General features: G+C 37.2%; 7 protein-coding genes across 16 annotated transcripts in view; 4 read left to right on the top strand and 3 right to left on the bottom strand.

Annotated features, from left to right (window-relative positions):
- The first annotated feature begins 758 nt into the window (after positions 1–758).
- On the top strand, positions 759–2,681 carry LOC127411522 (antimicrobial peptide NK-lysin-like). The gene is made up of 4 exons (XM_051647178.1): positions 759–859; positions 1,309–1,370; positions 2,283–2,384; positions 2,511–2,681. The coding sequence occupies exons 1-4, from the start codon at positions 817–819 to the stop codon at positions 2,679–2,681; spliced, it is 378 nt and encodes a 125-aa protein (XP_051503138.1). The 5' UTR covers positions 759–816.
- An 808-nt stretch (positions 2,682–3,489) lies between these two features.
- Positions 3,490–39,699, bottom strand: LOC127411508 (tonsoku-like protein). Its single transcript, XM_051647152.1, has 28 exons — positions 39,469–39,699; positions 36,703–36,798; positions 36,375–36,517; positions 36,110–36,293; positions 35,837–35,966; positions 34,011–34,182; positions 33,754–33,868; positions 33,411–33,556; positions 31,031–31,183; positions 30,408–30,533; positions 20,767–20,962; positions 19,874–19,929; positions 19,705–19,794; positions 17,072–17,144; positions 16,824–16,987; positions 16,592–16,715; positions 16,055–16,290; positions 13,730–14,195; positions 13,227–13,414; positions 12,715–12,809; positions 12,474–12,630; positions 11,542–11,620; positions 11,136–11,443; positions 6,786–6,957; positions 6,487–6,662; positions 5,553–5,626; positions 5,213–5,346; positions 3,490–3,698 (listed from the first exon to the last, which is right to left on the bottom strand). Exons 1-28 carry the CDS (start codon positions 39,491–39,493, stop codon positions 3,496–3,498), a joined length of 4,281 nt encoding a protein of 1,426 aa, XP_051503112.1. The 5' UTR covers positions 39,494–39,699; the 3' UTR covers positions 3,490–3,495.
- Positions 39,700–41,122: 1,423 nt separating this feature from the next.
- Positions 41,123–62,413, bottom strand: LOC127411509 (erythroid differentiation-related factor 1-like). 2 transcript variants are annotated; one of them, XM_051647153.1, is made up of 25 exons: positions 61,981–62,413; positions 59,863–60,071; positions 57,313–57,379; positions 57,055–57,180; positions 54,678–54,802; positions 54,433–54,583; positions 54,244–54,336; positions 53,705–53,826; positions 51,908–52,019; positions 51,662–51,809; positions 51,299–51,410; positions 51,076–51,187; positions 50,321–50,581; positions 50,038–50,109; positions 48,507–48,654; positions 48,224–48,415; positions 47,703–47,912; positions 47,149–47,370; positions 46,720–46,946; positions 44,536–44,694; positions 44,294–44,443; positions 44,058–44,211; positions 43,743–43,861; positions 41,939–42,075; positions 41,123–41,751 (listed from the first exon to the last, which is right to left on the bottom strand). In XM_051647153.1, the coding sequence occupies exons 1-25, from the start codon at positions 62,068–62,070 to the stop codon at positions 41,589–41,591; spliced, it is 3,681 nt and encodes a 1,226-aa protein (XP_051503113.1). In that variant the 5' UTR covers positions 62,071–62,413; the 3' UTR covers positions 41,123–41,588. The 2 variants fall into 2 exon arrangements, with proteins under 2 accessions (XP_051503113.1, XP_051503114.1); XM_051647154.1 differs by having other exon boundaries at positions 47,712–47,912.
- A 17,092-nt stretch (positions 62,414–79,505) lies between these two features.
- On the top strand, positions 79,506–149,761 carry ctbp2a (C-terminal binding protein 2a). Of its 5 annotated transcripts, none has more exons than XM_051647168.1 (11): positions 79,506–79,648; positions 97,482–97,635; positions 134,294–134,448; positions 136,772–136,916; positions 140,980–141,186; positions 141,426–141,640; positions 141,753–141,883; positions 141,965–142,092; positions 144,649–144,763; positions 145,330–145,400; positions 146,932–147,078. In XM_051647168.1, the coding sequence occupies exons 2-10, from the start codon at positions 97,578–97,580 to the stop codon at positions 145,388–145,390; spliced, it is 1,215 nt and encodes a 404-aa protein (XP_051503128.1). In that variant the 5' UTR covers positions 79,506–79,648; positions 97,482–97,577; the 3' UTR covers positions 145,391–145,400; positions 146,932–147,078. The 5 variants fall into 5 exon arrangements, with proteins under 5 accessions (XP_051503128.1, XP_051503127.1, XP_051503125.1 ...); XM_051647167.1 differs by having other exon boundaries at positions 145,327–145,400; XM_051647165.1 differs by lacking the exon at positions 145,330–145,400 and having other exon boundaries at positions 146,932–149,761.
- Positions 149,762–152,920: 3,159 nt separating this feature from the next.
- On the top strand, positions 152,921–159,658 carry LOC127411139 (keratinocyte-associated protein 3). Its single transcript, XM_051646485.1, has 6 exons — positions 152,921–153,024; positions 153,767–153,951; positions 157,187–157,246; positions 157,408–157,605; positions 157,801–157,935; positions 158,620–159,658. Exons 1-6 carry the CDS (start codon positions 153,012–153,014, stop codon positions 158,713–158,715), a joined length of 687 nt encoding a protein of 228 aa, XP_051502445.1. The 5' UTR covers positions 152,921–153,011; the 3' UTR covers positions 158,716–159,658.
- Positions 159,659–163,740: 4,082 nt separating this feature from the next.
- fzd3b (frizzled class receptor 3b) lies at positions 163,741–210,996 on the top strand. 2 transcript variants are annotated; one of them, XM_051646443.1, is made up of 7 exons: positions 163,741–163,992; positions 165,875–166,474; positions 199,622–199,818; positions 201,544–202,561; positions 209,215–209,363; positions 209,466–209,702; positions 210,779–210,996. In XM_051646443.1, the coding sequence occupies exons 2-7, from the start codon at positions 166,220–166,222 to the stop codon at positions 210,993–210,995; spliced, it is 2,073 nt and encodes a 690-aa protein (XP_051502403.1). In that variant the 5' UTR covers positions 163,741–163,992; positions 165,875–166,219; the 3' UTR covers position 210,996. The 2 variants fall into 2 exon arrangements, with proteins under 2 accessions (XP_051502403.1, XP_051502402.1); XM_051646442.1 differs by having other exon boundaries at positions 209,463–209,702.
- A 6,832-nt stretch (positions 210,997–217,828) lies between these two features.
- Positions 217,829–243,793, bottom strand: part of cdc42bpaa (CDC42 binding protein kinase alpha (DMPK-like) a) — a 99,658-nt gene continuing 73,693 nt past the window's right edge. Inside the window, exons 18-40 of one of the 4 annotated variants that reach the window (XM_051646440.1) lie at positions 243,101–243,225; positions 240,540–240,645; positions 240,043–240,191; positions 239,269–239,360; positions 239,092–239,168; positions 238,675–238,713; positions 237,829–237,948; positions 237,086–237,163; positions 236,836–236,941; positions 236,608–236,744; positions 232,313–232,452; positions 232,128–232,209; positions 231,068–231,287; positions 230,907–230,969; positions 230,122–230,721; positions 228,472–228,569; positions 228,229–228,313; positions 227,566–227,689; positions 226,735–226,852; positions 225,918–226,100; positions 225,159–225,276; positions 224,281–224,441; positions 217,829–217,976 (exon numbers count right to left, since the gene is read on the bottom strand). In XM_051646440.1, the coding sequence (XP_051502400.1) occupies positions 217,845–217,976; positions 224,281–224,441; positions 225,159–225,276; positions 225,918–226,100; positions 226,735–226,852; positions 227,566–227,689; positions 228,229–228,313; positions 228,472–228,569; positions 230,122–230,721; positions 230,907–230,969; positions 231,068–231,287; positions 232,128–232,209; positions 232,313–232,452; positions 236,608–236,744; positions 236,836–236,941; positions 237,086–237,163; positions 237,829–237,948; positions 238,675–238,713; positions 239,092–239,168; positions 239,269–239,360; positions 240,043–240,191; positions 240,540–240,645; positions 243,101–243,225 (3,153 nt within the window). In that variant the 3' untranslated portion in view covers positions 217,829–217,844. Of the gene's footprint in view, positions 217,977–223,104; positions 223,180–224,280; positions 224,442–225,158; positions 225,277–225,917; positions 226,101–226,734; positions 226,853–227,565; positions 227,690–228,228; positions 228,314–228,471; positions 228,570–230,121; positions 230,722–230,906; positions 230,970–231,067; positions 231,288–232,127; positions 232,210–232,312; positions 232,453–236,607; positions 236,745–236,835; positions 236,942–237,085; positions 237,164–237,828; positions 237,949–238,674; positions 238,714–239,091; positions 239,169–239,268; positions 239,361–240,042; positions 240,192–240,539; positions 240,646–243,100; positions 243,226–243,793 lie in introns of all 4 variants that reach the window. The other 3 variants (XM_051646441.1, XM_051646438.1, XM_051646439.1) reach the window with 3 other exon arrangements.

Raw genomic sequence — 243,793 nt, 5'->3', positions numbered from 1 at the left:
ATTTTAGTATGAAGTTCATATCAATATAAATTCTGATCCAATTGCTGGTAGATAGGAGACTGGAGATCTAAAGACAAATTAAGGCCAGCTTGGGGTAGACTGAATTCTTGAAATCAACACATGAACACATTAACCATTTCCTTCACTGTCATGTCTTTCTCACGGTCAATGATTGGTTCAGATATCAGATAACATTACAGCGCATCTCTTCACGATCTTGAATCTTGCTGATGTTACATAATCACATTGTTTATGAAAAATGGAACCTGTATTGATCCAGCCGAGTCCAGACAAGTCAAATGTATTGTTTCTTCTCAATGCAAGCCAAGAGTTAAAGATGTACAGTTCTTGACGCTTGATGACACAATGGACAAGAAATAATATGAGACATGATCATAGCTGATTAACTCAAGCCTTTAGGTGACTATAAAAGTGCAACAAAGACTGTGCTGAGGGGTTTAGGAAGTGTGTGTGTGCATTTGTGAGTTGTTTGTCAAATGTTGCTGTTGAGAAAAAGTCCCGAAAAATTAAAGGCAAGACCGATGTGACTGATACTACCTGCTGTAGTGTTAACACTTGAGTCAGAGTGAGAAAAACTTAGCAATGTAACACTCAACTATGGTAAAGGAATCTGAAAAAAAAAAAAAAATAAAGTTTTTTTCAAAAATGCTAGTGTTTCTTGACATGCTATAGGTGCCAATGGTCACACTTAAACTATATATATGCCTGTGGCTTTTGGTTGAAGTGTTCAAACAGCCCTATAAAAGATCTTCTGCAAATCTGAAGCCAACAAAGGGTTACCAGTCTCCAAACAAGATGTTCCGAAATATTGTCCTTGTCACCCTGCTGATATCCACAGGTATAGTTGCAGTATTTAAATGTTAATTATCTACATTAATAATCATTTTTTTTTTAATGTATTTTTTTATGTGCCCTGCTGAAAAAAAACAAAGAAAAAAAAAACAAAAATGGGTTATGCCAGTTTGGACCAGCTTAAATTCTGAAATTGTCTTAAACTGGTTTTAGATGGCCAGTGCTGGCATAATATGGTTAATTTTGTTATTGTTGCAGGTAGAAAATCCTCAAAACATATTCTAGACTGCTTTTGACAGCATGTTGATTGCATTTTTGAAACCAGGTTGACTGGCCTTTCAAGCTTAATTTATTGTTGTTGTTAATGTATTTTAACCACTTATCAATTTTTTTTCTCCACTATTTGGCTGGATTTATGTTAAGTGCGCTAAGTAGGGGACATGCTATCTTTTGGGTGTGGTATGTACTAAATCAATGGTTCATTTTTCTTCACAGTTTGCGCTCTGCACTATGAGATGCACAAAGGCTCGACTGGAGATGAACCTGAAGAAAGCTCTGTGAGTTTTCCTTGATGTTATGTTTTATGATGGACAGCTGCATTACTCTGTCATTGTAAATGTATGCCTCATTTTGTGTTAATTTGAACTGTGGTGCACTAGACTGCTTAAGTCAGATTGCATAGCAATATTTAAAGAGGAACAAAATAACCCTACAAAAAAGTACTGTGGCAGTATTATGGTGCAGTGATGGTATCAAATGGCTTCAAAAGTACTGTTACATTAATATACACCTATTCTATGTTGCTGAATGATTACCATTTTCAAATACCATAATAACATGGTACTCCAAGGCACTTCAAGGTGATGCATGTCCAAAACCCATTGTATTACCATCACACTGTCCAAAATAATTTCAGAAATGCTTTGTTAATGTTCTGTAAGTGCAATGGCATCTGCTGTTATTAAATCCCCAAGAGTTTAAGGCCACGTCCATGCTAATCCATTTCGTTTGAAAATAGTTTTCAGTCTCCTAACATCATCATTTTCCAAAGCATTTTCTAAAGTTTTTGTTGGAGGAAAACACCATTCCAGTCTGGATGAGAGTCGCAAACGCAGCTAAATCAATGTGTATTCAAACAAAAATGTATTTGCGTGGATGTGACTCGGAGGACCTGACTACGGCCATGTTTTTATTCAAAAATGCATTGATTTTGCCACATTTATGATTCTCATCCAGAATGGGATGGTGTTTTCCTCCACTGAAATCTAGAGGCCTCATCCACAGTAATCCGTTTTCGGATCGTTTTCCAGACTATGCGGTAATGGAGAGCGTTTTCAAAACGCTTTGTTTTCGGTGGAGAACAAAGTGCATGTAGAAAATGGTTTTCAAACAAAAATGGATTAGTGTGGACATGGTCTAAGTAACTGTAGCTAATAATTCTAATATTTATGTTGTGTCTGTTTTGTCAGGGTATGTCTATGGCAGAAACAGAAGGGCTACCTGGAGTTTGCTGGGCATGTAAATGGGCCATGAGGAAGCTGAAAAAACGAATCTCCACCGGTGCCACTTCGGTCAGTGTGCTCTTAGAATACTTTTGTAAACGATAAAAAATAAATAATTAAAAATTCATATTCAATATTCATGTTAGAATATCCAAATACAGAAAGTACAACATTGTTGTTGTGAATTTCCCACAGGACGACATCAAAAAGCTGCTGTCAGGCATCTGTGATGAGATTGGCTTCCTAAAATCCATGTGTAGGAGCTTTGTGAACAAGTTCACCGATATGCTGGTTGAAGAACTTTCAACTACTGATAATGCTCAAACCATCTGTGGAAACATTGGTGTTTGCAAGAAAAAGGGATAGAATTCATTTTCTTTTCTAAACTTGATTCTTTTTTTCACCCTTTGTGAATTGAAGTAAAAAAATGCTAAATAAAAATGTCAATAATTGCATGTTCTTGTTTGCTGAAAATGTTCATATAATTTTGCAACGCTCTGAGTGCACAAGGGTCAGTGGTGTTGCATATTGTGCTTATTAGTAAATATCACACTTACTGCAGATCTGTTGTAGTAGGATGGTCTTAAAATGATCATGGAAATGATATGGAGTTGTTTTTGCTTGTTTGTCATGCACACTTGCCTTTACAGTACTAGAATGTTTTCTGCAGTCAACTTAAAAATGTAGCTTGAAACAAACTTGTGCTTTAGTGACATTGTAATGCTACACTGCTGTTTCAGATTTTTTAAGATCACTTTTATTGGTCAGTTTCTTTCGTGGCATCAAACCATCTGCTGTCGAAAAGCATTAACACCATGTACACTGGTATCTCACACCCATTTCATATAAAACATAATTTCTTGAAATTCTTAATTATTCCACGGCAAAGAGAATTTGCAGAAGAATTCTCAAGTGACACTGCAACTTCTTATAAACATACACACATATTTGTCTGTACAAATAATTACAACTGAAATAAAAAAGACGTACAGTACTCAACTATTCTTGCCAGATGCTACAATTACAAATAACATTTATAGACAATTGTGCTCACCAAACATGTCCTAAATAGATATTTTTGTAAGGAGTAGTTATAATGTAAATAATAGTCCTGAGGTGGAAAAACGCACCGCATTTTCTTCAGCAATCCGACTATTATATCGGCAACTTGCTGGCTATATTAGTGAGATGCTGCAGTAATGCTCAGCAAGCATTTGGAGTTGCTAGAGAAGACGTGCCCAGGTTCGGTTCTCTGTCTCCAGCTCTGTTGCAGTGCCTCCTGGTCCAGTTTATTCAAACTTTGAGAACACAACCGTAGATCCTGAATATGATCAGACAAGCTGTCCAAACACAGATCACCCCACGGGCCTGACACCTGGCAACCTGTCATGTAGAACCAGATAGGAACTTCTAGTCAAGTGTCAACACATTACAGGAGATATCAAATAAACAAATTTATATATAATAAATAGAATAATTACAATAATTTAAATATATTACATCATTGTGGCAGACAAGTACAGCATTAGACAATACAAAAAGTGGCTTTAGAAGGCAAAATATAGTTTTTTCCATTTCACTGAACATTAGCCAAACACTGGCCTACAGTTCACAGCAATCCATTTTGCTATTGAATTAATCTATTTGTCCAAGGCAGACTTATTATAAGGGCTTTTCTAAGAAAGCTTCAATGTACACATGCGTTCAACGGATGCTTTTGGAGAGTCTCTCTTTGGTTGTGTTGTGTCATAAACAGTTTTTTGGTTGCTGTGTCAAGTTAAACGTAGTTTAAAACTTAGAAATACACATCTCGAGACCCCTACATTTGGAGTTGCACTCTGTCCAGCTGTGTTTGAATGCAAGAAGGCATCCTCATCTTGCACTGTCTACTTTCAGTAAGTGTGGTTTGTTGTTTTGTGTTTACTGCCCCCTGCTGAAAACACGAAGTTGGTACTTCAAGCTTAAATTGCTCCGATAGAAGGAATATTCCTTATAACGGTCTGGGGACATGATTAATTGCAGTAATTTTTTTATGTGCTATTTTGTTTTTTTTATGTAATTAATCGCACTGAATTAATGTGTTAAATTGACAGCCCTAAAAATAAACTTTATTCTACAGTACAAAGACATATGTCAAAAGTGATTTCAGGCTGAAACGTACACAAATTTATGAATGCAAGTGTCTCTTATGCAAAGATCGATTTTGCGCATTGCGTTCCAAGTACTTGTTGCATTCTTAACGTTGCCACAAGGGGCACTTTAGCAGAGATTAGTGTGAACTGTCTGCTTCTACAGTTTGTTTATTCTTTCAAGTCAACTTCTGTCATGGCGAAGCAACAGTTTAAAAAAATACTGCTGAGCAAGTAAGTGAAAGTCAGTATATTTACAACTTATCTGAATAATAACACATTCAGTTTAATGGCACAGACTTTCGAAGGTGACTATTGTAATTTCAGTGTCACTAGCACCTCCAAATGCAATTGCTCTAATAATGCATGTTTTCAAACAGGTTCCCGAAACACTGCCCCTGTCTACCACTTTCGCAACAAGTCCCATCCTAATCTCACGCCATTGGTTGTGAGTGAGTGTTGCTATGTTGGGCTGGTCTGGGTGTTCAAACAAAGAGATGAATGTGGCTCCACAGAGCCAGTGTTTACACTTTTCTGGGAAATCAACCTACGAATGGCTTACGTATAGTTGCCCTTTGACTGCCAGTTCACGAATCTCCTCTTTTGTGGTTTGAACCTACAACCTTTCTGCTATCAGCCTAGATTTCCAACCATTAAACCACAACACCTCCAATGGCAGGATCCAAAGCAAAAATCCACAAAGACATTTTACGCACTTAGCTGACGAGATGCTGGCAATCAAACCTACAAATCGCAATGCAGGTTTACCTTGAAGATTGAGATGGGTCAAAGGTCGCTGGGCCTCCATGAGGGCGTTAAGGAGACTTTGAAGCCCGGCCGAGGTCACAGCAGGGTTGGCCGACAGGTCCAAAGATGTCAGGGAATGACAGAATGGAAGACACCTAAAAACAACCAATGATCATTATACTGTAGGATAATTTTTGTACAATATAATTACTCAAAATACTTTTTTTTGTCTTGGCAATATCAACAGCTCCAAACTGAAATGGTCATAGACATAAGAGCACCAGAAAGTCTAGAACATGTCAAATGCACAGACATTATTGATCAATATTTCAGTACGAGTGACAAGAACAAAATGATTCACCTGGCGAGAGAAAGGATGCTGTGGTCCGTCAGGCCGTTACCAGCAAGACTTAAATGCACGAGCGGACAGTCACCCTGGAATCCAAACACAGATTGACTTTTAACATTTAAATAGTGATATCTGTTTACATAGTAGAATCCCACAGTGCAATTGCCACTTCAAAATAGATAAATTGACAACATCACATGTTTTTGCGGAAAAGATTCCTCGAAATTGTTGTACAGTGTGGTTCCTCGAAATCCGGAAGTGTTAAATGCCATTCGCATTTGTTAAAAGCAATTCAGTCACATGCAAACTAATGGAATGGCAAACTAATACAACACTATATCAGCTTCATTTTTAAATAATTGTGTTTAATAGTGGAATTCCTGATGAAGAACTACACTACCCATGATCCTGAAAGGAAACAATCAACCAATCAGAGAATCACTGCGAACAAAGTGCACCAAAAGAGCTCTGCAGGGACCGCCCACTCCCATGATGAACTGCAAATAATGCAAACAAGTCTGTCTCCTTACACTCTCATCTGAATATTTTGCAATAAACTTAAAATACATTGCTTATGTTCTTAAAATCAACAACTTTAAATCAATAATTTTAGATTTTTCATCATTATAAATTTGATTAAGTCATTCACAATTCTTCATGAGATTGTAGTTCATTCCCTTACGAAAGACGTTAAGTTTTCTACAAGTCTAGTATCTTTGTGTTTTTGTCCGATTTTCAAATACTTTTTTGCTTCAAATCAAAGTTTGTTCTATTGTGTTTCACCTCGGAGCTGGTTGGCTTGCTTCATGCCTTAGAACTCTTTATGTTGGAAGAAATGTATAGGAAAAAATTCTTCCAGAACCAAGATCGCTGAAAAAGTAGGTGGGAATTGTTCCGCTCTATACAACAACTAAGAAGTCTTACATAAATGTATGTGCATGTGTACCTGTGTCAGAAGTTTAGTGAGGATTTCCAAGGCAGGCTGGTCAGATGGACCTCTACAGACCGCAGACAGCTGAAGGTGTGTGAGACAGCTCATTGGTAATGTCTTCAACACAAGTTCAAAACCAGTGGAGCCCAGTGCATTGTGGGAGAGACACACCGACCTGAGGTTCCCAGTGCCTGAAAGCATTAAATAAAACAGAAATTAAAAAAACAAACAAACTTGACCTTCATTATAGGAATCTATTTAGTAATTTCACTGGTTTCATTTGGTGAGATTATAATATCTGAAGGTGTCCTTACAGGCCATGGCATTGGCCAATAGGAGACGGTGTTGCTGAAGAAATCGGGCCGATAGGCTACATGCTTGCAGGGACAGAGTGGAGAGCAGGGGACAAGAGGACAGAAGACTTGCCAGCGCTTGTGCCCATCCATCACCCAAAGGATTCATACTGAAATTCAACTCCTCAAGACACTAAGAAATGTGAACATGAGGGGGAGACATGATGAAGAATTAATCAGAAAACCCAGGCAAGAACTATGGCTAATCGGTTGAACATGGAATTAAAGAGACAGTTCACCCAACAATAAAAATACTGGCATAATTTACTCACTCATGCTGTTCAAAACCAATAAGACTGACTTTCTTCTATCAAACACAAAAGGTGATTTTTTGAAGAATATCCTGGACACTTTTTTCATATAATGCAAGTGAATAAAGACTCAGCAAATCAAGCTCCAAAATGACAAAAAGCACAATGAAAGTATCAAAAAAGTGGTCCGTACGACTTGTGCGCAGTATTCCAAATCTTCCGAAGCCACACGATAGCTTTGTGTGAGGGAGAGAAATTTAACCCTTGTGTGACCTTCGGGACATTGTTGTCTATTTCATTTTAGTTTTTCCGATCATTTTGGCTGTGTTAATACCAAAGGCATACATTTTGCCAAAGGTGTGTATTTTTGGGGAATTTTGATATTTCAACCTCAGTTCCTAAAATACATTTATAATATACTGTGTACACAAAATAGTTACACTCAGGACCTTAAGGACAAAAATGTCCCCATTGAAACAAACAATATTTGATCCCAGTGCCATTAAAGCATAAAATTATTAAATCTATGATATTATGCTTTCATTCCGGATCCCTGGCTTCAAAATGTAATTGTTTAATATTTTCCACCAGATGGCGCCATTTTTCTGGAGCAAATACATGCTTTTTTCCTATTTTCTGTTTGCTGCATTATAGAGCACTGCAGGCCAATTGAATAAATGATGCAGCTAAAATTGTGTGTGTTTGTGTTGTTATGGATGTCAGGATGTGTATTGAGAAATGTGTGTAAAAAAACAACAGTGGCATTATGTAAACAAACTGGCATTTAAAGGGTTAAAATCCTGAAAATGAATTAATATTTGGTAGTTATGATCAGGACCGATGTTGGTTAAAAAAAATGAACTCATTGAAAGTGGAAAATAATATTAATACAGAATATTATTATGGCAGCTTTTACATGGACATTTTTGTCCTCTAGGGACTTCTGAGTAACTTTTTTTTTTATTGACGTACAAGGGTTAAGTCATTCAAAATGTAAAGACAATGGTATCCAAATATGGTAATTACTTGGTGTCAGGGTGTATATCAAAGAAAGTACATCATCTGACACCATCACTATACCATGGTGATGCGACAGTACTTATGAAAGGGGATGAGCCGGTTCTCAACAAACCAGAAGTATAAACTTCTATCAGTGTGAGATTCACAACTAACACTTCGACCATAAATGCTAATGCACTAAACCACACCACACAGTACCAATCCAACATCACAAAACTGCAAACTCCTGGCCACATCCTGATAAGACAATAGTGCACTGTCTTTTATTCGTCCTTCATAATGTCTTGTAAAGTGACGGACCCTTTTCACAAACTGTTGGTGTATTTTTGCCGTATTCCAGTTAGTAGGGTAAATCTAACTTTTTTATTTTACATTTTTTATTATTTCACGTACAAGATATGATGGTTTAAACTCAGTGACTAGGATCAGAAAATCTCCAGCATTCGCGGAACATACATGAGAGCGGACTTTTACACTAAACACTGTGATGAGATAGAAATCACATGTCAGAATGGATCACAGTCCATAACCAGACCGGTGCAAGCATTTCTTGGCTGCAGTTCTCCTACTCGCAGTCCAAACATGCTGTTTATTAGGGTAAGCTGTTAGACAAAGCGTGGATTCCATCGCTTATATCCGTGTGTCTGATAACGGACAGGATAAGATCGAAATCACTCGTCAGAATGGACCACAGTCCATAACAGCACCATTATCTTTACACTCTAGAGACTGTTGTGTGTGAAAATCCCAGGAGATCAGCAGATACAGAAATACTCAAACCAGCCCGTCTGGCACCAACAATCATGCCATGCTCCAAATCACCGAGATCACATTTCTTCCCCATTCTGATCCTGACCCATATCTGCATGATTTTATGCACTGCACTGCTGCCACACAATTGGCTGATTAGATAATCGCATGAATAAGTAGGTGTACACAATAAAGTGGCTGGTGAGTACATATACACAATATATACTGTGTGTGTGTGTATATATATATATATATACACACACACACATATACATATACATATATATACACATACATACACACACACACCCTGATCAGCCACAACATTAAAACCACCTGCCTAATATCGTGTAGATCCCCCTCGTGTCACCAAAACAGCACCAACCTGCACCTCAGAATAGCATTCTATTGTGATGCTGAATTGTACAGTGTGGTTATCTGAGTTACCGTAGACTTTGTCAGTTCGAACCAGTCTGGCCATTCTCTGTTGACCTCTCATCAACAAGACGTTTCCATCCACAGAACAGACAGATAACCACTCTGTACAATTATGGTGAAAAGAATATCTCAATGCTTTTCTGAGATGCGGGTTGGTGCTGTTTTGGCGACCCGAGGGGATCTTCACAATATTAGGCAGGTGGTTTTAATGTTGTGGTGGATTGGTGTACATAACAGAAGTATTTTAGAGGGATTTCACAGGTCAAGCACGTCACTGAATGGAAGGACTTGTGACTAACCAGGCGAGATGCCACTTATTCATCTGCCAACACATGTGAAAAACATAATATAGGGTTAAGTGTTGTGTGACAAACATGCTTCACTCAAACAACATATATTGTATAGAAGCAGCACTGGTTGGGGTGTCAAAGTACAACTACTAGTGAAACATTTCCGACGAATGTGCTTTTTGTGCAAGTTGAAGACTTGTTCCAGTGTTAGCAGGATAACAGCTTTCCAAAAAGCAGTTTTATGGATCTACCCACAGAGAGCAAAGAGCTGGTCATCTTTTTGAATTGGACAAACATATTGTGAAATCTTTTTTTTATTTTTATTTTTTTATAAAGGAGTGCACAACATAAAAAGCCAGAAAGCAGTACCTCTACCAACACTGAGATAGAAGAAAATGGCTTCAATGTTACTTGGTTTTAGTGTAGATTAGTTACTGCCATTTCTACATCTTTTTTCTGTATCTGAGGATAGTCTGTATCAGCCAATATCATCTTTTTTAGTAGCATTCGTCAAATAAAGGCAATAAAGGAAGCAGATAACAGCTGCAGGGCTTTTTTTAGTCTTCTTTACAAAGTATATTGTTCTTCTATGGCAGGTTTCAAAGTTCTTTTCTACTGCAAATAAACACATTTAGATGCCGGATTTCTCTTAAAGACATAGTTCACCCAAAAATGCAAATGTTCCCATCATTTACTCACCCTCATGCCATCCCAGATGTGTATGACTTTCTTTCTTCTGCAGCAGAACACAAACAAAGATTATTAAAAAAATATCTCAACTCTGTTGGTCCATACAATGCAAGTGAATGGTGATCAGACCTTTGTAGCTCCAAAAATCACATAAAGGAAACAAAGAAGTAATCCATGAGACTCCAGTGGTTAAATCCATATCTTCAGAAGTGATATAATAGCTGTGGGTAAGAAACAGAACAATATTTACTATAAATCTTCACTTTAACTTTCACTTTCAGATGTGAAAGTGAAGATTTATAGTAAAAAAGGACTTAAATATTGTTCTGTTTCTTACCCACTGCTATTATATCACTTCTGACGATATGGATTTAACCACTGGAGTCTCATGGATTACTTCTTTGTTTCCTTTATGTGATTTTTGGAGCTACAAAGGTCTGATCACCATTCACTTGTATTGTATGGACCAACAGAGCTGAGATATTCTTCTAAAAAATTTAATTTGTGTTCTACAGAACAAAAAAGGTCAAACACATTCTGGGATGACATGAGGGTGAGTAAATGATGAGAGAACTTTCATTTTGGGGGAAACTATCTCTTTAAAGCATGTTACATTCTGAACTGAAGTTTTAACGTAAATGCACTAGCTTTTTTAAAACAAAAAAAATAAAGATTAATTATACCAGCCATCTTATCCTTTATCAACCATAAATTAAAAAAAAATTAAAAAAAATAAAAAACTATCAATTATCAGCCAAATGTCTATATCACAGCATCCCTGTTATATTCACTTGGAAATCGTCTTTGAAAATAATGATTTTTGGAATAAAACAACAAAAAGAATAAAAGGATGAATGAAAGGACATATTTACAGGAAAAGCAGGTTGACTCTGCCCCTCAAAGGTGTCTGTTGCTTTTTTGAGGCCCTCTCCAGTGATCTGATTGGCTGATATGTCTAAAACCCGTAGCCTGGGCATAGTGGCCACAGCAGACATCAGCTCTGGAAGGAGGTCGTTGTTCAGACGGTTAGCAGAGATGTGGAGTTCAGTGAGGTTGGCCTGAAGTTTTAAAGCTCGGAGTAGAGGAGCCAGAGATCCTGGAGACAAACTGAGTCCACAAACATTCACACAAGAGCTGCTGTCCTGCACCACACACAACCGAGATACACGCTTGTTCTCCTCTGGAACACAAAAATACGAAACATACATGTTTGTAACGAGTATTCCATGTCTCTGTATGAATGAAAACACACTGCAGCAAAGTTTTCAGGCCGCTCACCCACTCCAAGACTCTGACAGGCTTTTATGTAGCGCTCAGGGAGAGGAGGAAGATCCCATGAACACACCTCAGCAAGAACCTGCAGGAAAACAGTTGACAAATTAAAGGGAACGTTCACTCAAAATGTGTACATTTCAACTTATTTCGAAATCAGAAGATGGAGACACAACCCATGTTTTTTGGGGGGTGTGTTAAGATCCAAGAATTTTGGTTGAAGGTTCAGAGTTTTATGTGTGATCTTTTGGGCACTCAAATTTCATTCTGCCCCAGACTCTGTATTTTGGGCGACGGGGCGGTCATAAATTTGGGGGATAAACACATAAAAAGTTGGGTTCTGACCAGTATTATGATTAGCAGGCAAATTATTTTAAGGGGATGGAAGTCGGATGGAGCGCCATCATTTACGGAGTGGTGTGCGGAGATGGGGAGGGTGGCTGCTTTCGAGGATATATCAAGCAGAAGGCTGGGGGTTCGGAATTTGTTTGATAGGAAGTGGGGCAATTACTTAGTGTTTTTGGGGGACTGTGGAGAGAGATGGTTAGTTTTAATTATATATGATTATTATATTTTCTTTTTTTCTTCTGGTTTTTGTGTATGTATTCTATCTGTGACCACAGGGGTGTTCGTTGGGGTCAGTGTGGGGTTGGTGATTAGAGAGGGCGGGGGTTAAATTTTGATTTAATGTATATATGTTGCGTTTCTTATTCGTTATATATGTCTATGAATCAATAAAAATGTTAACTGAAAAAAAAAAATCATCATTTGTGATCTGTAGAAAAAAGAAATTCAAACACATCTGGGATGGCATGAGGGTGAGTAAATGAGTGAATTTTCATTTTTGGGTGAACTACCCCTTTGCAACACCTCACTCACACAGTCTTTTTATACTTTAAAGGCTTCAATAGACTGAAGAATTAATGGACAACTCTGACCTCTTCATTGGTGTGCAGCACAGCAAGCAGTAGATCAGTGGGTAAGAGGAGAGCGCCCTCTTTCTGCAGGGAGAGGCGTGGCAGTAATCCACTCGTCTGATAGTAACGCTGAGCAGCCTGTTCACACAACCATGCCACTGTACAAGAGTCTGCTTCACTACAAAAAACATAATAGCTAGAATTACACACACACAACCCACTAAACATAAACATACAAAACCAGCACAAAAAAAGTCCATACCTGTGTGGAACTGGAATCAAAAAGACATTATCTTTAACTCTGACCCTCATTCTGATTGGTGCCAGCACGTGGGCTGTTCTGTTCTGAAGTACTGTCTGTGGTTTTGCAAAATAGTAAAAAAAAAAAAAGTCACTCTTTAATGGCACTTGTTAATATATGTACTAATATATGCAACATTACAGTCCATAATTGCCAATCAAACACAATGGGCATGTTTATGGCATGATACCTATTTTTTGGAAAGTAGCATGTAGTATGTGTACTGTCTACAGTACGAAAATGTTCTGCATGCAATATGCAGATGGCCTACAACATATGCCAAAAAGTGCAGTATACAGCTAGAACGTAGAATACTGTATCCAATAAAGCAATGCATATGACAAAGTTTTGATACATACTGCATACTTTTTCCCATTTAAAAAAAATAGCTGTCAGTATTCTGAATATTCTGCACAGTATGGAGAATTTAGGACATTCCAAAAATAGCCAAAGAAGAGTGAGGTCTGTGGTACCATTGGCTGATGTGTAAGAGGTACATGGTCATGCATAGAGTCAGGTTCTTGGGTTGTGACGGGGCTCTGTGACCTGCTGACCTCTCTTCTACCCAGCATTACCATCCCAGGCAGTTGATTCATCTTCACCTGTCGAGACTTATTAGCTCCTTTCTTCAGAGAGAGCCCCCTGCTGGACGAACTATGAACTGCAACAAGAAAGAGGAACAGTCCATTAAATGTCAATTTCGGGAAAACTTTCATAGTCAGTGTTGGGGATAGTTCAGTTTCTTGTTTCTCCTTTTAAAACAATGCAAGTTATCACATATCAAGTTACATTTTAAGTTTTAAGTTAATTTTGCATAAAAGTCAACATGAAAACACATTCACTAATCTCACATTTCAAAGTGAAACAGGATATTATATATATAAAAAAAAAAGAAAAGAAATAAAAAAAAAATCAGGTTAATCCGATTTATTTTTATTTTTAGGAATAATAGCTAATGCTTAAGCTAAAAAAACACCTCTAGGGGGTGCTTCGGTAGATACAGAGAAATGATTCTGAGTTCTGGAACTTGTTTCCCGTGGAACATTATGCTCAGACACTCTCCGTTTCTTCTTGGGCTGCACATCCATCAAGTCATCCTCCAGCCAATCATCTGCCAGATACTCGTCTTCAGGGACCAATGCCGATCTGCTATTGGCCGACACAGCTGGAGTGCTGGTAAAGGCTGCCTCTGATAGGCTCTGAGACAAGAGGCGGGATTTGGCACTTCCCAGGTTCTGCATGGCCTTTTGGTACACTATTCTGCCCGATTCTGACTGCGGTGACAACACAGCCTCTCTGACGGCATATACAGAAGGCACTTCCTGGCTGGGTGGGACTTCCTGTGGGGACCGGGCACCTGGGGAACGTTGTCTAGAACGAACAGGGCGCAAAGGGCTGATTGAGCAATCCGAGTCGGAATAATCGGAGGAGCTGCTCTCGTTCTAAAGTGGCAAGAGAGGAAAACAGTAATTTAAAGGGACAGATTACACAAAAATAAAATGCTGCTGACATTTACTCACCATCATGTTTTTCAAAACCTGTATGACCATTTCAATATTTTAAAGATATTGGTGCATTCAAGTCCTCCTGGGATAAATACGATGTAACATGCGTTCAAGTGATTTTAGTCGGTAAGAAAAGACCCGTTTTGCAATTTCATATTTCTTTCTCTTTTTTTTTTTTTTTACTTACTAGAAGTCAAGAAGCTTTTTTAGCACCAATGTAAAAAAAATAAACAGCAAGGCCACACATTAGGTGCGTAATTAATCTATTTTGTCATTCTTGTCAGTGGCGGTTCTCAGCTCTTTAGGTCCATACTATGCAACTGGATGGGTGCCAAAATTTTGAAGCTCCAAAAACACATAAATCAGCATAAAAGTAATCCATAAAACTCCAGTGGTTAAATCAATATCTTCAGAAGCAATGTGATGGGTGTGGGTTAGAAATAGATCACTTTCACATTCTTCTTCATGCATACCACCCCCTACTGGGCAGGGAGAAGAATTTCTAGCAAAAAAAGACTTAAATATTGATCTGTTTCTCACCCACACATATCACTGCTGAAAATATGGATTAAAACACTGGAGTTGTATGATTTACTTTTTTGATGCCTTTATGTGCTTTTTGGAGCGTCAAAATTTTGGCACCCATTCACTTGCATTGCACTACAGAGCTGAAATATTCTTAAATCATAATTTGTGTTCTGCAGAAGAAAGTCATACACATCTGGGATGGCATGAGGGTGAGTAAACCATGAGAGAATTTTTGGGTAAACTATACCTGTAAATTGACATGCCCCCAACTCAGAAATTTGGGGCTCGAAGCAAATACAGAGTTTCCCGCTCGTAATTACAAATTTGTGGTGTTGTACACGTGTGCTTAACTTGAAATAGGATAATTCCAACATGACTTATACGTAACATTTGTTAGCACTTCCAGCCAAATTCCAAGTACGTCGATCAAACTGTTATAACAAGAGTTTTAATTGGTTATTTGTTGTAGCGTCCCCTATGGGCAGAATTAGAATAAATTTGGCATGCATCCTCAAAATGTCTTTGTGTCAAAGTTTCCCAAGTTTCGTTAAGTTTGGATTTTGCGTTCAAAATATATAGGTAGATAAGTAAATTTGGGCCAAAATATTCATTGGCTTTTATCTTCTAAATGATTTGGCAAATACATTTTTTTCAATAACTTTTTGTCCTGAGGATCTCTAGCCGATTCATGCAAAACTGTGCGCAAATCAGACTACCAGTCTAGGAGAAAAATTCAAAATTGCAGAACAATTTTATGGATGGAAATGAAACGGGAGATATCCTGTACGTTTTGTTTCAATTGACTTAGGGAATTAGAGGAAAAAAACTCTAGTCTAGCGCATACAGTTATATACTGTATATATATAGCGCATATAGTAGTGAAAACGTGGTGGGGGGGACTTGGTGGGGGGACCATCCTGCCAAATTTGGTGTCTCTAGGACTTACTGATTTTACTGAGACTTTTGGTGAAGGCGGCCAAGAAGAAGGTAAAGAAGGGGATGACAAAGGCAAAGAAGTCAGCGGCAAATTAGAACAGTACAAATATAATAAGGTTCCAGCACTTTCTGAGCTTGGACCCTAATGAAAGTGAATGGTGACTGAGGCAAATATATCCTTTTGTGTTCCACGGAAGAAAGTCATACAGGTTTGGAACATGAGGGTGAAAACATTTTAACTCTAAAATGCTAAACATCTGACTAGCCACCATAAAAACAAAATGTACATTTTTAATCTTTCAGAATGTAACAAACACCAGTTCCAACCCTACCCCGTACAAAACATCCACTTCCATCCCTCTCGGCTGGCGGGCCGAGCCGGAACTGCCACCGTGTCTGGAAGCAGAGTTTTTCGGAGCAGGGCTGGTGGCACTCGGGCCAGGAAGGTTCCACTGGGGTGAGGGGAGCATCTCGTCCTGCTGTGGAAGTGGTTCTGAACACTCAGCATCAAAGAGCTGAATGTCCTGTAGCTCCCTCTGCTGGCGTGGAGCCACCGACACAATAGAGACTACAGCAGAACAAAAAACACGTGAAAAGGACTGCTAAAAAAAAAAAAAAAAAGTGACTATTTTTCAAGTAGTTACATTTTTTATGGTGCCAAAACATCACAATTTCCGCAAACTGTATTAGCATGTAGCAGTAACGATTAACCAGTAGTCCCACCTCAATTTAGACAACTTTACAGCTCAAGTAACAAACATTTTTAAACTGAAGAATTAATGCAAGTGCTTTAACAACAATACAAGCTTTGACAAGCTTTCCGTTTTTAAACTCTCAGGCCACTTGGAAAAAAAAAGTCTAATTCTCACCATCGCATGACAGCGCTCTCTTTATAAGTTTCTCAGTCTCTAAACACTCCTGCTTTGTCTCCTGGTCCAATTCTCGGCTATAGTTCTTAAACCATTGACGCAGAGTGTCCAGAGGAGTGTGTCCCTATAAAATCCATATATTAATCATATTTCCTGAATTGTGAATGTTCCACGTAAACATGTAACCAGGGATTTGTGTAGAATTTAGTTGTAGAATACGTGAGGGTCTGACCTTGCTATTACAAACAGTGACCGACGCTCCACTCTGTATCAGCAGTCGAGCGACGCTGAAGTGGCCGCAGTTCAGGCTGTCGTGAAGGGGCGTAACGCCCTCACAGTCTCGACCGCCAGGGTCATTTATATTCGCTCCACGTTCTAACAGTAAGGCTACAATCTCTGAAAGAAACAGACAAGCAATTAGTGACAGGTAAATCTCTAATAATTCATAATGAAACATTTTAAATTTGCTGACTGCAGTACCTTGATGACCGTAGTTACAGGCTTCATGCAGAGGCGTCCACCCGCAGTAATCCCTGAGGTTAACAGGGTGACCCTATCAGGAAGAAAAACACCTTGACAGCTATAAATGTATGTTTAAACTGTAAAAATGTACCACTGTAACCATACAGTAGTTTATTAGTTGTTCTCAACTGGTTTCGCTTCAGGACCTAAATTTCACATCAAGTGGCGACCCAACACGTAACCTGGATTTAATGTAGCCTAGGTCACCTGGGTCTTTTTATTTGCATAGTTTTGTTCCTGGATTTCAAATAAAAAGGGCATGCATCAGGTGAGATTTTTTTTCGCTTGAGGTAGACAACAAAAGATACCGGAAGTTTTCTCTCCCCCTTTTAGAAACTGATGAGCCTATTTATATGAGCCTATTAAAGGAATATTCCGGGTTCAATACAAGTTAAGCTAAATCGACAGCATTTGTGGCATAATGTTGATTACCACAAAAATAAATTTAGACTCGTCCCTCCTTTTCTTCACAAAAACAAACAGAAAAAATAAATCTGGGTTACAGTGAGGCATTTACAGAGGAAGGGGGCAATTTTTTGGAGGGTTTAAAGACATAAATGTGAAGCTTATAATTTAAAAAAAGCACTTACATTAATTCTGTTAAAACTCATGCATTATTTGAGCTGTAAATTTAAATTGTCATTTTTACAGACATTTTAGGGTTTGTTGACATCGTCATGGCAACAAAGTTGTAAAATTGGATATAACTTTACACAGAAAAGGTTAGTAAGTGACTAAAATCATGTTAACAAGCATACCTTTTATGTCTTGTGGCTATAGGCAAGTATTTTAATGTTTAAAATTTAGCCCCATTCACTTGCATTGTGAGTGCCTCACTGGAACACAGACTGCTTTTTTTCTCCCCAATTCCCATTGCGCTCCAAGTCCTCGTGGTGGCGTAGGAGGATGAATCTCAGTTGCCTCCGCATCCGAGAGCGTCAATCTGCGCATCTTATCACATGGCTTGTTGAGCGTGTTACCGCAGAGACGTAGCGCGCGTGAAGGCTTCACGATATTCTCCGTGGCATCCACGCACAACTCACCACGTGCCCCACCGAGAGTAAGAACCACATTATAGTCACCACGAGAAGGTTATCCCATGTGACTCTACCCTCCCTAGCAACCGGGCCAATTTGGCTGCTTAGGAGACCTCCAGGGGTGGTAGTCAGCGTCTTTACTCGCTGAGCTACCCAGGTCCTGATTTTTGCTTTTTTTAAAGAAAAGGAGGGACGAGTCAAAATAAATTTTGTGGTAATCAACATTGCCACAATACGGTCGATTAAGCTTAACTTGTATTGAAGCCGGATTATTCCTTTAAAATTATTATCCAGTTTTTTCCTAATGTCAAACATCATTCAAACAGAGCATCTATTACACAGGAGGAAAACTTTGTCCATAATTTGTCCATTAGTCTTCCAGGTCCAGACTTCATGACTTGCCCTAATATTTACAGTACAATGCACAGGTAAATGCACAGGTAAGACCATGGATGGCTCTTTATTGCTGTGGTCAGGTCAATGTAATAAGTCTTTATAAAACAATTAAAGTATTTTTTTATGAAAAAAGTATCCCAGACACATTTAGAAACTTTAATTACAACTGCTACAGCTGTAATAAAAATGAGGTCCAATAGATTCCACCTAATAGATTATTATTAACTATACAATTTGTCAAAATACCACACTGTTACTAGTGTAAAATTGTGATAATTTTAGTAAGGGTGATGGAAGGGCTTTGATTTCCTCCATAGCGCTTTAAACTAGAACATTCTCACAAGAATTCAAATGGGTCGCATCAGTGTTGTGGTCTGTAGCATGATATTGAGGGAAGCCCGTTTGACGCACACTCACTCCAGAGATTAGTTAGAGAAGAGCAGATGGCGTGAGTGGTTCTGTGATGGCTCACGCCACACACTGGCACGAAAACCAGGTTTCAACCGCATCATGTTTTCAGATGAGAAGCATATTTAGCACTTAAAGTGCAGAAAGCGAGATGAATATCATCAAATTTGCTTCTGCGTCCCAAAATTTTGCTTGGGCTGTGGAAAAATTTCAACGGAGGAAGAATCATAGCATTGTTCTTTCTTTGCTGTCTGCGACCCAGTCCGAACAGACTAACCCATTTCTGTGTCGTGACCAACCAGTTGAGAAACACTGTTTTATGCCATAATACTGATTACAACAGTTATTGCTTCAACAATACAACTGTGTTAACCTCGTATTAGCCGACACTCTCTTTAAAAAATAATGAGTATAAATTACAAGATTCTAAAAAGCTTCTTACATTTCCCATACCATTTGACCAATAATATATTTCCATTATTTTCCATGACTTTTGTAGTTGCTCAGATTACTCGACAAGGTTTTTAAAAAAATACATTTATAGAGGTTGCACTCAAAAAGAGCGATTTCTAACTGACATACTATAGTTGAGTACTCCAAGTCTAAGTAAAATAGAAAAAGAAAATCTGAAATTTCCATAACTTTTTAACCTGTTTTATCCTATTTAACTAATTTCCATAACCTTGAAATCATGACCCACTTTATAAGGGAACAGTAATTCAGTTTCCTGCAGAATGGATTAAAACACACCTGTTCCACCAGGTACTGGACCTGCTTCATGTTTCCCTCTATACAGGCTCTGTGAAGAACCGTCTCGCCTTTCTCATTCCGTCTGTTCCACTGCACGGACAATAGAACAAAAAACATGAAAAGAACTGAAAATCAGACAATAATCCTACCAGAGATTATACCATTTTACCCTCTGAGTCTTCCTCCTGCCCGTAACCATCTTGTCATAGCCCTCCAGATCATCATCTGCAGAGAAAGATTATTTGATTTACCATTAATAAACATCTACATCTTTATTACATTACACTGCCTGTAGTTCAGGTTTTTTGGACCTGTACACTCATAGTACTCCAAGTTACCAACGAAAATCCAACCTGTCAATTTATATACCATGGTACAGAATGATTATCAAGTGTGAAATCATGGTATTTACATGGATTTTTAAGAATACTATGGTCTTTTTTTCTTCCCAATTTGGAATGGCCAATTCCCAATGCGCTCCGAGTCCTCGTGGTGGCGTAGTGACTCAATCCGGGTGGCGGAGGACGAATCTCAGTTGCCTCCGCGTCTGAGACCGTCAATCTGCGCATCTTATCACATGGCTTGTTGAGCGCATTACCGCGGAGACCTAGTGCAAGTGGAGGCTCACGCTATTCTCCACGGCATCCATGCACAACTCACCACGCGCCCCACCGAGAGCAAACCACATTATAGTGACCATGAGGAGGTTAACCCAAAGTGACTCTACCCACTATAGCAACCAGGCCAATTGGTTGCTTAGGAAGCCTGACTGGAGTCACTCAGCACATCCTGGATTCAAACTTGCAACTCCAGGTGTGGTAGTCAGCGTCTTTACTTGCTGAGCTACCCAGGCCCCCCCATACTATGATCTTGAATGTGCTATGGTTTGTAAATACCATAGGATCTGCATATTGTAATTATTTAGATACCTAGTAAAAAAATACCATCTGATACCATCACTATACCATAGTAATGTGTCAGTACTTTTTTGTATCTTCTACATTTTAATAAATCTCATAAAAAGTCATATCAAGATAAGCATTCTGTAATACAGTGCATTACCAGACTCAGAGTACTGGATGTCACTGTCCTCTAGAGGTTCACTGTTCTCCACTTCCTCTTCTTCCTCCTCCTCTTCACTGTCCTCCAGACTCAGATTGTCTCGCTCGCACAGTTCCTGCAGACGTGCTTCTGTGTCGTCATAGTGCAAGGAGCCGCCGCGTCGCTGGGCCTGTAACCACACCCTCAAGACCCGTCTCTGAAAAAACAAAACAAATGGCATTTACACAATAAATTTTTTTGTTAAGCAGACGCTTACTTTTTCCTTGGTTTTGTCTTAAATAGCAGTGACAAGCGATGTGCGATGAGACATACTGTAGTTAGCCACTTTTCCATTTCTACTGTTGCTAGACATGTTGTAAAAGTCCTCGGATACTAGGGATGCACCAAAATTAAAACGTTTCGCCAATACCTCTTTTTTTTTTTCAACACTTTGTATTGATTCTTGTATAAAAAAAAAATATAAAAAATAAACAAAATATATATCTACACTGGTGGCCAAAAGTTTGGAATAATGTACAGATTTTGCTGTTTCAGAAGGACATTGGTACTTTAATTCACCAAAGTGGCATTCAACTGATCACAGAGTATAGTCAGGACATTACTGATGTGAAAAACAGCACCATCACTATTTGAAAAAAATCATTTTTGATCAAATCTAGATAGACCCCATTCTAGCAGCCATCACTCCAACACCTTATCCTTGAGTAATCATGCTAAATTGCTAATTTGGTACTAGAAAATCACTTGCCATTATATCAAACACAGCTGAAAGCTATTTGGTTTGTTAAATGAAGCTTAACATTGTCTTTGTATTTGTTTTTGAGTTGCCACAGTATGCAATAGACTGGCATGTCTTAAGGTCAATATTAGGTCAAAAATGGCAAAAAAAGAAACAGCTTTCTCTAGAAACTCATCAGTCAATCATTGTTATGTTTGCCAAACAACTGAAGATTTCATACAAAGGTGTACACTACAGTCTTCAAAGACAAAGGACAACTGGCTCTAACAAGGACAGAAAGAGATGTGGAAGGCCAGATGTACAACTAAACAAGAGGATAAGTACATCAGAGTCTCTAGTTTGAGAAATAGACGCCTCACATGTCCTCAGCTGACAGCTTCATTGAATTCTACCTGCTAAACACCAGTTTCATGTACAACAGTAAAGAGAAGACTCAGGGGTGCAGGTCTTATGGGAAGAATTGCAAAGAAAAAGCCACTTTTGAAACAGAAAAACAAAAAGAAAAGGTTCGAGTGGGCAAAGAAACACAGACATTGGACAACAGATAATTGGAAAAGAGTGTTATGGATCTTAACCCCATTGAGCTTTTGTGGGATCAGCTAGACTGTAAGGTGCGTGAGAAGTGCCCGACAAGACAGTCACATCTATGGCAAGTGCTACAGGAAGTGTGGGGTGAAATGTCACCTGAGTATCTGGACAAACTGACAGCTAGAATGCCAAGGATTGTCATTGCTGCATGTAGAGGATTTTTTGATGAGAACTCTTTGAAGTAGTTTAAGAAATTCTGAAATTTTTTTCAAATTGTAATGGTAATTTTTCACATTATTAATGTCCTGACTATACACTGTGATCAGTTGAATGCCACTTTGGTGAATAAAAGTATATATATACACACACACACACACACACACACACACACAGAATCAACTTTAACCCCCATTATATTTGTCACTTTAATAACCGCCCCTTCACTCAATATACATAGTCTGGGGCAGAATGAAATTTGAGTATCTAAAACCTCAGATAACATTCTGGACTCTTACCCAAAATTCTTGAATCTTTGCGCAGAACCACAGAGGATGGGCCATGTCTCCATCCTCCAACTGACATCGACAGCAGGTAGGTGTGCCTTTTAAACCAAGCTTAAACAATCTAGGGGGAGTCCAGTAAAAACTATGCAAAATCTTAAACTGAATAAGGCATATCCTTGCATCCCTAGACATAGTTTTAACATTTTTTAAAATTCTTTCCCACTCCCCATTCTCCAATAGCAAGTTCAAATCTCTTTCCCATAACCTCTTAAGAGCTGTTAAGCCCCATCACCAAGACTCTGAATCAACAAGGAATAATACACTGATGCTTCATACCCCTTTCCAAAAGCCGTGAGCACAATACGGAGGATGACTACAGCTTAAGGGGCTATGTACTACCACCAAGCATAGTACAAACTAGATGGCGCAACTGTAAATACCTGAAAAATTGAGACCAAGAAATCCAAAATTGCTGTGTTATGTTTTCAAATGATCTCAAAGCTGCTTTCATTAAAAGGTCACCAAGTGTAGCAACACCCCTCTCCATCCATTCTTTCCAGCAAAGGGGGACTTGTTAATACACAATATGGGGTTCAGCCATATGCTTGAAGAAACATTTAGGTAAGTGTCAAAATTTAACATACAGGAAACCTTTGTCCATACTGAATGCAAGTGTAAAATAATGGGATGCATTTTTACTTCTCTAGGCAGTTTGATAGAAAGACTTTGCAATGGTGAGATTGGGGTAAGGATCGCTTGTTCAATGTAGTACCAGGGAGGAGTTCTCTCAGGTGGAAGAGACCAATGGGCCAAGTGTCTAAGATTAAAGACAGTAATAAAACAAAATTTTGGGGAGGCCTAAACCTCCTTTGTCAATTGGTCTATGTAACTTACTGAAATGCAATCAAGGTCGTTTACCATTCCAAATAAAAGGCTTAGATATTCTATCAAATTGTTTAAAATAAGAAAGTGGAAATTCTAGTGGAAGAGACTGAAGTAGATAATTGAATTTGGGGATACAATTCATTTTTATAAAATTGACCTTCCCTACCATAGACAAATGTAGTGAAGCTCATCTATCCACATCACACGAGAACCTTTTCATTTTTTAATTGAAAGGCGCCAGGTTGGAAAGCCTTGTCAGGGCAATATACTGTCAGAGCAAGAGCTTCCGATTTAGACCAATTCACCCTGTATCCTGAAAATTTGGAGAAAGAATTAATAATTTTATGGAGGCTAGGCATAGACCTACTAGGGTCGGAGACAAATAATAATAATATATCATCTGTCTAAAGTAGAAGTTTATTCACCACACCTCCTGCTACAATGCCAGGAAAATCATCCTCTTTTCTTATTGCAGCTGTAACAGTTCCAGGGCAAGACAGAACAATAAAGGGGAGAGAGGACAGCCTTGACGGGTTCCCTACCAAGAGAAAAAATATCTGAAATTAATCCATTAGTTTGCACTGCCACTAGCAGTTAGTTATTAAGCAACTTAATCCACGCAATAAAAATTTTACCAAACTGTGTTCCTGTAAATTTCCAAAATCTTAAAAAGATATTATTCCACCCTATCAAACGCCTTCTCGGCATCAAGTGAGATGGCACCGATCGGGGTCTGATCATTCGCTACTGACCACATAATATTTATAAAACATCTAATATTATCAGAAGAACTACAACCATGAATAAACCCCACTTGATCTATATGTATAATAGATGTAATGAATTTTAGACAATATTTTTACATCTCACTGGATCAGGGAAATTGGACGATAACTTTTACATTCATCTGGGTCTTTATCTTTTTTAAGAATGAGACTGATCAGGGCTTGCATCATGGTTGCTGGTAGTTCACCTTCCTTTATTGACACCGTGTAGACATCTAACATACAGCCAGTGGAGCCAGTTCTGTGACATAAGCTCTAAAAAATCCTGTGGCAAAATCATCTGGCCTCACCTGTTGGCAAGGCTTTAATGACCTCAACAAGCTCCTGCAAAGTAATATCCGAGTCAAGAAAGTCAAAATAGTATTGTACCTATACTTTCGCTGAGTCAACACTCTTAGACAATTAGATGACATTCGGTGCTCCAGCTCTGTTTCAGCACTTTTAATACTCTTTTCCAATTCTATGAATTCCTGTGCTTTGATCTTTTAAATGAATTAGGCATATTGTATGATCCGCCCCCTAAGAACTGCCTTAAGCGCCTCCCATGCCATGCCCACAGAGGACACTGAGGACCAATTGGTTTCTACATAAACATTGACTTTTGTCTTTAACATTTGTTGAAATGCTGGGTCCTAAAAAAAATAAAAAAATATCTAGAGTAAATCTAATAAACTGATGAAAAAAAGTTGTTGTCTCTCCCAGATGGATTCAGAAGTCTACAAATGTCTGTAAGACCAAGATTTTTTACACATCCTCTGTAGTGTCAACATTGCTCTAAAGGGTTTACACATCTTTGCAACACTATGATCAAGGATTGATCCATTAAAAGATTGAAGTCTCCACCCACAACCATAACATGAAGGATCCCAGCTGCTTCTAACTTTCCATCAAGATCTATAAAAAAAGTTCTGATCATCAGCTTTGGGTGCATAAATATTAGCCAAAATAAGATTTTGCTCGTATTTCAGCCAAAACAATGACTCTTCCTAAATTATCTTTGATCTGTTTGAGACATTTAAATTGTGAATGCTTACTTATCAATGTGATGACTCCCCTGCTCTTACTCAAACCAGCACTACAAAACACATGCCCACACCATGCCCTACCAAGTTTATCAGCTTCCTGTGGAGAAAGGTGCATTTCTTGAAGGAACACTATATCAACTTTTTTTACGCTTAAGATACCACCATCCTTCTTTTTATAGGGTGCCCCAGCCCATTAACATGCCACGAGGAAAGAAACATTTTACCTATATTTAAGTGTGGCATATTGACATGCAAAGAATAATTGTGTACCCATGGCTAAATTATATAGATCACTATCCAACATTAATGTAACAAGAAGTAAAAGTCTTGCATCCATCCTTGGCATCAATTCTCAGCTTAGCAGGATAAAGCAGTGTGAAGCTTCCCTACAGTTGGTGCAGTAATTTTTTACAGTCCTTGAAACAGTCCTGTTTCCCTTGTGTCGCTTTAGCAAAGTCCGGAAAAACCATGATTTTGTGGACCTCCCCGCACAACTTGCCTTTATTCCTTGCCACTCGTAGAACAAAGTCTATGTCAGCTGACTGTAATAATCTTGCCAGGATAGATCGGGGTCTGTCACCTGCTTTGGTAAGCTGACCAAGAGCTCTGTGCGAGTGCTCCATCTCGAGCCGGCGGCCCACTCGATCAAATTTGGAATAAGCCCCTCCAAAAACTGCACCATATCTTGACATTAATTTCCCTCAGAAATTCCAACGAAACAAAATTTTTTACAAAATTGTTTTTGCATTTCAAAACAACAGAACTCACATTTTACACATGTCCTGCCTTTATATGATAAAACATTACAAATTCATACTATGCATATGTTGGTTAATTCCATGGAAATGTCACTGCATCATAGAAAAATAAAAAGATTTGACTAAAGAAACAAACCCCTCTTTTAAATTCTGTATTATATTGTTATATTGGATAATGCCGTCCACACCATTAGAAGGCGCCGCTTGCTCACATAGCTCTGACTGGAGCGCTGAATGCAGACTATAGACCATATTCACGCTAGCACCATCTTTGATTTTTAATGGGAATGACAACGAGGCTGTGAGGGATGGACTTACAGTCTCTTCAATGGGCTGTACTGCAGTTTAAAGTGTTTTTGGATCGTTCTGTGGACAAAACATTGATAAAATATCTGTCCAAGAACATTCAGTATAGACAAAGAACTCCAGACAGCATGAGTTGTTGAAAATCAGATGTGATCTCGGAGCTTTATACAGTTTTATACCATTCATGCCACTGGAAGAGATTGTAAGTCCATCCCTCACAGCCTCATTGTCATTCCCATTAAAAATCAAAGATGGTGCTAGCGTGAATAAGATCTATACAGTATTTTTAAACATAGCCTTTTAAGGTTTAGTAATCTTGTAAGGCCATATTGCGATTTCAATCTTAATTCAATCAATCATGCATCATTAGTGGAAATTATACCGATGTCTCAGAAGTCAAAGTCTACTGGTTTCAAAGCATTTTGGATGGTTTCCCTCATCATGTAGCCTATAGCTAGTTGCCGTTTAACAGCTTTTACCATCTGTTGATATGGTTTTACCACATTAACTTGACCAGGAGAATGAATAAAATTAAAACATTTCATGTTCTTACGAGTACCAACCCTTCTTCATATTGTGGCTAATATTATTTCTGGATTGTTCGTTTAAATTCAAAGAGTTTTTACAAAGTGTGTTAATAATTAATTTTAAATAAACCATCAGCTTTTCATACCAGCATTTTCATGCTTGTAACTGATTAGGGTTGCACGGTATACCGGTACTAACGAAATATCACAATACCAAAAATGTTTAAATGGTACGATATCATCTTGTTGTTAATTTCGATACCATATTAAAGTATGCTGCCATTAGCAAAATGTAATTGAGTTTTAGGTGAAATCAAAGACTACTTGAAAATAATAATAAACATAAAAAGTCTCGTTATGGCCAAGTGTGATCATTAAACAGCAGAAGGTTGTAATTTAATTAAATAATATAGTCACATGCGCTGCACACCACAGAATGAATGAGAGGCTCCGCTCTGCTCTGTCATCTCCTTCACACACACAGGCGCGTGCGCACACAGCACACACGCACCACACACTACTACTGCTTGATTTTCATGCAGTGTGTCCAATAGTATCCATCTGCAGAGCCGCAGAGCAGTGTGTTTAGTGTATAAATGGCTGTAAACTCTCAAATGACCCTTTTCACTGGAGATTTCAGCTCGTGAGTCGTGGGAAGTTTGATATAACAAACCCTTCAAAAACAGGAAGAACTTCAAAGGTCTTTCAAAATAAAAGTCCTGCTGAAATGGGATTATTCAACTGGATGTGTGAAACTGAAGATATTACAACAGAAAAATATTACTATTGTGTAAGTGTAATATTCAAAGTAGTAGCAATAATACTCATAATAATAATAATATAATATTAAATGGTTATATTACTAGTATTATTATCTGTAAGCAATATCACAAAAGCTGAATACCAGTACTGAATATCAGCATGTTGTGATTCAGCCATGGCAGCCTCAGGTAATCAGATTGTTTTCATTTAATGTTTTCATTAATACTGTAAAGTCCTGTAGTGCATTTTTTATTTTATTTTTTTTTTACCAAAAATACTTCTTTATAAATTGTTATATTTTCATTTGATCAAAGCTGTACAGTATGTATTTGATTAAACATAGTTTGATCATAACATTTAATTAAAACATTTAACATGGAATACAGAAAAATTAAAAACAGAAAAGGCATCATTTTTATGCATTTATGCAGTTTTTTTTTGTCGATAATTTTCTGTGTAATTTCATCAAAAATATTATTTATTTGTTGCCTAAGTATCGAGTTAGTATCAATGCCAAGGTACCAGGGCTGGCTGGTATTGGAGCAACCCTATAACCAATATGCCGATGGTTTTAATTTGCCGATATCGGCAGCCGTTATCCCTATTGGATAAATTAGTCACTCATATGTGATACCATTTGAAAGCTTAGAATCTTAACGTTTTGTAGAATACAATCACTTTTGTATTTATGTTACATAAAATAAAATAAAGCTTGAAAACATCCATGCCACAAACGAGTGCCACCTTGAGTTTTTTTACATAACACTTATATAGACAAGCTATAAATCAAATGAAAGCTCTCATTCTCAGGAATGTGACTGTACAGATTATTTTGTTGTAATACCACAGTTCAAATGATTATCAAAAGAATCACAAAGTGTAATATGATCTCTGTTTAACAGCAAAGACAAATGTCTCATGTCAAATCATCAGCAAAATACGTTATCAACTACTGTTATATATCTTCGCAGGGCTGGGCATCTCAGCTTTCCAATAACACCTAGATTAAGCTTCTTATTATATATAGAGATATTTGACCTCCGAGTGGAACAGAACAGTGGGAAACATGCATGCAATCCATTATAAACTGGAGGTCTATGGTGTGAATGCTCAGCTAAGCTAGAGCGCCACCTACATTTCAGATCTTTAATTTTGTGATGGAAGGTGATAGATGAAAAAATCTTTTCCCCAGTATTTTCTGCCATCTAGAAGAATAAAATAAGACTTTTTGCAGGGAGCAAACAAAACCAGAATTACATGCCTACAAATTTAGGACAACTACTAAAAAAAAAAAAAAAAAAGATTGTACTGCTGTGTGCATTTTCCATTTCCCTTTTTGATTTGAAACTATTGCACCTAATAAACAAGCAAAAAAAAAAACAAAAAAAAAAAAAGGCAAATAGTGTTCCTAAAACTGTATGTCCACATTTGTGGACAGCGGAACATAGTTGTGAAATTTTACCAAGATACAGAAAGTCAGATTTTTTTTCATCAGATATTTTATTATGTGTCCAGGAGTTTTGGTTATTCATATTTTGAGATGTTACAGAAAATACAGCTTATTTTCTATAAAGCTGAATTATTAATTCTGATTAAAAGTAATGGCCAGCATCATCAAATCACTGCCAACCATGTTAAAATAAAATTTTGCCTTATAAAATTCTGAATTTATGTACTGATTATCATTGTCCCATGTCTGCCAAACCTGTTGAGTGATCCAAACATCATCTGCAGCCTGAAATGGAACTTTTGGTTGGATTTTAGGAGTGAATGCACTTCGCTGCATATAAAGCTATAGGACACACCCTTGCTCCCTATTTAGTGAATGACTTAACCTCCAGACAGTCTGTCTGCACTGGTCTCAGAACGGTTAGAAATGCATCTTATTTTCATCCTAACTCCGTATAAACCTCTGAAAGCAACATTTTTCAGCTTTTGCATGAATACATTTATTCTCAATGTGAAAATGCACAGTAAATATATATATGAATGCATTCACTAACGTTAATGAATAGAACCGTACTGTACAGTGATAAATATTCAAATGAAGCGAAATGATGCACAGATGTTGAAAATAATTCTAAATAACTAACATGTTTTCTCAACTTTTGAGGGAATGCGGTCCTAATTTCCACATATGGGGACGCGCGAGAAATGAATGGATGTTTTAAAGCGGCATATCAAATGAAACTAGAGACGCTACTCTTTACAACCAAACAGGTTTCAATCAAAAGACTTAGAGGTTTCTTACCAGAGGCACTTTTGTTGGCACTGCACCAGTAGCAGCGCTTCCTGTATATCAACGTCATGCTGTTATGACACGCGACGTGATGTGCCAGAAGTTTAACCCTTAAATTACAGTGTAGAGTCTTGCGAAAAGTATGCGGTCGGTTTTAATTCATTTAAACTATGTGTTGCATATAGCGAAGCCAAAACACAGCATCCACACATGTGGATGCGGGGGTCGCACGAGGTTAATTTGGGGGGTTTTCTGTAACATGAGACCAATTTTTAACAATTAGTCCACATTATGTGTTTAAGGTGAGCTTTTCAATTTTGGTGTAAAAAATTACTGGCGGCAGCCAAAAAAATGCAGCAGAGTGTGGCTGGCTGCGATTTAGTGACATTCAGCATTTCGCTTTCAGAGAAGACAGAAATATTACTTATCATAGGAAACTTGTCACATCAATTCACATGTACTGGATTGCTGATAAACTAGACCATATGTACAAATATACCTGTTCTAAATTCTTCTAAATCATGAAAACAGTGACATTCGCATACATTGAGAAGGTTTGTGTGTGTTAAGCGGCAGAAACGGACCTGTAGTTTGTTTAATCGTGATTTCTCAGCACAGCTCAGAGCAGCAGTGTAACTGGCATCTATCTTCTCCATTGACTCTCCCATCTCTTCTTGACAACCTGCGATGTTCAGCCACGTCTCACACTCCTGATACACATGCAGAGAGAAAGGCCAGATAAACATGGAGTCATGAGGAAGTTTGAGGAACAAAAAAGACGATTTTTAACAATGCATTTTTTTTATATATGTGTCAAGAATAATATTTATGCGTTTCATTAAATGTTACGTTTTTACAAAAACAAGCTTTGCTGGAAAATAATGGCTATGGCTTACAATGCAAAACACTGATTTGTCATATTTAGCCCATTCTTACTGATGCTTTTATGACCATTCAACAAAAATTCATAAATTAGGTGAAAAGTTTGAATCGGTAGAATCTGCAAAACATATGTTTAATACATCAAACAATTACGAATATTTGAGTTTGCATGACATTAAACACATTTACAAGATAAACTAATGTAACATTCAGTGACAACAAAGTACTGGTATTTGGTAGGGCAAGTGATTATTCCATCAACTGGCCCGAAACTCTCACAATGGCCTGAGGCCAACAGGCCATCCTTAGTTTTGAGCCCGGTTACCTCTTTGGGGTTGCCCTGTCTCAGCTGTAGTTCTCGTTTGTAATGTTCAACAGCTTTGTGATGTTGTCTCAGGTCTGTGTATGTGGCCGCCAGAGACACATGGATGACAGCTAACTCACGAGCCGGCTTTCCTAAAGCCTCTGCACATGCCAGCTAAAACAGAAAAAATCAGAGTGTTAAAATAATGTATTTAAAAACAAATATAATTCTATGAAGGACAAACATAATAAAAAATTAAGCACACAAAAAAGGTTTCAGTTATTGTAGTCCTTATACTAGAATTCACAGGCTTGCCCCACCTTTTGACCAATGAATTTTCATGAATTTTTCATAATTTAAGGATTTTAAAAATTATCTCCATAGAGATTACACTCATGTGGAGCTATAAAACATGATATTGATGTAAAATGATATTGATATAAAAATTTCCATTACTTTTCAGGATTTTTTATTTTATTTCCGGGACTTCTCCAGGCCTGGAAATCACAATTTCCCTGATATTTCCAGGTTTTCCATGACCATGCATGAATTCTAAGACAAAACTGAATATATGGCTGCAATGTATATGTTTTAAAGTATGTAAACTAACTTCTATGTTCTATCCCAGTTTAATATGCAAAGACAACTATAAGTAAGCCATTCATAGGTTAATTTTCTCGAAAACTGAAAGCATTCTTTCTCTCTGGTGTTTGTTTGGAGTGACCGCTGAGACCCGCCCCAACAACTTTGCTCAACCAATGGCATGAGTCGGGGGCGGGACTATCTTTTTGTTTGAACAACAGCAGACGGGTGGCATTTTCAGAAAGCTGTTTTGAAAACAGATTATTTTTGCAATTCCGTTTGGTGGCGCAGCTTTAATATGCAGAGACACAGCGTTACAGAATGGCAAAGTTTGTTTAAAGCAATTACATGACCTTTTTTTTTTTTTTTTTTTAATCACAAATGATTAAATAAAAAAACTACACATAATAGAAGCTGACACTCTGAATCACAATAACATTTTTGGAAGGAAAAAAAATACATATTGAATGCCACAGCTTGCTAAAGTCACACTAAATTCACCCCAAAACAAACAAGACTTTTATAATCAGTGTCTTCCTAAAAACACTTTCAACGAGAAAAAAAGAAAATCCATCATCAATGTCTGGGTCTTTGAGTGTTAATATTTGAGACAGACCGATACATTGGTTTTACCGATTAATCGGTGCCGATACTTACTTTTTGGAACTATCAATTATTGGCAAAAATATATGCCAATAGTAGCCAATACTGTATTTTTTATTCTTCTGTGTGAAATTTAAAACAATTTCTATCACCTTGTGGGGACTTGCTATATCTACATCTTTTATCATTGACAATATTCATCCATATTTTTGTCCTCACTTAAGTTTTTATTAGATAATCAAGTGTTGTAAAATGAAGCGAGGGCACACAAAGAAAAGACTAGCCTAAATAGAAATGTCCCCCATCAGTACAGTACAGTACATCATGTCTCCAACTTCATATCTTGTGAATAATAAACCTTATTTCTCATTCAACCTTATCTTGTGAAATATATATATATTGGTTGAACAATAAACTACATCTGGGATTCTATACATTTTGGACTCTTGTAGCCTCTGTGTCTGCGCCAATCACAGTAAGGAATTGCTGAGAATTATTTATTTATTTTTCTCCCAATTTGGAATGCCCAATTCCAAATGTGCTTTTAAGTCCTCGTGGTTGCGTAGTGATTCGCCTCAGTCCGGGTGGCGGAGGACGGATCCCAGTTGCCTCCACGCCTGAGACAGTCAACCCACACGTCTTATCACGTGGCTTGTTGAGCGCGCTGCCACGGAGACATAGCGCGTGTGGAGGCTTCACACCATCCACCGCGGCAACCACGCTCAACTCACCACGCGCCCCACCCAGAACGAACCACATTATAGCGACCACGAGGAGGTTACCCCATATGACTCTACCCTCCCTAGCAACCGGGCCAATTTGATTGCTTAGGAGACCTGGCTGGAGTCACTCAGCACACCCTGGGATTCGAACTAGCGAAAATTGATCTCAAAATCAATGCTGTAATGTAGAATGAGCATTTCAGTGGGACAGAATACGCAATATTATTGGTCTTTTCAATTTTATTTTAAATATATGAACAATGTCATTTATTATTCGTTTCTGTCTTCGCATTTTAATTTTATAGGCCCCAGATATAGCCCTCCATCTGTTTGAATTCAAGAAATGCAAGGTTGGGTCTCACATTCATGATGCGTATGTGAGGTAGGCGTTCGTCAAAAAAAGGTTGAGAACCACTGCTCTAGTAATGTATTAAAACTACTAACTTGTGGGGAGAAATGAAACAAAAAAACAAACAAAAAAAATATCCACTAACTTGTGTCTGATAAGCCTCCAGAGCTTTCCTGTAGCAGCTCACTTTACAGTAGAGATCACCCATCTGCTCTGACAGATCCATGGCCATGTGAGAAAACTTATCTGTCATTTCAGACGCCGCCTGCTCCAGCTGACAGCCACGGATTGCTACATGTACATCAGACACACATACATTTCAAACTGTTATTAAAATGAGCAGTTTGCAAGAGTTATTATTACAGTGTTATTTGTGTGATTTGCTATCTGAAAAAAAAAAAAAGTAGGCTCACAGACAACTAAATTCAACCTATAGCTGTGCAGCTTTAAGAAATAAGCTGCTGTTAAATCACTTATTTCTGTCTCACCAAGCTTGAAATCTTTCTTGACGGCCTCTCGATCTGCAGGCTGCTGGGAGCCCAGAAAGAACGCTTTCTTCAGAGAGCGCCGCGCTGCTGCAAAGTCACCCAGATAAAGCAATATCTGAATGAGCACAGAACAAGAGATATACAGCAAAATGTTAAATACACCTGTTACAAACATAATCAAACTGTACAGACAAAGAACAACAAGTGTTGATCATACTGCTGTTTATGACGTGGTCTGGATGTCTTAGGATAATTACCTTGCCGATACTGTGGAAACATTCGCTCTCACTGAATTTTTCCTTCATTTTGCGAGCACATTCTTTAGATTGCTCAAAACAGCGCATGGCGCGCGAGTGCTGTCCGTTTCGGAAGTGAATGCTGCCCAGGTTGAAATTGGCGCGATAAAGATCTTCCAGAAGGTTGTTCTTCCTAGAAGAAAAGCAGAATTGTTTTTGCAAATTTTCACATTTTAATTAAAGGAATAGTTCACCCAAAAAAGTAAAAGATGGTTACAAAAAAAAAAAAAAAAAAAATCCTTTTGTGTTCCACAGAAGAAAGTCATACAGGTTTGGAACAACATGAGGGTGAGTAAATGATAACAGAATTCTAAAATCAATTGTAATGTTTCTATACAATACTATTACTATAACTATAATCATTAAATGAAATATAACTATTATGTAATATGATGTCACATTAAAAAACAATAATAAAATCACAGTGCTTTGCCAAAAAAATAAAAAATACTAACAAACAATTTTAACACATGATTGGTTATTTAGCAAAAAGAGAGGATTGGAGAAAAGAAAAACAAATCATTTATGCAAATTCTCTCATTTTACTTCATGTCAAAGTGTGAAGTAAAACTTTGTTCATTATTACTGTTAATAGAACAGTTTCCAAAATATGTTGTTTATAAGTTTTTATTATTAAAATAAACAGTATAATTCCCTCATTCCCTGTTTTGAAGTAGTTAGAAGTTTAACCAATTTCGCTAACAAGGACACAAATTTACAATTGGCCTCTTTTCTAAAATCAACTGTAATGTTACTATACTATTACTATACTATAATTATAAAAATAAATATTATAACTATCATGTAATAATGTTACATTGATTTTTAAAATGAATATTATAACTATTATGTAATATGTCACATTAAAAATTATTTTAAATTACAGTGCTTTGACAAAAAATGTTTTTTAAATAAATACTAAAACAAAATTTCAATACAGGATTTGTTATTTAGCAAAAAGAGAGGATTGGAGAAAAGCAAATTGTTATTGCAAATTCTCTCATTTTACATCATTTCAAAATGTAAATTAGAACTTAGTTCAATGTTAATGTAAAAAATTTCTTTTACAAAAATATGCTATGTATAAGTTTTTTATTTATTATTAAAAGTTTTAATTCTGTGTTGTAATAGTTACACATTTAACCAATTGCCCTAACAAGGACAATATTTAAAATTGGTCTCTTACTCTAAAATCCACTGCAATATAATTATAATTATTAGAATAAATATTTCATAACTATTATTTTATTATATGATGTCACATTAAACCAGTTGGATAAATATTAAAGAAAATTTCAATACAGAATTTGTTTTTGTTTTTTAGCAATAAGAGAATTGAAGAAAAGAAATCATCAAATTGTTTATGCAAATTATCTCATTTTACTTAATTTTAAAGTGTAAAGTAAAACTTAGTTCTTTATTAATGTTAAAAAAAAAAAACATTTACAAAATGTATCTATCTATAAGTTTTTATTATTAAAAGTTTTAATTCCCTATGTTGAAGAACACTGAAGTTTAACCAACGGCCCTAACAAGGGCACAATTTACAATTGGCCTCTTATTCTAAAATCAACAGTAATATTACTATAACTATAATTATTAGATTAATATTATTGTATTACATTAAAATTAATCAAAGTTTCAGGGCTTTGGAAAAATATTAGAGAACAAAATTTCAATACATGATTTGTTATTTTGCAAAAAGAGAGAATTGATTAGGGATCTGTATACTTTTGCAAGTACTACTTAGTAGATATTTTGTTCATTTATGTGCATGAGTTTCTCACTCCGCGATGTAGATGCTGTGTCTGATGTGGTCACTGCAGCGCTGTGCTTCTTTCAGTCCATCATACACACAGCCCAGATTCAACAGCAGACGTGCCTTCATCTCATTGAGCTCTCGCTGTGACACAGAACCTGCAGAGACACAGAAGTCAGAGTGAAAGAAGAGAAAGAGATTGTGATTCCCACCCTTTTTGACCAGTGAATTTCCATGACTATTTCTGGACCTTTCCAGACGTCTGTGTGTACTTTTATATGGATAAGGTTCGCTCTTTAACCTTCAAGCCGCTCATCTACGATGGCTAAACTCTTCTTGAAGGCATCTTCGGCATGCTTCAAGCTGTCCCGTGATAGGTCAGAATCAAAGAGGAAAAGGTACGTCCGTCCGATGGTGGCCAGAGCCCTCTGCTCCTCTGCTGCATCATTAACGGATCGAGCCAGATCCAAATGCAGCCGCTGGTGCTGAGAGAGAAAGTGTAGGTGAGACCGTGTGACTCGCCTAAATCCAAAGACTCACTTTATAAGTAATATATATTTTCAAACCTTCAAGGCAGCCTCAATGTTCCCCAGTTCTGCATAACATTCTCCAATCTTCCTATTGGCCACAGCTGAACCAATCACATCGTGTAAAATCTCAGACAGGGCCAATTCCTGACGATGCTCTTCAATAGCAGCATGATAGTTACCTACAAGAAACATATGCAATACATATATTTAAACATACTTTTCAGAGAGATGAACAACACTTCAAGTATAGTCATGTCAATTCAACAGACAACTGTCATAATAATCATAATGGTGACAGTTAATGGATCCTCTTTAACATATAGATTTAATATAAATCTTTGTAAAGTTAGGGATTCATTTTTACCTGTTTTAGCATACACCTCTCCCAGCAGATTGCACAGACTGGCCTCTTCTTTCAGATTATTGCAGCTTTGTGCTTTACTCTTGGCTTTCTGAAGTTCTGCATTGAAAAGAATAAAACTTTCCTGGTATCACAAAAATAACTTTAAACGTAAATTATTTAATAGAACCTTTTCAAAGCAATGTTTAAAAAGTTTATTTGCAAAGGTAATTATTCAAGTTTTAGAAAAATAATATTTACATGTGTACACAAACACATAAATGTACAAGATATTTAGACAGACAGACAGATAGATAGTTATAAATATATATATATATATAGACATATATATACATATATACAGTATACAGTGCAAGTCAGAAGTTTACATACACTTAGGTTGAAGTGATTAAAACTCATTTTTTAACCACTCCACAGATTTAATATTAGCAAACTGTAGTTTTGGCAAGTCATTTAGGACATCTACTTTGTGCATAACACGAGTCATTTTTCCAACAATTGTTGACAGACAGATTGTTTCACTTTTAATTGACTATATCACAATTCCAGTGGGTCAGAAGTTTACATACACTAAGTTAACTGTACCTTTAAGCAGTTTGGAAAATTCCAGAAAATGATAACAAGCCTTTAGATAATTAGCCAATTATCTTCTGATAGGAGGTGAACTGAATTGGAGGTATACCTGTGGATGTATTTTAAGGCCTACCTTCAAACTCAGTGCCTCTTTGTTCTAAAGAAAAAGTTAATGAATAAATGGCAAATTAGATGGGACAGTAGTAACACAGGGAGATGGTGTTATAGCATTACACAGACAGTAGGGAGGATAAATTGCCAGGGAGGAAATAGAAAAAATTATTATTAAAAGTATTGCTGTCTAGATTAAGACTGGGACACACAGGGTTGAAATCAACATTGGCACTTGAAAATGGATTATGCGATGTGTGTGGTGTATCTGAAAATGTATGTCATGTGCTTTTTATGTGTAGTAAATATAATATATATCGTGATATATTATTTGGTCACTTTAAGAATGGGGAGGACAGAATGAAGTATGAGGATATTTTAGGAAAAGGTTTAATGGACAGACAGGTATACAGAGCACTAATTACATTTATATATAACTCAGGTCTAGGGTCTAGAATATAATATGTGTGGATGGAAATACTCTACCTAATCTGGAGCATGAAGAGCTAATTGTGAATGTTAGAGGAGCTGAACACGCAGCGCTAGCATGAGCATGCGCTCTGATTGGTCCATGTATTGGGAAGGAGTATGAAACATCCATACAGATTTTAAACTTCAGACTCATCACCCATGCAAGTTTAATTTGCCATCCAGTACAGTAGGTGGCGATAATGCTCCTAAAGAGTTGATCGCCATTAAACAAAAGAAGAAGAAGAAGAAGAAGAAGTGCCTCTTTGCTTGACATCATGGGAAAGTACAAAACAAAAACAATTGTGGACCTCCACAAGTCTGGTTCATCCTTGTGAGCAATTTCCAAACTCCTGAAGGTACCACGTTCATCTGTACAAACAATAATACGCAAGTATAAACACCATGGGACCACACAGCCATCATACCTCTCAGTAAGGAGACTATATTCTGTCTCCTAGAGATGAATGTAGTTTGGTGCAAAAAGTCCAAATCAATCCAACTACAGCAAAGGACCTTGTGAAGATGCTGGAGGATACAGGTAGACAAGTATCTATATCCACAGTAAAACAAGTCCTATACTGATATAACCTGAAAGGCTGCTCAGCAAGGAAGAAGCCACTGCTCCAAAACCGCCATAAAAAAGCTAGACTAAAGTTTGCAAGTGCACATGAGGACAAAGATTTTACTTTTTGAAGAAATGTCCTCTGGTCTGATTAAACAAAAATGTAACTGTTTGGCCATAAAGACCATCGTTATGTTTTGAGGAAAAAGGGTGAGGCTTGCAAGCATGGGGGTGGCAGCATCATGTTGTGGGGGTGCTTTGCTGCAGGAGGGACTGGTGCACTTCACAAAATAGATGTCATCATGAGGAAGGAAAATTATGTGGATATATTGAAGCAAAATCTCAAGACATCAGCCAGGAAGTTAAAGATTGGTCGCAAATGGGTCTTCCAAATAGACAATGACCCCAAGCATACCTCCAAAGTTGTGGTAAAATGGCTTGAGGACAACAAAGTCAAGGTATTGGAGTGACCATCACAAAGCCCTGACGTAAATTTGTGGGCAGAACTGAAAAAGCGTGTGTGAGCAAGGAGGCCTACAAACCTGACTCAGTTACACCAGTTCTGTCTGGACGAATGGGCCAAAATTCCAGCAACTTATTGTGAGAAGCTTGTGGAAGGCAACCCAAAATATTTTACCCAAGTTAAACAATTTAAAGGCAATGCTACCAAATACTAACAAAGTTTATGTAAACTTCTGACCCAATGGGAATGTGATGAAAGAAATAAAAGCTGAAATAAATCATTCTCTCTACTATTATTCTGACATTTCACATTCTTAAAATAAAGTGATCCTAACTGACCTAAGACAGGGAATATTTTCTATGATAAAAATGTCAGGAATTGTGAAAAACTGAGTTTAAATGTATTTGGCTAAGGTGTATGTACATTTCTGACAGTGTATATATACATATATATGTGTCTATATATGTAGACAGATAGATAGATGTTATGTGATCTACGTTATTAACATATATCAGTGTAAATGACATATATATCATTGACGGACACTTTGTGTACAAAATAAAGCAATGTATGAAGAGTGATGACTTACGTTTGATCTCCTTTGCAGAAGTCATCCTGGCTGTCTATCGCACAATTTCACGAATACTTACACGAAGTCTAATGAATAAACACCACTAACTGTCCAAGAACAGTTGCAATATTTTCAATCAGGTCGTCTACATCGTGTTTTACAGTGATCAGCTGTTATGATTGGGGAAAAAACTGATTTATTTAAAGATTGAGTTGATGCTCTTCAAGTGGCGCGCCAAAGTTGAAGGTCCGGGACACATCGGAGGTCGCTGATTGGTTAGGCTTGGTGACGTCACGACGCTCCCACAATGCTTTGTCGGAAAATGTCCATATTAAGAGGCCATATTGGTAAGGGCACACAGTGATATTTGCTAAAGATGTCTTTGTTTGGCTAAAGTTATTAAAGATGTTAAATAATTAGATATTGAGGCGATATAATTGAACCAATCAGATATTTAGAGATAAACAACTGTCAGCTTTTACATTTCACCCACTGAAGCCAAAACCAAAAAGTGACCCAAAAAAATTAAATTAAAATGCACTTAAAGGAATATTCTGGGTTAAGCTCAATCTCCAGTATTTGTGGCATAAATTGGGTTGCCACTTTTAAATATATATTTAATTTTTTTGATTATTTGTCTTCTTTATCTTATGTATACATTTTGGTTGGTTTATAAGTTTGTTTTTGTTTTTTTTCTTCACCTGTACTTGTCTTTATGACTCTTTATGAGTGATTATATTCAAACATTGTTTGATCTTGTTGAACATTTATATAGAAAAAACTCCAGTTTTAGCACCATTTGTGGACTTTTCAGACGGTCCCTTACCCACCATAGGCACATTTTCCAACTTATATCAATGTTAAATAAGCGATCTTGAACGATTTCACCGTGACGTCATCTGACCAGCAAAATATCTTCCCTTATTGATTCGGGACACATCATTTTATCTTTAAACATGGGACAATCCCGTATTTTACTGGACAGGTGGCAACCCTAGCCTCACTGAAACCCAGATTTTGTTTCTTTTCTTTTCTTTTTTTTTTTTTTTAAAGGAGGGGCAATACAAATAATGTTTTGTGGTAATCAACATTATGCCACAAATGCTGTCGATTGAGCTTAACTTGTCTTGAACCCACAATGTTCCTTTAATACATACATATCTATGTATCCTGAACATGTTAAACATTTCTGAATTAAGTTATTTTAGTGGGTCATAAAGAACAAAAAAGTGTTGTATAACCATCCTGATATGAAAGCACTGATATATATCAGTGGATAACAGGCTGAAATTTTTGGAATAAAAAAATAAATTTTTTGGCATATCCTTTTTTCTTTTTTTTTAAAAAGTAAGAAGCATTGAAGCCGTTTTTTGTAAGTGAAACCTGTTCCAACATATTTCCAATATTTGAAGAAAACATTAGGTCCAAATCCAAATCTATTTTCTCAAGTCGTTGTGTTACTACTGAAATTTTAGACCTCCTTGCATTTAACCAGTGATTAAAAATGGCATTTCTTAAGGATATAGTGGCATTTCAGATATATGAGTTATAAAAAATAAATAAATAAAAATATGGCTATAAATTTAAGATTATAAATGTTCTTTCACAATACTGCAGCATGATCACATCTCTTGCATTGACCTTTACAAAATTATTGCACATTTTTAATGAAAACTTTTATTTTCTTCTTTTGAACAATTCATAAGATTATTTCTGCACCAGAAAAAACACAAGCCTGAGATATGTGCTTCTCAGAAATAAAGTGTGTAAAACATCACAGGATCACATTTTGTGCATATTGTCCCATTAGCAATAAAAATGTGCTTTACAAACAACTGTAAATTTGTGTTTATTGCTATCATATAATTTTCTTTACAGAAAAAGTTTGACAAGATCATTTGAAGACTGTGATTGAGATAGGAAGGCACTGCCGGTGTGAGCTGTGGTTCACATTCATATTCCACGTCCCTTTCTGAAAACAGATGAAAACAGGCCATCTCTGTCTTTTGCCTTGATCATTAGCTTTTTTCCAAGCTGTGGTTTGGTGTGTGAAAGCAAGATGATTGTAACTCCAAACTGTCACATGTCCAGTAGTAATGAGGCCAAGAGAGATTGTTGAACCAGTTTGATTGGTTTTCTCAAGATGACGAGCTTGTTTCATCACTTCCTGTGGGTGGGCTTAGCTGATCCAGCAGCTCAAGGAAGAGGGAAACCCGCTGAATGAGTGGGACAGACTTTTCAGCCCGCAACAGCCGAGAATATACGTTCTTATGGACCTTTACCTGCTCCTCTTCTTTACCGCTGTATAGAAAAAACAAAACCACCATAAACATAGTGAACATCCTATTATATGGATGATTGTAAATCCACTAAATGCTATTTTTTTTCTATGTAACTGGATTTGTAGCATAAACTGGGTTGGTGTGGTGTAATGTCTCAAGTATTTCATTTAGTGTGTGTCCTGGAAATAGATTTTTGTATCTCTCACCTTAGTTTGCGTTTATTTCCAGTGGTGAGTTTAATCAGCTGCAGCAACAGGAAGGAGAAACTGGACTCAAAGACACCGATTAACTTCACAACCTCTTCTATGTTCAGCTCGGAGGAGGAAGAGCAATCCGAACTCTCCTGAGATTCAAAAATTTGTCAATATACATTTAATAACAGTGTAAAATAGGCCATTCACTAAAGAGAGAATAATATCTGTGCGAGTGTTCAGGGTCCAAAATTAACTCCTCATGCCACACCTGTCAATAACAGGTGAATTCAGTAAATTGACTAGGAATAATTCATTTTCGAAATCAGCCATGAAACAGTATTTGCATTATTTTTATATTCGTAATTTATATAAAATGATTACATATAGCAGACAGCATGGCCATAACCAGCTATGAGGTCACCAAGGTCCAGACCATATAGTACAACTTTAGTTAAATATTTAATCAAATAGTTTTAATGAGTAGATATTATTGTGTAGATAGTGCTGCGGTGAGATTCCATCCACATATACGAATTATTGCAATTACCGTTTTTATTTAAAATTACTATCCAGTTTAAAAATGTCTCCAATTAGATATAAAAACGTCCTGAGATTTAATTTAATTAATTTAATTGAATTAAATCTCAGGACGTTTTTATATTAGATATATTGAATGCGGATCTATGGAGGGTTTTCTGAGCCGTCAAGCGCCCTCTGGAGGAAGAAAGTTTTGTGTCTCAAAGGTTACAGTTTCCCAATTTTGGTTTGTTGGCTAAAGGGCTGTTCACAATGAAAAGGTTTATTTCAATCGTTTTTCTAAGTAAACATGAGCTAGAAGGATATCTTTGACTGCTGCGCTGGATCTCGCTGTTTTTTCAGCATCTCATGCAGTAACGGCATATTCATTTGCCGCTGTTTCAACTTTTAAAACGCATCTCAAGACATCTGTTCTATAAGTTGTGTGTGTGTGGCTTTTTTTGCGCAAGAACGCATTCGTTCTGAACAGCGCTCAATATGGAACAGTTCACCCAAAAATGATAATTCTATCATCATCACTTACTCAACCTATGTCATCTCAATCTCGTATGACTTTCTTTCTGTAATACAAACAAGTTATTTGAATGGAAATATGATGTCTGTTTGTCCATACAATGCAAGTGAAGGGTGACCAAATTTTCAAGCTTCAAAAGGACATAAAGGCAGCATAAAACTTTGTCCTAACCAGATGCCATGCAGTAAGATTCCAGTGATAAGCAATCTATCAAGTAATCCATAAGACTCCAATGGTTTAATCAATGAAGCAAAACAATTGATTTTGGGTGATCTTTATCTTGACATCAGCAGTCTCCATGGCGATCATGATTTCAAGTTCGATTACACTTCCTATAGCGCCATCTAGAGCTCTGCGCATGTGTCAAGCACTAGGAAGTGTAATTGAGCTTGATATCATTACCATAAACAGAGACTGCAATGGCAAGATGTACAGTGAAAAAAGTTACATTTTGATCTGTTCTTACCCAAAACTGATTGTATCGCTTTAGAAGACATGGATTAAAACACTGGAGTCTTATGGAATTCCTTTATGCTGCCTTTATGTGCTTTTTGAAGCTTGAAAATTTGGTCATCCTTCACTTGCATTTTATAGACAAACAGACATCATATCTCAATTTCAATATCTTCGTTTGTGTTACCGGAAGAAAGAAAGTCATATGGGTTTGAGACAAAAGGGTGAGTAAATGATGAGAGAATTACCATTTTTGGGTGAACTATCACTTTAACTGGTTAATTTTGGACCCAGGTTTGTGTTTGTAAGTACCACTTTCTCCTGTTGCTCCAACAGCTCTTTATGAATAAGCTTAAATGCATGTCGAGTTTCAGACATGATCTCCAGAGCTCCTGTCAAAGTTTTAAGTTTCACTGCACAGCTGTTCTGTCCTGGAAAACACAAATCAAAACATTCCGCTGAGATTGTGTTTATGTGCATCAACTTGCTCCTGCCATTGTCTAATTTGTTTGTCACTATATAATTCAGTGTTCTGGGGTTTGAACCAACAACCTTTCAGTTACCATCCCAGATCTTTAACTACTAAGTTACACCTCCACACTGTTTCCAGCTGAGCTTGTTCCTTACCTGCCATGGTGAACTCAGCAAAGGCCACTCTCTCCAGAAGCGTGCGGAGCAGCTCACACGGAGCGTCGCTCAGACTTACGAAGAGTCGCACAGCTTTACTGTAATGCTGCTCTGCCAGAACTTTATGCTGCTTACGAACGCTCTCATCACCAACCTGTAAGAGAGGCACATAGAGAACATGTTTTATAATGCCAATTTTGTTCTACAGAAGACTCTACATACCTTTGTGCATGTACCTGGTTGCGGTAGCAGCTGTGGTACATTGAAGCCAGTCTATGGTGGATGGTGGCTGCTCTGTACTGGTAGAGCGGCTGGCGAGCTGATTCGGTCTGCAGGTCACAGTAGCGTAGAGACTTCATCATGGTCTCCGTCACCTCTCTCTCAATCTGAAACATGTCACACACACATCAGATGGGTTTCAATTATCTCAGAGACCAACAGCAGTGTGTTTGCAGAGAGTAACGTGTGTTCATGATACCTGCTCTTGTGCTTTGCGGGACAGTGGAGCGTAGTCCTGAAGCAGTGTGGCCAGAGTGAAGTATGTGGTCGAGAGCTCCCAGTTAACAGAGTCCCAGACAGCTGAGTGACTGTCCCTGCAGCCCAGAGACTTCAGCGCTCTCTGATAGTAATCTAACGCCTATACACGGAGAGTAATGTAAAATATCATTACATTAGAGGAGGACATTTCCATAAACACTCCCCTTCATTGCCTTCAAATATTTCAGAATCAGAATGAGCTTTATTGCCATGTGTTCTCACATACACAAGGACATTTTTTTTGATGATAGAAGAAATAAGTGCACACAGAACATTACAGTGAGACACAGAATATAAAACAAGGTAAGAGTATAAATAGACATACAAATAATAGGACATATAAAATAGAATAACATTTCCATCATAGTTTCAAGTTTACTTGGTTAACTTGACTTGGTCTTTGCTTGCCATGGACTAAAAACAAAATGTTTTACATTTCGGTTCGTTCCGAGCAAAACCTGTATTTTTCGTTCCGGTTCAAAAGTTCTGTAGCCTCCTTTCCAAATGGTAACCGGTTAGAACAAAATAAATGAACAGTTTATAACGTTCATTTTAAAATGACAGTATTCTGCGCTAAGGGGTAGGTGAAATACCAATTGCAGCGTTGCCAAATCTCACAAGAGAAACAAGCATCTGGTCTAGAAAAACAAGCTTAAATAAGCCCCTTGCCTCAAAATAAACAATAAATTTGGATTTATCACAATAGAAATCATAACAAGCATACAGTTAATTAACAGTTAAGTAAAATTTTAATTAAATAAGAGTCAAAACTCTGCAGCATCAAATCTGTATTAATTCATCATATCTAACAATAATTCAGTGAAGACTTGGAAACAACCGAGAAAAATATTTTTTACATTTAATAATGTTTTCCCTGTATCTGGATTAGCTGTGCATGTATATGTAGTAATTATACATAGTAGCTAAAAAGGTCTTCATTCACAGAATACGACATCCACAACAGACTCCAGTGGTTAAATCCATGTGTTCAGACACAATATGATAGGTATGGGTAAGAAACAGATCAATATTTAAGTCTTTTTTTTTGTCATAAATTCTCCTCCCTGCCCAATAGGGGGCGATATGCAAGAAGGATGTGAATCACCAAAAACAGAAGGAAAATGAGAAAGTGAAAGCAAAGTGGAAATTGACTGAGCAGGGAGGAGAATTTATAGTAAAAAAGGACTTAAATATTGATCTGTTTCTCACCCACACCTTTCAAATAGCTTCAGAATATATGGATTTAACTACCAGATTCGTCTGGAGTACTTTTAGTTTGCCTTTATGAGGATTTAGAACCAAATCAGTTTTTTTATTATTATTATTCACAAGATATAAAGTTGGAGACTTTTTTGCATGCCCTAAAAACACTTGAATTATCTAATCAAAATAGCGGAATATGTAGAATCCTCCAGAGGAACACGGAGGAATACATTTTTTTTTTTTCACAAATTCCACAAACTTCCACAAAGCAACTATCGGCACCGATTAATCTGTAAAACCGATATATCGCTTTACCTCTAGATTTTATCACACTAAAATCAGGTTAACATATAATTTTTACGTCTTTTGGCTATACTTTTTAAACACTGTATACTGTAATGGTTGTGGACTGGCTCCATTCACTTCCATTGTAAATTCCTCACTGTCACCATGATTTTTGTTTTTTAAAATAAACGAGGGACGAGTTGAAAATCTTTGCTACAAATGCTGGCGATTGTGCTTACCTTGTATTAACCCTGTAACATTCCTTTGATAAATGTTACTTTGTTGAGCATGATTCATGAGTTCACGTTATTCTAAAGAAAAAAATATTTGTTTTCATAGACTTTAACCAAAATGTAATAACATTTTGTGGTTCTGAAACATCCTTACTTTTCTGCTGATGTAATCAAGGCCACTTAGGCGGGGTAAAAAATAGTGTCCAATAATATTATAGCTGAATTTACATGGACCATTTAATCCAGATGGATAAAATCAAGTCCCGCCAAACAATTTTTCTTGTTGAATATGTTGTTTCACTCGGAAATTCATCACATTGCGGAAGCAAAGGAATTGCAAATGGAATTTCATGCTGACTTCAAGACTATGCCTTTACTCCACAACAATGTAAATGTGTGTAAACCTTGTTGTAGTAAAGGGCCTCTTCAGGTGAGAATTCTCCACGGCTGTGCCCTGATGTCACGACACAGTGAGCCTGTGCGCAGATCCGCATGAGTCGCCCGATGTTACACAGCAGCAGTGCTGTGTTTACAGTGTCTGAAATGGCCTGGAAATCTTCCATTCCCTTCTCGAAACATGAGAAACTCTTCTTCCACAACTCCTGCTCTGCCACGCACACACTCCTGCGCACTGGAGGAAGAGAAAGAGAAATGATCAACCCTCCACCAAAATCAACAAACGTTATGTCAAAAGGTTGCAAGATCGAACCCAGCAAGGGATGATCTATGAGCTATCACCATTGTGCTCTTAAAGAGATAGTTCACCCAAATATGGAAATACTACAATCTTAAGCCACACCACTTGAACTTTTGTGATTTAGAGAGCTCCAAACCTCTTTCTTTCTCCGTCTGCAGGGCCGCTGCTTGGTTCATGTAGAACACACCCATCTCGTTACGGATGTTCCCGAGCCGTTTGAGAACCTGACCCAACTGCTCTTGACCCAAGTCCTTCAGAACTCCTGAGGTCAAAAGGTCATGGGCGGCCTCATAACACTTGCTGCTGACGATCAGCTGGTACTCTGGGTCTGTGGCCAGATCAGTGGCCATGCTAAAAGCTGAGAGACAGAAATCATTGGCCACTTAGTGTGTTAGTATTTTAATTCCTTCAGACACTTGCACTAAATACCACAGTAGACTATATTTTATTTAGAGTCCTTGAGTCCTTATAGCAACACGACTGAGCCAAGTTTATGTTCTACATTATTTTGGTAACATTCACAATGTATCTGATACACTAAGTAATGTCTTGTTGTTAATGTTTATTTTTAATTATACATATACATGAATACATGCTACTTTTGAATGGCATATAATTTTTTAGGATACAAAATAATCACATACTTTACAGAATATTTACTAAAAATTCACAAAATATTGTGTGACCTACTGTCCAGACCTTGGCAGCAGCTCTCGCGATGCATGCAGTGTAAGATCTCCTGGTCGTCTTTAGTCTGGTAGCTGTATTCTTCTAGATATGCGGCTCTGTTTGAGGCATTCTGGGCCAACATCAGCTGAATATCTCCACACAGAGACAGACACTGACAGTGGAACAGAAGCACCTGCGGCTGGAGACCTCCATTGATGGAGCAATACGCATCTACAGAGAGAGAAACACATATAATTTAAGTTTAATCGTATAGCTCTACAATAACTACCTAAATAGTCAAGGTTTTTTGCACCACAAACTTTCATCATTTAGTTTTATATGACCATTTCCCACTCTTTCTGACCCTTAGTATTAAGCGGGCTGTTTTTGCTACTTTTAAAACATGCTAGATTTTGCACAATTTATAAATGAGCTGTTATGATCGGCTAACCTCTTTGCATGTGAAATGAGAACAAAGCCAATTCCAATGGCCCATTTAAGGTGATATGCATAGGAAAGATATTTTCTGACGCTGTTCTTACCGTGGCACTGTAGAGCCAATTTAATGTAGCGTAGTGCCCGTCCATACTTCAGCAGGTTGGTTGCAGCGTCTGCCAGAACATAATATGCTTTTGACGCTTTCAGAAACAGCTGCTGTTTCATACGGTGCTGCCATGTGCCCGGTAACATCCCATAGCGTGTTGGCATCTTTGCCTCTGCGTTACACAGACTGACTGTACAACATAGAATCAAGCAAGACACAGTTAATAAGAATATATTACAGAGGAGAAACCCATTTCTGATAGAGGATGGGTGACCTCTGACCTCTGTCCAGGAGGAGAGCAATCTCTTTTTCCACATCTCTGGCTCCTTTCTGACTTCTCTCTTCATATTTTAGAGGGATAGGTGTGCTGGGGTCAGCTGCAGGCAGGTCACTCTCCTTCTTTATACTGCCATCTACTGCCTTCAGACCCTACTCACACACACACACACACACACACACACACACACGTGAGTTTTTGCCTTAGTGGTTCAGTGGTGGTATCCGTGTGACTACCTGCAAAGTTAACTTTAAAAATGTGTAATGTAGAACCTGAACTTTATGAAAATTGCTTTTATATTTATGAGGGCAATATAATGATTTAATATATTTGATAAAATGTGTTATAATATTATATAAGAATACAATATAATATTTGTTATATTATAATTTAAAACAATATAATTTGTAATATAATGTAATATATGTTATAATACAATATTTTTAATATTATTGTAATATTATTAGAATAGTATAGCATAGTATGTCATAACATATGTTATAATACATGTTATAATATAATATGAAAATTGCTTTTATATTTATGAGGGCAATATAATGATTTAATATATTTTATAAAATATGTTATAATATAAGAATACAATATAATATTTGTTATATTATAATTTAAAACAATATAATTTATAATATAATGTAATATGTTATAATACAATATTTGTAATATTATTGTAATATTAGAATAGTATAGCATAGTATGTCGTAACATGTTATAATACATGTTATAATATGAAAATTGCTTTTATATTTATGATGTTATAATGTTATAACATATTATAACACAATATAATATATGTAATATTATAATATAACAATATAATATATGTTATAAAAAAATGCAGTATATTATAACATATGTTATAACATATTATAATACAATATATGTAATATAAAAAGATCAAAAGTTATAATATATGTTATATGTTATAACATAAAATACAATATAATATATGTAATATAATATAGCAATATAATGTTATAATAAAATGTAGTATAGTATATCATAACATGTTATAATATATGTTTTAATATATAACATATAATGCAATATATGTAATATTATAATATAGCAATATAATGTTTTAATAAAATGTAGTATAGTATATCATAAGTTAAAAGATATGTTTTAATATAATGTCTTAACATATAATACAATATAATATATGTAACATAATATAGCAATATAATGTTATAATAAAATGTAGTATAGTATATCATTACATAAGTTATAAGATATGTTTTAATATAATATGTCTTAACATATAATACAATATAATATATGTAATATAATGTTATAATAAAATGTAGTATAGTATATCATTACATATGTTATAATATATGTTTTAATATAATATGTTATAACATTATAATACAATATAATATAGGATATATTATAACATAATATAATACATGTTATAATATAGCGTAATATATTCTAGTATAGTATAAAATAGTATAGCATAATATAATATAAAAATTAGATATGTCAACGATTATTAACACATATAGTACACTCACTTTCAGAACATAACTGAGAACCAGTCTGCATTTTTCCTCTTTGTCTTGTGACACAGGAAATGCACAGTTGGGCTAGAGGGGAAGAGGAAAAATAGAGTCAGAACACTGTTAACATACTGATGTCGTAGGGAAAATAAAAGGGGAATTTACTTTCTAGCAAATATCTCAAAGACCATTTCAACTTCCGTTACAAATGACAGCTTTTATTCAACAATATCTTTGGACAAACAACAAAAGTAGCAATAATCCTCCAGAACAAATCTTCAGATTCAACATCTCATACTCTGATCTGGTGTGTGCTCTTGTATTTCTCGGGAACGGACAGCTCGCCGACAGACTTGATGACAGCCACAGCTTTGGAGTCATCCTGCAGCTCTGAGGAGGTACTGTAGGAGCAGTTTTCATCTTCATCTTCCTCCTCCTCTTCATCACTGTAGCTGTCTTCAGAGCCTCCGCCCCTCAGGGACTCCCCGTTCCCCTCCTCTACACTCACATCATCCAGCTGGAAGAGTTCTGCCAGCATGTAGTGAGCAGACGCGATGATCTACACCAGCAAACAGAAGATGACATTATCACACAACAGATCTGTCGCAACAAACCCTAGTGAGCCGCCCGTCTAGGCAACATTTTCAGGCATCAAAGGTGCGCATCCGAAGTGAAGGCAATTTCAAAACCATGCTGCCTTATAAGACACCATTTTGGCTAAACTCTGATGCATCACTGCATGCATCCTTCACGGGTGCATTGTGACAAGCTCAGTTAAAAATGTCGGATGCAGTTGAAATAAAAGTAAATTCTACATATAGTTATATATCTTATGTCGTACTGAAAAAGTATCAGTTTAAATATAGTTTCATCTAATGCACAGTTTCACCCAATATTTGAATGTTCCATGTATATTTGTGCACATTAAGCAACATACTGCAAGTCGAGTCTCTTGAGCACTTCACATATTTGTGGCCGTTAACAGAGTTCCTGCCAATAAATGCCTATGGCTTGCTATAGACAAAAGTGAAGAAACAAAGAAATGATTTGTACCTGTGGATGTCGCTCCTCATCTAGCAGTTTAATACAGTTGAGCAGCAGAGTTCTAATTGTGCCATAATTCTTCCTGTTTTGGCTTTTCTTTAGCATCATATTGCTGGCCACTCTGTCATATAAAACAACAGAAAATTTGGTTTGGGCTTTCTCTGATGCTGAAAGAAAAAATTAGGCAACACAAACAGAAAACGAGCAACGTGGTTCTAAAGGTGAACCATACTTGTAAAGCAGCACTGCTACAGGAAGTGTGAAGGGATTTTGGCATTTCTCCTCCGCCGCCTCCTCACACAGGGTTGTGAGGTCATACAATTTCACGATGTCACTTCCACTGGCTGGAAGGGGTAAAAGACATTAACATATGACCACTTACATTCATCAGTCCTAACAGGGGAAATTTACAGATAGCGGTCTTAAAGGTACAGTAGCGAAAAAACGCCTATGTTTGGTTTGGTAATAGATTATAAGTGGATTTCAGCAACAACAACAAAAACAAAGCTACAAAGTGCAGAATATCTATTAGATAAAATAGTGTATATATGAACTAAATCAACCTGAATGCCCCAAAAAGATGCAGATCACCCACCTTTGAAGAGCCAGTAGGTATGGCCTTCTTTGGTACAGTTAGATTTCAGGAATGAGAGGATATTCTGCGCAATATCCTTCACAACCCGTGTTGAGAATGTGGAATTCTCTAAATCTGGGATGTCCTCTGTCTTTATCATCTCATATTTCTGTAAACAACAGGAGAGCGCTTTGGAAATGCAATGCCTGTATGTCAATATGTGTAATACTATCAGATGCATCTTAATGATCTGAGCAACAATCTTACCTGTACAATACCATTGACATGAAAACACATGACCAGCTCTGGTACATTACACATCAAATTATCCAACCAGTAATCAAGTCCTGTGAGAACATTGATTGGTTTGTTGTTGTCCCTGGTAAAACAAAGAGAAATTTAGATTATTTCAACTATCTAGTGTTTAGCAATAGCCACAGAATGTAAATATTAGTCGAGTCACTTAAATTTTTAGTGCTTTTCACAATACACATTTTCAAAGCTTCTTTAAAGAAAATTATGCTGTAATATCTGAAAAACATAATTAAAAATCATGCCTTAAAATTATTTGACTTTAGGCCCCCAGAGAGCAAGCCAAAGGCGACTGTGGCAAGGAACCCAATACACCACAACATGTTAGTTAATGGAGAAATTAAATAAATATTTATTCTATACTGTACACATATATACAGTATATTAAATATAATATATACTTGTATTATACATGTGGGTATAATATTATATATTTGTAAAATACATACATGTATGTTTGTATATGTATATCTATATGTGTCTATATATATATATATATATATATATATATACATAGTATATATACACACACAGTATATATATATATATATATATATATATATATATATATATATATATATATATATATATACAGTGTGTGTGTGTATATATATATATATATATATATATATATATATATATATATATATATATATACACACACACACATATATATATATATATACACACACACATATATATATATATATATATATATATATATATATATATATATATATATATATATATATATATATATATATATATATTGCGCTAGGCGGGATACCGGTTTAAATTTCCCATATGATATGTATTTTTCAAACACCACCATAACGGTGCATAGCTGAAACAATTGCTGTATCTATTCAATGGCCAACATTGTCAAGTATATGACATTGTTCGCCAAAAAAAGAGCACTATATAGAGTGTATTGAGAGGGGACCCCTAAAAATGCATACCCTTCTTACTAATGGTTATAACTTTATAACACAACAATTAATAACCCTTAACAGGGCAAATACCATGGCTCACAACAATTTGTGAAACATATTTGTAAGACTAATAATTGTACATTTACAAAATTGCATCTGGCACCAACAATCATGCCACGATCCAAATCACTGAGATCATATTTTTTCCCCATTCTGATGGTTGATGTGAACATTAACTGAAGCTCCTGACCCGTATCTGCATGATTTTATGCACTGCACTGCTGTCACACGATTGGCCTGATTAGATAATCGCATGGATGATTGTTGGTGCCAGATGGGCTGGTTTGAGTATTTCTGTAACTGCTGATCTCCTGGGATTTTCACACACAACAGTCTCTAGAATTTACACAGAATGGTGCCAAAAGCAAAAAAACATCCAGTGAGTGGCAGCTCTGTGGACGGAAATGCCTTGTTGATGAGAGAGGTCAACAGAGAATGGCCAGATTGGTTCGAATTGACAAAGTCTATGGTAACTCCTTCTGAGATGCGGGTTGGCGCTGTTTTGGCGGCACGAGGGGGACCTACACAATATTAGTCAGGTGGTTTTAATGTTGTGGCTGATTGGTGTGTGTGTGTGTATATATATATATATGTTATGTACATGTATGTATGCACCATATGTATATGTACGTATATACAGAAGGTGTGTATACATACAGTACATACACACATATATACAGTATATATTTTTGAAAAATACTTCCAGAAGCGGATGAATGTATCATAGCAAATATTCTTCATACAAAGGCAAATCTAGGACCTGAGTCGTAGACTGACTGCTGGGTATCGACCACCTCCAAATATTGGCATATTTGATCCAACAAGCATATGGATGTCCTCAAATGTCCATAAAATATTCCGGACAAAGTCATTCCTCAAACCCTGGGACAGTGAAAGAGATACAGAACACTGTCAGTTTAAAATACAAATGCATTTTTTTCTAATCTAAAGTGACATATAAACTTTATAAGATCTTGGTATTAATGAACCTCTGACAGTATTTGGCAACCTCACGATTTGATTTGTTTTGGATTCAGATACATCAGTGCATTCACATTTTTCAACAACAAAGTAGAGGCACACTTTTTCTTCTTCATGCTATATGATTTTAAAAATCAAATTCACAAAACTGTCATTTAGTATGGCATAATTTGCACAATGTATGACACTTTTCTGTATCTGTAATATTCAGCCCTAAATGTGCTTTATCAATCATTTTGATTATGAATGTTTGTGCATTGATGCATAATCTTGGAATGCATCTGCAAATCTATTTTTCCCCAAGAGTATTGCTATTACCTGACTGTTCTCCCCTTCATTAAACAGTGTGGGCTGGTTCTGCTCTTTGGGAACTGAAGACACATGACCCAGAGCATATGTATCCACCTGCTCCTACAAGACAGGAATGGACAGCATGATTTAGCCTGGGAAACACTGAAAACACATGGCGTGAAAAAAAGCCCTAAAAAAATAAAAGGATGAGCGTACCTCCTTGGGCACTGCCGGCTCCTCTGAATCAGATGGGGAACTGTTGAAGGTAGCAGGCCAAGATGGTCCATCACCCACCGTCCCACAAGTCTCCTCTGCCGTCTGGTCTGAATCTGATGGGACAGGCACTGCAGTCCCATCACTGTTAATACTGAAACACAGGACAAAACTGTGGAATTAATATGCATTGGTCATGAAAACATGGTGCAATCAGTGGATGCTAACTGTGTAAAGTCAGTGTTTACCTGTAATAGAGGAATTTAGAGAGAATGGCCTTCTCATTCCAATGTTCTTTACTTTTCTTCTTCCTCTGCCACTTCTGGTCAATAAGACGCTGGTAGAACTCCTTCAGCCACATCCAGTCACCAGTCTATAAGGGGGATACAATATGTTGTTTTTAAAAGTATCACAACTGGAAAACTTGATTTTCCTTGCTCATTTGTCATTGAAGATTTTAATGTAGGGATGTTAATGACTATTCATCGTTAATAATTTGGTTAAGATTTTATATAGTTCAATTAATCAATTTCAATGCAAATGCATTCAGTAATCATTCCAGCAGACTGTCTATACAGTCATCCGCCACTAGAGGGCTACTCGTCACGTCCTGTCGAAAACAGAAAAAAGAAATCACAGATGCGCATTCTTCAAGAAGGGGGTCAATGTTTCTCTATAGATGAACATTACATTTAGCGCATAAACTGTGATAGTGTTGAAGTACATCATGAAAACAAGCATTGTTGACCCACAGATCTCCCTGTCTCATCCACACCGACAATCACATCAGTTCTCTTTAGGTATATGCACCTAAAGTCTCACCATCATCAAGTGTAGAGGTATGTTATTAACAGGATTCACACAGAGTATTATTATTTGACCTAAAAGGATAGTTCACCCAAAAATAAAAATTCTCTCATTATTTACTCACCCTCATGCCATCCCAGATGTGTATGACTTTCTTTCTTCAACAGAACACAAACAAATATTTTTAGAAGAATATCTCAACTCTGTAGGTCATTTCAGTGCAACTGAATGGTGACCACAGCTTTGAAGCTACAAAAAGCACATAAAGCAGACAGCATAAACGTAAATCATTAGACTCAAGTGGTTAAATCTATATCTTCAGAAGCTATATGATATAAAAGCTATAAATTCTCCTCCCTGCCCAATAGGTGGCGATATGCATGAAGAATGCGAATCATCAAAAACAAAAGAATGTGAAAGTGAAAGTGGAGATTGATAGTAAAAATGACTTAAATACTGATCTGCTTCTCACCCACACCTATCATATTACTTCTGAAGACATGGATTTAACCACAGGAGTCATATGGATTACTTTTATGTTGCCTTTATCTGATTTTGGAGCTTCAAAATTTTGGTACACATTCACTTGCATTGTGACAACCAACAGAACTGAAATATTGTTCTAAAAATCTTTTTTGGGTGATTCCTTTAATTTCCAATAAAAAAGTAGAGTCTAAAATATCCCACGATCTACAACATGAAGTTTATTCAACTCAAATCTGTATCTTCTATACCAGTTATAATTAAGAGTAATACATTAACAGTTAATTAATTAAAACACAGCCTGAATGTATAAAAAATACACTGAACTGAAAATATAATTCGAGGAAAATCCCAATACTCGCATTTTTTGGGTGTATTTATTTAAATGATATTTAAACTATGGGCTACATGCACATACTTTGGTGTCGGTTTCATGTTTTCATGCTTCCTTTGGTAAGGAATTTTTTCTCAGATGAAATGTTGACGTTTTCAAGTTTGCTTTAGAATGGTTAGTCAGTAAAAAAAAAAAAAAAAAAAAAAAAAAAATCGAACTTTGCATAAATAAGGTTTGATTGGACAAAAATATGCATCTTGTATTTTTTTAGTTTCAAGCTGTTTACCACTTACAGTTATTGTTAATAATTAATCGATCTTAATTTATTAACTTTTACAAATGTTAAGAAAATTTGCAACCCTAGTTTGATGCAATATGTAGACATAACTCCAAAATGTCAAAAAAATTAAATAAAAAATAAATAAAATAGGATCTATTGAAACAAAGATGCAAAAACGGCTCCTCAAACCCTCAGAAATCTTCGTGGTAATGGTGTCTCAACCATGAGTACATTAACAGTCACATGATGGACAGTGTGAAATACATAGGTACGCAGAGGTTAGCCAATCATAACATGTAACTTACATGTCTTTTACATTTAGTCCTGATGGTACAGTATCAAAAACAGCCTGTTTATTTAGTTAAGTTTCAGACAGAGGAAGGAAAATGGTCATGAAAAACTAAATTATGACTGTTTTTTGATGCATTATACAATTATAAGTGGACTTTGGTGCATTTTAAGGGATAATGAGTATGAATGCACAAACACTCTTGTTGTACATTTAAACTCTTATTAGTAAATGGGTATTGATTGCATCAATGTTATAGTACTAAATAATTGAGAATGTTTTTACTTTTAACATTTCAAGCTGATTTAGGTTGATGGGAATTACCACTTGAAGCCTAAATAAAAATATAAATAAAAAAACCCAACATCATGCAGATGCACCTGGACACACTATAACAGAAGAGAGAAAGAGATGGTGGATATTTGCAGTCACCTGTGATGACCGCATGAAGAGTTCCTGTATGTCCAGCTCATCAAATAGTAGAGTGCTGCCCACTCGATGAACAGCCATACTGACATGAGACTTACTGTACGGGATCTTCAACAACTTCTTGATGTTCTGTTAGAGTTGAACAAAAGCATTTAAGTGACTTTAAAAGCTTGTGCCTGAGTTTATTCACTTCATCTTTTAATGAGCATCTTTATGCACAAATGTAAAACAGTCCTGCTCAAAGCAGAGAATCAGACCCACCTCTGAATCAGACACAACGTCAACATCATCACCAATACAATCGAGGAAGTCATAGGCCATCCCAAAACTAATGATAAATAGAAAACAAAATAGGGCATGGAAAAATCCACTTCAATGCACACACTAAATACAATGTAACAAATGTTTTACATTGTATAAATTGGTAAATATGTACTGTAGGCTCCACTGTCCTCGTGAGACCCCATGTCCACATGTGTGGACATTATGTTTTGGCTTTGCTAAAAGCTATGCTTTATTTATTTTTTAAAACCAACTGCTCTCAGTTCAGGAGACTCTAGGCTGTCAATAAAGGGTTAATCTTTCAGCGCACCGAGTCATGTGACAAAACAAAATGGTGCCAATCTCACCCGAGTTTGTCTTTCGGAGAAACGGCAACAAAACTACATCTGGTAAGAAACCAGCTTAAGTTTTCACATTAAAACCTGTTTGTGTCAAAAGAGTACAGTCTCTAGTTTTATTCGATTTAAAAATTGCATCGATTTATCGTGAAACGGCCATTATCATACACATTATCTACATACGTGGACAATAGGACTAATTTACCATAAAAAAATCCTACATTCTCTGTGCATTATCACATTGAGAAACAATTAGGGATGGGCACGAGTACTCAAGTACTCAGATGTGGCAGCAATGATCAATCATGAAAACGATGATTGATGGTGATCACGCATGATGTGAATTTTCACTTAATTCGAAATCCAGTGACAATTACCTGACAACTAAACATACAAACAAAGAGGGAGCTTATTTTTAATTTTGAGATTACATTGTGGTTTTGAGGAGTACATTGATTGTCAGAAATGTCTCATAGCAACCAAACTGATACGACGCTGCAATGCTATCATTACGATAATCAAAAGAGAGTGTAATTAACCGTGTTTTGAATAAAACACGTTTTATTATCATTTCATGTAAGAATTTTGACTTATTAATGGATATTATTTAATAAAAGTAAATGTTTGTCACTGACTGTAAAACTCCCTGCCCTGCGAAGTAACACGTACCTGCATCTCGACGAAATGGGAGTTGAAGATTTCTGCACGAGTTTCCAAGTTAGATGTCCAATATAAATTGTCATTTCATTGCACTTTCCTCAGTTGAAAGGTGGAAATTCAGACTCTCCGAGTTGAGTGGAATGCTTCATGAATCACAGCAACAACAATACAGAGCATCGCGGCTTTCCTCACAAGAGCGAACACTTGGGGACACACACACCAGGCGCATTTGGCAGTGGACTCAACGCGCTGAAGCAACGCATATACAGCAGGCGAGTGTTTCAAACAGCTAGACAGAGCGCAGCTAAATGGAACACAATGCAGCGTCTTCAAACTGAACTTCAATTTAACATGCATATTAAAAACGCAATGGTTATGGCATCTCCTGTTATTTGAAAATAGACAGTTCAGACAGTCACTAAAAACTGGTGCATGCTTACTAAGATTACTACGGTAACCTGAAGGAAGAGCAGACAGACGTGCGTTGGGCACATTCTTTCAGAGTTGGATAGCGAATCTTCACATAATGATAAAATATGATGCACTGTATTTTGAATCTTTTGTATATTTTGTAACATATTACTTTATAACAGCCTATAATAATGAATAGACGATACACTGGAACAACAAGGCACAATGCGGCAGCCACAGATGTTTGTCAGACATGTTATTATATATACAGTTATGAATATGCAATCGCCCCTCGAGTACTCGAGTAATTAGTCCGAGTACTCGAGTAGACAAAATGCCCATCCCTAGAATCAATGGACATATCCAAAAGCTGGAAAATGTTGCTTTCAGAGGTTTTAAATGGAGTTAGGGTGAAAATAAGGTGCATTTCAAACTAGTGAAGACAGACAGCGCACTGGAGGTTAAGTCATTCACTAATTAGGGAGCATGGGAGCATCCTATAGCTTTCTATGCAGCTAAGTGCATTCACTCCTAACATCCGGCCAAAAGTTCAGTTTCAGGCTGCAGATGATGTTTGGACCACTCAGCATGTTTGGCAGCCATGTGACAATGATAATCAGTACATAAATTCAGAATTTTATAATGCAAAATTTTATTTTAACATGTTTGGCAGTGATTTGATGATGCTGGCCATTACTTTTAATCAGAATTATTTATTCAACTTTACAGAAAATCAGCTGTAATGTCGGTAACATCTCAAAAACATGAACAGCCAACACTCCTGGACACATAATAAACTATTTGATGAAAAAAGTCTGACTTTCTATAGTTTGAAATTACTTAATATTTCACAACTTAGTCCAGCTGTCTACATTTGTGGATATAAATTTTTAGGAACACTATTTGCACCAGAATCTTTTTTTTTGCCTGTTTATTAGGTGCTATTAGTTACAAACCAGGAAAAGGAAATGGAAAATGCATACAGCAGTCACGCGGGGGTCTCAGGAGGTTATAGATACCATACAGTATGTTAGCTATAAAATCAAAAAGTACAAAAAAAAGAGTATAGGATAAGTAAGGTTTATTAGGCAGATGTACAAAGTCTTCTAGGCGGTCATACCTGGAAAAAGGTTTGCTCTTCCGACTGGACCCAAGTACAGTGGTTCCTGCAGGCCCCAGCTGAGTATTCTCTCTAAGCCAGTTTGCTGGAGGCAATTTAAGGTCGGTCTTCTCTTGTAGTAGTGCATAGGTGGTGGGGGGCGGAGCCGCCGAGTATTTCACTACCGCACGACTCTTCACTTCATTGTTGCCCAGACAAATAACTGCCTCCTACAGCACAAATCACAAGTATTGAACAGTTAGCACACTGTAAAAAAGGAATTGTTGAGCAAAGTTAAAATAATCAAGGCAAATGATGCAGTACGATTTTTTAGTTCTCTCAACAACTGTCTTAATAATTGTCCTCAGTAACATTGCTTTGTTTAGTCAATTTGTTTGTTTAATCAATGCAAAAAGTCTTGTTGAGAGAACTACAAATTTCTTGTTCAGACAACTATCAATTTGCAAGAACTTTCATTTTGTCACCATTTCAATCTTACATATGGTTTTAAATTACTTTTAAATGACGTTAACTGCAGTCTTTGCCTTTGCAAGTCATCTTTGCATGGCAAGACAGTACATACAATTGTTTGATATAGACACACAAAAGACCTCAACCCTTAACACACAAACTTCAATAATGGTGACAATCAACAAACCTCATTAAGTTAAAAGAGGAGCTCTTAACACCACCACACAACAGTTAACTGTAAAGTCAACAAAAAAATCATCCTATTACACTAACTGCGTAATTTATTCATGTTGCAATGAATGCTGGGAACTTGCAAATCAGCAACATTGTTCAATATGAAATTGTTTGTTCTGACAACTCTGTTAGGCTAGTTGGGACAACATTTGGGGGAATACTGTTGGTCTGACATGTGTTTTTATGTAGATGCAAAGTAATTCACATTTTGTAGTATATGTGACCAAAAAAAAACATATGCTGGATAAAATGTAGTTTCACTATTCACAATGCACTCTCAACGCTGCAAACACACCATATTAAGTCACTACAATAGATATATAGTTAACAAATTATCTGTTGCTGTTGTGATATATTTTATCTACTGAACTACGTTCTTATGCCAACAATCAAGACAAATTCTATACGTTGAGTAAAATTGTTATGTTGTAAGGTCCTATTCTCTGTGTTTTTGTAAAAGCTATTGTAAAATCAGTATAAAAATAAAATCTAATTGACCTACTGTGCCAACGCAAAGGCAAGTAAAGTGATTTTGAACCGACATGTGTGGAGCATAAAGTTTTTTACTCTGTGGACTGCTCTCTCTGTTGCACACCGTCACCATGTTTACATTTGCGACTCCCGCTACACGCGTTTATACGTGTGTGATTCCGCAAACATTCACACGGGAGAACACCGTGACGGATGCCCCCCCGTGCCAAGAGACTGCAATGGCATGATGTACAATGAAAATTAGTCAAATTTTATATTTCACCCAAATATTTTTTTTAGATCGCTTCAAAAGATATGTTTAAAACCACTGCAGTCTTATGGATTACTTTTATGCTACCTTTATATGCTTTTTGGAGCTTCAAAGTTTTGGTCACTTGTATTGTATGGACCTACAGAGCTGAAATACTCTTCTAAAAATCTTTGTGTTCATTAGAAGGAAAGTCATACACATCTGGGATGGCATAAGTGTGAGTACATTTGGGTGAACTATTCCTTTAAATCTTTACTTAACCAACTTGTTAACAAAAAGTTCAAAAAGTAATGACAATGAGTAATATAATGAGTAATAGAGCTCTGTAATTGTAATTCTTACTAGTAAAAATGCATTTATGACGAGTAACGCTGGAAACATTAAAAGCATTCCAGAGAGTTCGAATCTCCAACCTCGTTTATTTATTTATTTTATCTTGCGTACTTCTGCCGTTTGATCTAATAATAGCACTTATTTTAATCTGTACAATAATGCCAGCATCATGTAGTAAGTTTACATTTATTGGAGAGCAAAACATTGAGTCAGAATCTGCGGCCGGTCGTTCACATAAGAAGGTCACCAGTTAATATGGAAACCAGTTGAACCGTAACACCGGCACTTTCGTGACATTTTATAGCGTTACATTATTACGTTACAGCTATACAGTATCATTGGTTTTTAAAGAATCAAACCTGTTTGTTGTCGTCAGTGCTGGTGAGTTCCTCATGTCTGTGCTCTGAATCTGTATTCTTATCCTGAGAACTCATTTTCACCACTGTCATCCATTCAGAAACTCCACAAAGCGATGAATTAAACGCAAGTGACGTTCACAATACAAAATCACACTGATTCTATCACTTATAGAGTGTCATTAATCATAAACCCGCTTTACTAACTACACACATTGCATACATGATATGTTACATAGGAACATTTAGCAGTTTTTCAATATTTTGCTCACTGTTTTCCCTCAGATATCGATGTATACAAGTCTGTCAGTTCAATCAACTGCCTTCAAATGTCTTTTAGATGAATAACGAGTAAAAATAATGCATGTTTTCTAGGTTTATTCTCTGCGTATCACATGGTAGCTTCTCACTAATCGCACTAAACTTACAGCGCCTCTCACCCGGAAGTGGACGTGACGTCAGCGACACCTCTTTCTAGAAAAGAGTGGAAAAATGTAGAAATGTTGCTGTTTTTTTATAACTATATTATTATATATATTTATAAATATATGAATATTAATAATTTATATATTTATACTTCATGTGTGTGTGTTTATTAAATAATTATAATTACACGTTTATAGATATTTGTTTTAATATTATGCAAATAGATAATACAGTATTAATATTTATTATATTTTAAATACGAAATATTTACACATTATTAATTATTATTTTGATTGCAACATTATAATATTATTGTGAACCTCATTATTTCCACATATTGCATAGAGTAGATATCTTTTCTATATATTTTTCTAGCTTTGTTTATTTAATTTTTTGGAGCTTTTTTTATTATTATTATTATTATTATTATTATTATTATTATTATTTATAATTAGGTATGTTGGCATTTTAGCAGGCTAATAACAGTTTTTAAAAAATTGCTTTGGGTTCTGTTGTCATGGTTACAAAATCTCTGCCTGCAGGCAATCAGTGGCGTTTTATTTCTGACATGTGGGCTTATAACTTTTAATTATTTGTTTATTTTAAAGGAATAGACACTTGATTTCATGCCAGGACAATGTATAAACGAGGCAAGAGATGCTTCAAAAAGAATATGAGTGGGAACTGGGAAAGTTAAAATAAAAAAATGTTTAAAATAAAAACATTAATGAGTTTTTAAGTTTCACATTGGTCACTCTCTCTAATTTTGCTTTTCATGTCTGTTTGTTTGTTTGTGTGTGTGTTTAAATAGCTAAATAGACTAATTTAAATAGTGTAATTGCTCTTGTTTTCCAGTTTATGCACACTGGTATGCCACAGACTGAACAAACGCATCAGTTGTGCACCAGCACAGGATCCATGCTGGCACATGGAGTTCCTCAATACCTGACAGGAGTGGAGAAATATCCAAAAATATTCATCAATCCTGAAAAGGCTAGCTATAATCATTCAAATAAAAATAATATTGCATGTTGAAATTAATTACATTCAGAACAAAAGAGGTCTCATATGTTGCATGTCCAGATTATGACTATAACAATAAAGTTGCTTACAGATGGCAAATTCTGGATGAAATGATTTTCTCTTTTGTTGTAAAGCATTTTAATATTTACACTAGTCATGCTGATTAGTCCTTGTATGAAAAAAATACTTAATTCATGATAGTGAATAATTCGCTTGCAATTTTAGAAAAAAATGGGCAGAGAATATACATTCTCAGTGCATGATAACCGGACAGCACTACAGGACACCATTCATGCATATGGTGATAGTTCACCCAAAAATGAAAATTCTCTCATCATTTACTTACGCTCATGATATCCCTGATGTGTATGACTTTCTTTCTTCTGCAGAACACAAACAAAGATTTTAGAAGAGTATATCTGCTCTGTAGGCCAGCCGATGCAAGTGAATGGTGGCCAGAAATTTGAAGCTCCAAAAAGCATGTAAAGTCTGCATAAAAGTAATCCACACAACTCAAGTGGTTAAATCTATATCTTCAGAAGCGATTTGATAGGTGTGGGTGAGAAACAGATCAATATATAAGTCCTTTTTTTTATTATAAATTCAACTTCCCTCCCAGTAGGTGGCGATATGCACAAAGAATGTGAGTCATCAAAAACAAAAGAAGAAGAATGTGAAAGTGGAGATTTATAGTAAAAAAAAGTCTGAAGTATTTACTTAAGGACTTAAATATTGATCTGTTTCTCACCCAAACCTATAATACCACTTCTGAAGACATGGATTTAACCACTGGAGACGTATGAATTACTTTTGTGCTGCCTTTGTGTGCTTTTTGGATCTTCAAAGTTCTGGTCACCATTCACTTGGATTGTATGGACTTACAGAGCTGAGATATTCTTCTAAAAATCTTCATTTGTTTTCTGCACAAGAAAGAAAGTCATGCACATCTGGGATGGCATGAGGGTGAGTAAATTATGAGAGAATTTTATTTTTTTGGTGAACCATCCCTTTAAATAAATCTTTTATGTCTCATCTACAGTATCTTATTTCACTGTTTGTGTCTTCATGTATGCATAGGGTGTAGGCCGTAAGAAGTGTCTTGACGAATGTCGCCAGCATAATTCTCATTACTGCCTGTGTCATCACAACACCCTGGTTGAGTCGGACTGACTTCCTGCCCAAACAGGAAACAGAGTGCACAGATGTCCTCAAAAGGCATTTCCCCAAAACCATTCAGCAAGATCTCAAATAAATGCAGCAGCTCAGGCTGGGCAGGGTTTCATGTGGTATGAAGGGCCGATTCTAACCAGCACACTCCACAAAGTGTACTTGCAGCTGTAAAACACTCCTTAACTCCATAAATAGGACAACCAAGTAACATTAGAGATTATTAAACTTGCTCTCCAAGCTAGCTAATCATCTTTACTGTTTTTGTTTTAAATCAGACTGCGTTCTGCAATCAATTTACATGAAACTAGTCAAGTGTTTATAAACTGTTTGTCACCAGCAGAGGGCAGTCTGCATGTGTATGGCTGGCCATGCCACTCAACTGGCGGCACTCAACATCTCTGTCATGCCACATATTTGAAAGGCTTTCTGCCAGAGGTATGCAAATCCTTAGGGGTCTGCAATGTACATTTTATTTTCTATTGTAGTTTTCTTTCAGAAATGTTAATGTTAATATTATACATATATATATATATAGTATGTACACTGCCTGGCCAAAAAGAAATCTCGCCATTTGTATTTAAATAAGCATTTACTTAAAAGCCTATGATTGGATCATTATTGCAGTGATTAATATGTTTCAGCTGGCTACAATTATTTTAACCCTAACTGATGCAGTGTGTAGCTTCTCGTTTCTTAAACAACCGTGTCTGAAGATGTATCCTGTGGTCGTGGAAAAGATGTTACTGTGTTTCAGAAGGGGCCAATTATAGACCTGCATCAAGCAAAGGTTGTTGAAATCTCTGGAATTTGGTTAAGAACTGTCCAATGCGTTATTAAAACCTCAAAGGATAGTGGTGAACTGTCAGCTTCACGGAAGAAATGTGGTGGAAAAAAATCTTGAATGATTGTGATCAGAGATCACCAAAACTCTTGAAGTCGCATCGTAAAAAATCGACAGTAGAACTCACGGCTAGGTTTAATAGTGAATGTAAGAGCATTTCCACATGCACAATGCGACGAGATCTTACAGGATTGGGACTAAACAGCTGATTAGCCTCACAAACAAGAAAGCCACATGTTAGTGAGGCTAATTGGAAAAAAACAACTTCAATTTGCTATGGAGCATAAAGATTGGACTATGGAGCAATGGAAAAAGGTCATGTGGTCTGATGAGTCCAGATTTACCCTATTCCAAAGCGATGGGCGCATCAGGGTAAGAAGGGAAACACATGAAGCGATGCACCTGTCGTGCATAGTGCCCACTGTTCAAGCCTCTGGAGACAGTGTTATGATCTGGGGTTGCTTCAGTTGGTCAGGTCTAGGTTCAGCAATGTTATGCAGCAATAAAATGAAGTCAGCTGACTACCTGAATGTACTGAATGACCAGGTTATCCCACTTATGGACTTTTTCTTCCCTGACGGTACGGGCATATTCCAGGATGATGCCAAGATTCTTCAAGCTCAATTTGTGAAAGAATGGTTCAGGGAGCATGAGGAATCATTTTCACACATGAATTGGCCACCACAGATTCCTGACCTTAACCCCATTGGAAGTCTTTGGGATGTGGTTCGACTCTCCCGTCATCAATACAAGATCTCGGCCAAAAATGAAGGCAACTCTGGACAGAAATTAATGTTTTGATGTTGCATAAGGTTATCGAAACAATGTGTGCCCTAATCAAAGCTAAAGGCGGTCCAACTAAATATTAGAGTATGCAACTTTTTTTTTGGCCAGGCAGTGTATATACACATTTACAGTATATATATGTATGTGTGTGTATTTCTAAATATAAAATAATTTGTTCTATAGCTTTAAACAGATAGGGTTAACCTCTTATATTAGTTTGGGTTGATTTGTTTGAATCTATAGTGCATATAACCATCATTAAACAAATATAAATCTCTCTGTTGGCCAATAGGGTACAATGGGGCTAAAGGTCCCCCGCTGTAAAATGCAGAAAGACATATTTGATTATATTGTGTAAATAGTTAAAAAAAAATAAAAGACAACAGGACTTTCCTAAACACCTGTTTATACACTGCAAAATTTTCCTGATCCACGAGGTCATCACATACAATGTCTAAAGCAGTGGTTCTCACATTTTTTGGCCACGCCCCCTTTTGAAACAACAAAACCCTGTATTGTTTTCCTGTAAAAATATCTAAAAATCCTTAGATCAATTTGATTTATCTTGTTTTAAAAACAACACTGCATAAGATAGTTTGGTTTTTCAGAGAATGTATTTTTAATGTGTATTTTTTATAGTCAAAACAAGTGAAAAATTCTACCAGTGCTGAAGAAGTAATCCAAAGTATTTAGATTACATTACTGACCTTGAGTAATCTAACGGAATACGTTACAAATTACATTTTACAGCATGTATTCTGTAATCTGTAGTGGAATACATTTCAAAAGTAACCCTCCCAACCCTGTATATAAATACATAAAACATTTTAATTATGCATATACACTTTCAAACTATACAAAAACAGAAGGAAAAATAAATAAATAAAAAGTGATACTGCTGCAGGAGCAACCCCTGGGCATGAAAACATTGCAACCGAATCCTCCATTCATCTGCATTTAAATAGCAGAACGTTTTTCTGTCAATGGAGACATTTACACTGGATATATTTTTTTATTTGATTTTTTATTTGATTTTTTTAAGATAATAATAATAATTGCAAGGATTCATACCTCTGAATGGTAATCCACCTCAGTAGTATCTATAAAAGCATTTTTTAAACTCCAGTAAACTTCCAGTAAGAATAAACGACTGTGATTGGCCCATCCTGGCCAGCGCTGAGAAAAGTAACAGGTATCACGTGTCAGCGACAAGCCTGAGGAATGAGAGGATGGTGATAGGCTGTCCAAGTTCCAAAAGCAGAATACAAGTCGTCCTTAACTCTTGTGCTTTATATATCAATTCTTCTGAAGCCATTCGGTAGTGTTGTGTGAGGGACCGACCCAAATATCAATGTTAATTCATCGTTTCCCCCATTTGAAACTGGCGCGCGAGACATCTTTGTTTACATAAGCGCAGCTGAAAGCGCACCTGACACTATTACATGCTTTGTGTAGTTCGCACTGCGGTGCCTGCCACACGTTTAAACAAAGCAGGAGAAAAAGCAGAGGTGTAGAAATTGCGCACATTGGTTCTTGCATGCATTGTCACTATTTTTGCTGAATGCGTGAAAGTGATTTGAGAACGGGTCAGTCTCCCCACACTTTGAGAAACAGTGGTCTAAAGGTTGATTTTGAAGTAATTTGATCTAACATTTATCATTTTTTTAAATGTTGCAAATTTATGAGAATCCATGAAATTATTGAAATAAAACGGAAGTAGATCTGCACACTGTTTTACTATTTCCTTTATGAATTTATAAACAACAGCAACATTTAAATCAGAATGATCATTCTGATCGAAACCTTTCTGTTGTTGTTACTTAAAAAAATCTCGCAGTTTTTATATTGGCGGGGTCCCTGGGTTGGACTGGGTGGGTGGTTCCTAAGTAAATAAATAAAATAAAATAAATAGCACTTTATAGTAAGGTTTCATTTGTTAACATTAGTAAATGCATAAGGTTTATTAATCTTTGTTAATGTAAGTTTTTAAAAATTTGCTAGTATATTGAAGTTAACCTTAATCAAGATTGATAAATGCTGTTGAAGCATTGCTCATTGTTAGTTCATAACTAATGTTGTTAACTAATGTTAACAAATCTAACCTTATTTTAAAGTGTTACCAAAAAAAGTTGTGGAAATATAATATACTATGTCCTGTATGATGAAAATTTTACATTTTCAACAGCCCATACTTGTAATAAATATAGGAATTTCTCAAAAAGCTTATCAACCTCTCTAACCAAATGGCATAATTAAAACAACATAACCTTTAGAACATCACAAAATTAGATGTTTTATTCACCTGGTGTGCTTCAAAGAGGGAAACAGAGGGATTTGTGGGGATATAGAAGACAAAGAAGGGTAATGTTGGGGCTAAAGCTGTTCTACCTTTGAAAGAGATCAAACAGTGAGTGGCGTTACATCATCTCAGGTTCAAAGAGAGACTCTAAGATTGCCATCTTATTCTAGCAGGTGTTGCATTTGAAACGGCAGCTGTATCACTGTCTGTGTGTGCACCCGCACCAGCCGACTTCATGACAGCTTCTTCCCCCAAGCAATCAGACTTTTGAACTCTTGATCTCTCACGATCAATATACATCAGCACTACACTTTATTAATCTTATTATCTTACACTGGACTGTCATAAATTATTATATTCTCTCTTAACAACACACTGGCAACTTACTATCAACTGACAGCCTGAATGTCAATACAGTACAATACAACCTACTGTACATTTTATATATACTATTTTTATTGTATACTGTGTATTCTATATTGTGTATATTGTATACTGTACATTGTATGTAATTATTTGTATATTGTGTTGTGTAATTATGTGTATATTAGATATGTAAATTGTGTTGTGTAAATCTGATGTTTATTGTAGATTGGTATATGTCTCATCACTGTCACGACTGCTATGTTGCTCGGAACTGCACCCAAGAATTTCACACACTATTGCACTTGTGTATATGGTTGTGTGACAATAAAGGGATTTGATTTGACCTGGAAAAGAGCGGCAGGGAAAATCCTCTTTGCCTTACAGTTTTCCTTTAACATCATGTCCAGATAACAGGAACAGAGGGAGAGATTCTGTTAAATTCACAGTAAAAAAAAAAAAGTCATAAACATGATATTATCCCTCTGAAACTGTAAAAATCTACTTTTCACTTTATAATGTATTGCTAATCATCGTAGTAATTACAGAAGGGTACATGATGACATGAAGTTCATCAATAGTGCCTCTTACAGGAGCATTGACCAATAAACATTTTGAGACAGTGCTCTGTGTCACTCACACAAACATTAAACACCATCAGGGTAACACATGTGAAATTAAAATAGTGCAATAAACATTAATTAAACTACATTAAATATAACACAGAACACCCCAATGTACATAACTGATATTAAAAATAAGAAGAAACATAACTATTCCCATAAAATATAATGAAATATGATGGGTCACGCAGGGAATTGTCTGAATGCCAATTATTGTTTTTTACTGTAATGTTAACAATAATTTACTGTAAAAAGTGCATGTACTCTCTTGTTAAGCATAATGTACATTTTTACCATTAATTATACAGGAAAATCATACTTTTTACATCTAAAAAAGTATTTGTTTTACAACATTTTATTGTAAAAACTACTGTATTGTCTTTTAAAATATATTTTAAAAATTGCATTTTACAGTTAATACTCGTTAATCAATAAACATTTTTTCTGTAGCATTTTTACAGTCTTTTACTGTTAAAATCACACACACACACACATGCGCGCACACAGAGCCAGGTTCGTGTGAACAGCTGTTAGAGATAATTTCCCACAGGTGTCAATCCTTACTGTTCCATCTCTCCTGGCCTCGCTCGCCACGCCCCCATCACCACAATTTCTATTATAACCTACTCTTGAAAGACAAGCCTGAAAAAAAGTGTTGCCATGGTGATGGCATAGCGAATTCTCTTAACATTGTCTGTTCCCTTAATATTTTCTGACTTATTCTTGTGCTGAGTCTGTCACTCTCTGTCTTTTTGCTGTTTTATTGCTTATTATATTAATACATCCCATTACAGACATATTGATAAATACATTTTTGGAATGGATTTGTTTAATGAAATGCAGATTAACCCTTTTTAGATCAAAGACAGGCATTCTATCTCATTTAGATGGAAGAGTTCAAATAGACTATAGTTAGTTTCCCTCCCAAACATGAAACATAAAAGTTTTAATAGGTGGTTACAATTTCTTTAAAACAAACTATCACTATGGCAACTAATGTATATATGAAAGGATGGTCAGATGTCAAGGTACATTGGAAAATTAGAATGCATTATGAGTTAATAGGAGAGATTAATCAGCATAAATCATTTGTAAATTAGAGCTTTAACTTAAGGCCATTCCTAATCACTTCATTTCACTTGCCTCATTATAATTAATATTGCCAGATCATGAATTAATTAAATAGTCTGGCATGTTTTACATGAGAGGTCAAGGCAAATAATTTAGCCCATACCGTTCTCCACTGATTATATAATTAGTACATCTTAACACTCTAATTAGCCTTATTTTCCAGACAAGTGTAAACAAACGAGTCTTTGTAATGCAGAAATTAATTCAGTATGCAGTTATGTGTGCGATCTGTTGTCTAAAACCCTACCTTTGATATTCCAACCATTAGAATTCATAATGCATAATTCAGTTATGTTTTCTCCCAGTCAACACTATCTTTTGCTTGATGCTGTTATTGTAAGATATCGCTCACGTTTCCCTCTCGGCTCTACCTCATGTTTTGCAGCTTGGCCCTGAGATATCTCTGTCTAACCTTGAGAAATGGCTGCGGGAGACCCAGCACACTGCAGAATAAACCTTCATTGTGATTAAATATTCATTGAAATGAGGTGTAGAGGGCTGCTGCATTAGAATAAGTCATTGTTAAAGATTGCTCACATCTGTAGAGGCGTATAGTGCATTACTGTGGATAGATCAGTCTGAGAGGATGTTACAACAGAAAAACGTTATGTCAAAAGTCAGTTCTCAGGGCTGCTCCAATTCACTCAGGCAGTAGTTACAAAGTGCTCCTTGCATTTTACAATCACTTTGAATTATTACAGTAAAGAAAAACAATAGTGCCAAAGAAAATAGAATTTCTCAAATTATGGAACTAATGTCAAATAATATTTGACTGTTTTGATCAATAGTAATTCTTGTTGACCAAATCAAGTGCTCCAATATATATTTCGCATAATTAATTTAATAAATCGATCTATACATCTTATACTGTCAGCACTTGGATTTTGTTTGTCAGTGGATTAATGCATGGATTGGTACAACTAAATAGATTGACTGACTTGTCTCATGGTAAAGTTTTTGCCTGTAGTACAAGGAGTTCCGGGTTCTAATCCACCCTAATATGACTTTAATAAACAATTGCATCTGTTCGTCAGTGGATCTACTGTATATCATGAGCAGGAACAGATCTGTTTGAATTTTGTTTGCGATTTAACTGGAATGGAGCACGAGGTGCGGAGCGAGTATAGCACGTGTCTGGATGCACAAGAGAACATCACCGCCCCCCTGCAGTCATTCAACACCACTGATAACAGCCACAACAAGCACTTACTACAACATTAAAAGTAACAAACTTCAGAGCTGGATCGCCACTTATAATAACACACACAAACTAAATGGAAACTCCTGCTCAAGAACTGGAGATGTTTCTTCTGCATTAGACACTTACCTGACGAAAGCTATTTCAAAAAGTGGTGGGGACAAAATTGTCAAAGGCAAAAACTGGTAGGGTCATGTCCCACACATCCCACCAGTAACTGACACCTATGTTTTATTAACAAAAACAGAGATTTAACATGCTCACACATGTGCATTGTGCACACATCAGTGATTGAGGTTTTAATCTCCCTTTCTATAATTTTTCTACCTAAAGCACATTTAGTTATTGTGATGCATTTAATGAACGCTATTCATGAGTCCTCTAGAGCTAATGGAAAACTATGACATTACGGATAGTGCGAAGTTTATTAATTTTATGTCAATGCAATGCAAAGTTCAAATGTTTTAATGCAAGTTTTACCACCAAACACTGTTGAGGTCCATCACAGTTGAGTACGAAAGCTAAACCCCTAGCAAACATCTTTCTTTCCAATGGGACATGAGTTATACAAATAATATGTTATAAATTAGGTCGGGTTTCTATGGAAAAGTCAAAGTGCTTGATAGGCATATATGAATTTACACAGGTATTGTACAGAAAAAGGCAAAAATAGACCTGTACAGAGTAATGAATCTGAAATAAGCCCCAACGTTTTATGCTCAGAGAGGCAGAATGTACAAGTGCTGAACTGAGGCGAAATTTGTGTTCAGGAGTGAGGGAGGGTTGTGGGGAAGTGTGTTTTAAATGTTCCTCTGAAAATTCATTAGATCTTTCCACTTGAATATTTTCATGCTCATTACGAGAGTGAATGTGGATAAAAACAAATAACCCTGACCTGACTGACACAGGCATGTCTCATCTTTGTCAAAATATGCAAAGTACAGTTTTTTTATGCAATATCAGTATTTTCTACTGCTCTTTTCTGCTTAATTTTTCTGCATTTTCTATATTTTTGCATTATATCTATTATATATATATATATATATATATTATATCTGCAATAATATCTGCATTTTGCACTACAGAAACAATGTAACATTTCATCACACATACACATATTTGCACACAACCCATATCTGATTTATCACCAGTATTTATGGTTAATTTGTGAAAGTGTTTTTATTTATGGCATACTTAACACAGTAGTGTGGTTGTCTTGTAAAAATGTGTTATATATTTTGCACTGTGGCCTCTGGAAGCATGTAAATAGTTTGTTCTACTATGCATTAGGGAAATACACTGTTTTGATTTTGACTTTAAAGGATTCATTGTGCTATAATGATTGAAACTCTTAGTAACACCTAAACCAAATCTCTCTCTGTACAATGGAATTCTTAATCACTATATGACCTGTCATACATCCAAATACTTCAAAATAAAAATTAGGTCAGCTTTTCACTCAAATTGTTATACTGATAATGCTATTTCACTTTTCTGTGTATATAATGTGTTAATGTAATATTATATTCAAATATTCTAGGTCTTGATTCACATAGTAGGCTATATTGTCATAAAATATTCAAATGAGTTAAATTAGCTGACATTTTTTTTTTTTTAGTAACCTAATTTCTCTTATTTTTGTTATTAACATTTTTATTGATTCAGTTCATCAAAAAACAATAGACACAACATAAAATACGGAATCAGATATATAAATTAAACCCTTCCCCCCGAACATCCCCCCCACCCGACACAAACATGCATTACAGTGGTCTCTTACAATTATAATAAAACATTTGAAACAAACTAAAAAAAAAAAATACTTTCAAAAAGCAAGAGTGCACACACAGATCAAACTAAAAATTAAAAATAAAAAATCCCTCTCCACTGCCCCTCCCCGAGAACCCTCCAAAAAATCCAAATATCCACCCCACTTCCTATTAAACAAATCCCAGTTTCCTAACCTTCTGAAGATCACCTCCTCAAATGCCGCAACCTCGCTCATCTCCCTGCACCACTCCCGAAACGAGGGTGCCCCAGCTGTCTTCCACCCCCTGAGTATTATTCGCCAGGCTACCATAACTCCGGCCAGGACCCAACCTCTCAAGTGGCTATCCCCAAAATGTATGACTTCCCCATCACCCAAAATGCAGAGTCTGGAGCAAAATGAAAACCTTGTGTCCAACACATCACACATAAATCCCTGAATCTTTAACCAAAATTCCTGTATTTTAACACATCCCCAAAAAACATGGGTTGTGTTCCCGTCTTCTGGTTGGCATCGCCAGCAGGTGGGTGTGTCTTTAAGACCAAGTCTATACAATCTAGAGGGGGTCCAGTGTAATCGATTCAAAATCTTACATTGCATCAGATGCACCCTTGAATCTCTAGATGTAGACTCGACATTTTTTAGAATCTTAGCCCACACTCCCTCCTCCAATACCAAATTTAAATCTTTCTCCCATAATCTCTTGAGAGAAGTTGAAGCTCCATCCCCCAGACTCTGAATTAACAGGGAGTAATACTCTGATGCCTCATGACCTTTTCCAAAAGCAGTAATCACCACTTCTAGAGTATCTGCCCTTTTAGGGGGGTGTATGCTACTCCCAATAATAGTACAAAGCAGGTGGTTCAGCTGTAGGTACCTGAAGAACTGAGATCTAGGAATCCTGAAATGTTGGACCAAATTTTCAAATGCTCTCAACCCACCACTCTCATATAGGTCACCGAGTGTATTAACACCCCTCTCAATCCACTCCGACCAACAGAAAGGGGACTCACCAATACGCAACTTTGGGTTTAGTCATATGATTGAGGCAACATTTAAATAAATGTCTGAATTAAACACTCTGGATAGCGCGTGCAGATGCGAGATAATGGGGTGCGACTTAACTTCTCCAATTAGTTTAATGGAAAGGCTTTGTAATAGTAAAATAGGGGCAATAAATTTCTGTTCAATTCCAAACCAGGGAGGGGATCTCTCAGGTGGAAGTGACCAATGAGCTAAATGTCTGAGACCGAACACATAATAATAAAACAAAATCTTGGGTAGACCTAACCCACCTTTGTCAATCGGCCTATGTAACTTGTTGCAATGTAACCTGGGACGCTTTCCATTCCAAATGAAGGACTTTGCTATGCTATCAAATTGCTTGAAATAAGAGAGGGGGACATCTACAGGGAGAGACTGCAGTAAGTAATTGAATTTTGGAATACAATTCATTTTAATAACATTAACCTTCCCAATCATAGATAAATGTAATGAAGCCCACCTGCCCACATCGCTCAAAAACCATTTTAATAAGGGGTCAAAATTAACTCTAACTAAATCACACAAATTTGCTGGAAATAAAATACCCAAATACTTAATGCCCTGTTTGGGCCACTGGAAAGCACCCGGCTGGAAAGTCGTTTCTGGGCAGTACGCTGTCAGAGCCAAAGCTTCGGATTTAGACCAGTTGACTCTATATCCTGAAAACTTAGAAAAGGAATTAATAATTCTGTGCAGGCAAGGCATAGATCTACTGGGGTCAGAGACAAATAATAAAATATCATCTGCGTAAAGCAGAAGCTTATGCGCCACACCTCCCGCCACCACCCCTGGAAAATCATCCTCCTTTCTTATCGTGGTTGCTAATGGTTCCAGGGCAAGACAGAACAATAATGGGGAAAGAGGGCAACCCTGCCGGGTGCCCCTATCTAGAGTAAAATAATCTGAAATTAATCTATTTGTTTGTACCGCCGCTACTGGGTGTCTATAAAGTAACTTAATCCATCCAATAAACGTACTCTCGAACCCGTATATTTCCAAAACCTTAAAAAGATAATCCCATTCTACCATATCAAAAGCTCCTCCAAGGTTATCTCAGAATCAAGAGAATTTTTTTGCTCAGTCCTCAGTTTAGGGAGTTCTAATGGTTCCACAAAGTTTCTAATATCTTCATCAGTAGACGAAGATGTGGAACTATAAAGATCAAGATAGAATTCTTTAAAAGCATTATTAATAACAATGGCCGAGGTAAATATTTCACCAGTCAAGTGAGATGGCAGCGACCGGAGATTGTTCATTCGCTACTGACCACATGATATTGATGAGATGCCTGATGTTATCAGAAGAGCTACGGCCTCAAATAAACCCCACCTGATCTATATGTATAAGAGATGTCATAACTTTACTTAATCGATTAGCCAGAATTTTTGACAAAATTTTTACATCTAACTGGATCAGGGAAATTGGACGGTAACTTTTACACTTGCTTGGATCTTTGTCCTTTTTAAGAATCAGACTGATCCGGGCTTGTGTCATGGTTGGCGGAAGCTTTCATTCTTTAATGATTCAGTATAAACTTCTAACAAAAGTAGAGCCAGTTCTGTAGCATAAGATTTGAAAAACTCAGCAGCAAAGCCGTCAGGCCCTGGAGACTTGCCCATAGGCAAGGCCTTAATAACCTCGCCAAGCTCCTCCAAGGTTATCTCAGAATCAAGAGAATTTTTTTGCTCAGTCCTCAGTTTAGGGAGTTCTAATGGTTCCACAAAGTTTCATCAGTAGATGAAGATGTGGAACTATAAAGATCAAGATAGAATTCTTTAAAAGCATTATTAATATCAATGGCCAAGGTAAATATTTCACCACCAGCAGATTTCACTGAGGGAATGGTAGAAAAAGACACGCTCTGCTATATATATCTAGCCAATAGTTTTCCTGTTTTGTCCCCTGACTCAAAGTATGACTGTCTTGCCCTGAATAACCAAAACTCCACCTTCCACGACAAAATAGTATTATATCTATATTTCAATCGGGTCAGTTCTCTGAGGCCATCAGCTGACATATGGCGCTTCAGCTCTGCCTCTGCACTTTTAATATTCTCTTCCAACTCCACGAGTTCTCGTGCTTTGGATTTTTTGATGAATGAGGCATACTGTATGATCCGACCCCTAAGAACCGCCTTAAGTGCCTCCCAAGCCACGCCCACAGTGGATACAGAGGACCAAATGGTCTCCATATAAACATTGATTTCAGTCTTTAACATTTGTTGGAATTCAGGATTTTGCAAAAGGGATACATTAAGGCGCCAACTATATGATTTATTTTTCTCTATATGTGGCAACACCTTTAAACTCACCGAGACTAAAATGTTTCCAATTGAGCAATCAACAACAGATGAAATGAGGGACTTGGATATCAAAAAAAAAAATCTATTCTAGAATAAATCTTATGGACTGATGAAAAAAATGAATAGTCCCTACCAGATGGGTTCAAAAGTCTCCAAATATCTGTAAGACCAAGAATTTTACACATCCTGTGAAGCGTCAATGTTGCTCTAGGGGGTTTACACACTTTTGCTTCACTATGATCAAGGACTGAATCCATCAATAGATTAAAGTCTCCTCCCAATATTATATCATGAGGGGTGCCAGCAGCTTGCAACATCCCTTCAAGATCTATAAAAAAGCCCTGATCATCAGCGTTAGGTGCGTAAATATTAGCCAAAATCAACCTTTGCCCCTGAATTTCAGCTAAAACAATAATTACTCTTCCTAATTTATCTTTAATCTGTTTGAGACATTTGAATTGTAGTAGTTTATTAATCAATATAATGACTCCCTGCTCTTACTTGAGCCAACACTAAAAAAAACATGTCCACCCCATATCTTCCCATATTTTTCCGCTTCCTGTGGAGAAAGGTGTGTTTCTTGAAGAAACACTACATCATATTTCTTACACTTAAGAAAAGAAATAACCTTCCTTCTTTTTATGGGGTGCCCCAACCCATTCACATTCCATGTGGAGAGAGATAGTACACTCATATTAACAACTGACATATTGATATAATAAAAATAAATAAACTGTATGTCAAAAACAAAATTATACAGACCACATTCCCCATTAGTGAAACAATCAAACCCCGAACTTCCCCCGAACAAAAAAAAGAAAAATGTGCGCATTAACCCCATGCACGACAGCGTCAACCGGCGACAATCCCTCTAAACTCAAAAGGTATCGACCTGCATTCAGCAAAAATAGTGACAATGTATGCCCACGAGCCCCCACGACAACTTTGCCATTGGATTGCTCAATTTTACATAACAGAAAATATTTTGTAAAATAACCCCCAGCCAAAAGGAAGAATGAAAATGAAAAAGTTTCTTTAAGGAAAAGTGTTATTCACAAAACAATCTCCAGCCGCTCGGCGGAGCCAACGCAAAAAGAAAAAAGAAACCAAAATGACACCCAGCTTCCTCAAAAGCCAGAGTAAGTACAGTGAGTCAGACCCACTCACATGAGAAGCACCCAATGGTTTACTCAGCCATTGATTCAATAAAAGACATTGCCTGATTGGGACATGTAAATACTTTGCGACCGTTCTTTGTTTCTATTCTCAGTTTGGCCGGAAACATTAGAGCAAAAGTGATCTTTCGCTGATGTAAGAGTTTCTTACATTCCTTGAACCGATCGCATTTCTCTCTTGTCCAACTCGCAAAGTCCGGGAACAAGAAAATATTATGGTTCTTCCAAGAAAGCTTCCCTTTGCTCCTCGCCTGGTGCAACACAAGATCTTTATCGGATGATCTAAGAAATCTGGCCAGAATTGATCGGGGCCTATCTCCCTCAGCAAATCTGTGATCAATTTCCAGCTTGTGGAAAAGCTTGTCTAGGAATTTCACCATATCTCTGCCCTCCTCATGCTCAGGAATTCCAACAGTTCGAACATTATTCCTGCGACTTCTATTCTCAAGATCTTCAAGCTTTTCAAGGAGATGTTCCAAGTCAACTTTGGTCGCGGGCAGATTAACGGTTAATTCCCTCTCCGAAGATTCCAGACAATCGATTCGTCTCTTAACATCAGTCACTCTTGTAACTATCTCAGATAATTTTATTTCCATTGCCGTAATCGATCGACGTATTACAGCGAGATCCTCCAAGTCAGCAAGAACCTTTGTCAACATCACCGACATGTCGGACAACTGACGCTGGATGTCCTCTCCCGCCGCGCCATCCAAATCGAGTCCCCGGTCTGTAGGTCTGTCGGGGCTTTCATCCTGAACATGTAAGTGTCTTTTAATGTCTCCAGAGCCCGAGGATTTTGACTACTTTGCCATGTTTTGCCTCAAAGAGCAAATGTGTAACTGAGTGTATCAAATTTCGTCAGATTATAACATGAAAATAATTAAAAATTTAGCAAAGTGCGCAGAGCTCGTCGCTCACACGTCTGCTTCTTGCATGGCGTCACGTGACCCCATTTCTCTTATTTTTAAGATTTATATTTTTTTAATTCATTGATTAAATTGAAATGTCCGACATAAAACGATGGCATACAAAGAGTTTGAAATGCTTAGAAACAATCTGCCCTCATTAAGTATCTTCTTAATACACTTCTTAAATCTCTTCTAAACGAGGTTGCATTCAAGTATATGCAATGCAGGCCTGTCAATGGTCGCTCGGTCAAACTGACCAGTGCACGCGCAGATAATGGGGGCGTGACCGCGCTCTGACCGTCCCACCATTGGCCCGCTTAGTCCAAAGCCCCGCCTCTTTAAAAAAAATATAGCGAAAAAAGCAAAGGAAAACAGAGACGTCTCAATCCTTGCAACTGGGGAAAAGATGAAACGTAGTGCACCATAATCACCTCCTCTTTTTTTTTTTTTTTTTTTTTTCAAAAAACCCCACTCAACCACCATTATTCGCTCTGAACCAAACAGAAGCACATCTGTAACTTCTTTCACACCACCACAAACCAAACAATCATATCAAACATTCAGTTTTGGATTAACACGGTGGATTAAGTTTTTTTGGGGTAGCGTTTTTAAAGGTGAGTCATTAATCATGAACGCTTCTACGTGCTTTTGGGCGACGGATTGTTTTTTATTTACTATAATGATGTGAAATCTTAATATATTTAGGTTTGTATGCTGGCAAGATACAAGATACACTCGGCCGATTGTTGGTTTAAGGAACCGCGGCTGGTGTTGCGTGGTGTGTCCGTCCGTGTGTGTGTTTTTTCGCCTGCGACATGGAGGGAATGGGTGGGCTGTCTTCTCTGTGTTTCTAACATCCGAGGACATCTTGAGCCACTTATCCGGAGAATAGTTCAAAATGGACCGGCTTTGAGTGTCACACTGTATCTGTGATCTCTGGTTACATTGTGTCCACTGATTCTTTTGGGCTTTGGTTACATTGTATCGATTTGATCAAGTGGACACAAAGTAGCAGTTGCAACATTTGACCATGTGTAACAGCTTGATTAGAACTCACTCTCTTGATATTTCTTATCTAAATCGATTGCATTAGGCTGATTTCTCAATGGTGTATGCCTTTAAGGGCAGTATATAAAGAAATATACATATTAAGTCAATATTGGTGGGGGGATCAGGTACCTAAACGTGGTGTGTTTTTATTAATGAGTCAACAGTCCCTATTTTGGTGAAGTTTAAAAGTTTAGTCTTGCCACAGAACTCACTGCATATACATTTTTAAGATTTGTGTCATTATTGATGGCCCCTTATTCATTTTTAAGATCACAGCATGAAAACATATTGAGAAGTGGAGCTAGAGAGTGTGTATTACTGAGAGAGATGCCCCTTTGTCTGTGCTTGGTGCAGTAGCTGGAGGAGAGGGGGTGTGTACAGATGTTCTCTTCCCGGACATCTGCTGTTTCTAAGGGCTTTGTCAAGGGCCCTTTTCAAGTAGGCACTGGGGCCCGGAAGAAAAATAAAATTGTTACTTTTGCTAGCTAAAAAGGATAGTTTGCCTCATGTTGTTCCATGCACATGGAGATGTGGCAGCTTTTTAGTTGAACACCATTCACTTTCATTGCATCTTTTCTTTTCTCCCATATAATGAAAGTGAATGGTGACAAACACCTCCATACATTTTTGGATTAATGATCCCTTTAACTCACCAAAAGGTCTAAGTGCATTTTAAAATGTGAACTTTGCTTGTTAATAGTATGCAGTGCATGTGTAAATAATGCCTGGTGTTATACATAATAATCCATCTATTCTCAGTAGGTTGCATGTTTATGTTAGACAACAAGAGACCTTGATTTCTAACACGTCCATTACATTCCCGCTGGGAATTCTCTCTCTCTCTCTCTCTCTCTCTTGCTTCGAGCACTCACACATCACATACTGAATCAGAATGTACTTGGCAGCATCTGAAGCAGGAAAACATTTATTAGAGCAGTACAGGGAAATGCAAAGGGCTCCTTTAGTATTTATGGTGTCCTGTTCTTTAGGTGTGGAGAGGGAATGCATGGAAGAGAGAATTCATTTAGACGTTGCTGAGACCACACATGTGCTGTAATATGCATGGAGAGTATATTAAAAAGAAAGTGGGAATCTCACCATGGCTCTGCATTTATTCCCGTATAGCCTATAACTTTTCAATGTCAGGTGCTTAAAATACTATATATTCTCTGTTTCAAGTAAATCTGTGAAATCTAGTTTATTTGACTGATTATTTTACAATAGCCTCAGGTAGTTTAAGGTTCTCTCACAGTTATTGTCAATTATGTAGTTTACCTTTTGAGATGAATAGACAATATCAGGTTTCTTTAGTGGGCAGAATCTGTTTGAATATAAACCTGTCTTCTGGAGGCATCAGATAGTATTGAAAAGTCTGTTAAACACCCATTTGAGAAGTTATTCAAGAATATGGATATTTTTGTCAATGGATATGTTCTACCATATCTCACACTTAATTTAGATGATTGCTTACTACGAATGTGGCCTGTTTCATGGATTGGAACTTATAAAAGCTTTTCATAGTCATATCGAAATATTATAAGAAAAATAATGTGAAGGAACAGTATGCTTTTCTTGTGTGTTTATAGGAAACAAACACCCATTCATAGAACAATTTCAGTTGGCATAGTCAGAAAACCTCAAAAATTCTATGAATTTGAGATGTTCGTATATGAACACGTATACTTCACATTTTAGGTAGAACATATTACAGTGTTGTTGAATTTTTACAACCCTTTCACACTCACTGGCAGAATAGAATTCTAATAAACTACTTTACATTTTTCTGTGGTATGTATTCTGTGTAGAGTTTGAAAGTTTGCATGGAATTCCAGCATGACCTGCTAAATTTGCCAAACTGCATGCAGTACCTTGCAGTGTGATGAATGAACAAGAAATGATGTCAGGGGCGGACTGGCCATAGGGAGAACCGAGACTTTTCCGAAGCCGAATGGGGCTGACCGGGTCCGCCCCTGAATGATGACATCTCTGTTTTGAGTCATTATTAGATTGGACTGCCAGTAGACATTTCTGCAAAAAAAATAAATAAAAAAAATAAATGATTTCAAAATGCTAAATAAATGATAAAACTATAACTGGACACCATTCACAAGCAATGTGACAACAAGGAAAAGCCTTCAGCCTTCATGAAATGTTTAATATCATACAATTTTTTAAAGCTGATATGTTTTTTTAATTTTATTTATTTTTTTAGATGTTCAAATATTTTCTCCTATCCCAGCTTAATATGCAGAAACACTTATATATGAACCATTCATTGGCTGATTTCACAATGATAAGCACTGCGGGTCTCTGGCACTTTTAACATTCCTGTTTGTTTTGAGTGACCCATCCAGGCTGATACAAGAAAACTGGCTCAACCAATGGCCTGAGTTTGGGGTGGGACTATCTGTTAAATCAATACAACATGATCACACAAAAAGTCGGCATGTTGTTTCAGAGAGTTCCAGTACCCTAGGGTTGGTCACATTATGCCGCCTCACTTTTGCATCGGCTCCAGTGTTTTGACCTTCCCTTTGTGGTCCCACATTAAAACAAGGAATTACAGTGTTCATAAAATCAGTGACAAGCATGATTCAGAGGTTGAATTTTTCCCTTTAACATAACATTTTTAGGTTAAGGTTTGGGTTGGGGGATACAGTTTATAATTTGATGCCCCTCCATGGACATTACACACAGAAAATGGAGCTCACATTGCCCATATGCCCAACAACACTTACCGATTTGGCCACTGGGGGCAGTGTTTCCAATTTCGGTGAGCACAGACTGATTTTAGGTACAGAAAATGTAACCTACTGTTTCCAGTTTCATTGTGAGATCAGCCTGTTTGACAAGTGGAAGATTAAGGTGTGTTCAGAAAACTGTTTGAAAACAATGGCAGTTTTCCAAACAGCACTTTTGCGCCCTTGAAGGGCACTGCGAGAATGGGGCACCACTCGAAGGGTCGTTCCGAATGAAAGTAAGAAAATTATGTTTTTCATGAAGGGCCCATCTGAGTGCCCACATTAAGAGCTTTGTCTCTGTCTCTCTCCGGAGTGAGTTGGGCAAAGGGAGGATCACTTTTGATTGGAATTCTCCCAATGTTTATTTTTGCAATTACATTTGTGCTGGTGGCACAGAAATTAGACCCTTCAGCTTTAAAGTTGGAAGTATATAGTGTAAACAGTGCAGTATTTAGTCAGTTGTAAATTAGTGTTCCATTCTAAACATAGCCACATAGTTTTTGTCCTTTGCATTTGAGCATTCATTTGGTTGTTCCCACTTCCCAGAGACAATAAATACACAACAAACAGCTTGACAAAGTCAGAAATCCAGTGTTGCTTTTTGAGAGACAGCAAGTGTGTTGACATTCCTCAGTGTGCGTAGCACAAAAGTAAAATTGGTTTGAGCGGCTGGATGAGTGTTGCTTGAATTTTAAAGACTGACACTTGAGCGGCACAGCGAGGATAAATATTAATGATTTCTCCTCAGTTTAATAACTTGTTTAACACATACAAACATAGCTTCTTCTGCATGTATTCAAGTGTAGAATACCAGTGGATTCTCAAAAGGAGGACTAGAAAGACTGAAAGGATGTGTAACGGTGCCTGATAGGATGGTAATTGGTATGAAATTGAAACATGGCATCTGCACAGAGAGAGAGAGAGAGAGAGAGCGAATTCAACTTTTATTTCAGTCACTGCTCATTGAAGTCTCAAGACATGCCTGGCTGTCAATCACAATGTTATGAGATTCAAGTTGAGATGCCTAAAAGAAAAGATTCCGCATATTTCACTTTACTCTACTTAACTAAAGAGTCCTTTATGAAGAGACACTGAGGATTGGAAGAGACTTTAAGATAAGGCAGTAATGTGTTATTGCAGGTCAAACTGTTTTGTCCTCACGTCCATTACAAAAATTTACCATGGTAACCAAAGTCTCTGCCAAAATACCATAGATGCCACAGTTATTATTACTACAATAAAACTGTGTTAACTTGCTATTAGCCTGCACTATTATAATTATTTTTTTTTTAATTAAACACATTGTCAAATATTCTGAAAGCTCCTTCAAGCAATGCTAGAAGATCCCTGTATAATATACTAGTATAATACAGTATAGTGACAATAACAGTAGCAACTTGATTTTGCCTGTGCAAAACTCTCTGCCACAATGCTAAGGTGTTGTGGGTTGTTGTCAGGGTGATCAAGAAGTTTTTTGTGTGGTTTTAAAAAAGTTACTCAGAGGTCCTTATAGGGCAAAAATGTCTGTGTCAAAAAAACTGCCATAATAATATTATTTCCACTTTCAATGAGTTAATTTTTTTAACCAGCATCAGTCCTGATCATAACTACCAAATATTCATTCATTTTCAGGATATTAACCCTTTAAATGCCAGTTTGTTTACATAATGCCACTGTTGTTTTTTACACACACATCTCAATACACACATACAAAACACATTCTGACATCCATACCAACACACACACACACACCCACACACAATTTTAGCTGCATCATTTATTCAATTGGCCTGCGGTGCTCTATAATACAGCAAACAGAAAACAGGGGGGAAAAAGCATGTATTTGCTCCATAGGCTAAACATAAGAAAAATGGCGCCATCTGGTGGAAAATATAAAACATTTAAATTTTGAAGCCAGGGATCCGGAATAAAAGCATAATATCATAGATTTCATGGTTTTATGCTTTAATGGCACTAGGATCAAATATTGCATTGACATTTTTGTCCTTAAGGTCCTGAGTTTAACTATTGTGTGTACACGGTGTATTATAAATGTATTATAGGAACTGAGGTTGAAATATCAAAATTCCCCCCAAAAAACACACCTTTGGCAAAATGTATGCTGTTGACATTAATACAGCCAAAATGATCGAAAAGACAAAAATATCCCGAAGCTCACACAAGGGATAATAGCTACTTTCATGTAGCTATTACAAAAAAAAAAAAAAAAACTTTCCTTGTTATATATACTGCTCTAAGCTATGTGAGACTTCTATTACAGCACTTATTATATTGTTGCTTCTGTTGTTCTCCTCATTTGTAAGTCGCTTTGGATAAAAGTGTCTGCTAAATGAATAAATGTAAATTTCATCTTTGCATGAATCAAATGTAACACTGCAGAATTAGATTCACCCCCACAAAGCTTTCACTTAATTTTGGGGGTTATTTAAACAGATGATTTAACTACTTTTCCTCAATCGGGGCTGAAGAATCAGTATGGATGCAATGATATAGACTTACTCTGTCAAATCACCCAAATTTTTTATTTTGTTAATACTTTCTCTAAAGAAAGGTAATCATAAATGTTGATGAAAGCCAAAATATGAAATACCATGGATCAATATTTACTGTGTAATTAAATATTTTGTACAGCATTTATTTACAGATCAAAAAAATTACCTTACAAAGGTGGCAGTGTCATTGTTTTATTTATACACAGAGATAAGAAGGTCTATTACTAAAATCAGTTGACTTCAGGACCCCTTGTTGCATTAAATGCCAATGGTGTGAGTCCAAAAATGGGAAAAAATACTTTTTGTGTTGTTTTTCCAAAGTTGGAGTGTCTATAACTCCAGAAGTATTAAAGACATCTTAATATCCTTTTAGATTCTGGTTCAGAAGATACTTTCCTTTCGGTTTCTTTATATTTTAGGCCCTATATGGTTAAATCCCAGAGATATGGGGCTCTCAATGTGGCTCCATCCATAAACTGTTCAAATGTATTCTTTTTCAGTGGTCGAAAAGCGAATGTGGGTCACTTGATGTGAAACTAGTTTTTCCTGTCCAACAAAACAAAGGTGTGAAGTACAAATAATGTTGAAACGAAAAATATATATATTTATTTATAAAAAAAAATAAAAAAACACTGTCAAAATCCTGATTTTTGAAAATCCCCAAATTTCGAAGAATAAGCAACACATGTGGCTCTTCAGTGCAATACCAATATCTAGTTTTGGAGATCCTATACTTGCCAGAGTGGTCCCAAACTTTGTAACTTGCCATAAAAAAAAAAAGATTAGACTTCTTGAATTGATAAGAAATGAAAATATCTGCTTTCAGTATTGACCCAATCAGATCTATCTATATCGTGCATCTCTAGTTTGAATCACAACCTGAAAGTTTTGTTAAATTATTATCACAGCTTCACAGATCTTGTGATATTTCTTTGTGTGGTGGGGCAGCAGGCTATCTCTGACAGATACGGGTAGAGTGGCCCCTCAGCCTCAGGTCTCGGGAGCAGATGTCCCTTCAGTCAGTCTTTTGATGTGAGGAAAATTGGCAAAGTGTATATGTTGCGGATGAATTTGTGGTATAATCCCTGAGTTCCCTGAGAGTCGACAGAACAGTCACTCTCCACTTTAGGAGGCGATTTTAGCAGTGTTGTCCTCTGAGTTATAAGAGTTCGGCTCCAAGAATGAGTCAAAGCAGGGTCACTGAATTCAGTGTGTTATGAAGGGGTCAGCGAGGGAAGGGGCCTCTTCTTTGTGAGGGGTCGGGCAAAGTGCTTCACTCCTTACAGCTGGGACTTTCACAAATCAATACGAGCATTAGAGGCGTGTTCACACGCTGTTTGTCGAGTCATATTACAACTGATTCTGCATTGTTGCAATGTGTTGTGGTCGTTTTTGTGAGGTGACATTGTAGGTGTTATTACTGGAAAAAATCAAGTTGTCTTGATTCAAAGATTTCTGAAATGTTTTGGGCTCATAACTCAAATATCCTTTAAGATTGTAGGTGTTAATAATTGAGGCTATGGGGAATACCCACAATGCCTTGCGCTTTAAATATTTAAGCTTATGTTTCCTTGGTCAAAGGGAACATAGGGGGGCATTTAAATAGTTGTTATTAAGAATTCATAGAGGTTTTAGCTCTTTTGCAGTATTATTTATTCATGTTGTTTTGCTGCAAGTACTAGTTTCATGTGATGACACCATTAGGGTGATCTCTGTCCCCTTTTGTCAAATAGGACCCTGTTAACTCTTTCAGTTTACCTTGTGCATTTGCAAATGAAGTTTATTTAATTATTGTCCTAGAATCAGTTATAATCTTTATTATTTAAGCTGTGTTATCGTGTGACTTAACTTTTAGTCCATTCAATTGAAATTATTAAGATGAAACCACAACATTTAAATAGCAAATTGGAGTTAAATCTGCTTGCATCTAGTTACTTTAACTTAAATAGTTAAGTTCATTCTATATGAACACCAAGTTAACTAACTTAATTACACAAGTATTTGAGATGCCATTACTCAGTACAGTTGAGGGAACCAGATTACTCTATCAATTGAGTAGAATCAACTTATTAGGGTTTTCAGTGTAGACAGAGGTGAAGAAAGTGAGTGACAAAACTGAAACCGAAAGTGATGTGTTAGGAGATATAGATGCGTGCACTTTAAACCCGAATAGGTTAGCAGTACTCAAAATATTTGAGGTAATCAGTTACATACAATTTTTTAAGTTAATAAATTCCAAATTTAAGTAAGTGGAACTGTCAAGTTTTGATTTTGTACTACTTATGCATGCTGACTGCTCTTAACTTGATTTTTTTTAAATTTCTTTATATGGGACTTAACTTTAAATTTTGACACCAGATTTCTTATTTTTATTTTTCAACACAAATCAGTTATTTCCATCACTTTTTTCACCCAAGTTAAGTCTGACTAGTGACTTGCTTAATAATGGATAAAGCAGTAAGAAAGATACATACAGGTGCATCTCAATAAATTAGAATGTCGTGGAAAAGTTCATTTATTTCAGTAATTCAACTCAAATTGTGAATCTCGTGTATTAAATCAATTCAATGCACACAGACTGAAGTAGTTTAAGTCTTTGGTTCTTTTAATTGTGATGATTTTGGCTCACATTTAACAAAAACCCACCAATTCACTATCTCAAAAAATTAGAAATTAACCAATTAAACAATAAACATATAACAAAAAAAAAAAAAAAAAACTATAAATGAAATATAATATCTTATTGATTGAATACATGGATTTGTTCATTTTTAAAAAGCCAAAAATGTGACCAAAATGTTGAAAAACGAATTTCGAATCAGGAAATCTGTATCAATACCCAGCCCTACATTGGCCTTTAGTATGGAGGTGAGGTCAAGCTTTTCTGATACAGTTTAAAAACTCTGTGGCCTCTGCAAAACAGTGTTAAAAAATGAAGACATGAGTTTTATCTTTAATCACACTTGAACAGTCTTCTCTAGTTTAGTGTGTTAGAGGAAGACAGCAGCGCAGCTTTGATGAGCACTGGCATTTCTAAAGGTCTCTGGAAAAAAAAAACTATTTGTGATTGCTAGAATTCTTCGCTGCCACAACGGGTGACTGCTCTCACAGAGGAAATTATCTGCATATTTAAAATGCCACCTTAACAAAGTGGTTTAATCAGTAGCGGTTTTAACCACCATGCAAACCATGCAATTGCGTGGGGCCCCGCACATCGGGGGGGTCTTGTTGAGAAGCTCAGCAAAAACCTCTTGAAACATGACATTGTTTTAGCGCTACGTTAGAGGTCCGCTGGATTTTTAAGTCAGTTTTTGTGTTCAGGTTTGTAATTTATGAAAAAAAAATATACAGACCTTCTGAACTTGTTTTGGACACGTGCTCTCACTCACATACGTGCGAACGGGTGAGTTAGGGGCCGTTCACACCGAACATGTTTTTGCATGCATCTGCTCTGTTTTTCCATTGTTTTCCTTTGTAAACACACACCGAACGAACGTCCGTCTGGACGCTATTTCTTCAGTCTCACGCAGGACCAGCACATTTTTAGACACTGTGTCAAGTTAAAAATAACTTTAGGTCTCAAAAACGCATCTCGAAACACCTGTGTTCTGTTTCATTCATTGTGCTGCATCTAGATTGTTTTTAGCGCAGGTGTCACAAAGATTTAACGTTCAGGTTGCAAAGGGGGGACTGTTACAATGTTTAACATTATTCCAGATTATTCTGCACCAAGCAAATTTTCAGCACTTGATAAATGGCAATGTTTTCTTCCTTCTGCTCTAGTGTGCTGAGGGGCCACCATGCCTTGTATGTTTACTGTTACTGTTATGAATGTTGCCTACAATGCTTACATAAAATACAGCCTTTTGCAACATGATGAAAAATACACTGCAGCATTAGAATATAAGCTCCAGGAGAAAGTAAAATAAGACAGAAATATAATACTACTGTATACAACAAATAATAGTAATAATAATGATAATGTATCATACTATTTTATAATGAAAAACTGGACAACAATGAATAATTGTTGGGTTATAATAATAATAAATAACAACTGAATTCCAAAATGTTAGTGAGTGAAGTAGTAGGTTTTGCACACCCTGTTCATTAAAAAAAAAAAAAAAAAAAAAAAATGCTTTGTAAAAATATGTATTGCATTTTTTATCATTGTATTGTGGAAAAACTGGAAAACATGTATTATCTCTAACTAGATTTTTATTTTATTAAACATTTTGAATGTACTTGGCCACAATGACTGATAGGATGAATTTAAAATTACAATTTAAAATCAATTTTATGTAATTTTTGAAGCCAGCATTTTCTAAATTGGGGCCCTGGGTTGGTCAGTTGCTTGGGGCCTCAGAAATCGTAAACACACCCCTTGGTTTAATGGCACTTTCTAAACCTCCCTCTGTTTGTTTGAGCCACCAATCCAGCCCTAAATGGCAAAACTGGCTCAATCAATGGCCCTTATTGGAGTTTAATGCAGGAATACCTGTTTGGCTAAACAATGGAAGATGGGGTGAGCGTTCGGGAAATCTGTTTGGAAACAGTTATTATTTTTGCAATTCTGTTTGGTGATGCTAGTGGTGCAGAAATAACAAACTGTAGCTTTAATTGTCATTGTAATGTCACAATGTAAAAAAAGATCTGAATAATACAAAACATAGCAGCCAGATCTCATAAAAATTACGTCACTGTGGTGACACTTTTGCAAATTGCATGGTTCCTTACACGTATCGCAGCAGTTCCGAGGTAATGTCCACTGTGCGGTGCAAAAAGCAAGTTACATTTTCTTCAAAACAGATTAGAGTCTTAACCTTAACCTATCGAATTTTAAATCAACAAAACCTGCCTCCACACTTTAAACCTAAACCTAACCGATAGTGGCATATAAAGCAAATGTCATATGAAAAACGCAATTGTTAAAGCAACCATGTCATTTTGTGGTGCTTCAATGACACTTTTGGCGCACGTGTTGACTCGTGTGCTCTTCAGGACTCCAGTCCTTTGCATTGCAAGTGCAGCGCTCTATCAGTTGAGCAACTGAGCAATTTGATCGCGTTAGAGCAAGCTTTTTAATGTATTTGGTTGTGTAATGCAAACGTTAAAATGTATCCCCTTAAAAGTCATGTGCTACAGTAAGTGTTTAGATGTCATAAGATAGCATTGTGTGTGCAACAGGGTGAAAATTGTTTTTGAACTTTGAACATGATTTGTGTGAAAGGGAATAAAAGTAATTGTTGTTGTAGCACCTCTAGTGTTCATTTCACCAGGAAAATGCCATGATGTGTACAGCAAGCCTCATAAAAATCATTTTGATTTAATTAGACTATTTTGAATAATAGTCTTCATTTTCATTATACAAAATTAATTAATAAAATAATTGTGCAAGTTTTTCGTTTGAAAATTTGAGGTGAAATATAACCCACACATCGCTTGACATATATCGCAAGATTTGCTAAATGTAAAAGAGAGTGAAAGAGTTTGAAGGTGAAAGAAGAGATTGAAGCGTGCCGCATCACAATAGTGTTTATTGAAAACTCTGTTTAGCATCACACTTACTGAATATTGAAATGAAGTGAGGTCAGTGGAAATGTGGCTATTGTGCATGGAAACATGAGGAACCGAATGTGCAAACATCAATCACACTGAGTGTCGCGGCTGTCATAACACACGCAGACAAGCATACAGGTGCAGCTGAATCAAAGCAGCAGGTTATGAATGGAGCAGATGTAATTTATGCTTTGTGTGAAGGAGTGCTTTTAAAACACACACAAGTCTTTGAAGTGGATACAGCTGATATCTTTACACCGGCTGCTGTTCTAAAAAGGTTTTTTTTTTCTCTGAAAAGCATCAGCATTTACATCTCAAACTGTAAACACTAAGACCTTTGTGCAGCCCTTTTAGATGTTTACTGTTGCCTTATTAATTTAATATAAATACATATAACAGTCTTTTTTACTTCATAATGATTACTTTCTTAATCACTAATGATCCAAATGTATACTGTCGGAATTGCGTTAAATTGGGAGTATCCTGCAAGCTGTTCATCTTTCAAGACCTTCAGGATTTCTATCCAGGCTTAGTGTTTTTGTGACAGGTTATGTTTGTGTCTGACCTCGAACAAAAGAGTGCAGGTGACAGGAAGTGAGGGTTGCCTAGGTGACAAAGGATGTCCTTGGTTAATTAACAGAGTGAATATCTCTTTTTCTATGTCTGGAATAATAAGATCAAGTAAAAGGAACCTTTTTCAGGCATTATATGAATAATTCATTTCAGATCATTTCTGATTACATATTACAGTATCTCTTACAAAAAGTACAGTGATGCTATCAGATGATGAAACCATGGTTTGCCAACATTTTCACAAGCCCCGGTAACACTAGTCTTTGGCATGTAAATTATTTCGGACACCACAGTATGTCTTCACGCTCAAGGGCTTGTGGTTTTAATAAATCATTAATCGCAAAATAGGTCATTGTGTGACGTTTCAATCTTCGATTGGTAACACGCCTTCTCATCATACAAATTTGCAGGTCAGAGTTCACCAAACTTGACCTTTCGTTCACAGCGGAGTGCAAAATTTCTTTGCATAACCTTGCGTTTCAGGTCTCCTGCATTTATATGCGTTTGAAAGAGTGAAAGGAGTGCAAAGTCTAGTGTGACCTCACCTTAAGCCATTAGACTTGCACACGCAAGCACCACTCACAACCTGTTTACTTCAGAAAAACAGAAATATCGAATGATTGTTAATTTTTTCCCTCAAAATGCCTCATGAGATACAGAAAGTAAACAAACAAAACCTGGGGAAATTATTTTCTGAAAAATATTAGCATTTTATTTTTTACTTGCCTTCAGCAAGCTTTAATTTGACTGTGGTTGGTTAGCAGCAGGCATAAAATTGTATCTGAGTCTTTGTTTTCTAGAGCTGTAAGGTTTCTTGTGATAGAGCGACATATTAAAGTGTGTGTGTGTGTGCGTGTGTGTGTGTGTTAAAGGGATAGTTCACCCAAAAATGAAAAGTCTCATCATTTACACACCCTCATGCCATCCCAGATGGTTTTTACAAGACTATTTCAGCTCTGTAGGTCCATACAATACAAGTGAATGGTGACCAAAACTTTGAAGCTCCAAAAAGCAAATAAAGGCTGCATAAATGTAATCCATACGACTCCATTGGTTTTATCCATGTCTTCTGAAGAGATCCAATTGGTTTTGAGTGAGAACAGACCAAAATATAACTCCTTTTTCATCTTGCCATTGCAGTCTCTACATACGACACTTCAGAAGACACGTATTAAACCTCTAGAGTCGTATGGATTACTTTTATGCTGCCTTTTATGTACTTTTTGGAGCTTCAAAGTAGGAATGGGCGATGATATTTATCGAAAAACAATTATATAATATCAGTGATAAAACTTCTGAGTAATTTCGATATTTAGCTTATATTCTACATCTAGACGATTGGATCAGGAGTATGTCGCTAAAAACACGAGCAGTTCTGCAGTTATACACACAACTAGCAGACTAAATCACAGTCATGAAATCAGCCAGTTCGGAAGTATTAGCTGGTTAGCGGCTACCTCGCCCTATTTTCATGTAAACCAGTGATGAGGCTAGGTAGCCGCAAGCTAGCTAGCTATCCGGATAAAATGATATCGTTGTGTATCAAATAAGATAGCACTGACGACAATGCATTGTGGCTATCGACTGAACACAACAGCAGCTCCGACATTAACACCATTGCTGGTTATTTGTGTACTATTTAGATAAACTTTTTTTCACAATCCATATCGCTATCACAGGCACGAAAGTATAAAGTTTATTGGCAGTTGCCAATGCAACTTATAGTGCGTTACCGCCACCTACTGAGCTGGAGTGTGGAACGTCACAAGAAAGTCTTTCAGTGGAATCAAACGTCCACTGAAGATGATTAAACTGGTGAAATTTCAATGTAAAGAGATCACTTTAAAAAGAGATCTTGATTAAACCCTAAACTGAGTATACTTCTTGAACTTTAATTAAAAGGTAGCTAACCCTGTAACAAACAAGTTGTTTACATTCATTCTTGAAGTCTAACAATCATGTGGAATGCATTTCCTCCCCTTTTAATGGCATGAAATGTATGTCGTGATAAATATCAATATCGAACGATATGAAGAAAAATATGATCATATTTTTGGCCATATCGCCCAGCCCTACTTCAAAGATTTGGTTACCATTCACTTGCATTGTATGGACTTACAGTGCTGAGATATTCTCCTAAAAACCTTAGTTTTTTTGCAGAAGAAAGTAAGTCATACATATCTGGGATGAGGCTGAGTAAATGATGAGAGCATTTTAATTTTTGGTTGAACTATCCCTTTAATTTGTTCGATTCTAATAAGCAGTGAATAAGAGTCGTGTAACCAAAGGAGGTGCCCTAATTTGTTAACTCTCCAAAGAAATGTGTGCATATTCACACAGACTATTGTCGCTGCCCAACAGGTCGGATGTTTTGAGATTACCAAAAAAGTGAGCCCTCACTGACCCATGTGAACCATAGCGAGCAGAACATGTGTTTGTTTTATTTGTGTGCAATAATCCAAGACACCCAAGGTAACACAATGAATGCTATAGAGACCCTTGAACATTTACAGCATTCATTGATGGAGAGATAAGGAGGGAAATAGTCAAAGGACGAGGATTTGCAAATGCAGCGCGGTCTTCTTTTTAAAAATTGAAAACGATCGGTTACAAAAAAAACCCCATTATGCACTTCCCTCAGGGCCTTTCCTGTCTAGAGGGTCAATATTTGTCCTTCAGCAGGATGGTTGAAATTGAGTAATGTTTTTATCGAATGGTTGAGTAGACTCCAGAGAGTGTGTTTGTGTGACAGACTGTGTGTGTTGGGCGTGTGCTGTGATCAGTTTCAGGTTGAGTGAGGGGGCCCTGGTTCTTAAATCACTGGAGCGAGATGCGTCTTGGGGAAAGTGTCTCAGCGTGGGGCTGGAAGTCTGTTTGTGTCTTTTTCTCGGTGTAGGATCTGCCGTGATTGTGATTTGAGAAAGACCGTCAGACCTGCTTTGATTGCACTCTGGGTTGAAATTATTTTTCTTATTTAAACCCAGAAGGACAAAACACAGTTAATTTGATCAGTTTCATGTTATGCAAAGTGCCTTAAAAGTCTAGTGAGAATTAAAGACAACATGAAATCAAATCAGACCCTGCTTACTTAAGTTAATTCATGTCCCTGTTTTCATCAGTAAATGTAATTATTAACCAAAAATCTTTTTTTTCCATAATCTTTCAGAATTTTCTTTTCTGATGATGTAACCAAGGCTGTTTGTGTTGGGAAAAAATATTTACCAACTACATTAGTGATTGACTGATCAATCAGACTGATCTCATGATTTGATTTAGATTCGATGTAGATTCATATGTGTATATTTTAGTTATAATTAGAAGTCGACTGATAGTGGATTTTGCAGACACCGATAACTAACGTTGTGGGAAAGGCTGATAACCAAGTAATTGGCCGATAGTTTTTAAAATTGATTTATAGAATGTCAAAAACATTTCTTATTCTTTCCTTACTATGACGGGCACAGACAAAAATGAATAATGTATTCAACCAGTTTATTGTTCAACCAAAATCTCAAAAATAACCAGAAAAATATCAAATATTTGGTGCATAACATGGGATTTTTAGTACAAACAAGCCCAAAATACACTGGGGACTCTTATTTTGAAATGACGTAATGATGAAAAAAATATCGGCAACTTCTGCTATAGATTTTTGCCCATAACAATAGTTCCTAAAAGCAAATATCAGCAACGATTAATCTATTAAATCGATATATCGTCTACCTCTTCAGGGATGCAAATTCATGGTTGGTGGAAAAAGGTGAATAAGTCATAGCAGCTGTTTCAGTTGATTTCTTTGTTGTATTTAAAGCTTTTTGTTATATTTAAAAATGTGTTAAGTGTTTAAGCTTAAAGGAACCCTTTCAAAAGATTTTAATAAGGAAAATATAGACAATTTTACCAAAAAATGTGGGCATATTAGCTTCAGAAAAAGTGACTTTAGATGAAAGGTGAGTAGTTTGCATCCCTGCTCTTGTTATAATTTCCATTTGACCTACAAATGAAAAAAATTCTCTCACAGCTATTGTTGTTAATTATACATTATTCTAAGTACATTACGAAAATAATAATTTTACAAATAATATTTTATTTGTTTTTCATCATTTTTGTCACATTTTAGCTTTTTAAAAATGTACAAATCCATGTAAATATATTATAATATTATAATATATTGCATACATAATATTTTGTTACATGTTTATTGTTAAATGCATCATTTATTTACAAGTATTTACATTGTTTTGTAGAACACATGCTAAAAATAGGTACTGTATCTTTAAGAACGGTGGCAGTTCAGTAAAGAGCGTCACTGTGTTTTGGTTGAGCAAATAATAATGAGAGAGGATTCGAATGGCATCTTGACCTTATCCGTGCTATGTGTGAGTAGAGCTATATGTTTATTTTTTGTTTTATGACTGTAAAGAAGAGAAAGGATATTAAAAGAGACGTTATTCAATGAATAATGGGTTGCGTGGATTTCATCTTTGGACACACATTACACAAAACGAGTCAAATCAGACTTGAACATTCTGTAAAATAATGCTGAATTTCTTGGAGAGTTCATGGCAAATTTGCCACAAACATGCCATAGGTATATAAAATTCAATCAAAAGCAACAGCATTATGGGTATCCCTTGTTGTTTCACCTCCCATATGAGTGCTTCAAGCTGATTGTTATTCCATGTGCCATTAAAAACCAGAAGCATCAAGCTGATAAGAGCATCATTCAATAGTAAGATGACTCCCTCTAGCGGTTGACATACACTGGCGGCCAAACGTTTGGAATAATGTGCAAATTTTGCTCTTATGGAAAGAAATTGGTACTTTTATTCACCAAAGTGGCATTCAACTGATCACAATGTATAGTCAGGACATTAATAATGTGAAAAATTAACATACTTAAACTACTTCAAAGAGTTCTCATCAAAAAATCCTCCACGTGCAGCAATGACAGCTTTGCAGATCCTTGACATTCTAGCTGTCAGTTTGTCCAGATACTCAGGTGACATTTCACCCCACACTTCCTGTAGCACTTGCCATAGATGTGGCTGTCTTGTCGGGCACTTCTCATGCACCTTACAGTCTAGCTGATCCCACAAAATCTCAATGGGGTTAAGATCCATAACACTCTTTTCCAATTATCTGTTGTTCAATGTCTGTGTTTGTTTGCCCACTCTAACCTTTTCTTTTTGTTTTTCTGTTTCAAAAGTGGCTTTTTCTGTGCAATTCTTCCCATAAGGCCTGCACCCCTGAGTCTTCTCTTTACTGTTGTACATGAAACTGGTGTTGAGCGGGTAGAATTCAATGAAGCTGTCAGCTGAGGACATGTGAGGTGTCTATTTCTCAAACTAGAGACTCTGATGTACTTATCCTCTTGTTTAGTTGTACATCTGGCCTTCCACATCTCTTTCTGTCCTTGTTAGAGCCAGTTGTCCTTTGTCTTTGAAGACTGTAGTGTACACCTTTGTATGAAATCTTCAGTTTTTTGGCAATTTCAAGCATTGTATAGCCTTCATTCCTCAAAACAATGATTGACTGATGAGTTTCTGGAGAAAGCTGTTTCTTTTTTGCCATTTTTGACCTAATATTGACCTTAAGACATGCCAGTCTATTGCATACTGTGGCAACTCAAAAACAAACACAAAGACAATGTTAAGCTTCATTTAATGAACCAAATAGCTTTCAGATATGTTTGATATAATGGCAAGTGATTTTCTTGTACCAAATTAGCAATTTAGCATGATTACTCAAGGATAAGGTGTTGGAGTGATGGCTGCTGTCTAGATTTGATCAAAAATTACTTTTTTCAAATAGTGATGGTGCTGTTTTTTACATCAGTAATGTCCTGACTATACTTTGTGATCAGTTGAATGCCACTTTGGTGAATTAAAGTACCAATTTCCTTCCGAAACAGCAAAATCTGTACATTATTCCAAACTTTTGGCCACCAGTATATGTCATGATGTCAGTTGACCACTGGCTTGTTGTTGATCATCGGTCTCTCTGTGCAGGTGTAAGGTGGCGTTATGCCAACTGGAGGATTGTGGGGGCTGTAGTTACCTGTTTGCTAAGCTCCGTGAACAGCACACAAGAAGAAGAGAGTTGCCATGGCTTTGATTGATAAACACAAGGTCAAACGTCAAAGACTCGACAGAATTTGTGAGGGTAAGAAAACTCGAAATGTCCCTTACCAAAAAGTGCTGTGGCCATACCATGATACATTGACTGTGCCATATGGTAATACCATGGTACTACTTTATAAGTCCAATTTAGACACATTTTTCTGTATTTGTATTTCTCACGATCTTTTGATCTAAAGGCTTGTGTGTCGATGCTTGAAATTATTTTTTTGTGTGTGTGTAAATATATATATATATATATTTTACACCGATCAGCCACAACATTAAAACCACCTAATATTGTGTAGGTCCCCCTCGTACCGCCAAAACAGAGTCAACCCTCATTTCAGAATAGTATTCTGAGATGATATTCTTCTCACCACAATTGTACAGAGCAGTTATCTGTGTTACCGTAGACTTTGTCAGTTCGAACCAGTCTGGCCGTTCTCTGTTGACCTTTCATCAACAAGGCGTTTATATCCACAGAACTGCCCCTCACTGGATGTTTTTTGTTTTTGGCACCATTCTGAGTAAATTCTAGAGACTGTTGTGTGTGAAAATCCCAGGAGATCAGCAGTTACAGAAATACTCAAACCAGCCCGTCTGGCACCAACAATCATGCCCCAGTTCAAATAATTGAGATCACATTTTTATCCCCATTCTGATGGTTGATGCATGATTTTATGCACTGCACTGCTGCCACACGATTGGCTGATTAGATAATCGCATGGATGATTGTTGGTGCCAGATGGGCTGGTTTGAGTATTTCTGTAACTGCTGATCTCCTGGGATTTTCACACACAACAGTCTCTAGAATTTACTCAGAATGGTGTCAAAAACAAAAGACATCTAGTGAGCGGCAGTTCTGTGGATGGAAATGCCTTGTTGATGAGAGAGGTCAACAGAAAATGACCAGACTGGTTCGAACTGACAGAGTCTACGGTAACTCAGATAACCACTCTGTATAATTGTGTTGAGAAGTATATCATCTCTGAATGCCATTCTGAGATGCGAGTTGGTGCTGTTTTGGCGGCATGAGGGGGACTGTTGTAGCTGATCTGTGTGTGTGTGTGTGTGTGTGTCTATCGTATATATATATATATATATATATATATATATATATATATATATATATATATATATATATATATATATATAAAATTTGAATGTGTTTTTTTATTTTTTTTATTTTTTTTTGGACCAGGTAGGGAAGAAAGATGCCAATAACGGTCCAGCATACATAAACTCTGTGTTGGTCATCGTTTTTTGAATTCCCATGCTTCAGTTTGTCTTATTTCGTAGTTCTGATTACTACTATTCTAAATTGAAGAATAAGGTAATAATAAAGAATGAGTTGGTGTGTCCAAACCTTTGACTGGTAGTGTATAACATTATACTGAATGATTACCATATTCATATACCATGCTATTTGCATGGTACTTTAAGATACTTCAAAGAAAGTTACCATGGTACATGGTTAAAAATAAAAAACATGGTATTACCATAGTACATTTCCACAAACCATAATATTAACGTAATTCTTCTGTACTGTATGTCGAAAATCCATCGTGAAACCACCATGGTAATTTTTGGTACTTTTATGTGAATGGTTCTTTCTAAGCTTTACAAAACTTGCTAAGGAGTGCTGTTCCTTGTGAATCTTTGTTGGGCTAAATATATGTGTGTTTGCGTGTGTGCATGTGTGATTGATTATGTCATCTGTGGTTTCCTGGGAAAGTTTTTCCAGCTTCGCAAATGTTCTTACTGGTCCCATTTGAAAGTCGTCAGAGGCGGATTACAGGCCAAAAGAGTAACTGGTGCAACCAATGTGCTCTGAAATGCAACCTTAACATCCATTGAAGCTTACATCACTCATGATGATGCAATGTTCCTCTAATGGAGTGAGAACTTACTGAAATTACTGTTTAAAAGCCATGTCACATATGCACAATCACACACATGCAATCAAGTGTAATCCCCAAATGCTGGGAAAGTTTTCCATTCCTTCCACGGAAAGACTATGTTTTGGCATCTCTCAGCTGCCTGATATTAGAAGCACATAAAAGTTTGCATTTGGCTGAAGAACTCCTTCGCTGGGACTCATGAATGTGGTCCGATCTGGCAGCCTTGCATTTTCTTCCTCGCTCATCAATTAAGCCCACAGTTAGGAAACCGAGGAGGGGAAATGGGCCTTCAGGGATGTTGTAAACTACACTGTGTACAAAGAGGGAAGGCTAGAGAGTCATTAGGTTGTAGGTCTGACAGGGTGTTGTTCTAAGAGGTGAAAAGTGGCCTAAAGATGGTGGAAATGTTGTGCAGGCTATCAGAAGAATAGAGCTAATAGAGACTGAGTTTGACTGTTGCCTGTCTTCATGCACAGTACATCACATTGTATGCAGCTTTGTATGTAATGTTTGTTTTAGGTTACACTCCTTTGGCAATATAAGTTATGTAGTTTGATTTGAGAGGGTAATTTCATAAAGGAATGTTTTGGGTTCAGTAAAAGTTACGTTCTTGTTCCTTGGTTTAAAAAAAAATAGAGAGTAAAAAATTGTGGTCAACTAACCGAGGTCATGCAATTTGAGGGTTTCAAGGCAGAAAGGTTGTTAAAGCACTTGCATTAATTTTTCTTTTAAAAACGTGCATTATTTGCATTCTAAATCATGATTTTTGCAATGTCACTGCTGTTCTAATTGTTGATATTCCTGCGTTTGGATTTTACTGGGTGTGAAGTGTCTTTAAATCTTTTTTGCTTATCATACAGAAGTTACAGGATTCAGCAGCTTGGTCAAGGTTAGCAGGCAGTTTTATCACATTAGCGTTGTGTTAATGCCTAAAGTCTTTTGGGCAGGGTTTTAAAAAAATCTTTTGATACCAAGGACCCCAAATATGATAATCAACTTACAAGGGACCCCACTACTAAAATATATAAAGGTCACCGTATACACTGATGAGCCAAAACATTATGAGCATCTGCCTAATATGCCGATGCATGGACTCTACAAGACCCTTAAAGGTGTCCTGTGGTATCTGGCACCAAGACATTAGCAGCAGATACTTCAAGTCCTGTGAGGTGGAGTGGCGTGGATCGGACTTGTTGGTCCAGCACATCCTGTAGATGCTCGGTCTCGGATTGAGATCTGGGGAATTTGGAGGCCAGGGCAACACCTTGAACTCTTCATCATGTTCCTCAAACCATTCCCGAACAATGTCTGCAGTCTGGCAGGGCACATTAACCTGCTGAAAGAGGCCACTGCCATCAGAGAATACCATTGCCATGAAGGGGTGTACCTGGTCTGCAGCAATGTTTAGGTAGGTGGCACGTGTCAAATTGACATCCACATGAATGGCCAGACCCAGTGTTTCCCAGCAGAACATTGCCCAGAGCATCACACTCCCTCCACCGGCTTGTCGTTTTCCCACAGTGCATCCTGGTGCCATTACTTCCCCAAGTAAATGGTGCATACATACACGGCCGTCCACGTGTTGTAAAAGAAAACAGACCTCATCGGACCACACAACCTTCTTCCACTGCTCCAAGGTCCAGTTCCGACGTTTGCGTGCCCATTGTAGGCGCTTTCACCGGTGGACAGGGGTCACCATGGGCACTCTGACCGGTCTGCGGCTATGCAGCCCCATATGCAGCAGTGTGTGATGCACTGTATTTTGTGACACATTCCTCCCCTAACCATCATTAAAACATTTTGTGACTTGTGCCACAGTAGACCTTCTGTCGGTTCGGACCAGACGCATTGCCTTCGTTGCCCTCACGCATCGATGGGCCTTGGGTGCCCAACACCCTGTCACCCGGTTTGTTGTTTGTCCCTCCTCGTACCACTGTCAGCAGGTACTCACCACTGCTGACCGGGAGCACCCCACAAGCCTTGCTGTTTCAGAGATGCTCAGACCCAGTCATCTGGACATAACAATTTGGCCCTTGTCAAAGTTGCTCAGGTCTTTGCTCCTGCCCATTTCTCCTGCATATAACACGTTGACTATGAGAACTGATTGTTCGCATACCATCTAATCTACCCAGACCTTGACGTGGCCTTGTTAGGCCTTGTGAGTGGTCATAATGTATTGGCTTATCAGTGTATTTTAATTTACAAAGACTTATTTAAAGTGCATGAAAATATCATGATGATATGACAATTCTAATAATTGCCTTTTATATTGTCATTGTACAAAAGCCAAGAAAAATTATTAAATATGTATTTGGAAAATATTTACCCTACTTTTTACTGCTTTGACAGCATATATTTCTTGACCCAATGTTTGAGTTAAATAATAATGATGATTGTTATTATTATTATTATTATAAACCCGTGGGGAAACATTTTGCTTAAACTGAAATGGCAATAAAGTTTAAATATATAGTATTTTATTTATTTATTTATTTATTTATTTTACATTTATGAACCCTGTTGTTTCTTTCTCTGAAATTTTCCACAGACCCCCCTAGGGCTGCGCAATTAAATTCTCAATAAAATCGCGACATGACATGAGCATGTGCAATTTCACAATTGCAGCAAACTGAAATTTTATTACAACCCCAATTCCAAAAAAGTTGGGACAGTATGAAAATGCTAATAAAAACAAAAAGGAGTGATTTGTAAATTATATTCACCCTTTGCTATATTGAAAGCTCTACAACTAAACATTATATGATGTTTTACCTTGTGAATTCATTTTTTTTTTTTTTTTTTAAATGTACAGTAATTTCAAATCAGATGATTGCAACATGCTCCAAAAAAAGTTGAGAGAGTTGAGTGTTTACCACTGTGAAACATCACCATTTCTTCTAATAACACTTATTAAGCATTTAGGCACTGAAGACACAAGTTAAAGTTTAAAAAGTGGGATTTTCCACCATTCATCCATTATTGTGCGCTTCATAATGCACCACACATTGGAGATAGTCAAGACTGCAGGCAGGCCAACCTAGCACCTGCACTCTCTGCTTATTCGGCCAATATGTGCTTTGAAGTTGTCCTGCTGAAAATCCCGGAACGTCCCTGGAAAAGACTGTGCTGGACTGCAGTATATGCTGCTCCAAAATGTTTACATATCTGTCTGCATTAATGGTGCCCTCACAGATGTGCGATTTACCCATGCCATGGGCACTGACACACCCCTGGCCCGTACAGACACTGGCTTTTGGACCTGACACTGATAACAGCTTGGATGGTCCTTTTCCTCATTGGCCCGGATAACATGACAGCTGTGTTTTTCAAAAACTATTTGAAATGTGGACTCATTGGACCAAAAAACTTGTTTCCACTGTTCTACTTTCCATCTAAGATGAGACCAAGCCCAGGGAAGTCGGCAGCGCTTCTGGACAGTGTTGATGTATGGCTTCTCCTTTACATAGTAAAGTCTTAACTTGCATATGTGAATGCAGCGGCGAATGGTGTTGACTAACAAAGGTTTACTAAAGTTATCCCAAGCCCATGTTCATGATATCCATTACAGAAGAATGATGTTTTTTAAGACAGTGATATCTGAGGGATCAGAGATCACGCACATTCAGAAGTGGTTTTCGTCTTGCCCTTTACGCACCGAGATTTGACCATATTCCTTGAATCTTTTAACTATATTGTGCACTGTAGAGGGTGAAATGCCCGAAATCCTTCCAGTTGTCTTTAGGGAACATTGTTCTCAAAGTGCTGGATTATTTGCTGAAGCATCTTTAGGCTCGAATGATCCTTGCTCTTGAAGGATTAGGCTGTTTTTGGAGGCTCCTTATATACTATGACACAATGTTTCACATTGCCTTGTTATTTTAACTTGTCAGATTATTATTAGTCTTAAATTGCCCGTTTCAGCTTTTTTTGGAGCATGTTGCAATCATCTGATTTGAAATGACTGTACATACAATTTTTTTAAAAACACGATGAAATTCACAAGGTAAAACATCATATAATGTTTAGTTGTAGAGCTTTCAATATAGCAAAGGGTGAATATAATTTACAAATCACTCCTTTTTGTTTTTATTAGCATTTTTGTCCAGACTACATTTTGTGATGTCCCAGTGCTGTCCCAGCGTTTTTGGAATTGGGGTTGTACATCTGTGATAGAGGTTGACTGATATATTGGATTTACAGATTAATCGGGATCAATAGTTTTTTTTAACTATTGGGAAAAATCAACTCTGATAGTTTCCGATAGTTATTTTTGGTTTCATTTCTCCGTGGCCGGGGCTTGATGGTTCTGCAATCTGAACTCCTTGTTTCTGCAGTATAACGGCGCCCTCTAGAGGTTAAATAAAAAACAATTACTGAGTCCACGTGGAGTTTGTTGTGCAACGTGACTAGGTTATTTATAGATATGCGCTTAAAACGCAGATTTAAAACATCGACATAAGCCTAGGGATGTATACAATACACGTTGTTATTATTATTGTCATGGTACAATAAATCAGTCATTCAAGACAACCAAAGGTGGTTTGTTAATTAATTTGTTTAAAACTAATCACTGCACTGGAGAATTGCATTGCCGACAAGGTGGGGACGACAGGCAAATGGACATTAGCTGTTCGATTGGTTAGAACAATGTTAAGTCAAGGATAGAAACTGCTTATCGTTCCACATAATATGCTGTTTTGAATAAAAAAAGTCACTTATGAATTTGTGCAGATCTGTTGAGCTTTTTTTTTTTACACGGGGTTGAGGGTGTCCATTTAGTTCCAGTCAGATTATAAACAAGAGTGCTCCGAAGAGGTTATGTTTCTAATTTAATTCAGTAGTAAATCCATCAATAATTCTAACCTTTTATGAATATGAGTTTTTGTTTTGTCGTTCGTTTGCTTCAGACAAAAATGAACTTCAGTCCAAATGTTCTAATTTTATGACAAAAATTTTAAGAGCGTGGTAAAATACATGTATATCGACACTGTAAAAAATAAAAAGTTGAGAAATCGTAAAAAATTAGGGACTTTTTTGAGTTTTCTCAACTTAAGGGCAAATTAGTTGTATCAACTTAACAATTTAAGTTTGTCTGTGCTTTAAATTAACTAAATAAATTAAGTCCAACACACTCAGAAATAACAGTGGTTTCTACATGTATACCCAAGTTCAACAAGCTCACATTTTTAAGTTTGTAGCAACATTTTCTTTGTCATGCAGCTTTTCATTTCCGCTAAAGTTCACGTGCCAGCCCCACCAAAATTCTGTTTAGTTGGGTTGACTTAAAAAGCAGTGTATGTATCCACCACTAAAACTTCCACGAAGTTAAGACAACTGGAAAACTGAGGAAACTTCACCAGAGCGAACACTAATCACCCTGATGGTGACTTCAAATAAAACACAACTTTTTACAGCAAGACATCATTAAAAAAACAAACAAGAAGCATCTATTAATTCTAAACAGTAATTAGTTTCATGTACTTTTATGTTGCCATGCTTTGAACAAAGACATAAATAAATTCAAGTGCAAGGGATTATGGGTATTGCCACCACACAAATTGCTTCTCCAAGTGGCATGCTCAGTGGCAGATGCAACAAAATAAAGTTCACACATCTTTTGGCTCAAAAATGTAAATTACCTGATCTTTTCTGGTTTTCTATGTCTGTGGGAGCCCTGGCCTTAACTGACTTAACTACAGTAACATGAAGTTTGAACTGCGCAGACGTTCACAAAAATTCTACAGAAAATCCACTAAATAGACAAATACAGTTATTGTGCATTATGTTGTCAACTAGTAAGATCAATGCAGCAATCCAACAATCTGACAAAAACATCACTAATCAATATTTACATAACATAAATAGATTATATTAAACAAGAAAATATTCCTTGTCAAAGAATCAAGCCAAACTAGCAGTGATTGCACACTGGTGGCAGTATAAGCAGGGGAATTTTTCTGCCACATGGCTTCCTCAGTGATCAAACTGATGCACAAATGACATTAAGTTGAACCTTCAAGACCAAACTTGACATTGTATGTTCTTGCTGTTTAAAATTGTAAGATTATCACACTGAATGGCATAAAAGTTAAGCTTACTGATATTTTTTTTTTAATCTAAACTTTTTTTTTTTTACATTTTATAGTTCAGTCAACTTTTAAAAGAGAGTTTGCTTGACAAAATGGAAGTTGGATTTTTTACAGTGCAATTACTGAAATAAGTAATGCAATGTGTTCATGTGAGGGCACATACAGTATACTATAGACAATGCCATTCTCAAATTACCTTTAAAAAGACAAGACTTGAGTTGATTTTATTTCTATCACCTTTTCTTTCTCCCATTCTTGTACATCATTTATAGATCTAATATGACAATAAAATAAATATTGTCAGTAGTGATGAAGCATACAGTCGCTATTCGGCTTTGTAAGGCAGTGTTTAATGTTACTACTGAACTACAAACACAATTGACCTGTAATATTTTCATTAATATTTTCATTAATTTCAGATGGCAAAGGCGTTGAAGAAGGTACCACTGTGGGAGAAATTTCTTAAAGTATCGCCATGGAAAGTAATACTTAAAGTTCAGCACTATTTTACATTGAGTGGAAAGTTTTCATTCATATTATACATTTTTAATACTATCTTCCGATTAATCGGCTATCGGTCGGTTTTCCCCACCTTAATTATCGTATCGGTAAAACCCACTATCGGTTGACCTGTAATCTGTGATGTGTTCCTCATTTGTAAGTCGCTTTGGATAAAAGCATCTGCTAAATGACTAAATGTAAAATGTAAATGTTTAATTTGCCATTCTGATTGTTGCACATGTTTTTGCTGGATGCAGAAAAAAAGGTTGGGAAGATGAATAAAGATTAGCGAAAAACAAAAAGGCACACTGTAGAAAGGCAAGAAATAATGCTATCATCTGTCATTTATGCAAAGACAATTTAGTTTCTCTCCTGAAATGCACTCTGAAAAGAAAATGTGTGAATAAGGAAAAATGTTTGCCAAAATCGCAATCATAATATCTAAAAAAATAAATAAAATAATAATAATAATAATTTACATGATTTTCATGTCCATATTGCCCAGCCTTGGGCAAGGTGGTCTGTGGAAAATTTTAGAGAAAGAAAAAACAGGGTTCATGTAAAAAAACAAAACCCTGCTTTAGGGTATGCGTTAAAAACATTGTGTTTTTTAAAGTGCATTTCCTATTGTATGCACCTTACAGCAACCAAAACTCTTTTTTTTCTTTTTGAATTGATGGACAAGTTGATTTTTTTTTTTCCTGTGGTAATTGACATTATGCCACAAATGCTTGAGCTCTAGTTATTACTACAACACTGCAGTCTGCTAAGACCACAGTCATCACATCTGAAGCCACTGGCGCGTAAAAAAAACGCTCGAGTCGTTTTTTCAGAATGAGAAAAGTGTTCTGTCTTGACTATACCTCTATAAAGAAGACATGTCTTATTCTCTTAAAAAAAAAGAGCCTTATTACAGCGATAGTGATGGGATTCTCTCGGGAATTCTGCTACTAGAAGTCAGAAACCGAAAGGAGAAACAGGAAAAACATGAGAAATTTGTTGTGAATGTGTTATGTGTATATAGTGTGATGTCTGCATAGAGAGCTGTCAGCCACAGTGTGTACAAACGTTGCACAATCTGAGGTTTTTTCACCTTTGGTAGTAGCTGTTCAATAGTACATACATCTCACTGAAGTGGGTACATAAATTGGACTACACTCTTTTTGTTGAATGTTGTGTTTTTTATTTATTGCAAGATTAGATTCAAACTTTATTTTATTTTAGAATTTGAGAGGTTTGTGATTAAAACCATCAGAAGCTGGTTTTAGTTGTACTTTCCAATTGGGACAAAATTAAAATTTTGCTAAATTGTCTGCCACAACCTATATGCTGCTCTGTTTGCTTGGAACTTAAATATATATTTGCAGCATATTCAACATTAGGAACACCCAGTTGTGCAAGAAAGAGAATAAATTAGATAAGGTAATTTTTTATTCCAACACATTCTGTTTTTAATCACTGCATATCCTTTTTATGAATTTGTAATGCCTTTAAATAACTCTCGTATTAGTAGTCATGTATAAAATTGCTTACACATGTATTCCCAGATAGGAAGGAAGAAGCTTGCCGAAGCCAAACATCCCAGAGGGGTATGTATTAGATTAGTCGCAGTCTCTCGGGCACAAAGGATTTATGAAAAATTCTCTCTCTTCCTTTGTTTCTTTCTCTGTCTCTCTCTCTTTTGTTCTTGAAAGTTCTGCAGAAGGAAAACTAATGAGACCGTTGCCATGATACTGCTTTCCTTGATTTTCCATTGTGATGCAAAAGTACTGGTGGATGTTTTTCTTTTGTAATAGATATCAAATGCAGTATAATCCTCCCTGTGTGTGTGTGTGTGTGTGTGTGTGTGTGTGTGTTAAGGCCTCGATACACTTCCATAGAAGTTCTTCGTTCAGGGATAAAAAGAAGTTCTAAACAGCCGAGCAACGGTATACATTCGGACACCTGTCAAACCGATGTGGGAGGCATTTAGAAGTACATTTAAATATGAGAACGCTACATGTAAAACCTTAAAAATGTGTTATCAATGACTTTATGCCTCATTCTATGAGTAGAATTCACATGAGGTCAGTAAAAGAAGCTGTTTTAACCACTCGATGATGATTTAAAGTAAGGGTTGGGAACCTATGGCTCACGAGCCACAAGTGGCTCTTTGTTAAAAATCAAGTGGCTCGCCGGGTGTCTCACCATTCACCAACACATGATCGTTTTAAACTTTCTAGAGATAATTTTTCCTGCTGAAAGTGTGGGTGCGATTGCAAAGCTTGAAGTCAGTGATACTGTTTTGATTTCCTTTCTCCCGAATTGGTGAACAAGGTTTGAAATTAACACCTGCCAAATGCTGATTTTTCATGCGCAGTGGCGGGTAATTTTGCTGATGTACCTGCCACTGTGGAGGGCGAACTGTAAGACGTCACAGAGCGATATATGACAAGAAATTAGACACAAAGATGTGCGTTTGAAGAAACATGTGATTATATTTTGAAGAACCAAATGCAGGTATTTCATGTGCGGGTAATTTTGCTCATTTACCCGCAACAGGCGGGTGACCTGTAAGACGTCTCAGAGTGACACATGATGTTAGACAGAAGACACGTGCTTGAAGAAACTTCGTTAAATTTTATTATATAAAAACAGACAAAAGAAAAGCCGTCATTGCTTGTGTCGGATTCGCTGTTTGTTCAGAGGCGTGCAGTGGGACCCTGTCTCGTGGACACGTGCATGCAAAGAGTTATCACTCCTTTTTCTCTGTTTCATTCATCTGAACTGTTTGCAAGAATACTGTCGTCTATGAGAATGCTGCAAATGATCTCCAATCATCTCAGGAGGTGCTGTGACTTTAGTTCACTTTATTTCCATGGAGCATTTCGCGGGTAACGTGCATTGTGAACGCAACTCTGCAGGTTCAGTAATATGTACCTTTGTATTAAAGAAACAAAGACGAAAGTGATTAAATCATAAAATAGTACAAGACATGTTCACCTTAAACCTAAAATTGAGTTCTATTTTCTTTACTATAGGCAGCATAAACTGTATTACCAAAACGCAATACAAACACAAATTCGATAAGAACACACATTTAGCAGCATTGTTTTGGGAACACAAGGGAATTTATTAGGCTTATTTATTATGATTAATGTTATCTTTTTAAAATTTAGAATTGTCTTTTTGTAGGCTATTAGTAATTTTTCACCTGGTGTCATTGACGAATACTTGCGTGATGACAAATGGGGCCGTTGGAGATGGTAAATGTTTGGATTTGGGGAGGTGGTTATATAAGATGTTTTGATCACATCATTATTTTAATTGCTTTTTTCGTTTCATTTTGATTAAGTATTTAATGTTTTAATAAATTTTTTTTTTTTTTCACCTAATTTGGAATGCCCAATTCCCAGTGCGCTTTTAAGTCCTCGTGGTCGCGTAGTGATTCGCCTCAATCCGGGTGGCAGAGGATGAATCCCAGTTGCCTCCGCGTCTGAGACCATCAACCCGCGCATCTTATCACGTGGCTTGTTGAGCGCGTTGCCATGGAGACATAGCGCGTGTGGAGGCTTCACGCCATCCACCGCGGCATCCGCGCTCAACTCGCCACGCGCCCCACAGAGAACGAACCACATTATAGTGACCACGAGGAGGTTACCCCATGTGACCCTACCCTCCCTAGCAACCGGGCCAATTTGGTTGCTTAGGAGACCTGGCTGGAGTCAGTCAGCACACCCTGGGATTCGAATTGGCGAACTAGCGAACTCCAGGGGTGGTAGCTTGAAGCCTCTTTTACCACTGAGCTACCAGGCCCTCTTAATAAATTACATTTTTAAAGCAAAATCAAAAAAAGTAAAAACACTCACCTACCCTCGGCAAGGGTGTTGACGATATAATCAGATATCGCGATATTTAAGGCGATTATCATTAAAATATTTTTCGTAATATTATGGAGACCCGCACAAACACGTGTACTCAATTCCATATTACAACATGTTACTCTTAATTGTTGCATATTTATTTGTTCTTGTGTTTTTGAGTAGTCTATGGGCATAATAAACATTTTATTTTATTGAAAACTTTTACTTTACTTTTTTTGAAAATAGTAAATTATTAGTTTTGTTTTCGAAAAAATGCATAAAAAAAAAAAAAAAAAAAATTTGGCTCCTTAGTGAAAAAGGTTCCCGACCCCTGATTGAAAGTAAAAAATGTTTAATTTTATCTTGTTTACATTATGAATTCATGACGCTAATGCGCTAACATGCAACACATGGCCATAATATACGTTGGTTACACTCTGTTATTGTAATTTAATATGACACTGATCCCATTGCAAAGATGATTGTATAAAAGTGTTAATGTGCAGAATAAAGATAAAACAATAATGATAGAGGAACATCTTCAGATAGATTTGTGAAATGGTTTTTGCTGCAGATGGCTCACGAGTGAATGGGCACTTGAGAGTATTTGAGAAGATTTGATTCCTTTATGGATGTCAATTTTCATAATTGATCATCGTGGAAATTAACGATCAATTAATCGATTAATTGTTAATGTTAATAAACGCACATTGAGGACTTCAAATAATATGTGCATGTAGCCTACTGTTTAAATATAATTTAAATTATTACACTTAAGAAATGCAAGTGTTGGCATTGTCCTCTTAAAATATTATCAGTTCAGTGTATTTTAATACATTTAGGCAATGTTTAATACAAATTTGTCAATTGTTTAATTACTGTAAATGAAGTACTGTTAGTAATAACTTGTAAACCAGATATAGAACTTGTTTACATATTTAAGTTAATTAAAACTTCACGTTGTGGATCATGGGATATTTCAGACCTTTGGACTTCTTTTTTTTTTTTTTATTTGAAATTAAATCATAACATGCATACATAACGAATGTCAGTTGAATCTGCTTTCCCAGCGATCACTGACGTAATTGTAGGTTAGGATGAAACTAGGAGACCAGCAGGTCAACTGTGCGTATTCATGTGTACTTTAACCCACTATCACAGTGTATGCAGAAAAAATAATGTTCATTTATAGAGAAACGCTCCAATGCTAATTACATTGAACCCGCTTCATCTTCATCTATGCCGCTGCTCTTCTCTGATGCTGACAAGACATGACATGCAACGCGCAAGCGGCCTCTAGCTTCGGGTGACTGTATAGACAGCCTTATCAAAGTCTGCTGGCATGGTTACTGAACGCGTTTCTCCTGAAATTAATCGGCAATCGATAAGCTTGATCGATCACATTATTAATGACGATTAATCGATTATCGATTATTAAAATTTTTTTTTTTAAAAAATCACATGACATGGTGTCTAAGCGAACGATCGTACAGATGAAGTACATTTGCACCAGCTCGCTAATAACTCTGCACATCGATGTGTTCATGTTGACTCTTTTTGACTCGCTGAACAGCATAAACAGAATAAGCCATCGGCCTCAAGGTAGGTGGAGCTCTTGGTCACACCTACCGATGACGTGGACCAATGACAGTAAGAAGGTGATTAGCAACCGGTCAGAAGTTTTCCTAAAAGTTCGCCTCAGCGAGCTATTACGAACCACCGAAACGAGCGCAAAAAAAAACAAAAACTTCTTTTCGGCCAGAGTTTGTTCTGTAATGACGTCACACCCGTTCATTCTTCGATTTCGTAGGAAGTATATCGAGGCCTTTAGAAAGAAAGTCAGAAAAATAAAGATAGTGATCTGATTTCATTTTGCTGGATCACATCCTTCTTTAACATTGTTTCAAAACTTAGTAAGCTGCCCATGTAGGCAGTCTTTTAAAGCCTGATTTATACTATGGAAGAAGTTGAACTTTTTTTCTGCTGGACGAACTAAAGCACCCTAGGTGAACGAAGCCGACATTTATATTACGTGCATCATCGTTTTAAAGTTAGTTTGTTGAAGGTGACATCACAGTGTTTATCATACTGTTCCAGCCACGGAAGTAATGCCAATAATACAGTTCTTTCCTTAAATCGCTGCTTTTTAGCACACCATCGCTTCTTTGCCTTATTAAACTTGTCTCAGAGCCCCTTCCACTTTTGGCGACAAGTTATCTAAAGTTATCCGCAATCTGTCTCCATGCATGTGGAGAGCTCCTGCTGTCGACTCTACTAAAAGAGTATCACAAAGAAGTTGTAGTGGGCATGCGTCAAACGCGTTCTCATTTGCTCATAATCAGAAGAGTATACTCACAAAGGCAATGCAGTCGACCAGGCGTGAGCCGACCCAGAACGTGCAAAAATGAAGTGTACCTCGGTCAAGCCATGCGACTATGCTGATGACGCAATTTGCGTAACACATACTGTGTGCAGAGTGATCCGCAACGTGGACAGCTGAAGTATACTTTGGCCTTAAGCCTTAAGGCATCATAGGCACACTCCCTGTCACTTGAAATAAAAGTTTTGTTGTTCAGACTTAAAGTAAGTGTTCATGCTGCCTTAAAATTTTAAGTTGCATCATCTTAAGAGGGAAAGTTGTTTAAACAGAACATAAAGTTGACATAAATCAATATAACTTGTTAAATGAGCTTAATGTCTTTTTAAGTAAACTTTAATTTCTTAGTTCAGTCAGCTTCATTTAATTCACTATATTGACTATAGATGTTTATTTAGTTATATATAATCATTTAATATTCCTGGCAATAGAAGTAGGTGTGGCTGTCCCATTGTCAGAGGTAAAATAAACTTTCATTTGATGGTAAATTATCAGTTTATAATCTGAGACCAACGTTTGATCCCTTTCTCATATTCATACTTAAGATTGTCAAGGAGACATGCATGGGCCTCAGCACTTTACACGCAAATCTCAATGATTGTAACAATCATCAAAAACATCGAGTAAAAAGATGAGCTTTAAATTATTGCTACATGACAAATAACTGAAAGTTACAACAAAAACAATAAACAACAGCATAAATAAAAGCAGTAAAAAAAGACAGTAACACTGCAGTTTGCAAAATGTATTTATACATATATTAATTCTCAGCACGCAGTGCATGCTGGGAATCGAAGTACTTGATTGCGATGAACGTAGTTCTCTTGACTTTTATTTTTTATTTCAGCTGCATAGTTTATCATAGTTCAATAACTTACAAGTTCAGCCAACAAAAACTTAGATAATTCAGTTTTCTCAACAACATCAATCCAAGGCAGTTATTCTAACTCTACAGTTTAAGTTAAGATAACTAAAAGGCTAAATCTTTTTTTTACAGTGATAGGCTGTTTATAAATATATTTCAGTCAATGCGGAAAAGTAAAAGTTATTCAGTCTTGTTGCTGCCTATTTATAGTGTCCAGTCATTGATGTTTCATTTCAATTTGGGTTGCTGCTTTAGAAGTTAGCTTCTTATGTAAGCAATAGACAGTGAGGCAGCTCACTAGGTTTGGGAACAGAGCATATATGTTTGGTCATTTTAGAAGTATGTGGTTAATTGCTAACTTAAGTTCTCCTCTACACCCAAACTACACAAATGAGCTCCATTAATGAGCAACTAGGGAAGAACTTGGCAGTGTTGGTCTGGCAGACAAGGCAACCATACTGGGGCTCATTTGCAATCCAGACATGCTGACATGTACAGGCGTAGATAAGAACTGGTATTTTGAAGAATAAAATTCAAGCCCATGTGAAATTGATGCCATATCTGCATTACAGGCATCAATTAGTTTTTTATAAAAGTGAGAAGAATAACAAAGCCACAGTACTAGGAAATCATTTTGAAACTACACAAATATTTAGACAATATGAAAATGCAGCATGTATACAATGATAAAATGCTGCATGCATATGAAGACAATGGATAGCAGTCAATGATGCCCTATTAATTTTATCCTCACAAGTCCTCTTTATCTCCCTCCCTCTCCATCATTCTCTGTGTTGTTTGTGGGGATCAGAAAGGATTTGGATGGAGTGCTTCAGTGGCAGGTGGGCAAAATCTATTTGCAATAAAATCCTTGTCCCTAACCGAAAATCTAAGATTCAGTTAACTTTTAAAGGGATTGTTCACCTAAACTTGAAAGTACTCTCTTCATTTACTCACCCTCATGCTTTTCCAAACTTATATTGCTTTCTTCAGTGGAACACAAATGGATATGTGAGGCAGAATGTTAGTCTCAATCATCATTTACTTTTATTGGATGAAAAAAAAAATCATTTTTAGTTGAACAATCCCTTTGCAACAATATGAATGTTAATGTTTTTCAATGAAACACTTATTTACAATCCTTTAGAGATTGTAATATTGATATTTATTTGATGTCCCAGATTTCCCCTTTCATCCCCTGGGGGTTTTGTAATGTAAACTGAATCATATATCCATGCTTTCTCAGTGGGGAAGATGGGGTGGTGATTTCTTTATGTAGAATTAATGTTTGTATTCTTATTGAAAGGCTGAGCCATTGTTATATATAAGGATATATAAGGAGGTTTCTTGATACAAGTTGTAATTTTCACTGACAGTAATATTTAGTGTGTTTGCACTGCATTGGTTGTGTTGGTTATGTAGTTGTAGTATTTAGTTGAGGTTTGATTCTGTTGTGCATCAGTATATGGATTAATATGCTTCCAAAAGCTTTGTGACCTCACTATTGTTGAGGATATTTAGATGAGACAGTGGTTCACATAACTGTGTTTGTGTGGGGGTCAGGTCATAACGCAGTAACTGAGTGGTGATGGTAGATCTGCAGTTGCGTGACTCTGCAGGCATTGCTGGCCGATCATGGGATTGTTGTTCAATCAGGATTTGATGTATCCTGACAGTACTGCATGATTTCACACTGCTGCATTAGATCTGTGTTAGTTTCACTTGCCTGCCTCTCTGGCATGCCTCTTGAGCTCCCTCAAAGACGTCCTGCTCAATTCCAGCTGGCCAGACTGAAAGAAACACAGACCACCTTAAGCATTGGCACCAGGTAAGCAAGTCCATGGCAGCATGTGTTCCTGTCCAAAGGGATTTCATTGCTTTCATTATCAACAGGGATACTTTTGGTGTCTGTTTGCATGTGACGCCACAAGAGGGAACAGAATTTAAGCTGGCTTTATTTGCTCTAATCCCTCATAGCAATCTGAGCGTGTAAAATGTTCCAAGTTGGAGTGGATAGGCCTCTCTGGATTATCACAAGCCCCTGCCACCCCCGCACCGACCCTCTCCCTGTTCAAAATTCGGTTCCTGTCTGTTTTTTCTTTCCTTCTGTCTGTTCACGGTTATCACTTTGCATTGCCACAATGGAGTAGTCAGGCTGGCTTCACCTACCGACGTTATTTGTGAGAGCATTTGGTGTCCTCTTTCCTACCTTCATCACCACCAGCAGTATTCCCCAGATTAATTATTCACCACTCGCCAAGCAAGAGGAGCCATTTGATAGCCAGACCTTGCCACTGCGAAAACGACAGGAGGCAAAAATTACAGCTGGACCTCAGGTGAAAACTGATATCTTCTGTATAATCTTTTTTTCTTTCACTTTCCTTCCTCTAACCACTTGACATCAGCCTGCAACTAGAAACCTAAAGAAAAAAACAATTTTTTTCGCTCTGAGTAAGGTGTATTTGTTCCTCATGTTAATCTCCAGTAAGCAGTTGCCGATTGGCCACTCCCAGAGCTGGGACACATTGGGTGGAAATGAGGGTCATTGGGAATGTAGTGAGAATGTTTACGAGCAGCAGGCCCGGATGGCTGGTCGACGGAACTCCCTGAGCTATGGAGGGGACGCCGGTGGGGGATGTTACGAACCACTGTCTGGAGTACGTCCTCCTGACCTGGATTTAAAACGAGAGCAAGAGTCCTATCAGGAATCTCTTTACAACCAAGGCTATTTGGATCGTCCTGACCCTCGTAACATAAGAAAGAGCTCTGTTCCTGAGTTGAACAGCCATTACAATCGGCCAACCATGGCTCAACGTGGTTCCCTGCCACACCACAACTATTATCAGCAAGATTCAGGCATGCCACCAAGGCCAACAGAAGGCTTCTATCGTGCAGAGCAGCCTCATCCCCTTGATAGGTCAGCTTCACATTATGGAATAATGGCAGGTCCTCGGCAACGTTGGGAACAAAGCTCAGTGGGTAGGACCAGTTCTGCTGCCCCAACTCCTGGCAATCCTCCTCCCCCATCTCCGACTTCTCATGATATGGCTCGTATTTACAGGGAAAAATCCCTACCTGGGCCCCCAGCTGTTACTCCTGGTGCTAAAATGATGCAGGATGGTCAGCGCATTCCAAGCCGAGCACCATCTCCAGCTCGTTATGTAACGGAACCAAATTCTCCCCATTATGTTGCTGAGCCACCTAGCCATTCGGTGTACAGTAGTGTTAATGGGAGACCGATTGATCATCATCATCCTACAGCCACATGCCTGGTGGTTGATCCAGCTGCTCAAGAAATGTATGGAACTGCCAGAGGTATGGTCATGCATCCAGAAAACCCATCAACTTACAACATACAGCAGCAACAGCAAGCCCAACAGCAAGCGCAGCAACAGATGCAGCAACAGTTGCAACAGCAAATACAACAGCAGCATATGCAGCAAGTTCAGCAAGTACCGCAGGTTCAGTCTGTGCAGCAAGTTCAGCCAGGGCAGCAAATGCAGCAGTTTCAGCCAGGGCAGCAAATGCAGCAGTTTCAGCCAGGGCAGCAAATGCAGCAGTTTCAGCCAGGGCAGCAAATGCAGCAGTTTCAGCCAGGGCAGCAAATGCAGCAGTTTCAGCCAGGGCAGCAAATGCAGCAGTTTCAGCCAGGGCAGCAAATGCAGCAAGTACCACAGGTTCAGACAGTGCAACAAGTTCCAAATGTGCAACCCCAAATATACACCCCAGCTCCCCCTTCAGCCCCTGCCCCTGTAACCACTCCAGTTGCGGCCACTATTCCTGCTCTGCTGCCACCTCAACTTCCTGCTCCTGCTCCCCCTCCCACTGTCCCTCAAACCCCAGTAGCTCCTGTGGACCCCAAAAAGAATGCAGACCCTGAGTTTCTGGCATTGCTGCAAAAAGAGGGCATCTCTGAGAGCACCATCATTTCTCTGCTGCAGCAGGGCTTTGACTCAACTGCGATGTTGGCTGTTATGGAAGAAAATGATGTGCGTTCAGTGGCCCCCAACCTGGGACAAGCACGAGTTCTATCTCGTGTTGTGCTTACTTGCAAAAGACCTGAAATTCCTCCTGCTACCCCTCAGAATCCCAGTGCTCTGGTTCGGGGCAGATCCAACAGCTTTAGCCATCGCGGTGACATTTATGTGCACCAGCCACCACCCATGACTCCAGGCTTGGACTCCCAGTACATGCAACCACCCTCTACCCCGATGCAGACTATATCTCCAAGGATAGGTGAGAGCTACAGTCGTAGACCCAGCAGTGTTCCCTCCCAGCAGCTTCTTGAGACCAGCGGGTATCCTGGAGCCAGGTCAGCAGGAGCTTACAGTGGTGCAATGGTTCCAGTTCAACCTCACCAATTGTCAGCCTACACTCCACATGCTGGATTGCCCATTCCATCACATCTACCAGGAATACCACCACATATGCCAGCTTTACCAGCCCATATGCACGCAATGCAACAACCTTCGCCAGCACTGCCTGCAGTTCCCCAACCAATGACCATGCCTGCTTTGGCACCCCAGCAGGCTCCGAAAGCATACACCACCAACTACACCATACCAATGGAGCTGATGAAGAGGGATCGGCGCTTGGCCACAATGTCCCCCATGCCTAGTCCCCACATGAGCCCTCAAGTAATGAGGAAGGCTGGTGTTGTATCCTCAGATGGTGCCCTAGTACCTATGGGGGGTGCCATTCCAAGCCCAAATGTGAGCCTGTCTAATCAGAAGCTCAGCCGTCGTACTGGACCTCCGGTCATTGTCTCCACAATGGCTTCACCAGACACAAGTAAATCAAAGCCCCTTTACCTTCTTCATGTTCTCCTTTCTTCCCCTGCTCTACCCCTATCTGGTGCTTCAGCTGTTAAGTGTCTGTCTGCAAGTGAGCATGTGTGTGAATCATATAATTGTACTTTAATTGATTCAAGTAAAAAATTTCCCTTTAAACTTCATTTTTAGTTGTACTACATAGAGAAACAATCTCCTTTGAAGAATAAACAATAGGAGGATTGTTGTCTCTCTCTACACTTTTTTTTTTTTTTTTTTTTGCAAAAATGACATGCCACCCAATATAGTGGTTTTGAAGTCTAGTGCAGGCTAATTTTAAAATAAGCTCACTCTAAGCTTTTGATTTACAATGAGTGGCATAGGACATTGTGCTAGTGTTTTTGTTTTTTTTGTTTTTTATCCTGTTCCTTACAGTTCATTGGCATGGCATGTTATTAGTCAGTCATATTTCTGCAGTATTAGTCATAATGAGCTTCAGAGTTTGAGTGACTGTTACTGTGACTTGATTTTGTTTTGGAAATCTGCATTACATTGCTTTATTATATACTATGTTCTATAGGAGACAAATCTAATTGGATTTGGAATGGTGTGTCTAATTATTTATTTTAATGGTTTGTCTTTGCTGGTTTAAAATTCTGTCACTACTTGTCTGTCACAGCTGATCTATTGACTAAGATACACTCTAAGTTAAGTGTTGTCTGTCCGGTAGCAGTAGAGCTCCCTTGATACATGTTTGATGTGACCTGTCACTTTGAGCAGTATACGAGCAAGATCAGAATGATGAAATGAGCCAGCACAGGCAAAAAGAGACAGTGCTTTCTTTCTGCCTAACATGAATTTCAATGGGTAGTTTAGATTACGAGAAGTAAAACCCACCACAACCAACTGCTAACTAGAAAATGCCCATTGTGAGACATAGAGGATGTTGTTTGTTTAAAGGGTTCAATCTAATCAAATCTGTACAGAATATATCCGGGTTTAAGAAAGAAAATTGATTTTGATCAAAGAAAATGATGCGTATTTTAGGATTGTTTTTCATTTTTTTTTTTTTTTTTTTTTGCATTCTGGCATCATAGTAATTACAATTAACCACATTATCATCCCCTTGTAATAAGAATTACTGGATTACAGTAATGAGAATCTATTGGAATGTGCTTAATTGTCATGTCACAATGCAAAATATCCTAATGGTGCTAAAATAACCTTTTTCCTTTATGCAAAATAAACGTTCTTCTTTTTTCTTTTTATTAACTAAGCGTGTAGTATTCAAATGTAGCTCTTTATGCATGTTATGCTGATTGTGGTAAAGACACTAAAGGGTTACAGTGTTAGTTTTCCAGCCCACGGTGGGCGTATCTGACCAATGACTAATTTTTTACTGCACTGTGAGTGGGGCATCAGGGGTGTTTTACTCTGCACTGTAATGGAGATGCAATGTCAAACCCCAGGCAGGAAATTAAACAACACATCACCATAGTCAAGTTAATCAGATTGTGGTGATAGTAATCAAAGTGTATGGAAATTATTGGACAGCCTCTGGGGCTAGAGACGGGAATGAAAAAGAGCGATGATAAACATTATTAAAGGCTGTTTAGTGGTTTAGGTTTAGTGTGGTTAGTGGGCAGTATAACCAAAATTGTAAATCCCAGTATTGTTATTTTGCTAGAAATGTAATAAAAAATAGTTTAATAGTTTAATAACCATGTGGTAGTGCCATTTTGATTACAAATGCTTAAGATTACTCTAATCAGCTTTTATGTAAGGTTAAAAACAAAAGACTTAAAGGAATAGTTCACCCAAAAATGAAAATTCATTTGATTGACTGAAGTTGCATGGATTACTTTCCAGCTGCCTAAATGTGACTTTTGGACTGTCAAAGTGCTGGCACCCGTTTACTTGCATTATAAGGACCTGACAGAGCTCTGTCTTCTAAAAATCTCAATTTATGTTCTGCAGAAGGACAGTCATACACATCTGGGATGGCATCAGGGTAAGTGAATAATGAGAGAATTTTCATTTTTTGGTGAATTATTCCTTTAAAACAGTAAAACTAATGTTTGGTTCCAACTTTAAATTTAGATCATTAGAGTCAAATTTGAAGCTGTCATTAAATAAATAGTAAAAATACGTTCTTAACTTGTGTACTGAGCATCATTGTAACTTCAGTGTAGGTGCGGTCACTGGTATATGTATCATCTATTTTGTAACAGCTTCGAATGTGGCTCATTCATTCAGAATGCAGAGTCAGAACTATGCTAGTTATTGGTGCTTGCTTAAGCAAGGTTAAACTTGAAGCCTAAACTTCATATAAGGATTCTCCAAAATCCTTCAACCAATTCTTCTTCTTCCATACAAATTTCGGCATCTAACTCATCCCGCACATTTTGTCGAATGGTCAAATTGTTCGGGTTACTGTGGAGAATTCTGCAATGACTTTTATAAGCAATCAGGCGTAAGATGTTTGTCTGGCAGGCAAAAAAAAATTGCGGAAAAAAATCCCATAGACTTAACATTGGCAAGAGATCAGAGGGATTGTATCTCCTTTCTCAGAATGGCATAGAGACCTCAGCACCAGAAAATCGTAGAGACCTGGATGCGGGCTCTTTTGACTCGGGCTAGTAAGCAGCCTTTAAGTAACTGCCTAGCAACCATCCAAAGCAACCTAGCAACTATAAAGGAACACCCTTATCTCAGCACCCGAACAACGTAGAGACATGAGGGTGGGCTATTTTGACATGGGCTAGCAGCAGACTCTTTAGTATGACCTTGACAACTTCCTAGCAACCATGCAGAGCACCATAGCAACTGTATAGCAACACTCATATCTTGGCACCAGAACATCTCTTTTGACTTGGGGCAGTGTACTGAGGCCCTTGGTGGGACATTGTGGATTAGGAGTTTTGCCATGGCAAGCACCACTCTTATTTTCTTAAGAAAATGTACTTATTTTGTATTAGCTTTACTGTTTAAGTGTTATACAATGATGTACTGTCATAACACTCAGACTTCAATGTTTTTGTCTGGTTAAAGTGATTTAGATGAAGCGCATCATGGTAAGCAAATTTTAGTTAACCTTTCCAATATCCAACACATGTAGATATGTGAAGGACTTCAACACCCTGGTTGTTGTAGCTGTTGTAAAGATGACAGATAACATCGTAATCTTTTAAACTCTCCTTTTACGACACACTCTTATCTCCGGCTTCCTCTCTATCATTCACGCTTTCTTTCTATACATTTTTCTTTTAAAAGCTTCCATTACCCGTTTGTCCCTTATCTTTTTATTTCTCCTTTCCATTTGCCTCTGTTACACCATTTCTCTTGAGTTAATGGATTTTGCTGGCTTAAGTTCCATGTAATGAAACCGCACTCCTCTCTGACTCCAGATGTTTCAGGTTGAATAGTGTCATAGTAGACTGCTCATGTTCTGACATCTGTCAAGCCCCAGAAGCCAAGTGATCTTCTGCAGAATGTGAGTAATTCTGGTATGTACAACAAAGTAATTTGCATGTGGATGATGGCTGTTTGTTTTGCCGGTAATTTTGTCTACTAATGGACAGGCTGTGGATGCCGGGCTCGCAGGATATTTCTTAATTGTGCGTTGCTAGGTGACCTGTTTTTGGTAGCAATGACTGCTCAGATTTTTTTGTTTTTGTTTCATCAATAGAATTCAGAACATAATCGCTCTGTAACAAAATGTACAGAATGGACTATAAATGAGAGCCTCTGTCACCATTCACTTTCATTGCATTTTTTTTACATACATGAAAGTGAATGGTGATTGAAGCTAACATTCAACGAAGCATTTCCTTTTGTGTTGCATAGTAGCAAGACTGTCATATAGGTTTGGAACAACATGATGCTAAGTGAATGATGACAGAATTTAAATTTGTGGGCGTACAATCCCTTTAAAGCTTCATAGTCACACTCCCGATGCGAAGGCCATTCTGAAATGTAGGCATTATAATTATGCCATCTTCTAAGATGCATTGTTTTGGCCAATTTTTAAGACATCATTGCTATATACTGTATATACTTATATTTTAAGTCAACACAAAATTATATTGATAAAAAAAAAAAAAAGCTCAATCGAATTAGAAACCTTTCTCAATATTTGTTTGTGCAATTTTTATACGTTTAAAATGGTACTAAAATAGTATTGCACTGTTAGCCTAGCAAACGTGATGTCACGCTCTATTGGAATCAGTTGAGTGAATAGAGTTAGAGACAGTCTAGCAGAGAAATACTGATGTTATTAAAATGAATGGGAGAACTTGGAACACCCAATTTCCAACAAATGTAGAGAAGGAAGTTGCGCCTTACAGGTAAAAGAGCAAATCCCCTTTTAAATCAACACAAGAATGCACATGTGCATTAGCTGAACCAGTCTGGAAAACAGCGTTCTTTTAGCGTGACTTGAGTTAAAAAAGCACAACTTATAATACCATTGTTGTCAGGTTTTACTGCTGATTTAAATATGTTCTTTGCTCTTAATCTTGACCAACCATTTTGGAGATTTCAGTCTTTCCCCATTCAAGTAGATAGGAGCTGCAATTTTATGCTGCTTGTTTTAAATAGCTGCCCTGAGAGCATTCCAAAGATGGCCGCCAAATCGACTGACTTGCCTTGAAAGGGACTTTGATCAAGTCTCCTTCACAGTGCGCTAATTGTGCAGCATGTGTTGCTGCCTAAATAGAACATTCTGAATTAGTCACTTAAGAGGTTCCATCCCTTAGAAGGCAGCTCCCTTTATAGGCAGTAGACAGCAAGGTAGCTCACTAGGTTTTGGAACAGAGCCAGTAATGTTCTTCAAGGTGTTTCTTTTTATTTACAGTCTTAATACATTTTCAGTGAACTAATATGATAAGGGCATGAATTCAAAGAGCTTCCTTGTTCCTTGACCATATATGCTCATACCCAAAAGCCCAGCCAAGGCAAATTGCGTCCATATATGGGCATATAGGGCCAACCCCGGCAGAAGTCCTTCCTTTCCAGTAAAATGGGATTATGTAGCCATGGCGATGGATGTCGCGGTCAGACCACATGAGAGTGTCACAGGTCAGGTGTGTGTATGGTTCTGCGCATGGTTGTTTGTGTTTGCCAGTTTTAATATATCAGATTGACTGTTGTGATGTATTATTTTCTATTGATTTTGATGCTTTTTGAAGCTATTTGAAGTTATTGGAAAGATAGCTGAGGTATTAAGAGCGATCGGGCTGTAGTGAGGGATAAGCCGCCCCTGGTCATGGATCAGTAGTGTTAGACTGAAAGAATGTTTCATAGTTAGCTTTACTCTAGTGCAGACTATTTAGTTCTAGTCCATGATTTTTCTGTATAGTCACAGGTGACTGTTAAAGTTTAAATTCTTCAGATAAACTACATTTGTATTTACTGAAGGAAATACTAGGTCTTTCAACAGGGCTGAGAAACTAAATTCAAATTTGTACCTTAAATATTACCAATTTTCGAAGTGAATTCGAATTTTAAGTTCAGCACTTTTTAAATTGACGTTGTTTTCTTTAGTCCACAAGTGCGTGCAACAACTAAATATAAACCATTAAAATAAGGTTTAATCAGTTCGTACTCCCAGATGTTATGTAAAAAGTAAAACGGGGTTAAAAATACTTCAATAGACAGTTCTGTTAACATGGTGTTGCACTGGTGCCACAGTACTACCCCAGACTCAAGCCAGTTTACCACCAAATTAACGTCTTTGATAGTTTCGCAGAGTTTCGTTGTTTATTCAGCGTCTTGTGCAGAAGTGTTGTGTTTTTTGAGATGCCGTGTCAAGTTAAAAAGTCCGTCAACCTTTAAGCTGTATTTGTTGCACTGTATCTAGCCTTTTTTAGTGCAAGAATGCAATCTGAAGTTGAATGTGCATTTTTAATTTTATTTTTTAATTTTAATTTGACTGCCTTTAAAAAACAAAACAAAACAAGTGCTTGCAAGGGAACAATAGAATAGTGCTTATGTTTTAAGCTTTGGTACTGTGTAAATGAAATGCTGCATACCTTAGTCGTAACAATCAGTTTACATCTAGTTTTGAGAATTAAGACCATATTGTGCAGTGTATCGTAGCTTTATAATTAAATACTGTAGATGCATGAAAGATCAGCTGGAATTCAGTAAGCAAACATCGCAATTGAAGCCATCACTGTCTGTTACATTAGGAATTGCAAACATTCTATCAATGTCAGCAGGATTTAAAAATGGAATCTTAAAGTTTATTTTGTTTAGTTGATCTGAATCTTTAACTAATCTGTTTTCAGTCTCCAAATGGCATTTTTCCAAAGCAGTAATGGAGAGTGTCTTCCAAATGTAGTTCCAGTGTGGATGAGAGACGTAAACACAGCTAAATTAATGCTTTCCAAACAAAACGTGTTAGTCTGGATGTGGCCCTTAAATTTCGTAAAAATTATTAAGTTAAGAAAAAACAAAAAATAGATAGTACACCTAAGGATGAAATTATCATCGAAGCAAAGTTTGAATGGAGTCTGTATGTTAAGCGGTTCAATCAAAGTATGGTATAGAGTAGGGATATACGTAACTACTCATTTCACTTACGTTTAAACAAATCTTGTCTTAAAAGTAAGAAACCCTCTTACAACACTCAATAAACATTGTGTGTATCTGCTGAAAGGGGGCATTTATCTGCGACGTGCTTGCCTTTTATGATCACTGAACATTTAAATATAGTACATGACACGCATTCACTGAATCCATGTTAGTGAATACAGGCATTTATTGAAAACAGTTGAATGAAACACTGTGTCTCTGTGGCAATATAAAAAGTCCTCTTAACATTTACCATTAATTGAAAACAAACGTTTATTTTTGGAATTCCATTCTGTGTGCAAGATGCACAGAAATTACACCCTTCAGATTTAAATTGTAGTAGTCTATATCACACATAAATATTGCCATTAGATCGGCCACCACTCTCTTAATGTATCTTGATCTCTCGGCCATTAAAAACTCATGTTGGTCGACCATTAGCCATGACTACCATTACTGTACTTTTGTTTTTATACCTGTCATGAAAGCTTTTGGTGTACTTGTGTCTTGTCCAGTTATACTGACTAGGTTTATTTAGTCTCAGAATGGCTTTAGAAGAGAATAGATGTTGTTGCATGGTTGGAGCCATATAAAACAATGGTATATCTCTCAAGGAGTGAGAAGAGAATAAAATTAGCATAGAGTAGGTAAAAAATGTTGAGAGGATAAATTAGAATGGAGAGTAAAGGATACTCCAAACCAGATGTAGTTTTGTTCTATTTGTCCAGCTCAGCATATTCATTTTACTGAGGTTTTACAAATGAAATAGGAGAAAGAAAAGAGAGAGAATGAAAGAAAAGAGATTAGAGAGGTAAAATCCACTAGCCATCTGTGCAGGGCCGAGCCCAGTGGGAGTTCGGGTTTGTGATCTCCATCAGAGCATAATCCTGCAGAAATGAATGAATGTGTGTACTGTAATCCCAGTCTGCAGTAGGACAACTCATCTGACCAATCTCTGATGTATAAATGCTGTTCCACACAGTATATGTTAGCATTAAATGGTAAGAAATTAGTGTGCTATTAGTGTGTTTGAACGAATAAATATTCAATTTGCTCTGGTGCAGAATATACGCTAAGATCGAATGTAAACAAACTACTAGCGTGCGTTATTTTCCCCTTCATAAAATTAAAAAGCAATTTAATGCTGTAGCATATCTCATTTGTAAGTCACTTTGGATAACAGCGTCTGCTAAATGAATACATTGCGTTGAATGTGCGTTTAATCCACTTTCCAATGTGTATTTTTGTCAAATCTGTGTCAGTGTGTGTGCATACTAAATGTGTGGATTTAGGCGTGTAGAACTACTAGCTCAAAGTCACACTGAATGAATCAATGAGCATCAGATATCACCAAAGAGTTTCTAAATACACACACAGGTGCAGTTGAGAGTGTCTTTGGAATCCATTTACATCTGGCATTTAAATGCATTTCACATATAAACGGATAGTATTTAAACTGGATTGCATTTTTACACCTTGCGTCTCCACTGAAATCCAATTGAGATCTGATCTGACTTTTCCATGCAAAATGGAAAACACCACTTGCATAATATATAATACTTGTGCAGTTGTATGCAGATAATGAAAACACATTTGCACGTATATCTTAGAATCAATCCCTGACCACCTCTGAATGTGTTTTCAGTAATCAAATCACAGTATATTTGCACCAGGCTTTAATGTGGTCCAGTGCCATCCGATTGTGATCTGAGCACTGAAAATCTCGTAAATTTGTTTGAAAGTTTGTAAAAATTAGGAGTCTACAAGTGTGGATTCTTGCAGAAGAGAATCCCTGTCTATATTTATTTTTTGTGTGCATATCTGTGCCAGTGAACGAAAGAGCAAACAGGTCTGGTGAATTATTCATTGTGAGAAAATGAAAAGGTCACAAAGATTGAGTTTCATTCGAATACAGAGAGGCAGATCTCTAAATGAACACAGATAGAGCTAGCAGACAGAGATGATGGAGGGCCAGAAATTGTTCAGTGCTTTGATTCAATGCAAACAGTAGAGATAAAAAAAAAAAAAAAAGACATGAAGGAATCATACAATGCTTTGAATGCTGAATGAGTTTCAGAATGAATGAATGTGCAAGGACAGACTTTGGTACTGCACGTAGATTTGTGTAGTTAAAATGTACCTGTTTAAACTGCAAACTGACATGAATGTGCTATTAAACTCATCTGCTTGTGAAAACACAAAACTCGAAGGAACTCAAGTGCTTGTTAAAGTTAACAAAAACAGCATTTACATTTTACTTCCATGTGACACATTTCTGAGTGAGACAGAATTCTTAATGAAAAATAATGGGAGTTCCTATCCAGAATAGAGCAAGGTGATTGGAGGAGAGGAGATGAAAAGAAATAAAAAATAAGAGGTCTCCGTGGCATAATACGAAAAGGAAAGTGGTTTCAGGGCAAAAGTAAGTTATTAAATTTTCATGAAGATTGCAAAGCCAAATGTTTTTTTTTTTTTTTAGCATGCACAGATGAATCGTTCACAATAGGACCAGAAATGTCTATTAAAATGTAAACTGTCAATTTTGTTTTCATTTTGACTTTAAACACTATTATTTATTTTTTTATTTTTTTTTATTAGCTTTTTAAGGTAAACACAAAGAAAAAGACACAACAAAGGAAAGGAAACTACTAACTAAACACTATTACTGAAGGTAAAATGATCCTAAAATACAGTTTATTTTCTGTTATAATTTGAGCACACGCAGATGTTTCCTCGTATTTTGTTTTAATTTTTTTGCTGTAACCGTGTGACTGTGTTTGTTTGTGCATGTGTGCAAGTGTGTGTGTGTGTGTTATTGCTGTAACTCTATCCCTAATGTTATGCACTATCACCTCATAAAGCGCCTCTGTCTTTAGTGTAACAAAACACAGCTGTTTTAGTGTGTGTGTGTGTGTGTGTGTGTGTGTGTGTGTGTATGGATGGATTGTAAACCCCTCATTCCCTGGATCTCTCTCTCTCTCTCTCTCTCTCTCTCTCAAAGGCCAGATGGCTCCTGTCATATGGAGAACTAACAGATGGAAAGAGCGAGAGAATGTGAAACTAATAAATAGAGGGGAAAAAGTATATTGGGGAACAGAAACGGAGTGCGAGAGTACACATCTGCTGTGTATGTGTTCGCTTCAGAAAAGTGAGAATCAAGACTGAATATTGTGTTTATTGTCGGTGTGTCGTTTGTTTTCTCTTGTTTGGTCATTTGGATGCACTTAAAGGGGTAGTTCACCAAAAATGAAAATTCTCTCCTGATTTACTCACCCTCATGCCATCCCAGATGTGTATGACTTTCTTTCATCTGAAGAACACAAATGAAGATTTTTAGAGGAATAATTCAGCTCTGTAGGTCCTCATAATGCAAGTGAATGGGTGCCAACATTTTTATGCTCCAAAAAGAACATAAAGGCAGCATAAAAGTAATCCATACGACTCCAGTGTTTTAATCCATATTTTCAGAAGTGATATGATAGGTGTGGGTGAGAAACGGATCAATATTTAAGTCTTTTGTTTGCTTGAAGTTCTCTCCATGCCCAGTAGGGGGCGGTATGCATAAAGATTGTGAATCACCAAAAACACAAGAAGAAGAATGTGAAAATGATCCGTTTCTCACCCACACCTATCATATGACTTCTGAAGATATTGATTAAACCATTGGAGTCGTACGGATTACTTTTATGCTGACTCTAGTGATTTTTGGAGCTTCAAAATTTTGGCACCCATTCAGTTGCATTATGGACCAAAAGAGCTGAGAAATTCTTCTAAAAATCTTAATTTGTGTTCTGCAGATGAAAGAAAGTTCTACACATCTGGGATGGCATAAGGGTGAGTAAATGATGAGAGATTTTTTATTTTTGGGTGAACTGTTCCTTTAAGGTTTACCTATGTGCTACTGAACAACAGTTGTCAAGTGGTGTGAGTTCAGGACAGGACTATATGTTTGTCCGAACATCGTAAGACCGGAAGTTTTGAAATGTGTTTATAAACATCTATGCAATTCAGTTTGGTACTTAGTGGTGCTAAATTACATATTTTGCTTTTCAATAATGGTAAAGAGTTTAAACAGGCCATATTTATATTTAACTTTTAGTTTCTAAAAGGGAGGAGACTTTGCCATGTATGGTTTGAGTATGTATACATAGTGCATTTTACTTTAAATGTGCAAGGAAAATCCTTTTTGTGTGTCCTGTTTAGGGTTGATATTGTGCTATCTCTGACTAATTCTGTTTGTCTACTTCCTCTGTGTTGACCAGCTGTGTGTTAAGCGACCAGCACGATTGTGGTTACTGTTCAACAGCCTTAAATTCTTTGTGTGTCAGTGTGTGTATTTTCTCTGTAAAGTGCAGCGAATGTCTTGAAACTTTGGGATGATTTGGGACGGGGTGTTTCAGCCAATATGCAGTGTATTGGTCTGGTGTGAGGTAGCTTGAAATCACTCGTTCAACTCAACTGTACACAGCATGAGCAACTGCACATCTTCATTGTGCTATATTGTGTGTCTGTATCTGCACTATGCAGTTTGCTTTGTTTCAGTGTTGGTGTTCATACATTCATTAATTCATTTGTTTTTTCATTCATTTAAATTAGAATTTGTTCATTTGTTTGTTTGTTCCTTTATTTCATTTAATTAGTTTTATTCATTCATGTCCGTTTCTTTCAAGTGTTTGTCCATTATTTGCTTGTTCATTCATTTGTTTTAATTTCATTAATTTGTTCCTTTGTTTTTCACAGTTTTTTATGCATTTGTTTGCTCTTTTATTTGTTTGTTCACTTGTTTTTGTTAACTTGTTTGTTTGTTTTGTTCTCTTATTCATTCCTCCGGATGTTTGTTTGTCTATTCCTTTGATTAATGTTAATTTGTTTGCTTGTTCTTTCTTGTGTTCTTTTGTTTGTTTGTTTGCTCTTCAATTCATTTGTTCACTTGTTTTTGTTCATTTGTTTGTTCTCTTATTCATTCCTCCATTTGTTTGTTTGTTTATTCAATTGTTTAATGTTCATTTATTTGTTTGCTTGTTTCTTTCTTTTGTTCTTTTGTTTGTTTGCTCTAATTTGTTTGTTCACTTGTTTTTGTTCATTTGTTCTTTTATTCATTCTGCAGTTGTTTGTTCGTTCATTTGCTTGATGTTCATTTGTTTTCTTGTTCATTTGTTTGTTTGTTCATTCATTTGTGTGATGATCGTTTGTTTGTTCTTTTGTCATTGCTTTGTGTGATGTTAATTTGTTTGTTCATTAACTTGTTTGAATAGACGAACAAGCGAACAAACAAACAAATGAACAGTTGTTTGTTTTTCTCTAACCTTTGTTTTTCTGCTGCTTACAAAGCACACACACAGACTGTGTTCACATTACATAAGTTAAATAAATACCATTTTAAAAGACAGAAGTGATAGTAATTTTAGAGCATAAAGGGAAGGGTGAATAAAAGAGAGGAGAAAATAAAAGAAAGAGAGACAGGCTGAGAGATGTTAGGCGAAGGGAGAGGCTGGCAGTCTGTAACCACTGTGGTCTCCAAATCATAAATTTGAGAGCGAGGGAGCGCAGTTGGGAAAAAAAAAGGAGTGGATCGAAAAAAAAAGAGCAACAGAAGGGGCCAGTGATTGGAAGCGTGTGGAGAGGAACTGCACAACTCGTTTGCACTGGCACTCGTGTGGGAATTTTTGACCCTGTGCTGCTTTCCGCAACTCCACTCGACTCGGCATAATTATCCCGCTCCTTTTCACCATGAGGGGTTTGTTTTAAAATGGAGAGGAGAGGGGGGGATGAAAACGGCAAACAAAATGGACAAACGGATCATTTGGGAGTAGAACGAGAGGAGGGAACACGACAGGCTCTTCTGTGTGTCTCCGAATGCTTCTGATCTGAACAGATATCTCCAATTACCCACATATGAGGGAGTGAGCAAGAAAGAGAGAGAGAGAGAGAGACACTCAGGACGCAATCACAGGAGAGTGTCTTTTTTCTGTCACCTCCATTTTTTCCTGTGGTTTTTTTTTTTTTTTTTTTTTTTTTTTTTGTGTGCTGCTCTTCATGGGAGGAATGTGGAGGCAGCATTTTCCAGGCAAGATACATGTTTCCATAATTGTCCAAAAAAAGAGTTTTTGTGCATGTGTGTATATGTGTGGTTCGTCACAAGTGCATTTGTTGGCAGCTTTTTGTGATGCATCTACAAACTAGTTTGGCATGTCTATAGACACATGCACATACACATTCAATTAATGTAATTATTGTGTGTGTGTGTGTTTGGCAGTTAAATTCCTGGCACATAGATTAGAAAGGGTGAAGAGAGAAGAAAAAGTGACGCAGCACAAAAGGGCTCTTGTGAGACACACACACCTGGTTTCTTTCAGGTCCTGGAGGGGTCACTCAATGCACGATGTCAGTGACTGTTTTAAACCAGTTTTCGTAGTGTCTTTGGCTTTCGAGCAAAAATGTGTGTTTTCCATTTCAGAAAGATTTTTGGTTTGTATGTGTGTGTCTGTGTGTGTTTGCGTCACGTGTGTGTGTCTTTGTGTGTGTGTCTTTGTGTGTGTGTCTGACGGTGAGAGATTAGGTTGCCTGGTAACCACAAGCAGCAGTTGGCAGTGAGGTGAGGCACTTTGCTGCCAGCTTTTTATTTCCAAGATTGCTTGTGTTTCACACAAATACACACACACGCAGTTATTAAAATCACAGCGGTGCACCTTAGCAAGAGGTGGGGAAACTCACACATACTACACACATATTACACATACACACAGATCCACGTCAACCTAGATTCATGGAAAAAATCTTCTCATTTCCTTTTGTTTTTACAGACTTTTATTGTTCATGGGATTTCAAAGAGAGTATTGCGTTTCTCTCTCTCTCTCTCTCTCTCTCTCTCTGTCCTTCTATTTTCCTAGTGTTACATACAGTAAAGAGATATTTCACCCAAAAATGAAAGTTCTGTCATTTACTCACCCTCATATTTTTCCAAACCTGTATGACTTTCTTCCGTGGAGCACAAAAGAAGTAATTTTAAAGAATGTTCAAGCTGTTCTTTTCCATACAACGAAAGCATACAGTGAGCTTGTTTACATGGACACCAGAAAGCCGTATATTGTGAGAAAGCAGCTTAAGACTCGGAAGTGGCATATGCGTTTACATGCACTGTGTTAGTGGCTTTCTCTTTACTCCCGTGTACATGCGGCTTGTTCAGTAAGCAACTTTCTCCACAGTTATATAATTTCCCTGTGACACTGGAGTAAATGAGAAACATGGCGTCTGAGGAAGACTTCGCTATTTTAAAATTTGATGCTTTGCTTTATTTATGGAAATTACAGAGTTGTTGCTGTTTGTTTCCTTCATTTTCCATTGTGAACTGCAGAAAAATTGCACTGCAAAAGTGGGGGTTCCCTCTTACATCAAACCCTGGGATTCCTCCAATGTACTTGAGCACATATACACAAATTGGTATGGTTTATAGTGTTTTAGTTGTTTTTCTCCACCTCCTACTGTACTCCCAGAAATGTGGTATTCTTTCTGCTGTGCTGACTTGTTGATGTGATGAAGGGCTACATCTTATGACGTTAGTTATGCGGACTGTTCACTCTTTAAAAACCTGTAAGAATGGTACTTATGCGTTTACACGTCTTGCTAAGGCTCATTTCATAGCTTACATTTTATGTGTCCCTATTTCACATAATTAAGTAATATTTTCACACTTTTTTGGTAATTTGGCAAAATTAGAGCTTGATTGGAAATGATGCCCAATAAAAATAATCTGCTCACAAGTGATATTTACCTTGATTTTTCTTTGATTTCATCAAACATCACTTGTCTCGTATTTCATGTCAAGTATGCTCTTCACTGACACTTTTGTTAACAAATACACTAACTGGGGCCTGGGTAGCTCAGTGGTAAAAGACGCTGGCTACCACCTCTGGAGTTCGCTAACTCGCTAGTTCGAATCCCAGGGCATGCTGAGTGACTCCAGCCAGGTCTCCTAAGCAACCAAATTGGCCCGGTTGCTAGGGAGGGTAGAGTCACATGGGGTAACCTCCTCGTGATCGCTATAATGGGGTTCGTTCGCGGTGGGGCGCGTGGTGAGTTGAGCACGGATGCTGCGGTGGATGGCGTGAAGCCTCCACACGTGCTGTGTCTCCGTGGCAACACGCTCAACAAGCCATGTGATAAGATGCGTGGGTTGATGGTCTCAGACGTGGAGGCAACTGGGATTCATCCTCCGCCACCCGGATTGAGGCGAATCACTACGCGACCATGAGGACTTAAAAGCGCACTGGGAATTGGGTATTACAAATTGGGTGAAAAAGGGGAAACCCCCCCCCCTCACACTTTTTTTTAGTGTAAAAAAGTACACTAACTTTTGAAAAAAAAAGAAATGGGGCAAAATAAAAAGCTCCCAAGTTAATGTGACCATAAAAAAAATAATAAAAATTAAAGTTTAAATCTGTTTGTATTTAATTTAAATCAACTTTTTAATAAAAAGAAACACCCTTTTGTCATTTTGCTCACTGTATGCTTTCTTTGTATGGAACAGAGCAGCATAAACAGTTTTCACAATTTCTTCTTTTGTGTTCCACAGAAAAGTCATACCAGTCTGGAACATCATGAAGGTGACTAAATGATGACAGAATTTTCATTTTGGGGCAAACTATGCATTTAACCCTGGAAGATGTTATGAAAGGTGGTTAAAAAGTGGAATAGAAAGAATAAAGACCCTCACATGTCTAACATCGAACGTCTTGTTGTGTCAGGCGCTCTTTGTGATCAGAGGAAATGTGGAGATTCACCAAAGGATGGGCTGAGATTTCCCCTGCCGCTCTATGATTGGCTAATGCTCATGTACCCTTCAGCCCTCAGGCTCTGGTTGTTTAAAAATCACTGAATCCAAGTTTGTCTTTGCTGTTCTTGTCCAAAAAAGCTTTTAGCGTAGACTGTCTGATCTCTGAAATTGTTTATCGGGTAAAAAATGAATAGTCGCCACAGTTGTGTGCACATCGATTGGTTGAATACCTACACGAAGGGCCTTACATGATGTGTGAGTGTGTGAAAGCGGGTCTTCTGATCGCTGAATCTTCTGTCCTTCCCCTCTGATTTCTCCCGCTTTGATGTTGCGATCGCTCCACCATGTCATTTGTATTTCTGTTTGATGTGTCCACTGCTCATTTAAAGCGTGCCAGAACCCTGATCTCGCAAAACCAATTTTGTTTTCCTCTGAGAGACCAAACGCTGCCTTAATATCTCCCACACAATTATTTTTTAATTATACTATGGTAAATAATTCTCATTTGATGTCCTTTTAATATAGATAGTAAAGGAAAAACATGAGTGAAGGTGTTTCCCCCAAATGTCATTTAAGCTGAAGGGTGTTATTTTTTCGATCTAAAGGGAATTGTTCACCCAGAAAATGTAAATAAAAACCATATAAGCATTATAAAAGTGGTTCATATAACTAATGTGCTACAGTATATACATGAGGGTGAACACTGAATCTGTAGCGCTATCAAAACATTGCTCTTTGTGTTTGAGCATCCCGACCATCCCGACGCAACAACATTGGCTCAATCAGTGGCATTTTTGGGCTGGACTATCTGTTTGTCCAGACAGGGGGAAACCTGTTTGAAAGCAATCATTATTTTTGCAATTCCGTTTGGTGACACTTATGCCGCAGAAATAACATGCTTCAGCATGTATTCATAACTCTGCCTAAATGCTGTTATCTCCATGGCAACAAGACACATGGCAGGAGGACGAACAGGAAGTTAATGTTTTTCTTTCTCTTTTTCTGCAGGTATAAGGCCGCAGATTATGAACGGTCCGATGCATCCTCGGCCACTGGTCGCTCTGTTGGACGGGAGGGACTGCACCGTTGAGATGCCCATCCTGAAGGATTTGGCCACTGTGGCTTTCTGTGATGCACAGTCAACACAAGAAATCCATGAGAAGGTGTGTTCAAACACAGACACACACAAGCTGTTAGTAGTCACACAATTAACAGATACGCTAACACTGCATATTCATATTGTTTTTGAATTCATTTTGCCTTGTGTAGAGTAGAAATGGGTCAGGATGGTCGATTGGAGAGATTATCAAGATTTTTCAGCCTCCTAATGTAGTTCATTACACTGAACACTGAGCACTAAGGTGAAATGTCCACTGAGTTAAATGTTCTCCTACACAAAATAATTTTGCAAAAAGGATGTGATTATATGAGACCAGATTGAGATTTTTAAAGCAGTACTTCATTCAAAAGTGAAAATTCTGTCAATATTTACTCTCCCTCCTGCCATTACAAACCCATATGGTGTTATTATCTTAGTGGAACACACAAGGAGACATTGTTAAGAATCTTCACGCAAGCCGTGTCAGTACTGAGAGTTCATAGAATTCATAGATACCACATCTGTCAATCTCCAACAAAGACAAACAAATACTAGTCCATACGACTGATGCACCGCCTTCTAAACCATATGATAGTTTTGTGTGAGGAACAGGCTAAAATGTAAGTCGTTATTCAGTGATAAACTTCCTCTGAAGTTTTTGCATTTAAAGGGATAGTTCACCCTAAAATGCAAATTCTCTTATCATTTACTCATCCTCATGTCATCCCAGATGTGTTTGACTTTCTTTCTTCTGAGAACACAAATGAAGATTTTTAGAAGAATTTCTTAGCTCTGTATGTCCATACAATACAAGTGAATGGTGATCAGTCATTTTTAGCTCCAGAAAATCACATAAAGGAAACATAGAAGTAATCCATATGACTCCAGTGGTTAAATCAATATCTTCAGAAGCAATATAACAGGTGTGAGTGAGAAACCAATTAAAATTTAAGTATTTTTACTCTAAATCTCCACTTTCACTTTTACATCTGAAAGTTAAAGTGGAGATTTAGAGTTAAAAAAGACTTAAATATTGTTCTGTTTCTCACCCATACCTATTATATCGCTTCTGAAGATATTGATTTAAACACTGGAGTCATATGGATTAATTTTATGTTTCCTTTATGTGATTTTTAGAGCAACAAAGGTCTGACCACCATTCACTTGTATTGTATGGAGAAATTCTTCTAAAAATCTTTGTTTGTATTTTGCTGAAGAAAGAAAGTCAAACACAAAGGGATAGTTCACCCAAAAAGGAAAATTCTCTCATAATTTACTCACCCTCATGTCGCTCCAAACCTGTATGACTTTCTTTTTTCCGCAGAACACAAAAGAGGATATTTTGTTTTTATCCATACACTGAAAGTCAATGGGGACCAAAACAACACTGGCCCACTTGACTTTCATTTACATTTTTCAAAATATCATCATCTGTGTTCCACAGAAGAGAGAAATGCTTACAGGTTTGGAGTGACATGAGGTTGAGTAAATGATGAGAGAATTGTTATTTTTGGGTGAACTATCACTTTAACACGAGTTCAGAAAAAGCCCCTTATGTGTTCCACATAAAAAAAAAAACAGCATACAAATTTGGAACGACATGAGGATGAGTACATAATGTCAAAATTTTCATTTTTGGAGGAACAATCCTTTAACATTTTAGTGTTGTAATGTAAGGGATGAATTAAGAGATTCAACTTTATGTCTCAGTGCCTGTCAGTGCGCTAGAACCCTCTCTGAGAAGTTACATCTGTTAAAAATAACAATATCTTCAACAATAAATTTCAAGACAAGTGAGCAGTTTTCCCATTATGCATAATTTAGTTTTATTTTATTGTGAGGATTATGATAGTCTTGTGCAATAAAAATTTATAATTATCAATAAAATAGCCTATTTATTTGTTGAAAATCTGTCCGTTACCTTATTAAAGTTCTGCATTTAGCATTCATATATTGCTAAGAATGTGTCTGATTGACTCAACTCTAAACCAGCATAATTATACAGGGCTTCTTATGGACCGACTAGCCGATTTTGAAAATGTAGTAGTAGTGTAGTAGAGTTTGAATTACTTTTTCATTTGATATTGTTCCATTATAAGCATGTTCATTTTTTGTTAACTTTTTTAAAGCATATTTTATATCACTGTTTGCTCAGATTCAGAATTATGTGTTTGTAATGTGTGTAATTATATAGATTAAAACAGAATTATCGCCATGCAATGAAATGCAAAGAACACAATAAAACACAGACACATCATAAGAAAATGCGTTACACCCACTTTCTCATCCTGCAAAGCTACAAAGTAATGATTTATGTGTCCTTAATAAACATTTCACAGTTTTATGCGCTGATGTTTATAGCGTGGTATAAATGTGTGTGTGGGCAGGTGTTGAACGAGGCAGTGGGGGCAATGATGTACCACACCATCACTCTGACCAGAGAAGATCTGGAGAAATTTAAAGCGCTCAGAATCATAATCCGCATTGGCAGTGGATATGACAACATCGACATCAAAGCAGCTGGAGATATGGGTAAGACCATTGGCCGGTGTCGTGATCAGTTGAATTCGCCCGGTAAATCAAGTCCCCATGGGGGTAACCGTTTGTAATGCCTGAGCAAAAACCTATCATGTTATCGAAGTCTAGGCTAACTGGAAAACACAAACAATCTGTAACTTCTGTTATATATTATTTTGTGTAACATATGATTTAAAATACATTAAAGGTCATATTTACATAGTTAAAACTGCATATACCATAAAGTGAATTTTGTAAGATTTTTAATCAGGCACTGAATAGTTACCATTACCAGCTCTTTGAGCCAATGGAATCGCTGTGATGTCATATGGGGACTCGATTTACCAGGCGGACTCAACTGATCATGACACCGGCAAATGATGCTAGCTAACAACTGTTTCCTGTAAGGAGACACAAAACAGTCCAATCAAAGGGCGTTTTTTTGTCTTATTTGGAGACATTTGTGCATTAAAAAGTGTAATAGTTTAAGTATCTGGTACCTGACATAGAAATAGAAATCAGCCACAGCAATCTCTATGTTATGATGTTAAAAAATCTTTAAAATCGAATATTTTCATGTTAAATCGAATATTTTTTTTTAATCTAGTAATCAGAAAAGACTGTGATTGGTCCATCCTGACCTGTGCTGAGAAAAGTAACTGGTACCATGTTACAATGCCATCAGTATACGACTCCAACAGTGGGCTGGACAATAATTTACACCTGAATAATGACACTGACAGACTTTATTTGCCAAGCATCATATTTGACCAATTAGAGACTACTGGGCCTGCAAGCCCCGCCTCTTTTTATAACCCATGTTTCATGCTAATTGATATTTAGCCTGATTTTGCTAATTCTGAAGCCTTTTAATAACCCCATGAAATATAAATTAGTGTTTGTGTTGTGAAGTTTCACAATTATAAAACAATAGCCAAAGAAACATTTAACTACAGTAAAAATAAACATAAAAACAAATAATGAACAAAAAAGGAAAACCTGTGTATGTGTGTGTTTGTAGATATATCTATCTGTGTTGTAATTAACTATATAATATACTGTGGGGTTAGTATGTATATACTACTACTGTGTGTGTGTGTGTGTGTGTGTGCGTGTGTGTGTGTATGTGTGTGTTTGTAGATATATCTATCTGTGTTGTAACTAACTATATAATATACTGTGGGGTTAGTATGTATATACTACTACTGTGTGTGTGTGTGTGTGTGTGTGTGTGTGTAGATATATCTATCTATGTTGTAACTGTGGGGTTAGTATGTATATACTACTAGTGTGTGTGTGTGTGTGTGTGTTTGTAGATATATCTATCTGTGTTGTAACTAACTATATAATATACTGTGGGGTTAGTATGTATATACTACTACTGTGTGTGTGTGTGTGTGTGTGTGTGTTTGTAGATATATCTATGTTGTAATTAACTATATAATATATTGAGGGGTTGGTATGTATATACTACTACTGTGTGTGTGTGTGTGTGTGTGTGTGTGTGTGTGTGTGTGTGTGTGTGTGGATATATCTATCTATGTTGTAACTGTGGGGTTAGTATGTATATACTACTAGTGTGTGTTTGTAGATATATCTATCTGTGTTGTAACTAACTATATAATATACTGTGGGGTTAGTATGTATATACTACTACTACTGTGTGTGTGTGTGTGTGCGTGTGTGCGCATTTGTAGATATACTGTATCTATCTATGTTGTAATTAACTATATAATATACTGTGGGGTTAGTATGTATATACTACTACTACTGTGTGTGTGTGTGTGTGTGTGTGTGTATAAATACTAAATTAGACTTTTGTGGATTTTAGCCCATGTATGGCCATCTACAGTATGTGCTAGTATATAAGCATTTAAAGTGTATTTATTTATCGTTGTCTTCCGGGAAAATAGACAAACATATTGATAACATGATCTTACACTCAGGGATGTATGTTATTCCAGGCAGTATTTGATTGGACACATTTTTTTTTAATGTTAATAGCAAGTAGTAAATTGTGGTTCATGGCTGTGACGTAAAAAAAGGGATGAGCCCTTCAGTGTGTTATGCCCAGACTTCCTGTTTACTAGGAAAGATGTCAAAACAGGGAAGAAAACTGTGCTCGTCTAGCCATTAATACAGGAGTAAGTCTTCAGAAATAACTGTGATCTTTTGAGGGACACTTTATTTAATGAGATGATATTGTGAAAAACTGTAAAAAAAAATTAAATGTTGACTGTTGAAATGTCTTTTGCTTCTGAGAGCTCGTGCAGTGTGTTATCCACTCTGGGGGTTTGACATCATGATGCTTTCCTCACAGAGTACACACTACTGACATCAAACACACTCAGCTGAGAAACCAGGTTCAGTCTTTGTTAAGAAATCAAAGCACTCTGCATGTCGTGAGAAAAAGACACTTAAAAAGTTAGCGTTTGACGAGCCAGAAGGTAGGAAGTAGAGGATGGATAATTGTTCTACTGGCATACAGTAGATTACTTAGAATTAAAGAGAAGATATTCTTGGGTTATAATGATCTTCATTTTCCATGTGTCCTCAAATTCAAGGCTTGATAAGCCAACAGGTCAAATCTACAACTATAATCTTGAAGAGTCACAATCCTTTCACTTCTCGGCATAAAGTCTGGTCCACTTTACGACTTGTTCTGGCCAAGAACTCATATAGACAGAAAGAGATTGTTTGACCGACATATAGAGCTACCAGCCACAGTCTTTCTTTATACGATGTTTAGGGGCGAATACATCTGAAATTTACAGGAATAACCCTGAGAGCGAAGTAAATATACAGTTCTGCTCAAGGATATCTTGTCTAGATACTAGGGATGCAGTGATACACAATGTATGTGACGATTCCAGGTTCTGATTATTTAGAACAACATCTGCCGATGTAGATAGTTTGGTGGTTCTGCTTTCTTATGCTACCTTGTTTTAAATCGCTGGTAATTCAGTACATAAATTTGAAAAGATACCATTATAATAATTACTTTATTCTCTATGTCTCTACATGTCTTCCATGTTTCAGAGTAACTGGCCTCCGTTTTAAACAAAACACTGATAGTTCAGCCAAAAATGAAAATTCTCTCATCATTTACTCACCCTCGTGCCTTCCCAGACGTGTATGACTTTCTTTCTTCGGTAGAACACAAAAGAAGATTTTTAGAAGAATATTTCAGATCTGTAGGTCCATACAATGGAAGTGAATGGTGACCAAAACTTTGAAGCTCCAAAAAGCACATAAAGGCAGCATAAAAGTAATCCATAAGTCTCCAGTGGTTTAATCCATATCTTCAGAAGCGATCCAATGGATATTGGGTCAGAAATGACCAAATGTAACTCCTTTTTTACAAAAAATCTTGACATCAGCAGTTTCCTTGGCGATCTTAATTTCAAGCTCAGTTACACTATCTAGCGCCAACTAGCGTGTGCTCATGCAACAATCACTAGGAAATGTAATGGAGTTTGAAATTATGATCATGCCTAGAGACTACAGTGACATTTTGTTCTGTTCTCACCCAAAATGTATTGGATCACTTCAGAAGACATGGATTAAACCACTGGAGTCGTATGGATTACTTTTATGCTGCCTTTATGTGCTTTTTTGGAGCTTTTGGTCATCATTCACTTGCATTGTATGGACCTACAGAGCTGAAATATTCTTCTAAAAATCTTCATTTGTGTTCTGCAGAAGAAAGAAAGTCAAACACATCTGAGACAGCATGAGTGGTGAGTAAATGATGCAAGAATTTACATTTTTGGGTGAACTATCCCTTTAACTGAATTCCGAAGAAGCTGAAGCAGCCTCCGCTGTAGCTTTAACAAAGGTGAATAATCAAATTAGCTGTGTTAAACGTTGTAATGGTAGCACCAGCTTGTGAAATTCTAGCTTTGCTGATGTCCGATCCATTCGGCAGATGTCCAATGGTGCAGATGATTGCTTTTATCGGCCAAAACCAATGTTTAATTGACATTGTGGTGCATCGGTGCAAGTACATGTAAAAGTTTTGAAGTTGTGTAACTCTACAAATGTCCATGAATCAAATTGAGCATTTGTGTTTGTGCAGGCATTGCAGTGTGTAATATTCCATCAGCTGCGGTGGAGGAGACGGCAGACTCGACGCTGTGCCACATCCTGAATCTGTACAGGAGGAACACATGGCTGTATCAGGCCATGCGTGAGGGCACACGAGTGCAGAGCGTGGAGCAGATCAGAGAGGTGGCGTCAGGAGCCGCCCGCATCAGAGGGGAGACACTAGGACTGATTGGCTTTGGTGAGAGATTATTTCTATTTTTGGTAACACTTTATAATAACATTCATTAATGAATAGATAAGTGATTTTCATATATATTTTGGAATGAATATTAACTACTGATCTATTAAGCATTTTGTAATGTTTATGACAATTATTAAGTGTTATTCCATTATCGACATATACTGTATACAGAACAATATTACACTTCCGTGGGGTGGATTTGTGCTGTTATTTATTTGTATATATGTGTGTTATAGGTCGATCGGGTCAGGCAGTGGCTGTACGAGCGAAAGCATTTGGATTCAACGTGATCTTTTATGATCCATACCTGCAAGATGGTTTAGAGCGATCGCTGGGTGTCCAGAGAGTTTATACCTTACAGGACCTTCTTTACCAGAGTGACTGTGTGTCTCTCCACTGTAACCTGAACGAACACAATCACCACCTCATTAATGACTTTACCATCAAACAGGTGAAATGTTCACTTTATTTTACGTCATTTTGTTATCATGAGTGCCATCTAGTGGCTAGGCTGTGAACATGTCTTTGAAGGTTTGTGTGATAATGTTCAATCTGTTTTGTAGATGCGTCAGGGAGCATTTCTAGTGAACACAGCCCGAGGAGGTCTGGTTGATGAGAAAGCCTTGGCTCAGGCACTGAAAGAGGGGAGGATACGGGGGGCCGCCCTGGACGTTCATGAGTCTGAACCTTTTAGGTAACGTGGGTGTTCAAAGTATGCCAATTTGAATGCAGCCTTAGTCTCATTTTCTTACTCTGGACTGTGTTTTTCTCTCAGTTTTACTCAGGGTCCTTTGAAGGATGCACCCAATCTGATCTGCACCCCACACACGGCGTGGTACAGTGAACAGGCGTCGCTTGAGATGAGGGAGGCAGCTGCCACTGAAATCCGCAGGGCCATTACCGGTATGAGTTTATTTGAACTGTTAGTACTGTACTAGATGAGTACTGCATAGAAATCCTTCCTAATACTTTTGACTACTACCTCACACTTTTTTACTATTTAGCTCCAACTGCATTTAGCCAGTGTTCATATTTACAGTTTTTTGTTGTAGTCATAGTTTTAGTATTGTGACAAATATATCCTTGAAATTTAGTTAAAATTTCGTCATGTCATATTACTTCATTTTATTCTGTTTTACTCTGACTAAAATGGCATAGATTTTTAGTCAACAAAAATGACAAAAATATGTCAAACTGTAACAGACCAAACTTAGTCAAATATTCAAACATTTAGAAAACAAATCAGGGATGGGCAAATCAGAGTACTCTAACCCACAAAAAAAAACAAAAAAAAAAACGATTAATCGATTACTCGTAAATTAAAATGTTAGTTAGAAATATCAAGTATTCACTTACGTGAAATTTACATTTTGTTTTATTCACAAATCTTTCTGAGAACAGTTTCAAAATAAGTTAACTTCAACAAACTATGCTTTTCTTTTGGGAATAAAATGAAATTAATAATATGCATAAATAAAATGAAATAACTGATCCGGAGCTACAAAGAAACCAATGCTGATGGCATTTGGTATGAACTCTGAGTCTACACAGGCATTTTTATCATTTCAGTTGTTATTATTCAGAAAACAAGTGGTATAAATAATGTACATTTACATATACTGGTCTGATCTGCTTCCGAGTTTCTCGTACTGCTTCGCATTTTCGTTTCACCTTAAAAGCTGATCCTCATCAGTCGGTTACATTTATATTTTACATTTACTCATTTGGCAGACACTTTTATCCAAAGCGACTTACAAAAGAGGAATACATTACAAGCGAATCATTTTAAGGAGACAGTGGTATGAAAAGTGCTGTATTACAAAGTTTTACTAGCATCAGAATAGATTAAAACAGATTAAAGTCCAACAAGAATGTTTTTTGTTTTTTTTGACTGGTTAAGTGCTCATGGAAAAGATGTGTTTTTAGCTGTTTTTTGAAGACCAAAAGTGAGTCAGCTTCACGGATGGAGTTGGGAAGGTCATTCCACCAACGTGGTATGATGAAGCTGAAAGTCTGGGAAAGTGTTTTGGTGCCTCTTTGTGTTGGTACAACAAGGCGACGTTCCTTAGCCGACCGCAGGCTTCTGGTGGGAACGTAGCTCTGCAGAAATGATTTTAGGTATGCTGGAGCAGACCCAGTGACTGTTCTGTATGCCAGCATCAGTGCCTTGAACTTGATACGTGCATAAACCGGCAGCCAGTGAAGAGAGACAAGGAGTGGTGTATCATGCGCTCTCTTTGGTTCATTAAAGACCAGATGGTTTGCATGACTTCAACAATAACCAAATATCAATAAAGTATAATTTAATAAGAATCAAAATATTATAAGTATTGTCATAATTAGCTTTGTTTGAAAGCACAGATGCTATGATATCTCCTTGTCTTATCCAACACCTCGACGACACACATCCACAGCGCCCCCAGTGGACTCAGTTGTAACTGTGAGATTTGGTAATTGACTCAGAAAGTACAGTATAAATCAGCCTTGCCCACGACAGGCAAATGCACAAAATCAATTTGTGATATTTGAGTAGTATGTGCAGAATGAGTACTCGATTAGTCGATTACTTGTGCATATCCCTGAAACAAATGGATCAAACATATAAAAGACAACAAAATAGAACTGAAATAACAGCATGACATTATTGTCCTGAAGTATTAGCTACTTTTCATTTTACTGTATTTTGAATTCACACTTTTGAGACCGTTTTTAATTTTCCGTGTTTTAGCCAGTATGGGATATTGCATTACATGTAGCGTGTTTTTATGGAAACGGTGTATTCACATCGCATGTTATGCATTGCGCATAACTTAGTTCAAGTTCACCTGTTCATTCGCTTCATGGTCTGTGCAGATGTAAGTTGCAATATTACACATATGTTGTGGATATAGTGATTAATCTCATGTTTAACTAGGAGGTAACTGACCCATTTGTAAAGCGGTTAATTTTGCCGGTGTTCAGCTTTTTCTGTTCACGCAGCTCAAGCGGGAAATACCCAACATACTGGATCATTCGATTATATAAATCAATTATTTCTAAATGCTCCTCCTTCTGTTTGTGTACTGTTAATATCATGCAGTATTTTTTTCCCTTAATATTTTTGCCAACAGTACCATTTGAATAAATTTTTTAAATTATTGTCATGATGAGTGTTTTTTTGTCTTGTCTTCATTATCATTGAAACTTTTTTTTATAAACATTTATGCTTGTTTTAGACATCAAAGTTTGAAGATCTCCCATTGACATTCAAAATGTGCCAGCAATGATGTCATTGCAATATTTGCATATTGAAAATTAACATCACTCTTTGTGGATTTACCATGTTGAAAATACACTTTTTTTATGCCGTTTGAACTATGGTAATAATTTCAGTGAATGCAAGACTTGCTTTTTATCACTCTCCCTGGTATACTGCTATTGCACACAAGTCCTTGTGTCTCACTTTGTTCTGGTTTTTAGGTCGTATTCCAGACAGTCTCAGAAATTGTGTCAACAAAGAGTTTTTTGTTACCACGGCGCCGTGGGGGGTGACGGAGCAGCAGGTACATCCAGAGCTCAATGGCGGAGCCTACAGGTGAGAAAAGACATTTAATGTCACCTGTCACATCATATGTCACCAACTAATCCTTATTCCATCCATCCTTGAGTTTATCATCACTTTCTTTTTCCACTGCACTCACAAACAGCATCAAGATCACTCCTTCGTTTTTGTTTTGAGAAAGATTATGCATCAAATACATTAATTCCTTTATGCAGACTTTATGCAGCTCTTTTCTTTGTGACCATGGCTATCAAGCTCCAAAAAGCACATAAACACGCCATGACACAAAGTATCAAAGTATATTCCAAGTCTTCAGAAGCCATACGATAAGTTGTTATTCACTGATAATCTTAATCTTTGCCAATTGTGCCAAAGCTCTGAAATCTGATTCTGGTCTGCGCTCACTCTCCAGAATGTCTCCTTTTGTGTTCCACAGAAAAATAAAATGTTTGGAATGACATAAGGGTGAATAAATAATCACAGAATTTAAATTGTTAGGTGTACTATCCTTTTAACTCTCCCACCCACACATATGAACACATACACGCATGTAAACGCATTCTCAGCTGCTCAGTCTGATTGCTTCTCTCGCTCAGCAGAATGGCCCAACCGCTACCAGCCGTTTCCCCTGGCGGCCTGCAAGACAAAATGTATACCTAAACAATGGCAGGTAAATATTCACAGAATACTGCATTCCCCAAACCAAGAAAATGTCCAGATATGTCTGAAAAGCAAGTTCAGCGTTGTCTCTCTCACTTTTTTTGTCACGTCATGCTTTTATATCACTTCACATTTTTCATTCTCATGTGCAACAGAACATGCAACTGTTAAGTGCTACTGAGAAATGTTACAAAGACACTATTGGACTTGCTTAATTGTTTTTCCATAAGTTATATCATGATTTTCCTTAATTACACATGTTATTTTCTGATGTATTTTGTTCATAACAAAATTTCATCAAATTGAATTGGTAATCTTTAATAAAATAAAATATATATATAAAAAAAACTAAAACTAAATATTTTAAATAAATTGTTTTATTGGGTGGCCTGGGTAGCTCAGCGAGTATTGACACTGGCTACCACACCTGGAGCCATGAGTTTGAATCCAGGGTGTGCTGAGTGACTCCAGCCAGGTCTCCTAAGCATCCAAATTGGCCCGGTTGCTAGGGAGGGTAGAGTCACATGGAGTAACCTCCTCATGGTTGCTATAATGTGGTTCTCGCTCTCGGTGGGGCGCGTGGTGAGTTGTGCGTGGATGCTGCGGAGAATAGAGTGAAGCCTCCACACGCGCTAGGTCTCTGCGGTAACGCGCTCAACAAGCCATGTGATAAGGTGCGCAGATTGACGGTCTCAGACGCGGAGGCAACTAAGATTCGTCCTTCGCCACCCGGATTGTGGCGAGTCACTACGCCACCACGAGGACCTAGAGCGCATTGGGAATTGGGCATTCCAAATTGGGGAGAAAAGGGGAGACATTTGTTTTTTATTTAATTTGGTTAAAGATTGCACAATTCAATTGAATGGAATTGTGTTATGAAACTGAAATGCATAAATATTAAAAATATTCTAAAATATTTCTGGAGTGTGTGAATTTGGTGTATTATCAAATAAAAAATTATGGGGTCAGAATATTCTCAAAAAGACAACATACTTTTTCAGTGTTTGACAGTCGAGTCAAAACCTGTAACAGAAGTCTCAAAATATCCACACACAAATGTTGTTAATATGCAGATTCAAAGTTTAATTTGTGAATACTTTCATGATTTAAATTTTTCCCAAAGCATTAAATAGTAACAAAAATTACCACAGCACTTTCCTAAACACCTCTTTGTCACTTTGCACTGCAAAGTTTTCTTTTTTCTTTTTTTTCTTTCTACTTTTTCTACTTATTTGTTATTTTCAGTTTTGTTCTAGGAGATGTTGCTCCATGAACATTGAATAAAAAGAAATGTACTTTTTCAATCTTGATCTTCTGCAACCAGAAAATAAATCCTGGAGGGGGCATTTCACCCCGTTCTACCCTATTTATGAATCTTGTTTTGCATTTGTAAATTTTGCCAGCGTGAATTTGCAGTTATTTGTGAATTGTATTTTGTGGCTGTATTCTGACCCCATAAATAACATTAAAGTAATTTGTAAAGAGTGGAATGTAAAGATCATGTTCTCCTTGTAACCAATTGATTTTTGTCTTGGCTCCAGGTTTCCTCCAGGTGCGGTGGGTGTGTCTCCGGGTGGCATGGGTGGTCCGATGGAGGGCATGATGCCTGGCGGGGTGCCCAGTGCCTATCCCCTGCTGCCGGGCACCCAGCCCAGCCTCGCCCCTTCCCCCACCCAGCTCCTCAAACACAACGACCATAGAGAACACCTTGCCAAGTCATAACAATGGTGACCGCAAGGACCGAAAACAAACTGACCAATAGACCGAAGTGTTCAGTAATAAACCTGCAAATCACAGACTAAGAGACAGTGAACGGGTAAACAAGCAATCAGCTACCGCTAGCTGCACCGGAGACATGATTCACGGACGTCTCGTTTTCTAAATCAGTTGGAGTGTTTTTCCGTTCTATTGTTTTATGCTTTTTTTCACCCAGGATGTTTGGTGGTCCTGTTTTGTTTGTTTTTTGTTTTCATTTTGGGGAGGAAATAATTTCTACCTGTTCTAATGCAAATGGGATGTGCTTTCTTGTTGGTATTGGAGGCGAGATGTGATGGCCACTCCTCTTTTCCCACGCACCAATCACAGAGCTCTGAACGTTGACATCATATGTCATGCACTTCTTCCTTCTTGCTTATATGGGCATGTAACACAGTTCACTACATCTCAGCAGTTATTTAGTTATATGTTTCTGCATTATCAACATTGTTTCTTTCTTTACATCACAACAAATTTAGTGCTTGTCCTTTGTTTCAGTGTTAAAAGTGCTTGATAATGGTAAAAATCAATATATATATATATATATATATATATACAGTATATACACAGTGTATCTATTAGGAGAACAGAGAGGTAAAGCCTGTTTTTGGCAAAAATGAAGATGATAGTGTAATTATTAAGGTGAAGCATACAAAACCTGTCACGAACATGTCCGGGTCATATTTCACCCCAAAATCAAAATATAAAAATAAGCAATTATATTTTACATAACCCTAATTTAACGTTCATAAGGATTTTTTCATTGCAATTATTTTCATGAAGATAACCAACCCCCCCCCCACACACACACACACACAATTCTCATTACTTTACATAAAAAAAATAGACATTATTTAATTAAGCATTTATACATCATAGTAGTATGTTATTGTAATGTACTGTGAATTAAATAAAATAAAATAAAATAATTATTACCGTAATGAGAATCACCATTCAAAATAATGATATCTCAAAAAGTAAAACATCCAGATGCATTACGGGAATACAAATTTGGGAGGAAAATGTGCTTAATTGTCATAAAAATAATGTCACAATGAAAGAACTCTTAATGGTCTTAAAGAATAGGCTTAGATTTCTTTATGTAAAAATATAATTGATAAAATTATAAAAATAATATTGATAAAAATATAAATATAATAAGATGATAGTGTAATTATTAGGGTGAATAATATGTCAGAAACCTGTCATAATTTCACCCCAAATTCAAAAGAAAGAAATAAGAAATTATATTTTACATAATGTGTAATTTTAGGACCATTATGATTTTTTATGCTTTCTCATCATGACAATGAACGACAAACACACAAAAAAACATACCATTTTCATTACCGTAATGCAGAAAAATGCATTATTTAAATTGTAAAGTAATGATACATCATAGTAATATTTGTTTTACTGTTTATTTATGGTGATTTAAATTAAAAAACAATTTGATAACAGTAATGGGAATCATGATTCAGAATAATAATTACAAATAAAAATATAAAGCATCTGGATGCAATACGGTATAGAGAATTTGGGAGAGAAATGTGCTTAATTGTCATAAAAAATAATGTCAAAATGTTTTGTCTTTTGATTTAGATAGATAGATGGTCTTTATTGTCCCAGAGGGAAATTCACCAGTCTGTCACACCAAACACAAAACATACAGATACCCACATTACATCATATGACATAAATTCCCCTGCCCCAACCCGTGTACATGCATACAAATGATCAGTGCGTTTTGGGGTGAAACGTGAAATGTTTTTGCAAGATTTACCCATTAGCTCCTTTTTTTCCCCAACATTTTGAGAAGCTGACCTCTTGTTTACAGAATTGCACAAATTGAACAACCACCAGCTCGGAAAATCAATCCTATTTAAGACCCAAGAGCACACTATTTTACTGATAGAGAAATGACTTTTCTTTTGTAAACAGCTGCGTCAACATGGGTTGTCAGCATTTGAAATAGACAATTGTCTGTCTTTTTTTTTTTTTTTTTTTAAATGTTGGTTTCCAAAAACAGGAATTTGGAATTGAATGAACGCCATCAGCTGTTTGTGAAGAACATCATTTTGATTTAGTATTTGTTGAAATGAGTGCTGTAAAACTCAAAGATAGATTGCAGCTCATACAGAAAAGGGACTGGAGTGAAAACCGCCCGTCTCAGGAAGAACACTCCACTTGAGTCTAGAACCAAGAAAAACAGCGACAACCCAGTCTATATACTCGCTCCTCTCCGTCAGCCTATCCACCCTTGAGGTATTTTTATAGATCTGACATCCAGTGCGTTTTTTTTTTTTTTTTTGGGTGTTGAATGTATGGCAGTTCAATTAGATTTGTATTGTCTAGTTAAATGTTTTTGTAACCATCCTCTCCTGTTCTTCTCCCTGTTCCCCTATTTTTGGGATCTTTATGTGGGGACGCACTGTTGGGAGCTCATTGTGTTGTTTATATGCAATATTCTGAGTTTCTCGGCCAACTCCATTCAGGTTGGTTCCAGAACTGTAGATTTGGTTTTTAGTGTGAGTATTTGTATTTGTTTATTGTACCAAGGTGAACATTTAGCATACAGTACAGTTCAAATAAAATAAAAAAACCATTTTGATTTGCTATACTGTGAATTTGTTTGTTTTCATTAAAATGCATGTTTCATGCATGTATGAATTTATGAACTGACCATGAAATGACCTCTCTAATGTGTAGTATTTCTGCATGCCACAGAGGGTCGCTGTGGTCAAAGTTTTGTGCTGTACTTACCTAGTTATATTTACAGACTTATTTTTGGTACAGAAATATTGAGTGGGCTAAACCCTCAAAAAGTGACCACGCCTTTCTTAAAATATATTTTTTCAGAACTCACTTTCTGAGCCATCTGAACCTTCCAGACATTTGTTTGTATGGATTAAATGCCAAAATACTTTTCGGGGCCAACGTATATTCTACCATAGTTTAACATCCATTGTTCCTATCTAGAACTTAAAAACAACACATTCTTCACTGCTGCAGCTTTAAAATATATGTATTTTAACTGGCTGAACATGCTCCATTAAAGTATAGTATATCAAAGTATACTTTAGTAATTATTTCCAAGCAAATGATGTTAGATCTACTTTTGACTTTAGCTAATACAAAGCCATAAAATTGGTAATCAAACACTCATGTTTTGAATGTGTTGTAAAAGGTTTGCCTATTAAATTTCCATTATTCTTTTATCAGTTATCTCCATCTATCTTGATTTGCTGATATACTTTGGTTGTATCCTTACATGCTTTTTTCTCTAATATTTGCTGTGTGTTTATATTGTGTGGGTGTGCTGTTCAAACATGATAGGACTTTGGACACTGGCATTGTTTACGTGTGTCTGTACATTAGCTCTGCCCAAGAACGCTGCCATTGTTTGAATAGTTAGCATGGACCGACAGACGCCACAGCATCTTTAAACCCTATAGTTGACATCAAGAAACTAAATATATTCTTGCATTAGGTAGTAATTCAGTGCAGGGCCTTAAGAGGTGCGTAACCCGTATATGCGTACACATATTTTAGCCTGTTTTTAAGATCTGCGCATTTCAATTTCATAACAAAATTCCATCAAACTGAATTAAGTAATCCTTAAATTTAATAATAAAACTTGAATAAATGTACGTTTTATTAATTTAATTTCATTAACGATTACTCATTTAAGTTGATGGAACTTTGTTATAAATTGAAATGCGTAAATCTTAAAAATAGGCTTAAATATTGTTTGAGTGAAAAATATATATATATACAGTGTATGTGTGTGTGTATATATATATATATATATATATATATATATATATATATATATATATATATATATATATCTGTGTGTGTGTTTGTAAAAAGAATAAAAAATTAATTAAAAAAAGTCAGGACATTACTGATGTAAAAAACAGCACCATCACTATTTGAAAAAAGTCATTTTTGATCAAATCTAGACAGCAGCCATCACTCCAACACCTTATCCTTGAGTAATCATGATAAATTGATCATTTGGTACTAGAAAATCACTTGCCATTATATCAAACACAGTTGAAAGATATTTGGTTCGTTAAATGAAGCTTAACATTGTCTTTGTGTTTGTTTTTGAGTTGCCACAGTATGCAATAGACTGGCATGTCTTAAGGTCAATATTTGATCAAAAATGGCAAAAAAGAAACAGCTTTCTCTAGAAACTCATCAGTCAATCATTGTTTTGAGGAATGAAGACTATACAATGCTTGAAATTGCCAAAAAACTGAAGATTTCATACAAAGGTGTACACTACAGTTGCTCTAACAAGGACAGAAAGAGATGTGGAAGGCCAGATGTACAACTAAACAAGAGGATAAGTACATCAGAGTCTCTAGTTTGAGAAATAGACGCCTCACATGTCCTCAGCTGACAGCTTCATTGAATTCTACCCGCTCAACACCAGTTTCATGTACAACAGTAAAGAGAAGACTCAGGGGTGCAGGCCTTATGGGAAGAATTGCAAAGAAAAAGCCACTTTTGAAACAGAAAAACAAAAAGAAAAGGTTAGAGTGGGCAAAGAAACACAGACATTGGACAACAGATAATTGGAAAAGAGCGTTATGGATCTTAACCCCATTGAGCTTTTGTGGGATCAGCTAGACTGTAAGGTGCGTGAGAAGTGCCCGACAAGACAGCCACATCTATGGCAAGTGCTACAGGAAGTGTGGGGTGAAATGTCACCTGAGTATCTGGACAAACTGACAGCTAGAATGTCAAGGATCTGCAAAGCTGTCATTGCTGCACATGGAGGATTATTTGATGAGAACTCTTTGAAGTAGTTTAAGAAGCTCTGAACATCTTTTTCAAATTGTAATAGTAATTTTTCACGTTATTATTATCCTGACTATACATTGTGATCAGTTGAATGCCACTTTGGTGAATTAAAGTACCAATTTCTTTCCATAAGAGCAAAATCTGTACATTATTCCAAACTTTTGGCCACCAGCGTGTGTGTGTGTGTGTGTGTGTGTGTGTGTGTGTGTGTGTGTGTGTGTGTGTGTGTGTATATATACATATATATATATGTAAGAAAATTTTGTGTTCCCTTGTTTACCCAACGGCTGTTACAAAAATATGATGATATTGAAATTTTAATTTGAAGAACAGAATTTACAAAAAAAAAAAAAAAAAAAAAAAAAATTCTGTTATTGGACTTATGAAACCTTACAGTTACTGAGACAAATTCCCTGTGACAACTAGCCCCATTCCCCTCTATATAGTATAATATATCAATGGACCATTTCAAATCAAATGTGCACCTGTAATTCCTGGAAAAGTTAATTCTACCGACTTGAAAAAAGAACATCACAAAAAAAGATGAGAAAATTACTAAGAATACAAATAAATATTTATATATAAATAAAATGGTGTGAATTTAACTATAAATGGTGCAAAAGGTCCAATATGTCGCGAGCAATACAATGACTGTCTACAATGCAATGAGAAACATTTTTTTTTAAATGTCTGTCACTATTAAACAATATAGGCTTAATATAATATAATTACAGCTGAACATTGCAAACTTTATTCAGTTCTTTCTTTTTTTCTTTTTTTTTTCTTCACATAGTTTTCTAAACGTGTGCATGTGCATTACATTTGATTAATCACATTGCCTTTGTTTTGACGTACCACATTTAAATTAAAAATGGAGATTGACACTATGTAGCACCTCTTACGCGTTTGCATTGAATGACCTTTGTGTGCTAGCCCCTCCCACTTCCGCTGCACAGGTGAGACCTGCGTGACGTCATCGAGTATGAAGGCAGGAAAGTGCGTTTGACATCCAAATATTCTTCAAAACTGTGATCAGTGCACGGATACAAATATGTGTGGCTTCGGTAAGAGAATCATTTACCTCTTTTTATTGCAGGCATGAGAATTAGAGCTAATTTGTAATTCATAAAGTTTCTGCCAGAGTTTTCAAAACAGGAAACGCCTGTAACAATCAGTTGTTTGTTCTCTGCACTGTCGGAGTTCTTATGAATCGCGTATCTTTTGTAATATAAATATATATTTTAAAGAAAGTTAGGCTTATTCAGTGCTGGCACTGTACAACTATACAGTTAAGCAGCTGTATAGACTTTTAGGAACAATATTTTGCACAGAAAATCACTTTTTAAAGGTGCTGAGCTTTCAAGTCAGAAAAATGCATCATGCTTATTTGGTTACTCTTTTGATCATATACAGTATTTGGACTATAAACCAAACTTAAAATGTATGAATATAATTGATTTTGATAACGAAATATCATACAAAGCATTTTTTTTTTCTCAAGCAAAACATTCAAGAAAAATAAGTTGGTTAGGTTTTAAATGATAAAACAATATAGGCTTAAAATGTTTGTTCAAAATGAAGACAGAAAAATAATAATAAATGGTGACACTTTCTAGTTGTCGGACATTACCATAATTAACATGAAGTACACCAGATGCCACTTGGTTTAATTTAAGAGTGATTTTTAAGTGTACAAAAACTATTTAGGGCCACTGTAAATATTATACATGAAAGATTCTTTCATTCTTTATATATAGATATTTAGCTTTGAATATCATGAAGTGGCATTTATCTTCTTTATTCCAGACAAACAGAAGGGTCCTGGTAGGCTGATGAAGAAAGGACTCACTCTCATTGTAGTTGGTCATGTTAATTTCATCCTGGGTGCCATAGTTCATGGCAGTGTGTTACGACACATTTCCAAACCCAGCAATGAGATCTCAACTGAGTATACTGTATCAAACATCATCTCTGTCACCTCGGGACTGCTGGTGAGTGATTGTACTTAATTATATTGTGTTACATTCCATTAAAGGGATAGCTCACCCAAAAATGTAATTCTCTCATCATTTTCACCCTCACGCCATTCCAGATGTGTGTGAATTTCTTTCTTCTGCAGAACACAAACGAAGATTTTTACAAGAATATCTCAGCTCTGTTAGTCCATTCAATGCAGGTGAATGGTGACCAAAACTTTGAAGCTCCAAAAAGGACACAAATGCAGCATAAAAATAATCCATATGACTCCAGTGGTTAAATCCATGTCTCCAGAAGCGACATAATAGTTGAGGGTGAGAACAGATCAATATTTGCATCCTTTTCTACTATAAATGTCCACTTTCACTTCCACATTCTCCTCAATTCACATTCTTCATGCATATCGCCACCTACTGGGCAGGGAGGAGAATTTATAGTAAAAAAGGATTTAAATATTGATCTGTTTCTCACCCACACCTATCATATCACTTCTGATGATATGGATTTAACCACTGGAGTCGTATGGATTACTTTTATGCTGCCTTTAAGTGAATTTTGGAGCTTAAAAATTTTTGTCGCCATTGAATGGACCTACAGAGCTGAGATATTCTTCTAAAATATACACATCTGGGTTCTGGGATGCCATGCGGCTGAGAAAATTATGAGAGAATTTAGATTTTTGGGTGAACTTTTCCTGGATAGTTCTCCCATTAATGTAAATTCTGTCATTATTTACTCACCCTCATGTCGTTCCAAACCTGTATGACTTTCTTTCTTATGTGGAACACAAAAGGAGATTTTAGGCAGAATGTGCAGTCTCACTTTCGTTATATGGAAAAAAGATGCAGTGGAAGTGAATGGTGACAGAGTACAACATTCTGCCTAACATCTCTCTTTTATGGGTTTGGAACAACATCATCGTGAGTAAATGATGACAGAATTGAAGTTTTTATGTGAACTATCCCTTTAAGAACATAAATTATAGCATATATACTGTGTGTGTATAATATATATATATATATATATATATATATACACACACACACACAGTTGAAGTCAGAAGTTTACATACACTTAGGTTGAAGTCATTAAAACTCATTTTTTAACCACTCCACAGATTTCAAATTAGCAAACTATAGTTTTGGCAAGTCATTTAGGGCATCTACTTTGTGTAATTTTTCCAACAATTGTTTACAGACAGATTGTTTCACTATTAATTGACTATATCACAATTCCAGTGGGTCAGAAGTTTACATACACTAAGTTAACTGTGCCTTTAAGCAGCTTGGAAAATTGCAGAAAATGATGTCAAGCGTTTAGGCAATTAGACAATTATGCTAATTGGAGTCAGTTGGAGGTGTACCTGTGGATGTATTTTAAGGCCTACCTTCAAACTCAGTTCCTCTTTGCTTGACATCATGGAAAAATCAAAAGAAATCAGCCAAGACCTCAGAATAAAAATTGTGGACCTCCACAATCTGGTTCATCCTTGGGAGAAATTTCCAAACACCTGAAGGTGCCACGTTCATCTGTACAAACAATAATACACAAGTATAAACACCATGGGACCACACAGCCATCATACCACTCAGGAAGGAGACAGTTTCTCTCTCCTAGAGATTAATGTAGTTTGGTGTGAAAGTGCAAATTAATCCCAGAACTACAGCAAAGGAACATGTGAAGATGCTGGAGGAAACAGGTAGACAAGTATCTATATCCACAGTAAAACGAGTCCTATATCGACATAACCTGAAAGGCTGCTCAGCAAGGAAGAAGCCACTGCCCCAAAACCACCATAAAAAAGCCAGACTACAGTTTGCAAGTGCACATGGGGACAAAGATCTTACTTTTTGGAGAAATGTCCTCTGGTCTGATGAAACAAAATTTGAACTGTTTGGCCATAATGACCATCGTTATGTTTGGAGATAAAAGGGTGAGGCTTGCAAGCCGAAGAACACCATCCCAACCGTGAAGCATGGGGGTGGCAGCATCGTGTTGTGGGGGTGCTTTACTGCAGGAGGGACTGGTGCACTTCACAAAATAGATGGCATCATGACGAAGGAATATTATGTGGATATACTGAAGCAAAATCTCAAGACATCAGTCAGGAAGTTAAAGCTCGGTCACAAATGTGTCTTCCAAATGGACAATGACGCCAAGCATACCTCCAAAGTTGTGGCAAAATGGCTTAAGGACAACAAAGTCAAGGTATTGGAGTTGCCATCACAAAGCCCTGACCTCAATCCCAAAGAAAATGTGTGGGCAGAACTGAAAAAGCGTGTGCGAGCAAGGAGACCTACAAACCTGACTCAGTTACACCAGTTCTGTCTGGAGGAATGGGTCAAAATACCAGCAACTTATTGTGAGAAGCTTGTGGAAGGCTACACAAAACGTTTGACCAAAGTTAAACAATTTAAAGGGAATGCTACCAAATACTAACAAAGTGTATGTAAACTTCTGACCCACTGGGAATGTGATGAAAGAAATAAAAGCTGAAATAAATCATTCTCTCTACTATTATTCTGACATTTCACATTCTTCTTTTACTTTTTTTTTTCTCCCCTTTTTCTCCCCAATTTGGAATGCCCAATTCCCAATGTGCTCTTAAGTCCTCGTGGTGGCATAGTGACTCGCCTCAGTCCAGGTGGCGGAGGTCGAATCTCAGTTGCCTCCACGTCCGAGACCGTCAGCCCGCGCATCTTATCGTGGCTTGTTGAGCGTGTTACCGTGGAGACAGAGCGTGTGTGGAGGCTTCACACTATTCTCCGCGGCATCCACGCACAACTCACCACGCACCCCACAGAGAGCGAGAACCACATTATAGTGACCACGAGGAGGTTACCCCATGTGACTCTACCCTCCCTAGCAACCAGGCCAATTTGGTTGCTTAGGAGACCTGGCTGGAGTCACTCAGCACGTCCTGGATTCTAACTCGCGACTCCATGGGTGGTAGTCAGCGTCTTTACTCGCTGATCTACCCAGGCCCCCGACATTTCACATTCTTAAAATAAAGTAGTGATCCTAACTGACCTAAGACAGGGAATGTTTTCTACAATTAAATGTCAGGAATTGTGAAAAACTGAGTTTAAATGTATTTGGCTAAGGTGTATGTAAACTTCAACTGTGTGTGTGTGTGTGTGTGTGTGTGTGTGTGTATATGTATATGTATATATGTGTGTGTGTGGAAAATGGTTTATAATTCAATTAAGAGTGATTCTCCCCAAATTAAATCAACGTATCTTTTTTCAGAGCATTGCAAGTGGAATTGTCGCGATATTGGTGTCCAGGAATATTACCAACTTGAAGCTAGTAAGTAACCATTTCTCTTTGCATATTATTATTTAGCATTATAACTCATACCTTATCATAAACTGATTAGAGACTGTACTATTTAGGGAAACAAAAACAACAAAATTCCCTTCTGTTTTCATGTAGTGTATAACACAGCTCTGTTCATCTGTTTCCTGTAGCACATCGGTCTGTTGGTGAGCTCATGTCTGAACGCCCTGCTCTCTACAGCATGTTTTGTGGGGCTGCTTTTGGCAATCAGCCTCACCATTTCAGGTGATGGATCCGTCCTCATGAAAGGATGCAATTCCACTAACATGCCCGTGAATGCACGGTCTCCGATCATCGTTAACTGCCCTTTCGATGCCACCCGCATCTATGTGAGTATTTCTCCTGCGATACATCACAGCTTAAGTACGCTTATGGAAAATGAACTTTTAGATGCTTATATGATGAGTTTCGCAATACGTTTTTAAACTGCCACTTAAAATGGACAGTAAAATGGAAAGGTATGAACTTTAAACAAATATAATTTGTCTGATTGTTGAAGACTGAACTGCTTTTTTTATCTTCAGGACACAACTCTGGCACTGTGGTTCTCCTGTGCTGGGTTTACTGCCATAGAGGCCGCACTGTCTGTGTGGTGTTTTATCGTGGGTCTCACTTTAAGAGGCATCGGACCCTGTGCTCATACTTACATCCGAGAGCAGGTAAAATTACGAATATTCATGCAGAGGGACCCTGAATTCAGTTGAATAATTTACCCAGGGATTTTCCTGTGGAAACTATAACAAATTATGGAAATGATTCTGAGCTCAATGCTTTCTAAAGGGGCAGTCACTCTAGATTTAAAGATTGCAAAATCGTTTTGGACCCTGCAACGAATTTGGGCCTTCAGCCTGCTCTGACTCGGGATGCTGTATCATATCCAACAGATCAGACTTTTAAAAATCCCCCAAATCCCTATCTATATGTCTGTCTGTCTAATAACTACTTGGCAACCACCAAGAACACCTTAGCAACTGCCTAGTAACTTCCCACACACCACTTAAAACACCACTGGAACTGCCTAGCAACATCACCCAATGCACCATAGCAACCGAATTCAACCACAGTGTTGTATTCTTTTAAACTGATATGGATGTGAAAATACCGAAGTGAGAGTTTTGTCTTTTAGTTTTTTCAGCCTACTTTTGAAATCCTCTTTTGTTCAAGTGTCTTTTGGCTATACAAATTCACAGCCACTTGAGTACACCAAACTTGAAAATGATGCATATTTGTTAGTGAACCAGACCACAAAATCCAGTGTGAACGCCCCTTAAAATCGTAACTCCCTCACTAAATTTGCTCTATATCATTGCTTTCGTCAATCTTGGCATTTTATTTCATAACAGCTGGAAGAGGAAGCACTGGCATCAAGGGGAAAGATGGATCCGGACCACACAACTCAAGGCCAACATCTTATTGGACACCATTCTGCCAGTGCTTAGAATTGAGAATTATCGAAAATTAAGGTGGAACTTTTACACTGGTTTTTGAACACTATTGCATTCAAAGTAATCATAAAGATATTCCATAATGTGTATGATTCTAAACTTGCTGTATTACTTGATGGTGATATTAGTTGCAGTTTTTTTGTTGTTGATGTTTTGAAGCACTCCAGTACACTGATGTTGTCATACAGACTATATCAGTCAGTTGAACTTGTTTGACATTTGTTTTGACATATTTTAAGTTTGCTTATGTGAGCTTGCACCACTTATCATTGTAACAACCTAAAAACATCATAGTCTATACTGACTGTGTTGTGTCCTAAACTGTAGATAGGGTTACATGTTTGCAGTTCTTGTTTACGTCAAAACTTCGAAGCACTGGCACACTGTGGTATGTGTAATTTCAAAAATATGTTGGTCAAAAGCAATCATTCATATCGATTTTTATATAGTATGTTACTTTGTTACTTTGAATGTCAACAACACCAAATCTAATGTTTTGGAAATACCTATTGTGCCACAAAGCGAACTTTTAATAGCTAATAGTAGCCGTCAAAATTCCAGCATGCAGGAGAGAGTGTGTCAGCATGATGAGTGATATGTTAATCCGGGTTGGAATTAATGATGCAGATTAAATCTCACACGACGAGAGAAATCCTTTCATCACACTGGATTAAAATCAATATTGACAAAAAGATGTGACTGACACTGTCAAAACAAAGGGATTTTTTTTTTCTGTTTAAGACGTATTATATTTCATTTCAGTGGTCTGTGTGTTTGTTTAGAGAGAGCTGTAGTTTTTTCATCCTTTGAAGGATTACTGAAAGTCCCTCATTTCAGTGCAGTCTCCATCACATTGTATTACTTTTTAATTCTACTTTTATGAATGTGTTTGTATTGTTTTTAATGTAGAATTCATTTGAATAAACACAATACAACAATCACATCCAATCTGGTTTACTTAAAGGAATATTTAGGGTTCAATACAAGTTAATCTCAATGTGTGGCATAGTGTTGAAACCACAAAAATGTATTTCGACTCGTCCCTCCTTTTCTTAAAAAAAAAAGCAAGAATGGAGGTTACAGTGAGGCACTTACAATGAAAGTGAATGGGGCCCATTTTTGGAGAGTTTTGGATTATTTGAGCTGAGAAATTGTTTAAATCTTCATTTTGTGGTATTATGCCATTATGTCAACAAAGTTTTAAAATGTGATATTTTTACACTAAAGTTAGTAAGTGATTTTATCACACTAAAATTGATAACGCATAGAGTTTACTTATGTTTGTCTTGAATTGAATCTGGAATATTCCTTTCATGTATATTGCTTGAAAATATTAAAATCAATCAGACCAGAGTTTTAAATGACATACCCAAAATGTTGTTGCCAACAGGGCAAAGCTCATATAAAATAAATAGAAATTAGAGATTAGTTTGACCTCCTGAGCTGGACGAACAACATTTTCTGAAGGTTAAGAATCTCTTTTCTCTGACCTTTTGTTTTTTTGAGTCCTATTTTTAACCCTATTTGAGGAAAGTGGCTTTTTGTTATTTATCGTACACTGACCCAGTTTAATTCCATATGTGAGTTCACGGTCTGTTTGTTTGGGGCCCCAGTATGCAGATGCTTTTCACTCAATGCATCCGTCAATGGTAAAACCCAAGTTATCCACAACCTAGACTGTCAAACTCATAGCTATATGGTTATTGCTTAATCGTTTTGTGAAGATGTGGACAGAAAGCCCATTTTCTTATGGTGGAGGTACCTCCCCCAGCCACTCGGCCAAGCCCGGGACCCTCTAATATAAAAATGCTAAGTTTTATTGCACCCAAAAAAAAAATACAATAAAAATAATTGAGATTTATGCATTTCAATTTCATAACAAAATTCATTCAAATTGAATTGATTCATCTTTAACTTAAAATAAAAAAAAACATAAATATTTGTAGGTTTTATTAATTTAATTTGGTTAAAAATTACACAATTTGATGGAATTTTGAAATTGAAATGCTTAAATCTTAAAAACAGGCAATATATATACAGGTGCATCTCAAATTAGAATGTCATGGAAAAGTTCATTTATTTCAGTAATTCAACTCAAATTGTGAAACTCGTGTATTAAATAAATTCAATGCACACAGACTGAAGTAGTTTAAGTCTTTGGTTCTTTTAATTGTGATGATTTTGGCTCACATTTAACAAAAACCCACCAATTCACTATCTCAAAAAATTAGAATACATCATAAGACCAATAAAAAAAACATTTTTAGTGAATTGTTGGCCTTCTGGAAAGTATGTTCATTTACTGTATATGTACTCAGTACTTGGTAGGGGCTCCTTTTGCTTTAATTACTGCCTCAATTCGGCGTGGCATGGAGGTGATCAGTTTGTGGCACTGCTGAGGTGGTATGGAAGCCCAGGTTTCTTTGACAGTGGCCTTCAGCTCATCTGCATTTTTTGGTCTCTTGTTTCTCATTTTCCTCTTGACAATACCCCTTAGATTCTCTATGGGGTTCAGGTCTGGTGAGTTTGCTGGCCAGTCAAGCACACCAACACCATGGTCATTTAACCAACTTTTGGTGCTTTTGGCAGTGTGGGCAGGTGCCAAATCCTGCTGGAAAATGAAATCAGCATCTTTAAAAAGCTGGTCAGCAAAAGGAAGCATGAAGTGCTCCAAAATTTCTTGGTAAACGGGTGCAGTAACTTTGGTTTTCAAAAAACACAATGGACCAACACCAGCAGATGACATTGCACCCCAAATCATCACAGACTGTGGAAACTTAACACTGGACTTCAAGCAACTTGGGCTATGAGCTTCTCCACCCTTCCTCCAGACTCTAGGACCTTGGTTTCCAAATGAAATACAAAACTTGCTCTCATCTGAAAAGAGGACTTTGGACCACTGGGCAACAGTCCAGTTCTTCTTCTCCTTAGCCCAGGTAAGACACCTCTGACGTTGTCTGTGGTTCAGGAGTGGCTTGACAAGAGGAATACGACAACTGTAGCCAAATTCCTTGACATGTCTGTGTGTGGTGGCTCTTGATGCCTTGACCCCAGCCTCAGTCCATTCCTTGTGAAGTTCACCCAAATTCTTGAATCGATTTTGCTGGACAATCATAAGGCTGCGGTTCTCTCGGTTGGTTGTGCATCTTTTTCTTCCACCCTTTTTCCTTCCACTCAACTTTCTGTTAACATGCTTGGATACAGCACTCTGTGAACAGCCAGCTTCTTTGGCAATGAATGTTTGTGGCTTACCCTCCTTGTGAAGGGTGTCAATGATTGTCTTCTGGACAACTGTCAGATCAGCAGTCTTCCCCATGATTGTGTAGCCTAGTGAACCAAACTGAGAGACCATTTTGAAGGCTCAGGAAACCTTTGCAGGTGTTTTGAGTTGATTAGCTGATTGGCATGTCACCATATTCTAATTTTTTGAGATAGTGAATTGGTGGGTTTTTGTTAAATGTGAGCCAAAATCATCACAGTTAAAAGAACCAAAGACTTAAACTACTTCAGTCTGTGTGCATTGAATTTATTTAATACACGAGTTTCACAATTTGAGTTGAATTACTGAAATAAATGAACTTTTTCACGACATTCTAATTTATTGAGATGCACCTGTATATTCGTTCGGAAACATCATAACTTTAATTACTCACATTTTTACATACGTTAATCTAGTGTTGACCTAATTTATCAATGTAGTAAGATTTACCATGTCCTGGATTCATCAAGCCACTGTATTGTAAGACAGAGAGAGATTTACCTTAGTTTAATGATACTTTTACGCTCAATAGAAGTAACTGCATTCACAAAGATTATATAAGAGGCCGTTTCTTTTCACCATTAGTCAATTAAAAAAGCGATATAAGAAAACATCAAAGGCCTATATAATAAAAGTGTATAAAATGTTTTATAATTAGCTATATAGGCTGTAAGCTATATAAATGAAACTATATTATAAAACAACCACATTTAGAATTTTTTTTGGAATGTTTTTAAGGAAATTTGGCTTAGTAGATAAGGCTCTGGGTTATTGATCAGAAGGTTAGGGGTTCAAGCCCCAGCACTGCCAAGATGCCACTGTTGGGCCCTTGACCCTATCTGCTCCAGGGGTGCCATATCATGGCTGACCAGCTTAGCTGGGATATGCTAAATAAATAAATAATGAATTTCACTGTATATGTGCAAATGTATAATGTGTGCCAAATATAGGCTTATTCTAAATAAGTTGTCAGAAGCTTAATGTACTCTTCAAGGGACCTCTGGCTGAAAACCCAAGCATTAAAATATATATTTCAGTATATTCATTCATGCATCATTCTCTAAATGAATGTTCGGTGTTAGGGTTCAGAGAAAGTTCAGAATGCGCAGTCCCTTGAAGTTGAATTTCGCTGTTTTGGGGAGTGGGCATAGAAATAGTGGGTAGAATGTAATTAACTTGGAACATATTCACACATTGGGCGGGGCTTGGTGATCCGGGCGTTGTCTCTGATTGGTCAGGTGCGATGAGATTAAATAATAATAATCTTGTGTTGACTCTTTCCTGTGGATTTTCAATTCAGTGTTTATTAAAGTTTCTTAGTATCATTATTCGGCTATAAATTATTGTCCCGACTGCTTGCTAAAGTAACATTCGAAGAGCGATACTAGTCACGTGGTGTGCGTTACATTTCCAAGCGCTGGTAAAATTGGACCAATCACACTTGTTTCTGATGCCTGCAAACGGGCACATTAACACCAAACCCGTTTTGCGTCGGCCCGCGTTGTTTTTTATTTATTTTTTATTATTAATCTATTTAAATAATGTAATCAAATAATAATATGTTTTAGTGTTCAAACAAGACAAGTACGCCGTGAGATTTCAATGAACGATTCGGCTTTTGAGCCTTTAAGCGCCCCCTTGCGGAAGATACCTGTTATGTCTCATAGGAAACAGATGAAGGTGCGGCGAATCGAGACGCCGCTGTATTGAGGAGGGGGAGCTTCGCTGCGTGAATATGCAAAGCCACCAGCCGTCCGTGACGCTCTACATGTGCACGTTTCGGGCTTGTTTAAGATTATTTGTATACATGAGCGTCTCGATACAGAGTAACCGGCCGGAGCGAGTGTGTTTAATGTTATTCTGACTGTATGAGCGTAACTGAAGGAAGGACTTCTGTGTGTTATAAGATTAAAAGGTGCAGAAATCAAACCTGCTGCTGCGTGAATCTACTCGGAGAGACAGGCTGTATTGTGTCATTTGGAGAAAAACCAGAGGCTCCGTGCCAGGGAAAGGTAAAGTTTTATATGCATTATTTATTTTGCATGCACTGCACAGGGGCTGTAGCCCACATACAGCTATGTATTTATTATCTTATATATTTTAAATGAACAAACATGTTAATGTATCAGTCTGGAAATGCTTAATGGTAAATATTCAGACATGAGAACAATCTGTGTTAGCAGTACAAGACACTGCAGTCCTGCATGAAATATAGAGAATTATGGAAATATATTAATAATAATATATATAAAGCACATATGTTATAACTCCTATAATGACACAATTTGAATATGGATGCATTTGACATGTCTGGTGGTTTGTGTTTTGTCGTTTCAGAAATGATAAAGACTTTATTGAGATTTTTAGTGGCCTGTTACTATTTTACCTAGATTGGGCAGGTTGAGTGTTTGTGTGCTGACTCACACAAATGTGTTGTTTAGGGGGAAGGGGGTTGTTTACACTGGCTCCAGTTAATTCAAATGAAACAATCTGGATTGAGAGTGGCTGAGTGTGAACACTCATTTAATGTTCTCAGTGCCCGATACATCTTGTAGGTTACTTATCACTTAGTATTTCTGGAAGGTTTCATGCAATTAATTTAAATGTTGGTTTAATTCCACAAATGAATCCTTGGCGGGTGAATCTCACGAAGAACTCTCCGGGTTGTATTTCATCCCCCGTTAAAAAGGAAAATATGTTTTGCATAAAGAAAATTTAAGTATTTTAAGTATTTTATTTTAAACCAAATTTAATTTGAATATTTTTATTTTTTATTTCAAGACAGGATGATTTTGTCATTACTGTTACAGTAATGGGATTTTTATTTTGTATTTTTTTTTGCATTATTTTCATGACAGTTAAGATCATTATCCCACAAATTCTCATTATTGTAATGCAAAAAATAAATAAAATAATAATAATAATAATAAAAAGAAAATCCCATTACTGTAACAAGAATGACAAAATCATCCTGTCTTGAAATAAAAAAAAGAAAAAAAATTTCAACAAATTGAATTTGGTACAAAAAATGCGTAATTGACAAATGTGATAAAAATGAGAAATCTTTTGAAAATGTAATTAAAAAATTGTATTTGGTCCATGTTGGTTTTACAAATGTATAACATTTACAAAAAAACAAACAAAACAAAAAATCTAATGACTTTAAAAATGTCAAGTGGTGTAACCATCAAGTTAAAATATTACCATGCACCTTGAATATGTGGGAGTGTTCACAAATGAATAAAAAAAATTAAATAAAAAAATTCAAGCGTATTTTTCAAGGTTTTTTTTTTTTTTTTTTTTTTTTTGGTGCCTTTTCATAAAAATGATATGACAAAATAATGATTGTGAATCGAGGGGTCCTCTCAGTTGTTGTTTTTTTGGGGGGGGGGTCACATGACAAAAAAAATGGACACCTTGTTGGTTACACCACATGACTTTAATTTTGATGGACAAAAGTTTTTCAGATATTAATGTTTTCTTTTTTTTTTTTTTTTTTTTTTTTTTTATATTTCACTGCGTATTTTTTTAAAAGAAAGAATAATAAAAGATGCACAAGCATGCCAACATTTCTTTTTATATCAGCTTTTAATTGGGCTGTTTCTTTTACATATATTTTTAAATGATGATATGTATACAGCTCTGGAAAAAATTAAGAGACCACTGCAAAATTATCAGTTTCTCTTGGATTTACTTTTTATAGGTATTTGTTTGAGTAACATGAACATTTTTGTTGTATTATTCTATAAAGTACTGACAACATTTCTCTTAAATTCCAAATAATAATATTGTCATTTAGAGCATTTATTTTTTCCAGAGCTGTATGTGTACATGTATATGTATGTATGTATGTATACATACGCACAGTATATTGATATTGATATTTTTTCTCAGGTTTTATCAGTTGTTGAAGCTACTTCCTAGAGCCCCATTTAAAGGCTCTATTGAAGACCACCCTGATGGAACACAATTTCTCATTCACTCAGTCAGTCTTGTATATACATGAGATGATGCATACAACTTTTGAGGTGTCTGATCAAAGCGTTCACTGACCCAAGACGTAGGTGAAGAGACGGGTATCAACGACAACCATCTGAAAAACAGGAAGGAGATGGAACCATCAAATCGTACCGGTGTACCTCACACACTGGTGTGTGGTTGATATCTGCGTAGAGAATAACCCGTTGTTTCTGTTGAACAACCCCTCAACCTTGCCCCGTTGTGTTCTGCCATTCAACCATGGGACATATCCTGGATTTACCTTTACCTGGAGCAGCTGTATGCTTTCGAGGGATGTGGCTCTTTGGTTTGCTCCTGGTCTGGTCCGTGTTCACCACCAGCCTTGGCATCCACATGGACTTGGTGGGCAGCCACAGTACGTTCACCTGTGAGGCGATAGGCCTGCGAATGTGCCAGGATCTGCCCTACAATACCACCTTCATGCCCAACCTTCTGAACCATTATGACCAGCAGACCGCCGCTCTGGCCATGGAGGTAACCATACCCTTCCTTATGTCTTATACTGCTGGGATTATGTGAGAGAGGATCTAGGTTGCCATGGAGCTTGTTGTCATGGAGGCTTGTGGTTTGTGGTTGCTACTTTGATGAGCTTGAATTATTTAGACCGCATGTGGCTGTTGATGATTGAAATAAGCTTTTTTAGAAGTATTGCAAATGATTTTTTGAATTTAAATGTGAGAGAGCAGATTTGTAGATGCTGTTTTTGGGGGTTGTATGAGACAGTAGTTCTGCTTACTTATGGAAATTCCATAATTTCATATTTATTTTCCATAATTTAAACATACAGTTTGTATGTCTAAATTCAAAACACTATGATTTAAATCTATGCATTTGCATGTGCAAATATTTTATTTTAACTCTGTACAAATAAGTTTGAAAGTGATTTTCATGATGCTCTTTTAAAATCGTAAATGGACATTTTGATTGTTTTGAACAGCTTATAGTGATGTTCAATACACAAACATGCTCATTTTCTCATTGTCATTGTGAAAACACATTTGTGTACTGCAGGCAGTGCTTGCTCAGGACTTTCTCAGAGTTTTAATGGCTGCCACAGCCATTTTGATGAATCACTATCTGTATGACATGCAATGAGATCCTTTATTTTGCCCACAGGATTTTTTCTGTAATGGATCCGTATTCAACACTGGGGGAAAATGTTCAAATTTCAAAGCTGTTATTCCTGCTGACAGGGACAGTAGATATTGTCTCCCGTTATATGAAAAATAAGAAAAAACAAATTGCTTATAAATAAAATAACTATAAAAATGTAATGTATGCATGCTGTCAAAGTCTATAGAAGAAAAATGGGCTAAATAGTAATTAAAATGGTGAATATATTATTAATAATATTTATATAACTTATTTTTAAATATGATGTATTTTTATAATTGATAGATTAATATTTTATTAGATAATTATAAACATTAAGAATATGCATGTTCAGGCAGGCACAAAAAAGGTTAATCGTAATTTATTTTTAGATATGACATTAAATATTGATATTAGTTAATATATACATATACAAACCTTTATATAAACCTCTATATAAACTTAAAACTGCTAAAACATAACCATAATTATAATCTACAGTATTTAATATTGATATATTAAAAAATTCTATATTAGTGTAAAATAATCAAATAAGTATATTAAATCATGAGAAATAATTATAAATCCTGCAAAATAATAATAATCATTCTATGCAGTTATGGTTATCGACAGACTATTTAAAAAATATATTAATTACTCTTTATCAAAGGAATGTTTCGGATTCCAAACAAGTTAAGCTCAGTCAGCAGTATTTATGGCATAATGTTGATTACCACAAATATTAATTTCGACTCATCACTCAAAAGCAAATCAAAAAGGGCCGTTGTGTTAATGACAGACAATGGAAGTGAATTGGGTCAGTCCATAAACATGAAAATACACTCTGCTTCAAAAGTTTAGCCACAAGATGTAAACATCATACATGTTAACATGATTTTAGTGTGATAAAATTACTTACTAACCTGATCTGTGTAAAGTTATATTCAAAATTACAACTTTCCATGATGACGTAATGCCGGGAAGCAATTTTGTCACACTAAAATCATGTAAATATGTACAATGTTTACATCTTGTGGCTAAACCTTTGAAATAGTGAGCCCGTTTACATACACAAATAAGATAATTACTCCCAAAAATCAGCTTTTTTTAAAAAAAACGTGAGATTTGAAATGATCCAGTTTTTCTCTGCTTTTGACGTCAAACTGTGAAGAGGCATGAGCACAACACGTGCGCACATTGTCGGATTATTAAGCATAATCTGTGTCAAAACGCGCATGTAAACGCGCTCAATGTGTATTTGAATGTTGATGGACTAGCCCCATTCACTTCCATTGTAAGTGCCTTACTGAAAGCACTTTTTTTTTTTTTTTTTTTTTCAAATAAACAAGGGACGAGTTGAAAATATTTTCTGTGGTAATCAACATTATGCTACAAAAGCTTAACTTGAACTGAACCTGGAACATAAAACATTTTTGTTTAATTAAGAATGTGCCACACATATACAGTATGTCTGTATCAGTCTGTCGCAGAAATCTCCAGGGAATGTCAAACAGGCTCACATCTTGCGAACTGCACTCTGGGCCAACTCAAGAATGGATTGTCCATTCCATGTGTTGAAGGCATTAATGGTGCCATCTCAGTGCTAATGGTCTCATTATCCCTGCTGAGACCCACAATAAATGGATTGATTTGAAGCTGAACTAATGCGCTCTCTCTCTCTTATTGTTTCAGTCAGTTAAACCCAGTGAAGAGCATAAGCGCTCCTGCTCTCAGAGCAGCCAGTGTCCGATGCATGCTGTAGATCTCAGGGATCATGTGACTCGGGCTGCAGTGTTGCGGCAGTGAGGTGCTCACTGGTCCATCTGTCAATGGGTGTACATTATTCCCTGTGTATATGTATTACATCACCGACAGATGCCCTGTTAGTGAACCAGACCCCTCTGTATCTGCCCCTGTGATGATGGAGAGGTTGTGGCCTCCAGATGAAATGTTGGGAATCAGTTATCCAATGCCCACTCCTGTTGAAAAGGCTAAAGTGAAAGTTTTAAATGTTGAGATGAGAGAAGGATGCCATTTTTTCTTGTTTACTTAAGAACAGAAAATAAACGGAAAACTGACATGGCTGTGATGCATTGTCCATGCAGAAAATAAACACAATACATAATAAAAGTAGCATTGTATCGGCCTCATTTTTTGCATTTAAAGGGGTCATGACATGAGGAATACAATTTTCTTTGATCTTTTGACATATACAGTTGCAATCGAAATTATTCAACCCCCCCAAGACAGTAAGGATTTACAAATGTAAGCTTTTCTGATGACCCAGAATTTTTAAACTTTACATCTAAATCAGCTGAGTGACACATTCAAAGTCATAGTGTGAATATATAACCTAATATTTCTAAATAGCAGGATTTTTTAAAAATACAGCCATGTCATAATTATTCAACCCCTATTGCATGTAGCTGTTTCTTAAATATATAAGGCTACACAAGTAATTGTTTTAAAACAAAATTAAGTAATCAATCTGCAGTGGCACTTATTTAAGTTTTAAAATGTAAGTTTAGCGTTGTAAGCAAAAATGTATTTCTATGCAAATAATGCCATTAAAAATAAGCTGTCTCAAAAGCTAATAGAGGAGATTATTTCATTACACAAGAAAGGTCATGGCTAAAAGTACATTTCCAAAGCACTTCGATTTCCAATAGACAAAGTTAGCAGCACCATTCATACATTTTTTAAACAGCAACCTTCACCAAGGGAAATGTTGACTTGAATATTCAAGAAGTAATAGGAAAGAATTTGGAAAGATCTGTGGAGTCCTGGAAGAAGGTTTTATAGATGTATGATACTAAACTGAAAATGAGTTTTAGACCCATGGGTCAGCAGTACGTCTGGAGTAAGATGACAAGAACGACACCATCCTCACAGTCAAGCATGGAGGTGGGTCAGTCCTGTTATGGGGGTGTTTTGCGGCCGCAGGAAACGGCTATCCTGACTATGTGACTGAAACCATGGATTCTTTCAGGTATCGGGCCATTTTGGCATGAAAAATGTGATGCCTTCAGTGTGTAAATTGAAGCTCCGTGAGCACTGGACTTTCCAGCAAGACAATAACACCAAGGATACATCCAAGTTGTCTAAAATCTGGTTCAGGGATAGGTCGTGGAATGTCCTTAAATGGCCCTTTCAGTCCATCATTAAAATCCCATTGCAAACCTTTGTTGGGATTTCAAGGAAGCAGTGGCAGCACAGAAACCAAAGAATGTCAATGAGCTGGAAGCTTTTGCTCATGAGAAATGTGTATAAATTCTAATAGAGAGGTGTCCGAAGTCTGAGAACACTTACCTAAAACATTTATTTGCCGTTATTATGGATAAAGGATGCTCCACAAATGATTGAGTTTGGGGGTTGAATATTTTTGACATGACATTTGTGGAGAGAATTAGTTATTTTTTTATTTAAAAATTTGGGTAAACTGAACTCTTTGTTCTCAAAATCACTCAAATGTTTATTAAAAACTTACTTTGTTTACTGAGGTTTTAGTTGGTGTTTTAATTCACATCACCAGAATGTATTGCTGGTGAGGGGGGTTGAATAATTTTGATTGCAGCTGTAGGAGGTCATAGTACTATAAAAACATACTGTAAGTTTCAGAACTGAAAACTTCTTTTTTAATAGAAAAAGGGCATTTATTTAAACCAGGCTCCAGAAACGGGTCATTTGGAAATTGTGGAACTTGTGACATCACAAGGACCAAATACATCTGCATATGACTACCTCCACCAAGACATCAATGCCTGTTTTTCGTCATTGCACCCTTGGCCCCCTCCCATTGGTGCTCAGACAATCACACTCACACAGGTGAAGAGGAGACAGGGCCTGTTATGGGAGATTCATCCAAAGGGGACTTACACAGGATACCTTCATGTGCCTATCTGGATTTAAATGTTTTTCTACATAAACCTGCACTAGATGAACAGCTTTGATGGTTATTATGAATCTCGCGCTGCTTTTAAAAGACGCAATTGTAACTGGTCCTGCTTGACCCGCTCCAGTACCTCCGGCATGAGAGGCGGGCGTGCTAACGAGGAGGCTAAAGGCTAGTCAGTCGCTAGTGCGCCTCTTGAGGCCAGGAGAGTGTTAGGACTCTGAAAAGGAGACTTTTTATCTTGCTGTTGTGCTGTTTTGAAGACGTCCTGGACCATTTTTGCATCCATCTGTACTATTTTAGTTGTTAGTCTTTTGTACACATGCACTATATGGACATCTTAATCGTTTCGATGCATTTCTGGCAATGCGCAGCACGTTTAAGAGCGGTACAAGCGCAACTTTTAAAAACGCGTCTCATTCTGCTGCTTCCACTGGGAGAACTGTCTGGAAGAAACACATGCAATCCTGTGTGTAAACAAACATGGAAGATGTGAGATGTGAAGACCAGTGTCTCTGCTTTGGCCTGTTGCCGGTTGAAGCACCAAACTCTGCCATGGACTGTATTAGGTTTGCTTATTCAGAACATTTCAGCGTGGATTGTATGTTTTTGGTTAATATCAGCATGGATTGCTTGTGAACCAGTCACAATATGATCAAGCTTTGCAACAAAACTGAAAGATGTGGCAGTTAAACACTACCGGACCCATGAGTTAACAGTTTAATCTCAAATTTTTCAAATGTCATGACTGTTTGATAGTTGCTATGCTTTGGGGAACATTTTTATACATTATGATGAAACGTGTTGGGTGTACGTTATGTGTTAACCCTGAAATGTAGTTTTATAAATTATAATGTGAATCTTGTTCATTTTCTTCCGATTGAGTTTCAAATATGGCTGTATTTGAGGGACTGCACGATGTTAGCCAATCAGAACAGTTGGCGTTTACATTGAAGTCTTAAAGAGCCAGAGAGCTTTAAATCTAGCGTTTCAAACAGAGGGCCAGAAACAGGGTGGAAAATGATCATATATTATTAAATTAGGACTTTTTTGGTGCAAAAAAACTTTATTGACATTATAAGTGGACCTCAGGGAAGATAATACAATTATTAAAAAAAAGAGAATATGCATAACATATGCATATTCAACCATATGCAACCTTCTTTTCAGAAAAATGAGAACAATTAGTAATCATAAAACAAAAGTCACAACAGAGGCAGTAAAACCTTATTCCATTTTTTACACCTAATTTGCTTTTTGCATCTTTAAGCCCTTTATTAACCCATTTTTAGTGTGTGAAACAGCATTTTTCAAAAGTATAGCCACAAGACCTAAACAATGTGTGTTAACCTGATTTTAGTGTGATAAAATCGCTTGCTAACATTTTGTGTAAAGTTATAGCCAATTTTACAAATTCATTGCCATGACGATGTAATGTCAAGAAACTATTAATGTAAGTGCTTTTATAAAATTATAAGCTTCACATTTCTGCCTTTAAATCCTTCAAAAATTGGCCCCATTCACTTCCATTGTGAGTGCCTCACTGTTACCTCCATTTTTGCTTTTTTTTTTTTTTTTTTTAATCCCCTTTTCTCCCCAATTTGGAATGCCCAAGTCCCACTACTTAGTAGGTCCTCATGGTGGCACGGTTACTCACCTCAATCCGGGTGGCAGAGGACAAGTCTCAGTTGCCTCCACTTCTGAGACCGTCAATCCGCGCATCTTATCATGTGGTTCGTTGTGCATGACACCGTGGAGGCTCATGCTACTCTCCGAGATCCACGCACAACTTACCACGTACCCCATTGAGAGCGAGAACCACTAATTGCGTCCAAGGAGGCTACCCCATGTGACTCTACCCACCTTAGCAACCGGGCCAATTTGGTTGCTTAGGAGACCTGGCTGGAGTCACTCAGCGCACCCTGGATTCGAACTCGCGACTCCAGGGGTGGTAGTCAGCATCAATGCTCCCTGAGCTACCCAGGCCCCCTACCATTTTCGTCAGGGACGAGTCGAAATGTATTTTTGTGATTGTCAACATCATGCCACAACTGCTGTCGACTGAGCTAAACTTGTATTGAACCCAGAATATTCTTAGGCACGATGGAAACGTACTCAACTGTGGTAAAATTACTGTAACACTCGGTTTTGAGTGCCTTATTGCTTTTTATAAAATAGTGGCAATAGCAATACGATAAGATTTCAAAATATATTTACATTTCTATATAATGAATATGAAAATGTTTGTGAATTAATAGTTGAATTAAAAATTAATTTATAATTAATAGTTACATTTATGAATAATAATTAGACTAAACAGTTCTTCCTCTAAGTAATATCATTCATTAGCCAAACTGTAGGTAGTTTATGGTTGCCAAGCCACATGCATTAGAGTATAACTCTCTTTATAGAATGTGCGATTACAGTGCATTTATCTGCATTTTACAGAGGCTATCCAATCAGAATTTAGTTGGAACTATTTTGTAATAGCTGTGTATCACTGTTTTTAAGTAGATTGTGTCAAATGTTGTGCTAAAGTTCCAACATAATTGTTTACTTTATTAATGTTAAAATTATTATTTATTATTTCCAATATTATTTCCAATATTCTCACATCACAGTTTAACTTATAAAAGTCATCACGTACAGTTGAGTGATTTACGAACACTTTTTGAATCAGTTAAAAAAAAGCATGATTCATGTGCAAATCAGATATCAGTAGTCGGTGAGTTCATTTACATGGAGAGCAGTAAACTGTTAACCATCAAGAATCAGAACGACAACTCAAGAAACATGTTTACATAAGCTTTGACGTTGGGTTATTTTCTGCTTTTGACAGCAAAATGTAAACAGGTACTGTGCACAACACGTGTGCACTTTGGGGGTAAGCCAGTAAGAACGACTAAAAAGGTGTTTACATGTAACACAAAATCAGGTTGATGGGCAAAACTCTGCCTGTGCCAATCGGTTTATTCTTAAACCATTTATGACCCCGATAGAGGTACGCCGTTTAAGGAGTTTGCATGACCACACGCATTGTCGGCTTATCGAGCATAATTGGTGTAAAGTATGTAAACGTGCTGAGTGAATGTTGCACAAGGGCTTTAACTTTCTTTCCTCTTTATCAGCTTAGTTGAGGTCAAACACAGGAGATTCAGTGAATTTATCCATTAGAGATTATTCTGTAATATTATTATTGTTCTGTAGTGAATGAGCCTGAACAAATGACCATCATAAAAACATAAATATAGGTTATTCATGTCTTATGTGCTTATGTTGAGCTGGATCAAGAGCTCGTAAATCAAAACCAAGAGATTTAGGAGGTGGATATTATCCTTTTTACAGTCAACACTGAAATGAAGTTTAGGCTAATCGTACTTTAACCTCCTCAGACTCTAGCATGACTGCTGTGTGCCTTTTACATTTCCCTTTTTGATTTGTAACTAGCACCTTATAAACATGCAAAAAAAAAAAAAGTCTGGAGCAAATTTTCCTAAAAATTTATGTTCATATACTGTATGTGGACAGCAGGACTAAGTTTGAAATTTTAAATGAAACCAAGCCATAGAAATGGGTTATTATGTTTCCAGGAGTGTTGGTTTTTCATGTTTTTGAGACGTTACAAACACTACAGCTGATTTTCTGTGAAGCTGCTTTGGAACAGTGTATTGGGAAAAGCAAAAATAATAAAACCATAAAAATAAAAATGATTTGACTTGATTTGACTTTTATGTTACAATTTTTTTTTTATACTTTGAAAACAAAATCTCAAAGTTCTCTCATTGCACGGTCAAAAAAATAAGTGATAGCCAGTGCTGAAGGATTTTACCAATCATAAATTAGCATAAATAATTCTGATTCAAAGTAATGGCCAGCATCATCCAATCACTGCCAACCATGTTAATATATATATATATATATATATATATATATATATATATATATATATATATATATATATATATATATATATTTTTTTTTTTTTTACATAATTGCAATTAATATTTAAGAATAAAATATGTTGAATTTCATGTTTTTGTTGACATTTCTCCTAAAGGCAAAAACTTTGCTGTGATCGCGCCATATTATTTTGTCACATGACTCGTTGTGTGTTGAAAGTTTAACCCCTTACTGACAGCCCAGAGTTGAGATCTGTTGGTTTAAATGAATTAAAATTATGCGTTGCGTATAGCGAAGCCAAAACACAACATACATGCATGTGGAAACAGGGTCTCACAAGGTTAAAAGGGGTTACTAAAAATATTTTTGAACCTCTGAAATAATTTAATCCTTTAACCCTTAACCCAACCATTTAAGTTTTCAACAGCACCAACTATTGAGTAATTACAGATTAACCAGAACATAATATGAGAGTTAATTTTGGGAGTATTTTAAAGCAAGGAATTCTCTGATGTTGCACCAAAACCACTCACCCATTCCACACTCTGCTGATTAAAGATTGCATGGGGAGTTGACTGTCTGGTTCATTTTAGGGTCTAGACGCCCTCATTGTGATGCGAGCAGTGATGCTGTGAGTGGCCCGAGTCTGTGATGTGTTCTGACTGGATGTAATGACAGGTCATCAGCCCTCAACTAAATGAAAGACTAGTGCTCAGAACCGAATTCTAGCACACTGCTTAATGCATACGGCGCATGATATGCTACATACTGCCTACTTTTTTTTGTATAGTATGTGGTCCACGTACTATACAATCTTAATACTTATTTTTATTGAAAAAATTAAATCTCAAGGGACTTGATGCGATCCACTCACTCCACTTTCATTGAATAATGTGTCTTTTAAAATTGCTGTTCTTTACAATCAGTCATTAACCAAAAAGTGAAAAGAACTGTTAATTTTAATCACACATAGGATCGGGGCCTGGGTAGCTCAGTGAGTATTGACACTGACTGCCACCTCCGAAGTCGCAAGTTCGAATCCAGGGTGTGCTGAGTGACTCCAGCCAGGTCTCCAAAGCAACCTAATTGACCTGGTTGCTAGGGAGGGTAGAGCCACATGGGGTAACCTCCTTGTGGTCGTGGTTAGTGGTTCTCGCTCTCAATGGGGCGCGTGGTAAATTGTGCGTGGATCGCGGAGAGTAGCATGAGCCTCCACATACTGTGAGTCTCCGCAATGTCTACAGAAATACAACAAGAACTAAAAAATCGATTATGCATATCGGTTATCGGACATTTAAACACAAAAATAATCTTTATCGTATTGTTCATTCAAAAAATTATATTGGTCGATCCATATACAGTGGCCCCAAAAGGTATTTGGATGCTTAAGCTGAACTTAATAATGCATAAATTCCTTTGCATTTGAGAACAAAACATCAAACCAATTTGCATTTATTTTAAAGAAAGATAACAAAAGCACACTTTTCAAGCAGAACATTTAACAAAAAGAAGCTTGTTACATTTTACATTTTAAAACAACAGATATTTGGTTTAAAATTAAGACAAAAATTATTTGGACACTTGATAATGGCTTCATTAAAGATTACAAGTTCAAGTATTTTAGTTTTTAGTTTGCAATCCTTTCGTTCGCAGAACTTCAAGTCTCTGTAAAAGCTGTGGTGAAAGTTTCCTCCAGGTTTCAGCCACCAAAACTTTCAGTTCATCCAGTTCATCCAATTTGCATTTATTCATCCAATAAATGTAAATTGGTTTGATGTGTTGTTCACAAATGCAAAGGAATTAATGCATTTTTAAGTTTCGCTTAAGCGTCCAAATACTTTTTGGGGCCACTGTAAATGAGAAACTCTTATTATTTAAACTTTGAGCATTTATATTATGTATTAGAGAACTTTATTCAGATTAGAAATTAGAATGGGCATTTTGCTCAAACATTTTCCTTAAAAATAAAACATTTTCTGTCATACTTTGTCATTTAAGTGTTGTTGTATCGAATCAAGATTAGGGGTCGACCGATATGTTTTTTTTTTCAGGACCGATACTGATAACGATTATTAGTAATCAATGAGACCGATAACCGATATTTAGGGCTGATATATATTTGCAGTGAAAATGAAAATTTTAGTGTCCAAATTTACACTAACACAAACACAAAACGTCTGTTAAATGCCTATGAACGTGTTTAATGAAATACTGCAAAACAGAATATTATATCTTTTGAAAAATACTAGAAAATAACTTATACAAATTATATTTTTCCAAAATAAAGAGGGAGCTCCTAGCAGCATTTCTGTCGAATTGAAACTTTAAATATATAAAAATAATGAACTAAACAGCTCTTAACAGAATGTGATAACAGTCGAGATCAACGTTATTGGAGTTGACACTCTTCATGTAGCTTGCTGGCTAGCCCGTTTATTCAAGTGCAAAAAGGGCAACAGGATTTTATTCACAACGGAGGTGAAAGATTTAACACTAGCAAAGCTGATGTTTGCTAAACCTCCTAACGTTTGTTAGCTAGCTACCACTATCAATGCCATTATCAGCTAGAACATGTAAAAACACCAACTCAAATTGGCGAGTACTCTGTTAATCTGTCCTTATCTCTGCCGCCCATCTATATTGCTGCTCACTGTATTTCTCAGTTACTGTCTGCTGTCATTGAAATAACCACGCTTGCAGCTCTACTTTGCGGCGCCTCATGTCACGGGCCGGGGAAGGGAGGAAACGTTTGCAGAGCGCGAAAGGGCATTAATGAAGCGTGTTCGGTGTTAGAGAAAAATATCAAAAGATATAGAGCTGAAAGATCAGTGCTATCTACGCCCCGGGGTGCTTGTTGTGTACACAGCTCCGTTGTTTCCTAGCGCTGTTAACCTGAAGTTTAGAAACGGCCGTTGTCATGATGTCTCGCGGTCCAGATTGAACAAATCCGGGGTCCAGACCGGGACCACAGTCCGCTAATTGGTGACCGCTGGCATAGAGTATTGTGATGTTTATTGCAACTGCAGTATCTGCATTCTTACCTTTTGAAAACAGCTTGTTCTCTCAGTTATTCATCTTTCTTAAGATACTTTCCTCTTTCCCACCTCTCTCCCACGAATACGGAGTACAGTGTTGATTGGCCATTTACTCGTGACATATAACCAATCCGATAATACTGTGGGTGGTTCATTGAGCCAGACTACAGGCAGTAACTTTTCAGAGAGAAGTGGTGGCATCAGAGCCAACGAAACGCATTTTAAAATTTATCGGCAATCAGATAATTAACAATTTACAAATTACAATTATTAATATCGGCTCCGATTATCGGCCAGGCAGAATCGGTCAACCCCTAATTAAGATTATATTGAATCATAAACCTCATATTGTACATCAAACTGAATAGTAAGATAAGCATATTGTCCCACCCTTATTCATAATGGGATTTTTTAAATTAAGATTCCGATTAATCGGAAAATCATTGTTTTTTTCCCATCCCAGTGACATAGGTACTGCATACTGAAAAATGAGTATGGTAGTATGGCATTCCAGATGCAGCCTAAAACATTTTCTACAGCTAGGCAGAAAAACATGCGATAGGAAGTAGCTGTTTTTATAAGCATTGTTTTTCCACTGGTATAACTCTGTATATGCATTCAACTGAAAACAATTGTGTGTAGTTTCTAAGGAACTGCTCTTTTAGATGAACTCAGGCAGATCTCTCTCTTTCACCTTCTCCAATTCTCTCTCCATCTTGCCCTCCTTAAGTGGGTAGAGGTGTAACCATGGTAACAAACCTTAATTGTACAGCCTCAAAAGGACAAGCTTTAGTGTTCCCAAGAGGCGGTCTTTCCCACTGACCTTTGACCTCTGAGAATGAAGAGTTGTCAAAGCCCTCCTCTTTTTAGATGGGCCTGTTTCTGGATCAGGGTTACCATGGTGGTACAGCCGTTAATAGCGTCGGGAAAGAACGTAAGATGGGCAAAGATGCAGCCAGGACAACAAGTGACTGATCTCGATTCAAGGATGGTTGAATGACAGGAGAGAAGTAGTGTGGGAGCGCGCTGTCCTTTCTTTTTTCCCAAGCTTAGATTAAGGGAATAACTCTGCGTTTGGCCAATTTTCCCATTCAGGGTCACTGAGTCTTTCACGTCTGTGTGAAAGTGGAGGGCCGCCCCGAGCCAGTTGGTGTCTGCAGAAAGAGTTTATCTTTGTTGTTGTTCTACAGGGAGACAGGATGTGTTTTATTCTGTGTGTCTCCCTGCACACCACATTTTATTCTCTTCATTCAGAGCGACCAGCATGTTGCCATGTCACTCACATGGACGATTCACTTGTTTTGTGTCTTCATTTATATGAACTCAATTAGGTGAATTCCTCTGTGAGGAAATTCAGAGGACAGCCTAGAAAATGTTTTGAACGCATGTATGGGCCATTCTACAATTGGTGTTGCAAACCACATCAGATCAATTTCATATTTCAAAAGTGAAAAATAAAATGTTAAATTGGCACATTTATAATCATATCACAACTTTTTTTATTTTGTTTTTATTTTGTTTCTTTAGCTCTGGGGACTTTTTTTTTATTATTTTTTTTTTTTATGTTCAACAGTGCATGTACAAGCATCACATGATATTTTGTAATTTTTTTTCTTTTGCTAAAAGTCATGAAAATTCATTTCCAGCACATCTCAAATTCTGTGTTGTGTTTAATAGGTTTCTGTGGTGGAAATTATGCTGATGGAAGTGACATTTTAAACTTATTTTTTTTTTTAATTAAAATGCTTTGTCTTGCAAAGGCATATTTCATAACTAACATTTTATGTATCCTGAATACATACAAATATCATTGTCACACTTTTTTTTTTTTCTGTGCAATTTGGCAAATTTACATCTGGATTGGAAATGATGCCCAATGGACCTTTTTTCACACTTTATTACCCCTTAAGGTTTTCGGAAGTAAAGGACTGCAGGGTAAACTTTGATAGCAGTGAATGGGAGAACACACCAAATATAACTTTTGCTTACCCATTGTTCCAACATCAACAGAAAAGCGCCACTATTACGTTTCCATAACTTTCCAAATGAAGAAAAAAAAAAATAGAGAGCGGTGGATAAAGACAACCAGAAGAGAGAAAATGACAAATTGATTGTCACTCAGCAGCTGTGTTAGAAACCTCATCACATCTGTTCGTCCCAGTTTGTCCCCGTTTCACGGCCGGCTCACCAGGAAAAGTCCCGGTTCTCCCTATGGCCAGTCCGCCCCTGACTGTGGGATAGATGTATTTTTACCGCAGACCAGGGACTCGGTTTGGATGGTGCAGCGGGAGAGATTCAGCGTCAACTGTCGAGCATGTTGGCAATGCTGGCGAAGGTCGTTGCTAACTTGGAGGATCTTGCTGTAATACTTTGATCGATCACTGCCATGGAGACTAAATTCTCTGAGTTGGTTACAAGAGTGTCGGACGTTGAGAAACGGATCGATCATCTAGAGTTTTCGGAGAGGAAATTAGCTGCTAACCCGCTAGTGACCAAGACAGACTTGGAACGTGCTTGGGAAAAGTTGGAAGACCTTGAGAATCGTAGCCGGTGAAACAACGTCCGAATTGTTGGAATTCCTGAGAACGAAGAAGGCCGAGATATGGTGAAATTCCTAGACAAGCTCTTCCCGATTCTGCTCAACATAACAGGCCATAAGCTGGAAATCGAGTGAGCTCACAGGTCCCGGCTCGGAGATCCACTGAGGGAGACAGGCCCTGATCAATTTTGGCCAAATTTCTGAGATCATCCAATAAAGATCTTGTGTCACGTGAGGCAAGGAGTAAAGGAAGGCTTTCTTGGAAGAACCACAACATTTTCTTGTTCCCAGACTTTGCGAATTCATCGAGAGAAATGTGATTGATTCAAGGAATGCAAGAAGCTCTTACATCAATGGAAGGTCACTTTTGCACTGATGTTTCCGGCCAAATTGAGAATAGATAGTAAGGAAGGACGCAAAATATTTACATGCACACAGCAAGCAATGTCCTTCATAAAGTCAATGGAATGAGTAAGTTATTGTGTGATATTGTCTATGCAGCCAAGTGAGCCTGACTTGCTGAACATTCGCTTGACTGTCCGAGGAAACTGGGCGCATTTTTTGTTTCTTTTTGTGCTAGTTCTGCCTAGTGGCTGGAGTTTGTTTTGTGGAGGAACACTCCTTCGGAACAGTTATGTGGATGAATCTACACGTCTTTGTGTTTATCCTGCCTATTGGCTGGAGTTTGTTTTATAGATTACTTCTGTTATGTAACTTTGTCTCACAAAATTTGTATAGAAGCACTGGACTTGAGCAATCCGACGGCAAAGTTGTCGCGGGGGCTTTCGTAGGCGTACATGGACTGTTTGAGTTTAGAGGGATGGACGCCGGTTGGCGCTGTCGTGCGTGGGGTTAATGCACATGTTATTCTTTTTTCATTTTTGTCTGTTCTGGGGGAAGTTCGGGGTTTATTTGTTGCTCTAATGTTGGAATGTGGTCTTTATAATTTTATTTTTGACACAATCTATTTTTTCTAATATGTCAGAATGTCAAATGTTAATATGAGTGGATTGTCTCTCTCCACGTGGAATGTGAATGGGTTGGGGCACCCCATAAAAAGAAGGAAGGTTATTTCTTTTCTTAAACGTAAGAAATATGATATAGTGTTTCTTCAAGAAACGCATCTTTCCCTGCAGGAAGCTGAAAAATTTGGGAAGATATGGGGTGGACATGTTTTGTTTAGTGCTGGCTCAAGTAAGAGCAGGGGAGTCATTACATTGATAAGTAAACGTCTACAATTCAGATGTCTCAAACAGATTAATGATAAATTAGGAAGAGTCATTATTGTTTTAGCAGAAATTCAGGGGCAAAGGTTGATTTTGGCTAATATTTACGCACCTAACGTTGATGATCAGGGCTTTTTTTATAGATCTTGAAGGGAGGTTACAAGCCGTTGGCACCCCTCATGATATAATATTGGGAGGAGACTTTAATCTTTTGATGGACTCAGTCCTTGATCATAGTGAAGCAAAAGTGTGTAAGCCCCCTAAAGCAACATTGATGCTTCACAGGATGTGTAAAAATCTTGGTCTTACAGATATTTGGAGACTTTTGAACCCATCTGGTAGGGACATTTCTTTCAGCAGTCCATTAGATTTATTCTAGAATAGATTTTTTTTATTTTTATATCTAAGTCCCCCATTTCATCTGTTGTGGATTGCTCAATTGGAAACATCTTAGTCTCAGATCACACCCTGGTGAGTTTAGAGGTGTTGCTACATACGGAGAAAAATAAATCATATAGTTGGTGCTTTAATGTATCCCTTTTGCAAAATCCTGAATTCCAACAAATGTTAAAGGCTGAAATCAATATTTATATGGAGACTAACTGGTCCTCAGTATCCTTTGTGGGTGTGGCTTGGGAGGCACTTAAAGCAGTACTTAGGGGTAGGATCATACAGTATGCCTCATTCATCAAAAAATCCAAAGCACGAGAACTTGTGGAGTTGGAAGGGAATATTAAAAGTGCCGAGGTAGAACTGAAGCACCGAATGTCGTCTGATGGCCTCGGAGAATTGACCTGACTGAAATACAGATATAATACTGTTTTGTTGCGGAAGGTGGAGTTTTGGCTATTCAGGGCAAGACATTCATACTTTGAGTTGGGGGACGAAGCAGGGAAGCTTTTGGCTAGATATATAAAACAGAGAGAGTCTTTGTCTACCATTCCCTCAGTGAAATCTGCTGGTGGTAAAATATTTACCTCAGCCATTTGATATGAATAATGCTTTTAAATAATTCTATCTTGATCTTTATAGTTCCACATCTTCATCTACTGATGATGATATTAGAAACTTTGTGGAACTATTAGAACTCCCTAAACTGACGACTGAGCAAATAAATTCTCTTGATTCTGAGATAAACTTGGAGGAGCTTGGCGAGGTAATTAATGCCTTGCCTACAGGCAAGGCTCCAGGGCCAGATGGTTTTGCCGTTGAATTTTTTAGATCTTATGTTACAACCACACCATCTTTTTCCAGAGTAGCCTGTATTTCTCCTGAGGTTACCTGTCACTAATTGCAATTTAAAAACCCACAGGTGTGGGAAATTATCATTTAATTGCCATTTAAACCTGTGTGTGTCACCTTGTGTGTCTGTAACAAGGCCAAACATTCAAGGGTATGTAAACTTTTGATCAGGGCCATTTGGGTGATTTCTGTTATCATTATGATTTAAAAAAGAGCCAAACAACTATGTGATAATAAATGGCTTCATATGATCACTATCCTTAAATAAAAGACAGTTTTTTTTGTTTTGCATGATCAGTCATATTTTCAAAATCAATGCCAAAATTTCACAATTTCTGCCAGAAAACCAATTCTTGGAGAATTGGTAATATATGTACCATTTTGAAAGAAAACATGAGTGAACAGGCAAAACACATTTCTTTTATTTCTTATGGGATTCATATTCAACTGTAGGTTATAACAGAATGACACAATCATAAAACAAAACATGGCAACAAAGAAAAAAATGAAATGACCCCTGTTCAAAAGTCTGCATACCCTTAGTTCTTAATACTGTGTATTGCCCCCTTTAGCATCAATGACAGCGTGCAGTCTTTTGTAATAGTTGTCTATGAGGCTCCAAATTCTTGCAGGTGGTATAGCTGCCCATTCGTCTTGGCAAAATGCCTCCAGGTCATGCAAAGTCTTTGGTCGTCTTGCATGAACCACACGTTTGAGATCTCCCCAGAGTGGCTCGATGATATTAAGGTCAGGAGACTGTGATGGCCACTCCAGAACCTTCACCTTTTTCTGCTATAACCACTGGAGGGTCAACTTGGCCTTGTGCTTAGAGTCATTGTCGTGCTGGAAAGTGCAAGAGCATCCCATGCACAGCTTTCGTGCAGAAGAATGCAAATTGTCTGCCAGTATTTCCTGATAACATGCTGCATTCATCTTTCCATCAATTTTAACAAGATTCCCCGTGCCTTTAGAGCTCACACACCCCCAAAACATCTGTGAGCCACCACCATGCTTCACAGTGGGGATGGTATTCTTTTCACTATAGGCCTTGCTGACCCCTCTCCAAACATAGCGCTTATGGTTGTGACCATAAAGCTCTATTTTGGTCTCAGCACTCCAAATTACAGTGTGCCAGAAGCTGTGAGGCGTGTCAAGGTGTTGTCGGGCATATTGTAACCGGGCTTTTTTGTGGCATTGGCGCAGTGAAGGCTTCTTTCTGGCAACTCGACCATGCAACTCATTTTGGTTCAAGTATCGTCGTATTGTGCTCCTTGAAACAACCACACTGTCTTTTTCCAGAGCAGCCTGTATTTCTCCTGAGGTTACCTGTGGGTTTTTCTTTGTATCCCGAACAATTCTTCTGGCAGTTGTGGCTGAAATCTTTCTTGGTCTACCTGACCTTGGCTTGGTATCAAGAGATCCCCGAATTTATATATATATATATATATATATAATAGATTACTAAAACTTACTATATTTAGTTTTTTTCTATTTTTTTACTCAATTCAGTTTGATGGAATTTTGTTGTGGAATTGAAATGTGTTATTCTTTCAATTATTTTTTCTATTATGATTATTATATATATTTTTAAATCTAGAATTATATTTCAAAATTAGAACAAATGTATACATTGTACAAATGCCAACTTCAAAGCCTTGAGTTCTGGCCTCATAAATTCTAAGTTATAAGCCCTGAAGTTATTTTGCACAATGGTGTATAAACCATCGACTAATACCAGGGATTAAATGAATATAAGATCTGTCATCTGACCTGGTTGTCGTGCTTAATGCTTTTAGAGGTTACTAAATGCCTAATGACAGTTTTAGGAAGTGTTGAGCAGAAATGCGGTCATTCAGAACTAATCAGAAATCTGCATGGCACGCACACGGCCCAGTAGGTAAAGGTCATTATAAACACTACAGTCCTTTGGCTTTCTGATACTGTGAGAACGCAACTGCGTTTTTTTCCAGAAACAGACTCTAAAGAGTTGGAAAACTGGATTCTCCACTAGTAGAAACGATTCCATCTGCTCGGTGAGAAAAAGGGGGGTTTTCCTGTTCAGATCCAATTTCGCCCTTCATCCATGTCTCACACTGACAGAAAAAGCTGCAGTCCAGACAACTGCATTACCCTGCTATTGTTGGCCATGATACCTCCACCAAAAGCATTTAAAACAGGTACAGAACAGTACCATGGTATTACTATGTTTTTTTTTTTTTCATGTATCATGGTAGTACCATGATATTCTTAGAAATACCTTGGAGTACCATGTAAATATTATGGTACTATCCGAATAGCATGGTATTACCATCTGATACCATCACTGTACCATGGTACCGCCACAGAATTTTATTTTTTTTTTAAAGTCGGTTGTTTATATTTTTTCTCATTGACTCACACTTTCTTAATGAGAGTCTTAAAACGGTGCCAACCCCTTTCTAGACATACGTGCCCCCTTTTCAGTGTAATCCACAGTGGCATACAGTAGGTAGACATCTTTGTGTTATTTTTCTCACTGATAAACTTCTTAAGTAGCCCAGGAAGCCGTAAAAGCATGCAACCATACTCTGCGAGCTCACAGGCTTTCAAATTTAACCTCTATTCATCAATTCTTTAAATGAATCACGAGTCTGACAAAAGAAAAACAGGCAGAAACTTAATCCATCCATTGAAGTTTTGGAGGAGTGGCACTTGGCGACTGTGAGAGACAAATGTGTTCTTTTGCAATGCTGCCAGAAACCCTCCCCGTTCCTTGGGCGGCTCCTCCTACACAGTCTGGGCTCGCTGGCACAGCAGTGTGGCATCCACATCAACCGTGCAATGTTTTAATTACCCATTACAGTCTTAGACATGGAGATTAAGCTAAATAATATGTATGAATCTGCCTTTCAGGAGAATATGTGAGCGGTCGAGATTAATTACTTCAGATCTCACTGACAGACAAACTAAAAGATTTTCTCTTTGCAGAGAATTCTGTTCTCGTTTGCATTAACTTGCTTTATTTTTTAGTCTTATTCCTTCAAAATGATGATAGGTATGGAGTGAAATCCACAGAAAAGGAAAGTAACATTATACTTGAAGCCCATACTGATATACATAAACAGTATAATGCATTAAACATATTCTTAATAGGGTTACTCTTACAAATAAATTTTATATTTTACTCTTAAATCAAAACAAAAGCAAAACTTTTTGCATTTTTTTTTTTTTAACATTACCTCGATCTCTCTTTATTGTAATGCAAAAAATGTAATTCTCATAACTTTAATACAGTAATAAAAATCATCTTGTTCATTGGGATTATCTTTTTAAGATTTTGGAAATATACGGGTTCGGGAATACTTTTATTGGATGGATTAAGTTACTTTATAGACACACGGTAGTGGCGGTACAAACATATGGATTAATTTCAGATTATTTTACTCTGGATAGGGGCACCTGGCAGGGTTGCCCTCTTTCCCCATTATTGTTCTGTCTTGCCCTGGAACCATTAGCAGCCGCGATAAGAAAGGAGGATGATTTTCCAGGGGAGATTGCGGGAGGTGTGGCGCATAAGCTTTTGCTTTACGCAGATGATATTTTATTATTTGTCTCTGACCCCTCTAGATCTATGCCTTGCCTCCACAGAATTATTAATTCATTTTCTAAATTCGCAGGATACAGAGTCAACTGGTCTAAATCCGAAGCTTTGGCTCTGACAGTGTACTGCCCAGAAACGGCTTTCCAGCCGGGCGCCTTCCAGTGGCCCAAACAGGGCATTAAGTATTTGGGCATTTTATTCCCAGCAAATTTGTCTGATTTAATTGGTTCATTTTGATCCCTTAATAAAACGGTTTTCGAGCAATGTGGGCAGGTGGGCTTCATTACATTTATCTATGATTGGGAAGGTTAATGTTATTAAAATGAATTGTATTCCAAAACTCAACTACCTGCTACAATCTCTCCCTATAGATGTCCCCCTCTCTTATTTCAAGCAATTTGATAGCATAGCGAAGTCCTTCATTTGGAATAGTAAACGTCCCAGATTACATTTTAATAAGTTACATAGGCCGATTGACAAAGGTGGGCTAGGCCTACCCAAGATTTTGTTTTATTATTATGCATTCGGTCTCAGACATTTGGCTCATTGGTCGCTTCCACCTGAGAGAGCCCCTCCCTGGTTTTGTATTGAACAGGAAGTTCTTGCCCCATTGCAAAGCCTTTCTATCAAACTAACCAGAGAAGTTAAGTTACACACAAAAGTGTCCAGAGTGTTTAATTCTGGCATTTATTTAAATGTTGCCTCGAGCATATGGCTGAACCCAAAATTATGTATTAATAAGTCCCCTTTCTGCTGGTCAGAATGGATTGTGAGGGGTTGGGAGTTAATACACTCGGTGACCTATATGAGAGTGGAGTGTTGAGATCTTTTGAAAATTTGGTTCAACATTTTGGGATTCCCAGATCTCAGTTCTATAGGAATTTACAGCTACGCCACCTGCTCTGTATTGTTTTTGGGAATAGCATACACCCCCCTGATTACTGCTTTTGGAAAAGGTCATGAGGCATCAGTGTATTACTCCCTGCTAATTTAGAGTCTGGGGGATGGAGCTTTAACTTCTCTCAAGAGATTATGGGAGAAAGATTTAAACTTGGTATTGGAGGAAGGAGTGTGGGCTAGGATTCTAAAAAATGTCAAGTCTACATCTGGAGATGCAAGGGTGTGCCTTATGCAATTCAAGATTTTACATAGATTCTATTGGACCCCCTCTAGATTGTATAGGCTTGGTCTTAAAGACACACCCACCTGCTTGTGATGCCAATCAGAAGATGGAGACACAACCCATGTTTTTTTTGGGGGGGGGGGGGGGGGTGTTAAGATCCAAGAATTTTGGTTGACGGTTCAGAGTTTTATATGTGACATTTTGGGCACTCAGATTTCATTTTGCCCCAGACTCTGTATTTTCGGCGATGGGGTGGTCATCAATATGGGGAATAAACATATCAAAAATTGGGTCCTAACCAGTGTTATCATGGCCAGACAAGTGATTTTAAGGGGTTGGAAGTCGGCTGGAGCACCCTCATTTCAGGAGTGATGCTCGAAGATGGGGAGGGTTGTGGCTTTCGAAGAAGGTTCATATAGAAGACTGGGGAATTTGGATTTGTTTGTTGGGAAATGGGGCAGATATTTGGCATTCTTGGAGGGTTCTCGGGGTGTAACAGTGGAGAGAGAGGGGTAGTTGTTAATGTGTGTGATTTATTATATTTTTTATTTGTTTTGTTTTTTTCTATTTTTTTCTTTTGTGTGTATGTACTCATGTGTGACCACAGGGGTGTTTTTTGAGGGTCGGGGTGGGATTGGGGATGGGTGGTAGTGGGAGTTAAATGTTGATTCTGTGTATTTATGTTTTGCTTTTATGTGTTTGATGTAGGAATCAATATAAAGGTTAATCAGCACCAACCTGCATCTCAGAATAGCATTCTGAGATTATATTCTTCTCACCACAATTGTACAGAGCGGTTATCTGAGATACCGTAGACTTTGTCAGTTCAAACCAGTCTGGTCATTCTCTGTTGACCTTTCTCATCAACAAGATGTTTCTGTCCACAGAACTGCCACTCACTGGATGTTTTTTGTTTTTGGCACCATTCTGAGTAAATTCTAGAGACTGCTGTGCATGAAAATCCCAGGAGACTCTAGAATTTACTAGAGTTTACACGAACAAGATATATGAGCTTATACATTTATGCAGGATGAGTTACATATTTCAAAAACTATAATAAGTTATTAATAAGAATATGTTATATACTCTGATGAGCTGAATTTTTTAGCCTGTTCATGCAAAATGTGATGTATATTTTAAGACTGTGATGTAGGATGAACTAAGTAAAGGGGATTCTGACTTGTTAAGTGTGCCCTGCAGCACTAGTATGGTGATGGTTTTAGAGTGGAGACCTACAAGAGGCTGTTAGAGGAGGAATCACCTCCGAGAGTGAGGTCAGAGAGGTCGAGACCCTCCGGAAGGGAGAGATAGAGAGATATCCAAATGCTCTTCCCACTGGTGCAGATTGCATTCTTGATTCTAAGTGCATTCGCTTGAAAACACACACTATCTTAGTGCTGACAACACACACGCATGTTAACACACATATGCATGCATGCTGAAAATCGAGTGATTGCGCCTTTTAATAGTATGTCAGTATGGGGGTGAGTACGCTTCATTGAAGTACAGGCTGGTGGAACATGATAGGACCTCTATATTTCATCCTTTTGACAATATTATAAAAATAATGATATTAATGTTTTGGCTCTAAATTGGCTCAAAAGTGTGCTTTCTTTGATCAGAGGAACGATCATTATGACCAAAGAGCCACTGTTGCCTGGTAGATTCAAAATGATTAACCCTTAAATGTATATCTCAGATCTTTAGTGACCTGGGACCTAATTCCACTCCCTGTAGCTCATTATTTCTTGGATTTATGCCCACACCTCTTTAGTATTTCTCAATCTTTCTCTTATTAATAGTGTAAAAAAAACCCAGACAATTTTTACTTTTATTTTTTTATAATAGTACCAAAAGTGGTTAGGGTCATTAGAGACCCTAGGTTTGGGTGCCATTTTTTTTTTCTTTTGCACTTCCATAAAAATATAATTTATGATTATTACATGCCTATATAAGTTTACTATCACATTATATCTATTTCTTTATTTAGTATAAGAGAAATTAGTATTATATTCATTTAAATACTATACCACATTGATTTTCTGTGCGACAATATCAGTATCTCATATGCGTGTACACATACAGTCGAAGTCAGAAGTTTACATACACTTAGGTTAATTAAACCTAATTTTTTAACCACTCCACAGATTTCATTTTAGCAAACTATAGTTTTGGCAAGTCGTTTATGACATCTACTTTGTGCATGACACAAGTAATTTTTCCAGTAATTGTTTACAGACGGATTGTTTCACTTTTAATTGACTATATCACAATTCCAGTGGGTCAGAAATTTACATACACTAAGTTAACTGTACCTTTCAGCAGCTTGGAAAATTCCAGAAAATGATGTCAAGACTTTAGACAATTAGCTTCTGATAGGCTAATTGGCTTATTGGAGTCAATTGGAGATGTACCTGTGGATGTATTTTAAGGCCAACCTTCAAACTCAGTGCCTCTTTGCTTGACATCATGGGAAAATCAAAAGAAATCAGCCAAGACCTCAGAAAATAAATTGTGGACCGCCACAAGTCTGGTTCATCCTTGGGAGCAATTTCCAAACTCCTGAAGGTAACACGTTCATCTGTACAAACAATAGTACGCAAGTATAAATACCGTGGGACCACGCAGCCATCGTACCGCTCAGGAAGTAGACACATTCTGTCTCCTAGAGATGAATGTAGTTTTGTGCGAAAAGTGCAAATCAATCCAAGAACAACAGCAAAGGACCTTGTGAAGATGCTGGAGGAAACAGGTAGACAAGTATCTATATCCACAGTAAAACGAGTCCTATATCGACATAATCTGAAAGGCTGCTCAGCAAGAAAGAAGCCACTGCTCCAAAACCGCCATAAAAAAGCCAGACTACAGTTTGCAAGTGCACATGGGGACAAAGATCTTACTTTTTGGAGAAATGTCCTCTGGTCTGATGAAACAAAAATGTAACTGTTTGGCCATAAAGACCATTGTTATGTTTGGAGGAAAAAGGGTGAGGCTTGCAAGCCAAAGAACACCATCCTAACCGTGAAGCATGGGGGTGGCAGCATCATGTTGTGGGGGTGCTTTACTGCAGGAGGGACTAGTGCACTTCACAAAATAGATGGAATCGTGAGGATGGAAAATTATGTGGATATATTGAAGCAACATCTCAAGACATCAGTCAGGAAGTTAAAGCTCGTCGCAAATGGGTCTTCCAAATGGACAATGACCCCAAGCATACCTCCAAAGTTGTGGCAAATGGCTTAAGGACAACAAAGTCAAGATACTGGAGTGCCATCACAAAGCCCTGACCTCAGTCTGATTTGTGGGCAGAACTGAAAAAGCGTGTGCGAGCAAGGAGGCCTACAAACCTGACTCAGTTACACCAGTTCTGTCTGGACGAATGGGCCAAAATTCCAGCAACTTATTGTGAGAAGCTTGTGGAAGGCTACCCAAAATGTTTGACCCAAGTTAAACAATTTAAAGGCAATGCTACCAAATACTAACAAAGTGTATGTAGACTTCTGACCCACTGGGAATGTGATGAAAGAAATAAAAGCTGAAAGAAATAATTCTCTCTACTATTATCCTGACATTTCACATTCTTAAAATAAAGTAGTTAACCTAAGACAGGGAATGTTTTCTATGAGTTTAAATGTATTTGGCTAAGGTGTATGTAAACTTCTGACTTCAACTGTACTTATTATACATGCTATTTGTTACTCAAGGTGACGCTGTTATTTCAGTGACTGACATTGCTATTTGATGAAGAAACAACATGGAAGTAAACTATAGCAAGTACAACACATGAACAGAATGATATGGGTATTGTCATTTGAGTGTACTATTGCAATTATGTAAATTGTGCATCTATTTAGACTCCATAAGTGCCTGAGAAAAAACTTTTCACATACTCAGTATGTGTTTGACAGCCATTTGCATCTCATGAAATTTCAGTGTGAATATAATTACATTTCTAGATTTGTTCTGATTTGTTGCATCATCTCTTTGATATGTGAAAAATAAAACCTCAGAATATATTCTGTTTTATTCTAATTTTCTTGAAAATGCTTTGAAAATGTTACACTATCTGGGCATTTTGTAGATCCATATGTGATAGATATGTGCCGGGTCTCTAAAGACACAAATATGTAAGAATGTTTGGTGAAATTTCATGCATTTAAGGGTTAAATACAGTAAAATAAATAAATGGGTGATTCTCACAAACCAGTCAAGAAAATGCATTGGTCTTATTTTACTCTAAAGTCAAAAGAAACGCATCAATTTTAATTTTGCATATAGAAAATGAAGCCTACTATTTGTTCAGGGCCATTAAGATGTTTCACATTTTCACGACAGTTATGCCTTTTACCCTCCAATTCTCATAACCGCTATGTGAAAAAAGATGGTCGTTATGATATTCTCATTACTGCAGCATAAACAATTATATACTAATTCAATTGTTAAGTATTTATACATCATAGTAGTACTTTGTATGGATGTGTAATTTACAAAAAAAATACAAAATTGTAATACAGTAAAAAACAAGAATGATACGGTAATGAAAATCATCATTAAAAACAATGCAATGCGATTTTTAATAGGAATGACAACAAAGCTGTGAGGGATAGACTTACCATCTCTTCAATGGCACGAACGGTATAAACAGTGGGGTGTCCAGACTTTTTTGACTGGGGTGGCCCATGTGGGGCACAGACTCATTCAAGGGTGGCATGAAGCGTAACTCAACATCCCTGATATTAATAATAATAATACTAATATGAAATGTATTTTTCAGTAATTTTTAAAAGTCAAATGTTACTTAGGTAAATAATTGATTAATTGTTGTTTAAATTTTTTAATCTTATATTTTTTCGGTCTAATTTTTATGTACATAGTGTGTCTTTAAACTGCATAAATGTTATGGACACTGCTAATATGAACACAGTAGTTCTGTGCAATTTTGTGGAGTTTTGGAGTTGGAGAGATTGGACTACCATGGCGTGACATAATACCATCAAGTAAGCTATTGCAGAAGATTACAGCATTATGCAGAAATATGCAGAAGATTACAGCATTACAGTTTTTGTCTAGTTGGGATAGAAGAGAGTACTGGCTTGTTCACTTCAAGCACTGGTGACGGGACATAGTGGTGCATTCCCACGGAGCTCCCACAGGTTGTTTCTTGCAGTGCGGGATTCAATTTCCGAGTTGAAGGTGGGAGCAGATGGTGATTCCATGATATGTGGGCATGATGGGATGGGAGCGGGTGGTCAGAAAATATCCTGAGGGCACTGTGGCATCAAAGGATGTGTAACTCGGACAAATGGTCAATTTAGTGTTAAGAAACCAACCTCAGGCAAGTCAGATGGGCATCATGTCACGTGTCATCTGATAATAGCAATAACAGAAAAATAGAACGTTTGTGTACACTTGATGTCTATTTGTATGGCTTTCGCCGTATGTTGAAAACAAATGCAGGTTTGAGGGTACGGGAGCGGTAGGGAAGAAAATCACTGCGGGCAGAGAACGGGTGAACATGGAGTAAATTCAGTGGAAGAGTTCAGGTGTGGGACAGAAACTTGCGGTAGCAGGATGGGAAAAACAGCCACACTATGCCCCCCATCTGGACTCGCCCTTGGGTATAGAGCTTCTTGATCACATCTGATTTTCCACAACTCATGCTGTCTGGAGTTCTTTGTCTATACTGAATGTTCTTAGACAGATATTTTATCAATGTTTTGTCTGCGGAACGATCCAAAAACACTTTAAACTGCAGTACAGCCCACTGAAGAGACTGTAAGTCTATCCCTCACAGCCTCGTTGTCATTCCCATTAAAAATCAAAGATGGCACTAGCGTGAATAAGGTCTATGGGACTAGTAAAAGTAAAATGTCTGGATGTGTTACGGTAATGAGAATTGGGGGTAAAATGTGCTTAAGTGTCCTGCAAATAATGTCACAATGCAAAAAAAATCTTAATGGTCCTAAATGTAGGCTTTATTTTCTTTAATCAAAATATAAATACATAATAGTTTAAAGTTATCAAGGCATGTTTACCACACTGGTTTTCACTAAATTAAAGAAGAATATTTAATCAATTTCATGTATATGCACAAATATAACAGTACTGTACATAATAACGCAAAGTAATATTTACCTACAAAGTAATAAATAGATGATATGTACCTAAATATATATTATTTTACCAAAACATTTTAATGCATGAAAAATGCCACGTGCAAATTACTGTGAACATTTTGAGCAAAGAATTGAAACAGTTCATTGAAACAATTTAAACTGATTCACCCTAATGCGGTTTTTGCAGCTGAAGTTTAAACTGGTGATGCTATTAAAACATGCTTTAATACTCTCACACTGATGAGTCATGAGACAAGGAAGGATTGCATTAACCTAATGACATGCTATCTATTGGAACTTAATGGCTAAATGAAAAGCACCTTAAAATCTTTGCAATATTCATGATGTTGCTTAATTTTATATTGAGTATAAATAATTGCAAATGCATATTGTGAGTATTTAATACATCACTCAGTTATCATTAGACGCCCACAATTATAAAAGAGAACTGAAAAATTTCCTTTATATAAAATCTGCTCGAGCCATGTGGCATTTAATCTAGCTCACGCTCTATTCATTTTAAAGTAGTTCATCTTCTCCCAAATGTCTCTTGATGGATGTGTAACTCTCTTTTAATGCTTTTCTTCTCTTCTTCAGTGCGCATCAACTCTCCAGCTCGTCTGTTTAAATTTGGCAGCGCTACTTTTTTGTCAGTGTGCATTCTTCAGGGCCTTTAATTCTTGCTCAAAAAAGGCTTTGATCTCACTTCTCGCCTCAGAGTAAGCCTACAAAAAGGCATTTCACGCTCGGAATGAATGCATGAATTGCATTTTTATAACAGATTTGGACAAAAAGGGGAAAACAATTCATCATGTGATCACTGCTTTAAGGGGTTATTTATATAAACAGAGATGAATTTTGATATTTTAAAGTTGTTGTTTTTTTTTGCCAAAAATTGAAGTTCTATCATTTACTCACATCATGTTGTTTCAAATTGAATAACTTAATTGTGTACCATAAAACGAAGATGTTTTGCAGAATGTCCAGAATCAATATTTGCTAACGATCGCTCTCTCATGTCATTCAGTTCAAATATGGCACATCAAGATTTATTGTGCCATGTTTGATGGCAGTACACATGAGAACTAATAACATTTGGCATCATTGACGTCCTTAATACACAATTTTGAATTTGAACGTGAGGGCACATGAGAATTAAGAGCTACAACAGATGTTGGTCTGTTCCAGAGCATGTGAGCAAAGCGGAGCGGTTTGACACACTCGCTCAATAACCCGCTCCGTGTGTGCGCTCCGCTCAACCGCTCATCGCCCAAGCGAACGCTCCGCTCAAGTACCGTTCACACTCACTGGTAAAAAAAAAGTTTGCTCAAGTCCCGCTCCGATATGAAATGTCTCTGTAGTATACTTCTTTCCGGGCACATACACGGGGGGTGGCTATATTGGCCCGAGCAACTGCCCCTTTGCCCTCATGGGCTGAGGTGCTCCTCTGGGTGAAATATAGGCTAGGCTATAGGCCAACATTTATTAAATTATCAAATGCTTAGTAACGTACACATCTGAAATTTTGTGTTTTAGGAAATAAAATCTCGCTGTTTATTTTACGGCTGTTAGATGATCGGGTGTACCAGACCTTCGTTATCATTTGTTATCAGTCAAATATTTCTCTGTTAGCACATACTGTATGTCAAATAATGCCTTAACATTTTTTTCAGTTCTAAATTACCTTTATTTACTTTAGACATGTCATCAAACATGCCTCGACAAGTGATAAAACATGTGCGGTGGTGCAGAAAGTCGCATACGCGCAAATTTGCGCTTTTCAGATTAAACTGGATCTGAGTAACACAACCGACCCAAACTTTAGGCGCTTTCCGCTCTCGCTCCGCTTACGTGCTCTGGTCTGTTGATCACACAGAGCTGTCATATGGCTTCAGAAAGCTTGGAATATTGTATATTTGGTTTATGCCATCACTGAAGTCTGGATGTCATATTCTCTTACAGTGCTTTTTGTTAATTTTGGAGCTCAAACATTCTGCAAAATATATTTTATGTTCCACCTAAGAAAGAAAGTCTAACGGGTTGGAACGACATGATGGTGAGTAAATGACCGAATTTTCATTTTGGTTGAACAGTTCCTTTAAGGCCGAGGCAAGAGCCAAAAAGACTTGTAAAATAAAGTTCCAGCAGCTTGTTTCTCCAAACTCTCTTTGCCTAACTGCTGCATAGGCCTGTATGTCTGTGTATTATGTTTGCCTCTGCGTGTAGAACATGTGCCGCCGCACGGCTGCTTTATCTTGTCTGATCCACATAAATAATGAAGACTGCTGGTGTAATTCAGTTCCTCTGTTTTACCAAAGCCCTACTCCCATAAGACGAGCCTGTTATTTCCTCCTCTAACATGTCAGCATGTAACAGTAGAGCAAGGAGTGACGGGGAGGACACTCAAAATCAATAGAGCGTTTGGCTCGGCATCTACATGGGGAAACATGTCAGCGCGATTCAAATTCTACTCATACAGCTCCATTACTGAAGTGTCTGTGGTTTCCATACGGGAGGCCAATATAAGCTGCTCATGTTTCTTTTGATGTCACTTTAATTCACCCTCTCCAGACGCTGAGTAAATATTTCATATTAACCTTCAGTACATTTTGATAAAGCTTTTAAGCAGGCCTCATTTGCATTCCTGTAAATGAAGATGTTATTTTGGAAGGTTTTAAAGGAACAGCTCACCCAAAAATGAAAATTCTGTCATTATTAACTCACCCTCTTATCCCTCGTTGCAAACCTGTATGCTGTTATTTTTGTGGAGAATTATCTAGAATCGATATGTACAGAAGCAGCTTTTCCATACTGTGACAAAATACCATAAGACCATCATAAAATGAATCCTCTATATTCCAAGCTTTACTCATACAATAACTCTGTGTGAGAAATAGGCAAATGTTTTATCATAATTAACTGAAAACGTTTAGAAGTGTCATGGAATATGGAGAATGAAGATAAAGCTATCATAAGGCTTCAGAAGACTTGAAATATAACGCAGGTTATATTAACTTTAATGTTTGTTTGTTTTTTTTGTCCTTATGGTCGCTTAAAGGAATAGTCCAGGTTTAATACAAGTTAAGCTCAGTTACCATCATTTGTAGCATAATGTTGAGTTGTGGCTACCACCCCTGAAAAGTCGCAAGTTCAAATCCAGGGTGTGCTGCGTGACTCCAGCCAGGTCTCCTAAGCAACCAGATTGGCCTGGTTGCTAGGGTGGGTAGAGTCACATGGGGTAACCTCCTTGTGGTCACAATTAGTGGTTCTCGCTCTCAATGTGGTGCGTGGTAATTGTACGTGGATCGCGGAGAATAGCATGAGCCTCCACATGCTGTGAGTCTCCGCGGTGTCATGTACAACGAGCCACGTGACAAAATACGCGGATCGACTGTCTCAGAAGCAGAGGCAACCGAGACTTGTCCTCCGCCACCCAGATTGAGGTGAGTAACCGTGCCACCACGTGGACCTACTAAGTAGTGGGAATTGGGCATTCCAAACTGGGAGAAAAGAGTTGCGGTTCCAGTGAGGCACTTACAATGGAAGTGAATGGGACTAGTCAATAAATGCTTAAAATACTCAATGTTTCAAAAGTATAGTCACAGGATGTTAACATGATTTTAGTGTGATAAAATCACTTACTAACCTTATCTGTGTCAAGTTATGTTCAATATTACAACTTTATTGCCATGACAATGAAACCCCGTTATCCCAGTATTGGACAAACTTTACACATATAAGGTTATTAACTGATTTTATCACACTTAAATCATTTTAACATTTATAATGTTTACATCTTGTATATGTATTTTATCATTTATATACTGGCCCCATTCACTTCCATTGTAAGCCTTTTTTTTTATAAACATGGGGCAGGTCAATTTTATTTTTATTTTATTTTTGTGTGTGTGTGGTAATCAGCATTATGCCACAATTGCCTTTGATTGAGCATAACTTGTACTAAACCCAGAATATTCCTTTAAAAGCTGTTGTCACTATGAGCTGTGTGGAAATTCTTTAAAATTTCTTCTTTTGTGTTTCATGGACAAAATAACAGCTTGAGAGTTAGTAAATAATTACAGAATTGTCATTTTTGAGAGAACTCTTCCTTTAAGATTGGCTGTAGCTGCTTGCAATTTCCCCAAAAGTAAGATTGTGTATTTTTCTTGGTGGGAAACTATAATTTAATTCATGCAAATTATCTGTAAATATTGTCCTACTTGGGGATTAGGTATAGCTGGGAGTTCATTCCATAAAGGAATGCACCAGAAAGCAGTAATGTGTCAATCTTCCAGTTCTCTCTAGAAATAAGGCAGTCACAAAGGGCCAGACCCCAGCAGGAAGTGCATATGTATTGGCTAACCCCAGGTGGAGGCTTATTGTCCGTTCCTCTAAAGATTTGAATTTAAATACCCGGCTCTGCAGCTGGTCTCTCTGCTAGTATGCACTGGGCCCCTTGAGGGCACAAAAGCGCACTTGGAGCTGCCAAACTGGCCTGTTATCCTGCTGAAGGGGTGTCAGGTTACTGTACCCACACAACTTCCTGTCTGTCTTTTTGCACCTTGGGGTTTGGGGAGCTAGCGTGCTGTTTTCTGACTGAATCTGAAGCACAGAGTCTTCACATCGTATCAGAATTACTGTAATTACAAAATGACAACTTGGAGACGTTAGTAAACTGAAAACAGTTTTCCAGTGATTCCTAACGGATTAGTGTGGAATTGGCCTAAATAAAATTGTGAATTTAAAAGCCAGCCAAACTCACAAATTCATTTTTAAAGTCAACATGAGATGGCGGAACAACTCATTTTACATCATACTGTTGCATATTTTTGAGTGAAATAATATATAAAATAAATAAAATAATAATGTGTTAGCCAGGACTTAATTTGATCTATCAGGACTTAAATGGATTGTGAGAGTAGGTGTACTGTACCAGCTGGTTAGAGGGGAGAGGTTGAAAAGTAAGAGGTCTTGGTGATGTCATTCAAAAGGATAGTTGTTTCAAAGGCAGAATACACAATTACATTTTGATGAATTGAAAAATTACAAAAGCAAACTCATTTTTTTTCATGCAGAGATGAATTGTTCATAATAAGACTTAAAGGAATGTGTTTTATTTTATTTTATTTTATTTTATAATTATTTTAATGTTCCTTGAGGTTCACTTATGATTTTTTTTTTTTTTTTTTTGCACAAAAAAAATAAATAAATATATTTGTCAAAGATTATTATTTTCCACCCTCATTCTGTCTTTCTGTTAGAAACACTCAATTTTGGTGCTGCTTCTCTTTTAAGACTTGGCAGTAAACACCCACTGTTCTGATTGGCTCTCTGCTCTTGACTGACCAGGGCTGTGTTTCCCAAAAGCATCGTATTGAAACCATCTACGATCAACGTAAGCTTACGATGCTTTTGGGAAACGCAGACCTGCTCTCTCTTCTTGCCATCTCACTTTTCACCGCAACTGGGCGGGGCTATGAAAGTAATAAAGTAGGCGTTGATGTGTTGTTATGGAGGCAGTCAGATGCAAGTGTCTTCCACAGTATGACATCACAGTTTGGAGGAAGTAGAGAATGAGTCATTTTGCCAGCTTGGTTTCAAGAAATGCTCTTTTTGCAGTGAAGAGGAAAATGAAAGTGTTGATTTAATACTAACTTCAAGCATACAACTTGCATATCACAGCTGAGAAGTTTTCTTGCACCATTGCATTCTTCTGCCAAAATCCCATTAAGTGCATAATCTTATTGCCAAGCACACCACTGGAGTCAATTCTGCCTAACTGCTGCCAAAGCCAAGCTGCTGGATTTTTACAAGACCTGTTATAAATTCTTTGGGCACTTGCCGTGAACTAACTCTCCATTCCCTCTCTCTAACAGCCCTTCCACCCCATGGTGAACCTGCAGTGCTCTCCAGACCTCAGGCCCTTCCTGTGCGCCCTGTACACTCCTGTATGTATGGAATACGGCCATGTGACGCTGCCCTGCCGGAGCCTCTGTACCCATGCCAAGAGAGACTGTCAGAAGCTCATGGACATGTTCGGAGTCACCTGGCCAGAGGAGATGGAGTGCAGCAGGTAATGACTCGAGAGCTGGAATTTATTGTTTTTAAAGTTATGGAAATTGTTGGAGATTTACAAAGAGGACATTTTGCAAGGAGGCAGAGATAATTGCTTAGCATTTCTGAAGGTGACTTCACTTGCAACATGATGGTTTAAATTGTTTCTTTATAGACATTTTTTTTAGAATTTCTGATTAATATGGTAGTTAAAACAAACACAGATGTTTGAGAGAAACCTTTCATCTCAAAAGAAAAACAACTTTTTTGAAAAGGGCAAAAATATGTTCACAATTCAGACCAGCTTGAATTAGTTGTACACCATATTTCAAGTGCTTTTAAAGCAGTAGTTATTTAAAAAAAAGGAAATTGCTGTTTTTTTAATACCATAACAGCAAAGTAAAACCAGCCTAGAACTTTGTAAATTTATGAGTACCCTTTTTTATCTCTTGTTCTGCCAATGACAAATACAGAGAGATAAGTGATGTATTACTTTAGGAATGATTAAATAACATATGGATTAACCATGCATTTATACAATTATAATAAATAAATTTCAGTTTTTTAATAATAAATAATAGATTTTATTATAATATAATTATTATAATATATTAGTTGTGAAAAATGTCCCCAGTATGCCAGAGGTCTACATTTATTATTTATTTATTTTTGTATAAAAATGTTTTTTAATTATTTGTTTTTGATACCTTTAACTGTAATTTGCATAATTGTAAAAAAAAATAAAATAAATAAATAAATAAATAAATCAAAATGTTTTAAGTCAGAAGGACATTTCATTATTTTTTCCAGGAGTTTTAAAACATAAAAATCGTCATAGATTTTTTTGAATATTGTGATAATTTGTGCTTATATCGCCCATTCCTACTGCGCAATGTTAATTTTTATAGTTTTAGTCATAGTTTGTTTTTTTACGTAAATGTTGTTTAAATTTAGTCAATATTTCGTCATCTCATATTAATACATTTTAGTACGTTTTTTGTTTGTCGATGATATGCGAAATGACAATTTCGAATTTATCTTGGTTTAAAGACTGTTTCCATGTTTTAGACTGTTTGGGATATTTCATTGCATGTTTTTCCATCTCGTTTGTGTTGACGAAATAAAAAAAGCCTTATTCAATAAACATTTTCATCCGTAATTTCATTAAAGATACACTGCTTCTGTGGAGTATTTTCTTTTATAATCCAAATAATCAAAATTACCAAATAACCAAATAATCAAACTACTGTACTGTGAATTCAGCTTGCTTTAGAGATTGTTACATTTCCATGTTTTAGACTGTTTAGGATATTGTATTACATGTTTTTTCATATAATCGTCAGTGTTGACGAAATAATAAATAAAAAACTGTCAAACATTTTTGTGAGTAATTTTGTACATTTTGATGAGAATAACAATGCTACTGTGTAGCAAAAATGTAATAATCTAAATAATAAAAATGACAAAATAACCAAAGAACCTAAATGACTGTATTGAGAATGTATTATGCTTTAGAGACTTATACATTTTCCATGTTTTAGACTGTTTAGGATATTGCTTTCTGTGCTTTTTCATCTCGTCTTCATTAGTGTTGACAAAATCAAAAAACCTTTTGTTGACATTTTCATCAGTTACTGCATTGACAAAATTAACACTGCTACTGTGTAGTAAATACGTAATGTAAAACGCAAAGAGTAATTTATTTCTGTTAGTTTTAAAGTTTTTGTTTGGATCTCGACTGCAGGTTCCCAGACTGCGATGAGTCGTACCCTCGCGCTGAGGATTTGCTCGTGAATGAAGAGCCCACCGACCAATCGCCCATGTCAGTGCAGCGCGACTACGGTTTCTGGTGCCCCCGTGAGCTCAAAGTCGAACCCGAGCTCGGCTACACCTTCCTAGGTGTGCACGACTGCTCTGCTCCCTGCCCCAACATGTACTTCCGGCGCGAGGAGCTCACCTTCGCCCGCTATTTCATTGGGGTCGTTTCCATCTTTTGCCTCTCCGCCACACTCTTCACCTTTCTCACCTTCCTCATCGACGTCACACGCTTCCGCTACCCCGAGCGGCCCATCATCTTCTACGCCATCTGCTACATGATGGTGTCGCTGGTCTTCTTCTTAGGTTTCTTGCTGGAAGACCGTGTTGCTTGTAACGCAGCCAACGCTGCTCAGTTCAAAACCTCAACGGTGACTCAAGGCTCGCATAACAAGGCCTGTACGTTGCTTTTTATGGTCCTCTACTTCTTCACCATGGCAGGTAGCGTTTGGTGGGTCATTCTCACCATCACCTGGTTCCTAGCAGCAGTGCCCAAATGGGGAAGTGAAGCTATTGAGAAGAAGGCGCTGCTCTTCCATGCCAGCGCGTGGGGAATACCTGGCATGCTAACAATAACCCTGCTGGCTTTGAATAAAATCGAGGGGGATAACATTAGCGGCGTGTGTTTTGTGGGACTGTATGATGTTCACACTCTTCGCTGGTTCGTGTTGGCACCGCTGTGTTTGGATGTTCTGGTCGGCGTGTCGTTGCTTCTCACAGGGATTGTGGCACTCAACAGAGTCCGAATGGAGATTCCGTTGGAGAAGGAGAATCAAGACAAGCTGGTGAAATTTATGATCCGGATCGGAGTGTTCTCAGTGCTGTACCTGGTGCCGCTGCTCACCGTTGTTGGGTGTTACCTGTATGAACAGACCTACCGCTCAATCTGGGAAACTACCTGGGTGCAGGAGCGCTGTAGAGAGTACCACATCCCCTGCCCTTTCAAGGTAAAATGACCACAGTAATACTCTTCTCCTGATGTTCTTTCCATTTCTTTTGTATATAGTAATGCTTATGCAACAAGAAAAAATCTATTTGCCAATGGGGTAAGAAAAAAAACTTGACTCAAAGGGAAACAAGTTAATCTTCTTTGGCAACAATTAGTTTTCTCTTGTTTTAAGCATAAACCCCACTGAATTTTGTTAGATTTTTCTGAAAAGACGACTTACTGTAATATCTTATGTCATTCTGCTTCTCAAGTAATTTGTTATTGTTTTAAGGATCTGAAGATATTGTTTTTACCAGAACATTTGACAAATACTCTGTATAAAAAAATATAAAAATAAAAAAAAGGTTTTTTTTTGCAGTGTAGTGCTGAGCAACACAAGCTCTCACACAAACAAGCGAGTCACACTGTGAAAGAGCTTCTCTCGTGCATTCGTGAAAATGCAACAGACATCAAGATTTTCATTGAAAATAACTTTGTGCGGTTTCTCACTAAAATCGATCATACATCTTCAAAAGTAGGAGCTGCTTGTACTACTTTTATGATACTTTAAAGTGAAGCATTATCCACTGGATTGTCTTGAAAATATTTCCTTTTGTGTTCTGCAAAATTAAGTCATACAAGTGGCAAGAAAATTTATGTGAACCCTTTGGAATTACCTGCATTTATGTGTCTTAAAATCTGGTTGATCTTCATCTAAGTTACAGTAATGAACAAACACAATCTATTAACACACAACTTATTGTATTGTTCTTGTACATACTGAATACATCATTCAAAAATTCACAGTGTGGGTTGGATAAAGTATGTGAACCTGTAGGCTAATGACGTCAACAAAAGATATTAGAGTCAGGAGTTGGCAAACCTGGCATCCAATTAATGAAACGAGATTGGAGGTGTGGGTTAGAGCTACTTTGACTTGTAAAAAGCACTCAAACATTTTGAGTTTGCTATTCATAAGAAGCATCTGCTGATGTCAACCATGCCTCGCAAAAAAAGGTCTCCGAAGACCTATGATCAAGAATTGTTGCTTTACATAAAGCTGGAAAGGGTTACAAAGTTATCTCGAAGAGCTTAGATATTCATCTGTCCACAGTTAGACAAACTGTCTATAAATGGAGACGATTTAGCACTGTGGCTACTCTTATTAGAAGTGGCTGTCCAGCCAAGATGACTCAAAGGGCACATTGCTCAATGAGATTAAAAAGAACCCTAGAGTGACAGCTAAAGACTTTAAGGAATGATTGCAACTGGTTAACATCTCTGTTCATGAGTCTACTATACGGAAAACATTAAATAGGTATGGTGTCCATGGCAGGACACCATGAAGGAAGCCACTGCTTTCCAACAAAAGCATTGCTGCGCGCCTGAAGTTTGCCAAAGACCACTTAGGCACTCCACAATGCTACTGGGAAAATGTTTTGTGGACTGGTGAAACTAAGGTTGAATTGTTTGGGAAGAACACACAACACTACATATGGCATAAAAAGGGCACCGCATACCAACATGAAAACATCATCCCAACGGTGAAGTACGGTGTAGGGAGCATCATTATTTGGGGCTGCTTTGGTGAGATGACATCACATTTTATGACCAATTAATGCAGAAAACCAGCTAATTCCAAAGGGTTCACATAATTTTTCTTGCCACTGTACAGGTTTGGAAAACATGAGGGTGAGTAAATGACGACTTTTGAACTAACCATTTAATGTTTTTCAAGTCAGGGGCATAACAACCATTATAGCTACTTTTAGTAATTTCTAAACGACTAATCACTATATTTGTCACTTTGTGCTTGACCGCAGTGCAAAAAAAAAAGAAAAAGTAGCCGCCGGCCATGTAAAAGGATGACTTTAAGACCAGGCAGAGTAGAGTGGGCTCGAAAAGCACGCAAGTGGTAATTTACATTTAGTAATTTAGCAGACGCTTTTATCTAAGGTGACCTACAAATGAATCAATGGAGTGTAACAGTGCCCGCCCACTTTTTCAGCCTTTTTGGTTACGGAAGCACAACATTACAAACTTTGAGTTGAAGCAAAAAAGTATTTGAGAATTGTACAAAAAGACAAAGGTACAAGACTGCCGCGGCATGCAGGAGAGTTGGAAATATCGCAATTACGAGTTCCGAGCACATGAATGACCATGCAAAGTTGTATTTACCAGTGGAAAACTCTGAATTTCAGATGATACCCGAGTTGCCAACTTGCCGTTGGAAGGGGTGTGTCGACATGAAATATTATAGAAAGCCATGATTTTGCTTTTCTTTTTTTCAATTTCAGTGCTTTATTTAAAAAAATCAATGACAAGGTCTATAAGTTAGCATTAAAAAAATCGACTACCGTATATAAAAAGGGTTAGGGTTCAAGTGTTTGCACCAAGTCAAATTGTGATTACTGTAGAATAAATTTGATTTGACTGACGGAAGAAGATTATGTAGTCGCGAGCTGCTGCAAGACCCACATTTGTCGAAAATATTAACAGTTCTTTTATGTTGTGGATTGAATGGATGGTGAGATACAATCAAACACACAGTGATGCATGAGGCGTAACAGTAGACTCTCAGCCTCTCCCTTCACACAATAATAAATGGATCCAAGGGTCATGTGACGTAGTAATATTGTCCCCTTCGGCATACAGCTCCCTGTCTTCACCTCCATGTGCTGTTTTTTTACGCATTTAAAGGGACAGTTGTTCCAAACCCGTATGACTTTCTTTTCTGGAACAAAAAGGAGATGTTAGACAGCATGTTTGCCTCGGTCACCATTCACTTTCATTGCTTTTTTCCCCCCTGTACAATAAAAGTAAATGGTGACTGAGGATGTCATTCCGCTCTTTCTATTTCTGCCTCTCTTGGTCTCTTTCATCTTGGTCTCGTGTGCTTGTTAAGTCATGATTTGCTGCCTGTACTGTGGTCAGCCCCTGCAGCGCTTTGCAGAACAAAAGCGAGGGGAGAGTTGTTTGATGATGGCCTTTCAACTGTGTCTCATATCGAAGGAGAGACCCCCTCCTGATGGTGATTAAAGGTTGGGTAAGCCTGTCATTACCTTAGCTGCTCCTACAAAGACAGATACTGAGTCATAAAAGCTCAGTGGCTGGCCTGATGCGGTATCATGATCTCCATGAGAGACAGGGCTGTATCGCAGTATGTGGTTTCTTATTTTAGGTAAGCACTTGAAGGGATAGTTCAGCCAAAAAAAGTCATCATTTACTAACCTTCTTGTTGTTCCAAATCCATATGACTTTGTTTCTTCTGTGTAACACAAAACGAGATGTTAGCCTCAGTCATTATTCACTTTCATTGCATCCTTTTGCAATACAATGGAAGCGCTTTTGACATGAACAAGGAAAGGAAAACTAGTGTAGGCTAATGAACTCTCAAATTGGTAAATGTGTGACTGTGGTTGTAATGTTTAGTAACTTAAATACAAGTCATTAAGTGCAATTAAAACTGCCTTTGAATTCTCCTTGGAAATTCCTACTGTAGAGTCATAATTATGATGCTATTGCTAAATGCATCCAATTCTATTCAGAACAAAACAGATCCATTGAGCAATTTCATATTTCTTTCTTTGTTTTCCCCCTTTCATTTAGCTAGTTGCGTTATTGCCAACCCCTCTGATAGCTAGCTACCAAGTCTAATGCGGCCTTGGCAGTGAAGTCAGAAAAAAACAATTACGATTTCCGAGCACATGAATTCTAAATGATACCCGTGTTGTGAAGTTGGAAGGGGCGATATAAAAGATTATGGAAAGCAATGTTTTTGCAAAATTATTTAAATTTCAATGCTTTATTTCAATACATGATAGTAGTGTTGAGTTCGAGTTCACCTTAGTTGAGTCAAAGTCCGAGTCGAGTCTGAATGAATCTGTAACCGTAAACTCAACATCGGTATTTTAAGCTTATTTTAGAATAATTTTTTTTTAGATTTGAACAAGTTTGCAGGCAAAAAACACTGTGTGCTGCAGCCATGGAAGCCAGCAAACGAACTGGATCAGAGGTAACAGATTCCACCCGACCTAAAAAGCCTCGCCAACCGTCTAAAAGCCACCATGACCAGTGGCGTAGTAAAACAAGGATAAATACTGGAGATGCCTTTGGAAGATGGAGACAGCTTAAAGCCAAGAAATCCTTTAAAACGGATACTTAGTTGGCTAATTTGCATGTCAGCATTCTGGCAACTCGCATGAGCTTCGAGTCTGGGGCGGGGCAGATAACTCCCCAGTATTCTGAATTTGGACTGCAGTACCCATTTCAAACGCCTGTTGCCAATCTTACATATAGCACCTTTAATTAACACGTCCCACCAACTTGGAAAACAAGGGCCAAACATTCTGAGCTTCCCACTGGTAAATACATTGTGTTGCAGCTCATGTGCTCATATCATAAATATGGTCATTCCAACATGACTGAAGGCAGAATATTATATTAGTCTTTTCAATTAATATGTATCCGTGTGATTTTAGAGTGTATGTTCATATGCATCAGAGCCCTAAGGACATACATTTTCATTCCATGTTATCTTACAGTCCCCTTTAAGATTCTACACCATTAAAAGTTCACTTCCTGTGTGCGATGGGCATTACAGCCGAGGATTGGTGCTGTGTATGTGTTTGCTGTGATGGTGTATGACATTATCATGACTAGCTGAGTGTCCAGATACTTTTACCATGGGCCCCTGGCAGACAGGAAGAAAGGGAGAAGAGTCATTGTTATGGCTTGTGCTGCATTTGTACTCTGAAGAGAAAGTGGTATTGTCTGTGAGCAGTGAGCTGTGCAGTCTGAAGAAGCCAACAGATACACACTTGAGCTAGCTCACATTTAAACACACAGATGCTGGAAGCTACACAGTGAATTATAGTGTAAAACTAACAAGAAAAAAAATGCAGAGCAATACCATGTAGAGAATTAATATGGCGACTTACACTGCAAAGTTTTGGTGCGACAACTAAATTTAAATTTGGGAGTGAATTGTCTACATTATTATTCCATCTGTGAAATAACTACTGGCACCACTCCCAATATTGTGATGGTTGACGGACATAACCATAGCAAATTGGCTATAGACAACAAACATGGATGCCAAGAGTTTAAACTGTTTGGTACTTGCAGAGCCCCTTACAGAACATGGAGGGAATTTTATTTTCTGAAAATGTTTGCTTTCCCTCACAAAAAGTTTTGCATTGTCTTGCAACAGTTTTACATTCCCAATAGCTTTGTCCATCTCTAACGAAAATTAACCATGGTTTTAGAGGTCGACTGAAAGTGGATTTTGCCGATACCGATAATTAAGGTGGTGGAAAAGGCAGATAACCGATTAATCGTCCAATAGTTTTTTTTTTAAATCTATCTATATAATAATAATAAAACATTCTTATTCTTTACTTACTATAAAGGGCACATTGAGGCTGCAAAATGAATAAAATCCCAAAAACAGTTTGTTGTGCGACCAAAATCCCAACATTAACCAGAGAAATTAAGATTTGGTGCATAATGCGGGACTTTTTACTTTAAACAAGCCCGAAATACACCAGGGACTCTTATTTTGAAATTACAGAGATTTGCCTGTTACAATGCTCTATATGCAAGTATTTACCAAATTAAGCTTTTTATAGCTTTTAGATTCACCAGATGAAGAGTTTAAGTATATATTTCACCAGATGAGGTTTATTGATAAGGAATAATAATAAAAAAAACATAGGGGAAAAAATGAAAATAAAATACTGGCAACTATCGGCATATATTTTTCTGATAACCAATAGTTCCAAAAAGCAACTATCGTACAGATTAATCAATAAAACTGATATATCGGTCTACCTCTACATGGTTTTACTACAGTAATAATTCAACTATAGGATCTGTAGTACAACCATCGGTTTTTACTAGAGTAACCATATTTTAACCATGATATTTCTGGTAAAACCACAGTAATATTAATACAGGAAAACCCAAACTATGGTAATAAAAATCATAATCATTCTAAAAAAAAAAAAAAACTGGTTTGTTTTACTAGAGTAACATCATGGTTAATTTAATTGATTTGTATTGCCATAGTTTTGGTTCTCCTGTATTCCTCTGGTTTACAACGAATATCATGCATGGTTAATTTTAGTAAGGTATGGATAAAGCTATTGCGAGGGCACCCAAAATAATTGTGAGAGAACGCAAATCTTTTTATGAGAGAATGGAAAACTATTGTGAGGGAATGCAAAAATATTTCATAAAATAAATTCCTTTCCTTTCCTCTAACACAATATATCCTCTCTAGGTATAAGCTATTTTTGACATAAGACGTACAGTATAAATGCCCAGCAACTTTTAGTAACACGCCGTTGATAGAGGCAACATGTCCTGCGGTGAGACAGAATAAACTCGGGAGAGTAGTGACAACCTTATTTTGCCGCAGTTTGAATATGGCCAATAAAAAAGTTGAAAAGCTCTCAAAATAGATTGCATAACAGAAGTATTGAAAAGCAGTGCTCAGTGGCCTTGCTAATGCTGGGTAAAATAAAGAATGCAGCCAAACATTAGAGGATCTGAGAGCCTGGAGGGGATGAAAGAGATCAGTGATCCATGCTTTTGAAGCACTCTGAGAGACAGGCTCTTACAAGAGTACTAATAACTGTACTTCTCTGTGTTCATATTTCATGTGTGTAGGTGGAGCAAACCAGTCGACCTGACCTGGTCCTCTTTCTGATGAAGTATCTCATGGTGCTTGTGGTTGGGATCCCATCTGTGTTCTGGGTGGGCAGTAAGAAGACCTGTTTCGAGTGGGCCAGTTTCTTCCATGGCCGCAGGCGTAAAGAGTGAGTTACCTTGTTTGTTTACATAAACTAGAAGGTACTTTTTGTGCTTTCATCTTGTGATGTTGTCAATTATTGTCATATTCTCTTACACGCATCTAGCAGCGGTGCAGTCAATGAAAGCCGTCAGGTTCTTCAAGAGCCAGACTTCGCTCAGTCTTTGCTGCGTGACCCCAACACACCTATTGTCCGGAAGTCTCGTGGTACCTCCACCCAGGGTACATCTACCCATGCCTCATCCACACACCTGGCTATGTTGGATGATGTGCACAGTAAAGCCAGCAGCATCCACAGCAAGATGAGCAGCTATCATGGTAGCCTCAACCGTTCGAGGGACGGCAGGTGAGTTGAGCGGCTTATAACGCAAGTATCGTAATTGTTGATCAGTTGTAAGGAATTAAAAAAATCTTTAAAGATTTCAGTCCCTTAACGGTTCCATTAACAGTTCTTTTAGTACTTTTGTAGAATACAAATTTTGAAATGAGTTGCCAAACCTGGAAAAAGGTGTGTTTATGCAGAATATTTGATGTGGCACAGAGGCAGCATAAATGCATTCCAATAATCGGTCCCAACTATATATTTTAAATAATCAAAAGATTCATTTGTGTGGGAATCAGATTAGGTACACTGTATGTTTTTGATTTACTTAAAATAACCAGCTTATAGGAGTCCTTTGCTTAGGAATCAGATTACACTGGGCATACTTTATATTTTTGATCAACTAAAAGAACCAGCTCATAAGATTCATTTGTATGGGAACTGGATTACACTAGTCGTACTTTGTTTTTGATTCACTTAAAAGAACCGGCTCATAAGTCATTCGTTCAAAAATCAGATTACATTTAGTGCACTGTATGTTTTTGATTTACTTAATAGGCTCATGAGAGCAATTTGTTCGGGAACAGATTTTACTGGGCACACTTTATGTTTTTGATTTACTAAAAAGAACTGGCTAGTAAAATTACTTTTTTGGGAATCGGGATTGCACTGGACATACGGCTCATGAGTCATTTGTTTGGCAATTGGGTTACACTAGGGGCACTGTATATTATCGATTCACTGAAAAGAACCAGCTCGTAACAGTGATTTGTTACGGAATTGGATTACACTTGTTGTACTTTGTGTTTGATTCACTAAAAAGAACCGGCAAAAAAGATTCATTCATTCAGGAATGGGATTACACTGGGTCACTATACTTTGGAAGAATGCACTTTTGAGAACAGTTAACGCAACTGAAAATCATTCAGTTCTGATATTTCTTTAAAAATGATACCATTTCCCAACACTAAATGCAAGCATGTCAGTTGAGCTTATTCCGAGATACAACAAAATTATTGTGCATAAACAGACACGTACAAGTACATGGTTAAGAGATGCCTTGAACTTAAATAACTTACTAATTTCCCCTTCAAACACAGGTACACACCCTCTAGTCATAGAGGCTTGGAGGAACGCCCGGCTTACGGGAGCATGCCGCGACTCAATGAGCAGCTGTCCCATCACGGAAGCCTTCATCGACTCGACAGCCAATCACGACACAGCAGTGTGCAAGACTTGAGCAATACCCCACCCACTAACATCGCACATGGATCCAGTATGAACTGTGTGGTGGAGGAGGACGGTGCCAGCGCGTAACTATGAGAGATTCAAAGAACTCTATCTTGGCCACTTGTCCTATGTGACTGAGGCGAATCTGTTGGCATGGGAGAGTACCTGCCTTGGAAGCCAGGGAAGGCATTAAATGGAAGACTTGGAAAATCCTCACTCTACAGACAGTTTGGCGGAAGCAGAGAAATCAGAGACTTGATGCATGTGTGTTGACAGAGCTGTCTTCACGATTTGGCCCATTAGCGGCGCACCTAACACCTGAGTAACAAGATACGTTTTCTTTGATACAGTGAATTCAGAGTGATTGGTGGGTGAAGTTTACACCACGTAAAGTGATACGGTAACACTACTCTGCCTCTGGTCGTGTGGTTGCCGTCTCAGGACAGTGTCACGGAGAAGAGGATTAAGCCTGAATGGCCGCAGCTGTCTGTCAGTTCATAATTACATCCATCATGCAACTTAGCAGAACCCTGTTTAAGGAGTTATGTAATTTGTAACTTGAAGACTGATGGGTTATTCCATGTTAAATCAACCAAATTTCAGAAACATCCTTGGATGAAATGTTTTATTTTGATAATAGTTTTTTCTGAGAATGATAAACTGATGATGAAATCCAAAATATTAAATGCCACGGAGTAATCCATTATTTTATAGAGAGGGTCAAAATGTACATTTCCGTCTATGATTCTGGAACAAAACTACAGGTCAAAAAAATAACCCCAGAAAGGTAGCAGTCATTATTTGATTTTTACATAGAGATAGGTAGGTCTATTACTAAAATCAGTTGATTTCAGCACCAGTAGTTGCATTAAATGCCAATGGTGTGAGTCCAAAAATGGAAAAAACAGAACTAAAATAGTTGGATTATATAAGTCCAGAAGTATTAAAGATATCTTAATATCCTTTTACAAATTGTTCTTTTTGCATCTTCATATTTAAGGCCCTTTATGGTTAAATCCCTGAGATATGGGGCTCTCAGTGTGGCTCTGTGTGTAAATTGTTACATTTAATACTTTTCAATGGTCAAAAACCAAATTTGGGTCACATAGTTCCATACTAGTTTATTTTTGTTCAACAAAACAAAGGTCTGAAGAGCAAATTCTGTGGAAACTAAATGTACATTTATTTATTTATATAAAAATAATGTCAAAATCTTGATTTTGAGTCCACACGTACACTATTATTAAAGATAAGCGACATGTGGCTCTTCAATTAGTGCAATAGCTATATCTAGTTTTTGAATTTCAGAAATGTACATCTGCAAAGCTCTGAAATGCATCGTTAAGGGGCCAAACACCAAAGGTGCTGAAACTCTACTTGGCTGTTTTTATTATTTTTTATCTGCACTAAACACAAAATGTTGAGCCAGGGACCTCTGATTGCATTGACGTGGAATGACCCTGATGACTGTTCCATTAGATATCGGGTTTCAGAACCCTGAAAGTTGAAGGATGGTAAAAAGAAAGTCTTACCGGTTACATGCCTCTTGCAGTGGTTCTCTGGACGTTTGGTCAAAAAGGCAGATACTGTGAGCAAATGTTGACCAATCAAAATACTCTGAAACTGTACCACAGAGGAGTGGCTCTCAGAAATGTCTCAGAATCCTCACCAAAACCTGATGTGCTTTGTCAAGCCTTTTGATGGCTGCCTACCTCATCAGATCAGAACGCTCATGTCTGCTTTCCTCACATGGCCTAAACACACTTAAGAACATTGTTACAGATTAGCAACCATATGTGCAGGAGTCTTGCGCAAAAAGCTTTGAAAATGGTGCTTCTGTCTGATGTTGCTCCACAAATATTTTTGTTCGCATTTACTGCCCAAAGTTCATAATGCATAAAACTTGCTTCAACACTTTGAGCCTCATTCATGAAACATGAGCAGAACAAATGTGTGTTAATCGGGGATGGAGGGAAAAAATATCGATGTTTTAAAGTATTGCGACATTTTTACCTTGCAATACTGTGACAATAGGTATATTTTCCACATGGATATTTATTGTAAAGAGATTGATTACCAACACACACACAATTATTTCTATTCAACCAAAATCCAACAAATAATATCATTGCAAGGGACCAAATTACAACTCAGATGAAACAGGAAAAGTGGAGAAAAAAAAAAAGAGGTTGCATTAGTGAGCAGCAGTCTGGTTCTGAAAATAAACATCCCATTAATTTTTTCCATTGGGGAATTGACTTTTAATGATAACTATGAGCTACTGTGATTTCCAGTGTTGTTAACCAATGATACATGCTTCTGTTGAAACCATCCGTCCACATTATTTCAACTGATCCTGAAGGGAAACAATCCATCAGAGAATCACGTCAAAGTGCACCAAAAGAGCTCTGCAGCACCGTCCACTCCCACAATGCACTGTGAATCATGCAATCGAGTGGGTCTCAAACTACTGGTATATTAGCAAATATCAGATTTTTTTTCAGATTTGTATATAGTTCCATTATTGTTAATTTAATGCTTCATGGAATTGCAGTTAATTCCCTCATTAAAGACATTACGTACACAGTCTTATACGTTTGTCTTTTTGTCCGATTTTTAAATACATTCTTGCTTCAAATCAAAATTTGTAATGTTGTGATTCACCTCAGAGCTGGTTTGGTTCATGGCTTACAACACTTTTTCCGGAACCAAGATGGCTGAAAAGTGGGCAGGCACTGTTGCACTCTATATAACACAGTTTTGAACAATTATACATTATAAACAATTCTAATAATATTGTATAATGACAATATTGTTTATACATTTAAATAATATTCAAAAATTTTCATTTGAAAATTGTTGCATTCATTTTTTCAGGAACTATTTAATCAGAAATTCATTCTGATGTTTCATGAATGAGGCCCTTCATGTTTATCAGACACGAGTATATGGACCAACATTTTTTGGATACAAATAGGTGGCATCACTGAACATTTATATTAAAGTCTAAATGTGGGAGAGCAACTTATTTACACGATTTAAATGTGAAGTCCTGTGTGTTTTACTTGTTGGAAGAGATTAAAGTGGTGCTCAATGCCTAAATATGTGACTTTGGACCTGAGCTTTTTGAAGCTTTTTTTTTTTATTTATGCTATTTCTGCTTTGCTGTACCTTTGCCTTTGGTATCACAAGTACACTGGTTCATGCTGAATTCCTCTGTCCACTTTGTACATATTGCAGAATTTCGAGGAACAATACAGCACTTTAACCATGGCTATCTGTTGAATGTTGAATTTGTAAAGACATTATACATCATGCAATAATTCAAATAAAGATTTTGTATACAACACATTTTTTTTTTCCATTTTCAGAAAAGCTCCCCAATTTATTGATATCTGTAAGGTAATCAATTATCAGTGTGAAAAGTGATGTTCAAACCAATACAAATAAACTCCACAGTATTTAATCTTAAATATGTCTGTGCAACGAAAAGAAAAAAGGAAACTGGTCTGCATTGCAGTATGGGGTCATTCTTTTTCACATCCCAACCACTCACGCCACACAGCTTAATAAAATACAATAAAAACAACTGAAAAATGAATCCAGCCTTAAAATCCATAAAACAAGTGATTACACCTATGACATGCAAATCTGTACATAATCTTACAAAAATCAAAATCAAGAACGTAAGAGTATGATATGAAAGAGCAATTCACCAACAAGGCAAAAAAAATCCTCACGTGAAATGCAAGTGTGAATATGTATTTTTAACAAAATCACCCAATCGTCTTCTCTTATTCTAGTCAGTTCTACCTACAATGACCAGTTTATACTGATCTAAAAACTAAGGCACCTCCCTCTCTAATCAACTGATCTATATCCATTGCTAAGTAACATTCCTAAAAAGATCAACAGACTTGGATATCAATATATATCCTCAACTGTCATTTCTACTTTTCATTGCAATTCCTCCATGCAATAAAATAATCATTGGTTCTGACATACCTGAGAAACATTTCAAACAGGTTCCCTGTTCATGTTAACACCATAACCCTGGCAAATTCATTCTAACCCGTTAAAGCTTAAATTACAGAAAAAAGCAACCTGCATTATCAGTAATCATTTCTGTTCAGTGGATAAACATGATTATGGAATAATACTTCAAACATATAATGAAGGTCCTAAACAATACCACAAAGAATACAAACGAGTTCTTAAAGGGATCGTTCACTCATAAATGAAAATTCTGTAATTTACTCACCCTTATGTTGTTCTGAACCCATATGACCTTGTTCCAAGGAGAACAAAAAAAAAGTGATATATTTCGAGCTGGTCTTTTCTTCTCATTCACATGACTTTGTCTTTTCTTCTATAGAGAGCAAACATGGCTTTATAAGACTTACAATATAGCGCACAAGACGTATGGACTACTTTAATGGTGCTTTTTCGTCATTTGTGGAGCTTGACAGCTCCAGTCCCCATTTATTTTTGCTGTATGGAAAAGACCACGCTGGACATTCTGCAATATATCTTTTTTTGTGTTCCACAGCAAAAAATGAAGTTATATGGGTTAGGAATTAAGTGAGAGTGAGTAAATGAGAAAATCATTTTTGGGTGAACAATTTTTTTAATGAACAACCTGGAACATTTTGGATTTTCACTGGATCTGTAAAATGTTCTTACAGGAATGGCTGGGATGCACTTCTTAGTTTAGCAAGTCTGAGATAAATATGAACTTAAGAAACCTTAATTCTGTAAAAGCAAGCACTACTGAGTCTAATTAAATATCGGCAATTAAAATAGTGTCTGAAATCGAACAAATTAACAGCAAAATTATTGATCTGATGAGGTTATGTTGAAGTCATAATGGCTTGGCTCTTTAATTTGAGGTATCTTCAGATTCAGGGATGTTTGATAGGTCTAATCTGGAATTCTATATCTTCCCTGCATATTTAAACATCACTACAGCAGCTTTACTGTATGTCCTCGCTGAATTCATTTCAATGTTGCTTTGCAGTCCCTGTCGTGTCATTATGAGCTGCAGAAGTGTTCAAGGAAAAGGCAACAGCTTTATGCACCAGAGACTTTGAAGCATTGAAGCCATTCGAATGCTCTCCGCTGGGGAGAATCACTCCATAGCTTCACCTGATGTGTAAGGGGCCGTTCACAACGAACGTGTTTTTGCATCAGTATGCAGTTTTTTAAACTGTTTTACTCTTCAAACCTGCTCTACACAGGCATATTTGACAATTTTGACAGTTTTTTAACATCTCACGCAGGAGTACCACATTTTTGACAGAAAGCCGTGTCAAGTTAAAAAAACTTGAAGACCACACGCATTTGGTTTTATTCTGCACTGCCTCAACTTATAATTTTTTTTGTGTGTGTGTGTGTGTGCAATAACATGTTCAATGAGATGGCCCCTTAGTGTTCCCACTTTAGTGTTGTCACACAAAAGTATCAATATTCTGAAACTAGAGGTACATGCTACACTACATTATATTCACATGTACACCTTAGGCAAAGTTTGGTTCTTGTGAGTTAGTAAAAAAACAAACAAAATTAAACTTTAAAACACTGACAAACTAAACAAAACACTAAAAGAAAATTATATAAAATTAATAATTAAAACAAAAGTCTTTGGAAACAGCACAATTGCTTCGGTAACAGAATCATGAAGAACAGATGTAGGCAAGAGCAATTTAGAACAAGGCTGCTGTGAATTTCTGTTACATTCAGCACAACAGCTTATTTATGATCACGTGTAAATGTACGTGTTTTTGGGTGAGCGTTTAATACGTATTTAATGTAGTACACAAGTTGGTTCTTGTACACAATGGGCCTCATTTATGAATCATGAGCAGAATGAATTCCTGTGAAATTGGTACGTAAAGCCATTCTTGCGTCGATTTAAGAATTGCTTTACAATTTCACCGCAGCCGTTGTGAATGTTGCCTTCAAATCGACAATTTAAGCAAGAATGGTTTACAAACTATTTAAACAAAAATAAATTATGCTTGTGTTTCATGATGAATGAGGGCCAATGTTCCTTTGCAGATTATACAAAATACAAAAAATTTGCTTCTTTTACATCAAATTGACAAATAAAATCTGCATGTCTAGAAACTTGGAACATAAAAAGGAAAGAATACTCTGTCAAACCCAAGTCACACTTATTTAACAACCGAATAGTGTTGTTTTCATTATATATTATACTCTACTTAAAATCTATTTACATTATTAAACTCAGAATCTATTTTTGAACTTTGACCTTTGAATGTGAAGGTCTTCATGGCATTGGAGTGCAGAGGTTGAGTTATATTGTAGTGCTACAGCTAGGGGCGCTCTTTCTGACAGGTTAACACTGACTTGTAGAGTTCGCATAGAATATTTTATTCGGTCGCACTGAAATCTGAATGCTAGGAATGAACAGCATTTCTAAGTGTTCTTTAGGTGGTTTCCATGATCCTTGAGGAATGTTTCCATGACCTTTAGTGTTGTGTTTTTTTTATGTGTTTATAATAATACCATCCGATGAAGACTTTTGAAAGCATATTTTTTTTCTTGTGTTGAGGCACACTTGATGTGGTTTTCAACCAACATGGATGTTGTCTGTAGGTGATTGCAGACTTAAGCTAAACTCAGTGGTTTGTTCCCCGTTCCACTAGAGGAAGAGTGCACACAAAAGGGATGTAAGGTGCACTGTAATTTGCGTGCGAGTAAGAATAGCATAAACCTCCATAGGTCTTTGCACGTGTAATGCATATCCACACCTAAACACGCAAACACACCTGGCCCCAGCAGCATGTTTGGGAATATTTAAGGAGTCGTCTCTTGGTCTCTGTTAAATTTGTGACTCTCTCTATAGCAGTTTTTCAGGTCAGAGGGGGGCTGGGGGCCCAAATGATGTCACGAGACACCGGGCAGGGGCCCCGCTCATGTCTCCCATCCGAGGTGTTCACCGCGCTCCAGAGATTGAGTCTTGCTCTTGTGTGGGGATGAGGGGCTGGGTGGGCTGCTCAGGTTAGAGCTGTTGGAGGCCGTGGAGTGACGAGGTGACTCTGAATCCTATAGACACGAGACAAAAAAAGTTAGGACATCATCATGACAGGACTCGAGCTTTAATTTTCTCTTATTTTATATACGGTTTATATAATTTACGGTCTTCTGCCGTATTTTCCTCCACTGGTCAAATACATGAATATTCTCCAGTCAAAACTAGCCAGTCGGGATGTTTTAATGAGCATGTTAAAGCACAAATGTCGTAACCGTTAAAAACTATTTAAATTAGAAGCTAGAACTTGTGACCAACCAATATGGGTTTTTCATAGACCGCCTGACTGGACTTTATCCCACTGCTACTTAGCAAAAAATAAAATAAATAACATTAAATGTTGATTTGAGTAGGGGGGCCTGGGTAGCTCAGTGGTAAAGACGCTGGCTACCACCCCTGGAGTTCGCTAGTTTGAATCCCAGGGCGTGCTGAGTGACTCCAGCCAGGTCTCCTAAGCAACCAAATTGGCCCGGTTGCTAGGGAGGGTACAGTCACATGGGGTAACCTCCTCGTGATCACTATAATGTGGTTCGTTCTTGGTGGGGCGCGTGGTGAGTTGAGCATGGTTGCCGCGGTGGATGGTGTGAAGCCTCCACACACACTATGTCTCCGTGGCAACGCGCTCAACAAGCCATGTGATAAGACGGGTTGACGATCTCAGATGTGGAGGCAATCACGACGCAACCACGAAGATTTAAAAGCACATTGGGAGAAAAAAAAAAAAAAAAAATATATATATATATATATATATATATATATATATATATATATATTGATTTGAGTAAAAAAAACAAAAAAAACAATATGAGAAATGAAAGACCAACGAGTGATATGAGAGACATAAAACTAGCATGGCTATGTAGTGATTTCAGTTGCCTGGGACTAGGGCTGGGTATCAATACAGATTTCCCAATTTGAATTCATTCTAATATGATTTTATTTGATTCTGAAACATTTAAGTATAATTAGTTATGAAGTACATTCTGTTTACATATGAAAGAAATTCTGTCTCAGCAAATTATGTAAATTATATAGGGAAACTTTCAACTTGGTGCATTACAAAAATATTAATTAAAAAAATTCACAACAGGGTCCAAGCTATGCAGTTAATTTGCTATTTATTTAACTGATAAAATAACACAACAAAACTGAAGTAACCTTTAAAAGCAAAGGAAAAAAAATAGATCTTGGGATTTTAAGAATCAATATGCATATCCAATGAAGATCTTGATTAATTGGAAAAAGCAATATTTTAACCCAGCCCTACATGGGACAGCTGTCAGTTATACAGTTTAGTGGTCGTTTCAATGTGATTTATTGTTAATTAGCCTACAACAGGAATCAAATCTACTCAAATACTCTTAAGTGCCTATTCATTCTGTTTGATATGCTGCTTCACTCATGTGCCATCTGCCCTATCATCATTCTTTTGTCTGTATTCTACCCATTAACTTTTTTATACACCAATTTTTCAGTATTTTCATTCATAATTTTGCATACTCTACTATTTTGTTGGACCGCCTTTAGCTTTGATTACAGCACGCATTCATCATGGCATTGATTCGATAACCTTATGCAACGTCACAACATTTATTTCCGTCCAGAGTTGCATTCATTTTTGGCCGAGATCTTGTATTGATGACGGGAGAGTCGAACCAAAGTCTTCTCCAGCACATCCCAAAGACTTTCAATGGGGTTAAGGTCAGGACTCTGTGTTGGCCAATTCACGTGTCAAAATGATTCCTCATGCTCCCTGAACCATTCTTTCACAATTTGAGCCCGATGAATCTTGGCATTGTCATCCTGGAATATGTCTGTGCCGTCAGGGAAGAAAAATCCATTGATAGGATAACCTGGTCATTCAGTACATTCAGGTAGTCAGCTGACTTCATTTTATTACTGCATAACATTGCTGAGCCTAGACCTGACCAATTGAAGCAACCCCAGATCATTACACTGTCTCCAGAGGCTTGAAAAGTGGGCACTATGCACAACAGGTGCATCGCTTCATGCGTTTCCCTTCTTTCCCTGATGCGCCCATCGCTTTGGAATAGGGTAAATCTGGACTCATCAGACCACATGACCTTTTTCCATTGCTCCACAGTCCAATCTTTATGCTCCATAGCAAATTGAAGTAGTTTTTTTTCCAATTAGCCTCACTAACAAGTGGCTTTCTTGTTTGTGAGGCTAATCAGCTGTTTAGTCACAATCCTGTAAGATCTCGTCGCATTGTGCATGTGGAAATGCTCTTACATTCACTATTAAACCTAGCCGTGAGTTCTACTGTCGATTTTTTACGATGTGACTTCAAGAGTTTTGGTGATCTCTGATCACAATCATTCAAGATTTTTTTTCCGACCACATTTCTTCCGTGAAGCTGACAGTTCACCACTATCCTTTGAGGTTTTAATAACGCATTGGACAGTTCTTAACCAAATTCCAGAGATTTCAACAATCTTTGCTTGATGCAGGTCTATAATTGGCCCCTTCTGAAACACAGTAACATCTTTTCCACGACCACAGGATACGTCTTCTGACACGGTTGTTTAAGAAACGAGAAGCTACACACTGCATCAGTTAGGGTTAAAAGAATTGTAGCCAGCTGAAACATATTAATCACTGCAATAATGATCCAATCATAGGCTCTTAAGAATCTGCTTATTTAAATACAAATGTGTATAGCGTGTTAGCACATTAGCTGCATAAATGCAAAAGGTAAACAAGACAAATTACATATTATCTACAGCATATATATTACTTTAAAATCACAGAGTAGTTAATACAGCTTCTTTTACTGATCTTGTGTGAACTCTATTCATAGAATGAGGAAAGAAGTCATTGATAACTAGAGCTGTCAAAATTAACGTGTTATCACACGCGATTAATAAAAAATATTAACGCGTACATTGTTTATAATAACCATTAACGCATTTACCGTTAATACAGCATAAACTGGCAGAAACACTGGTCGGGAGGGCGGAACCTTTGCAATGTGTCCGCCAAGAGTCATTACGCTGATGCACATACCACAAACACACACAACAGCGCTTCTGTGTCAGTGATAAAGTGATGGAGAAAGGACCTCTTAATGCCATCTGTTGTACAAAACAAGCTCAGATGGGACTTGTGTCAGAAATCAAGTATTTTCAGCCTATGTAATGCGCAATTTAATTACCACAGAAGCATGTCAAGTCTAACTAAACTATCATGAAAATGCAGAATGAGATGCTGTTTTCATGTGGAGTTCAAAATGGTGCTTGACGCTGGCGTTGACGCTCTGATGCGAATCAAGAACACAGCTTCATGATTGCTGTAACAAAGTGGATAGCCACAGTCTGCCAGCTGATTAATATTGTGGAGGATGAGAGTTTAAGAGATTTAATGCCCAATGCAATGAATATGCAAACTATGTGGGGACTATTTCTTTCAATTAGTCAATCTCCCACTTAGACTTTGAGAAATATTTAATGTTACTTGAATTGGTGCTATTTTTGTGCATTTCTGTCTTTATACTGTGGAAGGCTTTGTTTGGAAAATGCTAATAAAGTATTATATTGCTACATATTGTTTTGTTTTCTTTCCTACAAAGGAAATAAATGCATTTTGACAGGAAAAGAAGTAAATATAGAGTCAAATTTCAGCACTTTCAAAATCTGTGATTAATCGTGATCAACTGCGAAAAACTATGCGATTAATCACAAATAAGGTAATCGACAAACAGCACTATTGATAACACATTTTAGTTGTATTAGTCATATTAGTTGATGTTTCACATGTAGTCTTGAACATCCTTATATATACATTGTTGAGCCAAAAAATTATGACCACTCACAGGTGAGCGAATAACGTTGATCATCTCCTAACAAGGCCACATGTCAAGGTCTGGGTAGATTAGATGGTAAGCGAACAATCAGTTCTCGCAGTCACCGTGTTGAATGCAGGAGAAATGGGCTGGAGTAACGACCTGAGCGACTTTGACAAGGGCCAAATTGTTATGGCCAGATGACAGGGTCAGAGCATCTCTGAAACGGCGAGGCTTGTGGGGTGCTCCCGGTCAGCAGTGGTGAGTACCTACTGACAGTGGTCACAGGAGGGACAAACCACAAACCGGCCACAGGGTGTTGGGCGCCTAAGGCCCATCGATTCGTGAGGGAAACAAAGGCTATGCCGTCTAGTCCGAACCGACAGAAGGTCTACTGTGGCACAAGTCACAGAAAATGTTAATGATGATAACGGGAGGAATGTGTCACAATACACAGTGCATTGCACACTGCTGTGTATGGGGCTGTGTAGCCACAGACCGGTTAGAGTGCCCATGATGACCCCTGTCCACTGTCGAAAGCACCTACAATGGGCACGTAAGTAAGGGAAGGGAAGATGACAAGGGAGTGTGATGCTCTGGGCAATGTTCTGCTGGGAAACCCTGGGTCTGGCCATTCATATGGTCGTCAATTTGACACGTTCCACCTACCTAAACATTGTTGCAGACCAGGTACACCCCTTCATGGCAATGGTATTCCCTGATGGCAGTGGCCTCTTTCAGCAGAATAATGCTCCCTGCCACACTACATACATGGTTCGGGACTGGTTTGAGGAACATAATGCAGAGTTCAAGGTGTTGCCCTGGCCTCCAAATTCCCCAGATCTCATTCCGATCGAGCAGCTGTGGGATGTGTTGGACCAACAAGTCTGATCCACAGGGACTCCACCTCACAACGTACAGGACTTGAAGGATCTACTGCTAATGTCTTGGTGCCAGATACCACAGGCCACCTTCAGGGGTCTTGTAGAGTCCATGGCTCAGTGGGTCGGCACTATTTTGGTGGCACGCAGAGGACCAACAGCATATTAGGCAGGTGGTCATAATTTTTTGGCTCATCAGTGTAAATGTACCTTTAAACAGTGTGGGGCAGGTGTCTTAATGTTCGCAAACAGTATGTCGTTGCTCAGCTGTTTCAAACTTCTTTTTAGATCTGAGTGAAGAACTAAGAAGCACTTCGCCATGAGTGTGCTTGGGCCTTAACACAGTGAGGAAAGCTCAACTACCCTATTTCCTCATTCTAAGGCAGAATAAATGGACCGTTCTAGCAGAGTTCTAGAGGGGTCAGTTCTGGGGATCATATATTTGCTGCAGGATGTTACCTTTATCTTACTAAGTAGGGTCCTTAGAGCCCTTTTCAGATCAGAGGTCTTCCCTGTGGGTGACGCTGGCCCCCACTAAAGAGAGTGATACACAGCACCCACACGTCATTATAGAATCGATGTGAACACACTCAAACAGGGGGCTGATGCTCATATTTGTCTGTGTGTAGGTTGAGTGTTAGCAGGTCAAAAGCTCTCAATATTTGGATATTGGTGCAACTGCACAATCAACACATGCATATAGCGTGAGAAAGGGAGGATGGAGACCCTCCAAACACATTTTGGCAGGTGTAATGGAAGATTTGGTCCGTGTATCCATTTTAGGGATTGTATATCTCACTTTCAGTGCTCTTAGCCGAGTGTGATTTAGCTGTGATCAACATTACTGTGGATCTGCAGCCATTTAGAAAAGAGCTCTTTAGATCAACACAAAGCTTCAGGAGTAAAACCTTTACCTGTTAACAGCAATCTGAAAGCCAACTTTGAGATGTTAAATCAATATACACAAAAACAATGCACTATAAAGAGACAAATACACCATAACTCTTGAAATCTCTTTAGTCTCCTGATTCCGGAGAGACCAAAATATTCTGACATGATTATAGAGCTCAACAATGGGTTCTGGAAGTAATAAACCCATTCAAAATCACCACGGAGAATATGATTACAGCAAAAATATATAAACTCTTCAAGACAGAAAATAAATGGAACATTTGTATGCTTATGTAGAAACCAGTGAGATTTCAACTTCATTTTAACAATCTTTAACTGCAGAATTCCTTGTAAAGTACTAAAATTCCCATAATCCTGAAGCATAAGCAACCAATGCAAATGCAATGGTTATGGTGAGTTTTCACAGGCTAGAATAAATATAGGACTTTTTTTTTGTGTTATTGTATCATAGAGAGTAGGAGTTTTCTGATAAGAAAATACATGAAAAAAGACACAAAAGCAAAAAGTGATTTGATTACATAATTTGCAATGATTTATGGGATTCATGGAGAGTCTATAATTCCCCCCAATATGTTTTTCAAATACACTTCAAATCAAATAACTTGAATCTGTTTTGTTTGACAAAACTCTTGAAGTGCCCAAGAAGAAAATGAATGGGAAAAATCCTTCATGAACCAATACTGGTGAAAATGTGGGCGGTGGCAAAAGTGTGCTGGCACTGACCTCTCTGTCGAACTGTGAGAGGGGGGCGTCACCCGCGCAGTCCACACCCCCTCTGGATGAGAGCGAGCCATCAGAGGGCGATGTCATCTGCCGTTTGGTGGAACCATATTTGCCAACGGAAAAGTCTCGTCTCAGTGCGCTGCCATTTTGAGAGGAGGAGCCTGGAATATGGGACACACCCATTACAGATGACAGACACTGACTCTTTGACTGTGAGAATAGAATTAATGTAACCAACACAGATTAGTCACATCTCTTCCATGTTAATCTGAGTACTAACCAACCGTAAATGTCGACATTTACAACATATACACCATTTCAAAAGTATAGCCACATGACATAAATATCAAATGTGTTAAGATTTTTAGTGTGATAAAATCGCTTACTAATCTTATCTGTCTACAGTTATATTTAATATTACAACTTTTTGTAATGACGACATAAAGATGGTAAACCCTGTAATCTGGTTAATGCTGAAATGCTGATAAATCACATAATTTTTCCATCTTGTGGCTATACTTCTGAAACTGTGTATTTTAACGTTTATGGACTAGCCTCATTCGCTTCCATTTTTTTGGTAACCACAATTTTGCAAAAAATAAATAAATAAACTAAGGACAAGTCAAAATTATCTTTTGTGGTTATCAACATTATGCCACATTGAGCGTAACTTGTAAACTAACTTTATCTGTTTACAATCTTTCTCTAACATATTGCTATTTCCATTTATTATCTTAACTACTAATTTCTCTTTTAATTTCTTCTACTTATTTTTTTATTACTTGATTTTTTTCCCCCAAATTTCTTCTACAACCCTTTCATCCACCACCTTCTTGACTAATTTTGATACATATGAGTGCAGATTTTTTATTACTCACGTGTGCCGAGACCACTGCTGGCGCTCGTAGATCGGCCCGGTTCAGGTCTGGCTTTGCTGATGGAGGGGATGCTGACGGATGCTCCGAGGACACCACGACTCTCTTGTGAACGCACGTTCTAAACATTGCACAACACTCACAGAGGTCATAAAATATATCTTGCACTACATGGTGAAATTAGAACATAAATAAATTTACAAAGACAAATCTTGCTGGGAACACTATACAGATTATTATGGCAAAAATACACATATGACCTTACATGATATTCTTTGCTCCATTGTGGGACAAATAATTTATTTGCTAACTTAGTTTCTGAGCCTACATTAAGCTCCTAAAAGTTTACAATATTAACTTCTAGCTGATATACTCATTTAAAATGCAGTCTTTTTCTTCCAGTATGTGAAGAGAAATGAGAAAATGAGGATGCCCCCTCTTGTTTTTAGAAATAGATTATTTCTAAACAGCAATCAGATCTGGTTGCTGATGTGCTTAAAACTAAGAAACAATCTGGACACTTTCAAGCCATGGAACTTAATGATGGACACAAAAGAAGAGATGAATTGGCATGCAGAGAATCAGACAGATTGTAAGGCAAGAATAATCAAACCCACAGAGGGAATTGTGATACAGGCAGTCTGGATAAACAGATTGATGACTTGTGCTGTGTGAAAGTGAGATAATGCATGTGGCCATAAATTAATTCTCTCTAGAGAACAAATTGAGAGTGAGTGTGTGTGCAGCATTCTCTGGTCCTACCAAAGAGCAGATGGAAGCGGGGGTCCCGGGGGCGGAGCTGAGAGATGGGGAGTGGGAGGATAGAGGGGAGGAATCCTGGGTCAGGAAGTTGTCAGCAGAGGTAACAGTCATGTGATAGACATGCTCAAAGCTGGTGGGGGAGGAGATGAGGCGCAGGCGGGGAGAGGGGAGAGGAGAACCGGGCTACAGCGAGAAACCCAGGAGGACCACAGATAAAAGGGGAGAGATGGAGGAAAAAAAAAAGAATATAGATGCATGCACATAATGGAATAAATAATAGGAGGAATATAAATGTGAGCTAAAGTAAAAGATGACATGAAAACAAAATTGACCCTATTTGACCCTCTACTTAAATGCCCCTGGTTACTGATAAGAAAATAAATGTTTGTTCATAATCTTTTACCAAACTTTCTCTGCCATTGACATGACTTTTCTGGTAATGTTTCAGTCAGAAATGCATTGCATAATTAAAGTTTCATGACGTCTTGTAATTAAACAAATCAAAATCTATAAAACTGAATGATCGGTTTAGGCGAGAAATACCCTTAAATGTAAGCTTTTTAAGCTTTAAATTAAGTCATTATAAACTATTATTGTATAGAAATTAAAGGCCACCACATTCTTTAGAATATCTCCTTTTGTGTTCTGCAGAAGAAAGTCATTAATACGAGTTTGGAACATGAAGGTGTGAAAATAATAATCCATCTGTTTCATGCTCACGGAACATTGCTGTTTGAAACAGATGGATGGAGGCGTAGAGATGCAGGAGGAGAAGAACATGAGAGGTGACGTTCTCCCTGCTGTCGGCTGCTCTTACCATTGGCAGATCCTTGAGTATTTGGATTCCGTCTCCAGGGCCCATATGAACAACATGGTTGAAGTTTGTTGGGTTTGATATTAACTTATTCCTCATTTCTGGGTCTCTCAACATCTCCCTGCAGAGCACAACACATTTAGTGAGACGCCCAGTCACGACTGAATGAATGCAGATACGGAATAATGTTCTCATCTGTTGTCGTATTAAGCCTGATTTATACTATGGAAGATACACATTTTTTTCTCCTGGACGAACTGAAGCACCCTAGGTGAACGAAGCTGCCGTTTATACTATGTGCGACTTCGTTTTAAAATGAGTTCGTTGAGGGTGATGTCACGGTGTTTAACCTCGTGCAACCCCGCGTCCACATTAGTGGACATTTTTATTTTGGCTTCACTATATGCAACGCATAACTGAAATGAATTAAAACTGGCTGAATACTGTTCGCAAGACTCTACACTGTCATTTAACCGCACCCATGAATAGTTTTAACCAATCATCAGCGCTCTTCTGACAGCCAAATTCTCTTAGGTCAAGAATTTCAGAGATGTACGGGAACAGGAGAAATCCCACCAAACAAACACACTGGCAGAACAAAAACGTCACTGCATTTCGTCATCATTTGTAGGTGTACTAAGTGATGCCTGTTCGCCCAGTAAGTATGACTTATAGATCTTTTACAAAAATATATCCTATTGTGTTCCGCAGAAGAAATTCATAGATTTGGAATTAAATGAGGGTGAGTAAATAATCACAGATTTATCATTTTTGAGTGAACTATTCCTTTAAAACACGTATTGAGTTGCCAGGCTTTGTATTACTGAACATCACCTCCTCTGCAGAACTCTCTCCTCCTCCGGCACACGGAAAGAAAAGCGACGTTTGCTCGCCATACTGCGCACCATCTGTTTGCGGCTGTTTTCTGAAGTCTCTGGGACCACCAGCTCATCACCCTCTGCACATAATTACACACAAAACACATTATGCATTATACAAATTAAAAAGTGTACAATTATACAGCAACAAACGTCCATTACAATGCACAACATTATTACATTAGCAAGCATTGTGATGCAAATCTAACCAGTTCACTTTTTTTTTCATATATTAAAGACAACATGCATTTCTAATGTGTTTAACTTCTGTAATGTAACCAATTTCTAAGTAAAACACAATATTCAGTGGAAATAATGTAGGATGAGACTTCGTAATCGATTGGGCTTTGATATTTCCCTGCCCACACGACCTTGCCATTTCAGAGGCAAAGAAAGTTATTGCATTTTATTAACATGCACAGATGAATTGTGTACAATAAGACCAGAAGCATTTATTAAGGAAGTAAATAAAGCAATTTTAATTTCATGTTGCCTTCTATGCAATGATATAATATGCAAAGATTAAACTCTCTTCATGAGTTTGGAGATACAAAGCCTGAAATAGACAGACACACACAGAGATGACAAAGAGGAGTGTGTCTAGAGATGTAGCGCTCACCTGCTGTCTTGTTTTTAAAATAGATGAGCCGTATGGTTTCCAGTCCCAGCAGGTTGAGAGAGCCGTCAGCATTCAGAGGGTGAACCTGCCATGCAGGAGACACACAGCTCATTAACACACTATTACATGCCTTTACCACAGTTTACTCTTTATGACACAGAGATGAGCTAATATCTTTGTCTCATAATTGAAATATCTGGCTTTTATCTTTCACAGCTGCATTTAGAGTTATATAAATTGTACCTTTTTCAAAAGCATCGTCTGAATCCACTCCATAGTGTTGACGTCAAACACATCCACTGCATTCTCACTGTACACTGACAGATAAGGTGCATTATATCCTGCATGACAAATGTTTCAGAAAAAAATTACTTATTGGCACTTCTACAATAACTGTAATAAACAATAAATAAATCACAACAAAATGAATTCAAGGCATTTTAACATCTGATTTCCTTTCAGAACAATAGCAAGAAAAATGAATACATTTGAAGAATAACTTGGCTATAACATTTAGTGCAAAAATGTTTTCAGACATCAAATCTTGAGTTCTAAAGATTTTAAATGGTACATTGGTTAATTCAAGAATACTTTCACACTACAATCATACAACATAAACACTATTGCAACCACTTTAACTAGAAAATGGTCTTGGCGATATATATATATATATATATATATATATATATATATATATATATATTAAAAAAATTCATGGCAAAAGATAAAAAAAAAGGTTTAAATTAGATTTATTTCAATACTTTTAACTTTGCCAAGTATTACATACTTCATTCAATAAATGCCAATGCAAACAGTTTTATTTACTAATCTGCATTGTTTAAGTTCATACTCCTCATTAATTTTATTAAAATTATAACACTTCACATTTAATCTGAGTTTATAATATACATTATTAAAGCGTAAATCTTAAAAATAGACAAATATTTTTTGAAGCGTAGCCCATTAAAATGTGATCTAGGCTAATACAATTTAATTAAAGGTGCTGTAAGCGATTTTAGCCGTTCTACTTCCACGAGACTGAGCCGTTGAATTAGCCACACTCCCTCTATCCAAAACCCTGCACTTCAAAAGATACCAAATTAGCTTTATTGAGAGCAGAACCGGTTGTTAAAACAACAGCAGCAAAATAGTGCCCTCAACTGACAACCTGTATGAGCAACATGGCATAAAAATGGTATTAAGCCTCAATATTTAGCTGCAACTGCAACACTATAAGAATGTGCAAAATGACTGACAGGCAGAAAGCTTCAGTGACCGCAGTCCACGGACACATTTTTGTTTGCTATTTACAGAGCCTAGAGCTGTCACAGAGATCGGTGAGATATCTCACAACACTTATTTCATGAATATCTTTCAGGGAGTAGGAAAATGTTTTGCATACCTTTCCATGAAAAAAATCACTTACAGTACCTTTAAAGCGATTGAGAATTACACACATACGCTAATTTTAAACAAACCTTTTTGTATGCAATATTTACTCAAAAATCATAACACAATTTTGATAGCTTCCAAATTGAAATTAGGCATTATCCATTGATTAGGATGTTGGTAAATTTTGGAACTGACAAAAGGGAGAACTAAAAGGTCGTTCACACCGAGTGTGTTTTTTGCGCTATTATTTAGCCGTTTTTCTATGTAAACATGCACTATACAGATGTATTTGACGCAATGTCAAGTTAAAAGAACCTTAAAAGACACCTGCATTCTGTTCCATCTGATGCGTCTAGCTTTTTTTAAATGCAAGAATCCATTCAGTATGAATGGCCTCTAACGCTTCTGTTAATCAGCCAAGAGGACGCGGTTATCTGCTGATGCTGATCATGTAAAAGTGGTCCATCATTGGTCAGTACAGTGATCGGAGCAGTAACTCACGGCAGGCGGTGGGCGTGGCCGGCCACATCAGCTCCTGTTGTCGTGACCGTCTGCCCTGGCAGTCCACATAAACGCCGATGCTGCTGAAGCACAACAGCAGCTCTTTACTGGAGATCTCCACTGCACAGAGCGCATCCAGACTCATCTGCTCGATGAAAGCTAGCGTGTGGTCATCTGGATGGAGGAGGCTATTGGGAGCTCCATCGCCCTGAAGATTGTAGCGCAGGAACCCGGACTGGAAGCCCACGCAAAGCTTCTCGCCATGCAGCCCCATCCACTGCACGGTTCCCGGGACCAGGATGTCCCACAGCTTTCGATGTCGTGTTTTACTCTTATTGAGTTCGTAAATGATCACCTTGTCAGGTTTTTTCATAGCCACAAAGAGGCAGGTGAGAGACCCGTGTCTGATTGTGCCTGAAACCAGGGTGTGGCAACGTTTTGTGTCGGCTAGCTTGCAGAAGTCGGCCTCGCGATCGTCCAGGGCCACCATGGGGTAGAGTCGCACGTGACCGTTTCGACCTGATATCACAGCGATTAGCTGTTCAGATGGGATCAGCTCGATCTGATGGACCTTCTTATTGTCTCCTACCTTGATAATGTCTGAAATAGGAATATATAAACAATAGGAGGTTTGTATTTCGGATCACCATTAGAGAATGCGGTTAGACACCTTAACACAGTATGTATACAGGATATATATATTATAGTATACACACAATGTGTCTATTGACTTCATCAACATTTTAGATTTTAGATACATTTATTAAGCTTGTAATGACACTTACCATCTTTGGTAACATGAATAACGTACAATCCCTCCTCATTGCCCAGAGCTATTCTCTCATGATCTGCAGATAAATAGAAGTGAAGTTTAAATAAACAAAGCACAGCTGGAAGAAACTGACAATAGACTAGAATTTGTATATGTTGGTGATGTGGATGTTACCTATAATAGCACCAGACTGTGTTTTTTTGATGAGAGGCAGGGCGCTGTCATATGCTTCTTTAGGGATGTAAACACTGCGTTCTTTCAGTTTGCTCTTCTTCAAGAGACGATGCAGTTCGTTCAGGACGCCGACCCACTTGGTTTTCTCCTGATCACTGTCTGCCAGGATCAAGATGGAACATTTCTTACAGCTGGGGGAGGACAGCTGAGATGCTGTCACCTTCAGGAGAAGAGGAAGACAACTTAAAAGACTACATCTGTAATCAATACTAGCAGAAAATACTTTTTTTTATTATAGTACAACAACAATGAGGTTATAAAAATACATTTCCTTTTAATATTAAAGATTTACTTGTATGACTTTTTTGAACATTTACTGATAACTGTTAAATAGCAATAATTAAAATAACAATAATTATTTATTTAAATAAAATCCTTTATCATTACTTATAATATAAATCTTATTACATAAGTTTAATTAGTTAAAATAGTTTAATTTATAATAACTTGAATAATTTTTGTATTAAAAATACTCATTAGTTTTATCATATTATATTATTTATTAGTTATGATTGCTGATATTTTATAATAATTATTTTGAAGATAATTACTCAAAATATAATAAAACAAATACAAATATATTAATTATAATAACTTTAAACTGAAGTGTGTAACTTATTATGTTAAAAAAAAACTACAAGGAAGCCATTTCTAGGTTCATTTGTTCCTCAAAAAATGTAAACGCTGTGTCTATGTGGCACAATGAAACTTCCTGTTTGTATAAAGCTGCCCGTCCAACCCAACACAACAACACTTACTCAGCCAATGATGTGAGTTGTGGGTGGGACTCTGTTTGTTCAATAAACAAACGTGTTTGTTTTTTCAATTCTTTCAGGTGGCGCTAGTGTGGCAGAAATTACACACATTTGCTTTAAAGAAACCTAAAAACATTGTGTCTTATATCCGCTATGACAGAAACATGCATTTTATACATAGTATTCTGAATTTATACATAAAAATACATATATATATAGAGAGAGAGAGTACACTCATTACTCACCCTAAAGATACAGGGAATGTCTTTCCAGTTTGCATGAATGACATCTGACGCCAGAACGGAGCTAACTGAGAATTCCTCATCCCTACAACAAAAGAGAGATGGAGAAACCCTGATGAGATGTCACACAAACTGACCCATTAGTGTCATGGACAGGCTCAGATGTTTGTTCTAAAGTCCTGACTGACCTCATGTCAATGACCTGGTTCACTACGACACCAGGCTGAGCAGCTTTGCCTTCAGGGAGATCATATAAGAAGAGTTTGAAGTCACATATGACAGCGATGGCTCTCTGCCAGCCCTTCTTTACACCTAGTGGCCTAGGCACCTAAGAGAAGACATCTCACAATTAGACATGGGCTCAACAAAACAAAGCAACCAACATTTATATAAACCATTTCCCATATAGAAAAACATTTTGTTAACTCAGTGGAAGCAGAGAAAAGCCAATGTGTACCCGAGGTGTTAATCTTCACTAGTCGAGTACTCTAACATACAAAAAACAGAGTAATCGATTACTTTTCAAATTAAAATCTAAGTTAAAATGACAAGTATGATGCACACATAAAATTAAAATTTTGTTTTATTCACAAACGTCATCAAGAACGGTTTCAAAAAAAGATCATTACAACAAACAATGCAATTTGTTTGGGAAAAAAATAAATGAGCAATATGCATTAATCATTTTTTTTTTTATTAATAGCAGTAAAAAAAAACATTTGCACTCACCTGGAGCTTACACATAAACCAATACTGACAGCATTAGGGTAATACACATACAGTATATAAACTCTGAGTCTACTGTACATTGCATTTTTTATTATTTCACATGTTATTATTTAGAAAAACAAGTGGTGAAAGTTACTTTTTTATAAAATACGCTCTGCCCCTATTTGGATATTTAACGCACATACAGTGAGTAATCAACAAGATTGAGCAATGTTAGACTAAAAGTGCTAGACCTGCTCATATATACATATATATATGTGTGTGTGTGTGTGTGTGTGTGTGTGTGCACGTGTGTGTGTGTGTGTGCACGTTTATTTTGTTCTTTTTAAATAACATTGTTTAAAGTTATTGTGGTTGGTGTGGCGTAGTTAAAAACTGAAATTCTTTGAAAGTCACATGTGGACCGATAGCTCAGGGGCTCATCAGACACTGTCTTTTCCTGCAAATCACTGGTTTGAGACCAGCATTACTTATCTTATTGTCTGTTTGGACAAATGTAGAAAGTAAACTTCATCCAACAGATTCACAAAAAGCCATTTTGCGCTGTGGCTGCTACTGACACTGTGTCCTGTAAGATCATTGTTGGTAATTTGTTCATATTATACTGTCTATTTTTATATGGTATTTAACTTCTATTTGTTGCCATGATTGTGTTTTAAAGGTAAAATCATAGGCGATACAGTCGCATAGGGCAGTAGTGTTCATGATTACATGATTACTTATTTCAATTTATTATTATTATTTTCGATTATTCAAATTAATTACATTATACAGCCTACAATAGCATGAGTGCAGTTCACAATAGTGTGGAACATTATTGCTTTTTGTTACATTGTATTGCGCACACTGCAGCCGAGCGAACCGAGACAATGAGCCCAGCGATGCGTTAAAATAACTAACATGACGTCTGAACAAGATTCGTTCTCGTTGCTCCACTTTATTTTTAAATATTCTACAGTTGCTGGTGTGTTTGTTGTTTTATTTTTCATCACGCCTGCCGCTGCTAGTGGGGGTTCCCCCTACGCCATTCTCCAGTGTTATGGTTTAACTGGGGCTGAGTTCTGAATAAACTTACTACATAATGTTGGCATCCTTGTACAGATGAAAATAAGTGGTATAATTATCTTGAACGGCAGAATGACGCAAACCAAAACAAAAACTTCGATCTGACTGCAGGAGATTCAATCTGGTTCAAAAACAACATGATCAGGACAACTTCACGCAGCGTTATCAGTGTGATCTCTTAGGCAGCGATAATAGTAGCGAGCATCTTTATGTTCAAATGAGCGTTCTTTATTCTGTGTGAAATGGTGCACATTATCAAGCAATGTTAACGCCATGTTAACTTATGCTTCATGTAATCAATATGATGTTTACTTGTGCTTCAATTTCACAATATGATGGTCTTGTCAGATTATGACTTTGTCTGAAATATGAACATCATTTTCCTGTCGAAACGCTGCTCCCAAATATTATGCGACATTATAAAATCAATCAGTAATTTAATGAACAACAAACTGCCAAAATGAATAAAGCCCTGCTGAGTTTTTTTGTTATTAGTGTGAATATATTTTCAATGTTGCTAATGTAATCTATCATGTTCTTGCCTGGCAACATGTGAGTCCCCACTGCAACTTTTTCAGCTCAACGAAAAGATTTAAACACCTCCTCCCCCCGTCGAGTTAAAGTGTGAATCGTTGACACTCTGGGTGAACGTCTGTCTGTTAAAAAAAGGTCCTAGAAAAATGACTCTATAAAAAGTGTTAAAAGGGTTCTAAAGTCCTAAATAATACACTAAACCGATTGGAACACGGATCTGTCCTGACGTCCCCTACAGATAAAATAACCATAGTATCACCATGGTATTTTGTAGTAAAATAATTGTAACCAAAAAATTAAACATGTTTATTTATTAACATCATATACTGTAGTAACACCATTGTTAATATCATCAAATCTGTTTTTCAGCAATAAATCATGGATATTACAATATTACTATTGTAAAACTACCTTTATATAATTTTTTATTTATTATAAATAGTAATAAAGAAAATATGAAGAGTGGTGTCAAGAAACCGAATGGGAAAAATAACACGCTATATGCAGAATCGAACCCTGGTCATCCAGACACCGGCACACCAATGTTACGGTCTACAACACTGGAGCGACACTCTCAATGCACTTTGTTGTGTATTTCTATATTGCCAATAGACTACTGGGGTTACATCTGAAAGCAAATAGTCTCTCCGAAAAATAATCAATGTTATCAAGCTTTAGGGCAACACTGGTTAATAGCAAATATTAATAAAATACTATGACAGATAATTAATAACAAAGCTCATAACCTACAGGTTTGAACTGCATAGCGTTTCTACGTAAACTCAAAGCATGTATGGAGACAAATATTATACAAATAATGTGGTCACAGTACAAACTTCCACTCTAATTCATGTAATGAGAAATTTTGATTCTTTTCCAAATATTTTCTAATATTTCATTTGATAAGAGTAATATTGATTCTGTTCACTTTTTCTTTCACTTTTATTGCCAGGAGAATATAACAATATGACACAATGGTATACATATAAATGAATTAATTCACATTTGATAATCTTATTTAAAAATAGAAAATATGGGCTTGCCTATCGGCATATTAAAAGAAAGCACAGATTTAGAGTCTTAAAAGTTTTTGGAAGTCACAATTGTTTGAATATGCGGTCTAATGATGCATATGTATAACAATACTCACAAATGATAATTCTCTCTAATGAAATGTGAATAAATTCAAACAAACAACTCTCAAATGCGTAGACGTCCTCGTTAACGCTGAATGCTGCAGTTAAGTCTTTATCATACGTCTCCATTGCAACGTTTAGCCAGAAAATACATGTTGTGTTGTTTTTATGTTTGTTGTTGTTCTTTCTTCTTTTTTTCTTTTTTATGGCAGTTGGCAAAACAAGCTTAACTTACCCTTACCACCTCCAACTGTATGGTCGATACGTTGGGAGAAAGAGCTCGGAGGCATTCAGCTCTGGCCTGTTGAAATTCTATGGTTATAGCACCCCTTAGCGGTTTAGAGCTGCTAATGACCCATTCACGCAGTGATCGCGGCGGTAGAAAGCCTATTCTGAATGGATACCCACTGTATACACATACTGGTCTGATTTGCTTCAGAGTTTCTCGTACTGCTTCACATTTTCTTTCCACCATAAAAGATGATCCTTATCAGTTGGTTTACATAACTCCAACAAGAACCAGACACCAATACAGTAGAATTCAATAAGAATCAAAGTACTGACTAACTTGGCTGTGTTTGAAAGCATAAACGGCATCATAGCCCCCAGTGGACTCAATTGTAACTGCAGGATTTGCTTAGAGATTCATAGGGAAAGTACAGCATGATTCAGGATTGGCTGCAGCAGGCAAATGCGTAAAGGAAAAACGATTTGCGATATTGGAGTAGAGTTTTCAACAGTCGATGAGCAGAACAAATACTCGATTAGTCGTTTACTTGTGCACATCCCTAGTAAACAGGACTTTAAAATCCCCATTAAATGATCCGTTGAACACAAATTTCTTTCCAGGAAGAGAAACACTGTACATTTTAGAAGTATTTATCTGTTAAAAGTTTACTTGGTCAACTTCTAGGAGTACACAAGCATGTATGCATGACCTTTTATAGCTAAGGGTCACTGGTCTAAGTAACAAAACATCAATTGTGATTTCATGGGGCCTTTAAGCAAACATTTTTTACCTTGACGTGCCCCTCATAGGCCGTACCGATTCCCTTCTGGGGGTCGATACCCAGCGGTCCTTTGGTTTGATCCGGTGGGATCGGACACACAGCAGGGGCTTTGTCCGCACATGTCACATGACAAGAGAAGTTACACACTGTAGGAAGAGAAAAACAAGGTGAATGCCATTCTTAACATCACTGACCATTTCCATGACAACCTCAGGTGTTTCTGTAGTGACAGCTCACCTTCACACGTACAGCCCTGACGGATTATTCCCACCATCAGAGACGTACACTGGTTACATTTAGTGGGCGTAGTGAAGGACTTCACCACGAACTGATGGGCTTTTGGCTAAAAAAAAAAAAAAAAAAAGAACAAATGCCAAAACTATGAATTATACTGCACTACAGATATGTTAAAGAACTATTTAAAAATGAACTAATTAGATTAAGTCATGAAAACTGCTTGAATAGAATTAATTAGTTAATGAATTACTTTAGGTGTGCTGTGACCAGAGCTGCCGTATCCCGACCGTATGGGAGTTTGTGCACCTTGCTGTGGTTGATCCACCTGCTGAATAAATAGCCACGTTTTTTAATTCTTAAAATTATATCAGTGTCTACTACATATTTCTTTCCTGTATGAGTGAATTTAAGCTTGGTTCAAAAACCTAGTGAACCCATTTAAGGCTGTTCCAAAAGGTAGGCAGCAAAATTGTGTTGCCTTACAAGATAATTTGCAGAGAACTTTTAAGGCAGTATCACATGTGCCCTTTATAAATAAGGCAATCTCTGAACGCACTGCGACAAGCTCAGTGAAAAGATTAACTCAAGATGCTGGACAGATTCTAAAGAAATGCAGATTAGAAATACTCTTTATAGTATTCAAGACTTGGAATTAAATTTCTTGTTGCTTTCATTTAATTTTAAATGCATGTTTTCACACAATATTTGGACATGCAATATACTTTTGAGCTAATTTGAGTATTGTGATGGCAAACTCTACTGGAATGAACCACAAGCATTAGTCAAGTGTTCTGTACGGTTTACGTGAAGAATGCTATTTGTGTGCCACCAATGTAACATGTTACATATCAGTAACTCATGAGGTTCCATGACAGTCAGGATGCTGCCTTAAAAGGTAGCTCCCTATCAGCAACTAATAGAACAGCCAGGAAGTACACTAAGTTTTGGAACTGAATGTATTGTCCATGTAGAGGTCTGGGGTTGAGAGGTCACCTCATGGGGCTCCATATCGCTTGTGGTTGAGGGCGAGCGAGAGTGGGACGTGACCTGGGATTTTCCATCATCCTCCCGGGAAGGTGTGTTAGACAGGCTGAAGTTATCAACGGAGTCGACCTATTGGAAGAATTGAGAGATTGTCAGGGAATGGATACAGTGTGAGACAGTTACGACAAAACCAACATATCCAGTGGTAACATTAACCATGCTCGTGAAATTTAAACCAAACAATGGCAACATTTAGACCCAAGGCATGCCTGCTAAAATCCAATTATATATGCTGCAAACACAAGTAACAAAATGGGTGATAATGCATTTTGCTGTTTGAAATCACATCATGCAAATTACAGCATTTTGACAAGCCAGAGGTAAAAAAAAAAAAAAAAAACCTCTTCAAAAACCAAACTGGTGATTCCTGACAGGACAAAAAATTAGAGTATTAGCAGAATCGATCAAAAAACTGTTGCGCACGCAATCAAGAGCAAAGAGTGAACTGGAGAACCCTGCTAAGCGCAAATACCAGACGACTGTTTCGCAAGAAAACAGTTTTAAATACAGAGATGATATGCAAAATTGAATTTGAAATTGAGTTGAAATTTTTGCTATTGAATAAAATTACAATTTGTAGTGAAAAGGCAAGAAGAACAGAAGGCTCTGTCCAAAGACTCAAGAAGAACTGTGATGAAATGGACTTGGAGAATGTTTTATTGGTGTACTAAATATGTAGATATGCCAACTATGCCATGCAGTAACATGCATTAATGCCACACAATGGACAGGGAAATTACACTGGAAAATGGAGAGACTAACCACTCCACCAAACACAACAAAAGAGGGGCTTACACGTCTGCCTCTGCCGGCCGGGCCACAGGCAGTGAAGCGCTTTAACACGGACAAAAACAGAGAGATAGACAAAGTGAGAGAGAGAAAGAGAAAGAAAGAAAGAGAGAGCAAGCAATATGTGAACATAATGAAAACTAAGATTCTTTCACACACACTCGAATTTATTTAAAATAATTGTGTTCCCAAACCCCAAAAGTAATAATTTTCAAGCTTCAGGCACTTTCTTGAAGACACTGTTAAATCATGTTAAGTGTTAAAGAAATAAAAAGGAATATGAAAGGAAACGGCAATTAAATGAGAGATTAATAGAAAATTTTATTAAAAACCTGAAAGCCTGAAAATCAAACAAAATAAAAGCACAAAAATGATGTAGTGCACACAAAGCCAAATGCAGAGGCATTGCTGCCAGATACCTACATCAAACTGATCCAAGGCAGAGGTCGGAGCATTGAGGAATGCCAAAAAGGAATTCTGGGAGTCTTGGTGCTTGACACCTGGAACACATGACATGAAATTATGTAAAACACTACCACATACCTGGTTGAATTTGCCTGGTTAATTCTTAAATAAAGAAGAGCATGTTTGTACGTTTACCTTTAGATATGTGCAGACTTTCAATTTCCTGTTTTAGTCTCTGGATTTCTGCCTGCTGGTCCAGGTTTATCTTCTCAGATTCCTTCAGTTTACTGTAACACAGCAAAGAACAAATCTAGTGTCATTCAGATTAATTATAGGCTGGCGGAATTAATTGACCAAAGATCGAACAATTATTTTAAGTATTTGCATCATTCATAATTTTTTATGTTTTCATTTTTTTTAGATTTTCAGTCATTTGGAGCACATACTGTGTAAATTAAATCTTCTATTAATTTCGGCAATTTTGTGCACATCTCAAATGCTGTTATAAAATAAGCAGGATTATACTGATCATTGCCATACTGTACTCTCAATATCTGCATCAACCTTTGCAAGACTCATGTCAGATGACCACTAAAGGTCCTATCTCTTTAACGCAAATAAAAGCTATAAGGGGCTATTCACACAGGTCACGTTCATGTGTTCAAAAACAGCTAGAAATGACTGAAAGGGAAAAACAAAATGGAACAGAATGCAGACCCTTTTTTAAGTTGAACTTCTTTTAACGTGACAGCATTTTCAAAGTGCAGGGCTCATGGCGTAAGATGCTAAAAACAGAGAGATGCATTGCAATGGGCAAAGTCGTCTGCCTTGTGTAAGTTTACATGGAAAAACTAGTTCATAAAAATGAACTAGTTAATAAAACTCCAATTTATTTTTCATGCAATTTATTTCCTGATTTACTGACTGTAAAGGACTGTAGAGGACAGATGCACAGAAGAAATGCATTACCATTCAGTGGCCATATGGGACACCTTGACTTTGTTGAGCTCATCTTGAATGGTTTGTTTAGCCCTTATCTCAGCCTCCAGTGCAGATTGCAACTCCAGACGAGCAGACATGTCCAGCTTAGCCAAACGTCTCCTCTTCCATGGCATGTCCTGAATAACCATGAGAAAGGACAAGAAGAAAACAACATACACTAGGATTAAGTGACTTAAAGAGTTAACACAAAAATAAAATCCTGTCATCATTTACTCACCCTCATGTCATTACAAACCTGTATGACTTTTTGTTCTGCGCAACACAAAATTAGATATTAGGCAGAATGACGGTCTCATTCACCATTCACTTGTAAGGGTAAAAAGGTGACTGAGGCTAGTATTCTGCCTAACATCATCTTTTGGGAGGGTAAATGAGAGAATTTATTTAGGTGATCTCTTTAATACCTTAAGAAATTCATTGAAAAGATTACAGTTCTGAACCGTGTCTAATAAGCTGATTCTTACAGTAGCTTGTTCACCCAGGCTGGTGTACCTCAAACCCTCAAGTTCCTCAGTCATCTTAGTGGCCAAAGCCTGTAGATACCCCCGAGCATCCTTCTCATCACTGACCCTGAGAGAGAAACACAGATGCTCAGCACTGCACTTACCAAAAATCACCACTAGATGGTGCTATAGTTAAGTGAATTGCACTTAAACCCATTTGGCTCTAAACTTTTGATGTGTGCATATTACCAAATCAACTCGTGGATTGGGCGGTGCCATGAAATTATTTATCAAGAACTATTCTTAAAAGACACATTCATTTGTATAGCAAAGACTGTTTGTGTGTGTTTGACCAAGCTTTACTTTTGGGGATAAAATTTCAGAAAAATAGCCCAAGAAGTCAACTAGATCTTATATTTTCATTCAATTCTAAAAAGTTTAAAAGTTGTATCTCAGGGTTTGATCTCATCTGCAGTAACAATAGTATGGTTAGTTTTAGAATAACATAAGTCAGTGGGAATTCACCACACATGTACATAACGAGGTTAACTTCACTTTTTTTTTTCAAAAAACAAAACAAATTAGTGCTGTCACTTAACTTGGCAATTAATCGCATGACTTTTCATAGTTAATTATGATTAATCACAGATTTCTAATGAGCTTAAATTTAACTCTATCTACTTATTTTCCTGTCGAAATGCAGTTAGTTCCTTCTAAGAAAAAACAACAACATGTAACAATGTTTTAAGAACATATTCCAAACAAAGTTTTCCACATATAAAAACAGAAATGCACAAAAATTGCACTAATTCAAGTAACATTTAAAAAAAAAATTAAGTCTAAGATGGAGGTTTACTAGTTAAATGAACTAATACCATAGGTTGAGAAATCATTGCAATGGGCTTTAAATCTCTTAACTCTCGGTTGCTGTTTGGGTCTTTTTTGACATTTCTTACAAGGCTTGGTGACTTTTCCTCTACTTGCCATGTGAACACACACACAAAACTGGACTTGATTTGATAAGTCTAAATGATTGCCCCAAAAAATAAATAAATAAATAAATAAATCACACTCGTACTGTTCCGGGTCAAATTTGACCCGCAATAAAAAACGAATGGGTGAGACTATAACATAGAGCATTTTTTCATTTGTCAAATAAAATCAATCAATCAATCAGCCACAATGAGGAACACACCCACACAGAAATTATGTATTAATTAAATGATGGAATAATGCATAAATAGTATTATCACTATTCTTGCTGTTCATCTATGTTTATTGCTGTTTATTGACATTTTTATTCATTTGCTCTTTTGAATAATTGAATATTGATGTCTGAAATAAATATGACTAAAAAATTAATAATAAGCATAATGTAGAATTATTGAGAGCAAATGGTTTAAAAAAAAAGAAAAAAAAAAGCTTTGATGATGTCCAAGAATACTATATCTCGAAAGTAAGTTTGTTTCAACACTGGATTACAGAGACTAGGCCCATCAATGGATCACTACAGCCCCCCTACTGGCTTTTAAGTGGTATTTCATGTCATGTATTTTTTATTTTTTTCACTAGATGGTGCACCAAAAGCCTGACGCAATCTCATGCTTTCTTAATTTATCAGATTAATGAAGTTTATGTTTTTACAGAAGTGATATTTATATAAAATGTGTGTATTTTATTAAAGCATTACATAATTAAATATAAAAAATATCAAATTAAGTCTAAATACAATCAAATTCAAGATGAAAAGCAAAAGTTAAATATAATGAATTTATTGACATTCATTTCCTATAAAAAAATCAATTCAATATATGATTACCCTATCCGGGCCAAATTTGACCCGGAACGTTAAAGGTGACGGCTTGTAATGAACAGTAACCAAGGGATAAACTCTCATCCTCCACAACATTAATCACAGCAATCATGAAGTCGCATTCACATGATTCCCGCTGTTTTCAACTCCACATGAAAAGCGCTTGAAGAGAACGACTTGTTTTGCTTTTAGCGCTGGCACTGCACACGTAAATGATACTTTATTCAAATTGTCCAGTAAGACGGAAGTGCAACACGGCACCAGGGAAACGCTGATGCTCCACTTCAGCAAGGCATAAAAAATTCAGCTTTTCACAGCTGGGTTTGTTTTGTATAAAAAAATAAGGTTAAGAGGTGCTTTCTCCATCGCTTGATCACTAACACGGAATCACTGTTGTGTGTTGTGGTGTGTGAGTCAGTGTAATGACCCCGGGCGGACACATAGGTTCTGAAGGTTCTGCCCTACTCCAACCAGTGTTTAGAAGTGGAGCTGAATAAAATGTCAAAATGTAATGTCAAATCTCTAGATGTGTTAATCGCGATTAAGAAAAAATTATTGTGTTAAACGTTTCAAATTTATCGCATATGTTAACGTGTTCATTTCGACAGCTCTTCTAAAAATGCAAAAAAAAAAAAAATAGATATATATTTTAAGGGGAAGAGTCAGTCTATAGAAATTATATTTAGCTTTATATAAAATCAAAATAAGTCTATGGTGTGTCCCCATTTAGATATCCAGATTTTCAAATAAGCTTATGTGTGTTTCATACCATTGAATGATTTCAGTGATCTGGGCCTCCCAGTGAGCCACACTCTCTTTCTTATCAGCCATCTCTCTCATCTCATCCTCCAGCTGCCTGTTACTGCAACTCAGCTTCTCAAACGAGGAAGTCATCTACAAACACACACAGAATAAAACATATCTACTTTTCATGCAAATACGAAATATGGAAATACGAAATATGGACATCTCTACTTTTGATGCATTAGAGACATTGAGCCTGATCTCATGAAAATTGCGACTGTGGTTCTTACACGCATCATGGTAGTTCAGGTTAAACGTCCACTGTGTGTCGCTAAGAACAAGTAAAATGTTCTCCCAAACACATGTGGTTTTTGAGGTAATGCTCCATCGTGTTCAAATCAACAAAACCTACCTCCCCACCCCAAACCTAACCAATAGTGTCAAAAAAAGCAAATGTGAGATGAAAAACACAATTGCGGAAGCAATCACATAATTTTATGACACTTTCGGCTCACATGTCGACTCGCATGCTCTTCAGGACTCATACTAAGGTCCTTTACATTGCAAGTGCAACACTCTTTCAGTTGAGCTACTGTGCAATTTGATCATGTTTTAACAAGCTTGTGAATGTATTTTAAGTATAGTAAATGTTAAAATGTATCGCCTTACATGTCTTGCTCTTCAGCAGGAAACTGCAGCAATACGTACACAGAGCCAG

Source organism: Myxocyprinus asiaticus, chromosome 20 (genome assembly GCF_019703515.2).
Source record: "Myxocyprinus asiaticus isolate MX2 ecotype Aquarium Trade chromosome 20, UBuf_Myxa_2, whole genome shotgun sequence".
Classification (NCBI taxonomy): domain Eukaryota; kingdom Metazoa; phylum Chordata; class Actinopteri; order Cypriniformes; family Catostomidae; genus Myxocyprinus; species Myxocyprinus asiaticus.
Note: the sequence above shows the minus strand (reverse complement) of the source record. Positions and strands in the feature narration are given on the sequence as shown.

Bases quoted from the DNA above. Each gene is read 5' to 3' on its own strand.
- LOC127411508 (XM_051647152.1), bottom strand. From the start codon at position 39,493: ATGACTTCTGCAAAGGAGATCAAAC. The intron at 34,183-35,836 runs GTGAGAAACTCA...CTTTTCTTCTAG, and splicing joins CACAGCATCTACATCGCGGA to GAAGAACAACCTTCTGGAAG. The intron at 13,415-13,729 runs GTGTTTTTTTAG...TTCTTGTTGCAG, and splicing joins TACCGAAGCACCCCCTAGAG to TTCATAGTTCGTCCAGCAGG.
- ctbp2a (XM_051647164.1), top strand. From the start codon at position 115,639: ATGTTAATCTCCAGTAAGCAGTTGCCGATTGGCCACTCCCAGAGCTGG. The intron at 141,187-141,425 runs GTGAGAGATTAT...TGTGTGTTATAG, and splicing joins ACTAGGACTGATTGGCTTTG to GTCGATCGGGTCAGGCAGTG. The intron at 142,093-144,648 runs GTATGAGTTTAT...TCTGGTTTTTAG, and splicing joins AATCCGCAGGGCCATTACCG to GTCGTATTCCAGACAGTCTC.
- LOC127411139 (XM_051646485.1), top strand. The intron at 153,952-157,186 runs GTGAGTGATTGT...ATCTTTTTTCAG, and splicing joins CTGTCACCTCGGGACTGCTG to AGCATTGCAAGTGGAATTGT. The intron at 157,606-157,800 runs GTGAGTATTTCT...TTTTATCTTCAG, and splicing joins TCGATGCCACCCGCATCTAT to GACACAACTCTGGCACTGTG.
- LOC127411509 (XM_051647153.1), bottom strand. From the start codon at position 62,070: ATGACAGTGGTGAAAATGAGTTCTCAGGATAAGAATACAGATTCAGAG. The intron at 53,827-54,243 runs GTAATAGCAATA...TCACTGTCCCAG, and splicing joins ATGAAGGGGAGAACAGTCAG to GGTTTGAGGAATGACTTTGT. The intron at 42,076-43,742 runs GTACTTACAAAC...TTTGAATCTCAG, and splicing joins TGGAGCAACAGGAGAAAGTG to GAGAGTTCGGATTGCTCTTC.
- LOC127411522 (XM_051647178.1), top strand. From the start codon at position 817: ATGTTCCGAAATATTGTCCTTGTCACCCTGCTGATATCCACAG. The intron at 860-1,308 runs GTATAGTTGCAG...TTTTCTTCACAG, and splicing joins CACCCTGCTGATATCCACAG to TTTGCGCTCTGCACTATGAG. The intron at 1,371-2,282 runs GTGAGTTTTCCT...CTGTTTTGTCAG, and splicing joins ATGAACCTGAAGAAAGCTCT to GGTATGTCTATGGCAGAAAC.
- fzd3b (XM_051646442.1), top strand. From the start codon at position 166,220: ATGGGACATATCCTGGATTTACCTTTACCTGGAGCAGCTGTATGCTTT. The intron at 166,475-199,621 runs GTAACCATACCC...TCTCTCTAACAG, and splicing joins CCGCCGCTCTGGCCATGGAG to CCCTTCCACCCCATGGTGAA. The intron at 199,819-201,543 runs GTAATGACTCGA...TCTCGACTGCAG, and splicing joins GAGGAGATGGAGTGCAGCAG to GTTCCCAGACTGCGATGAGT.